The following is a 282921-nucleotide window of genomic DNA, read 5'->3' on the forward strand; positions in this document are numbered from 1 at the left end:
TTTTCATTGTTAGCAGATTACCTATGATTTATTTTAGCAGTGATTGTGGATGATTGTGACACTCCAAGTATAGAACAGTACCATTGTATCAATATCTACTGCCGGCCGCTGTAGCCGAGCGGTTCTAGGCGCTTCAGTCCGGAACCAAGCTACTACTACGGTCGCAGGTTCGAATCCTGCCTCGGGTATGGATGTCCTTAGGTTAGTTAGGTTTAAGTAGTTCTAAGTCTAGGCGACTGATGACCTCAGATGTTAAGTCCCATAGAGCTTAGAGCCATCTGAACCATCTAGTGTTGCAGGGATTAAAACATGAAGCATATAAATCTTTAATTGTGTCAGAAAATAATGCAGGGGGTGCCAGAAAACAATGAATATGTTAGTTAGGATAGCTAGGTTTAATAAGTTCTAAGTCTAGGGGACTGATAACCTCAGATGTTGAGTCCCATAGTGCTTAGAGCCATTTGAACCATTTTCAACATCTACAGAGATTTACTAGATACACAAGTAGCCTTTGGGATTCTGGGAAATTGTGCAGAATTAAATCGAGAAAGAAAACAGAATAAGAAATATCTATCAAAGGAATTTGTTAGTGATGGATGATATTATGTGACACTCATGGGTATTCCAAAATTATAATACTGCTTCAAGAAGGTAAAGTTTCGCTTTTCAGTGGAGTATACCCTTCAATGAACCTTACTTATATATAATATGAAGTGTGTGTTGGACATGGAATAAAACTCAACTCGCTTGCCTTCCCTGAACTACACGAGTACGCACGATCGATCGCAATCTTAGACAACATCTCTGCTACTGTTATGTTGGCTATGCTCTGTTAAGCACATCTGCTGTACCTGGAGAAAAGAATATGTGTTAGTCATAGCCTAAAATTCCATAAAAAGTCAAGAGAGTCCAGGAGGACTTTGATAAACTGGAGGAAGATGGTGACAGACCGGATCTTATGGTCTGCCTGTGAAGTTATTTTTTAATTAGACTGACGAACCACTGGCCACAAAGCTGTTTAAAGGTTGGGTCCACATCTGGTCTGTAGTTTTAATTTCTCTAGGAACATAGACATACAATTTATGATTATATTTAGGAAGAATCGTTCCAGACAGTCGGAGAAAGTATCAGCCTAGAACAGAGATGGAACTGATATCAACAGTTTTTGTTATTCGTTTGATGGTACGAGTTGCACAGTAAGTCAAGTAAAGTTTGGCTTTTGAGAGTAGTCATGTGTGTTTAATTCAAATGTATGTACTGTAATATCATGTGGGCATAAAAATCTTGGCTGAAGATTTGTAACGAGTGTTCACCTTCAGTTTAGCTACATTTATCTTCACGATGATGCATGTGATGGATGTCCCAAAGCTGTATCTAATATGAAAACTCTGAGTAAGTGCGCAACGCAGTACTGGAAATCGGTGAGTGATGACTATAAAATAGCTCATGCAAAACACCCATCATTGGAAAAAGTACAGTACGTTTTACGTGATGGGTTAACTATGGGAAAGCTTTGTGAGGTGAGAGACTCATGTCTCGCAAGCCGATCAAACGAAAATGAAGATCTGAGCAACGTATGAACCGTTTTGGTAATGATCGGTCATATTACGACTGCCGATTTATTAATATGGATGAAATGGCGTTCCACCACTTCACATCAGAAACGAAACACTGATCAAAGGAATACGTGGAAACTGTTGCACCAAGAAAGACGAAATACATTTCGTCTGCCAGAAAGGTTTTGAGCCATGTTTTGTAGAATGTAAAAGAATTTCTTCATGTTGATTACCTTGAAAAGACTAAAGCAATAAGTAGTAAATGCTAAGTACGTCCTCTGGACAAACTGGATGAAAAAACATGTGAGAAGAGGTGTAAACCGCAGGACAAAAAAAAAATTGTTTCTTCAGGGCAATGCATCTGCCTCGTAAACGTACTGTGGCCATGGAAAAACTAAGTTTTTTTTTTACTATCAAAAACAGTCTTGATCACAATTTATTTATTACGGTGACCGGTTTCGGCCACTACTGTGGTCATCTTCGGACCAATGAGTAAGAACCCTCTTCTGCTGGAGAATCACTACTGATTCTCCAGCAGAAGGAGGTTCTTACTCATTGGTATGAGGACGACCACAGTAGTGGCCGAAACCGGTCACCGTAATAAATAAATTGTGATCAAGACTGTCTTTGATAGTAAATATTTGTAGCACATTGATCACTGTTCAATCCCACAATGTATTCAAAGGTAATGAAAAACTAAGCATTTGAAGAACGAAACGTCCATAACATTCACCAGATTTCTTCCGCAGTCTCCTAACAAAGTGTGGGCTGTTGGTAGCAAGTAAGAGAGATTACGCCTATTTCTTAGCGCCTAGCAGCACCCACAGAATTAGTGAATTGCTATTTATGTATAATTTGTTGCTCCACATTTGGACACGTTTGTGGGTGTAAAGCGTTTTGAATCCAATGATGGCCGTAAATGAGCATTTGGTTGACCTCCTATACTCATATTTCAGGGGTGGAAAGCGTTTGACAAAGCGAATTGACCGTAAGACTGCGCTACGTCGATAAAATGGACATATATTTGGGCAAAAAGAAAAAAAAACTGTCTTTGACTTCAAACGGATTAATTTTCATTTTATTTCGTGCAAACCATTAACTTTATAATCGCCATTGTTGCTTCATCACTGGCTGAACACATCTGCAGTATGGTGGCTGTCTCCTCAATACCGTTGATTTGTTTACGTATTGAATCTTACTCTATGACTGTTACGGCGCAAAGTCAAGCGCGGGCAAGCCAGTCGGGAACGACAAAGCAGAGAAGGCTGTGAGAAGAAGTCAGCCAATCGCACACTGACCGACCTCCCTTCCAGGATGACAACGCGACAGCAGCGGGCCCTAGCTGAAGAGGACACAAGCGCCGCGACCGACTGGTGACGGTCCAGTTCAATAGCAGCTTCAAGATTACCCACTTGTATAGCAGCGACATCGATAGCAGTTCAAGACAGACTTTTGTCAGTTAAAGATCAGCAGTCACTGCAAAGACCGATTATTTAGTATGTCGCCCTTTGCTTGCGACACATCTGTGTAACTGCCAAAGTATCGTAATTTTCTTATTGTAATAAAACTCATTAATACGACTTGTTTGATTGTTTGTCTAGCGAACCGAGTACGCAGGATTCGTAGGCACTACAATGACTTTACTACAATTGTTAAAGTCATAACAGTTCATTACATAGAAAAAACGTGTAGTTTACTGGGCTTGAGAAATCGGGAACAAAATAAAATACTCTCGGGACAACAGCATCGCATAAATGAATAGAATACACTAATGTTACTGGACAACCAAAGCGACATGCGTCGGTACGCCGACTACGAACTCCCACGGATAGTGTAGGGGAGGCGCAGCCAGAACAGTGACGGTACCTGCGGCAGCGCGGGCTGACAGGATGGCGGCGCCCGCACCCGTGTTGCAGTTGCTCATCGCTCAGTGTACACGGCACGCCTCACCACTCCACAGCACCGTACCGCACCACACGCCGGCCACTTAGTGACTGGCGACGCCTCGCTTCCCCTCGCCACGCCACGCAATCACAGCCGAAGGAGATATCAGGCTTGCCAACCGCTATACTCCGCCACGGCCCGCTTTCACTCGTCTGAAGACAAAGTGCGAAGAGTGCTCTGGCTACGGACCAGTGAAAGCAACGTTTACAGCGTTCGTGCTGACTACAGAAAACATTTGTCTTTGGACATGTGTTCAGTTATGTCAACATATTCAGACTGTCGTGCACTGTATCTGTTAAGTGACACTATCTCTCTACATCTTCCGGGTGAGTCACGGTTAGCCGGCCGGTGTGGCAGTGCGGTTCTAGGCGCTTCAGTCTGGAACTGCGTGACCGCTACGGTCGCAGGTTCGAATCCTGCCTCGGGCATGGATGTGTGTGATGTCCTTAGGTTAGTTAGGTTTAAGTAGTTCTAAGTTCTAGGAGACTGATGACCACAGATGTTAAGTCCCATAGTACTCAGAGCCATTTGAACCATTTGAGTCACGGTTACACCACTTTCATTTCATGAACGGTTCGAGGTGTTGAAACGGTTCGAGGTTTCCGCCAGATGATGGTACGCCAAGGGGCACGAAAATTGCAAGAATCTTAACTTTTGTATCGATCGAGATATTGAAGCAAGTATGAGTTTTTTGAATGGAACGATATACTTTTTAACAGCACCCAAAAACGCTTGAAACGACGAGCTCAGAGATATAATGTTTGTCAATTTTGAGGTTGAAACTTTTCTCAAAAAAAAACTGAGAAATATGAAACTGGAAAGAAAGTCGGTCGTCGGTCAAAATCGGCTGTTGAATTGTAAATACGCTCACGCCAGGAAAAGTCGTTGTATCAAGCCTTTCGATATCAAAGTCTGCCCTGCAGAACTAACAGAAACTGTGTTGTCTATCGGCAAGTCATTTCTGTTGCGACATTTCTTGCATGCAGACTTGAATAGGAGCTTGACATGCCACTTTTATACGGCGAATGTCAAACAGGTGCTGATGAAATGGTAACGAGAAAACTGCGTGACGAAACTGTAGTTGTTTCCACAAAAACCTGGAAACGTACACACATTTGAAATAGTTTTCCTAAGCCCCATTTGATGAGCCAGAAAATTAGCATGTGCCATAGTTCCATACACAAAAACCATACCTGAGCCTGTGTCTATGTCGTACAGGCTAGGAGGTTTGTCTTAGTATCGTAGGCTTACTTTGCTGCATATAACTACTGGTCTGGGATGAGAGCTCTGGTTGGCACAAAATTCAAATGGCTCTGAGCACTATAGGACTTAACATCTGTGGTCATCAGTCCCCTAGAACTTAGAACTACTTAAACCTAACTAACCTAAGGACGTCACACACATCCATGCCCGAGGCAGGATTCGAACCTGCGACCGTAGCAGTCGCGCGGTTCCGCACTGAGCGCCTGAACCGCTAGACCACCGCGGCCGGCTGGTTGGCACAATAGCCGATTCTGGCCGTATGGCTTTCCAGTTTTAGTGTATTTCGCGGACTCTTTTACGAAAGTTTTCAACGTCAATACTAAAAAGCGCTATATCACTTAACCATCTTTCCAAGAGCTAGTGAACTCAATTATGAAAAGTATACGGTTCCATTAAAAAACATACTTGTATCAGTTTCTCGGTTGGTATAAGCAGTCACAGCATTATCGATACAAAACATTACGTGGCACGCAGCTTACTATCAATTGCGGAAAAGCTCGTTCCGATATCTGTAACCGTTCAGGAAGTAAAATATGTGTTGCCTCGTACGTGAGTCACCTTGCATTTGTAGTTACGTGGGGAACTTGAAAAGAGAAGGGGCTGGTGCGGAGAAGACGTCGATGTATATGAAATTGTGTGACTGCAATTTTGGAATAAATTGTGCAGTTACGTTTGCAGAACAATCTTATTTTTGTGTGTTTATAATACTCGTCTTTTCTATGTTTTGCTCAAAAGACTAAGCTGGAATATCACATTCTTTTGGGCAGATTATCGCCAATGAGATATCTTCAAGTGGTGAAGGTTTTAAGGAGACTGTTCCACCTTTCCCAGCAATTAAAAAAACGAGCAAAACATGATCGTGCGTCTCTTGAAGACGATGCATATAAAAGATTCTCCAAAACTGCAACAACGATGAAAAAATCGAGAATGTGTGGTGTGTGGTTATGGAAGAACAGCCGTTAATATCACGAAGATGAGACCTTAGGCACGTGGGAAGAATAGGCTCGGAACATTTGACATGAAGAAGATCTGTGGAGGTGACTTCCGCATTTGTTGAATGCTGATCAAAAGCAGAGGTGAACACGAATATCACAACAATTTTAAAAATAGTGAAACTGATATGTCTGCCTGTTTGTTAATGTGGATGATTATCGATCCGGAAAGTATTACCTAGGTGCTGCCGATTTCAAGTACTTCAAATGTTGCGGCCAGAAGGATGTGAAAGGGATTCTTCACATTTTTTGTCCCTTAAAGAGTAAAACAGTAACTAGAGAATGCTGTGACAATAAGTCTTTCGAACGCAGGGAACGAAAAGGTTGTTGAGAATATTCAGTGATGGTAAAAGGGCAAAAAATCTTAATTAGTCAGTACAATGTACCTGCCCACATAGGTGCTTGGAGATAGTGACAGAATAGAGGCGCGCCTCGTTAGAACAACAACAGCATAAATCAAATTTGCCATCCTCCCGCTTTCACGTATTCCATCATACAAATATACGTTGAAGCGCCAGAGAAACTGGTGTAGGCCATGCATATTCAAATACAGATATATTTAAACAGGCAGAATACGGTGATACGGTCGGCAACGCCTATATAAGACAACAACTTCAAATGGCTCAAATGGCTCTGAGCACTATGGGACTTAACTTCTGAGGTCATCAGTCCCCTAGAACTTAGAACTACTTATACCTAACTAACCTAAGGACATCACACACATCCACGCCCGAGGCAGGATTTGAACCTGCCACCGTTGCAGTCCCGCGGTTCCAGACTGTAGCGCCTAGAACCGCTCGGCCACCCCGGCCGGCAGACAAAAAGTGTCTGGCGCAGTTGTTAGATCGGTTACTGTTGCTACAATAGCAGATTATCAAGATTTAAGTGAGTTTGAACGTGGTGTTATATTAGGAGCACGAGCAATGGGACACAGCATCTCCGAGATAGCGATAAAGTGGGTATTTGGGCAATTCCAGCAGGACACTCCACACGTCCAGAATTTCTACAGGAACATTCTTCTCAGTTTAAATACTTCCTCTGGCAACCAAACTCCCCACACGTGAACATTATTGAGCATATCTGGGATGCCTTGCAACGTGCTGCTCAGAAAAGATCTCCACCACTTCGTACTCTTACGGATTTAGGGACAGCCCTGCAGAATTCGTGGTGTCAATTCCCTCCAGTACTGCTCCAGACATTAGTCGAGTCCATGCCATATCGTATTGCGGCACTTCTGCGTGCTCGCGGGGGGATTAGGCACGTGTACCAGTTTCTTTGGGTCTTCAGTGTATTTGTGACTGGTAAATGATCCGAATCGAATGAAGAAGTTACGGCAGCTATAGATGGATATTTTATAAAGTTAAAATTCTACTTTATTGATGAAAACTGGTCACTGAAAACGGTTGAACGTAGTGCATCGACATAAAGTGGGCTGTGTGTAACAATAAATTAACGCATTTTGTGCCTAGAAATACAGTGTGTCGATGGCGGACGGGGAAAGTTTCACCTTGTTCTCTGAACACAAAAATATAATGTATGGCGTAGGTTTACCTCAAGCTTCTCGCATTTTATTTGGCAATGCAACGTAAACTACGAGGGCGTGCTAAAAAGTAATGCCTCTAAATTTTTTCTATGAAAGTTCAAAGCTTTTTTTTTAAAAAAAAATCAAACGCTATTAACATGCTACATCTTTATACTTTCTGTCTACATATTTGCAGCCCTCTGCCGCTAGAGGGTTCCGTACGGTAACGTGTAACATAGCGGTGAGTAAAATAACTATGTCAGTGCGCGAGAAACAGCGTGCTGTAATCGAGTTGCGAATTCGAAGATTTCGTCCACACACGGAGCGCCCTCACCTTTAGCACGACAATGCCAGACCACACGCGAACGTTGCGACATCTGCAACAATCCGACGCCTTGGTTTCACTGTCATCAATCATCTTCCATACAGTCCTGACTTGGCCCCATCCGATTTTCATCTGTTTCCAAAACTTAAAGAACAACTTTGAGGACTTCATTTCAGTAGTGATGAAGCGGTGCAAGGAGAGGTGAGGTTGTGGCTCCGTCAACAAAGTCAAAATTCTATAATGACAGTATCAATAAGCTGGTCCATCGTTGGGAGATATATGATCGTTGGCAGGGTAACTCTGTTGAGAAATTAATATGTAAACATAAAGAATAAAGGCACAGAAGGCCGTGCGGTCTAACGCGCGGCTTTCCGGACTGGGAAGGAGCGCTTGGTGCCCGACACGAATCCGCCCGGCGGACTTCCGTCGAGGTCAGGTGAGCCAGCCAGTCTGTGGATGGTTTTTAGGCGGTTTTCCATCTGCCTCGGCGAATGCGGGCTGGTTCCCCTTATTCCGCCTCAGCTACATTATGTCGGCGATTGCTGCGCAAACAAGTTCTCAACGTACACGCACACCACCATTATTCTACCACGCAAACATAGGGGTTACACTGATCTGGTGTGAGACGTTCCCTGGGGGGATCCACCGGGGGGCCGAACCGCACAATAACCCTGAAATAGTGGTTCGGTGTGGGGTGGAGGAGGGGTGAAGTGGACTGCGGTAGTCGTCGTGGGGTTGTGGACCACTGCGAATGCGGCGGGGACGGAGTCTCTCCGTCGTTTATAGGCCCTAGGTTAACATACAATACAACGTTTGTTTTAGTTAAAAAGCTTTAAGAGTTTTTGCATAAAAAAATTTGTAGGCGCTACTTTTCAGCGCACCATCGTAGGTCACCAAGCATCTCCGTTACACTCTCGCGTTAAACAATCGTGGTTTTAAGGGTTAGAAGAAATAAACAAGGATTTTCAGTCGAACACATTCATGATTTGATACTACACTGGTGATCTAGCATTGCCAAAAGTTTCGTGTATTTATTTACTTGCTACTTTCCGTACCAGTGGTCTCCCGCTTTAAGTGTAGGGTTTACACTTGTCGAGTGGCTCATAATGATTTTGGTTCGCATGTCAGTGGCTGAATGCTCTTTCTGACGCAGCCGTACTCTAAGAAGTGTCTTTTGCACTGTACGTCCTGTAGATTACTTTTTATGCGTTTCCATGTTTGACGTTCTTTGTCTCCCTGGCTGAGACGGATAACTAGCTCGCAGTCACCTGTTACAACTTAATACAAATGGAACGATGCCATTTCTCCGCCAGCCGAGACTGCGTTTTAGTTTTCTACTCTGCAGACTTCTTTCCTTCTGGCAGTACTAGCTGACATCTTCCCAGATTCTTCGCAGTCCAGGCTGTGGAAGTATATTGGAATCATTGATTCGGTATAATAGATTCTCAGAGCCAATTTCGAATTCAAATTTCCATTTTATATTCAGATTTTCGAATTGAAAATTGGAGCGAAGCGACTAGAATGTGAAGCATTATCTTTTAAACAAGAACGGAGGCGAAGGCTCGGTAAGCGCATTTCCTTTTCCTGCTTGGGTGACGTGGCGCGAACCGGGAAGCGGTCGAAACCGTTGCGCGCGGGACTTGGTTAAATTTAATTTCGCAGATCACACTCGTACTGTAGTCAGAATCTTTTCTAAATGGTGCTGGCGCGAAGGACTTCATGGGCACATGTCGTTATTTTGGATAAATTTGTGTAACTCTCCATAAATTTGTGTCAAGCGTATTCTCAGTTGATACAAATTCTTTCATGAAATATATTACTTAAATTTCTGTGCTGACACCCTTATTATGGCGTCAAGCATCGGGCTTTCACAAACTGAAGTCTCTAATTTGATATTTTAGAATTTTAGCCTGACTCTTAGCGGGCACAAACTGCTGCCCATTGTGAGAAGTTTTCGTCCCAAGCGTGTACAGTGATAAGAAAAACGATTAGCTCGAATAAATACGTAATGAACTTCGTTCTTAAAAAAATCATATATTTCATGGCTGCGGGCTTTTCAAGTAGTGATAAATATCTGTTCTGAGCCTATAAGAATCTACGTTTAAAACATTGACATTGTGCGTCGTTGCTCATTACGACTTTCTAATCAAAATCTTTGCATTATACCTTTTTGTTGACCGTGCATGTCTAAGTGTAAGACAACAACGAAATCATTATTTTAAGCGCTTTTCTGAGCCGTTCAATGAAGCTCTGTTTATTGGAATTTATATACGTTGCACTATAATTAATTTTAATCTTTTTTATTCATTTACAAACCTATCTTAGTGTTGCCAGCCTTCTTTATTAGTAGTAAAATACCAAGGGGCGAGTATTAGAGTACTATGCTTTGCTGTTAGCTTTCGAATCATTTTAACGAAATATTGAAACAGCTATGCTTCTTAACGGAGCAATATACATTTTGTTAATGACATGCGCAGCTTCACGAAAAGTAGTTTCAATGGGGATACCTAAACTTCTCGCAAAAATTGCAGGATGATGCTCTGGGAGCTAAGGCCAACACAGTTCTACCAACATTGCCACATGAACATTTTATACGAGGCCAGAGTTAGAAAAATTATGCGTCTGTACTCCTCTATTCAGTAGCTATTAATTTCATACTATATATTGAATTATTTATGACGTATAAGAGATGTCTGCGTTACTCGCGACACAAATTATATGTTTGCCTCAAATCCAGATTCACCCACAAGCACGTCCGTATTCCAATAATGTGACTGTTTCGCTGCGGTAGCGTTCTCGCTTCCCACGCTCGGGTTCCCGGGTTCGATTCCCGGCGGGGTCAGGGATTTTCTCTGCCTCGTGATCACTAGGTGTTCTGTGCTGTCCTTAAGTTAGTTAGGTTTAAGTAGTTCTAAGTTCTAGGGGACTGATGACCATAGATGTTAAGTCCCATAGTGCTCAGAGCCATTTGAACCATTTTTTGACTGTTTCGCTGCGCTACGTCGTGCGGAAACCAAGGTACGTTAGCTAAATTTGGACCTCGTCAAATTATGAATGTACTAGCTGATACCACGGCTGCGCTCGCATATCAGTACTTTTGTTACGAATGACAGTGAGTAATTAAGGTACTAATTTATATTTGTTTACATTGTGGTGTAGATACGTATGTATAAAAATGTATGCATTGCCGGTATGTAGGTTCATAACGAATGTGTTTCTGTTATTTTACTGTATGTCGAATATGAAAGCATGCATTATATTTTCTAATTATATTTCAAAGATGACTCGATTCATTACATTCGTATAGAATTAGATTTCTTAGGAGCTTTTCTGCCTCACCCAGTAATGGATGTCAGATTTTGCCACCAGAGCAATAGCAGATGATTTTTTTTCCAGGAGACCCCAGTGAGAGTGTTCGGGAACTTCATGCAAGACACTTTATGTGAAGCCACATTGGCAGTTTCCGTGTCGATGATGATAAAATGATGATGACAACACGTACATCCAGTCGCGAGTGGACAAAAACGGACCAGCATGGAATCGAACCCAATCGAAAGATAGTAACGCTAACAACAATACTACGAGATGTTCGCACAAATCGTACCCTTGCTAGAGGTTATAACGTCGCGTGACACGTAGCGGCTAAAATGCGACGGCCGTATGACTGACATTAGAATGGAAGTATGGAACAAACACTTAGAGGATTGTAAAGGCATTGTATTCACAGCATTGAATCGTTCTATGTATAGCATATCAGATAACTAAAGCATTTTTACCAATATGAAAATTTCAAAAGTCAAAAAGTAAACAGCCATTTCAAAGAATAATTATCATTCCATATTCTACATCTACATTGATACTCCGCAAGCCACCCAACGGTGTGTGGCGGAGGGCACTTTACGTGCCACTGTCATTACCTCCCTTTCCTGCTCCAGTCGCGTATGGTTCGCGGGAAGAACGACTGTCTGAAAGCCTCCGTGCGCGCTCTAATCTCTCTAATTTTACATTCGTGATCTCCTCGGGAGGTATAAGTAGGGGGAAGCAATATATTCGATACCTCATCCAGAAACGCACCCTCTCGAAACCTGGCGAGCAAGCTACACCGCGATGCAGAGCGCCTCTCTTGCAGAGTCTGCCACTTGAGTTTATTAAACATCTCCGTAACGCTATCATGGTTACCAAATAACCCTGTGACGAAACGCGCCGCTCTTCTTTGGATCTTCTCTATCTCCTCCGTCAGACCGATCTGGTACGGATCCCACACTGATGAGCAATACTCAAGTATAGGTCGAACGAGTGTTTTGTAAGCCACTTCCTTTGTTGATGGACTACATTTTCTAAGCACTCTCCCAATGAATCTCAACCTGGTACCCACCTTACCAACAATTAATTTTATATGATCATTCCACTTCAAATCGTTCCGCACGCATACTCCCAGATATTTTACAGAAGTAACTGCTACCAGTGTTTGTTCCGCTATCATATAATCATACAATAAAGGATCCTTCTTTCTATGTATTCGCAATACATTACATTTGTCTATGTTAAGGGTCAGTTGCCACTCCCTGCACCAAGTGCCTATCCGCTGCAGATCTTCCTGCATTTCGCTACAATTTTCTAATGCTGCAACTCCTCTGTATACTACAGCATCATCCGCGAAAAGCCGCATGGAACTTCCGACACTATCTACTAAGTCATTTATATATATTGTGAAAAGCAATGGTCCCATAACACTCCCCTGTGGCACGCCAGAGGTTACTTTAACGTCTGTAGACGTCTCTCCATTGATAACAACATGCTGTGTTCTGTTTGCTAAAAACTCTTCAATCCAGCCACACAGCTGGTCTGATATTCCGTAGGCTCTTACTTTGTTTATCAGGCGACAGTGCGGAACTGTATCGAAGCCTTCCGGAAGTCAAGAAAAATAGCATCTACCTGGGAGCCTGTATCTAATATTTTCTGGGTCTCATGAACAAATAAGGCGAGTTGGGTCTCACACGATCGCTGTTTCCGGAATCCATGTTGATTCCTACATAGTAGATTCTGGGTTTCCAGAAATGACATGATACGCGAGCAAAAAACATGTTCTAAAATTCTACAAGAGATCGACGTAAGAGATATAGGTCTATAGTTTTGCGCATCTGCTCGACGACCCTTCTTGAAGACTGGGACTATCTGTGCTCTTTTCCAATCATTTGGAACCCTCCGTTCCTCTAGAGACTTGCGGTACACGGCTGTTAGAAGGGGGGCAAGTTCTTTCGCGTACTCTGTGTAGAATCGAATTGGTATCCCGTCAGGTCCAGTGGACTTTCCTCTATTGAGTGATTCCAGTTGCTTTTCTATTCCTTGGACACTTATTTCGATGTCAGCCATTTTTTCGTTTGTGCGAGGATTTAGAGAAGGAACTGCAGTGCGGTCTTCCTCTGTGAAACAGCTTTGGAAAAAGGTGTTTAGTATTTCAGCTTTACGCGTGTCATCCTCTGTTTCAATGCCATCATCATCCCGTAGTGTCTGGATATGCTGTTTCGAGCCACTTACTGATTTAACGTAAGACCAGAACTTCCTAGGATTTTCTGTCAAGTCGGTACATAGAATTTCACTTTCGAATTCAATGAACGTTTCACGCATAGCCCTCCTTACGCTAACTTTGACATCGTTTAGCGTCTGTTTGTCTGAGAGGTTTTGGCTGCGTTTAAACTTGGAGTGGAGCTCTCTTTGCTTTCGCAGTAGTTTCCTAACTTTGTTGTTGTACCACGGTGGGTTTTTCCCGTCCCTCACAGTTTTACTCGGCACGTACCTGTCTAAAACGCATTTTACGATTGCCTTGAACTTTTTCCATAAACACTCAACATTGTCAGTGTCGGAACAGAAATTTTCGTTTGGTCTGTTAGGTAGTCTGAAATCTGCCTTCTATTACTCTTGCTAAACAGATAAACCTTCCTCCCTTTTTTTATATTCCTATTAACTTCCATATTCAGGGATGCTGCAACGGCCTTATGATCACTGATTCCCTGTTCTGTACATACAGAGTCGAAAAGTTCGGGTCTGTTTGTTATCAGTAGGTCCAAGATGTTATCTCCACGAGTCGGTTCTCTGTTTAATTGCTCGAGGTAATTTCGTGTTGTATTCTTCAAATCAATAAATATCATGTACCACATACTTTCTAAAGCAGTTATTGTTTTTCCTCAGCGTCCAAGCTATCCCCATACCAGATTTTGTCAAAATCGGTTTAGTGGTTTAGAGCTGGAAACATAACAGACAGAGTTACTTTCGCATTTATAATGTTACTATAGATATGGATATGGATGTATATCACAGAATATTGCCTTCGGGGCACATAGAAAATTCACTTTGCACATTAACTAGTCAGCGAGTTACCTTACTGACGGGTACAGGTCAAAGTCTTTCGAGCAGAAATGAATGCAGGGTCTTCGAGGAGTCCGGCTCAGTATTTCATACTCACAGTGTGAAAGATGCATCTGGAGTTGGTGGCTGGCAGAAGTAGACGTTTGTGTCAGTGCCTACAGAGGCAGATTTTGTCAAGTGTCAAAGTGTCATCTGCAGTGCAGAATAATAAAAGCTGAATCATTATGTTCCAAATAAGAGAATTGTTATTTCTTCCATTTAAAAAAAAGTGAGAAGTTAAATGAAGGCATCCATATGAATTTAAATTGAGACTATAAACGAAGATTTTCTGTCGATGACTTAATGTTAAGTGAAGGTGGATAACGTGCAGTCAGTTGTCAACACTGAAGTGCTGTTTTGAGAATGGCTACACAAGAAAGAGGGAGTATCTGGATGTCAGCAAAGACACCAGGGTTCATCTGGCGTCATATTGTTGGCGACAGGACCTAACCAGGACAGCTGAACTGAACCAGACTCAAAAGATCTTTAGGTTAAGAGTCGAATTCTTAACATTTCGTGTCCTCGATTGGATTCGAAGCTACATCTTAGTTCTGTGTGGTCTAGTGTCATGTTTATTCAGCACACCTCCAAATGATTTCTACGAATGACGTCAAACAGTGAGTGAAGTTTGTTGATTCCGATACTAAGAACTCAGCCCATAGCAGACGGAACAAATCGGAGGTGCTGAGTAACGTGAGCTGCGTGGATAAAGAATGAAAAATCTAGGATATATCCATTTCAGAAAAAAATACCTTAAAATTTGCTTCGAGTTAACCATCCGATACAAGACCGAACTTTTCGACTGATAGTTGTCAGTACTTTATCGTCAGTGCAAACTGAGCAACGTGGCGCAGTAGTCATGATTCTCTGTCCCATCTTTGATCAATTATCAGTGTGTGCCCCGTCCTTAATGATGTCGTCGTCAACAGGACGTTAAACATGAATCTGCCTTCGACCCTGTCAAATCTATACTACTCACATCTTATAATTAAATCCAAAGACAACATTGGAAATGCAGACAATGTTGCATTCAATGAAGCTATTAAAACGACTCCGAAATCAGCTCCATCTACATTTTTCTGGACTAAGGATAGTTTTCATTAATAACCATTTGAGTAGAATGAGACTGGACTCGGGCAAGTGGTTTTGCGCGAAACACAAAAAATGGTTCAAATGGCTCTGAGCACTATGGGACACAACTGCTGAGGTCATTAGTCTCCTAGAACTTAGAACTAGTTAAACCTAACTAACCTAAGGACATCACAAACATCCACGCCCGAGGCAGGATTCGAACCTGCGACCGTAGCGGTCTTGCGGTTCCAGACTGCAGCGCCTTTAACCGCACGGCCACTTCGGCCGGCCGCGAAACACAGCAGTGACATATACTGGTCAATCAAAACATTGTGACCACTACCCACCACGAAGTTGGATGCTGCCTGGTGGCTTTGCGGGCACGTGACGCGCTAACAAAAGCGTGTAAGCGGAGCAGACACGGACGGGGTATCACCCTAGCGAAGATATGGGCTGCAAATGGGTATATCCATTGAGATAAGCGACTTTGTCAACCGACAGATTATTATTACGCAAAGTCTGTGAATGAGTACCTCGAAAACGGCGAAGCTGGTCGAATGTTCACGCGCCACTCTCATAGGTATCTACGGAAAGACGTAGAAGTACAGTGAAACAACCACTATGTGGTTAATGGTTGGACGTCCAGACCATTCTCAGAACTTGGAGTTCGGAGGCTTGTCTACTCTGTCAAGTAGGGTAGATGGTGATCTGAGGCATCTCTGCCGTAACAGCACAACGCTGGTGAACGCACAAGTGTTTCGGAGCACACCGTTCATTTTACGTTATTGAATATGGAGCTCCGCAGCGGACCACCCCTACGTGTTCACATATTGACCCAACGACATCGTCAATTACGATTACAGTGGGCACGGGTCCGTTGGGACTCGACCGTCGATCAATGGAAATGTGTCGGCTCTTCGGGTGAACCACATTTTTGCTACACTAGGTGGATGGTCGTCTGCACAAACGCCATCATCGAGTGAACGGCGGCTCGAAACTTTCAGCGCACTGTGGACGCAGGCTAGTGGGAGCAGTTATATGCTATGGGAGACATTCTCCTGCACATGCATGGTACCTGTGGCAGTAACTGAAGAAACACTGACTGCTACGAACCCTTCATGCTTGATGTCTTCCCCGACGGCGATGTTATCTTTCAGCAATATAATGTACCGTTTCTCTGAGCCAGAATCGTACTACAGTGGTTTGAAGAGCATAGTGAGCTCAAGTTGATGTCTCGGTGACTGATCTCGCCTGATGTTAATCCTATGGAACCCGTCTGGGTCGCTATCGGGCGCCATCGCGGCGTACGCAAATCACTGGCCCGTTATTTACGCGAATTATGACCTGTTCGTAGACATCTAACACCACGTACCTCCACAAACCTACCATTAAATTCTCGTATCCCTGATACGCAGAATTTGTGATGTATTTCGTTCCAAAGACGGACAAACTAGCTGTCTAACAGGTGGTAATATCGTTTCGGCACATCACAGTATATAGTATCGATGGATTACTTCGCAAGAGGAAACTTCCGTAGCCTGTATGTTCTTCGCCTTATCACACGAAAAAGTCAAATAATCAGCCATATTTAGCTTCTCTGCGTCAGCGATCCTTCATGAGAGACCGCTGACTTCGGCGTTGACGTCGCCATGAGCCGGTTATCTAATCAGGTTTGAGGCAGGCGCTCGGTGACCACGCAGGTAAATATTTACTCTCTCGCGCCATATTGACAAGCAGCCGTGTGTCACTCCTTCTAGCAAGGACGTAAAGTCGCACTTGGATGTAATACTAAAAGGAGAAATAGGTCACTAACAGCTGAATGAACCACTTTAACTATCGAGTGCCTTTCATCAAACAGATTGTTCTTTAAAAAAATATAGCATTTTTCAGAACTCGAGGCCCCTTATATCAGTGGTCTTCAAGCTTTCTTGCTTAAGAGCGAACACTGGAATTGTGGGGTGACTCCTAGGGCCGTATGTAACGATATTATTAACTGGTAACCTACATAAATCAGTATGTTATGAGTCCCCAACAGACTAGCTATGAGAGGGCGCGGTATGTTGACCAACGGACCGTAATTGCTGATCGTTAAACGGCGAAACCATTCGGATCACTTCGTGTCGACTGTTCTTGTTTCAGATTGCCGTCATCCTCTGCAACCCCAAACATGAGACATGAATCAGACATCACAGTCACATGAATCACGATCTCTGTAACTCGCATTCATGAACCCATGTTACTTCCGTGTCAAAATTTATACCGTAGCAGCTGATCGGTACGAGTCGTGCACGCCCGTGAGTTGTCAGTACTCGTAGACACACAATAAAACATCCCCCCTCTCACATCCTCTAAGCCCGCAGTGGCCATGCTATTTACCCGTCTGCCCCTGTGGTAAGCGGCCAACTTCACTTAGCTTACGGTTCATCGTTTTGCACGGTCGCATGAAGAATCTTCGTTTCCTCAAACTTCCGTTGTTTCTTCTAATCATACTTGCTACAGTTATGATCCATTCCAAATGTTATAACCACATGGTTTAATTTTCTCTTCCTTTTGTATGATATTTTTATGTAAGATGTGATGACTAGCTCGGAGCGTACATTGCTTCGGGTAGAGCGAATTGGCCGGCCGCTGTGGCCGAGCGGTTCTAGGCGCTTGAGTCCGGAATCCCGCTGCTGCTACGGTCGCAGGTTCGAATCCTGCCTCGGGCATGGCTGTGTGTGATGTCCTTAGGTTTAAGTAGTTCTAAGTCTAGGGGACTGATGACCTCAGATGTTAAGTCCCGTAGTGCTTAGAGCCATTTGAACCATTTGAGAGCGAATTGGAGCGATGGCGAAACAGTGGACTTGCTTTTCATGAGCAGCGGAGTTCAGCTCTTCGTCCTAGCATCCAGTCTTATGGTTCCTGTGGTTTGAATGAATTACTCAACGCAGATGCGGAATAATTCCTTCGAAAAGGACGTGGTCGATTTCATCTACAGTCCGAGAGTGTGCTCCGTCTCTCAATGAATCGAAATCGATGCAGGGTTAAAACCTTTCTCTTTTGTTCGTAATTTATAGTAATTAACATTCAGGAGTATCACAATGGTCCTCACGCCTTGTTTGTACGATGTACGTGCTGAAACAATCAGTAAGTATTCAAGCTGTAGTGTGTTAGTGACAATGCTAAAAATAGGACGCAAGTTTAGAAAAGTGATGCTTTGTCGAAGTGTAGAGGATTATGCTTTCAAATACTGTTGATAAGAAGGGTAACAGGAAGAGGAAAGTACGACTAACACGTAGTTCCTAAAGGAAACAGAGGGGAGGAAAACTTGAGTTTAGCGACTCTTCGATGTCGAGACCAGTGGAGACGAAGCACTTTCTCGGATAGCAGAAAGACTAAGGAAGGAAAAGGCCATGCTCTAACAGGAGGAACCATCTCGGCATTCTCTGAAATGAATCAGAGAAACTATTGAAATTCTGATGGTTGTGTAGTCTTTGAACTCCGTCCCTCATGAATCCTGAGTAAGAGTCCACCGTGTGAATCATAGCTCGAGAGACTGAAGAAGATTAAAAACTAAGTAGAATTCCGGTTCATTCATCCTTGTAGCCTTTTTTAAAATTATAGTAAAGAAACGTTTAATTAAGTGAAGACTATGGTACGTTCTTAGTTATTAAGTGATTTAAGTAAGTAAGGATGTCCATTTAATATATTACTGTCGCTGGCAACTACACAGTAGTTACTGGACGTTGTATACGTGTCACGAAATGTTAGCTGAATAGGCTAACTGCGAGAAATTGCAGCATCACTTGATGGAGGGCATCACTTTACGAACTACATCTCTCGCCTTGGGTCATTAGAGCATCTTATTGGTGTGTTGGTAGCGTACGTTACCATTGGCATTTCTTTATTTTCACTATTATTTTGACGAAAATATTTTGAGCTGAAAAGAATATTCTGTAGAGAAAATCAATTGTGCTGCATGTACGTGAAACTGAAGTTTCGCAGACTGTCAAAAAAGTTACAGAACTGGAATAGCTCACCATTTCTCACTGAAATAGAGTGAAGCTTCTTTGCTCCAAGAGCACACTTCAGATGTAACAGAAAAAATTATATAGTTGCAGTGAGTCAAAGATAACGTCCTTCCCGCACGTGTGCGTGAGGTGACGATGACGTAGCAGTCCTCAAAATGTGTGGACAACTGAGAAGCACTGGAGTTAAGAATCTTTCTGCGTGAGCCAGCAGGAAAAAAAAAGAAAAAAAAAACAGCAGAAGGACCACGCACCGCGACAGTGCTGACAAAAATATTTGCTGCACGGGACTCTTAAGCTCCTAAAGCGCCACCCATATTGTACCTAGAGATTTGTTATACGAGGCTGAGTAAAACAAAAATCTTAAATATTTTTAAATATTATTTATTGTGCAGAAGTGGTGCAAAGCTGTATCACTTTTCAACATAATCTCCTCCAGGCTCAATGCAAGTCCTTCAGCGCTTACAGAGTGCATAAATTCCATAGAAAAAAATTCTTTTGGTAGTCCACGCAACCACTCATGCAGCGCGTGGCGTACCTCTTCATCAGAACGGAACTTCTTTCCTCCCATTGAATCTTTGAGTGGTCCAAACGCATGGGAATCACTTCGGGCAAGGTCTGATGAGTATGGTGTTTGAGGAGGACACTCAAAATGCAGGTCTGTGATTGTTGCAACTGTTGTACGGGCAGTGTGGGGCCTTGCATTGTCATGTTGCAAAATGACACCTTCTGACAGCAATCCACGTCGCTTTGATTTAATTGCAGTCCGCAGATGATTTTTTAGGAGATCTGTGTATGATGCATTGGTAACAGTGGTCCCTCTAGGCATGTAATGCTCCAAAATGACACCTTTTTCGTCCCAAAAGAGAGACAGCATAACCTTCCCTGCTGATGGTTCTGCTCGAAACTTCTTTGGTTTTTGTGATGAGGAATGGCGCCATTCCTTGCTCGCTCTCTTCGTTTCTAGTTAGTGGAAGTGAACCAAGGTTTCGTCCCCAGTAACGATTCTTGCAAGGAAGCCATCACCTTCTCATTCAAAGCGCCGAAGAAGTTCTTCACAAGCATCAACACGTCGTTTTCTTATTTCAGGAGTCAGCTGCCGTGGCACCCACCTTGCAGACACTTTGTGAAACTGGAGCACATCATGCACAATGTGGTGTGCTGACCCATGACTAATCTGTTAACATGCTACAATGTCATTCAGTGTCACACTACAGTTTTCCTTCACTATGGCTTCAACTACTGCAATGTTCTATGGAGTCACAACTCTTTGTGCCTGACCTGGACGAGGAGCATCTTCCACTGAAGTCACACCATTTGCGAGCTTCCTACTCCATTGGTAGAGTTGCTGCTGTGACAAACACGCATTACCGCACTGAACCTCCATTCGTCGATGAATTTCAATAGGTTTCACACCTTCACTACGCAAAAACCGAATAACAGAACGCTGTTCTTCCCTGGTGCAAGTCGCAAGCGGGGCGACCATGTTTACACTGATAGTGCGACGGTATGTGTGCATCTGCACTATGCTGCCACCTACAGGCCATTCTGTCATTCTTCATGCTGTTTGTAGCACGCTTACCACCTTACAGGATAACGGCGCGAAATTTCGATTTGTTACTACAAATTTAAGGTTTTCATTTGACTCACCCTCGTATTTAAAGATTTGTTTTAACACTGTGTGACAATAGCTAGGGAACAGCCGGCTATGCTATTACGGGCGTATTGTAGCTATTTACCTGCGTTATAAGCCTGTTAGTCAGCACTGACTAGCTAGTCTGTCACAGCGCCACGTTGAACTGGACAGTCGCAGCTCACTTATCAGGGAAAATCTGCTGCAGCCACTCTACAGATCACGTCCCATGGCCCGTCGGTAGTGCAAGCAGTCAGTATTAAAGAGAAACTGTTAACTACAGTGAATAATTCGGTTGCAAGCCATCATACAAGCGATCACATTTGTAGAAGTGCAGTTAAGTAATTTTAGGCGAGGAAAAAAACTGCTGCGAATGTGATGGAAATGACGAGAGGAATGACTTCGTAATTCAAATAAGATACTGTTTGCAGAGGAACAGCGCTGGATGTGTATCGTATAAAGTCTGACAAGTGTATTACAGCTAGACAATTGCCTTAAATGATCCAAATGTTGGAAGACAAAAGGTCCGCTTATCCTGCAGAAATTGATCGACATTTTGCGATGGTATCAGACAGCCGGATTTCATCCAGAGACGCATCCCGACTGCGCAGCGTCGCACAGCGGAAGTCTCATTGCTTCCAATCAGCGGCGTGGCATATTGCAGCAAAGTACTGCACGATGCGCTGGCGGCCGACAGCAGTGAGATGGCGTGAATATGCCAGGCGATTCCTGGTGAAGTATTATGGTGTGGTGAACACGCGGAACATGGTTACATGTCCAAAACACAAGATCACCTCCGCACGCCTCTGCAGTTTATTCAAGCAATGCAGGTTGCCACTAGCGACTTATCTGGGAAAATAATGAAATTTAATTTTTTTGTACCTCCGTTTCCAAACTTTTTTGACTGTAAAGCAGTGAATTTCAAGATTAAACATATTAAAATTACGCATCATGTGCCACTGCCAAGTAACATAGCTTGATGAAATTTGGATCATACGTGGAAAGAGCTGCTGGGGTGTAGTATAAAAGTTAACTGAGAGAAATACGCAATGAGACGAACATAAATGACACTTTTATCCAAAGACAACAATTATGCTGAAGTCATCGCGATTTATGATGATCCTTGGACGTAACAAAAGTCGGGATATGGTTCGTATAGGGTGTGTGATCACTATGGACGGTAATGCGTACCCTGCAAAGTGCTTACATGCTGACCACAAGATTGTTAAAGAGTTAGTATGGTCGGGCGTACCATTCCTTCAACAGAGCCGTTGACAACTCCTGGATGGTCATTGGTGCATGTGCAAATGTTTCAATACGTCTTCCCATCGGATCCCTTACGTTTTCGGTGGGATTTAAGTCGGGGGAATGGACAGGCCGGTCCATTCGCCGTACATGCTTTCGTTCCACCTGCGCTATTCGATGCAGTGGCGCAGTGTCATTTATAAGAAATAAGTTAAGGCGCTATACACCTGTGAATAGATGCCCAATAACTGTAGCCGCTGAGTGTACCGCGTCGAAACATTGGTCGGTCAGTTCGCCCGAGAAACACTATGCCTCCCCACATCATAACACCTCTACCACTGAGCGGTCATGTTCGACGATGTTCCTCGGTGCATTATGTGTTCCAACCTCTCGCCGTGAAGGAGTACATACAGAATCACCACTCACAAGGGGACCTTCCATACCGTAAATCACAGATTTTGATGCGCCTCAAATACGTTGTAGAGGCACTTACCCTGAGTACCTAGCTATCTGGTCTTTTAGCGACAGGCCTTAGTTTTTGAGAAAATCGATTTTGAAGTTCACTGCGCGCTTTGTGTACCCGTAACGTTACACATATTCCCAGGAAGTCAGCGTAGCGCAGCGGTAAAGGTTACCGGCTACGGCACCCAAGGTACTTTGTTCAAATCCTGCGCGTGTACTTTTCTCAAAATTGACCGAATTTTTCAATTTTATTTCAAAGAATACCAACAAACAGTGTAATGTGTGCGAAATTATAAAGATATAGTCAGTTATTAATTTTTCTCTCATACAATATTACAAAATCTTATTTTTCATCAACCACATTGCTTGATGTACCAGAAAAATATTGTGGGTGATACTTATCATAAAAACAACCGAAGCACAAATTTTCGCAGCACCACGCGCATTTCATGGAAGCAACCGTCTTGCATGCACACAGTTTATTCATGCGCGATACGGGGAAACAATTCTTTTGCATTCAAAAACGATTTCTCTTTCATCCGCTAATTTCCATGTTAACCATGCCTATCTAATCATGGTTTCAAAATTAGTTGCGCTGAATTAATGTAGGATTAGCGAATGTAATTTGGTTCAAATGGCTCTGAGCACTATGGGACTTAACATCTATGGTCATCAGTCCCCTAGAACTTAGAAATACTTAAACCTAACTAACCTAAGGACATCACACAACACCCAGTCATCACGAGGCAAAGAAAATCCCTGGCCCCGCCGGGAATCGAACCCGGGAACCCGGGCGTGGGAAGCGAGAACGCTACCGCGAATGTAATTTTATCGAATCTTCCCTAGAAGCGATCTCTATATTGTCTTTCATCATGTCGGGAGCATTCTGAATTATTTTCGTGAAGATTTTCACCTATCGGTAAAAATAAACATCGCAGGGCTGGCAATAAGTAGTTCAGTTTGGTGGGACCACTTTTAGGGTGTAGGTGTTCGCTTTCCATTCCTCAGTGAGTAGATGATCGTATAAAGTTGAATCGGTTTGCCCTCCCCACGAATCGATAATGAACAAAACATTTTTCTGTCCCACGCACGGAAGAATTACAGAACGCAAAAATTGTTCGTACACCAGTTTCGTGAACTTCCCGGATGTCGTGCAGCACACGAATACATTTCTGTATTTCCCAGTTAATTCATCGACTCGTTTTTGAACGTTAGGACCAAATTTGCCGGCCGATTCTTGGATACATAAAAAAACATATGGGTTCAGGATTCGAACACGGTACCTCTGGCGCGGTAGCCGTGAACCTTTACCGCTGCGCTACGCTGACTTGCTCGGAATATATGTAATGTTACGGGTATACAAAGCGCGCAATGAACTTCAAAATCGATTTTCTCAAAAACAAAGGCCTGTCGCTAAAAGACCGGATAGCTAGGTACTCAGGGTAAGCACCTCTACAACATATTTGAAGCGCATCAAAATCCGCGATTTACAGTACTGATGGTCCCCTTGTCAGCTTGAATCTGCCCTCATCCGAGAAGAGCATGTGATGCCGCTCTTCGTTGCCCCAGTCTCTATGCTCTTGGAACCGTCGCAAACTGTTCTGCCGTTGTGCAGGTGTCAAAAGAACACAACGTACTGGTCAAAGAGACCACGACCACACAGCCACCGTGCTACTGTGGAGCGTATCGTTGCGTGCTTCGCAGTCCTGCTAAATGTAGTGGCAACAACTGCACCCGCTATTTGACGTGTGTCCCTTCATGCATGTTGTACAACGTAGCTGTCATCTGCTACTGTAATTGACAGTGGTGAACCACCTCCTCTCCATCCGGCAGCAGTGCCTGTGGTCCAGAACGCTCCCCATGCACGTGAAACAATGCTACGAGAAAACCAACTCCAGGACTACAGTCTTAGTATTCGTCCTTCTTCCAGTTTCCCGATGACTCTTTTCCCGTGCGAAGTCATCCAAATTTTGTCTGTGGGACATCTTGTAATGAAAAACACCACTTCAGTACACCTTAACTGCTCGCTGATTGATACACACTATCTCTTCTCGTTCATTCAACTGCCTCGTGCTACGAACCCAGCCCTATTTGGGGATATAAGTCATGCCGACCTCACATTATATGACGTTAAACTTCCTGTGCACGACGAGGAGACCTCTGGAAACGTGCTCCCGCACTTTCATCCATTTCCACCGAGTAGTTAATATATTACATTACTTTATCTATCGCGTACTTAAGTTTTGCAGAGTAGTGTAGACGTGACACAAAAAGTGTACTTGAGCTTTGGGCGAGTGCTGACTGCGAGGGTGGGGTGGGGGAGTGCGAATGAGGAAATAGTTCTGAGATTTCATGAGTAATGGCTCCTGGTACTCTTGCTAGTGGTCAATATCCATCACATACTCTGTCTTTCTCCAAACTGTTACTGAAGTAAAACGTCTGTCGGTTTCATGGGGCCGGATGCAAGTTCGACTGGCGAAGACTGTTTTCTAGATATGATGGGAAGAGGGGTGGGCGGAGGGGGGGGGGGAAGGGGGAGGCAGCTACTCTCCCCTATCCTCCCTTAGTACACCCTTGCTCTCACCAGAATTACCACAACTGCGCAGTATTTCTTTTCTGAATTGAATAGTTTTAGAGAAACGCTGTTATTTAAACGGGCGGACGGCGGGCAATGGTTTTGTGTACATGTTCGAGATAACATAATACTATTTTTCGATTCATGATAGAGTAGCTAAAACCTTGTGAACTTCCTCGTGTTTCATCGATGCGAAACCGTCGGCCGGTTAACATTACTAGTGACTTTCATAACGCTGAACGTGTACTTTCTAGGTGATTTTCGCATCTCTGTATTTTCAGTAATTTCTAGTAGATGACTGGAAATGAAGTCGTTGCATCAACTCTGAAGTAGCTAAGCGATTATTACTGACTGACTGTGTGTAAGAGGACTTATCTAGGTTTCAAATACATTTCTAGCACCTTAGTGCAATGCGTTCCTCCGCTTGGCACAACCCATGAGGATACTGAAAGCGTCGACAACGCTCCTCTTCTTATTCATAACAGATTACACATAGCGTGTTCAAGAGACTCAACAAGGCGAAACTAATAGACGAAACTTCGTCCTTTCAAGATACTGAGACGACGTCATTCGACGTGTGAGATGTGTTGAACGATACTTTCATCCATTCCTAGTGAGCCTAAAGTTAAATGGCGTTGTGTAAGCAGTTCATATACCTATCACATCCCTCAAACTCTTGATGAAAATGTCTGTCTACAACAATATATTCGAAGAATAGTGAAATCTGAATTAACTGGAACTGAATTAACTTGCTTAAACATAATGAAGTTCGTGTTTTCTTTCTTTTATGAGCGTACAGTGATTGAAATTATTGACAAGATTACGACGGGAATCTGCCACACCTCCAGCTTGAGGCGTGGATCTGCCACTCTCAAGATTTCTTTTCTTTTAATTTACTCAAGAAAAACTAGCTGTTACAAAGTTTCACAGTAACGAACTTCTGTAAGTTTTTATTAGAAACTGGATTCCAATTCAATGTATTTTTTACCATCAGAGTTAATAACCCAAACTTGTAGTTGAAAGTATGAGTTACGCTGAAAAAACTGTGTTACGATATCATCTCTGTATCACACCCGAACTGCAAACAACCTTCCGTTTTTTGAATGACAGTCTGCGAGTATTTGGATTAGAATATCCCGTTGTCTTCTACACCAGTGCACAGTTTCGGCTATGTGACCATTTCCGAGATTGTGGCGTAACCCGTCAGGCTTATTTGGGTACCAGTCAAACATTACATTGGCGATACATTGGTAAAATACAGTTGAGTGTCCAGACTTTCAAGTAAACAACATAGAATTTTACGGGTTATATCACAAACTTGCAAGAATAAATTTGGAAAAGGAATTACAGTATACGGAAAGGAAACAAAAACTTTTATGACAATGTAATTCGTTCAGAGGCGGCTAAGGACTTGGAAGAGCAGTTAACGGAATGAGCAGCGTCCTGAAAAGAGGTTACAGGATGAACATCAATACAAGTAAAACAACGCTCACTGAAGGTAATCGAATTAAATCACGCGATGCTAATAGAATTAGCTTAGGAAATGAATACACTACAAGTATTTTATGAGCGTGGTGTCCCACAGCTCGTAAATGTTTGAAGAAGTCATGATTAATGGAGGAGAGCTGTTGATAAAAATTATCATCTGATTAAAAATACAACCAGCTTCGGCCCACAGACCTAATCACAAAACATTTACAACTTACACGGCGATATAAAACCAATGAAGTCGAAAAATTATGGATTATGAAATACGGAGTTTATATTTTTTGACGTAATTTATTTTATACTGCATTGTACGTTGTGAATATTTGATGATACCTGATTACAGTATGTAGACCGAAACCCGTTGTATAATAAAGAAATTTTTAATCATCTTGTGAATGTCGCAGTCGTTCTTATTCAGTGTTTCTAAAGGTACCTTCACATCGACAACCAACTCCAAAAACAAAAACATACAATAGTTGTAAGTTTGGAAAACTTGAAAAACTTACAGCTGTTGAGAATGTGGACAACAGTTTCAAACTCTTGTAAACTCATGTTCGGTGTTTTTGTTACAGAAAGGTAATAGAAATGGATTCTAACTGTGAACATTTGCCATTTGTTATGGTGAGAGATGATGCTTTGGCTCTTTCAGAGTACATGATGAACCCATACGCAGGATGGCAGGGTTCCAGATGGCAGTTGGAGGATATCTCCGCAAAATAAATGTATTCAGAGAACGGGTGGCAACGCAGGAAGAACTACGAAGAATAAAGAGATGAATTTGCAACCTACTTTGTATCGGATGTTGGTAAGCTGAAATGGCAAGACGAATATGAAAAAATAAATATCGAGTGAAAAGACAAATGCATTAAAATCTTCCGGGCAAAACCCTTATAGCTTTTGTTATTAACAGTGTAAGCCATTAATTTGCAAGCTACTTTGTATCAGGCTTTGACAAAATGATTTGACAAGAGAAATAGATAAATTTCTGGTGAAAACCAGTTGCAGTTGCAAAATTTCCGACCAAATGTGACGCTAGTAAATGACATTTTACTTACGATTGTAAATATTTTTCTCCCTGGCTGGTTCACGCCTTCAAAATACTACATATGTTCGTAAAATATCCATTTCGGAACGTGGATCTCAGTTGTCCCAGACCCACTTTTAGTTTTGACCAGTTTACAATATATACAATTTCATATTTGTCCATTTCCTTTCACACTCCACAAAACGATACTCCAATTTTATCCGAAACTTCTTTCAAACAAAATTTTCCTTTTATATCGTTCTTTATATGCCGAATCAGAGCGATCCTACAGAGGTTTTCTCATTTCAGTTTCTAACAAAAACTGAATTGTTGGATCTGTTGACGACTCGGAAGTTGCCATCGTTGAAACAAATACAGCAAACGACACGGTAAATGCGCATGCGTAAGCCATGCAACTCTGCCGTGTTTTTGTTCACTGTCCATAAACTACAAACTCGAGACAAAACTTCCGTCAACTAGTTGTTCAGACTGGCGACTTCAAACAACTGTTGACAACAGTTGAAAACGAAGTCAAACTTCGAGCTGAAAACAATTGTCAACCGAGTTTGTTGGAGTTGTTTTTCAGTGTGAAGGTACCTTAAGAAAACTGGAGAGGAATTCCGCCTTATACATGACACGTTTGTAGTTTTGTTTTCACCCAGACAGCACTTTTTGTGCCATATTAAGTGGTTTTATTTGTTTATATTCCTTCCGTAAAATTGTTGTCAAATGTTAATCTTTAAAGAAACTTTCGGTACAAAATATTTACATTTGTAAAATGAGCGATTATTGTCAAATATTTTACGTTGATTTGCATAGAGCACACAGCTGAAATATGTATCGTGAGTTGAGGCATTCTGTGTCGTTTATTTACGACATGTCTAAAGGTTCTAGTTTTGTAGTATATTTGGAAAGTTGATGAATTTATTTGTTTACATACCTCCACTTTATTTGTATAAGGTATCTCGCATAAGGTGGAATTCCTCTCCAATGAAATTTTTTTTCAGCAGCTCTTGGAGACAAATCACATCCTTTTTCAAACACTAATATTAGTACTATTTTACTATTTGGGCACCAAAATAACCATTGGTATCTTAAGTAGAGAGGATATGAAATACAAACTGACGACAACAGCAAGAAAAGCACTTTTGAACAAAAGTATTTTCTTAACATAGAATATACATCGAAATGTTACGATGACTGTCCTAAAGGTATTCTCCTGGAGTGTAGCTCTGTACGGAAGTGAAACAATTCAGATAAGAAGAGAATAGGAGATCTTGGAATGTGATGCTACAGTAGGATGCTGAAGATTAGGTCGGTACATCACGTAACTAATGAGGAAGTACTGAATCGGACTAGGGCCACAAGAAATTTACAGCATAGCCTGACTTAGAAAAGGGATCAGTTGATAAGACGCATCCTGAGGGATCAAGGAAGATCGCAGAACTGCACAACAGTATTCTTACCGTGGGGGGGACTGTTGCTCAGATGCACAGCGGCCGTGCCGCTGCTGGGGTCCTGTGAGCGGATTTCCTCGTCGTCGCAATAGAAGGCGCGGGGCTTCCTGGCATCTCGCCGAGAGGGACATCTGGCGACTTCCCCCTCCTCTTCCTGTATAGTGATCGCTATCCGCATATCAGTCTTCCCGTATGAGTCATACTGCTGGCGACTGAGCGAGTTAGTTTCCTTCTGTCCGTCCTCCGCATTGGCCATCGTCACTCGCTGCGTTGCTGAAGCACCTCTACGGACGGCCCTGCTCTGTGTGTGAGGCTGGGATTTTCGACTGTACAGCAGCTGCCACACTTAATGAATGTCCGATGCTAACAATAAAGCGAGGCGTGCTTCGTGGCTCTAGATTAGCGTTATCTGTTAGTTCCCAGAGCTTCTGTTAGGCAGACAAAGACAAACAAAGGTTTCTGGGAAGCCTCGGGTTGACACACCCGATGCAAGCCCTCCCAGTCCTTCTGGTTCCGTTTACAAAGGAGAAGGAAACGAACTCTACTGAGAAAAACGCGGAAATGTGTGCCTATGAACCATCGAATCATCTTCTCGCTATACTATGACAAAAGAAACAGTACCTTTTTCAAAATATAAACTTTATCAACTTCGCCTGGACAAGAGGAAACGATAAAAAGCATTATTTTGCAACACGTGCACACCAGAGTTACTTAGAATTTCTGTTGAAACCTCAGGTTTCAGGTCGGTGCAGCTTAGGTCTGGAGATAATGGGGGCCATTCCATCCGACTGTTTGTATGCTCCACTAGGAAACTCTTCAGGAGAGTGTGACGATGAGGACGTACATTGTCGTCCATTAGTGTGTATCCCCTTTCAATATGTTCAACAAACGGAGTCACAATGTGTGCAAGTATGTCGTCCCGGTACTCCACACCAGTCTTCTTCCCGAGTACTGGGCCGGGGGTGTCCTGCGGCCATACGTGATTCCACTCCAAAAGATGACTGAACCGTCCTGATAACGGTAGCTACCGACGATACAGTTGGGATGTAATCGTTGTCCTCATTGGCTCCACACACGAATATCAGTATTGTCTGGGTGGAGACCGATACGGGTCTCATTAGAAAAGAGCGTGGTGTCCCATTGCTTGCTAGTCCACAAAGAATGGTTTCATGTCCATGCGACACGAACCCGTCTCCAAACCAGATATAGAGGAGGAGCCCTGAAAAGTCTTCTGGTACGTAATGCCTGGTCGTGCAACCTATTTTGTATCATTTGTGTTGATACCTGCACTCCTGTAGCTGTTTAGATATGCTGTCGTAGACGTGTCGCATCCTGTTGATGGTATCTACTTGCTGTTATACGCAGATATCTGTCCTGCATACCTGTTGTTTTTTGTCCCGTGGCCACTACTGTGACGATCGTCAACTAATCCCGTCGCTAGAAAGATCCCATCGCTAGAAACTTGTTCCAGATTCTAGAGACATTACATTGACTCACCGCGACATTCACTGCGACGTCTGCCAGTCTCACTCGCTGTCGCATTGGAGTGACTATACGGAGCCTCTGATCGTAAGTTATTCTTTTCCAAACCATCCTGAAACAGCACAACTCCCGTGATGACACACAAGTATTGTATTATAGGTGACAAAGTTGCCATACTGTACATACATGGACTGTTTCTGCTAGAATTTCAATACAAACAAATCAATTTATTGATACCAAAATGTGTTTCTGGATAACAACTCTCAGTTTTAAAGTTTCAGCAATATGCAACATTTATTTTGACCACTGTAGACGCCGTATTGCTGCGAACAAGCTCATGCTCTGACTCAAGGTACGTGACGTAGCTGTACGAAGCCCCCGGCCAAAGACTGGCGGTAAACATTTCTTCCTCCATAAGAATTCCAACTGGCTATTTGCAGCTTGGGCACCACTGCGCTGCTTGCGTCAATGACCTCAACAGCTGAGGTGGATTACGTAACAAATAAATTAAGGGTAGTTCTTTTCAGTATTACATCACAGTTTGCTAAACCCTGTTCCAAAAATCCACACACACCAACCTCATTAAAGTTTTAATATACTTTCAAAATGAAAATACCGGATGGTTGCAATTAAAGTGCAGCTACTCGCTGAGGTCCAGTGTGTACTGTAATTATCATATGACAGTGAAACTTCTGCATATACTAATGCGTTAATGTGGAACAGATTTACACTGGAAAAAATTAGTCCAGTTTTGTCCATTAGGTGCAAATATGGCGCTGTACACCGGTATGACATTCACGCTGCCATTTGACAAGCGATAAGAAGAGTGAACAGTATAGCTATCGAGAAGAGAGACCGTGCGCTGTTAGCAAAATTGTTTGATGTAAACGACAGCAATTACAGCGCTACGTTGAGAGAGTAGTACCGACTGAAACATTTCAGGAGAGATCCAGCGTTATCAAATGGTTTAAAGAAGATGATCGTCAAATTTCCAAACACAGGTGAGCTTAATGTCGCACCTGAAAGAGAAAGGAATCCTATCCCTGTGGAAATTATTGACGAGTCTGCTGTTGCTGTAACCGACCATGCAGCATGTGCCCCGGGTAGCGCCAGTGCCCGTGCAGTGTCATGAGAACTGTCCATCCTATGGTCAACATTAAGGAAAGTTTTGCGGTCTGTTTTACACGGGCACCCACAACAGATCCAGACAGTGGAGCAGCTGAAACCTCATGCTCCGCAAAAACGTTCTGAATTTGCTCTTCGGTTTCTTGCACGGCTTTATGTGGTTGGGCAATGTTCTATGGCGTGGCAAGGCATATTTTACGCTACAGAGTGCAAAGAATAGACAGAATTTGAGGTACTTTTAAACTGCTTGTTGTGCTCGAAGATCCAGTGCACTCGCCGCATGTGACACTGTGTGGCATGGTTTCGCAAGCACTTTTATTCTTGGTCAGTTCTTCTTTGAAGTGAATAAACTCAGAGCGCCTGCCAGTTGTACCGTGACTTCTGCACGTTATCGTCACCTCCTCGCAAAGCACGCGAGTCCTACTTCGGAAGAGCGCAACTGTGTGAAAGCACGCTTTCATGTAACACAGGGCAACACTTCTAACTTTTGGTTCTGTGGATATCTAAAAGAACGCGTTTACCAGGGATACGTTCCGTTTCTATCTGATCTAAAAGCTATACGCTATAAGCAGGAACACATCGCTGAGATTCAGCCGGAACAGCTGCGAGCCACTGTTGATCACGACGTTTGCCGGCTGCAGCCCCTCGTTGACGACTCAGGTGCTCATACTGAACCAAATGTGCAAGCGACGGTTAATAATAAAATCAAAATTGTGGCCTTATCAATTGTTTGACCATTTCTGTCCACTTCCTAACCCATTACATATGGAAACATTTCTACAGGGTGGTCCACTGATCGTGACCGGGCCAAATATCTCACGAAAAAACTACAAAGAACGAAACTTTTCTAGCTTGAAGGGGGAAACCAGATGGCACTATAGTTGCCCCGCTAGATGGCGCTGCCATAGGTCAAACGGATATCAATTGCGTCTTTTTAAATAGGAACCCTCATTTTTTATTACATATTCGCGTAGTGCGTAAAGAGATATGAATGTTTTAGTTGGATCACTTTTTTCGCTTTTTGATAGATGGCGCTGTAATAGTCACAAACATGTGGCTCACAATTTTAGACGAACAGTTGGTAACAGGTAGATTTTTTAAATTAAAATACAGAAAATAGGTACGATTGAACATTTTATTTCGGTTGCTCCAATGTGATACATGTACCTTTGTGAACTTATCATTTCTGAGAATGCATGATGTTAAAAAGCGTGATTACCTGAAAATACCGCATTAATGCAATAAATGCTCAAAATGATCTCCGTCAACCTAAATGCATTTGGCAATACGTGTAACGACATTCCTCTCAATAGCGGGTAGTTCGCCTTCCGTAATGTTCGCACATGCATTGACAATGCGCTGACGCATGTTGTCAGGCGTTGTCGGTGGATCACGATAGCAAATATTCTTCCACTTTCCCAACAGAAAGAAATCCGGGGACGTCAGATCCGGTGAACGTGCTGGCCATGGTATGGTGCTTCGACGACCAATCCACCTGTCATGAAATATGCTATTCAATACTGCTTCAACCGCACGCGAACTATGTGCCGCACATCCATCATGTTGGAAGTACATTCCCATTCTGTGATGCAGAGAAACATCTTGTAGTAACATCGGTAGAACATTGCGTAGGAAATCAGCATACATTGCACCATTTCGATTGCCATCGATAAAATGGGGGCCTAGTATCCTTCCTCCCATAATGCCGCACCATACATTAACCCGCCAAGGTCGCTGATGTTCCACTTGTCGCAGCCATCGTGGATTTTCCGTTGCACAATAGTGCATATTACGCCGGTTTACGTTACCGCTGTTGGTGAATGACGCGTCGTCGCTAAATAGAACGCGTGCAAAAAATATGTCATCGTCCCGTAATTTCTTTTGTGCCCGGTGGCAGAACTGTACACGACGTTCAAAGTCGTCGCCATGCAATTCCTAGTGCATAGAAATATGGTACGGGTGCAATCGATGTTGATGTTGCCTTCTCAACACCGACGTATTTGAGATTCCCGATTCTCGCGCAATTTGTCTGCTACTGATGTGCGGATTAGCCGCGATAGCAGCTAAAACACCTACTTGGGGAACATCATTTGCTGCAGGTCGTGGTTGACGTTTCACATGTGGCTGAACACTTCCTGTTTCCTTATATAACGTAAGTATATGGCGAACGGTCTGGACACTTGGATGATGTCGTCCAGGATACCGAGCAGCATACATAGCAGACGCCCGTTGGGCATTTTGATCACAGTAGCCATACATCAACACGATACCGACCTTTTCCGAAATTGGTAAACGGTCCATTTTAACACGGGTAATGTATCACGAAGCAAATACCGTCCGCACTGGCGGAATGTTACGTGATACCACGTAGTTATACGCTTGTGACTATTACAGCGCCATCTACCACAAAGCGAAGATAGTGGTCCAACTAAAACATTCATATTTCTTTATGTACTACACGAATCTGTAATAAAAAATGAGGGTTCTTATTTTAAAAAAACGCAGTTGATATCAGTTTGACCTATGGCAGCGCCATCTAGCGGGCCAACCATTGCGCCATCGAGGTTTCGCCCTTCAAGCTAGACGAGTTTCGTTCTTTGTAGTTTTTTCGTTTGATGCTTATTTTGTGAGATATTTGGACCGGTCACTATCAATGGGCCACCCTGTATATGTCTTTCTTGCAGTCACAACGCCACATTTGCATCTAGTGGCCACAATTGGAACTAACATTTTCCAGCGTAGGTCGGTTCCACATCAAGGCATTAGAATATCTACCAAGTTTCGCTGCTATACGGCAGTTACAGGGCGCACTGGTCCTCTGTGATTTGCTGCACTTTAATTATAACCCTCAAGTACCTATTTTGCAAATGGTACAGCAGCATTTCGCTTATTGATATTACAAGCCAAGAAAGATTGTCGGCTCCATCTTAATACATCCAAATTTCTCTGGCTATACTCCAGTAGTCATTAAGCGAAATGTAATATGGCGTAAACGATTTAGGAAAGAGAATCCCCGTTATTTTGAGAGTTAAGTTCTTCTCGATGTAAAGTGCCTCGATTGTACTGTCCCTCATTATATTTTATTGAACATTTCTGTGGCGCTCGTGCCGGCTAAGTAAACCCAGGACGAAACGCGTAGCTATTCCTAATTTTTCCTTATATTTTGAAACGAGTAGCTCTTCTTAAAATTTTCTCTATATTTTTTGTTAATTTGGCTTGGTAAGTGTCCCAAACCAAAGAACAAAACAGAAGTATTGGTCTACCGCTGACTATGTGGTCGGTTTCGTTCATATCTTAATTACAGTTCTTTCAGTTTCTTCCGTGAATATTAATTTGCCTTCTCCACTCCTAGACTTTCGTGGTCTTTCCACGTTAATCGCTTCAGCGAGATAGTCTCAAGTAATTAACAGTTGTTAGTGATTTTAGGGACTGATCGCTCATCGTCTAGTCAAACAGCATTGAGCATTTCCGTCTGTTTGCGTGACTCATTTAATATTTATTTATGTTGAGAGTAGTTCGCTTCCGTAGCGCAGTGTTAGCGTTACCGCCTACCATGCAAGGGGGCCCGGGTTCAATTCCCGGTATGGGACTGGGTGTTGTGTGTTCTTAATCATGATTTTCATCATCATTGACACGCAAGTCGCCGAAGTGGCGTCAACTAAAAAGACATGCAGTCGAACCCCGAAGGGGATCTCCCGGCCAATAAATGCCATACGATCATTTCATTTATGTTGAGAGTAGGTAGCCAGTCTTTACATTAAACGCTTATCAACAAGTTGCTTTCATCCATTTCGTAATAATTTTCTAATGATGTGACTTCATTGTACACAACTGTCACATAGAATATCACGTATATATAGGCAGTTAGTGTGTTACGATGGTTCAGCTTTCCGAGTGTACAAATAAAATTGCCAACTCAAATTCATAAAAGTAGTAAATCTGATTAGACTTAGATACAGGTTTCGCGAAATAAGTGCTTAAAATTGCACAAGCAAGGCAGTGCTGAGAGACTTTATTATGTGTTGTACAGTATACAAGAAGTAAGGGTGGATTTTTCGACCTGCTTCTGACAGACTGTACTTTAGGTAAAAAAATGCAATAATTTTTCTATGTTGTCTTCGATGTGGTCGTTGCAGTGTTTGGATCGTTTTCCCAGTGAATAAATTACTGCACCTGGAGTGCAATTCTGTACAGTCTACAAAGTACTCACTCTACCATTTTCTTCTCATAGGGCTCAAAACGTTTCCCACACGCATAATTTTCAGATTTGCAGAAGATGGAAGTCAGGTGATGGTAAATTTGTAGAACACGACAGATTCTGCTGCATATTCAAAAGCCTCTCTTCTTCTGTTACAGAACCACGTCCATCAGGAAATGTGTTGTTTAAAAAAAAAGATATTTTTTCTATACAATTCTGGTATTTTGTCTCGTATTTTTACTTGTAGTTGGCCAACAAGACGAACGTATTGCTTGCCACTTATCGCTTTACCCTTTATAAAGTAATTAATAGCAAGGAACTCTCCTTCATCCCGGAAAACATTGGCCATATTCTGTGCGGTACATGTAATAGATTTCATTTTTCTATGTATATAGCCAACAATCCACCAACTGTTTTGATTTTATCGTTTCTGAAATTAACTGAGGATCTATGGCTGATCCAAAGTAAGAAATCGACGTACAAAACCGGAGTATTTATAAACTGTTTAAAATTAAGAAGCATTTTTCTACAAACCATCACAGAAATGAAGGCTAGTAGCAGATAAATAAAAGAAACAACCAAATAACTTCATATTGGGATGGTATTGTAGTTTATTCTTTACAATGAATACATGCTACGCATCTGCATTAAAAAATATATATTCAAGACTACTGAGTAGGTCAAGTCGATTGTTGTTCACGTTATTTCGCAACATCTAAAAACATAACAAAAGCAGTATATCAAATATATGAACTCCATTTCTGTAACACACCGAGAAATTTCTCCTCATCATCATTCATTGAAATCCTTATATGCAAATAGGATACGTTGTTCGTACTTTCCTTGCACGTAATTAGCCTCAGTGAAGAATTGCATGAGCAATCGGATGCGTTTTAATAGAACTGACTAGTCAACCTTTGTGCATGTGACTTGCCCTTTCGTGAAATTGTAGCTACAACAGTCTTGCGTAGGTGAAGGTGTTACCCAAAGAGGACCTGACAAGGAGCCCATCAATAGGCTTCGAAATATGTCGTTGGCCCGAGCTAAGACAACTCATCCACACTTTAGCAGTGTACTACTGAGCTTGATCTCGAATGTTAGGGGCGATGCTCTTGTCATTTCAGTTTCTCATATCAGTTAGATTTGAGGCAACTGTGAATATGCGCTGTCTCTTCAGAGGTGAAAGTCATCTCCCATAGTGTATAGTGTCGTGGAAGAATCCTTGCTATCTGCATTGGGTCGGTATTGCGCACTGTTACTGATCCCAGACACTTTCAGATGCAAAAATTCTTAATAGTGAGTACTTCAACAGGAAATCAAAGAGTTCTTGGCGGGACTCTCCGTATTCTTGGGTCCGTATTCCAACACGTCAATTCTCGTCAGTGTCTTGAAGTCAAGACTACTTATTTACGCAGATTTTTGCAGTTTCTTCGCTCAAAAGTGTAAGTCAGTTCTATGCTCGAGAAATGAGTGTTTGGGAAAGGCAATAGCTCATTGCTGTCCTGGACGAGGTCCTACCGCCGGCAATTTGCCGTCGTCTTCCTCCCACCTATGACGAAGAACCAAGTGTGTTTCTGTGGCGTGTGGATGACTGCGACGAGTGCTTGCAAAGTATAATATTGTGTGTCTGTTCTCGTAGATGAAGGGAAGGGAGAGGCAGAAACGCGGTGCTGGCAACTCTTCTAAGGGACCGCACAACTTAACGTTTCCAATCCGACAGAAAGCGTCACCATCAATCTTATCATTCACAAATCCTTCCTTTATGTATCGTTGCAGAGAAATATGGAATATAATCCAGGACGTTCGCACGAAGTCTGGTATTGATGGACTCCTCCTCTTGCCGGCAAAATTCACGCGGTGAAAATGTTTTCCACTATCAAGATTCGAACTGCCTACTGGCGAGTCGAATGCCACCGCTTAAGAGTGCACTGGCGATTTCTACTCTGTGGCGGGGTATCTTCTTTACGTAGCGAAATCATTTGGCATGTCTATTATGTAATATGTTTAGGATTCCTTCAGTCGGTTGTTTGGTTATAATGCATGCCCAATAGCCATACCAGTAGTTCGGACACCTAGAGAAACTGTCTGGAATATGTCAAATGTCAAGTAAAGTTAATTCATTTCCTGCGGTTTTAAAGATGTTGGCATTGTTACAAACAGTATTTTAGTCACACGCCCTGGCTGACTGCGCCTCTTTCGCGAATGATTCTGAATTCATATTTCCGTATTTGCCCGATTGGAAATATATTTTTTTTCGGTTATACACCCAAGAGCCCATCTTTTCTTTCTTCAGATTCATATTGAGATCTAATTCTATATTTAATTATCCTTTTACATTACCTGTGACTTGTTAAACACATTCTTTGTACTAAACTGTTTACAGGCGGACTATATTCTTGGGAAGAGTAAAGTGCTGCAGAATAAGGGATGTAATTAAAAATGTACTTGCCTTAATGAGTTGAATGTGTATGTTGCTAAAGAGGAATAATTGAGTACATAGATAGAAATAATTTGCGAACAGAACTAGAGGCGAAAAATTGCCCAAGGAAATTCTTCGTTAAATATATGAAAGGAGAGAGACATTTAAATATATCAAGAAAAACGTGATCATAAAATATGTGACGAAGGGTAAGGCACATGTGCAATGCTTCTAACGTGAGACGAATGGTATACGAGGTGGCCCAAACTCGCTACCCATCGTAACCCACTGAAAACATTAAGGTTATCTTATTTGTGACAGATATAGGTACAAACGCCAGAGTACACTGCTATATTTTTGTCAGATAATTATTGATACAAACACCAGAGCGCACTGCTATTAAAACAAACGTCTCTGACATTGTTCATTGATGATTCTAATCTGCTGTGAAGGTGTTTTCTAATGAAGAAAGAGGTTTTGCGTTAGAAACGCGGAACAAATAAATGATGGGAATAATAACTTTAACACTATTCCACCTACAAGGAAAAGTAAGTTTATGACTGGAAAGAAGCTATGTACGACGCTTTTGAACACATTAATTCTAATAAACGAGTATGTAAACAAGTATGATTTCGCATCCCAGTTCGTCTGATGAATATCTAGCAATATAGATGCAAAAATTCGAGAAAGTATGTTATAAATGGTTCTGTAGCTTCAATAAAGCGTTCAATTATTTCAGAAACCCATTTTTCGTTTTGTATTCAATTAGGTTACGATGGGTAGTGACTTTTGGCTCACTCAGTTTATGTCCGGATACTGAAAAGCATTTATTATATCGGTCAAACGTTGGCCCAGTAAGTGCTAATTTTCCTGTTAATATTCCTAAATTTTTCCGATTTTGAAGTATTCGTTCCGAATATGTGTAAATTATTCTAATTTTGACACGTTTGAAGTAACACAGTTCTTTGAACATACCGTGCATCTCCATGGAGGTCCTATGGCGATGTGAGGACTCGCGTAATACAGTCCACATCTACTGATAATTATAGCGTACGAAACTGAAGGCAGCACTGGTCATTGATATCTTGGGCATCGTGATGTGATATATGTGATTCCCAATTTTGTTAAGATATCTGGAAATAATGCCAGCTATCAATAAATAAGCACGCTGCTTATCTCTCACAGTATCTGACTCAATGCTGACAGCCGCACGTCTTCTGTAGAGTACGGCTGCTACGGTTATATCTTTGTATGTTTGAAGACACGACTGTGTCGCAGCGATCACTACTTATACAGGGACAAGTACAGGGGTTGTTTTATTGCATGCTTGGCTGTCTACTGCAACCCAGTCTCCATGCCTCTTTATCTGCATGTTAATATTCGCTATCAACAACTTCAGACGTTGGTCATCCTTGGTTTTATGGTCGCGCTTCTCGTTTTTGCGTGCATGTGTGTATGTTATCCATCTGATTCTGCCGTATTATGGTTTTTCGTAGGCGTAGTCATCTGTTTGAGGTCTTAAAGCACCTTCTACGGCGTTCTCTCTCCGCAGTTGTCTCTTGAAAACAATGGACTGTGCACGTTTAGAAATATCAGCAGTAACCCGGCTGCATTCCCATAAGTTGTTTCAACCAAAGAAAAGAAAAAGAGAAAAACTTTCCAAGTGCAACAGAAAAAGAAACAGATCAATATCAAAAATCAGAAACATAAGAATGAAAATATAATCCATGTCATCCAAGGTAAGAAGATATGTAGGCCAAGCCAGGAGAACATTTCACATTAAGTACAACGAGTATGGGTGTACAGAACAAATAATTCAAATTTTGTCGACCACTTACACCTACGCCAGCATAAAATTACCACCAAAACACCGTCATGAATATCATACGGATGAACAACAAAATTACGTTCTCATCGTACAAGAAAACTATCATATTAAATTAACAGACCATTTACTACAATAGTAAATGCCCCAAAAAACGAACCACCACTCTCTCCTAACCCCTCCACTCACATCTTTGCTCGTCTAACTTAAACTCAGTCACACTCAGTCTCTCTCTCTCTCTCTCTCTCTCTCTCTCTCTTTAACACACGCACGCCCACACGCTCTCTCTCTCTCTCTCTCTCTTTCACACACACACACACACACACACACACACACACACACACACACACACACACACATAAACACACGACTGTGAAAGGGGGAAAAAAAACTTCCAATAGTCACAGGTTGGCAATACTCACAACCTACACGGGAAACAAATGAATGAATAAACACTGAGCTGAGTGCGGTAAACTTAAACTGCAGTATTATTTCTCTTATGAAATTTTGCAAAAGTGATGTGGAATGAAAAAAAAAAACACCAATGCAGCATAAGAAAAAGTAGGTCAAAAAAGACGAAAAATTGTTGAAAGTGAATGTACACCCAAGTTTCTTTCGTTCTAAATATCCTCGAACAACAGGGGGAGTTGTTTGCAGGATATTCAAACAAAAAAAAAAGGATAACATGATAAAATTTTACGCCAATTATACATTGAAGAGCCAAAGAAACTGGTACACCTGTATAATATCGTGTAGGGCCTCCGTGAGAACGCAGAATTAGCGCAACACGACACGGCATGGACTCGACTAATGTCTGAAGTAGTGCTGGAGGGAACTGACACCATGAATCTTGCAGGGCCGTCCATAGATCTGTAAGAGTACGAGGGGGTGAAGATCTCTTCTGAACAGCACGTTGCAAGGCATCACCGGTATGCTCAGTAATGTTCATGTCTGGGGAGTTTGGTGGCCAGCGGAAGTGTTTAAACTCAGAAGAGTGTTCCTGGACTCACTCTGTATCAATTCTGGAAGTGTGGGATGTCGCATTGTCCTGCTGGAATAGTCCAAGTCCGTCGGAATGCACAATGGGCATGAATGGATGAGGTGATCAGACAGGATGCTTACGTACGTGTGACCTGTCAGAGTCGTATCTATACGTATCAGGCCCCCATATCATTCCAACTCCACACGCCTCACACCATTACAGAGCCTGCACCAACTTTAAAAGCCCCCTGCTGACATACAGGGTTCATGGATTCATGAAGTTGTCTCCATACCCGTGGACGTCCATCCGCTCGGTACAATTTCAAACGTGAGTCGTCCGACAGGGTAACATGTTTCCAGTCATCAACAGTCCAGTGTCGTTGTTGGTAGGCCCAGACGAGGCGTCGTGCAATCATCAAGGGTGCATGAGTGGACCTTCGGCCCCGAAAGCCCATATCGATGATGTTTCGTTGAATGGTTCGCACACTGACCCTTGTTGACGGCCCAGCAGTGAAACCTGCAGCAATTTTGCGGAATAGTTGCATTTCTGTAGTCGTTGGTCCCGTCGTTGCAGGATCTTTCTCCGGCCGCAGCGATGTCGGAGATTTGATGTTTTACCGGATTCCTGATTTTCACGGTACACTCGTGAAATTGTCGTATGGGAAAAGCCCCACTTCATCGCTACCTCGGAAATCCTGTGTTCCATCGCTAGCGCGCCGACTGTAACACCATGTTCAAACTCACTTAAATCTTGATAACCTGCCATTGTAGCAGCAGTAACCGATCTAACAACTGCGCCAGACACTTGTAGCCTTATATAAGCTTTGTCGACAGCAGCGCCGTATTCTGCCTGTTTACATATCTCTGTATTTGAATACGCAGGTTTCTTTGGCGCTTCAGTGTATAAGGAAATACTATTTTAATCCATAAATACCACAATGTACAGATGTATTATGTATCAATATTTCGAGAAAGACACAGAAGTAGCTATATAAACAAAAGCAAAACTCATCTGGTGAAAAATACTCTTTAATTGGAGTAAGTTTAAGACGGAAAAACCAGTAGTAATTGAAAGACTTGATAGGTAACATCAAAACATCATGAACAGTCAGGCAGCAGTAGCCGACCGCGACAGACGCAGCAACAGATAAGTAATCGAATTTGTCATTTACGAGTTCCTAACCAGGAGCGAATTTTTATTATATCATCTGTGTGCTTTAATAGTTTAGTTTATTGAGTTTCTGCGCGTAAATTTAACATCTAATAGTCACAGTTCTCGTGTTTTCGTTTGCGTCAGAAAGTAAACCGATTTTGTAACATATTATAAGTTCCAAATCAGGGTAAAATTATTTAGTTTCACCTGGGTGATTCGGCAGTTAGTTTTTGAATATCTGCGCATTAACAGACACAGTTCGTGCTTTTTCGTCAGGTTCTACAGTAGAATGCGCAGCATGTTTTGATAGTCCGTTTATCTGCACAGTTTAGTTTTCCACGGCCTTTAGTATGGACAGGGACTGCGATTGTTGTGTGCAGATGCGAGTCGTGTTGGTGACACTTCGTGACACTTCGCTCTCAGCTTCAGGCTGTGTTGGCTTCGGTTACACAGCTTGAGGCTGCAGTGGATGGGCACCACTGTTGTGGGCCGGCAGTGGGGATCCAACGGACGTGCAGCACGTCAGAGTCTTCCGATCGGTCCTCACTGGTGGCCAACCCAGTTACTGCTCGCACTGAGGCTGACGCCTCAACTGTGGTCGAATGGGAGGTCGCCCCGGGGCGAAGCAGGTGGCGAAAGACTTCCCAGGCGGTCGCACGTAAGGCCTCCCCGGTTTGTCTGACAAACAGGTTCCAGGTGCTGTCTGTGGCTGACACTGTCGCTGAGCCAGATACTGCCGCCTGTCCTGTTTTAGAGGAAACCACTCAGCCTGCAAGATACGGGCAATCACAGAGGGTGGGATTATTGGTAGTTGGGAGCTCCAACGTTAGGCGCATTATGGGGACTTGGCTGACAAGAAGGGTAAGAAATCCAATGTGCACTCCGTGTGCATACCGGGTGGAGTCATTCCAGATGTGGAAAGGGTCATCCCAGATGCCATGAAGAGCGGGTGGTGGCTCACGTCGGTACCAACGACGTGTGTCGCTTTGGATCAGAAGAGATTCTCTTTGGTTTCGAGTGGCTAAGAGAAGTGGTAAAGGCTGCCAGTCTTGCTTGCAAGATGAAAGCAGAGTTGACCATTTGGAGCATAGTCGACAGGACCGATTGCGGACCTCCGGTACAGAGCCGAGTGGAGGGTCTGAATCAGAGGCTCAGACGGTTCTGCGACCGTGTAGGCTGCAGATTCCTCGACTTGCGCCAAAGGGTGGTTGGGTTTCGGGTTCCGCTGAATAGGTCAGGTATCCACTATAAGCAGGAGGCAGCTACACTGGTAGCAGGGGCTGCGTGGCGTAGACTGGGCAGTTTTTTAGGTTACAGGGTCTCGGAAAAACACAAGAAGGGCTTCAGTCACAAAGGGTGCAGGCTGAACACAGGATAAACGTAGATACAGGAACCATTGGTAAATTGTCGTAGCTGTGTTGGGAAAGTACCAGAGCTCCAAGCGCTAATAGAAAGCACTGATGTTCAAATAGTTATAGGCACTGAAAGCTGGCTAAAGCCGGATATAAGCTCAGCGGAATTTTTTGCGAAGAACCTAACGGTGTTCCGAAAGGATAGACTAAACACGGTTGGTGGAGGCTTGTTTGTTGCTGTCAGAAGTAGTTTAACTTGTAGCGAAATTGAAGTAGATACTACCTGTGAGTTAGTATGGGCACAGGTCATTGTTGGCAACCGGAATAAAATAATAATTCGATGCTTTTACCGACCTCCCAGTTCAGATGAAACAGTTGCTGAAAGGTTTGAAGAAAACTTGAGTTTGATTTCAGACACGTACTCGACTCATACAATTATAGTTGGTGGTGACTTTAATTTACCATAGATATGTTGGCGAAATTAATTCCGGAGGTACGCATAAAATATCATCCGAAATTGTGCTAAACGCGTTCTCTGAAAGTTATCTCGAGCAATTAGTTCATGAGCCCAGTCGAATAGTAAACGGTTGTGAAAACACACTTGACTTCTTAGCAACAAATAATCCTGAGTTAATAACGAGCATCAAAACCGATTCAGGGATTAGTGAACACAGGTCTGTCGTAGCAAGATTGAATATTGTAATCCCCAAATCCTCGAAAAATAAGCGAAAAATATACCTATTCAAAAAAGCAGATAAAATTTACTTGACGCCTTCCTGAGAGGCAATCTCCACTCATTCCAAATTAATAATATAAGTGTAGACCAGATGTGGATTAAATTCAAAGAAATAGTATCGGCAGCAATTGAGAGGTTTATACCAAATAAATTAACAAACGACGCAGCTCATCCTCCTTAGTACACAAAACGAGTTAGAACACTGTTCCAGAAACAACAAAACAAACATGCCAAATTTAAACAGTCGCAAAATCCCCAAGATTGGCGATCTTTTTCGGAAGCTCCAAATCTAGTGCAGACTTCAATGCGAGATGCTTACAACAGTTTCCACGACGAAACTTTGTCTCGAATCCTGGCAGAAAATCCAAAGAGATTCTGTTCGTATGTGAAGTATGTTAGCGGCAAGAAACAATCAATGCCTTCTCTGCGCGATGGCAATGGAGATACCATCGAAGACAGCGCTGCCAAAGCAGAGTTACTAAACACAGCCATCCGAAATGCCTTCACAAAAGAATACGAAGTAAATATTCAGGAATTCGAATCAAGAACAGCTGTTAATATGAGTAACGTAGAAGTACATATCCTTGGAGTAGTGAAGCAACATAAATCATTTAATAAACGCAAGTCTTCTGGCCCAGACTGTGTACCAATTACGTTCATTTCAGGATATCTTGATGCATTATCTCCATACTTAACAATCATATACAACCGTTCGTTCGGCGAAAGATCCATACCCAAAGACTGGAAAGTTGCACATGTCACACCAATATTCAAGAAAGGTAGTAGGAGTAATCCACTAAATTACAGGCCCATATCGTTAACGTCGATATGCAGCAGGATTTTAGAGCATATATTGTATTCGAACATAATGAATTACCTCGAAGAAAACGGTCTATTGACACACACTCAACATGGGGTTATAAAACATCGTTCTTGTGAAACACAACTAGCTCTTTATTCACATGAAGTTCTGAGTGCTTTTGACAAGGGATTTCAGATCGATTCCGTATTTCTGGATTTCCGGAAGGCTTTTGACACGGTACCATACAAACGGCTCGTAGTGACATTGCATGCTTACGGAATATCGTCTCAGTTATTGACTGGATCTGTGATTTCCTGTCAGAGAGGTCACAGTTCGTAGTAATTGACGGAAAGTCATCGAGTAAAACAGAAGTGGTTTCAGGCGTTTCCCAAGGTAGTGTTATAGGCCCTTTGCTGCTCCTTATCTATATGTATGAGACAGGCGAAATTCCCTCAGACTTCAAGAAGAATATAATAATTCCAATCCCAAAGAAAGCAGGTGTTGACAGATGTGAAAATTACCGAACTATCAGTTTAATAAGTCACAGGTGCAAAATACTAACGCGAATTCTTTACAGACGAATGGAAAAACTGGTAGAAGCCGACCTCGAGGAAGAACAGTTTGGATTCCGTAGAAATGTTGGAACACTTGAGACAATACTGACCCTACGACTTATCATAGAAAATAGATTAAGGAAAGGCAAACCTACGTTTCTAGCATTTGTAGACTTAGAGAAAGCGTTTGACAATGTTGACTGGAATACTCTCTTTCAAATTCTGAAGGTGGTAGGGGTAAAATACATGGAGCTAAAGGCTATTTACAATTTGTACAGAAACCAGATGGCAGTTATAAGAGTCGAGGGACATGAAAGGGAGGCGGTGGTTGGGAAGGGAGTGAGACAGGGTTGTAGCCTCTCCCCGATGCTATTCAATCTGTATATTGAGCAAGCAGTAAAGTAAACAAAGGAAAAGTTCGGAGTAGGTATTAAAATCCATGGAGAAGAAATAAAAATTTTGAGGTTCGCCGATGGCATTGTAATTCTGTCAGAGACAGCAATGGACTTGGAAGAGCAGTTGAACGGAATGGACAGTGTCTTGAAAGGAGGGTATAAGATGAACATCAAAGAAAGCAAAACGAGGATAATGGAATGTAGTCGAATTAAGTCGGGTGATGCTGAGGGAATTAGATTAGGAAATGAGACACTTAAAGTAGTACAGGAGTTTTGCTATATGGGGGAGCAAAATAACTGATGATGGTAGAAGTAGAGAGGATATAAAATGTAGACTGACAATGGCAAGGAAAGCGTTTCTGAAGAAGAGAAACTTTTTAACATCGAGTATTGATTTAAGTGTCAGGAAGTCGTTTCTGAAAGTATTTGTACGGAGTGTAGCGATGTATGGAAGTGAAACATGGACGATAAATAGTTTAGACAAGAAGAGAATAGAAGCTTTCGAAATGTGGTGCTACAGAAGAATGCTGAAGATTAGATGGGTAGATCACATAACTAATGAGGAGGTATTGAATAGAATTGGGGAGGAGTTTGTGGCACAACTTGGCTAGAAGAAGGGATCGGTTGGTAGGACATGTTCTGAGGCATCAAGGGATCACCAATTTAGTACTGGAGGGCAGCGTAGAGGGTAAAATCGTAGAGGGAGACCAAGAGATGAATACACTAATCAGATGCAGAAGGATGTAAGCTGCAGTAGGTACTGGGAGATGAAGAAGCTTGCACAGGATAGAGTAGCATGGAGAGCTGCATCAAACCAGTCTCAGGACTGAAGACCACAACAACACATCTATATAAACGATTTGGGAGACAATCTGAGCAGCCATCTTCGGTTGTTTGCAGACGACGCTGGCGTTTATCGATTAATAAAGTCATCAGAAGATCACAACAAACTGCAAAACGATTTAGAAGAAATATCGGAATGGCGCGAAAAGTGGCACTTGACCTTAAATAACGAAAAGTGTGAGGTCATCCACATGAGTGGTAAAAGGAACGCGTCAAACTTTGGTAACACGATAAAACAGTCTAATCAAAAAGCCGTAAATTCAACTAAGTGCCTAGGTATTACAGTTACGAACAATTTAAATTGGAAGGAACACATAGAAAATGTTGTGGGGAAGGCTAACCAAAGGCTGCGTTTTATTGGCAGGATACTTAGAAAATGTAAGAGACCTACTAAGGATACTGTCTACACTACGCTTGTCCGTCCTCTTTTAGAATACTGTTGCGCGGTGTGGGATCATTACCAGGTAGGACTGACTGAGTACATCGAAAAAGTTCAAAGAAAGGCAGCACGTTTTATATTATCGCGAAATATGGGAGAGAGTGTCACAGAAATGATACAGGATTTGGGATGGATATCATTAAAAGAAAGGTGTTTTTCGTTGCAACGGAATCATCTCACGAAATTCCAATCAGCAACTTTCTCCTCCGAATGCGAAAATATTCTGTTGACACCGACTTACATAGGGAGGAACGATCACCAAAATAAAATAAGGGAAATCAGAGCTCGTACGGAAAGATATAGGTGTTCATTCTTCCCGCGCGCTATACGAGAATGGAATAATAGAGAATTGTGAAGGTGGTTCGGTGAACCCTCTGCCAGGCACTTAAATGTGATTTGCAGAGTATCCATGTACTCGTAGATGTAGATGTAGATGAACACCCCTAGCAGAACGGCAGTAGCACGGATACCTTGTCAGTAAATTTTATAGCCTCTTCTAACTACAATGAAGGTTGCTTAGCAGTGGCCATCCTATAGAAGTCACTGTAGATGTTTGCTGTTCAAATAACCTTTTACTATTTGCACATCAAATGAATTCGCAGCTGCGAATAAGGATTACCGTCAGCTGTAGAATGGAATGGCGGAAATGAAAACTTATGTCGGATCGGGACTCGAACCCGCATTTCCCGCTTATTGCGAGCTGTCGTCTTAGCATTTGGCTATCCGTGCATGACTCACGGCCAGACCCAAACTTCCATACGTCGCCAACCATGGCCTACGACCTGTAATCATACATCCATTATATATATCCCCGTACAAGTTCGACGTTGTACTTGAAACTTCCTTGCCCGGCATCGACAGATAAATACGGTATTACAGTGCCTGTGTTATTCTGATTACGATGCAATATTGTATTTTATTATTTGTGTTAATTCGAGATGTTAATATAAGGTGCGTAGTTCCCGAACATGGTGCTTCAGTCATTTCAATTCGAGTCACAGGACGTGTATGGTCTCGCCCCAGTTAGCAACACTATGTTACCTATACTCATGTTTTAGTTATATTACAGTTGCTACATCGATGTCAGCAACCCATCTCGATAGGTGGGAGCCCGCAGCTCGTGGTCGTGCGGTAGCGTTCTCGCTTCCCGCGCCCGGGTTCGATTCTCGGCGGGGTCGGTGATTTTCTCTGCCTCGTGATGACTGGGTGTTGTGTGATGTCCTTCGGTTAGTTAGGCTTAAGTAGTTCCAAGTTCTAGGGGACTGATGACCATAGATGTTAAGTCCCATAGTGCTCAGAGCCATTTGAACCATTTTGATAGGTGGCATCTTCATGAAGGGTAGAGATTTCGAGCCGAGTTTCATCGAAACAGTCATTGGCAGGAACTCTAGAAACTCTATAGCACAATGGCAGTCAAACTGCGGCCCGCGAGCTGCATGCGGCCCGAATCAAAAGTTCTTCTCGCCCGCGGTTCTCGACCGTGAATTATAATAATATGCTTCTAGCAACTAACAGCAGAATCCAAAAACGTCAACTAACGTTAAGACCTTCTTAAGACTGTGTTTTTCTTGATCAGTAACAGACAACAATAGTTACAGAGGCACTAATACCTGAAGATGTGCTTAATTTTAACCGATGTGGGTGAAATCGGTTGTGAGCTAAGTCAAGTTCGCCGCTTAGGTCAGGGACAGAGTGGTATGTAGCGCGGCCACTGCAGGTTTAATACGAGGGTTGGAACTTAAAATAGTGGCAACTATTTATTCACAATCGATACAAAAGAGTTACACGTTTGCACCTGTTACTGTCCTTCAAAGTAGTCACCAGCGTTATGTAGAACACGTTGCCAGCGATGTGGAAGGCGTAATATACCGTTAACAGAGCCTGTTCTGTTAATGGTGCGAATGGAGTGGTCTAAAGTTATGGTGATTCTCGTGCACAACTGTGATGGTGTTATCCTAACGCATCACGTTCCTCCACAGCACACCGTCAGTGCACAGTATTACTGTTCGTTTTTGGAGTGTCACCTGCGACCAGCTTTGCGAAAGAAGCGGCGACACTTTCTGCGCAACCAACCCATCATTTTGCAGGACAATGTGCGGGCGCATACAGCGCAAGCTGTGGCTGCTCTGTTCGGTCGATAGTACTTGGAAGTACTGTACGATCCACCATACTCCCCGACCTTAAGTCGTTGTAACTTTGATTTGATTCCGCAGATGAAGGAACCACTTAGTGGCATTCGCTTCAGAACTGTTCCAGAGATTGGACAGGCAGTAGACCGCTCCATTCGCACATCAACAGAACAGGCTCTGCTAACGGTATACTACACCTTCCACATCGCTGGCAATGGCTTCTACATAAAGCTGGTGATTACTTTGAAGGACAGTAACAGGTGCAAACATGTAACTCTTTTGTATCGGTTGTGAATAAATAGTTGCCACTCTCTAAAGTTGCAGCCCTCGTAGAAGTGTCAACTCAGGAGCATGCGCAACTAGCACCGATCAGCTGCTATGACAGGAATGTCAAGGGGAAGTAACATGAATTCATGAATGCGCAATACAGAGATGGACATCCTCAAATGAGGTCATGTTTACAGCAGTACGAGGGGCCTTCGACAAGTAAGGCAACACTTTTTTTTTCTCGGTCAATTTCGGTTGAAAAAATGCGTAATTTGTTGTGGGACACGGTGGGATATTCCCGCTTAAGCCCCTGTAGTTTCATGAAGTTCTATTAGTGACGGCGCTATACGTAGCTTTCAAAATGGCGTCTGCAACCGAGATAATTTTCGAATGTCTACGGAAACTTAGCAGTGAGCAAAAGCACGGCGAATCGTTGGTGGATGCGTCTCTCATCATCCCAGCGAAGTTACACAAAGCTGTCCGATCTTCCGCGTGCCAGCTGTCCACACACATCTGTTACTCCTGAAATGTTATAACGTGCGGACACTCTCACTCGATGTGATCGGCGGATCGCAATCAAACACGTCGCTGCTCAGATGGACGTCTCTGCTGGTAGTGCTGGCACATTCGTCCACCAGCTGGGGTACTCTTAGGTGTGTGCGCTCGGCTTCCTCGCCGCCTAACTGAAGACCGTAAAGAGGAACGAAGGACTACCTGTGCGGTATCGCTTGCGTTTTACAAGGCTGACTGTGATAATGTTTTGGCGAACATCGTCAGAGGCGATGAAACGTGGGTTTGTCACCTCGAACCGAAAACAAAACGGCAATCGACGGAGTGGCGCCACACCACCTCTCCTCCGAAGAAAAAGTTCAACGCCTCACCCTCAACCGGTAAAGTCATGGCGAAGATCCTCTGAGACTCTGAAGGGGTTATTCTGTTTGGTGTCCTCCCTCATAGTGGAACGATCAAGTGTATTGTGCTACCCTTAGGAAAATGACGAAACGACTTCAGCGTATTCGTCAGCACAAAAATGCAAATGAACTTCCGTTTCTCCATTACATCGCAAGGTCTCACTCAAGTCCCCGCACTCGAGAGGAGCTCACAAAACTTTATTGGTCTATTCTTCCTCACACACTTTACAGCCCGGATCTCGCACCTTCCGACTTCTGTCTGTTCGCCCCAATGAAGGATGGCTCAGATGGTTCAAATGGCTCTGAGCACTATGGGACTTAACCTCTGAGGTCATCAGTCCCCTAGAAGTTAGAACTACGTCAACCTAACTAACCTAAGGAAATCACACACATCCATGCCCGAGGCAGGATTCGAACCTGCGACCGTAGCGGTCGCGCGGTTTTAGACTGTAGCGCCTAGAACCGCTCGGTCACCACGGCCGGCAATGAAGGATGCACTCCGCGGGAAGAAGTAAGTGGATGATGGGGACGTTACTGATGCAGCAAGATGTTGGCTCAGACATCGACCTGTAGAGTTACCACCGTGCGGACATGCAGTGCCTACTAGTAAGGTATCGTAAGGCCGGCGCATTGAACGGAGATTATGTTGAAAAATAGGAGCTGTAGCCAAAAGAGTGGGGAATAATGTGGTGGTTGGGATCCTGATTAAAAGCGATCTGCTTTCAGAAAAAAAAAGTGTTGCATTAGTTATTGAACGACCCTTGTAATATGAAATCAAATTATGGTTGTTGTAATACAATGCAATGAGTAAAAGAAAAATGACTTTAAGAACATTCAGTAAACGTTTATGATCGTGTCTCATATTGTAATTACTGTTTTTAATCAATGTAACTTACTAATTTTTGTAGGTCACCAATTAATAGTAAGAACGGTAGCGGAACATATGGTGAAGTGGCTAGTAAGAGAAAAGTTGTCTTTTTTGCCCTGAACAGCGCTGCTGCCTGCTGACAGGTGGTCAGCCTAAACTAAAAATTCCTCCCGCGCAGGCCATGAAGGCTTTAGGGTTCCGACCGGCCGCCGTGTCATCCTCAGCCCACAGGCGTCACTGGATGCGGATATGGAGGGGCATGTGGTCAGCACTCCTCTCTCCCGCTCGTATGTCAGTTTCTCAAACCGGAGTCGCTACTTCTCAGTCAAGTAGCTCCTCAGTTTGCCTCACAAGGGCTGAGTGCACCCCGCTTGCCAACAGAGCTCGGCAGACCAGATGGTCACCGATCCAAGTGCTAGCCCAGCCCGACAGCGCTTAACTTCGGCGATCTGACGGGAACCGGTGTTACCACTGTGGTAAGGACGTTGGCCTGGTGGTCAGCCTAGTTGTAATATAAACCACTATTGTTGTCAATGTCACTGAGAGAGGAAGCTTGTCCCCTTATGTTCTAGTGACAACATTTTTGTTTTTGAGTCGTCTGATGTGAAAAAAGTCATTTCTATTATTCTTGTTACATAGCTTGTATGGAGAGTAATAAGTTTTTACAACATCAGTGTTTAAACGAAATATTTTGGCCTACAAATATAGTTCTCTGGTATATATTTCATGTACAGAAAATTCTGACTTTTAGTGAATGGAAATGAAAGCATTGTGGCAGAAAAATTGTGACACTTCTGATATTGATGTAAATCGCTCCGTTAATCCTGAGTATTTAGTATCTATAAACTGCTTGTTATTCGACGGTCCACTTTAAATGCTTTCTTTATCACCACTCTTACTAGTATATTGCTTTATTCTTCAAATCGATAAGCATCGCTTCACTTACTTCTGTCAAAATGGGTAATTTTTCACAGATGGAGTAGGAAATGAAGCAACGTTAACACAATCATACCTGTCTTTTGAACTGACTACATCAGACTGCTTCCAACTTTACTACTTTACTTTGAAAAATGATTTAATTGAAGCTTGCAAATGTCTTTTTTGAGCTGCTGGCTCCACTATAGTTCCTAAAAAGGGGAAATAAACAGGAGAAATGTTCAGCGTTGAAATGCTGTGGCATTGTAGAGCTAAAATAATCGTAAGTACTGTGTGTTAAATAGTCCAGTCAATGAAAGAAAATTAGGGGAAAAATGCGCGTAGCCGCAAATTGTTGTACCGTGCTAGTGGGAGTGTCATGAACAACATACTGAAAGTTCTGACCGTAGGGACGTGAGCGTGGAAAAGGGGGAGGGGAGTAAAGTTAATTTTTCTTTTTAGTTTCTTAAATATATGTAGATATAACTGGCTGGATCCCATGAAAAGACATACATAAGATGATGAATGACTTTATTGACCACAAAGTATGCATGACGCGTTTCGGAATTACTTCCATTTTCAGAAGGCCAAGTGCAAATGTAGCTCAAAGACAAGAACGTTACCTTGTTGTGTACGTAACATGGCATGACAGGCTATGTTACGTGCACAACTGGATAAGCTCTTGTCCTTGTGCTACCTTTGCACTTGGATTTCTGAAGATCGAAATAGTTCCGAAACGCGCCATGCATAACTTGTGATAAATAAAGTCATTCATCACCTTCTTTACCACTTTTTACGCGACCTCGCCAGATTAACTAGAGATCTACGCATATTTACTAGAATATACGCTAGCCTCCTACCTGACTTTATGTCAGACCTTTATTATCTTTCGGTATTTCTTGAATATCTCTAAAACCCCGGCATGTAGCGAAAACGTCCCCCCTCCTCGTACTAGATCAACCTACATTAAGTTTCCCACAAGAAAGGTTCTGTTAATTTTGTCTCTACGACTAATAGCCTCTACGTTGCAGGGGATTAGAAACTCACAGATCATTAAAAACTAAGAACAAATATTGTTTGTACAACATCTAAGCGCTTTAGAACCGTATTTGTGGAAAAACTGATCTGGTGGGTGGAACAGGATGGAAAGCTGGGAGTGAGGATTAGAAGCGTGAGAGAAAGTAGGTCGTCGAATTGTGGTCATGCACTTCCCCCCTTCATAGGCCTTCTAAACTGAGAGCGAGCAGGCAATTTCTCGTTCTCTATACAGCAGTACGTCACAAAGAGCAGGTCAGCTTATGAATCACCGGTGATGCAGCACGTGGGCGTGCGTAGAGTGTTTATGTTCCACAAAGTGCGTTTGACACTACACGGAATACAGATATGAATTACTATCAGGACTAACGCAAGTAACGCATATAGACATAAACTACGCAAGTCTCTGCACACTGTTCTACAGTGCCAGAGGAAAACTGACTTTTAGTCATCCTGTACGTCAGCCGCAGCGTTCTTCCGCGAACGGCATCTCTCCCCCCACATCCCCCCCCCCCCATCCGCCCACCCTCATACACACACACACACACACACACACACACACACACACACACACCAGAGTGTTGTTCGCTTCTCAGTTTACAGATGGTCTTTCCCCCGTAGCATTACCTGCCCAGTTTAATTGTCTACCGCACTGAAGAGCTTGCCCCAAGCGAACCATGCTGACAATATTAATTCGACAATGTCGATTTCACTGTCTCCAGTATCAATAGCTGGGATACTTGAATTATCAAATGCAGCATAAATCCTTGCTCTCCCAGTATCTGAGGAGGACCAAGTCTTAAACTGGCTCCCTCTGTATCAGAAGCAGGTCACCTAGGTGTTACGAAACTTCAGATATTTCAACACAAGTCAAGCAATGCGTTGTAGCAGATTACTGTTCTAAATTTAAACATGATCAGTTCTACTCCATCATACGTATTGACAACCAGCTAGCACGATATAGTTTGGACGTGTAGTAAGTGGTTTCATTCAGTGTAGTCCACTACACAAGTGCCAGCAATTCCTGAATGGTAGAGGTTTATACAGTCTGACAGTAACACAATTAATGGGGAAAGTATTGCAGCAGCTTCCTGGTCACTCACTAATTCACCACCAGGTGGCTACAACGCAGATACACGGCTTTACAATATGCTGTCAATGGTAAGGCAGCAGCAAGACGCCACATTTAATAATACAATCCCCTTCCCACCAACACTAAATAGGTCACTATTTATGGGAATGTATTTTACATAAAAGCTCACTTGAGGACTGCAAATAAACTTACTTAATAACCTGGAAATAACTGCACTATAGGCCGGCCGGTGTGGTCGAGTGGTTCTAGGCGCTTCAGTCAGGAACCTCGCGACCGTTACGGTCGCAGGTTCGAATCCGGCCTCGAGCATGGATGTGTGTGATGTCCTTAGGTTAGTTAGGTTTACGTAGTTCTAAGTTCTAGGGGACTGATGACCTTAGATGTTAAGTCCCATAGTGCTCAGAGCCATTTGAACCATTTTTGAACTGCACTATACAAACACGAGCTCAGTGAAGGTATTTTGTCTACTTACATAAGAGAACTGGACCGAAATGCTGGGGAGGTACAGTCTCTCTGTAAACTGAAAACCGAGCAACGCTCGTTGTCGAGGAACTTACCTTTTCAAGAAAACTGTGCAGAAATTTACATAATAGCTGTCCATATGCTTTTTCCTGCTAGCCCTTAATTTTGCTGACCTACGAAACTGCACACCACAATCCAGCGACCTACCTTTCCTCACACTTCTAACCTCCAACACCACCTTTCCACCTTCATTACACTCCCAGAGCAGGCTTTTCCCTTAGTGGCCGAGCGGTTCAAGGCGCTACAGTCTGGAACCTCGCGACCGCTACGGTCGCAGGTTCGAATCCTGCCTCGGGCATGGATGTGTGTGATGTCCTTAGGTTAGTTAGGTTTAAGTAGTTCTAAGTTCTAGGGAACTGATGACCTCAGAAGTTAAGTCCCATAGTGCTCAGAGCCATTTGCACCATTTGAACCAGGCTTTTCCTCTCCATACAGTTCTAATGCAGTTAGATATGGTACACACTGTTAATATTGCTTCTTAACCTATGTTATTTAACAGTGAACATTAATACTGTACCATCAAAACACATTTTTTAATAACTGTGATTTTCCCATCCCCTGAAACATAGTCCTAGAGAGAAAAAATGAATAGAACCGTCTTTGTAGAAAATTTAATTACACGTATTTTTTTACTGGTACACATTTTCGGTAGATGCAGCGGTTTTCGAGATATTCAAGAAAAACCAAAAAAGTGACCATTGTACACTCTCACTCCCACACCCCGCAGGTATGTTGTTCATGACACTCCCCACTACCAATGTGCAAAAATTTGGTACTACATGAATTTTTTTCTCTGTAGACATTTTTTGGTCTTTATTGACCTGGCTAATGAAAGTAGTCTAAGTCATGTGATTTTCTAGAATATGTTTTCTAATGGGTAACCTGAAAAGTGAGTAATTACACAAAATGAAATGCTAGATAGATCCACACAGTTACTTTGGTAATACTACAAAAGACTGACACATTAAAAATAGCTCATCACAGTAATTTTTATTCATTACAACAACAGACGCTGACTATTAACTTTGGAGGTATTTTTATGGCAGTCGGTAGATTATTTTTTTCATTGATTGATTAGCTGTATAGGGTAAATTGAACAGCATGAGTGGCATGTAGTGAGTTATGTTTCTGTGACTCACACTTTTATTCTGAAGTTTTTTGGTATTTAAATTAAAATGTGTGTTGCCATACTACTGTTCACACGTAACTTGCAGGTTCTTTTATTTAGGAACAACAAGTTTCCCTGTCTAAGTGAAAGTTGCGGACATGTAAGTTACAATGCGTTTTTTCTTTCACCTCATATAGCGGGGATCCAGGCTGTTAATCCACGTTATACGAAATGCTTGGATCAAGTAACCTTTCAGTTTCTTACTTTGATTGCTAGGGGCGTAACGTTACCTACGATACAGCTCGTCCAACTTTTCTTGAGTCAATGCCTCCTATACTGCTCGGAATTCCTCGACAGTGTTCGGAAGTTTTCGTGGCGTTTGCCACCGTGATTGCGAATATATACCAGCTAACACGAAGTGGTACTTCACTAGTCATTACGTGGTGAACAGCTTGACCTTGAGATAAGGCATTAAATCAATTTCGTTTCATGTTCATAGCGGCAAATTCATAGCTGCGATCTACTTTCAATAAACCTTGTTACTACTGCGTAATTTCCAACATACCAAATGGTCAGTTCGTAGCGCGATCTGCAAATGTTGTGAGAAAAGCGGGACTTCCCCTCTTCCTCCCCCTCCCCACAACATGTTCCCACAACATCATCGTAACTTTTTGCTGTTTTTCATGTGAACATCATTTGAAATGTTTTAACTGACATTCCATTGTTAAGATAGCTCCATAGGCACGTACCGAAAGCCAATATAAAAAGCCTTTGCAATTTCACAGTCATTGTAAGCGTTCAACCGGCAAAATTTGATCTCATTTTCATTACAACTAGTAACTGCCATATTTTAGCGTGAGCTACTTTAAACTTAAAAAAAGGAAAAATCTTCGTGGCTCATGAAAGGGTTTGAAGCCCGTCGTCTCTCCCTCCTCCCCCTCGCAACCCTGAGTTCTGTTAAAAGAAAAGGCGAAGATCTGGATGACATGTCTTCAAAGCTTATTCGTGAAGAAGTACGTAGCGATCAGACATAAAGAACTCTGTAGATCACTTGGGGAGCTAGTCAGTACTGTGATCGTAATTTTTTTTGAAAATTGGATAATTTTTTATGAGATTAATATTTTTCCGAGTACTATTCGTGAAATTCTGCAGAACTATCCAAATTTTGTAGAGATATCTACAGAACTGTGAAAAAAAATGTGTGTTCCTCCGAAAGTCGGTTGCTAACTTAATATTACTCGCGTAACGCATGAAAAGAAGAGAGGGAAGAAACACTACGGTAAGAAGAGCTCCTGTAGTATAATGTGCAACACACTTGACAAAAATCGTTTAGGTATCGAAGATATAACAAGCGTTAACTTACATTCATGATAATGACGCGCTTCGTCACAGATACTTTCGCAATCACCTCCACAGAATAGAAGTTGGACACTCCCTAATTATTTCGTGAAACTCAGTACCAAAAGGTGATTAAAATTACACGTTCCAAGTATTTTCACATAAGTAGATTGGCGATCAGCAACTGTGAAAGAGAATAAGCAAACTTAAACATCAATTTCCTACTAGCATCACCGCTATTCTCGTAACTGAAACTGTAGAAATTTGAGTAATCACACTGGACTTTTTGAGGCATTGTAATCTGCACATACAACAGTGTAACTGTTCCAGAGCAGAGAGTCTATATGATACTATGAACTGACTGTCAGGCGATAGTATCATACTTACATTTTTCTTAATCTTCGCCTTATATAAGATAGCATACAACTAGAAGATAATGGTCTCCCTATCCCTTCAGAAAAATTACTAAGGATACGGACAAATAATTAGTCACCTCTAGGAGACGTTACACTAATACCGTTTAACACCACCTCTAGCCTTGATAAAGGCCTAAGTTCGCCAAATAAGAGTCCACAACTTTCTTCAGGTGTACCATATCGAGCTGAAGCCACTCATTGATGATTAGACCCCGTAGAGTTAGCAAATTTCGGGGAACATTGAGTAGTAAGTTTCACCCAATGTTCCAAATAATCCCAGACATATTCTATGGAATTCAGACGGAGTGATGTAGCGAGCCAGTCGAGATGCGATAGAATACCTGAGATTTCGTCAAAGCCAGGACGTATGAGTCCAGCCCTGTTGTCAGCTTGGAATATGTTAGCGCCCACAACATACCCCTCATGAAGATGTGGAAGACAGGCCAATACTTGGTCATCGAGAACTTTTAAATGAGCATTCCAGTTCGTGTTCACGATAAGCTGAATGAGTGAGCCCGAGTCATGGAACGAAAAACTCCCACAAAAATTGGAAGAGCCACCTCCGGCCTGAATTACACCTCCATATGCTGCCCTTTGAGAACCTCACTTGATGTCTTACACCATTTGAAGCAGAGGTAAAATCTTGACCCGCCCGACCGCACTACACGATTTCAGTCAGTTACTGTCCAGCTTTTGTGATGTTTGGGTCACTGCAGTTATTTGGCATTGTGAGAAAATGTCCGTTGCATTCAGTTCCCTTCACAGTGACAACGCGGAAACTGGTTGAGAAGGACTTGTATTCACTGACAGCAGATAGAGTTTGAAAGCGATTTCACAAGGGTTGGAACTTGACTCCTGTCTACGTCGATTACGATCTTTTTACGACCGCTGTTCTTACACGCATGTGTTAAATGGCCGCGCGTGGTACACCGTTCCTTGTAGACAGTTAGCTTTAATACACCAATAAATCGGACAGCTTCATTCAGTGTGTGATCATGGACACTACCAAACACGATAGCTTCTCTCTGTTATTCTGTTATGTCCCCATGTACCTTTCAACTCTGACTCCATACGAGTGACTGACACATACACACCTCTACACTGTCATGACTTCATTAGCGGTGGAGGGTCACATGACCACCTGGTACCCGTTTTAAAACATCAAGTGCGCTAGAAAGCGACTAGTTGTACAGTTTTAATATTTTGTCTAGTAAGTTTATACTTTTACTGATCTTTACCTATTTTTGCCTCAATCATCAAAATTAACTGGACTTGTCTTATTACCATTATGTACTAATGTGATCTGTTATCAGCTACTTTGTGATCTATATCAACTTACACAAATCTGTTTTAGTCATCATATGCACTATTTATGTAATATGGTGCTTCCTGTATGGTATGTACACAAAACGCGAACAGATATAAAAAGAAACCTTGAATACAACCCCACATAGAGACTATCATTAGGTATCGACAGTCATTTCTGGAGCTAGTGTTTCGCCATACGGGAACCTGTTATCGCGAAGAATGAAGAGATGTTGCTGTTACTGCAAATCGGACCAGGCTGCACGGTAGTGAGACAAACTGCCCTACATCTACATACAAGCTCTGCAATAGAAATGTACAGTGTACCTTCATTCGTAGCCCAGTTACCAGCAAATAGTTCCTGTTCGTCCTAGCTGATACTCTGGGTGCAGCACTGGATCTAATTTGTGCTGCGGTTGCGCGTGCGATCAGTGATAGCTCGTTAGGAGCGGCTGCACGAATCTGTACGTCGCTGCCATCCGGAATCAAGGCGACGATCAGGTGCACCTTCCTCAGACCACAGGCGCCAACCCAGCTTACACTTCATGTCCAGTATCTTAGATACTCTTCGAAATGCCAAAATAGTTGCCTGCAAGTCAATGACAATATTTCACTGAAAATCAGTTAATGTTTACTAAGCCATTTGGTCCTCAAAACGCCGGCCGGGGTGGCCGAGCGGTTCTAGGCGCTACAGTCTGGAACCGCGCGACCGCTACGGTCGCAGGTTCGAATCCTGCCTCGGGCATGGATGTGTGTGATGTCCTTAGGTTAGTTAGGTTTAAGTAGTTCTAAGTTCTAGGGGACTTATGACTACAGCAGTTGAGTCCCATAGTTCTCAGAGCCATTTGAACCATTTGATCCTCAAAACAACAAACCACACTTTCAGCAAATCGGATACAATCGTTACGAGGTCAGCGTTTCCATCGTCAAGTGCCCTCCTATTTTTGCTCCTTATGCAACTGAATTAGATCATTTGTAAAGAAATCTGACAACGTTTAGGGGCATTAAGATCGGCGACGCCCACATTGCCGCGGAATGTCTATGATCTGGTAGTGTTCGTCATCAACAGAGCATATATCGAAGCCTTACATGCCATCTTGATACGAGCAAGCATGAGGAGGGTGAAATAAACGGGAATAAATCGATATTAATTCATGGGTGGGAGGAATATACATCATACTGAACGACGCTGGTACTAATTAATGCATCAGCATAAAGTTGTGCGAGACTTTTTAATGGCAAAAAAGGTAAAAAAGGTAAAAACAACGTCGTACAACTGGTGGTTGATTCTACAATCCGCGATACAATTAGCGAAAAGGCACACAGGTTTCCTGAAAAAGAGACTCAGTTCCGACGGCAGGCTGAAAACACCTTATTGTGTCACATTCCAGTTATTTCTTTTGTAATGTGCTGTCAATGCGAACAAGAGGTGACCGAGACGTGTAACCAATGGCACCCCATACCATCACGCCAGGTGGTACGCCAGTATGGCGATGACGAATACATGTTTCCAGTGTGCGTTCACCGCGATGTCGCCAAACGCAGATGCGACCATCAAGATGCTGTAGACAGAACCTGAATTCATCAGAAAAAGTGACGTTTTGCCATTCGTGCACCCAGGTTCGTCGTCGAGTACACCATCGCAGGCGCTCCTGTCTGTGATGCAGCGTCAAGGGTAACCGCAGCCATGGTCTCCGAGCTGATAGTCCATGCTCGAACTGATCGTGCAGATGGTTGTTGTCTTGCAAACGTCCCCATCTGTTGACTTATGGACCGAGACGTGACTGCACGACCCGTTACAGCCATGCGGATAAGATACCTGTCATTTCGACTGCTAGCGATAAGAGGCCGTTGGGATCCAGCACGGCGTTCCGTATTACCCTCCTGAACCCACCGATTCCATATTCTGCTAACAGTCATTGGATCTCGACCAACGCGAGCAGCAATGTCGCGATACGATAAAGCGCAATAGCGATAGGCTACAATCCGACCTTTATCAAAGTCGGACACGTGATGGTACGCATTTCTCCTCCTTACACGAGGCATCACAACAACGTTTCACCAGGCAACGCCGGTCAACTGCTGTTTGTGTATGAGAAATCGGTTGGAAACTTTCCTCATGTCAGCACGTTGTAGGTGTCGCCACCGGCGCCAACCTTGTGTGAATGCTCTGAAAAGCTCATCATTTGCATATGGCAGCATCTTCTTCCTGTCGGTTAAATTTCGCGTCTGTAGCACGTCATCTTCGTGGTGTAGCAATTTTATTGGCCAGTAGTGTATATAACTTCTGTTATAGCTACATCAAAGTAGCTATTTAAAAAGCGTCCACAGCGTGATGATTTGGGTCACTGCCTTTACTGCTTACTATAATTGCGCGTCACGACTTTATGTGCGTTCACTTTCCGCTTAAATGTCATGAAATTTTGCTGGTGTACGTTTGAGGAGGCGACACAAAGCGTCGCAGCTCTTATTCGACGAAGCATAATTGATTGTCAAAGCAACAGGATCGTGGCTGTGCAACGCCCTTTAAGTTTAACAATGTGACAATACAATTATTACAACTAGTGCTTTATTTTTACATAGTATTACTGCAAAACATCTTTTGTAAATGGGTCAAAGTGTTTCTGTTTATGGTCACAAATGCAGCCGCAGATCTTGTAGCTTAGCCTAGGATAGAGAAATGACGGCATGTTGCAGCAGCCAGATGTACGCTGGTAATATGAACAACATTGACGCAGATATTCTAAGGACAGTCCACTCTGAACTGGCCAATGGAACACTGGCACAGGCCGCACGATGGGTTCAACCAAGGGCGATGCAACTGCAGGTACACTGATGGCTTCAGAGGATGTCTTCTTGGTAGCTGGAACATATTATGCATTGATAGTATTACACTTTAGACGAAAGATATTTTTCAAACACATTTGCATACAAACAGCTTCAACATAAATATTTGTCTTTATTGCGATTACAGGTAATGGGAACGAGTGCGCCAACTTCATGTTTACACCATTAATATATGCTTTTTAGTACTGATAAAAGATTATTTACAATCTGAGGAAAACAGAACATGATACTGATTAAATCACTAAGAATTTCACTACTAACCTTGTATTTCAAACATTACATTAAATTTTCTACAAAGAAAGTACTATTCATTTTTATCTATGACTAACAGTTTCCGTGTTGCAGGGGATGGGATTATCGCAGATTATTAAAAATGGTATTTTAATGCTATGAAATTGATGTTTACTCTTAAATGAAGTGGGTTAAGAACAAATATCAAAAGTCTGTACCACATCTAAGTGCAGTAGAAAATTATTTTGGCATAAATTGTGTTCTGAGGGTGTAAGGAGTGGAAAGGTGGGATTGGAAGTGTGAGGAAATGTAGGTCGCCAGTTTGTGGTCGTGCAGTTCCCTCCTTCGTAGGTTTGCAAATGTAGAGCGAGCAGACAATTCCCCATTCTCTCTTCTACACTATGTCACAAAAATCAAACTACAGGGTCCAGAATGAAATTTTCAGTCTGCAGCGTAGTGTGCTCTGATATGAAACTTCCTGGCGGATTACAACTATATGCCGGGCCGAGACTCGAACTCGGGACCTTTGCCTTACGTAGGAAACTGCTGTACCAAAAGAGCTACCCACGCACGACACACGACCTCTCCTCACAGCTTTATTTCCGCCAGCACCTCGTCTCCTACCTTCCAAACGCCCGCGAAAGGCAAAGGCTGAGTTCGAGTCTCGGTCCGGCACACAGTTTCTATCTGCCAGGAAGTTTCAAACTACAGAGTGTTTCACAAAGCTATACCAATCCTTCCAAGTTTGCCTTATGAACCACTGGGGACGCAGTGCGCAGACAATTCTGGGAGGGTGGGGGGCTATTTTTCACAAAGTGTATTAGCACTACATTGAACACAGATATGAGCTGCTAATAATACTATCGCAAGAAACACATATGGGCAGAATCTATACAATTCTCTGCTAGAGGGGACTTGATTCTTTGCCATCCTGTGCGGCAGCTGTTGTGTTATTCCAGGAAACGCAACTTTCCCCATCTTGCGTGCTGCTCGTTTTTCAGTTCACAGACAGTCTATACCTCCCCAGAATTTCATTTCCATTTCTCTTACGTATGCGGACATAATAACTTTATAGGGCTCATGTTTATATAGTGGAGTTATTTTCAATTTATTAAGTGAGTACTTATTTGCATTTGTTAAATGAGGATGTGTTCGATCACGATCAATTTGGACTGAGGAAATGTAAAGGCACCACAGAAGCAGTTCTGAAGTTGTGGTTGATAACGGGAGCAAGACTAAAGAAACATCAAGACACGTTCATAGTATTTGTCGACTTGGAAACAGCATTCGGTAGTGCCAGATGGTGTAGGTTTTCGATATTCTTAGAAAAGTAGGGGGAAGCTATAGGGAGAGACAGGTATGTTGTACTAAAGCCCGGAGTGAATAATAAGAGTGGAAGACCAAGAACGAATTGCTCAGATTAAAGAGGAAGTAAGACAAGGATGTAGTCTTTTTCCCCTACTGTTCAATCTATAAAAAGAAGAAGGAATGATGGAAGTAAAAGAAAGGTTCAAGAATGAAATTAAAATTCAAGGTGAAAGGACATCAATAACGAGTTACACTGGTGACACTGCTGACCAGTTACACTGGTGATGAATTCTGCTACCTAGGCAGCGAAATAACCCATGACGGACGGAGCAAACAGGACGTCAAAAACACACTAGCTCTGGCAAAAAGGGCGTTCCCGGCCAAGACAAGTCTACTAGTATCAAACATAGGACTTAATTGGAGGAAGAAATCTCTGAGAATGTACGTTTGGAGTACTGCATTGTACGGTAGTGAATCATGGACTGTGGGAAAACCGGAACAGAAGAGAAGCATTTTAGATGTGGTGCTACAGGTGAATGTTGGAAATCAGATGGACTGATAAAGTAAGGAATGAGAAGGTTCTGCGCATAATCGGAGAGGAAATAAGTTTGTGGGAATTACTGACAAGAAGAAGCGACAGCATGATAGAACATCTGTTAAGACATCAGGGAATGACTTCCGTGGTAGTAGAGTGAGCTGTAGAGTGTTAAAACTGTAGTGGAAGACAGAGATTGGAATATATCCATCAAATAATTGAGGATGTAGTTTGAAAGTGCTACTCTGAGCTGAAGAGATTGGAACAGGAAAGAAGTTCGCGGCGGGCCACATCAAACCAGACAGAAGACTGATGACTAAAAAAAAAAGAAGTGGGATTTTATGTAAAATATATTTCTATAAACAATGGCTGGAAGTGCTTAATTTGTAAGTGTGATGTTGTCAGTGTGGTATGTTATGTTGGTGGGAAAGGAATTGGAATTGTAAACGTGGCATCTTGTTGCTGTCTGTCGTTTACAACATATTGTAAAGTCGTCTGGTAGTGAATTGATGGATTGCCAGAAAGTTACTTCACTTCTCTCTCTTGTAACTGTGTCACTAGCAGACTGCATAATTCTTTTCCAAATGTGGGTTTTCTGGCACTTGTAGGTGGGCTGCACTGAGAGGAGCAACTTAGCACGCATCCACAGTATATCTTGCAAGGTAAACGTCAGTATGTCTGATGGAACAAGGCAGTCACGTTTAAAACTAGAAAAGTAATCTCTGACTTACGTTGAAATATATGAAGTTTGATAATACCTACATGACCTACTTTTGTTAAGAGGGAACCAATTTAAGCATCTTCGACTCTTCAGACGTTGGGAATGTAGAGGCTGGGGTGATGTGTTTTATACCCTCAAGTTGCCAAAAGTATTGTAGCTACTGATCGTGGAGACAATGAAATCGAAATTGTTGAATATATTTTCACAGCATGATGCGCCTGGCGCAGGCTCTTCAGTATGGCAGACAGTTCCATCTGTTGAACTTTTTCATACGATAGCTCATTTAACAACTGAAAGTGGATACTCAGTAAACGGAAAATAGCTCCACTATCTAAATAAAAGCTCAGTGAAGTTATTTTGTCTACTGATCTGAGTGATATGGACATGAAATGCTGGGGAGGTATAGACTGTCCTCAGACTGAAAAACGAGTAACAGTTGCCGTGCAGGAAGCTGCCTTTCCCAGAAAAACAATACAAATGTCTCACAGAAAGGCAAAGAACCAGTTTTCTCTAGCATTATACAGGGTGTTACAAAAGGTACGGCCAAACTTTCAGGAAACATTCCTCACACACAAATAAAGAAAAGATGTTATGTGGACATGTGTCTGGAAACGCTTAATTCCATGTTAGAGCTCATTGCAGTTTCGTCAGTATGAACTGTACTTCCTCGTTTCACCGCCAGTTGGCCCAATTGAAGGAAGGTAATGTTGACTTCGATGCTTGTGTTGACAAGCGACTCATTGCTCTACAGTACTAGCATCAAGCACATCAGTACGTAGCATCAACAGGTTAGTGTTCATCACGAACGTGGTTTTGCAGTCAGTGCAATGTTTACAAATGCGGAGTTGGCAGATGCCCATTTGATGTATGGATTAGCACGGGGCAATAGCCGTGGCGCGGTACGTTTGTATCGAGACAGATTTCCAGAACGAAGGTGTCCCGACAGGAAGACGTTCGAAGCAATTGATCGGCGTCTTAGGGAGCACAGAACATTCCAGCCTATGACTCGCGACAGGGGAAGACCTAGAACGACGAGGACACCTGCAATGGACGAGGCAATTCTTCGTGCAGTTGACGATAACCCTAACGTCAGCGTCAGTGAAGTTGCTGCTGAACAAGGTAACGTTGACCACGTCACTGTATGGAGAGTGCTACGGGAGAACCAGTTGTTTCCGTAGCATGTACAGCGTGTGCAGGCACTATCAGCAGCTGATGGGCCTCCACAGGTACACTTCTGCGAATGGTTCATCCAACAATGTGTCAATCCTCATTTCAGTGCAAATGTTCTCTTTACGGATGAGGCTTCATTCCAACGTGATCAAATTGTAAATTTTCGCAATCAACATGTGCGGGCTGATGAGAATCCGCACGCAGTTGTGCAATCACGTCATCAACACAGATTTTCTGTGAACGTTTGGGCAGGCATTGTTGGTAATGTCTTGATTGGGCACCATGTTCTTCCACCTACGCTCAATGGAGTACGTTATCATGATTTCATACGGGATACTCTACCTGTGCTGCTAGAACATGTGCCTTTACAAGTACGACACAACATGTGGTTCATGCACGATGGAGCTCCTGCACATTTCAGTCAAAGTGTTCGTACGCTTCTCAACAACAGATTCAGCGACCGATGGATTGGTAGAGGCGGACCAATTCCATGGCCTCCACGCTCTTCTGACCTCAACCCTCTTGACTTTCATTTATAGGGGCATTTGAAAGCTCTTGTCTACGCAACCCCGGTACCAAATGTAGAGACTCTTCGTGCTCGTATTGTGGACGGCTGTGATACAATACGCCATTCTCCAGGGCTGCATCAGCGCATCAGGGATTCCATGCGACGGAGGGTGGATGCATGTATCCTCGCTAACGGAGGACGTTTTGAACATTTCCTGTAACAAAGTGTTTGAAGTCACGCTGGTACGTTCTGTTGCTGTGTGTTTCCATTCCATGATTAATGCGATTTGAAGAGAAGTAATAAAATGAGCTCTAAAATGGAAAGTAAGCGTTTCCGGACACATGTCCACATAACATATTTTCTTTCTTTGTGTGTGAGGAATGTTTCCTGAAAGTTTAGCCGTACCTTTTTGTAACACCCTGTATAACAGTGGTCAGGGATTTAAAAAGATTCTGTCCACATGCGTTTCTTGCGTTACTATTATTGGGACTTCATATCTATATTCCAAATAGTGTTAACGCACTTCGTGGAAAATAGACACCCCAGTATATATCTGCAGACTGCAACGCAAGTATTCCATAAGGCGAGCTGCAGAAGGGTCGGTATAACTTTGTGAAACACCCTGTAGTTGCTTCTTGTGACGTAGTGCGGTAGAGCAAATCGATAATTGCCTACTCGCTCTGAATTTTGCAGACCTATGAAGGAGGGATTTGCATGATCACCCTCTGGAGACCTAACCTCCCTCACACTTATTACATCCACCCCCGCCTTTCCACCCTGTTACAACTCCAGAACTCAATTTATCTCTTAATACGTTTCTACTGACATAGATACGTTACAAACATTTAATATTTGTTCTCATTTAACAATATACATCAATTTATACCATAAAAACAATATTTTTTGGGGATCTGCAGTTTTTCCATCTCCTGCAACGCAGGAACTATTAGTCATAGAGAAAAATAAAATCTTTTCTGTTGGAAATTTCATTTATATACCATGACACCAATTTTTTCGAGTTCTGGACTGGTGGCATGGATGTCAATGTGTCGGCTTACATTACAGAGATACCACAAAAATCTGACTGTAATGAACTCTAGAATGCCTTCGTTGGCGTACTGAATGAAAAATTTCAGCGTTTTCGAACCTGTAATGAACTCGAGAATGCCTTCGCTGGCATATTGAGGGATAAAATTCAGCGTTTTCGAACAAGTTGCACTCTAACCTACTATTCAATGATGGTGGCATGCTTTTTAAATGCTCTGTACTAGCTATCAGTCAAGAGTGACATACACTATGTGATCCAAAGTATCCGGACACCTGGCTGTAAATGACCTACAAGTTCGTGGCGCCCTGCATCGGTAATGCTGGAATTCAATATGGTGTAGGCCCATCCTTAGCATACGTTAAATCAGGTGCTGGAAGGTTTCTTGGGGAATGGCAGCCCATTCTTCACGAAGTGCTGCACTGAGAAGAGGTATCGACGTTGATCGGTGAATCCTGGCACCCTGTCGGCGTTCCAAAACATCCCAAAGGCGATCTATAGGATTCAGGATGTTAATGTCGTGCAACCACTCCGCCACTGGCCGTGCATTATGAAGAGGTGCTTGATTGTGTTGAAAGATGCAATCGCCATCCCCGAATTGCTCTTCAACAGTGGGAAGAAGGCAGGTGCTTAAAACATCAGCGTAGGCTTGTACTGTGATAGTGCCACGCAAAACAACAAGAAGTGCAAGTCCCCTCCAAGAAAAACACGACGACACCATAACACCACCGCCTACGAATTTTACTGTTGGCACTACACTCGCTGGCAGATGATGTTCACCGATCATTAGCCGTATGCACACCCTGCCATCGGATCGCCACATTGTGTACCGTGACTCGTCTCTCCACACAACGTTTTTCCATTCTTCAATCGTCCAATGTTTACGCTCCTTACACCAAGCGAGGCGTCGTTTGGCATTTACCGGCGTAATGTGTGGTTTATGACCATGAAATCCAAGTTTTGTCACCTCCCGTCTAACTGTGATAGTACTTGCAGTGGATCCTGATGCAGTTTGGAATTCCTGTGTGATGGTCTGGTTAGATGTCTGCCTATTATACAAAACGACCCTCTTCAACCGTCGGCGGTCTCTGTCAATCAACAGACGAGGTCGGCCTGTACACTTTTGTGCTGTAGGTGTTCCCTTCACGTTTCCACTTCACAATTACATAAGGAACAGTGGACCTAGGGATGTATAGAAGTATGGAAATCTCGCGTACAGACGTTTGACGCAAGTACCACCCGATCACCTGACCACGTTCAAAGTCCGTAAGTTACGCGGGGCGCCCCACTATGCTCTCTCACGACGTCTAATGACTACTGATGACTACTGAGGTCGTGATACGGAGTACCTGGCAGTAGATGACAGCATAATGCACCTAATATGAAAAACGTGTGTTTTTGGGGGTGTCCGGATACTTTCGATCACGTAGTGTAGCGGAAAAATGTCAGTTGAGGTGCTTTAGAGTGTCATAGATACAAAATTTAATCTCTTCAGGTAATACTGCATGCCATATTAGGCATATCTGGGATATGATGTGTCTGGGATAAGGTGTGTGGGCAACTATTCGTACCGAGCGAGGTGGCTACGCCTCTCTGGGGCACTTGCGTCTTTGGACTTTAGTCAAGCTTTTGATAGGGTTGACCATTCGTTCCTTACGGCCGTTCTCCACCATATGGGTTTCCCAGTCGCCGTTATCACGGTAGTGATGCGCCTTCTGCGGGGTGCCTCATCCAGGATTATGTACAATGGCAGACTCACTCCACCGATAATAATAGGTCGATCCGTACGTCAAGGTTGCCCTCTATCAGCAATTTTGTACGCCTTTTCCTTGGAATCCTTGCTATGTGGACTAAGACAACGTTTGGTAGGGTTGTCCATAGATCGCTACCGATTCTGTTGCACGGCCTATGCTGACGATGTAGTCATCTGTTTACGTAATGCCGACGAGGTTCGAGCTGTTTTGACGTGGGTAGCGACTTATGGTGAGGCGTCGGGTAGCTCTTTAAACGTACGCAAGTCAAAAGTTATGTTCATTGGCACGGGACTTCCCGTGGAGTGCGTTACACCTCTCACCACCGTTGATACCATTCGTTGTTTGGGAATAGATTTTTCATCTGATCTCCGGAGTTCAGGCACCATCAACTGCCGACGCCTCCTTTTAATGATCAGAGCAGGTCTTATGGACCATCGCCTTCGATCCCTAGATATTCTCCAACGCGCTCGATATGTCAATACATATATCGCATCCCGAGTTCCCCATGTAGCACAAGTTCTACCTTTCCCGCTTACTGTGGCACGTCGCATGTTGGCAGCGATGGCATCTTTCGTCAGCTCTGGGATGTTGTTCAAAGTTAACTATGCAACCCTTACTCTTCCCCGTGAACGAGGAGGGATAGGTCTGTTTCACGTGCCGGATAGAGCTCGCGCCCTATTTGTCAGCTCCCAGATGACGGTATGGACCCGTTGCCCCACGAGCCTCACTGGTCTCCTCCTGTCGGCATACTCGCCGGTCTCACTGTCAGCCCCAGTGATGATCTCGGATGTTCCGGCCCAGTTCCATTATATACGGTACTTCTTTCTGGAACTCAGTTATCTACGCCTCACCTTACCAAGACAGCTTTTACTCAAGACAAAGGCAGTATACAGTGTCCTCCAATTAGGTCGTCCACCTAACCCGATTGAACAAAAGTTCCCCCAGGTTGACTGGCGTCATGTATGACGCGCGGTGTCCGCCTGTTACTTTGACACGAATGTACAATCTGTCTGGTACCTAACTGTCAATGGTAAGCAAATCAACCAATTTCGCCTTCATCGTATCCACCTCGCCCAATCACCTCTATGCTCCACGTGTGGAGTGCCAGACGAACATCGGTTTGTTTGCGGACCGGCGGCGGAGGTTTGGCACTTGGTTCGACGTATTGTGGCTTTTCTAACGCGGGACATTCCGGATCGGATTACTCCCCTTTCATTATTATTTCCGGAACGTGACTATTTTCCTCGGACAAAGACCAATGCTGTGAATTGGATTCGCGAACATGCCATTCACTACATATTTGGACAAACTGTAGACTCTGTACTCGATTTTTGGACATACCTCAATGACCGTCATTATGTCGTTGTCCGTCACCCACAATACAGACGATTTTTCTCGAACTTCCTTGGGAGTGCTTTCCACGAGCCGCCTCGCAGCTGGAATGTGTTAAGCCAAGAGAGAAGAAGGTTTCCTGTTTGAACCAATGAACATTTCTGAACAATTGAACGGAACACATCAATTTCGAGAAAACGTCACTCAACATATTACCAGCGGGGCGCAGAAGGCCTCTGATCACTTACACAAAAAAAAAAAAAAAAAAAAAAAAAAAAAAAAAAAAAAAAAAAAAAAAATTCAGAAAAAGGAATATTTTGTTTTGTTTGTAAGGATAGCCCTAACCTTGATTTCCCATATTTCCGCTGGTATATAGGCAGCTCTCAGGGGTAGGTTTAGTCAGGAGCCAACGCCTGAAGTGGCCTAGATTTTTTTGTTATAGGATGAAAAGTGGCGGTGGCACTTGTTTTTTTTTAGTTTCATTTTATTAACGGGTTTTCAAAAGAAAAGAAAATGTTTACAAAAAAAAGAAAAAAACACAAAATCAACAAAAAGAAAAAAAGGTATAGCGGAAAAAAGGGCTAGAGCTAAAAAAAAAAAAAGGTGGCGCAGTCAGTGGTTAGCACACTGGACTCGCATTCGGGAGGACGACGGTTCAATCCCGCGTGCGGCCATCCTGATTTAGGTTTTCCGTGATTTCCCTAAATCGCTCCAGGCAAATGCCGGGATGGTTCCTTTCAAAGGGCACGGCCGACTTCCTTCCCCATCCGCCCCTAATCCGATGAGACCGGTGACTTCGCTGTCTGGTCTCCTCCCCCAAAAACCAACCAACCAACCAACTATTCGTCACGGTCCTCCAGATTCTGCTGTTAATGTTTTGTAGTCTCGTGTACAGACTGCGTGGAGAGAGATCGAAGCTCTCTTCATTCTATGGCACCCAGTTTAGAGGCTGTGATTACAGCCTGTGATGCTTCCTACCATACTGAATTCTGATAGAAAACTTCATATATAGTACTATAAAGCAAAAATGTTATATATATATATATATATATATATATTTGTGTTACAGTTTTCTCAAATACCAGTGTACTTTTCTTCTGCATTCGATTGGACTGCGACAGACAAAGTCAATACGTATAGCGTATTTTAGGATCCCTCGGTCAAGCAGTGACAATAACAATTACAATCATATTGCTTGACAAATCAGTAATGGTTAATGTAGTTGTTTTGATGACCATTTTATGATACATGAGGCAACCTCTGCCCTCAGAAAATGAAATACATAGAGACATTTATGACATATGGAAATAGCACAGGTAATTTGATCAGTGATAATCCCAAAACCAAAAATTAACTGTGAGGGACTATCAGTAATCTCCTTAAGGTAGCGGAGGATTACACACAGTCTAAGCAAGACCTCACTTGAAAGTTCTCTTCTTGGTAAAAGCCGCCTTTTTGATGGAAAGTATTATTTTCCGAGACAAGATGGTACTATAAGCCTTAGAGGATACCCTAGCAGAAAGAACGTGCGCAGCTGGCACTGTTGGGCAATGTGATGTGGAGGTCACGAAGTTCAGCAACTAGTGGAGGAGACATTCCCCAACATAGCAGTTACTTCCAACAACAGACCCGTTAACAACATATGTCACGGGCGAATTTTGTACATCGTCCGTGATTACATATCACGGGCAAATTTTGTACATCCTCCTTGATTACATAACAGTTGAGTCGCTGCAAGATTTTTTAAATATTGCAGTTGTACTTACCGGAAGATACCTCTGCCACGTCCACATTAGACTGTCGCCTTGTGAGCTTGTTTCTAAATGCCTTGGCAAATGGGTTGTTGCGAATTTTAAGGGCTGCCAAATCGTCATTCTGAAAATAGGTAATAAACCAAATGAGTATTTGAGCCCAGACCTAGCTTCTCTCTCTCTCTCTCTCTTACGCACGCAAACATGAACATGTAACAACATGCGCTTGTAGCTTTATAAGATATTTAAAAGCATGAGATATTGTAAACGTCATTAGGTCACACGACAGGTACAAAATATAGGATGGTTATAATTACAGTTTCACTACTTGTGCTAGTGAAGACAGAAAACTATTTACCGTATGTAACCAACTTTAAAGGAATGAAGTTCAGATTGCGCGTTGCAGGATTTGCGCTGTTAGTATCATGATTTGCCGCTAGGCACCGTTATTGGTACGGCGACGTGGGTGTGAAAAACAGTCATCAGTAAGCATTACAGTTGCAGACAGTTAACAAAGGGTCTGCGCAAATTGAGCAGGCTTTTAATCGTAAAGCTGTTTTGTCAAAACAACAGCTACTCCTCGCGAGTATCGACATGTTAAAAGCATATGTAAAGATCCTCTTTCCGCCACTAGTTGAAGAACGTGATTCGGAAGTTCGAATTAACTGATGATCTGTGAACTGCTCTCGGGAGAGGCCGACAGCGAACTGCGCCACAAAATGTTGAATAAGTTACTGTTGCCATGGCTGCGATGCAAAGTGCAAAGTACCATGTTCTATTTTCAAGCAGCGTACGAGTTGGGCCACGACAACTGAACATTCCGCGATCCACAGTTCGAAAAGTGTTGCGAACGGTTGTGAAATGGTATCACTAGTGCGGTTCCAGGCTGCAGTGGACAGAGATGGTCGTTACACTGAGAAAAGTAAAACAGAAAGTAAACATGGTATGCAATTAAAAAATGTTACCCTCTCATGTGGAAATTAAAATGAGTTACTTTCAATGGTCCATTCATTATTTCTCTTCCCCGTGTCCTTACAATGTTTCCATAACGTTTCACTGCCCTACGATCACAGTTTTTCATAAGGGCACTGTCAAGTAGCGGAAGTTTAATTATAACCACCCTGTAATTATGCATAATTAAAAATAGCTACTCTTTCCACAACACAATATCGTCAGCAATAACATTAGCGGCCACGATATTCACTACTGGCCACTAAAATTGGTACACCACGAAGATGACGTGCTACAGACGCGAAATTTAACCGGCAGGAAGAAGATGCTGCCATATGCAAATGATGAGCTTTTCAGAGCATTCACACAAGGTTGGCGCCGGTGGCGACACCTACAACGTGCTGACCTGAGGAAAGTTTCCAACCGATTTCTCACACACAAACAGCAGTTGACCGGCGTTGCCTGGTGAAACGTTGTTGTGATGCCTCGTGTAACGAGGAGAAATGCGTACCATCACGTTTCCGACTTTGATAAAGGTCGGATTGTAGACTACCGCGATTGCGGTTTGCGGTATCGTGACATTGCAGCTCGCGATGGTCGAGATCCAATGACTGTTAGCAGAATATGGAATCGGTGGGTGCAGGAGGGTAAAATGGAACGCCGTGCTGGAGCCCAACGGCCTCGTATCACTAGCAGTCGAGATGACAGGCATCTTATCCGCATGGCTGTAACGGATCGTGCAGCCATGTCTCGATCCCTGAGTCTACAGACGGGGACATTTGCAAGACAACAACCATCTGCACGAACAGTTCGACGACGTTTGCAGCAGCATGGACTATCTGTTGTGTCTAGACAAGACAGCCTAGACACAATGAGAGGAAGCCGAAAGGCACGCGCTAAGTTAAAGCAGGATGACGTGAGGTCTGAAACAGGATACGTAATGAATGCTATAAAGAAAAGTACGTAGCTTCTGGAACACTTAACTTTAATCCATCCTTTTGGTACATCTGGAGATTGTGGCGATACAAGTGAGACTCGTTAGATACATGCAATGTTACTAATGGCGCCTTGCTAGGTCGTAGCCATTGACTTAGCTGAAGGCTATTCTAACTATCGGCTCGGCAAAGGAGCGAGGCTTCGTCAGTATAGTCGCTAGCTACGTCGTCCGTACAACTGGGGCGAGTGCTAGTCCTTATCTCGAGACCTGCCTTGTGGTGGCGCTCGGTCTCCGATCACACAGTGGCGACACGCGGGTCCGAAATGTACCAATGGACCGCGGCCGATTTAAAACTACCACCTAGCAAGTGTGGTGTCTGGCGGTGACACCACACTATCAGCTCGGAGATCATGGCTGCGGTTACCCTTGACGCTGCATCACGGACAGGAGCGCCTGCGATGGTGTACTCAACGACGTCATTTTTTCGGATGAATCCAGGTTCTGTTTACAGCATCATGATGGTCGCATCCGTGTTTGGCGACTTCGCGGTGAACGCACATTGGACGCGTGTATTCGTCATCGCCATACTGGCCTATCACCCGGCGTGATGATATGGGGTGCCATTGGTTACAGGTCTCGGTCACCTCTTGTTCGCATTGACGACACTTTGAACAGTGGACGTTACATTTCAGATGTGTTACGACCCGTGCCTTTATCCTTCATTCGATCCCTGCGAAACCCTACATTTCAGCAGGATAACGCACGACCGCATGTTGCAGGTCCTGTGCAGGCCTTTCTGCATACAGAAAATGTTCGACTGCTGCCCTGGCCGGCACATTCTGCAGATCTCTCACCAACTGAAAACGTCTGGTCAATGGTGGCCGAGCAACTGGCTCGTCACAATACGCCAGTCACTACTCTATGTGAGCTGCGGTATCGTGTTGAACCTGCATGGGCAGCTGTACCTGTACACGCCATCCAAGCTCTGTTTGACTCAATGCCCAGGCGCATCAAGGCGGTTATTACGGCCAGAGGTGGTTGTTTTGGGTACTGATTTCTCAGGATCTATGCACCCAAATTGCGTGAAAATGTAATCACATGTCAGTTCTAGTATAATATATTTGTCCAATGAATACCCGTTTATCATCTGCATTTCTTCTTGGTTTGGCAATTTTAATGGTCAGAAGTGTAAATACGAATGCTAGAATCATGCTTCATATCCACCCGATTATTAATTAAAATCTAGTGCGTCTAGGTTTTACGGGGAACCATATTTTGAAATAAAGCATTGCGGGAGAAGGATTGTTAAATACGGAAGTGTATCAAATATGAACACGAATTGAGAGATGCAGTATCGGAATTACAGTGAAAGGAGTCGCTCTGTCACAAGACTCGAATAAGAGCAGCTTATGGTTGAATGTGTTGTAAGTAAGTGTATGAACGGTTTGCAGAGCATATACTGAATGAGAAAGTTCACAGTTGGAAGCAAGATAAACTGACGGAAAAATTGTAACATCAAGAAGGAATTGTGCGACACAAACGAAAGTTGGTGGAAGGGTTTCTTCACCTGAAAGATGATGTCTGTTAAAATATCGCTCCAGTTGCGTAACAGTGGTGCTATATAGTAGCACCGCCATAAGTATGCAAATCAGGTTTGCTTTAAATGCAACCTGCATCGGTCATGAGCATTAGTTATCTCTGAGACTGGACGTAGTGAGTTGATGTTAGTCAAGAATGCCTTACAGGCGAAAAAGACGCCATTATCGATACCTCACTGAGATTGAATAAGGTCGTATAATAGATCTACGAGGAACTGATGTTCCTTCTGCGCTAATGCAGAAAGACTTGGCATGAATGTAGCCACCGCACTTGATTGCTGGCAGCGGTGGTCACGAGTATGTACTGCCTCACAAGAAGACGGGGCTCCGGACGGCCACGTGGGACTACCGAGAAGGAAGAGTGTTTCCTTCGCATTGTACTGGATCCGCAGCAGCAATTTGAGGCAGTTGGCACCACAATGGCATAAGAGACTGTTACAAATCGGTTACTTCAAGGACAGCTCCGAGCTGGACGTCCTGTAGTGTGCATTCCACTGATCCCAAACACTGCCATTTGCGGCTGCAGTAGTGTCAAGCGAGAGCTCGTTGGAGGGCAGGGTGGCGGTCTGTTGCGTTTACTGATGAAAGCTGGTTCTGTCTCGGTGCCAGCGATGGTCATGTGTTGGTTAGAAGGAGGCCAGCTGGGACCTGGAACCATCCTCTCTGCCTGCTAGACACACTGGACCTACACCTGGAGTTTGGTGTGCGGTGCGATGTCGTATGACAGCAGTGGGAATCCCACGCACCCTCACTGTAAATTTGTACGTCAAGCTGGTGATTCGACCTGTTGTGCTGTCACTTATGAACGGCGTTCCAGGTGCTGTTTTTCTACAGTATAACGCTCGTCCACATACTACGGTTGTAACACAAAATACTTTCACAGAGTGTCGACATGTTTCCTTAGCCTGCTCGATTACCAGACCTGTCACCAACCGAGCACATATAGGACCTTATCGGACGGCAACTACAGCGTCATCCACAAACACCATTAACCGTCCCTATATTCGCCAACCAAGTGCAACACACATGGAACGCCATCCCGCAAACTGACATCCGGCACCTATACAACACAGTGAACGCACATTTGCATGTTTGCATTCAACTGTCTGGCGGTTACACCGGTTATTTATGTACCAGCATTTCACAACTGCAATGACTTGTCTCGTAGTTACATTAACCTGTGATCTTGCGTGTTAATCACATAAATACGTTGTGTACACAAAACATGCACAAAATTTCATTATTCAACATTAATTTGGTGTTGCAGTTCTTTTCCTGGTTCAGTTATGGAAGTTGTTTTTTAGTCGTCATTGCTTCTGCGAATTGCAATAGCAGGGCACAGTCACCATTCAGCACATATTATGGTAGCCTTCCTGGTGAAATCCAAAACCTCTATGTAGAGCAGTACAGTGTAACCGCATAATACGCTACTGCTAGAGATTATAGGCGTGGTAAGATATTTAGCTTGTTAGTGTTACTTGCTCGAGCTCCCCCTGACATTCCTTACAGTTCTGGCACGCAGTTGCATAAACACAACACTGTTATTTACCAAATTGTAATAAATGTTCGATCATACGGTTCTAGGTGCTTCAGTCAGGAATCACGCGACCGCTACGTCGCAGCTTCGAATCCTGCCTCGGGCATGTATGTGTGTGATGTCCTTAGGTTAGTTAGGTTTAAGTAGTTCTAAGTTCTAGGGGACTGATGACCTCAGATGTTAAGTCCCATAGCGCTCAGAGCCATTCTAACCATTTTGATCATACGAAATGCCTTCACAAACTAGTGCTGGCTCGAGGAACGTATGGTTGACAGCGCCTATGACATTATATTGATTGGCAAATGTTCAACACAGCCTAATTCAATACAAGCGAACTTGACATCAGGTCTGTCCCAAGGAAGAGTAATTGGACCGCAAATGCTGTAAATATCCAGCTACGATTTAGCACACTGATTTAGCGTAAGTCTCAGATCGTCGTCTGCAGGAAATTATCGTCGCTCGACGCTTGCAAGGAAGTACGGAACAACTTACACAGTACTTCTACCTGCTATAGTGATTGATAGTTCTTTTTAAATGTCAATAAATTGTAGATAATGAGTACCACGAAGGAAAAGAACCCGATAGTATCCTATTACAGGATACTATCATACACTTAAATATCTAGGTTAATACGTACAAGCAAGAGGAAATGAAATGGGAAGAATAAGTGAAAACACTACCAGGGATGGTGACAAGACAAACGTAGATTCATAGGGAAAGTGCGATACACCTTCGGAAGAAACAGCACCCAATTTTAGACGCCTGATACATTGTTTACAGTCCTTATCAAGCAGGCAAGAAAGCAGGCACTGAAACACTCCGATACGCTATGCTAGAATCGTAACAGGTAGTCCGTACGAAACTCTCGACATGAAATCGTAAATAGGACTCTCTGAATGAAAAGCAACGTTGAAATTTCCTGTCAGATTAAAACTGTCTGGTGAACCGGGAGTCGAATCGTGAACCTTCGCTTTTTGGGCGGAAGTGCTCTACCAACTGAGCTATGCAGTCACTACTCAGCAGTCGCCGTCGTAGCTCTACTTATGTCAGTACCTCTCGCCTACTTCCCAAATTTCACACAAGTTCTCCTGCATACCTTGCAGGACTGGAACCCATGGAAGAAAGAATACTGTGGAGAAATGCCTTGGCCACAGCCTAGAGCATTGTTTCGGAAATGAATTTTCACGCTCCAAAGGAGCGTGCGCTGATCTGAAACATCCTGGTGAATTAAATCTGCATGCTCGACCCACGCTCGAACCCGGAATGTTTTCGCAGCGGTAGTAAAGCCATGAGGGAGTTCGCGAATTGTACCCGCAGAGCTCAGTAGGTAGAACATTTGCCAGTGAAAGGAAAAGGTACCGGGATCGAGTCCCAGTTCAACACTCAGTTTTAATGTCCCAAGAGGCTTGAAGTCAGCTTTTATAAAATCGCTATTCGAGGAAGACCGAGCAACAATTCAACTTCCTCCGCCTAGAGTAAATTTCACGAGCGTAAGATAAGAGTGCGTACAGAGTTGCAGACATTTTTCCTTCTCTTCAAGAAATAGTCTAGAAAGCCGCTAAAATTTGTACGAAGTACCGTCTGACATGCATCATTCAATGTCTTGCAACTACTCATGCAGAGCGCATCTGTTCAAAGGGTCGGCGGCGTTGGTAAAGTCCAACGCCTATTTTGTTCACAGTGGGTGTAAATGTGGCGGATCGGCAAGCAGGAGTAACTGTCTTCGGAAGCATCCATGAAAGAAATGGCGGCTTTCACAGGCTGTATGACATCCTACTGATTTACTACCACTGGCATACGTCATGGTCTTCCAACTAAAAGACGGTTTAGTGGATCAGATCGTTAACCTTTATTCACTCTTGTAGTTAGAAAACGCTTCACTACGAGCTTATTGCTGCAAGACACAAAAGCTGGTTCTTCCTTAAACACGTGTCAACTGATTCTCGGGAGGGAATCGCAATGAATGCACACTTAAAGTGGTAGATACATTTGAGTATTGCTCACTCCTGCTCTCAGTAAGATCCACCTATAATTGGTGAAAGCCATCATTAGTGGACCAAGGAGACATGAAAACGTGTTACTTCGACAGACGAAATACGTTCTGCCTTATGCGAATGTTGCGAAGCCTAATTTCGCAAACGCATTTTCACTGCTATTCTGTTCTCGGTAGTATATTGCATGTCCCTGTGCCAGGTGCCAAACAATGGAGAAAGTCTTTCAGACGTGAGTTAACTGATAGTATGATCTTTGTGCCAAGATGTACTTCCTATTGGAGGTCCAAAATTGAGTTTTCAGTGTTTTTGTTGACTATAATTCCACCCAGTTAAAAACGTAATGCTTTTTTTCCTTAACTTGTATTACCACATGTAAAACATAGTGCCTCAGCATTAATGGTACTTGAACAAATGATTTCTTCCTGCTATTTTATCGAAAACTGACATTTTTGAGACTATGACTCTCTAATCAGTACAGGTTGATTCTTACAAGGAAGAAAACACCAACCAACATTCTTAATAACGCTATTTACACAATTAGAGGTGTTACCGTTTTCGAATCGAAAGGCTCATCTTCAGACGGTTGTTCACTGTCACATTACATTTGTTGTTTTCATTAGCTGTTGGATAAAAACCAGCTAATGGCTAATATAAACAACGAAAAATTTAGTATAAATTTTGAAGAGCCGTCTGAAAATGAATCTGTCGGTTCGAAACCGGTAACGACGCTATTTGTGTAAATAAATTGCGTTATTAACAGTGACTGGTTGCTGTTTTATTCCTTACAATAATCAGTCTGCAGAAACTTTCCTCTTGGCACTTAGGAGCATTAAGTTTTGTGGTATGGCACTTAGAATGTTCTTAATAAAGTATTTATTTTCTATAGTGAGTCTCGTTATTATTTTGTAGTGATGCGGTGAGCAGCATAATTCCGTGGTATCAGAATACCTTCTCAACTTTTAGGATAAAAATCAGTTATGTACGCTACAAACAGAAAACATGTCAGATTTGGCACTTTTAACGTTTCATTTTCCATTTCCTCTATTGAACTGTAAGCAAGATATCGTGCGAATTGCACAAGTCTCTGTGCTGATGTGTGTGTGAAATCTTATGGGACTTAACTGCGAAGGTCATCAGTCCCTAAGCTTACACACTACTTAACCTAAATTATCCTAAGGACAAACACACACACCTATGCGCGAGGGAGAACTCGAAGCCGGGACCAGCCGCACAGCTCATGACTGGACTCCAGCGCCTTGGACTCTCTGTGCTGAACTGGGGCCGTTTCTGCTGGGGGGAAACACGCTCTGTGCTAGAAGTAAAACGTAACCTGAATCATAACGGCAACAATGGGCCGTTAGATGACGATGTTTTGCTCTAGCTCTTATCTTAAAGGCAAGCGAAACACTGTCACTACTGTCTTTGATGACGCTCATTCCTGACGCCGCAGTGTTAAAACCGTTAACTGTCTGTAATAACATGGATGAATGCGCTAGAACTCCAAGTCAACATCCAAATAATCTTGCTGTCTCCACGAGTTGCTGTGACGGGAACGTCTGAAGATTTGAGTATCCGATGTACAGAAACCCTGTCCACTGGGCACGGTGAGTCGCAACAGTCAATGTGTTACACAATATTAGGACTAACGTAATTTTTTGTTGTTCAACGATAAGCGTATTTATATTTGCATTAGTACTAATATTAGTTGAGCAGCATTAATCGGTCACAACAGTCTTAATCTGAGAGACATAATTCCACTGAGAACATCTAAATTTTTGTTTACTGTTCAAAGCACGCAATTAACTGACATTTTAGCATAGTCAAACATACTTTTTTATCTTTCCACTCACCAAATGTAGAACGAATGGCTGCTTGGTTTCCGTGACAGTGTACCAGAGAAGATTTTTCAAAATTTCTGTAAATACACCTAGGAGTCAAAGACACCCATGAGCAGCATACTTGCTCACCTTTGAAAACATTCAATATCCACAGTTAGTGCAATCTTATACGATTTTCACACCCTTATGCAGTATTGCAGTACGGATGATCAAGCGTTTTTTCAGGAACGTCTTCCATGGAACAACTGTTGTTTGCCAGTGTCCTATCAAATAACTGCTCTCATTTTCTGTACTCACGACGAGGCATATGATTTCGTTCATTTTCTTGTCGCCATGCAGTTTTACTCCCAGTTATTTGTATAAAATGGCTGGGCCAGTTATGACTTAAGAATGCATTCAAATACCACGAAGATTTTTTTCGATACACAGCTCTTTGGATTTTCCGATTTTAGGAGACAGCCAGTCTTTACACCAGGCTAATATTTGCGAAAATTTGACTGCATATTACTGCAATAGAACCCTGTCGTAAATAATCAGGTATTCTCAAAAATGCATGACGTTGCAATCAACATTATTCACCAGGAACATAGGTTTGGTTATTCCACTTCCCTACGAACACACAAAAATAGTTATGTGTCTGTGCATAAGTCTGATTCAGAATAACGTGCCATGTTATTCTTATCGAGCAATCCTCGTTTCATAAGCAATTCTGATTAGCTTTTCGATACGAAAGCAGTTGCTCGAGGAACCGTTGTTGTGACACTGAATCAAAAGACTAGCGATAGAGAAGCGACACCCAATCCGTTATCTCAGTAGTCTGGCAGTCAAACATTATTAGGGTTTTCCGTTGGTCATAGCTGTGATAGGCGATCTAAGGGTAGTACAAAAAGTGAATAGGAAAGATAAAGGTGAGCTGATCGAGCCGCCAATACACTGCTCCAAGGTCAGCGAATGAGGCGTCCTGCTGTCGAGGTGGTGATTGCGGGTCCAGTGCGGAGGGAGCCGTGGCCAGAGGTTGCCTGCTCTACCCCCTATCCCCTGCCCCTCTTTCCAACATCGAAGCCATATCTGCTGATACCACACAGTCCGTACTCAGACTGACACAAAAGTCTGGGGATTGCTAGCACGACGTCTTCTAAGTAATGTTGATCGGAAAAAAAACGCAGTCCTGGTGGTTTTATGAGATGATCTCAGTTTAAGAGCGGGAACTTCATTTCAGTTTCGGGAACATAGGAGTTTTACCGATATTAATTGATTACATTGAATGAGGGGTAACGCGTTTACAGTGATCTGTAGAACTCCGCCTTGTCCTTTCAAAGTCAGCTGTTGATAGCCATCCACAGAAAGATCGGCGACTGGCGGTGTGACTGATATCACAGTGCATGCTTTATCTTACGCATTTCTAGTAAAGGCAATTGAAAAAAAACTTAATCTAAGATCTTCATTCGCGATAAAAACGCAGTCGTCGCTCTCGGCGCTTCACACATGTGGGCTCGTGTTATTCGTACAACACAAAAGTTGTATGTGGAGGTTTAATTATAGTCTTCCAGTGATATCAGTCTTGTCTTCAATAAGGCTCCATACTAGTTTGAAATAATTTAGTCTTGCTCCTAATTTAAGGTCTAATAATAATAATAATAATAATTATTATTATTAGTAGTAGTAGTAGAGCTTTCGAATTATGAAGGAGAACCTCTAACATTCAGTTCAGGATACCAAACGTATCTTGGACTCTCTCGATATTTCGTAAGACATATAAGATTTAGACAAATAACTGTGCTAAGAAAAAATGACTTTACCAGTAGATTATACCGGGAAATTTCTTATCTACAGAGATAATGGAGCAACAAGGCTTTTTTTACGGGGCGATGTACTTTAACGTCGTACGATGAGTTCTTGGGAAGGAGAGATAGCAGTTCGACGGTTGTTTGGTTTCCTCCAAAACGTTTCTCAGAAAGAAACAAGGAACGTGCTAGCCGGTGTGTTTTGTCCTGTTAGTCATGTTAATATGGCATGTGTCGAGCTGGCAATTTTGGTTGTTTAGTACATTCTTCGCCGCTTTCTGACAGAAGTTGTTCGCCAAACAACAACAAACGTAATAAAACGATACTCGTCTTTTCGCAGGATGCCGTTATAAATGTAGAGCCCTATTTATAATAACCTTAGTGCTTGTAGTACCACAGCAACAATCGGTATTAATTGTGTAGTAAAATAACTACTTGGCTCCAAAATGTACAGATGCCAATAAGAAGATTTCTGCAGAACAAGAGTATGTACAAGATTGAATTATCTGGAGGAGATAGTTTGAGTACCTGTGTAATACTCATTGTAAGTTCCTAGTGTATTGTTATGTTAGAAAGGGACCTTTGATCTTTGTGTTGCGCAAAGAATCAATAATGGAAAATATAAAGTAAAAGACTTCGTCCTTTGACCGCTCTTACTTTCTGAAAACGTAATTTTGAAATACTGAACCACTGTATTACGGAAGACATGTTATTTCAAACTGGGGCCAACCGCAGCCAAATTTCCACATTTTGAAAAATGATCCGCACTGGCTATAGAATACTTTTTGTTAAAAGTCACGAGCGGTTCTACGACAACTGAAGACGCATCCTCAGGTGAGAAAGATTCTTTTTAACAAGACATCACCGTAAGGTAACTCCGATAGTGCCACTCCCCATTATTCAAGTCAAGTTTTACACAAATAGCGCGCCAATAACGGTAGTCCACAATTAGAATGAAGGGGACAGCAGATCAGTGCCACAAGCAGGAAGGCTGTTGAGCGGCAGCAGGCAAGGCGGTGACTTGTTAATAAGAGTCTTTTCACCTGAGGATTCGTATTCAATTGAAGCGAAACCGGTCGTGACTTAATAAAAAGTATGTCACAGCCAGTGTGGTTAATTTCATTCAAAACTGCGGAAGACACTCTGCATACAGATTATTAGTGACTGGTTTTAAATCGCTGTCATTAATACAGCGACAAATTCTGTGTTATTAGCCCCGGGAAGTTTCATAGTTCAAATACTACTAAAAGAACGACTGGCCGTATGCTTTAGAGAGAAATTTCATTAACGGAGGACCTTGTAAGTACACGTTCATACAGCAGTAGCATCGACAGGCATCTACAGCATTGAGGAACGCAGACTTAAGTTTCATTGTTTTCTGTATTACCGGTACCATTATTTTCTTATTGATTTATGACCTTGAAATATTTAAAAATAGTATTCATTTGAAGTGAAGAATAAATTTGCATAGTTAATTTTTTCATAAACTTCGGATATTTAAAAAGTGTTTCCGTGGATACGCGGAAGTGAAAAACTTAAGAAAAGGACAGTGGGGCGTTCAGCTCTCTTGTTACTCCTTGTTGGGTTGAAGTATTTGCATTACGCAGAAAGTTTCTGCTTTGGTCTGCAAGTGTCGTGTCATTAGCGGGTGAAAGCTGGGATATCCTACGGTTCTGATGACGTGCAGTGGTGTATGATGGTGTCCCGAGATTGTGACGATGAGGCGGCGAAGTAACACTGTTACAGTTCGGGGCAGTAGCAATAAGTCTGTCCTACGGTAGAGCGCAGGCGATCTCGCTTGACTTTTGGTAAGGAAGGCAGTGATGGATTTAAACACTTTTCTGAACTCTGCTGAGGTGGCTAATTTTGCCGCACTAGTTAAATGGGAGGGATCCACTCAACCATGGGCAATCTAAAAAATACTATCACTGGATTGTAAAGAGAGATTATGAAATGAAAATTAAAGGAAAAATGGAGTGATCTTCCAAGCGAGTCGGCAAGTAGCCTGCTACATGCATGTCAGAAGTCGCTGCACCTTACTGGAATGTCAGCGGGCGCAGACGCTACACTCTGTATTACCACCTTTGCCCACTGAACCACGCCTACAATAAGCCGGCTGAAGTTTGCCTCCAGGAAATCACTATTTGCGCTTGCACTTTCCTCTTATCGTATCCTCATCTTTTTGACAGCGGACATCTCGTGGCGAGGACGCAGTAATTGTTTGCGTAGCGATAACTCAATAAAAGGTTTTTCCTTGTTGCCATATGCATTAGCGCATAGTGTAAAAATGATGAGGATTTCAATATATTTTTCGAAAACTTGAAGGTGCAGCTATTCTGAGCTCATATAAAAGATGTACAACTTTGCTTTCGCCGTTTGCCAATAGGTGGCGACAACGGTAAGTAGCGGTCGAAAGAAACAGATCGCAGACGTCAGGCAGTTAGCTTGGACCTCGGTCAACATAACCTCATTGAAACATTAGTCGATTTGTGTCTGCTTCATAAAGTTGTTCTTCATTGAAAATGTCAGTTTACGAGTCTAATTCTCGTCATTTGCGGGAGGTGTTACTGTTTGTTTCAGTATGAAGAAAACAACGGCTGAGTCTCATCCAATGGTATGGACGCTATTAGTGAAAGAACGTATCGTGAGTGGTTTCAACGCTTCAACAACAGTGATTTTAATGTCGTAGACCGGCATAGTGGAGGAAGAGACAATGTTCTCGAAGATGCAGAATTGCAGACATTGCTGATTCAAGACTCGCGTCAAACACAAGAAGAATTGGCACGATTAGTGGGAGTGACACAGCAAGCCATTTCAAAACGTCTCAAGGCTATGGGCATGATTCAGAAAGAAGGAACTTGTGTCCCTTGTGGGGCGAAACCAAGATACGTTGAACGGCGTTTGTGTGTTTGTGAACAGTTGCTTCTGAGGCAAGAACGGAAGGGATTTCTGCATCTCATTGTGACCGGGGACGAAAAATGGGTTCATTACGATAACCGTAAATGCAAAAAATCATCGGGATATCCCGGCCATGCTTCCACGTCGACGGCCAAACCGAATATTCACGGCTCCAAGATCACGCTCTGCATTTGGTGGGACCAGCTCGGCGTCGTGTACTATGAGGTGTTAAAGCCAAGTGAAACAATCACAGGTGCTCGTTATCGAACGCAATTAATGCCTTTGAGCAGAGCATTAAAAGACAAACGTCCGCAATACAGCGAGATGCACGATAAAGTGATTTTTCAGGACGACAATGCTCGACCCCACGTTGCAAAAGAGGTCAAAACGTACTTGGAAACGTTAAAATGGGAAGTCCTACCCCGCCCGCCGTATTCTCCAGACATTGCTCCCTCTATCACCTGTTTAGATCAATGGTGCATGGCCTGGCTGACCAACACTTCCGATTTCATAAAGAAGTCACAAATTGGGTCGATTCGTGGATCGCTTCAAAAGATGAACAATTTTTTCGACGCGGGATTCGTACGCTGCCCGAAAGATGGGAGAAAGTAGTGGCCAACGATGGAAAATACTTTGAATGGTACATGTGTAACCAATTTGTTTCATCGAAGCCTCAAATGCTGGGGAAGAAACGGCGGAAGCAAAGTTGTACACCTTGTACTATAACTGACAAATTAACAACACAGCTAACAGTACAGAGGGATATGTAGGATATCATTATCGTCGAAGCTGCTTGGAAAAAAAATTGCTTGCAATGAATTAATAAGAGCAATTGTTCTGATTTTACGTGTATGAATAAATGAACTCAGAAAGAGAATATTCATAGCCTACGTATGCAAACGAGCTTATCTGTTGAAAAGTCTGCTGACAGAATTCCGAGTATCAATGCTCAGACCCGAAAAAGTGGTGAAGACTATACTGAAAATCGCGTTCAGTTATGTGTGTTAGTAAACTGCTAACCCGCAGCTTGGTCCCAGTTGCAGGGTTAAAAACTTAAAATGTTGTCATAATCTATTCACTAAGAACTATAACCTTATGTTAAAGGTTTGACGCGATAAACCATGTATTACAGCTAGAAACGGTATATACATCCTGAGACTGCATAGTACACGAACTGCAAATTATCCAGACTAAATTCATTCAGTATTTGAAAATGGCAGTAATTAGGGATTTCTGACAAACTTGACACAGAATTTCGAACCTTTATTACACTTTTTTACACTGACACCAGCCACAAAATGATGAAAGCAAAGTTTTTCTCCTCCTACATTGTCGCTGTTCATGAAGAAACACTGCTGCACCAGGCCTGACGTTTTAATTTATTACTTTTTTACGACCTGCAGCACATTCTGCAGACAGTATCTACAGATATCTCTGAATACACTTGCAACATTGTACGAGGGTGAGTCCAAAAGAAATGCACACTAATTTTGAAAAAATACAGTTTTCATTCTGCATGTGTCAAAGTTTTACAATGTGTAGATTCATCCTTCCCGCTTGTTTTCAAACTTAGTTCAACCTGTTCCTGTGAGTGGCACTGTTACAGCATATCTTCAAGATGGCTGCTGCACTTGACGTTCGTCAGAAGCAACGTGCTGTCATAGAATTCCTGTGCTGTGAAAACGAGACAGTGGGAAACACCCACAAGAGGTTGAAAAAGGTGTATGCAGATGCTGCTGTCGATCGCAGTACAGTTAGTCGGTGGGCAAGCGGGTTACTTGATGAAAGCGGGCAGGCAATATTGAGGATTGTCCTCGCAGTGGCAGGCCTCGTACTGCACACACTCCGGACAGTGTGCAGAGAGTTAACGAATTGGTGACTGCTGACAGAGGCATCACAGTGAACGAATTGTCACACTACGTAGGGATAGGGGAAGGAAGTATTTGCAGAATACTGGAAGTGTTGGCATTAAAAAAGGTTTGTGCCAGGTGGGTTCCCAGGATGTTGACAGTAGCTCACAAAGAAACAAGAAAAACGGTACGCAGCGAACTTTTGGAACAGTACGAGAATGGTGGAGATGAATTTCTTGGAAAAATTGTAACAGGTGACGAAACATGGCTCCATCATTTATCACCAGAGACAAAGAGGCAATAATTGGAGTGGCATCATGCAAATTCACCCAAGAAAAAAAACAACCAAAACCACACCTTCGGCTGGAAAAGTAATGGCTACGGTGTTTTTCGATTGCGAAGGACTCTTGCCAAGTGAAACCACCATTAATTCTGATGCATATGTGACGGCACTGAAGAATCTTCAAGCTCGACTGAGTCGTTTCCGACCACATCGGCAAAAGCAGGATGTTTTTCTGTTGCACGACAATGCACGGCCACTTGCCTGTCAAAAAACCACGGAAGAGATCACAAAACTCGGATGGACAACACTGAAACACCCGCCTGACTGTCCTGGCCTGGCTCTATGTGACTATCATCTCTTTGGGAAACTGAAAGACTCTCTTCGTGGAACAAGGTTTGAAGATGCTGACTCCCTTGTGGCCCGCATCTCGTGGTCGTGCGGTAGCGTTCTCGCTTCCCACGCCCGGGTTCCCGGGTTCGATTCCCGGCGGGGTCAGGGATTTTCTCTGCCTCGTGATGGCTGGGTGTTGTGTGCTGTCTTTAGGTTAGTTAGGTTTAAGTAGTTCTAAGTTCTAGGGGACTGATGACCATAGATGTTAAGTCCCATAGTGCTCAGAGCCATTTGAACCATTTGAACTCCCTTGTGCACGTTGCCAAACAGTGGCTCCAACAGGTTGGTCCAGAATTTTACAGTGTGAGTATAAAGGCGCTGGTTCCAAGATGCCGTAAGGCATTTGAGAGGGATGGAAATTATGTGGAGAAATGAAAATAATGTTCCTAAAGGATGTATCTACACACTGTAAAACTTTCAAACATGTAGAATAAAAGGTGGATTAAGAAAAATAGTGTGCATTTCTTTTTGAGTGACACTCGTATCATTGTGCGATACATAACTAACGATTACGACTTTTCATTCGTGGGAGTTTAGTTCCTTAAACAGTCAGGATCACGGGTTCACTACTTAAAATCTGAGCTGGGGACATTGAACACGCTCATTCGCCGTTTGTACAGAGATTGGTACATTTTACGACGTTTCAGGAAATAGTACAAGTAACAGTTGGCTTCGAGAAAGCATTAAGAACCATCACAACGACGGCCGAAGACGAGAGCGTCGTATTTTTAACATTTGCAGGAAACCAAGTCACAAGCAGGACTGTGAAGAAAAACGAATATGTTACAAAAATGGCTCTGAGCACTATGGGGCGTAACTTCTAAGGTCATCAGTCCCCTAGAACTTAGAACTACTTAAACCTAACTAACCTCAGGACATCACACACATCCATGCCCGAGGCAGGATTCGAACCTGCGACCGTAGCGGTCGCGCGGTTCCAGACTGTAGCGCCTAGAACCGTTCGGCCACCCCGACCGGCCCGAATATGTTACAATTACGGGATACAGCGACAGCTATCCAGAGACTGGCACAATAAAAAATGGTCAGCGGTGCCAACAAACACTTTAGTGAATCGTTAAACGGAGGCCATTACGCCGCCCGCCTCATATCTGAGACAGTAATTCCTGTTAACTCAGGTGAAAATAAAGTTAAAAATGAGTGTCTGTTAAACAGAGTCTTAGGGATATAAGTGAAGACATTTGTATTGATGACTGAGGACAGTGCACTGAGCGATCTTACATCAGTACTTACTTCATTTGCAGATTAAGTATTACAGGTATCACGAATACTATGTTTCTAGGTTGGTTAGTACTTCCAAGTACACTTGGCAAAAGCAGGTCAGGTACTGAAGTGTAGATGCTTGGATGCAAAATGGGAGTGTCTGTACTGACAGGCGTAGTCCCCTTCATGACACTGTTACCACTGTGCTGAAAACATTAGATACTACATTATGAGACTGTTTGCAGGAAGACTGTTAGACACAAAAAAAAAACAACTTAAACTGAAGTGCTTACATATTAAGGTACCAGTTATCACTATATCTGCACCTATACCCGTAACACCCTGTATGCTGCAATGAAAAAAGACCGACTTACTGAAACATAAGCACAGATCCCACCAACAAAGTATTTCATGGATGAAACTGTCAAGTTCGACAGGACACAAGAGTCAAATGGTAAAGAGAATGGTTTTATGCAACTATTGGTGAGGAGAATCGTCTGAGGTTGTTCAGCCACCTGGTGCACGTCTTTCTATTTGACATCACTTCGGTGAATTGTGCGTCAATGAAGAGGGTGATTAGGACTAATCGTTGTAAGCTAGAACCATGGGGAGGCAGAAGCAGAACATTGTTTCAGTCGAGAAAATTACATTTAGGATGCAAGTGGTTTCAAATAAGGAAACATGTTATAAAGAAGGAAACTACTTGGTCTTGATTTCTTGGCCGCTAACAAGACAGAAATATTTGCAGCAGACTGAAATATTATAACATTATGTGACAAAGAAAGAGAAGCACCCAGAAGATATGGTCGGATTCATTGTAACTTCATACACGTACACAGAATTTCCGGGTGTGTAAATGATTGGAGTTACAGTTCTCTGTGACATAGAACAGCCACTAGAACGCATTTGTCGTTCATGTTTAATGTTGTTAACTGTTAGATGTTGACTGACCACTGTGGTGGACATGAGGATGGCGTGTACTTATGAGACAGACTTATCAGAACCTGATCGACGTTGATTAAGGCTTTATTATGGGTCTTCATCAGGCCGAATGGTCGAATCGTGCAATATCCAGGTTTGTGGAGCTTTCAGACGTGAGAGTGAGCCGATATTGGACTGCACGGAAACGTGAGGGCAGGTATACCCACTCCAAGGTCCCAGTCGGACACGTATGACCTGCAGAAGGGAAGACCGCCGTATTGTGCACCAAGCACATCGTAACCTCTTCACCTCTGCACCTGATATCCGAGAACAAGTGATGCACTCCTTGCAACATAGTGTGTCATCGCGCACTACTTGTCGGAAACTATCAGCAGACGGAATAGGAAATTACAGCCCTATGCGTTCTGGGGAGAGATCTCAGTCTTCCATTGTTTCAGAGGGGAACAGAGGTATTGCTCCCGGTGCCAGAGCGTAGTGAGCTATCGGATACGACTTCAGATTACGACTGATAGGGGATAAGCCAACTCTGACGGCACAACGAGCATCATGCGTCCTCACGTAATTACTTGTCATGCGACACTGTTGTGGTGTCATTTTTCAACAGGATAATGCTCATCGACACATCGTACATGTCTCTATGAAATACCTGCCTGATGTTGAGGTACTTTGTTGCCCAGTAAGGATCTCTGGACCTGCCACCGGCTCGGACGTTAAATCGATCCCAGTGTCATTATTCGAGATACCAAAGAGCAGTTAAAAAAACTGTGTGCCAGTTTACCTTATAAGAGGATACAACGGGTTTACGACACGTTTCACAACCGAATCGGTGCATGTATCCAGGCCAGAGCAGATACATTGTCATAGTCTGGGTGCATCCTGCTAAGTTCTTCGTAAATTCATTTGGAAAATATGCGGGTTTTGTAAATTACTTAATTTTCAAAGAAGTTCTCAGAAATATTGCAAAAAAAAAAAAAAAAAAGAACAGCTCGTGTCCATCCATAAATAAATCCAATCGCATCAAATGACAAGCTGTAGTCGCAGAGGAAAAGAAGTGAAAGGGCATGGCGGTGTAAAAAGTGTTTCGATTATGTACGGCTGTTTACATATGTCATACTCAACAGTCATACTACTTGATGTGTAAAGCTATCATACAAGCTGATGTGTATTCAGTTCTATTTCACAGCAGCCAGTAGGGTATCTAAATACGACGTCAATGGGTTAAGTTGCGATAAACCGAAAAACGCACGAGGATCCCCCTGAAATTTTAGAAGAAGGCGGTACTGTGATAATTCGAGATATAATTTTCCTGTAACAGAGATTATTAAAAAACGAAAACGAGCCCTATTCTACTGTAACAAACCTTATTATTTAAAAAATACGATACTGAGCCACTATGTTTGACACAAATATAAAAATGTGTGTGTCTCCTATATTTTGCAACTACGTAAGAAGCAAAACTGTTTGCATTCACTGGCCTCAACCAGAAGGAAATCGAATGTAGGACTGTACATTGTCCCATTGACTGCTGGTATCAAATGGCGTAAATAACAAGCAAAAAAGATGATCATTGTTTAGTTACATATGACGGTCTCGGTCAGGATGTCTTGTCCAGCTGGACTATATAGTCTAAGAAAAAAGGTCAGGTGAAAAGGTTTAAGATGTTTGGGGGTGCATCACACCCAGTCCTGGAAGTCTTTTCGTCAGTAACTTTTAAGCTCCAACAGCTTACACTTTCGATTGTACTACATGCCTGTCGTGTACAGTATCGAACGAGAGTCAGACTAACTGCTCCTGTATCTAACAAAGAAATTCGTGAGGTCGCAGTCTTGGCCTTGACGCTCGTGGCACATCACACAGCGTGGGAGCAAACCTCCGAAATCGCTACAGCCCCCATAGGCGTGCCGGTGCATGGATTTTGATTTATTTTCGTTTTTAATGAGGTTTAGTTTTTAATGAGGTGCGCTAAAGTACAACTGGAGATCTGAAGCTATCAAGTAGAACGTGAGGATGGAATTAATGTTTATTTCCACAGGCATTCATAAGAGATGCAGTTCTTACAGTATTCAACGTTAACTTGGTGTCTAGAATTAAGCATCTTCACCGTATGTCTAATAGTTGCTATGATAGTGTGTCACATTAATATTGTAGAAATTACGCTGCAAAACCAAATGCGTTAATTGACGCTCAAGTTGTCGTGGTAAGTTTCAGCAACTAATGCAAAACTTGCGCTGAAGTAGAATTTAAATTAAATTAAAATGACAACTTATTTCGGCTTTGGACCAAATTTATTTATTTACTTCGGTTTTGAATTACTTAGAACGTTCCAAATGTTATTGCTTTTAATATAAGAAATGCCCTGTGAAGTAGTTCAAAAGATTGTGAAAGCAACAGTTACAGAGTTACGGAATCTAAGCAAAATTTTTACAGATTCTGGTTTGAATTAAGATAAGTGCCACACGTTAAATTATTATCTAATGAATTCTAACAATTTATATACCTTAACACATTCTTATTATTGAGAAAGAATTCCTTAGGAGTAATACTCAGATATATGAAGACCACAGTCATCGTAACTACCTATTTCTTTGAGATGTTTTAATTATATAATTTCCATCTTCATTCTTGATGTGATATAGGTGGAAATTCCGATATGGCTGAATTACGTTTTCCAGCCTAATTAAATGGTAGTGGCCCCGCAACATGTTATTTCAGATGACCTGTTAGAGACTAGTTGAGTTTAGCAAACTACTTGTCATTCTGCCGGAGCGTACTCATTGACTACAATGCTGGCACTCTATAAGAATGGTTCTCGCATATCAATGTAAGCAAATTACTCTTTGCCTCGATTCTCAAATGACTAATAAGTAGAGACAACCAGAGAAATTTAATCTCTATGGAGAATGGGCAATGAGTTAACTCCAGTATGCAGATAGAGTAAACTCTGTTGAAGGAAGTTACGTATATTTGCTGTCTAGGTTGTTAGTTGTTGGAAATAAAATCCTTTATTTCATCCTTCCGTTGGTCCTTTTCTACTGCTTGTTGATTGTCATTTACGCCTACACACACTAGCATCACATTTTATTAATGAGTGCGTGTCACCAGGACGAGTACACTATTTGATGTCATAATGCAGTGCAAGGAAGGTACACGTATCAACAAAAGTGTTGCATCATCCCAATACGCCGTGCATGTGTGTTGCTACTGTGACTGTTCGATCGGAAAGTCACCCCTGATGTTATTTGTAAACATACACAAAGTTACCATGAGCGGTATACATAAGGTAGAATGTCGAACTCGAATGAATTGTAGCATTTCAGCTCAAGTTAAGGCACCATTAGGAATGCATTAGAGATGCATGGTAAAACAGTAGAGTGAATAACTATCATGCCAGGAAGGACAGTGGCCACCATCACGTTAGGCGCAGAAGGCTAGTCAACCAGACAAGTTGCTCGACATGTGTGCCTGAGTCAAAGTCATTTGGTGCGGACAGGGAATCGGTTCCAAGTGGCAGGTGGTTTTGAGGACTTACACCGCACAGGCCGTCCACGTTAGACAGGTGCACAGGATGATCGATACCTACGACTTTTGAGTCAAAAGAACCGTGGCCTTCTCTATAACTGAATTCGGTATGCTAAGAGGCTACAGGACGCCATGTATCGAATCAAACTGTTAGGAGGGCGATTGCATGATGCGAATCTCCATTCCCGACGACCATGGCGAGCATTACATTGTGTACCACAACCTCATGGACTCTGTTACAGATGGGCAAGAAATTATACAAAATGGACACTCCAGGATTGGCGTCGGGTGTTGTTTACGGACGAAACTCAGATCTGTTTGCACCCTGATAATCGAAAAAGCCGTTTCAGTACGACCCGGTAATATCTAGTGCTCGCAACTCTGTGTCTCGTATGTGCAAAAATGTTGTGTTGGAGAGATGTTCTGAGATGGCATTACAAGGGGCCACTGTATACATCTCATCATTGTTGAGGGTAATGTCAGTGTTCTATGATACAGACACGAGATTCTGCAGCCAATAGTGGGAACGTTCCTTCTGCATGCTAGTATCAACAAAACAGAATGGCCTACCTGTTTCAGTTGATTGAAGTGAGCTGCTTTTGGATATCGACAACGACCATGTTCTGCGCGTGACTTAACGCAGAACCGCCATTGAAATGTGGACAATTTGCACATGATCTCATCGATGGTATGTTGCGACAAATTTAAGCGTCTTGACGTTACTCAAGAGTGTTGTTAACCCCCTCCCCTCATTCCATGGGGTACGGATGACTTTGTCGTTACACAATTTTTTTTTTTTACTAGTGATCTGGACACATTAATAATCAATATATACGCATTCCTCGGAGCAAGGATTTTTTTCCTGTGCTATGAATTTTGGAATGATGGGGTAATGCAAAACTTTTGTTGATGAGTGTATTTGATCTATTGAAGAGGTCACACACTTATCTGTATGGTCGGTCATTGTAGTACTCACTCTTGCTAGAGTGTTTGGTCAGATTCGATAACAATCAAGTTGTTGAAATCGGCTGGTAGTGGAACTGAAATAAAGCAATGTATTTTATTGCTAATAATCAGCAGCCTATCCAGGACAAATGACTTATTTCCATAAGTTTATCATGGCTGTGGTTCAACGTTGGAGAAATTTATTTTATTAATATTTTGTGTATGGCATTGCATCCAAATTGGGGTACAGACATAGAAGGCAGAAACTTCACAAAAGTATAAAAGAATGAAAAATTTTCACAACCAGTACTGACATAAAGGAAATTGTATTCAATGTCCAGATGTTCAATGCATTTTACAGCCGATAGAGATGTCTCCAGGAAGTCAGTCTAGTTTCCATTACAAGGGCGCGGAGAACATTTGCTGCGAAGATGCTAGTTAGGTTGCCTCAGAGCGCCACAGTCACCGACCAGAGATTTTATTTTTCTCCATGCACAGTGCGCATCCGGGTTAGTGCCATCCGATGTCATCAGTTTAATTCTATTCCTGAAAGCTCTTCATTTATTTTTCTTATTCTAGCCATGTGTCAGGCTATCTCTTGATTTGCAGCCGTTGTTTTGAAGTTGTTCAGCCAGATGGAACGACAGGTTGTATAAATGTTTTCAATGACATTTTCCACATTTGAGTAATGAGCTGATTAATTTGGGCCTACCGGGACTCGAACCCGGATCTCCTACTTAAGGCGAGTGGTTACCATAATCGCTCCGTCCATCTGAGCACGCTTCCCATCTGACCCAAATTCCCGCCTTCACACGCTACTATCGTGGCGATGCTGGTTACCAGCCGATCCCGCGCACCGGCCAATCACGCATGCCTGCCGATCGCGATCGTTGGCAGTCTGGAACCGCGCGACCGCTACGGTCGCAGGTTCGAATCCTGCCGCGGGCATGGATGTGTGTGATGTCCTTAGGTTAGTTAGGTTTAAGTAGTTCTAAGTTCTAGGGGACTGATGACTTCAGATGTTAAGTCCCATAGCGCTCAGAGCCATTTGAACCATTTGAACCTATCGTTGGTCGATCCCGATCGCTGGCCAGTGGCACTAAATGGATTACAAAGTCACTCTGCTCTCTGTGCTCTTGTCTCACTCACTGATCTAATTTGCAGGTAGCTTCCTTGACTCAGTGCGTTTCCATCCGATTTCAGCTTTAGTGGATGTTTTACTTTATCATAATCACAGTATGTACTTACATAATTATTTTTACACATACGACAGGGAATGTATATACTGCTTTTATTTTTTTATTTATTCAAACCAATCATAGTAATGCCTTCTGAACACTTCTTAGATTGAACTCTTTTTTTTATTTTTTTTTTTACTTAAAAACTTACTAGATATTTCTCCTTTTGTCTGTGTGTATTATGCATTTGCTTGTTACACCCTCTTGTTTGCAGTTATTGATCTTTCCTCCTTTTCCATGGTCTTCCTAAAGGCATTGTGCCCGCTGGGTAATAATTCATTATTAATTTGGGTATTCTTTTCCTCTTTAATTCTTTTGACATAGTCCATTCAGTTGTTCGTGTATTCCTTAATCTACTCATTTGAGGTTTTTACTTCTTGTTCTTGTCTAATGTCAGTATTGATCCTCCTGTCGTAGTGTGTACCCAGTTACTCTTCTTATAAATCACATCTCCAACAATTGTTATTCTTTGTTCATTCCTTTTTGTGCAGTCCACGATTCACTTACAAACGTCATTGTTGGTTTTGACATCATTTAGTATATCTTAGTCAGAATTTCCTTTCTTCCTTTAGTTCTGAAGGTTCTATACATTGTTCTTTTAATACAGTTAAACGTTTCTAGGTTCTTTTGGATGTCCATTTCTGCTATGAATGCGACAGTGTTTGCTAGATATATAATGAGTTTACTATTTCTACTGACAGTTTGTTGTTATTTCGTTGGGAATTGGTCCCCGGGCCCCTGTTTTTTTTTGAGATACAAACAAATAATATATGCCTTAACTGTTGTGGATAAAATATGGACAGCTGCCTGCAGTGTGTTCTCGACGCCAAGAAAATCATGACAGTGCTGCTATCGTCGAACTAGCAAATGTTTATCGGAGTCATGCTTTCCTAGTAACAGCGATCGCTTGAACTGGTGGGAAAACAGAAAATTACTGTGCCCAACACTATACTAACAGGTCCTGAAAATATTATGTAGTACGGCTATGTAGGCGTCCTGTGAACACCGTTTCAAAGCAGGACAAAGATGCGACAAGAAAAGAAACTGACTCGCTTCGAGTAAAATAGATCAAATTTTATTTCTAAATCATAATATTGTCTAATTTTTCCTTGTTGGGTACATATATTGTCATACTGACTGTAAATGACGCCTAAGCACTTAATTATAATTAAGTTTATGTATTCTATTGCATTTTGTCTTCAACAAAATTATGAACGCATAACAAGAGTAAGTATTACGTCTAAAATTTTCCCACTTAATGAAATGTATTTACTATTTTGTTCTAATATTTTCATTTTTACAGGAGATAAAACGCAGAACATTTAAATTTCAGAACTACTACTATTACTTATCTTTGTATGATCTTTAAAAATAAACCAGATAACAATAAAGCTATAATGATCTGAATTAAAAAGGCAAGGTGGCTTCTTTTTATGTATTTTTGAGTCAATGGTGAGTGAAGGGTCATGGAAAAGAACTAGTTCATTCCAGTGAGTGAGAACTTCTGATCTCTGAAAAGAACGGTTTTGCCAATCTCTAGGCTGCAGGTGGTGGGAAACACGGGAAGAATTCAGTCTTTCGAATCGTTTAGTTAGTTATGAACCATTACTGTGTCTGAAAAGAAAATAAATGTTGCCATGCCTTGACTCAATGATCTTAGTAGATTCATGACACCCAGATAATCATCGTAGACTACCTTTGGTATTCCCTTTTCTAAGAGACCAGAGGAGTCGAGATTTTACGAGTTTAACCAAAGAGAATGAAGCCCTGTGGCTAACAGACAATACAAGTGAGTGTCACGGTGGACCTTTCCAATAGCTGGATTGTTGGCTGCCTGCACACTGCAAGCCGCCAGGAGGAACTGGACTGATTAGTGATCTCAGTCTGCCAGCGCTCACTCTGAGGAAACTGCGAGAGAGGGCTGAAAAGTAAAGCCTCCAAATTTTTCGTGTGAGAACTCTTAAAGATTCTTAAATAAAACAGAATTTTTCACCATTCTACATTTTCATTCTTCATGTCTCCTTTCTCAACGAGAGGCCACTTTGTTGATACCGTCACCGTCGAATGTTTGACTTCGTTGACGGAGCCACAACCTCTGCCTGCACCGCTTCATCCCTATTAAAGGGAAGTCCTCGAAGTGATCTTCAAGTTTTGGAAACAGACGAAAATCGGACGGCGGAAGTCGGGACTGTATGGAGGATGATCGATGACAGTGAAACCAAGGCATCCGATTAATCCATGTATTGCAGCGCTCGTGTGTGTCTGGCATTTCATGTTGAAGGAGAGGGAGCTCCATGTGTAGACGAACGGTAGATGGCTGCAAATATGTAGACATGAAGAATAAAGATGCAGAATATTAACAGCGTTTGTTTTACTTAAAAAGCGTTAAGGGTTTTTACGTAAAAATTCAGATTCATTAGTTTTCAGCATGCCTTCGTAGAACAATCCGTAACTATTCGGTTTAGGTAGACAGACGTGTTGCGATACTGGAATGATGTTGGTGGGTCATACCGGAAAGTGTTTCTACAAAATGGTTCACATGGCTCTGAGCACTATGGGACTTAATTTCTGAGGTCATCAGTCCCCTAGAACTTAGAACTACTTAAACCTAACTAACCTAAGGACATCACACACATCCATGCCCGAGGCCGGATGCGAACCTGCGACCGCAGCGGTCGCGCGGTTCCAGACTGTAGCGCCTAGAACCGCTCGGCCACACCGGCCGGCGTTTCTAGAAAAAAAACTGTAAATACTACCCTATCGGTATTGGCATATTTCTAGTCTAAATAATATAGCAGTGGCTGCCTGCGGGTAGTTATTGTGTACTCTTACCTGATAAGCAGTGACAGCAATAAATTCTGCTTCTGGGAAGCTGAAGCTCGCTTTCTGACAGGTTTCTAAGTTCATCAAACTGTTTGTCTTGAAAATGTGCACAACTGGAACGTACTTATGCATGGACGACACCAGTATCTGAAATTGAAATAGCTGTTACCGAAAAAATACAACCCTCTCATGAGATACGTGTTTTACACAGTGATAACTGACTTACTGTCTATCTTAATGCGGATGTTAAGACTTGTTTTACTAACGTATTTTTTTGCAGAAATATCCCAAGCTGTGCACCGAGAGTCATAAGGTGAAATGCAGCGTTGAAGAGGTGGTTGGCATTCAGTGTGTGCCATTCTGCGGCTACTGGTGGAAGAATGGATAGAGACCGTTTATGTAAATTGGCTAATTTACCACTTTGCAGAACACTTCACGTGATTCAAAGTCACATATCTAAAATTTTGTAATTACAGAGAATTCTTCTTAAAATACTTTGTGTGTAACTGATTTACTGTTGGCTTGCACTATTATTATTTTTTAAGTATTTCTTAGTTTATCATTGAACTAGAACTGCAGGGCATACATAACGCGTTTATGTGAACTGTAATTAGTCATTATTAAAACAAACTGATGTTTGCAGCAAAAGAAAAAAAGAAGAAGACACGTACGGAAAATTTAGTGCCTTGGGGGTTATGACAGGAACCGTTGATAAAGCGTTAAAAGTCTGCAAACATATTACATAATAAAATGACGTTCATATGACACTTCAGATATTAATTATGGGGCATGACGTAACTTCACGAGTGTCCTAGGGAAGCCTGTTGGGTCTCTTGCTGTTCGCGTTATATATTAATGACCTTGCCGAGCATATTAACAGAAATTTCTAATCGCCCCTTACAGTAACCTCAGACTTTCTGCAGATGATGCAGTTACCTACAGTGGAGTGCAGCCTGAAAGATGCTGCACAAATATTCAATCAGATATTGATAACGCTTCAAAATGGTACACAGACTGGCAACTTGGTTTAAGTGTTCAGAAGTTTAAACTGTGCATTTGACAAAACGAAAACATGTAGTATCCTATTACTACAACATCAACAAATCACAGTTGGGATCGGTAAACTCATACAATTACCTCGGTATAACGTTCTATAGGGACATGAACTGGAATGATAATACAGGCTCAGTCATGGGTAAAGAAGGTACCAGCCTTCGGTTTATTGGTAGAATACCAGGGAAACGCTACAAAGCAGAATTATTACAAATCACACATGCGACACGTCCTTGAACATTACTTGAGAATGTGGGACGTTTACCAGATAGGACTAACAGGGGATATTAAACGTGTACATAGAAGGGCACCACGAATAGGCCGGCCGGAGTGGCCGTGCGGTTCTAGGCGCTACAGTCTGGAGCCGAGCAACCGCTCCGGTCGCAGGTTTGAATCCTGCCTCGGGAATGGATGTGTGTGATGTCCTTAGGTTAGTTAGGTTTAATTAGTTCTAAGTTCTAGGTGACTGATGACCTCAGAAGTTAAGTCGCATAGTGCTCAGAACCATTTGAACCATTTTTGAACCACGATTGGTCAAGGGTTTATTTGATGCATGAGGGAGTGTTAAAGCGATTGCGCGAACTGCAGTTATTTGATGCAGTGTTGTGATTTTTGAGACGGTAACTAGTATATATATATATATATATATATATATATATATATATATATATATATATATATATATATGTGTGTGTGTGTGTGTGTGCGTGTGTGTGTGTGCCATAATTTACGATTTAGTGGTTAATTAATTGTGTAAATTTTACTGGCAACAGTATGATACCAGTTCTGTTCCAAGCTGTCTTGGGTTACAAAAGTTGATTAAAATACTGCGCAAAACATTTATTATTACATTTCACATATCGATATACATCTTCAAAAGATAACCAGCTGTTAACGTGATAGACTGAAAAATTAGTATCTGTTGCAATGAATGTAATAATTATTACGGTCTTGTTTTCTTTTGTGAACGTAATGTAGTGTAATAATTTTATTGCACGTGTGATTGTTGTAATACTGTTATTATACGTGTATGTTGGATGAGCCGGCCGGGATGGCCGAGCGGTTCTAGGCGCTACAGTCTGGAACAGCGCGGCCGCTACGGTCGCAGGTTCGAATCCTACCTCGGGCATGGATGTGTGTGATGTCCTTAGGTTAGTTGGGTTTAAGTAGTTCTAAGTTTTAGGGGACTCATGATTTCATAAGTTAAGTCCCAGAGTGATCAGAGCCATTTGAACCATTTTTTATGTTGGATGAACATAGTCAATTTGTAGTCATTATGCTTTTTTCCGTAGAAATGAATGTTATATTTGTTGGTATAATCGAGGGAAGTTCTCACTTGGTAAAGTGAAGAACAAATTTTGGCATTTAATTGTGCCAGACTTAAATGAGAGTTTCACAGTCGGTCAGAAGCGTGGTAGGAAAGGCCAAACAAAATTTTATAGCATTCATATCCCTTGTTTAACAAGCTGTATCGTAATACACTGAGACAACTAAAGTCATGGGATAGCGATATGCACATAGGCAGATGGCGGTAGTATCGCATATACAATGTATAAAAGGGCAGTGAGTTGGTGGAGCTGTCTTTTGTACTCGGGTGATCCTTGTGAAGAGATTTCTGACGTGATTATGGCAGCACGACGGGAATTAACAGACTTTGAACGCAAAATGGTAGTTGGAGCTAGACGCATGAGACATTCCATTTTGGAAGTCATTAGGGAATGCAGTACTCTGAGATCCACAGTGTCAAGAGCGTGCCAAATTTCAGGCACTAACTCTCACCATGGACAAAGCAGTGGCCGACGGCAGTCACTTAACGCCCGAGAGCAGAGGTGTCTGCTTAGAGCTGTCACTGCTAACAGACAAGCAACACTGCTTGAAATAACCGCAGAAATCAATGTGCGACGTGTGACGAACGTATGCATTAGAACAGTGCTCCGAAATTCAGCGTTAATGGGCTATGGCATCAGACGCCCGAGGCGAGAGCCTTTCCTAACAATAAGTCATCGCCTGCAGCGCCACTCTTGGGCTCGTGACCATTTTGGACCCTAGGTGACTGGAAAAACGAGGCCTGGTCAGATGAGTCCCAGTTTCAGCTAGTAGGAACTGATGGTTGCGCTCTTGTGTTACGCAGACCCCCACGAAGCCATGGACCCAGGTTGTCACCAAGGCAATGTGCAAGCTGGTGGCTGCTCCATAACGATGTTGGCTGTTCAAAAAAATGGCTCTGAGCACTATTCTGAGGTCATCAGTCGCCTAGAACTTAGAACTAATTAAACCTAACTAACCTAAGGACATCACACACATCCATGCCCGAGGCAGGATTCGAACCTGCGACCATAGCGGTCGCTCGGCTCCGGGCTGTAGCGCCTGGAACCGCACGGCCACTCCGGCCGGCATGTTGGCTATGTTTACGTGGAAAGGACTGGGTCGTTTGGTCAGATTGAATAAATTGTTGATTGGAAATGGTTATGATCGGCTACTTGGAGTCCATTTGCAGCCGTTCATGGACTTCATGTTCCCAAACAACGATGGAATTTTTATGGATGACAATGCGCCATCACCGGGCCACAATTGTTCGCGATTCGTTTGAAGAACATTCTGGACAATTCGAGAGACTGATTTGGCCACCCTGATCGCCCGTCATGAACCCCATCGAACAATTATTAGGACATAGTCGAGAGGTCAGTTCGTGCTCAAAATATTGCTTCGACAACACTTTTGCTGTTATGGACGCTACAGAGGCAGCATGGTTCAGTATTTCTGCAGAGGACTTCCAACGACTTGTTAGCCCCATGCCACGTGGAGCTGCTTCGCTACACCGGGCAAAAGGAGGTCCGACAGGTTATTGGGAGGTATCCTATGGCTTGTTACTTCAGTGTAAATGAGAATTATCGACAAGTTGCTGACAAAAATAGGTGCGAGTAGGGCTCGCCCACTGAGCGTTCCGCAGAAACTTAATTACGTATACAGACAGTTCATTCATTCTTGGAATCGGGGATCTCGACCATTTCTGAAAGTTATCGACATCGATACTGGCAAGATTTCGCGTGATTCCAAAATTTTCAGCATGTTTTAATTACGATAATATAAATGTAGCATAAAGTAATGCACGAGGCAGGCGACCATTGTTATAATAATCAGTAGTTCTCCATTCACCCTGACTGGTCGCAATGGTAAAAGTCAATCATCAGGGAAGGAATGATTTTGTTTGTAAATTGATGGTGAAGGGGCGAGAAAGGAAAGCAAAGGAGAGGAAAGGGAATGGATTACTGATGTCAGCAGCAGTGGGACATTACGCGAAATCAGCGACGAGTGGAAATGTGTAGCAGACCGGGATTCGTACCCGGGATCACCAGCTTACTAGTGAACAGAGTGGCAGCCAGTCAAGGAATATATTACGGAATTGGTTTAAAACATTTATTTTAAAGGCCCAGTCAAATCTTTACAAGTTTTCTCACAGAACAACTTCCGCTGTGCCTACGGGACACAAGTTGCCTGCCTTTCCGAACCGAGGCAGTTCTGTCCAGATGAAACTGCTGACAAGAGACGCCTTGAGCTCTCTGCTGAAACTGCTAGTGAATTCAAGCCATCGGTTTTAGTCAATAGCGTGCGTGGGATACAAATCACGTGCGCGGACGCTGGAGGACTGTGCAGTGCAGAACACAATTGTTATGCTCTTTAGTCATTCAGACCTCGAGCAGAGCAGACGTCTTTTTGGGAGGCAGAGCCTCTGGCTCTGCGTTCCATGACCGGCCACCGAAATCGGCTAACATGAGCCGCCTGCCCATCCATTGCCCATTTCAATTACTTGTTCGACATCCTAGACTGGCCTAAGCCTGGTAACTTCCGACCCTAGGAGCGCCCCGTGTATACCATACACTGAAATATATTCGCTTTATTTTACCTAATTTCCTGCCGGCCGGAGTGGCCGTGCGGTTCTAGGCGCTATAGTCTGGAGCCGAACGACCACTACGGTCGCAGGTTCGAATCCTGCCTCGGGCATGGATGTGTGTGATGTCCTTAGGTTAGTTAGGTTTAAGTAGTTCTAAGTTCTAGGTGACACATGACCTCAGAAGTTAAGTCGCATAGTGCTCAGAGCCATTTGAACCATTTTTTACCTGTTTTCCTGTTGTGTCATTTAACGGCAGCCCTGGATGCCCGCTCAAGTCCTGACCGCTCGAACTCCTGTACACTATGGTCGTAAGCCGGATCCAACAACCTTTTCCCCCCTTCGCTGCCCATGTACACTAGGCAGATGCGTTAGCCACTGCGCGAGCCGGGATACAGTGTGATCGCAACTGCGCGGACTGTATCGGCACGCCTCACGGCCGACCCACATTCCCACCGAGGGCCACCTGTTCGCAGTTCCTGTTCCTTTCCTCAGACTGCCGCTGGAGGTCGGACGTACTTGTGAATCCGCTCTCAAGAAGGTGGATCCATCGGATATGTCCGAAAGAACAGAGAAACGCATTCATATAAATGACTTTATTGCTCGTATGACGAGTTTAGAAATTTATCTATCATCAGATATCCACGAGAGATTACTGCACGTACATATGGGGTTTGGAGTTTATGTGATTTTTATATCTCTTGCGAACAGAAACTAGACTGTCGCCGGGTTTTTTTAATTGTCTGTCTACCATTTTACCTGTCTGCTTCGTGTGTATTTTATTCGCATCGCCAACCCTTTGTTTTATGTTTTAACATTCCACAATTTTCCGCCGTTTTACAATTTAAGTCACCGTTTTATCGCCCTTCGGGAGGAATCGAAATTCAATAAAGGAAAAAAAATCTGTGCAGTAATCGCTCCTGGATATCCGATCATGGATAAATTCCGAAACACGTCATATGAGCAATAAAGTCATTCTTCGCCTGATGTTTGAGTTTTACCATTGCGACCCAGTTAACATAAAAACACAACTACTGATCGTTATAATTTCGAATTTGACGTCGGATAACGAATGAGAACTGAAAAACTTTTTTCATGTGATATTGTTACAAATTCATAATTTTAGTATTTTTTTCATTGAAAACTTGTATTCTGAAATCCTGCGTCTTCCCAAATTTCATGATTCTAGGTCAATGGGAAGTATTCTGTAGGTTTTGATAAGTGACTTTGTGTGCATCAAAATATGTGACATAAATGGCCGTATCTTTTGACTGCATTGACTTAGAACCTTCAATTTGTGATACCGCCTAGGGACCGTAGGCCTTAGTATGTGACATAAATTACAACTTGATACGTCTGACCGTTCCTAGTAAAAGCAGATCTTAACAGACGGACTGACAGAGAGAGTCAGATAATAAATGACAAAAAAATGTTTCGTCAGGTGATAGAATTACAAATTTACAGTTCTCTGAATTTTTCCTTTGGTTGTATTATGAAACCTTCCTCTTCGCCATATTTCATGATTACAGGGCAACGAGAAGTACCCTACAGATTATGATGAGTGTGTTTTCGAGTATCAATTTATGTAGCATAAATAGGCGTAACCTTTAACTGCATTGACTCAGAACCTAAAAATTCTTACACTGCCAACTGACTATAGACCATAGTTTGCGACAAAAATTTGAATTTGATACTTGTTCGAGAGCAACAAGTGTCTAAACAGACAAACAGACAGAGAGATACACGGATGAAAATTACAAAAAAATATTTGTTTGTGTTATAATATTACAAATACATAGTTTTCGGATTTTTTCCTTTGATTGTACAATGAAACTTGGATATTGCCAAATTTTATGATTCTACGTCAACAGGAAACACCCTGTAGGTTTTAATGAGTGAGTTTTTGAGTATCAAAATATGTGATCTAAATGGCCTTATCTTGTACTGTATTGACTTAAAACTTGAAATGTTTACACTGCCAAGGGTCCATAGATCTTAATGTGTGACATAAATTTGAACTTGACACGTCTACTTATCCCTGAGAAAACTGATTCTTAACAGCCGAACAGACACACAGAGAGACGGACAAGAAAGCGAACCGATAGGTTTCCGGTTTTACATGTTGAGGCACAGATCCCTAAAATGCGACAGTGTTACAATTTTATTTTCAAAATCTTTGCTTTTCACTGTGCAGCTATTTCTTTCTATATATGTGGTATCCGTTTTTTTTCATTTAATCCTGGACCCACTGTGGATCACCATACAAATGAATTAGTGGCGTTAGCTATCATAGCGCATTGATTTAAATCGATGGGGAAAGTTGAAAATTTGTGCTGGCTCGGGATTCGAACACATGTCTGCTGCGTAGTAGGCACATTCGCTGACCACTAAGTCATCCAGACACAGTGGTCATTGCAACTGCACGCACTACCCAAGCAAGCTTCCAGTCAGAACCAAATTCTCAGCTTATACGCACACCACTGATGTAGTGCCTCTTGGCCATTATCCTCATTACTCGCGGCATTTCACCGATAGCCGTAAGAATTTGAGCGAGGTGTGCATCCGCACTGAAGTGATCAGCTGGTCGTCCTCGTCTCACTTATATATGTGGTGTCTGTTCTTTCTGACACGTTCGAAAAGTTCACCCCCTTAGTTGAGTGGTCAGCGAGTCTGACTGCTATGCAGTGGGCCCAGATTCGACTCCTAGCCGAATCGGTTCTCCTCGGGGAGTGGGTGTTGTGCTGGCAGCACGGTAGCTCAGCGTGATCGGTTAGAAGGCTGCCTGCCCTCTGTAATAAAAAAAGAAAAACTGATATAAGTATTCCATGATGAATTTCAAGGTGTGTTATGTGACGTCCGTCCAGGCCAAATGCCGAGTATAATGACGAACGCCGGCCGAAGTGGCCGTGCGGTTAAAGGCGCTGCAGTCTGGAACCGCAAGACCGCTACGGTCGCAGGTTCGGATCCTGCCTCCGGCATGGATGTTTGTGATGTCCTTAGGTTAGTTAGGTTTAACTAGTTCTAAGTTCTAGGGGACTAATGACCTCAGCAGTTGAGTCCCATAGTGCTCAGAGCCATTTTGAACCATAATGACGAACAAAACAGAGAGAGAGAGAGAGAGAGAGAGAGAGAGAGAGAGAGAGAGAGAGAGAGGAGAGAGAGAGAGTGGGAAAGGGAGAAAGCGCAGAAGACCCAGTTCGGATCTCGGTCTGGCACAAATTTTCAGCTTTTCCCATTCATGTAAATCAATGGCCAAGGCAGCTACTGTCATCAATTCATTTGTGTCTACTTCTTCCTATTCATTTTGTGGTATGTTTTTCTTTACGAGCAGGGTATTCTGTGTTAGAACAAACTCATCTAGGTACATTACATTTCAACACTGGCCAGTGCGCAAGACAACTATATCATCACATCATAGGCATTCTTCGACGTTAATTAATAAAGAAAGATTCGCCTGAGCGATTCCTTGTTGCTGAGTTGGCGTTCTCGGTAGTTGTAGTACGCTGGAGATTGTTGAAATGGGTTTGTATCCGTATCCTACAGTTGATATAAGAAGCAATTAAATGAAAACGAGACGGACTATTGAAGGGGTATGGCGTGGACGTTAGAAAAGCAGGAGGTGTATATTTATAGAAGCGCCTATACTAGGAATCAGGAAAGAACAGCGCAAACATTTACCGCTGTGCCATCTGACATTGAATAACACGCTCGTAGCCTACACGTGCTCGACGTGAGGTCAAGCGAGTCGTGTGTGCGTAGGACTTCACTATGGAAACCGGGAAAGAGGGAGAGCGAGGAGAAGTGCTGTTTTTGACTGCGTAAAGAGCATCAAGAAGTGAAATTCATGGCTGAACGCCTGCTGTGTATGGCGAACTGAGCAAGTCACGTGGGCGTGTGTTTGCGTCGAATAAACTATTTCGAGAAGGTCGGGTCTCATTGAGAAAGACAGCACTCGTCAAGGACAGGCTCGTCGTGTCATAACCTCTTCTGTCATTACTGCAGTGGATGCTAACGCCAGAACTGACCGATGGCGGAAGACATTCGGATCATGGTAGCGATCACTCACGGTACCGCTCACACCATCACGACAGGGCATCTGAAGTTCCGGAAAATCTGTGCGCAGTGCCTTCGCTACAGCCCGACGGAGGAGTAGAAGTTGAACAGTGTCGAGAACACTGCAGCACCTGCAACGGTATCACGATAAAGAATATCTTAGCAGCAGTGTCGCGCGAGATGAAACATGGTGTCATCATTTTGTGTCGGGGGGAAAACGTCAGAGCCAATAACGGAAGTATATGATTCACCTTGTAAGTAGGTTTAGGTTTCTATATTGGTAACGCCACGTAGCGCTCAATGTGAAAATCACTGGCTGTGCTGTGTGCAGTCTGTGGCTGGGTGGCATTGCTGTAATATTCGCTATTGTAGTGTTGGGCAGTTGGCTGTTAACAGCGCGTAGCGTTGCGCAGTTGGAGGTGACCCGCCAGCACTGGTGGATGTGGGGAGAAAAATTGCGGAGTTTTGAGAGCGGATGATCTGGACGTGTGTCCATCAGACACAGTACATTTGTAAGACTGGATGTCATGAACTGCTATATATATTATGACTTTTGAACACTATTAAGGTAAATACGTTGTTTGTTCTCTATCAAAATCTTTCATTTGCTAACTATGCCTATCAGTAGTTAGTGCCTTCAGTAGTTTGAATCTTTTATTTAGCTGGCAGTAGTGGGGCTCGCTGTATTGCAGTAGTTCGAGTAACGAAGATTTTTGTGAGGTAAGTGATTTGTGAAAGGTGTAGGCTAATGTTAGTCAGGGCCATTCTATTGTAGGGATTATTGAAAGTCAGGTTGCGTTGCGCTAAAAATATTGTGTGTCAGTTTAGTGTTGATCAGAATAGGTAAAGAGCGAAATGTCTGAGTACGTTCAGTTTTGCTCAGCTGTTTGAAAATCAAATAGCGTAAGAGTTTTATCAGCACAGCAATTCATAAATTTTTCTAACGGGACGTTTCAACCTCCACCGAAAAAATTCAAAGCTGTGCACACCAGGTGCGGGAAACTTATGACGACCTCTTTCATTGACTGCAAAGACCCACTGGTCATTGACTTTCTAAAACACACAGCGCCACAATTAACGCTCTGCTATATGCGGATGCTTTGAAAAATCTGGCGCGTGCCATAAAGAACAAACGCTAAGGGATATTGACGGATGGCATCATTCCATTGCAGAATAACCTACGTGCTGCCGAGGTTGTTTAGACTACGCTGCAGAAGTTTCGCAAGGAAGGCCTTAAACATGCTCTTTATAGTCCCGATCTCTTCCCACGCGATTTCCAAATTTTTGGAGCCCTGAAGAAAGAAATTTCGAGGCTGTCAATTAGCTTCCGACGAAGAGGTGCACGCAGGAGTACAATCACTGTGCTGTAGGCAACAGCAAATATTTTTTCAGGAAGGCGTTGACCATCTTGTCTCACAGTGGGATAAATGTTTAACGTTTTCTTTTGAAATAATAAACAGTTTACTTACTTTTTCCATATGTCTAGTTTTAATTTCACTGTCCCTAATAGTGCGTACTTTCAAATTACACGTCTTAAACTCTAGGATAATTTAACGTTTTCTGTTGGTGTCACTGTAGACAGGCCTGTTCTGTCAAAAAACTTAAAGAAAATAAATTGCGTATTCGTCGTATTTTACTTCATCAGTATAGAAAAAAAGTTCCATCTCTAGATGTTGATAACTGATATAACGCGTTACGTCTGTGAGACGCCTTGCATTGAGTGAATAGTGTCTGTGTTGCACCATGATCCATTCGTCCGACAGATATAGACTCGGGTAATGTTAATGAAGCGTGACAATGCTGGTGCCCATAATGTATTCAGCAGGGCCGAGAAAACTGTTTACTCGGGCAACATGGTGAGACTCTAGACACATATACAGAGGAGCCTAGATTCAAATTACACTAAACTCATACCAGTTGAGATTATCTGTGATTGCCGTATCAGTTGTCACAATCAAATTTTCGGCTGGTCTTGACAAAGACCACGAACTGTTACTTAGCCAATAAGCGATTTGAAATGCAAATACACGTATTTGATATGGAAATAAGGTGACACATCCGCTACGGCTCACAGGTTAATGGCACGTTAAGTTAGTTTACAAGGTCTGTGACAGTTCCGGCAAGCAGGCAGCGAATAGAAAAGCCTGCAAATGGAATCAGCCTCTACGTGGGACGGAGACTAGATAAAAAGAAGTAACTTACAAAAATGTGCTTGCTACTACATTCCGCAGAATAAAGTCTTTGTTGTAAATTCGACCACACGAATATCGCTATGAAAAGGTCGAAATGCTGAGAGAGGACATACTTTTGACACACCTACTGACATAAAACGAGAAATGGCTCGTCTACGGCAATGCGATTTGTAAAATGACATGGAGACATAACGATGAGTGGTGGCAAACAAGGCGAAATTGCATTCCAAGATGGGAATCTCTTTCGTGAAGTAGAAATTATGTAGCAGTTATTTAACAACTGGTAGCGATAAAGGAGGGATTCGAACATGTTCTGTTCAGTATATAGCACCCAACCCAATTTAGAAAGAACTGGTCAGTAAAAATAGCAAAAGAAAGAAAAAGATTGTGGAGAGTGATAAAGCTTATATTTTGTGAAGCAATGACAGTTTGACAGACTCGATTAGAACATACCCTCGATTAGAACGTACCTCAGGTAGGAGAGATGAGAACTTTTAAGATGTATTAAAATATGCAGTGTATTGATAACATGACGTACAAAGACATCAATGAAGAATGCCTAAAGCAGCTCGTGGTCGTGCGGTAGCGTTCTCGCTTCTCGCGCCCGGCTTCCCAGGTTCGATTCCCGGCGGGGTCAGGGATTTTCTCTGCCTCGTGATGCCTGGGTGTTGTGTGATGTCCTTAGGTTAGTTAGGTTTAAGTAGTTCTAAGTTCTAGGGGACTGATGACCATAGATGTTAAGTCCCATTGTGCTCAGAACCATATGAACCATTTGAACCAAGAATGCCTAAAAGGCTATACATCGACCTTATAGGAAAACGGATGCAGGTGGACCACATAAGCTATCTAACGCTTCTTTAGAGGGTAATCGACTGAAAAATAAATTCAGAACTGATGACGGCGATGACAACTTAGGGTACAACGAAGTGGGGCAGTCAGTAAGATCAATGGATCGATAACTGGCAAATCTGAAGCGAGCTCACTTTCATCACAACAGGTTTGATATACTTTTCATTCTACTTGGACAGTCTTTTTCTTCGTTTACAACAATTTACATATGAACGACTGTATTTAAAAGTGACGGCAATTTTCTTGAAGGTGTTTCAGATGAAGGACGTCCCGAAACTGCAACCACAGAAGAAATTACCGAGAAAATATACAACATTATATTGAACAACTAGCGACTGAAGGTGCATGAAACAGATGGCTCCATAGATATCTCGGAAAATGACGACGGTACGCTCTGGACACATAATTAGCTACAAGAAAGCCGTATACAAGATGGATGCTACGTGGGCTGAGCGCTGAACAAAATCAAATCCAAAAATGTATTAATCATGAATATTTTAAAAAGAATTCAACTGATGTTGTCCATTGTCCAAAATGTTCAAATGTGTGTGAAATCTTATGGGACTTAACTGCTAAGGTCATCAGTCCCTAAGCTTACACACTACTTAACCTAAATTATCCTAAGGGCAAACACACACACACGCACCCATGCCCGAGGGAGGACCCGAGCCTCCGCCGGAACCAGCCGCACAGTCCATGTTGTCCATTGATTTGTTGCTGTCGATGAAACGTAAGTTTGCCGTCTGCCACTTCACCAGTTAAAGTAGTAGGTGAAAGCGGATGGCTATGCGAAAAAAGAAAGGATTTTTATCTCCTCGAAAGGGTTTGGACAGCGTTTTGTAGCATGCAAAAGGGATTACAGTTAAGGACTATGTCACAGAAGTTAAAATAATAAGTGCCAAAAATTATACAAGTTTTCTAGATTAGCTAGATAAAATTTTTCGAAAGAACGACATTTTTGTCGTACCGGTGACGTCACTGATGTTTCAAATGCTAGTTTTGAAAATAGTTAATTTTAGGCACAATTCTTATAGAAACTGTACGCGATTGTGTCGAAAATAAACTGTTTCCAAACAGACAAAAATTATCTTTCCTCAGAACAACCTATATGCCAACAGAAGTGTTTTGGTAATAGGAACAGCGATCGGGAGTACGAACTGTTGGAACGTCCACCCAACTCTCCAGTTTTGGCACAGTCTAACTTCCGCCTTTCCCCACATCTTATGAAGTCATGGCTGAAAAATACACCGAGAGCAATGTGAAAGCTATGGCTGCCGTAGAAGACGTGTTGCAGACCTTCCAAAATCGCTCTGAATGGAGAGCATCTACACAATTTAAATGATTGTGCAAGGTATATTGATCAAAATGGATAGTACGTCTAAAAATAAGCAAGGCAGATAATGTTTTACCGGATCTCCGCTAGCTATTGTGACGTGACTAAGAATCATAACATATTTACAAATAGTGATCTGAGGTAGAGACTGATATTGAAAGTCAAAGCGAAAAAAGGGACGAGGCCCTGACAGGATCAACATAAGATTTTACGCTGATTACGATGCGCAGTTATACAGTTTCCCAATCTATAATTATCGCAGTTATAGAGAAAAATCCCGTGCAGCGAACAGTCCAGCATGACTGGAAGAACTCGCAAGTCATTCCCTTTTACAAAAAGGATAAAACAACGAATGCACAACGTTGCGTACCAATATAACTAACGTTAGTTTGTTAGAAAATATTATAAGCACAAACATTATGACCTTTCTGGAGGAAAAGAAGATTCTTTCGAAGAATGAGGAAGATCTGCTCGTGAGAAATACAACTTGCTTTATCTCAAAATGCTATCTGGCAAACACTAGGTGCGAGTAAACTCCTCTGGTCTTCATAGATTTCCCAAAAAGAATTTGGCACAGTGTCGACTGGCAACCAAGATAGTATCATTTAGAGAAACTTCACACATATGCTGTTGGTGGTAGTTTCTTGATTATTAGAATGCCCAACAGAAACGAAAGAAAGGCCGGGTGTGCCCCAAGAAAGTGTAATAAGAATACTTCAGTTTCAGTATACATAAACAATTTAGCAGATAGGGGTTCCCTACCAGACTGTTTGCTGACGAAACAGCTGCCTATGCGAAAGCACCGTCTTTGGACAGACACACACACACATACACACACACACACACACACACACACACACACACACACACACACAGAGAGAGAGAGAGAGAGAGAGAGAGAGAGAGAGAGAGAGAGAGAGAGAGGGGGGGGGATTCGTGTAGTTAGAGCATCGTAAATAAACAATAGTGATTGAATTTTTGGTCATTTTACATCAGGAAATGTATGATGCTGCAAGCCTAGGTGAAACAAGACCAGAAAGACCAGTGTCGAACGCACGACTATCAAAAAAATGTGCATGCAGACGAGACTTTCAGGTGCAAGCAGAAATTAGACGAAGATACAGTATACGCAAACCGCGTTCCAATAGCTTATGAAACGACCTGATTTTAGCTCTAGTACCAAACCAAAATGGTAAATATGTTTGATTATTCTAGACCACCGACATTGTGTTAAATGATTAAAACGAAGTGCATATTGTAAGAAAAATACACAGTTTTAGCAAACGTGTAGATGTACTTGAAATACCTGACGTCATTTATGGACATCATGGAACATAGACAGTTCCTGTATTACCTCCTTCGCCTTATTGACCTAGTCACACTTCCCGCTTCGGATTCTTGACGCCAGTCGCTCACAAATGCTCAACTTTCTGATCCGGAAGATTCCTATACATAAGTTCAGTGTTGCTACAAATAACTGAAGCGATTTCACTAACCTGGAGTAGCTATATTTTTGACATAATATAACGGAACTCCGCTGTCATATCAAGAAACACAAAAAATTCTTTTTGTTGTAGCAGCTTCCGCTGCTTACTATCAGAGCAAAGCAGTTACCGACGACGGTAAAAGGTGGCAGTATGCTTATGCTGCGGTTTTATTTCCTTCTCATCAGCTGGTTACATCACTGAGAAGATATTTCAGACCACCTTCTTCACAGAGACGCATAAAGTGCAACTCCATTCCGCGGTAATGTACACCTTGAAGCCGAACTCACCGATAAAATTTGTTTAAGGAGATCTTTTGAGTACTTTGGTACAAGAAACCCATGGTCCCCGGTGGAACGTTGCCCAATAGTATTGTAGTTATGATTTATTCGATTTGTTGCCACTATCTGTGATAATATCTTCACAACAGCGAAAACGTTTGTCATATACACTCTCCAAAATGTGCTACACAAAACGCAAAGTAATGCACCGACTTTCAGTTGAAACAGAAAGTAATGTGTCGAGCCTCAGACGAAATACATAAACTTTTCTCACAGTGAACTGCACAAAACGCAACAAATGCAGAACAGTTCCTTCACATATAGTGTTCAAAATGTAAGCCACCAAGATCATGGCAGATGGAATATTGACGTAGGACGCTCAGGAATAAAGGAGTTTGGCTCACTTATTACGCGACTGTGGCAATCCTAGCAACGAGATCCAAGTGAATATCGACGGGAATCTCATAAATTCGGATCTTCACAAGCATGATGAAGCAATTCGTTTTCACATACACACTGAATAAGCAATCCACTGGCGTCATCTCTGACGACCGATCTGGCTGTTCAACAGGACAACCGCGCCAAATTCGTTGTTGTCCAAACTGATATCAACAGCAAGTACCGTGAGTAAAAGCAACAAGTTTGTTTTCAGAGAAGAGACACACGCACATAGTCGATGTTTCCAGTACTGTGCATTTACACTGCAAGACAAAAAAACCAATGCACTACGCTGCAAATTGGTCACGAACTGATATTCATACAGGCATCGACGGCAAATGCAAAACTAAACTTTGGCGGCTGACGGATGGATATGTGACGCTGCAGTGCAATTTCACTGCGCAGCTGGAGAGAACAGTAAAAAGGGGACATGTCGATACCAGGGCATATGTTGTTGTTATTGTGGTCCGAGACTGGTTTGATGCAGCTCTCCATGCTACTCTATCCAGTACAAGCTTCTTCATCTCCCAGTACCTACTGCAACCTACATCTTTCTGTATCTGTTTAGTGTATTCATCTCTTGGTCTCCCTCTACGATTTTTACCCTTCACGCTGCCCTTCAATACTAAATTGGTGATCCCTTGATGCCTCAGAACATGTCCTACCAACCGATCCCTTCTTCTAGTCAAGTTGTGCCACAAACTTCTCTTCTCCCCAATCCTATTCAATACCTCCTCATTAGTTATATGATCTACTCATCTAATCTTCAGCATTCTTCTGTAGCACCACAATTTTAAAAGCTTCTAGTCTCTTCTTGTCCAAACTAGTTATCGTCCATGTTTCACTTCCATACATGGCTACCCTCCACACAAATACTTTCAGAAACGACTTCCTGACACTTAAATCTATACTCGATGTTAACAAATTTCTCTTCTTCAGAAACGCTTTCCTTCCCATTGCCGGTCTACATTTCATATCTTCTCTACTTTGACCATCATCAGTTATTTTGCTCCCCAAATAGCAAAACTCATTTCCTAATCTGATTCCCTCAGCATCACCCGACTTAATTCGACTACATTCCATTATCCTCGTTTTGCTTTTGTTGATGTTCATATTATATCCTCCTTTCAAGACACTATCCATTCTGTTCAACTGCTCTTCTATGTCCTTTGCTGTCTCTGACAGAATTACAATTTCATCGGTGAACCTCAAAGTTTTTATTTCTTCTCCAATGATTTTAATACCTACTACGAATTTTTCTTTTGTTTCCTTCACTGCTTGTTCAATATACAGATTGAATAACATCGGGGATAGGCTACAACCCTGTCTCACTCCATTCCCAACCACTGTTTCCCATTCATGCCCCTCGACTCTTATAACTGCCATCTGGTTTCTGTACAAATTGAAAATAGCCTTTCGCTCCCTGTATTTTACTCCTTCCACCTTCAGAATTTGAAAGAGAGTATTCCAGTCAACATTGTCAAAAGCTTTCTCTAAGTCTACAATTGCTAGAAACGTAGGTTTGCCTTTTCTTAATCTAGCTTCTAAGATAAGTCGTAGGGTCAGTATTTCCTCACGTTTTCCAATATTTCTACGGAATCCAAACTGATCTTCCCCGAGGTCAGCTTCTACCAGTTTTTCCATTCGTCTGTAAAGAATTCGCGTAAGCATTTTGCATCCGTGACTTATTAAACTGATTGTTCGGTAATTTTCACATCTGTCAACACCTGTTCTCTTTGGGATTGGAATTATTATATTCTTCTTGAAGTCTGAGGGTATTTCGCCTGTCTCATACATCTTGCTCTCCAAATGATAGAGTTTTGTCAGGACTAGCTCTCCCAAGGCCGTCAGTAGTTCTAATGGAATGTTGTCTACTCCCGGGGCCTTGTTTCGACTCAGGTCTTTCAGTGCTCTGTCAAACTCTTCACACAGTATCGTGTCTCCCATTTCACCCTCATCTACATCCTCTTCCATTTCCATAATATTGTCCTCAAGTACATCGCCCTTGTATAGACCCTCTATATACTCCTTCCACCTTTCTGCTTTCCCTTCTTTGCTTAGAACTGAGTTTCCATCTGAGCTCTTGATATTCATACAAGTCGTTCTCTTATCTCCAAAGGTCTCTTTAATTTTCCTGTAGGCAGTATCTATCTTACCCCTAGTGAGATAAGCCTCTACATCTTACATTTGTCCTCTAGCCATGCCTGCTTAGCCATTTTGCACTTCCTGTCCATCTCATTTTTGAGACGTTTGTATTCATTTTTGCCTGCTTCATTAACTGCATTTTTGTATTTTCTCCTTTCATCAATTAAATTCAGTGTCTCTTCTGTTACCCAAGGATTTCTACTAGCCCTCGTCTTTTTACCTACTTGATCCTCTGCTGCCTTCACTATTTCATCCCTCAAAGCTACCCATTCTTCTTCTACTGTATTTCTTTCCCCCATTCCTGTCAATTGTTCCCCTATGCTCTCCCTGAAACTCTGTACAACCTCTGATTTAGTCAGTTTATCCAGGTCCCATCTCCTTAAATTCCCACCTTTTTGCAGTTTCTTCAGTTTTAATCTACAGTTCATAACCAATAGATTGTGGTCAGAGTCCACACCTGCCCCTGGAAATGTCTTACAATTTAAAACCTGGTTCCTAAATCTCTGTCTTACCATTATATAATCTATCTGAAACCTGTCAGTATCTTCAGGCTTCTTCCATGTATACAACCTTCTTTTATTATTCTTGAACCAAGTGTTAGCAATGATTAAGTTGTGCTCTGTGCAAAATTCTACCAGGCGGCTAATTTCTTTCCGTGTACTCAGTTGGACAATAAATATTCCTCGCAGACAGGCGATTGAACACTGTATGCAGACGTCAGCATTTGAGAGAGGACAGAGTATAGTTGAATTGCAGTGACGCCACTATTCGACTATTTGGCAGGAATGGATGATCCATGGCTGGACACAGCGTCAAGAAGGAGACAACCGACCTGGAGAGACGTCAGAAGGTGAGGACGGAGCAATCGTCAGAGAGGCACACAGAGCCCAGGATTCATCATTATCATCGATCCGACGTCAACTGGTGCTGAAGTGACCACAAGGACCATTCATAGGTGGCTTACAGAAAGGTGGCTTAGCTCACAGCGCCCCTTGCACCGACAACTATTGACCTCTCTACACCAGCAACCTCGTTCGCAGTGGTGTCGGACCCATTCGGTCTGGAAGTTCATTGAATGGAGTGGAATTGTCTTCAGTGGTGACTCCCGCTTCGGACTGTGCTCGGATGACCAGTAAAGACGTGTATGGAGACGACCCAGACAGCGGTGGGATACCAACCTGCTGCCCGCCAGAACGCCTGACAACGAAGAATGATGGTCTCGGGTGCCATTACTTTTCATAGCAGGAGCCTTTTGATTGCCATCCGCGGCACACTTACAGCACAGCGGTACGTCGACGATATAATACGCCCCGTTTTGTTGCCCTTTATGGCAAACCATCCTGTGCTTACAATTCAGCAAGATATTTCCCGCACACAAGCAGCGACAGTTTCTACTGCTCGTCTTCCGGCTTGCCAAACCCTGCCTTGGACAACAAAGTTACCTGATTTCTCCTCGACTGAGAACGTTTGGAGCCTCGTAGGCACAGCCCTCCAACTAGCTCCGAATTTTGACGATCTAACGCGCCACTTGGAAGAATTTCGCACCAGATCCCTCGGGGGAACATCCAACGCCAAGCCGAATAGCTGGTTGCAAGAGGTCCAGAGGTAGACCGTCGCTTTATTGACTTGCTCAGTTTGTACGTTCTCCCTTGAATAAATCAGCCAATATTTCTGAAATTATGATCATTCATTGGTCTGCACATGTGCTTCACATCGACCGATTTCCATCCCATTCGCATAATTCCTTCGTGGTGCATCGTTTTTTTTTTCTGTAGCGTATTATCAGTGCAATACACATACAGAGGTAAATAGGGGTAAGAAATCAAACCAAATACAATTACGCTGAAATAACGCGCAGAAGATCACGGGTCCCTTACACCAGAATACTCAGAACGTATCATGGAATAACCCACGGAACTTTGTCGGTGGAGTTGGAGCTCAGCTTGTACAAAGCTTACTCAAATGTTCAAACGTGTGTGAATTTCTAAGGGACCAACCTGCTGAGGTCATCGGTCCCTAGTCTTACACACTACTTAAACTAACTTACTGTAAAAACAAAACACACTCGAACCTCTGGCAGGAGGGGCCTCGCAGTCCGTGACATGGCGCCACAGACCGCTCGGCCACTGCGCGCGGCTAAAGCTTACTGACACAGGATGTCTTTGTAAGGGGAAACCAACCTGTTAGACGACAATATCAAACAAATGGTTGGATAAGATGGGACGATCACAGTAAGGAGCTGCTTGAGCCTCTGCAGCTGATCGATTGGAAGATTTTTGAAGGAATAAAACCGTATTGTTTATAGTTGGCTGTAATTTCCCACAATCAAGTACAAAGTGAATATATCCTAGTTTTCTATATGAATGCAACAGCACCTCAAAAGGTGCAAAAATCTGGGAACAGACAATCCACATACGGTTGTGAAACACGTTTTATGCTCGCCAAAAATTACTGGGTGCTATGCAATATCACAGTTTCATTTCCTTGATGGGACCGATCATTAAAGGGCATTTTTATTTGGATATGTTGCAAAACAGGTTCCTGCCACAGATAGTATGAACAATGTGGATTTCATGTAGTTACAGGACGGTGGCCCACCTAGCATGATTTATTTGTTATCTTTGACTGGAGTCACACTAGTGGAACAGAAATGCTGTGACTGCTAGCATGTAGCCATATGGTGACCGTGCCAGGACTCAACTAACAACGGATCCTGTCAACCACTGTCACCAAGAAAACATGCAAATGAGCAAAGCTACATTAGTTTATGAACTAAGTTTTTCAGGAAATGTTCTATTTTTTGCATGAAAAATTAAAAATCGGTGATTGCCGGTTAGTGTACTAACTTTGTTATGCAATTTTTCTTGTGACTCTTAAAGTAAATTTTTCGTTTAAAAATTTGGTTTCTTCGAATTTTATACTCTCAACTTGCAGTTTGATATTGGATTCTAATTTTTCATGTTGGTCATAATTATTGTGATATTCTAAAATAATAAATCTATTTAATTTGGGGAGTTTGCAATGGAAGCCTTAGTTACTGTTTATATTTCGCTTGGTTCACTTTGTTATATATTGGTGCAGTAGAAACGAAGCTAACATATCGAAAACGTTTTAAAGCTGGAGGAAAAGCCATATCTCTCCTCTCTGGAGTAAATAGATCTTATCTAGTAGAGATATAATGCGGCACACCGCTCTTGTAGCCGTCCAAGAGCGCCAAGCTAAATGAGCTGACGTGTGCCTGCGTTTCTCTTTCACATATGATTTACCAACTCACTTACAAAAGTTTACTATTTAGTTAAAGTTTAATCGCATTGTTTAGCATGCCGTTAGAGATAAAGATCCGAAGTTCCAGCAGTATTCAGGTCTACAGGGTTATTCTAAAGTAACTATACACGCTTAGTGGTTGCAATATATGCATCAAAATAAGAGTAAAATGATAAATATAGTTTAGTCTGAGAGTGGTTTAGTTCCGAGATATGCAGCAGAGTAGGGATCACAAGCTCACTACAGGTAACACAAAATAAATTCTTGGCGATTCAAAAGCAACCGTACTCACTTCGTGGGTTTAATGTACGCATCAAAATAACTGTATAATGTTAAATAATGTTATGTCTGAAATTGCTTATTTCCGAGTTACTCAGTAAAGTAGGGATCAAAAGTGCAACAGAGAAACACAGCATTAATTCTTTTCAGAAAATAACGACACAAGGCGACCCAAACTTCAACACAACTACGTATTGCACAGGTACCACAGATCATGATCAAGACTATGGCCGTATAGGCGAAGATGTCTTATCACTCTCGGAATATTTCAGGCTCTGTTCATCTCATTCTGCACAGTTACACAGCCATTTTCAATTCGCTGCTGTAGTTGTGCTACATTCTCAGTTGCAGCACCATACACGAGCTCCTTGAGACGCCCCCAAAAGTACAAGTTCATGGAGCTAAGACCCGGAGACCTGGCATGCCAAGAAACTGCCAATTCATGTTCCAAAAACGTCGACACAATCCGCCAGTTGGGTGCTATGGAACAGCATCAACATCTACATGGATACTCTGAAAATCACATTTAAGTGAAACTTCCTGCCAGATTGAAACTGTATGCCGGACCGAGACTCGAACTTGGGACCTTTGCCTTTCGCGGGCAAGTGCTCTACCAACTGAGCTACCCAAACACGACTCACGACCCGTCCACACAGCTTTAATTCCGCCAGTACCTAGTCTCCTACCTTCCAAACTTCACAGAAACTCTTCTGCGAACCTTGCAGAACTAGCAGTCCTGGAAGGAAGCATATTGCAGAGACATGGCTTAGCCACAGCCTGGGGGATGTTTCCAGAATGAGATTTTCACTGTGTGCCGGACCGAGAGCACTTGCTCGCGAAAGGCAAAAGTCCCGAGTTCGAGTCTCAGTCCGGCACACAGTCTTAATCTGCCAGGAAGTTTTACATCAGCGCACACTCCGCTGCAGAGTGAAAATCTCATTCTGGCACATTTAAGTGCCTGACAGAAGGTTCATGGAACCATCTTCACAATTCTCTATTATTCCAGTCTCGTATAGTCGCGGAAAGAATGAACTCCTATATCTTTCTGTACGAGCTCTGATTTCCCTTATTTTAACGTGGTGATCGTTTCTCCCTGTTTAGGTCGGTGTCAGCAAAATATTTTCGCATTCGGAGGAGAAAGTTGGTGATTGGAATTTCGTGAGAATATTCCGTCGCAACGAAAAACGCCTTTCTTTTAATGATGTCCAGCTCAAATCCTGTATCATTTCTGCGACACTCTCTCCCATATTACGTGATGAAACCAAACGTGCTTCCTTTCTTTGAACTTTTTCGATGTACTCCGTGAGTCCTATCTGGCAACGATCCCACACCGCGCAGCAGTATTCTAAAAGAGAACGGACAAGCGTAGACAGTCTCCTGTGTGGTCGGAGAAACTGATTGTCCACTATGCCGCACCAAATGTTCCCCGCGAAACGATGTTGATATCCCCGTAATGTACTTCGCGAGAATTCTTATACGCTCACACGTGCAACTCATAAGCCTTCACGATACGCACATGGGCAAAGAGGCTCTCATACGTAAACATTACCCGACGATCGAACAGTGAATCAGCAACATGGCGCTCGAGTAAATAATGACAGAAATTCTGACTTGTAGGGTAGCATGCAGGTGTCAGCTCTCGTACCTTCTGCAGGTGAAATGGGAGGAAACAGAGGGCGCAGTACATTGATTGACGAACCTCTACAGCAGTGTAGAGTGGTGTGCAAAGCGGCATCAGTCGATATGCAGGCGAAGACTGTTCGGTCCCATGTTGTAATGCCTACCACAAATGACATTATTCATCATCACTCAGAAATAACAATTTCAGAAAAAACTTTGTGTAACATTTTACTCTTATTTCGATGCATACATTACATTCGCGAATATACAGAGAATCGCCCTGTATATTTGTCATTCTCTTTTGTCTGAGGTGAAAAAGTTTTATGGAAGAAGCCACCTTTCAGTAACTTCTGTTGTAAATACAGAGTTGAAAGGGGAATAAATAAAGGTGAATTAGATGAATTGTAGTACATTCTGAAACGCCCTGCTATACCTGCAGGACAGGACAGGTAGTTTAAATTGTGGAAAGGGGCCAAAATAAGGGGCTGTCAGTTACACTCGAACATACAACTTTATTATTTGATCAAACATTAATAGAGCCCCAAAAAAAATTTTTTAAACACTCAGCTTTAATCTTTGGGACTTAATTACGGGCTGAAAGTCACTTTAAAACTGGCTGAAGGGCAATAACTTAAAACGCTAGCATAATCAGGAATTTAAAAGGCAAGCCTTATCTTACAACAGTTCTTTATTTAGGCCGAAGGCCCAAAGAATCTGAGATTTTCAGAGCAAACAATTTGAATTCAAAACTGACTGAAAGCCCAACACTTAAGGCTAAACAATATTATTATTTTTTTTAAAAAAAGCAAGGTCTTACGTAAAACAGTTCTTAATTAGGCAAAACTCAACCAAAACAGAAATTTAAAAGGCAAAGCCTTATCTTAAAACAGTTCTTTAGTTAGGGTGAAGGCCCAAAGAATCAGACACTTCCAGAGCAAACAAGCTAAAATTCAAATCGGCTGAAGGCCATAACATTAACTTTTTTTTAAAAAAAATACCAAAGGCCTTACGTGGAACAGTTCTTTAATTTAGGCTGAAGGCCTTAACGGCAAAACAACTCAAACTCAAATCGGTTTAAGGCCCAACATTTAAAATTCAACAACATTAAAACCTTTAAAATGCCAAAGGTCTTAGATGGAACACTTCTTTAAATTAAGCTGAAGGCCTAAAGAAGCCATACAACAAGAACAAATAAAAAAACGGCAGTACACCCAAGGGTGCTCAGATGTCCGAAGGTCGGCCTGGAATTCAAACACTAACGCTCGCTTAGGTGAGACAGGCAGTCAGGCCAACCATTCACGATCCGACGACAACCCAACCGACCAATAGGCAACGGACCCACCGACAAGATAACTTCCATTTCACCCGACCAAGACACAACAGGGAGTTCAACGGTACAACGTAGAAGATATTGGCGCCCACAACCAATCATACAAGGAGCTGTCAAAGTACACACCGTGCTGGACAGCAACAACACGATGAGGAAATTACACTGCCTGAAATTTACGTCAATGGTCAGGGCAGGTAACCAGAACGTTAACGGCCACAAGGCAGAAGATTCCGCTTGTGCACTTCAATTCAAATAACCAAATACAGCGAAACTACACTGGAGGGTGGCTAGAATTTTCCAACTTGAAACCCACGTTATTGCTCGCGGGAATATCCCAGCAGTAGACAACGAACTCCAAACGACACAATGAGAACAGTCTTGACTTGCTGGTAGATTAAATCAAAACTCAACTTTCGTGTCCAGGGTCGGTGAGCCACAGACCTCGTAGCAATGGGAACAGCCCCACACACTCCGACACTGCATAGAGGCCGCCAGCGGGCCCGGCCAAACTACGTCCCACGGAGAATTCCACGCCAACCGACCAACTTTGATTAAGGACAGATTGTTACAAAACAGCCCCTACGGACTAGCGACTCGGAAACCGAGGAACTGGTCGGCTGACCGCGTGCTACTGTCGCGAGCATCTATAGAACATGGTTGAACGTTCAGAGCACGTTACTGAACTCCGCAGCAGACGATCCTTACGTGTCCCCATGTTGACTGGACGACATCATCAGTTACTACTGCCGGTGGCACGGAATATTTGACGTTGGTCCGTACGTCAGTGGAAACGTGTTGCCTAGTCGGACGAATCACGTTCCGTTTCACTAGGTCGATGTTGGTGTCCGGATACGCCGGCATCCAGGCGAACTTGCACCGCGCCTCGCACGCACGCCGGTAGGGGCAGTATTATGCTATGGGGGATATTCGCGTGATGTTCCATGGGATCTATGGTAGTAACACAAGGTACTATGACAGCTTATAAACAATGTAAATATCATCACATTATCGCGGACCATCTGCATCCCTTCATGTTTGATGTCTCCCCTGGAGACGATGGCATCTTCGAGCAGGGTAAACGTCCGTGTCCCGTGCTACAGTGGTTTGAGGAGCATGATAGTGAACTCACTTTGAGATGTTGGCCACTGAATTCCGGTGATCTGAACCCGTTGGAACACATATGGAGCGATGTGACTTGTGCGTAAACTCAGGTGCCACGTATCCCAGAACATCTATCAAGGACTTATCGGACGAGCCACAGAACCACTGCTGTATTTCATTCCAAAGGTGGACCAACAAGCTGTTAAGCAGTCATTCAGGAAAAGTGAGAGCAAATACACTGCTCATAGTTGTACGCTGAGAAATTTTCCTAGAAGGCAGATAGTGTTCCATGTAGTTGTAAGGAAGCGACGCAGAGAGAGTGAGATTTGATCCATTACATTTCGTGCGTACAACGGAAGAAACTCCAGTTCTTGAACTGATATTTCGACCGTATACCTTTCTGCTATATTCCGTGTGATCTGATAAACTGAGGCTAAAACAGCTGTATCCGTTATTTTAAATACGGGGTCGTGCCACAGAATAACAAGGCCAGAGGTTGTTTTCGGCTCCAAACAGCTTTGTCTGAACTGAATCTGTGGTTAGACACTTCATCCATGGTGGGATATCAATGCTTCAACGAGAGCTGCTGAATCGACGTCTGCGCAGGTTGATCAAAGAAAGCGCCAGATTCTATGCTTCGTTCAGGCCGAAATCGCTATTTTTGTTAATTAATTTCTTAGCCAGTTGAATTTCGACGGCTTCCTTCACCACCGAGTCCCACACTGAATAAGTCGATGCTAGCATTTCGATACTGTCATAAGGTACAGAGTGCTCTGTGTCGATGTGGTGCTCTGCAACAGCTGATTTATTGGTCTGTAAAGAGCCAGGGGTATCTTCACTGTTACGTCCATAACTCGAGCACTCTAGTAGTTGTGTGCCCGATGAGTAAAACTCGCAGACGATCTTGTAAGTCCTAGACCTGCAAGTCCTCCTTGGCGGAGTCAAAACGTGCTACTGTCCTCGGAGGGGAGGAAAAGAACACTTTCACTTCGTACTTGGTGTGCATCTGACATGAGCTTTGACGACAGACGTCTACACATGCAGGAAATCTATGGATTTATATCTCTCTGCTTCACCTTCATCATTCCTTAAGTTCATCTTAGGTTTTATCCGTATCTTCTCGCCTACGGTATTATTTGTGGAGAGTACGCCTTTGCTGCAGAAACACCTCTCAAGTGTAAAAGCTCATCCTGTCATTGCTACTTCTGTAGGTTCAGTCTGTCGTCTCTGTCGGAAGATGGCCGAAAGACACGGCGGAAGAAACGGAGTTTCCGTGGCTCCAAGTTCGAAATCTATTGGACCAGTCAATACGTCGGGAAAATACGAAGATGTACAGCGTGAGATTCATTTCCATCCTCTGTGCAGGGGAAGGAACAGAAGCTCTATCCAGAAATTTGCATAACGTACCTTCATTATTTGGTTTGATAATTCAGAAGATCGAGACTTTAAAGTCATTTTCCCTTGCCATAGAGAGCGTAGCAGACACTGTTTGTCACGACAACGTAGCAATTTCGGGCCTTAAACACCAGATGTCAACTGATTTAAATCAGACTATAGGAACGTTTTCACGTTCGTCGAGGTATGTAAATCACTCAACTAAGTTGGGATGCAGTGCTGATGTTGAAAAACGTTACATTTGAACTGACGCTATATTTCTTGTGTTGTACAGGCAGAGTATGGTCGAGCATTTCCGTACGAAACCACACACTTAGTCAAGAGATCGATTCGCTTGTTTTGAATGGCTCTTCTCCGGTTTATTAGTTTCATACAGTAGGCTTCGGATTCATTGTTCTTCCATGTTTCATAAAATCCACATACAGAATACTTTTAACATCTCAAAAAGCTGTAGTGATAACTCTACGGGCTGACTACGCAGTAGTACCCCATGCCACTGAACGTTGATTTTTCTCCGCGTCTGCATGGGAATCCCACGTGTCGACACCGCTCAACGTTCAGTTAGGTAGGCCTTCAAAATCTTCATCGTAACGAAAATGAAAATCCAGAGAAGGAGTCATTCGTTGAGCTTTGTGGTTCTCAGAAGGAGTTTTCCACTCCAACGAACACAGAATTTGTTTCGTGCTAATTTCTTCCCTGCGATCACATTTGAAAAACACCGAGAAATCTGCTAAAAATTGTCTGCCAGTGAGAGATCATGAAACTCCGATTTTGACGAAGTTATTTCGTCGCTTTTCTGTACTAGCTCGCTGCTGACTATAGGCAGACGGCTATTTCTGTCATCAAAATTAACATTCGTCCTTCCACTCTTAAAAATTTACACTACTGACCCACGACACCACTATCATATTCGGTCTGTATACAGCATAAATTTAGGGTTGAATGCCAACAACTTCGAAATGTATATGCTACTAAAAATAGTATTAAAGAACAGATTTCAAATTCGTGGGTTCTTCAATTACTCGCTTCGGACATCTATCTCGTTATCGCAGCTCTAGACTGAGCTACTGCCAAAGGTAGGACAGTGACTGTCCTGTTCCACCCACTGAGCCCCATTCTATTGTCCGCAGCTGAGAAGAAAGTGCACGACAGAAGTGCGGCAGCGAGTCGGGTGTGTTTGTGACATGTTCCGCAAGTCTAGGCAGAATAGCACGTGCTGCTCTAAAAACATTTTCATGAGTACAATTACGCCAGCACTGTTACTGTCACTTGAAGAGCTTACAGTGACGTACGTACACTGCCTAACAAAAGAGTGATAAACACAGAAGGGTAGGAGGAGACGAAGCTTCGTGGGATGAGACGGTATGTAATGTTATTTCTGTGATTACAAAATCCAGTCAAATCTGCTAAGAGTTTGGCAATACAATCCCACTTTTTAGTATGGGAAGGATATCAGAAAGCTGTTGTATACTCTCCTGAGATAAAATGGCTCACAACTGTTTCAACTGGTCCTTGATATTCTGGACTCTGGCACTGGGATGGACTTGATGTCCGAGCTGGTTCCACACACGTTCTATCGGGGCGCTTTTATGACTCTTACTGGCCACGAGAATACACCGGCCACAGCGTTCCTGATCACGCTAAGATGTTTGATGCACCTGACAGAGTACAAACTCCGTTCTAGTAACGAGTGTCAATGATGCAGATCATGAGCCTTGGAATGTCTGACTGGGACAATTTATAGATTAATCCATCATACCAGATCTTGTCGAAGGCCTTCTCGATATCGAAAAAGGCTGCTCCAATGCTGTGCTTCCTATCTTTTGCCCTGCATATGTGTTCCACCATACGTAGCGATTGGTGGATAGTGCTGCCTTCTGGACAGAATCCGAACTGCTCGGGAGTGAAAATCTCGTAGTCCTTCAGGGACTGGGTGAGGGCTCAGTGCGTAAGACACTCAGGTACTTTCCCAAGAAAACACGAGAGTGAAATGCATCTCTAGTTTTGCAGGAGGATCAGGTTCTTGTTAGGTTTGGGAAGGGTTATTATCTGAGCAGTTTTCCTAGTGGTTGGGAAGAAGGTTAGGGAGAGGCATTGCTTGTAGATAGTGGTGAGGTTTGTCATTGCTCAAGGAGGTAGGGGAGACACGGACCATATCAGGTCTGGGGGATTTGTTGTTCCTTAACCGTCTGATGTAGACAGGCACAAGATGGTCGGAAACCAGTGTAAAATCTGTTTCTAGCATAATGTCTCTCAACTAAGCTACTCGCCGGACTATTTCTGTCTCCTGCCTTTCACTCTTGTCTTTTTCGATGACGTGAGGGTGGAATTGTGAGTCCGATGATGTTACCAGGACTTCCACTTTCCCCTCGTCGTCATTAAAGGGACCCATCTTCCCCTCGGAGTGGTCTGTCTACTCTGGAAGTAGCCTTCTACGCTTGATTTCATGACTTCCATACTCGTTTTATGTCGTACTCCGCTGTTCCGGGTCTTTCGTCCTAGCAGAGGCCTCTGGGATCTTGTAATCTCTCTTTCAGCTGTCCTTCCAACCGTCTAAGCAGACGATGAGCGCCAGGTCAACATCTAACGCTGTTCACATCCCCATTACAACCGCCACACCTGATAACAACACTAGCCACGAACAATACTAATGCACTCTGGTGGCCGTTCTACCTGTCATAGAGAACTGCAACACGAATTATTCACATACTGGCCGATAGTGTGCACTTGTGTCAAGTTACGGTGACATATGACTGTAACACATGTGTGCTTCACTTTTTTTGTCTGGCAATGTAAATTCCATCACCTCATCTCTTCAGTGGACAAAAGTTGTACGGGTGCACACAGATCGTCACACACCATATCAGGGTGTTTCAAAAAGGACTTTTCAACTGTGAAAATTCATATAAATTAATTCATAGTACCTGCAGAGGTGATTGTAGTGGCAGTTTGTAGGGAATTGCATCACGTTTTGTCTCGCGTAATTCGCTAGTGCCGGATTGCACCGTAAGGAGCTCTAGTGACAGTTCCGTTATCGATGGCTGCCTCCACTGGACCCGAGCGTGTTATCTATGTGTTTTGTTTTAAAAGAATCGAAGACGGACACAACAGTTTAGCGTAATTTCCGTAGCAAGTACGCTAAAGATCCCCTACTAGGCTTACAATTTACGAGTGGCATAAATGTTTTGTAGAAACAGGGTCTCAGTGACCGCTTTACGGATCAATGGATTGGCCATGATGCACCATTTGCATGGCTCCCACGTTCCTCAGACTTGACACCACACGATCTTTTCTTTTTTTCTTTTTTTTTAATGGCAATTCATCAAGGATATCGTGTTTGCACCTCCTGTGCCGGCTTTTCTACCTGAACTTGGAGCAAGAATTTACGCCACCATTGGGCAAGTTACATGTGCAATGCTACAGCGAGTTTTGGAAGAAACTGACTTTTGATGGGATGTGTGTAGGATAACCGCCCGCATCTCGTGGTCGTGCGGTAGCGTTCTCGCTTCCCACGCCCGGGTTCCCGGGTTCGATTCCCGGCGGGGTCAGGGATTTTCTCTGCCTCGTGATGGCTGGGTGTTGTGTGATGTCCTTAGGTTAGTTAGGTTTAAGTAGTTCTAAGTTCGAGGGGACTGATGACCATAGATGTTAAGTCCCATAGTGCTCAGAGCCATTTTTTGTAGGATAACCAACGGAAGCCACATACAATATCTTTAGTTTAAGGTAAAAAGACTTGATGTGTTTCCATACAAAATAACTCTAAACGCAATTCTATATCTACTTTCAAGACATTTATGAATTTTTAAAGTTGTCGATTTTGAAAAGCGCTCTATTATCAGCACGTTACGTCCTGCCTCACCCGTGTGATCATTAATCAACACCTCCTTAGTCCCAGATTCGGGCCCTGCCACCGCTTAAATTTTGAATAATAATCAGCATTGGTGGACAAAGACTTCCAGCATAACAAATCACCCTTACTCCGCCAACAGCATTGTCAAAGAGAGAAGAGGAGCGGACAGAGGTTCAGGGCACTCTCTTGCCCTTGGAGTGGGAAACTGCCTCTAAAGGTGGAAGAAACAGAAATGATCAATGCCATGAGGCTGCACAACGCAATGGAAACCACTGCACAAAGACACATAATGGTTATCCACACAACATGTGGCCTGTAACTGAATAAAAAAAGTGCCATGATGATCTCTCCACTGGCAAAAGATTCTGGAATAGTGATTCATTCGAATCTCTGGGAGGGGACTGCAAATGTGGGGGTGACCATGAAAAAAATAACCAACGAAAGGATAACATTATACGAGTTAGGGCTTGGAATGTAAGAATGCCGGCCGGGGTGGCCGAGCGGTTCTAGGCGCTACAGTCTGGAACCGCGCGACCGCTACGGTCGCAGGTTCGAATTCTGCCTCGGGCATGGGTGTGTGTGATGTCCTTAAGTTAGTTAGGTTTTAGTAGTTCTAAGTTCTAGGGGACTGATGACCTCAGAAGTTAAGTCTCATAGTGCTCAGAGCCAAGGTAAGAATCTTGAACGTGGTAAGGAAGCTACAAAATCTGAAAAGGGAAATGCAAAAGCTCAGTCTCGATGTAGTGCACGTCAGTGAAGTGAAATATAGAAAGAAGATAAGGATTTCTGGTCGGATGAGTACAGGGTAATATAATCAGCAGCAGAAAACCGTATGACGGGAGTGGGATTCGTTATAAATAGGAAGGCAGGGCAGAGAGTGTGTTATTGTCAACAATTCAGTGATGGGTTTGTTCTCATCGGAATCGATAGCGAACCAACACCGACAACGATAGTTCGCAAGCTGAAGATGAAGGGACAGGGAAATCCATAAGGATACTGAACGGGTAATGCAGTATGTAAAGGCAGACGAAAATGTAATAGCCGTGGGGGACAGGAATACGGTTCTAGGTGAAACAGTAGAAGAAAGAGTTACGGGAGAATACGACCTTGGTACTAGGAATGAGGGAGAGGAGAAAGACTGAGTCCTGTAGTAAATTACAGCTAGTAATAGCGAATACTCTGTTCAAGAATCACACGAGGAGGAGGTATGCCTGGAAAAGGCCGGGATATACGGGAAGATTCCAATTAGATTACATCATGGTCAGACAGATATTCCGAAATCAATACTGGATTACAAGGCATATCCAGGAGCAGGTACAGAATCATGTTACTGTTCAGTAGTGAGAAAGAGTAGGGTGAAGTTTAAGATGCTAATCAGGAAGAATCAATATGAAAAGAAGTAGGATACGAAAGTACTAAGGAGTGAAGAGATACGCTTGAAGTTCTCTGAGGCTATAGATACTACGATAAAGAAAAGTTCAATATGCAGTTCGGTTGAAGAGGAATGGACATCTCTAAAAAGCGCAGTCACAGAAGTTGGAAAGAAAAACATTGATACAAAGAAGGTAGCTGCGGGCAACAGAAGATATACTTCAGTTGATCGATGAAAGAAGGAAGTACAAAAATGTTCAGGGACATTCAGGAATACAGAAATACATGTCGCCGATGAATGAAATAAATAATAAGTGCAGGGAGGCTAAGGCGAAATGGGTGCGAGAGAAATGATTGTCGGAAGGACTTACTAAGCATATAGGAAAGTCAAAACAACCATCGGAGAAATTAAAAGCAAGGATGGTAGCATAAAGAATGCAACGGGGATTTCACTGTTAAATGCGGAGGAGAAAGTGGATAGGTAAAAAAAGAATGTTGAAGGCCTCTATGAGAGGAAAGATTTGTCTGATGTGTTAGAAGCAGAAACAGGAGTCGATTTATAAGAGAAAATGGATCCAGACTTTGGAAGACTTACGATCGGATAAGGCAGAATAGGTCACCGTGGTCTAGGGGTAGTGTCTTTGATTCATAATCAAAACGTGTTCGGTCCCGGATTCGATCCCCGCCACTGCCAAAATTTTGATAAATAATCAGCATTGGTGGCCGAAGACTTCCGGCATAAGAAGTCAGCCCCATTCTGCCAACGGCCTTGTCAAAGAGGGCGGAGGAGTGGATACAGGTTCAGGGCACTCTCTTGTCCTAGGGGTGGGAAATTGCCCCTAAAGGCGGAAGAATCAGCAATGATGAACGACATGAGGATGCAGAAGGCAATGGAAACCACTGCATTAAGACACGTAACGTGTATCCACAGGACATGTGGCCTGTAGTTGAAGAAGTGTCATGATGATCTCTCCATTGGCAAAAGATTCCGGAATAGTCCCCCATTCGGATCTCCGGGAGGGGACTGCCAAGGGGGAGGTTACCATGAGAAAAAGATTGAATAATCAACGAAAGGATAACGTTCTACGAGTCGGGGCGTGGAATGTCAGAAGCTTGAACGTGGTAGGGAAACAAGAAAATCCGAAAAGGGAAATGCAAAGGCTCAATCTAGATATAGTAGGGGTCAGTGAAGTGAAGTGGAAGGAAGACAAGGATTTCTGGTCAGATGAGTATCGGGTAATATCAACAGCAGCAGAAAATGGTATAACAGGTGTAGGATTCGTTATGAATAGGAAGGTAGGGCAGAGGGTGTGTTACTGTGAACAGTTCAGTGACCGGGTTGTTCTAATCAGATTCGACAGCAGACCAACACCGACAACGATAGTTCAGGTATACATGCCGACATCGCAAGCTGAAGATGAACAGATAGAGAAAGTGTATGAGGATATTGAAAGGGTAATGCAGTATGTAAAGGGGGACGAAAATCTAATAGTCATGGCCGACTGGAATGCAGTTGTAGGGGAAGGAGTAGAAGAAAAGGTTACAGGAGAATATGGGCTTGGGACAAGGAATGAAAGAGGAGAAAGACTAATTGAGTTCTGTAACAAGTTTCAGCTAGTAATAGCGAATACCCTGTTCAAGAATCACAAGAGGAGGAGGTATACCTGGAAAAGGCCGGGAGATACGGGAAGATTTCAATTAGACAGAGATTCCGAAATTAGATACTGGATTGTAAGGCGTACCCAGGAGCAGATATAGACTCAGATCACAATATAGTAGTGATGAAGAGTAGGCTGAAGTTCAAGACATTAGTCAGGAAGAATCAATACGCAAAAAAGTGGGTTACGGAAGTGCTAAGGAATGACGAGATACGTTTGAAGTTCTCTAACGCTATAGATACAGCAATAAGGAATAGCGCAGTAGCAGTACATTTGAAGAGAAATGGACATCTCTAAAAAGGGCCATCACAGAAGTTGGGAAGGAAAACATAGGTACAAAGAAGGTAGCTGCGAAGAAACCATGGGTAACAGAAGCAATACTTCAGTTGATTGATGAAAGGAGGAAGTACAAACATGTTCCGGGAAAATCAGGAATACAGAAATACAAGTCGCTGAGGAATGAAATAAATAGGAAGTGCGGGGAAGCTAAGACGAAATGGCTGCAGGAAAAATGTGAAGACATCGAAAAAGATATGATTGTCGGAAGAACAGACTCAGCATACAGGAAAGTCAAAACAACCTTTGGTGACATTAAAAGCAACGGTGGTAACATTAAGAGTGCAACGGGAATTCCACTATTAAATGCAGAGAAGAGAGCAGATAGGTGGAAAGAATACATTGAAAGCCTCTATGAGGGTGAAGATTTGTCTGATGTGATAGAAGAAGAAACAGGAGTCGATTTACAAGAGATAGGGGATCCAGTATTAGAATCGGAATTTAAAAGAGCTTTGGAGGACTTACGGTCAAATAAGGCAGAAGGGATAGATAACATTCCATCAGATTTTCTAAAATCATTGGGGGAAGTTGCAACAAAACGACTATTCACGTTGGTGAGTAGAATATAAGAGTCTGGCGACATACCATCTGACTTTCGGAAAAGCATCATCCACACAATTCCGAAGACGGCAAGAGCTGACAAGTGCGAGAATTATCGCACAATCAGCTTAACAGCTCATGCATCAAAGCTGCTTACAAGAATGATATACAGAAGAATGGAAAAGAAAATTGAGAATGCGCTAGGCGACGATCAGTTTGGCTTTAGGAAAAGTAAAGGGACGAGAGAGGCAATTCTGACGTTACGGCTAATAATGGAAGCAAGGCTAAAGAAAAATCAAGACACTTTCATAAGATTTGTCGACCTGGAAAAAGCGTTCGACAATATAAAATGGTGCAAGCTGTTCGAGATTCTGAAAAAAGTAGGGGTAAGCTATAGGGAGAGAAGGGTCATATACAATAGGTACAACAACCAAGAGGGAACAATAAGAGTGGACGATCAAGAACAAAGTGCTCGTATTAAGAAGGGTGTAAGACAAGGCTGTAGCCTTTCGCCCCTACTCTTCAATCTGTACATCGAGGAAGCAATGATGGAAATAAAAGAAAGGTTCAGGAGTGGAATTAAAATACAAGGTGAAAGGATACCAATGATACGATTCGCTGATGACATTGCTATCCTGAGTGAAAGTGAAGAAGAATTAAATGATCTGCTGAACGGAATGAACAGTCTAATGAGTACACAGTATGGTTTGAGAGTAAATCGGAGAAAGACGAAGGTAATGAGAAGTAGTAGAAATGAGAACAGCGAGGAACTTAACATCAGGATTGAGGATTGATGGTCACGAAGTCAATGAAGTTAAGGAATTCTGCTACCTAGGCAGTAAAATAACCAATGACGGAAAGAGCAAGAAGGACATCAAAAGCAGACTCGCTATGGCAAAAAAGGCATTTGTGGCCAAGAGAAGTCTACTAATATCAAATACCGGCCTTAATTTGAGGAAGAAATTTCTGAGGATGTACGTCTGGAGTACAGCATTGTATGGTAGTGAAATATGGACTGTGAGAAAACCGGAACAAAAGAGAATCGAAGCATTTGAGATGTGGTGCTATAGACGAATGTTGAAAATTAGGCGGATTGATAAGGTAAGGAATGAGGAGGTTCTACGCAGAATCGGAGAGGAAAGGAATATGTGGAAAACACTGATAAGGAGAAGGGACAGGATGATAGGACATCTGCTAAGACATGAGGGAATGACTTCCATAGTACTAGAGGGAGCTGTAGAGGGCAAAAACTGTAGAGGAAGACAGAGATTGGAATACGTCAAGCAAATAATTGAGGACGTAGGTTGCAAGTGCTACAGGAAAGGAATTCGTGGCGGGCCGCATCAAACCAGTCAGTAGACTGATGACCAAAAAAAAAAAAAAAAAAAAAAGGAAAGGCAGAAGGGATAGATAACATTTCACCAGAATTTCTAAAATCATTGGGGGAAGTGGCAACAAAACTACCATTCACATTGGTGTGTAAAATCTATGAGTCTGGCGATATATTATCTGACTTTAGGAAAAATATCATCCACACAATGCCGAAGACAGCAAGAGCTGACAAATGCGAGAATTATCGCACAATCAGCTTAACAGCTCATGCATCCAAGCTGCTGACAAGAATAATATACAGAAGAATGGAAAATAAAACTGAGGATGTGTTGGATGACGATCAGTTTGGCTGTAGGAAAGGTAAAGGCACCAGAGAGGCAATTCTGATGTTGCGGTTGATAATGGAAGAAAGAGCAAAGTAAAATCAAGACACGTTCAGAGGATTAGTCGATCTGGAAAAAGCGATCGACAATGTAAAATGATGCAAGATGTTCGAAATTCTGAGAAAAGTAGGGGTAAGCTGGAGAGAGAGACGGGTAATATACAAAATGTACAAGAGCCAAGAGGAACTAATAACAGTGGATGTAGTCTTTCGCTCCTACTGTTCAGTCCGTACATCGAAGAAGCAATGATGAAATAAAAGACAGATTTAGGAATGAAGGATATCAATGATACGATTCGCCGATGACAGAGCTACCCTCAGTGAGAGTGAAGAAGAATTACATGATCTGAATAGAATGAACAGTCTAATGAGTACAAATATGGATTGAGAGTAAATCCGTGTAAGACGAAAGTAATCAGAAGCAGCAGTAATGAGATCAGCGAGAAACTAAGCAGGATTGATAGTCACGAAATAGATAAAGTTAAGGAATCCTGCTACCTAGCCAGCAAAATAACCAAAGACGGACAGAGAAAGGAGGACATCAATAGCAGAATATTACTGGCAAAAACGGCGCTCCTGGCCAAGGCACGTCTACTAGTATGATACATAAGCCTTAATCTGGGAAAGAAATTTCTGTGAATGTTTGTCTGGAGCACAGCATTACATGGCAGTGAAACATGGACTGTGGGAAAACCATAACAGAAGAGAAGCGAAGCATCTCATATTTGGTACTACAAACGAATTTTGAAAATTAGATGGATTGATAAAGTAAGGAATGAGGAGGTTTTGCGTATAATCGGAGAGAAAAGAAATATGTGGTAAATACTGACAAGAAGAAGGGACAGCGTGATAGGACATCTGTTAAGACATCAGGGAATACATCCATGGTAGTAGAGGGAGGTGTAGACGGTAAAAATTGTAGAGGAAGATAGGGATTGGAATACATCCAACAAATAGCTCAGCACGTTGGCTGCAAGTGCTACTCTGATATGAAGAGGTTGACACGGGAGAGGAATTAGTGGCAAGCTGCATCAAACGAGTAAGAAGACTAATGACACGAAAAAAGTCCTTACAGTCCATTCATCAGAGAGTAACAACCAATGTCTTTTAGGTACACACAGTCCATATGTACACTCAATTCCAAGTTATTCATTTCCCTTCTGGGGAACAAATGCACAAATCATGAACACTGTTTTAAAACTACAGGAACGGACCATGGGAATAGTAACCAAAAACAGAAATCGAGCTCAGTGTAAAGATGTTTTCAAAACATTGTGTATTTTAATTATACCCTGTGAGTTACATTTTCCAATCAGTTATGTACATCAGAAACGACCTTGGTAATTATCGTACAAACATTTCAGTCCACAACCGTGGGATAAGATACAGATTGAGCTTACACTTGTGATATTCAGTCCAAAGACTGGTTTGATGTAGCTCTCCATGCTAGTCTATCCTGTGCAAGGCTCTTCATTTCTACATAACTACCGCAACTTACATCAATTTGAACCTGCTTACAGTATACAAGCCTTACTCTTCCTCTATAATTTTTACTCCCCCCTCCCCACTTCCTTCCACTACCAAATTGATAATTCCTTGATGTCTCGGGACGTGTCCCGTAACCGATCCCTGTTTTAGTCAAGCTGTGCCATAACTTACTTTTTTCTCTCTAGTTCAATAGAGTACCACTTCATTTATTATTCGATCTACTCATCTAATGGTCAACATTCTTCTATAACTCCACATTTGAAAGTTTCTATACTCTTCTTATCTGAGGAGCGTATCGTCCACGTTTCATTTCCATACAAGGCTATACTCCAGACAAATATCTTCAGAAAAGACTCACTAATATTGAAGTTTAAATTTCATGTTAACAGATTAATCTTAAATGCTTTTCGTGCTATAGCCAGTCTGCGTTTTATATCCCCTCGGATTCGGCCTTCAGCCTTTATGTTGCTGCCCAAACAACAAAAATCGTCTACTACTTTTAGGTCTCATTTCCTGATTTATGAGTAATTCCATAAACTGATCTTATTCGTCTGCATTACATTACTCCTGCTTAACTTCTGTTGACGTTGATCTTATAATCTATTTTTAAGATGCTAACCATTCCCTCCAGTTGCCCTTCCAAGGCCTTTTTTGTCTCTGACCGAATTAAAGTGTCATCGACAAACCTCAAAATCTCCCTGAAATTTAATTCCCTTTCCACATTTCTTATTCGTTTTCCTTCACTGCTTGCTCAATGTACAGAGTGAAATACACTGGGGAGAGACTACAGGCATGTCACTTCATTCACAACTACATGCTCTCCGATTCTTATAACTGCAGTCTGATTTCTGTACAAGCTCTAAATAACGTGTCACTCCCTGCATGTTATCTCCGGAATGTTCAAAATTTCATCAGTGTAGTCCAGTCAACACTGTCAAAAGCTTTATCTAAATCTACAAATGCTATAGACGTAGGTTTGCCCTTTCGTCAGCCTAACTTCCAGTCTTCGTCTAATCTTGAGTATCCTTCAATCTTTCTTAAAAATTTTGTTTCCACTGGTTAAATCTTACTTCTATCCTTCTGAGTAGCCTTCCAAGTCTCAGTCCCACACATTGAACCCGGTGTTGCCATTGCTTTATAAAGTTAAACCCTGTCTTCTCCCGTTATTGGAAGTTATGTGTTCAAAGCGTCGAATCTTAGCTTCTACTTCTTGATTTTTGTTACAACTTATATCCGATGCTAGATAGTAGAAACGAGAGATTTGAACGGACTGGTATTTGCCCTTAAATGCTATCCATTACTCTAGTTCTAAGTCATATTTTTGGGTAGTTTCTTCAAGTCTATATACAGACCTTTGAATATCATCTTCTCTTTATTTGTATGATTGTAAGATCATCCACTAACAATAAAATATTTATTGCTCTACTGTGATTAATTTTTACTTCAAGGCTGAATTCTGCTTCCAATTTTTTAATGATGGGGTTACTGTGAATGTTAAATAATGTGAGTGAAATGCTACACCCTTGTCCTACTACTTGAGTAGTTGTTAATTCAATATTTTCAGTCATCCCAGTATTGATTAAAATATCAGCTGCTTGATATGTTTTTTTTTTTTCAGTAGTTGTATTAAATGCCGGAGGTACCCTCTGAGATTCATTTCCATAGTTTGGACCTGTTTAATGTTTCAGAGGGTTTTTCAAGTTAATAAATGCAGAATGAGTTTCCAAGTCGAAATCTTGGCCTTTTTTTGTTTTAGTGACGGTGTTATCTATGCAGAAACGATATTTTCTAGATCACGCATGTTCTTCGTCTAACAGTGCATCAGTTATTAGTCTTAAGCCGAATATTTATTATCCTACAGTGTACTTTTTAGATGGAGGTGAGTAGGCTAACCCTTCTGTAGCTTTCACAGTGGTTATTGAATATTATGTGTTCAAAGCGCTGAATCTTAGTTTCTCTGCCTTGATCTTTATTGTAACTTAAGTATATCTATTACTTCTGCTTTAAGCTATGCAGATGGTACATCACACTTCTTCCAAAATTCGTTTATTAAGCGTAAGAATCCCATACAAAAGAACCTTCTCCTATATTTTAGCAACTCAGTGTTTATCCCCTTTAGACCACGCATGTTTCTCTTTCTTGACTCTTTTAATGCTTGTCTTAATTCTTACAGTATTACTGAGTCTACTGTATTTAATTCCTTGTTGGTGTTATCTTCTACATTTTTGGTCTCACTATGCAATAAACCTTCATACTAACTTTTGAATGCTTCTTTCTTATTAATTATTTTTAATCTTATTGTGTCTTTTTTGTTGAATTAAGGTCTTTTAGTACTTTGTACGCTACTAATTGTCGACCATGAACATAATATTCAATGTTGCTTAAATATCTGTTCCAAGTTTGATTAAGAAATATCTAGTAGAAGCTTTCGCTTGATTTCTCACCTTTTCATCTTCTTAATACTTCTCTAATGTAGGTTACTATAGATATTTATTATAGGCTGCTTTCTTTTCTCTGATTATTTCCTCAGTTGCTTCATTCCATATCATCAAGCCTTTCTCTTTACAGTTTTTTAAGTTTTCCAAGACATCTTCGTTTTTCTTTACTCATGTCATTAAATTTTCCCAGTCTTAGTTTGTATCTTCTTTTGTCGTTGCATTAGGTAGATAGCCTCGTGTTTTTCTTTGATACAAAATTTGTTTGCTCTCTTCTTGCATAAGATATATTTTTTGTACCTCTTCATTGTTATTACCTTTTGGTTTGGTTTTCATTCATCTTCCACCATTACAATTTCTGAAATAATCAAAAAGTAGTCCAATCCGATTTATGAACTTCTAAGTACTCTAGTATCTTAAACAATATCATTCATTTTATTGTTGACAGTAATATAGTCAATGACTGATCGTTGTCTCTTAATGTAGACGTATATTTGGGAACATCTTTCTCCTGAGTGAGCGCTCCAAGTTTCCATCACTTCCGACAGATAGCGTAGCTGCAGGACTGTTTCAAAATATCGTCTGTAAGTGATGTACGTTACAAGCAACGTGTCGTCATTGCATTTCTCACTGCAGAGAAAAAACCTGCGGAATATTCACAAATGCTTGTGCAAAGTCTATGGTGCATCTGCTGTCGACAGAAGTACAGTTAGTCGCTGAGCGCGGAGGGTGAGATCATCAGAAGGCGGTTCGGCGGAGCTTCACGATTTGCAGCGGTCGGAGAGACCATACACGGCTGTCACAGCTGACATGCTGCAGCGAGCTGATGATGTCATTCACGAGGACTGACGCGTTCGTGGAAGACATCTTGAGGACAATGAAGCGGCGACTGACACAGTGCAGCCCTGGCTCCACCACTAGGACAGGGATTGGTACCGACAGAGCATACACGCCCTTGTTTCGCACTGGAGGGAGGTCATAGAACGGGATGGAGATTACGTGGAAAAATAAGGTGTGTAGATAAAACACAATTCTTTCATGTGTGTAATTCTCATTATGTTCAATAAAGAATTGTTGAAGAAAAAAATGCGGTGCATTACTTTCTGGGCAACCCTCGTATAGGCCTATCGTAATACAAATTCTTTTGTACCCTGTAATGTCACAAAATGCGAAGGATTAAGTTTTATAGTCTTAGCTTTAAAAAAAAAAGCCAACGAAGTAACTGCGGGTCATCCTCTTGTAGGAGATCAGAAAAAAATTTGGTGCAAAGATAGGTAGGAGGATTCTCGTGGCTGAAGAGGTATCTTAGTGAAAAAAGCATAAGGTGTTCCCTGGTCTTTGGGAAGATCCACAGTTGAGCGGTTGTGCACACTCGAGCTGGTTACTGATGTGTGAGAAAGTTTCAGTGGAAAACAGTATAAGGCAAGAAACTGAGGTAGGAGACTGAATGTTAGATGTATTGGTACACAAAGTTTTCGAAGGCGTGAAATTCATCTTTCCCTTTTTCTACTCCTTTCTTTCTTCTGTCCTTTCCTTTTTATTTAATCAATAAACAGTTTCTGTTTTGGGAAATTTTTATATGGCAGGTACTAGAGGAAAGATAATGTTGAGGTTCAAGTAATGCACAGGCAATGAGGGTAACTTATTACCAGTCAGGGTATCTTTGTACCACTTACTACTTTTGTTTCAGATAGTTGCTGCTCCAACTACTTGAATTATTTTGCACTGAAAGTAACAGTTTTATTACCTCTGTGGTTTCTAGTTATTAGTTTAGTTGTATTGCCACTTTATTGTCAAGCTTGTGATTATGCTTTAATTGCATTGTCTGTGAAGAGAGCTTTTGGCGTCAGTGATTTAAGATGAACAGTGTCAGGTCTATACAAAAGTCTTGATACTTCAAAGTAAACATGCAATACTGAATTAACACTCCCGGTTTTTATTTCTTATTAACACCTGTTTTACTTCTGCAATAATCTAAATTTACCCAGAGCATCTTAGATGTATGAAAAATGCTACATTTTGTAAGGCTGGTCTACAGTTACCCAGATTGAATGTGTAACTTTGTATCAGTATTAAAATAGTAATTTAACTCTGAAAGGGCATAATTAGTGTACATTTTCACTTTCCTAAACACTCAGTAACTATAGATAAAAATGTTACAATATCTGTTGTGAGATGTAACATATTTTGTGTCAATATTCTCAAAGCATGGAAAAAAGTGGTACAAAGTTACGTCGATTAACTGCATTTCATAGGAATTCATGGGGACATGAGACGAAACCTATAAGGGTCTTGGGCAAGGAGTAGATATAAGTCGAGTTTGCGTACATAAGAGGATAAGGCAACCTAAGGAGTAAGTTAGAGAGAACACTGATCAATCTAAAGATGACGGCAGAGGTGGCATAAGACTATTGGTGTGATCAACGTGGGAATTGTGCTGGTTACTGATGTGTGACAAAGTTTCGGTGGAAAACAGTATAATGCAAGAAACTGAGGTAGCAGACTGAATGTTAGATGTATTGGTACACAAAGTTTTCGAAAGTGTAAAATTATCCCTATGAGCAATTTTATATACTTTAAATATCACTGTAGAGCCTAGAAAAAAAAAGACAAGGTGGCCACAAGCACTAGAAAACTGCGTGAAGTAGTGTTTAACTTCAGTATATAAACGAAAGAGACTAAGCAGTCTTGAATGCTAGCTAGCGCTGGCTGGTAAACCTGTTGTAGGTGCTTTTGTGAAATTAAACGGACTAAGCACCCCTGTGCACTAATATACGAGCGTGTGCTGAAAAGTAGTATCTCCTAATGTTCTCTTCCAGCAAGGCAATGATAGACCATACACGCACGCTGCAACGTCTATAAAACCAGAGCTAGCGTAAATGTCATACATTTAAGGACTACAGTAAGTTGGAAGTAAGAAACCAGACAGCGCGATCTTCTTTACTGCAAATGTTCCATTCAAAAGGTATGAAAGTTTAAGGTCTAAAAGAAGTATGTTTATTGTTACTTTTTTTAGAAGCATGGAAACAATCGAGAAAGACTTCCAAAGATTTCACGATTCAGGCGAGTAGGAATGAGACGATAACACGATAAAGCAGCAAGAAGTAGAAGGGGGGTAGACTGCGGAAAACCATTTTCACACGGTTCGGCAATTGGTGCCATTAGGGCACCACTATAGGGCGAAATTCTGAGGTTTGCGAACCTAGCCCACAGCTGAGAAAGAGACAAAGCTAATGGGAAATTACAGAGATCGTCTGTGACGAAGAAGGAACGACTACATTGTACTGTTGCATAAAGCAGAATAGCCCTCTCTTGTCCCATATCTTCCGACAGGTCTCATCAACACAGGAGGCACCACAGATGGAGAGCTGAGAGTCACCCCACATTCGTCTCTAAATGCCACGAACATTAGCAGAGCCATAAGAGCAAATGTTGTGATGTGTGTTGTAAGTGTGAAAGAGTGGTAAATAGTGATATTCAATATAAAGAGAAGGGAAAAGAGTGTACGACATAACAATGTAGTGCGAGGAAGGTGTTAACTCTTATTGTTTTTGTGTGCTGCGATTAAGTTTATTGCAGTTTGTTTGTACGTACATGTTTTTTATTATAGCAATTTGATTAAGGGTATACGGAATGAGTTTTTCAATAAGAAAATCGATTTTTGGGAAAATGAATTTTCGAAATATTTGAGGTCTCCCGCTTAAATTTGTGCATGAAATATTGTTATGGCATACATAGAAGTATTTTAAATAGTTTTTTATAAACTGCAGCACACTATGTTTAGCGTTTATGAGACACGTAACATATCTGATATAGTCAGCCTTGTCAGAGATACAAATGAATACAAGAGTGTTATATTTTCTGTTGGCTATACTGCAAGACAGTTGACAATCGATTTTGTGCCATTTGTATTGTTTAGGTTTTAAGTAAATCCATGTGCTTTTGGTGAAACTCATTTTTGGTGAAGTCACTGAGTTTTCCCCACTTCAAGATGTCAAGACCTGGTCTGAAGGTATTTAAAAAAGTGTACATTGACACAAGAAAGTAAAAGGTGCTAAGTGATCGTCTGATTCATAGTTCTACATCATTATTTGACGTTCTAGTAGTGTCTAACCTCTTCCCTTACTGTGATACATTGCGTCACGCTGCTGCCACGATACCTGAAAGTTCTTTAAAAAGAAAACTAGTTGGAACTGAAGAACGATACAAGAAACTAAATGCTGCGACTATAAAATATGAGATGATTAATGTGTCTTTATTATTAGATCTTTTGGAGAAAAATGTATGTTGCAAACAGTGTGGGAAATGTGGTGTATCACTGGAACCAAACATACACGTAGAACTTTCTTATGAATTAGAGTTAATGTGCAACTACTGCAATTTTTCAATTCCTCACATGTTACTGCACATACAGATAAACTGTATTATATAAACGTTAGATTGGTTTATGGATTACGGTCTATAGGTAAGGGCATGGCTACAGGTGTCGTGTTATGTGTGATGAACATCCGTGCTCCACCCACAAAATACGACAAACACATCATTGTAATACGCTCTGCTCTCGAAGATGTAACATGGGAAAATATGAGAGAAGCTGGTGAGGAAGCTGTTGTTGAAAATAATAATAATATTAGGGACTTGTCCATAGTTTTTGATGGGAACTGGCTAAAGAAAGATCACACATCTCTGAATGGTGTTGTAACAGCTACAAGCGTTGACGTTGGCTAAGTGCATTGCATATTGTTATAGTTGTTAGCGGTGATCTGGAAGTTGCTGGAGTACAAAGTATTTATGAATGCTCAGTAAAACGGTATAACGATAAATGGATAAATTATCTTGGGTATGGTGACCGACAGTGAGGAACAGAGGCCGTATGGGAACAGTGTCAACATTTGCAGACTGCATTGGTCACGTTCAGAAACGCATGGGATCAAGACTTCGACAGCTCAAGGCTAACATGGAAGGCAAGAAACTGAAGGATGGAAAAACTTAAGATTCGAAAAACAGAGTGGCAGATGTTGCTATAGACCACATTCAGAAGTGGTATGGTCTAACAGAATACAGCAGATGTAGAATTAATGAGAAGAGCAGTGGAGGATCTGTGTTCTTCACACAGCTTCAAGCAATGGGAATCCCAAACATGGGCTATGTTGAATAGGAGGCAGTAGTTGGTGCAAGTACAATAGAGGCAAGGTAACTGAGAAACAATACAACCAACCTCATCATTTGCCATCTGCAATAATGGACGAAATAAAACCAATATTCTCAGATTTCGCAAATATTAGGCTACTAAAGAAACGTGGTATGGAAGAGAATATCTAAAACTGTGTTTGTGGGTATAAATATTCTTCAATTTGGCATTTATTATGCTGTTTCATCTTTCAATCAGGGCAGCGTAACAGATGATGCTCTGTGTAGGAGTAAAAACGGCAGCAGCTATTTTTTGTTTAGAAAAGAAAGGCTCATGTCTGGAGATAATGCAGTAAAAACCTATTAAAAGATGGCCAGAGAGCATAGGAGGGCCACAAAACGAAGCTTTTAGACACTTGTGATAATACTAGCTATGCAGCAGGCTTGCTTTGAAGTAAAATATTTGAAGCTCATTCCCGTAACTAAATTTATTTTGTGTACTGCACGAGGTACATTTTCTCAGAGTATATTTATAGTAGAAAGATGTAACTTTCAGGTGTTGCTCCTTAAAGCCTTTTAATATATCTGGATTAAAAGATTTGTGAAATTATTTTGTATTGTAGGAACTGTATTTTAATATACTTCGACTCTGTAGACATCTGAGTTTTAACTGAGTGCGTGCAACGAATATACTCTTTTAAGCTTCAGAAAATAAATCTCAAAAACTGAGCTTTATTTTTCCAAAATCATTAATTCAGTGGAAAAGCAGAACACATGTTCGCATTCTGTGAAAAATTTAAGAGTATAGTCCCAATAACTCACGAGGAAACGTTCGTAACTTTTGACTCAATTTAACATTGTAAGTGTAGGACATTCCGTAAACTCTTAACGTAATTAGATTCGGACGAAAATATCTAGGATAATGGACAATTTTGGAACAAAACAAAATATAAGGTCAGTAGGCATTATGTGAAAAATTTTTGTTTAGATTAAAGAGTTGTATTTGATACATAGAATTAAATTGTGTCAGAAAACTGATAACCAGATATTGATTTTCAAAACTCTTGGTCCTTTTACTGTGAGAAGTGGGATGAGAGGTGGCACTAATATGTTGTCTCACTGACCACACTCATTTTCTACAGCTAAAGTTATGTTATCGAGTCAACAGAGTAAGGGAAGGAATGATAGTGCAACATATCATCACTGTGTGCTCTGTTTAATTTAGTATTTATTGGTGCTTACTGCGTACTAACCCGACCTTCGACTCTGTAGACATCTGAGTTTTAACTGAGTGCGTGCAACGGAATTCCTTAGAGTGCACGGCAGGCTGTACAGACTGTAGTAGCGGCGAGGGCCGCCGAGCACCTGGATAAACGCAAGTCACCCCTGGTGGGTCCGGAGCGAAGCGTTAGGAGGACTGTGGAGCCTTAGCACATGGATAGTACCAGAAAAAAAAACAAAAAATAAGATGTAGTTTGTGGGGGCAAACACCCCTTCGAAACAAGCAGTTGGACTCATCCCAAGCCCCGAAGGGTGGGAAAACAAAAGCAGTTCATCCTGAAAGACGGGTTTTTGAGGATACAGCGCAAACGCAAAATTATTGCAAGCAGTGTTACGAGAGAATTAGTAATGTAGGAACCAATGCGTAGCAAAATCCTATGAGACACATTTTTAAATCGGACTAAGAAGTGCAAAACAACTGCTCCTAGCCCCATGCAATTACTAACCCCAAACAGGTAGTTCAGAAAATGTGTGATTGTGAACTTCTAATAGAATGAAAATGCTTGTGAGATTTATAAGTAAAAACGTGGGTTACATTAAGTAGATAAAAGGAAGTGAAATATTTATGCATCAACTATGTACTGCATGTGTCACACGATCTTCCTTATAAATCTTTCAACTACTTTCACTGCTATTAAAAATGTTGTAACTGTGATTTAAAGTTTTGATATTTTGTACGAGGGGAGTCCAAAACATGAGTTACACACTATTATGGCACACCAAGTAGCTTATACTGAATGTCGCCATACTCTTCAGAGTACAGAGACTATATTTTAACATAATCACCAAGTCTTTTTAAATAACGGTCAGGAAGTTCTAACAAAGGTTCAATACCTCGACGACTGATACCTGCTCGTTGGTGACGGAGCCAGCTGTGTCATGACCACGGTGTGAGTTCTCCTTTACTATTGTTCGGCATCAGAGAGCAAATGGGTATTGGAACATGTAAAAAGGGCATGTAAAAATATGTATATAAGTTTTACGTACTTTGTTGTACCAGTGTTTTAGATACACGGTACACTGGAAGCCAACAGGAGACTTACGACGTAGCAGCGAGGCAGCCACTTGTCATTGCACAAACTAGAGATGTAACGGCACTGCAGAGAAGCCGGCCACCGCTTGAGCTTGCCGAGGATTGACGAATATAATGAAATTATTGTCAAATATCGAGGCAGCGTTGCTTATTTGTTCGGACTAATGTTTCCAAATGACTTATGCTTGAGAAAGGCTGTCCACAAGCTTCGTAGGAGTCAGTTCGTCAAAAGACAACGGTCATAGTCCGTCTTGGTTGAGGTTTGATTTGTGGTTTGATGGGGTCTTTCTGATAAGCAGACTTACGAGTATGGTAAGTCAAATGTTGTGAAGAGACTACCGTTAATTGGTGGAGCTGCGAGCTTTTGCTCCCAAGGCCGATCTGCGACCGACTATGTTCGGGTAGGTTCCACTGGTAATGTTCGCTCCGACGAATTGTTTAGTACCGGCAAGGGCGATCTTTGTTGGTTATTAGGATTTTGTGGACGGAAGTAATGATTCGTGACTTACGTGTAGCGTGGAAGGAACTGTAGTAGTCAAGTCTTTAGGTGGTAGTTATTGGTATAATTGAATATGTTGGAAGTTATCCGCATTTTGTCTGTAGTGTACTGTCAGTTGGCTGACACCGTTCCCAGAAGTATTTGCGTTGCTGCTCGTATTTTGTGGAGAGTAGAGTAGTTCTATGGTGCCTCGAGTGAGATATTAACCCAAGTGTGTATTTTTGAATATACAGATATTAACAGATTACAATAGTAATTACTCGGCGTGTTAATATTGACTTTGCCCACAATCATTTGAGCTGATCGTGCTCTTGATAGTTGTAGAATGTAAAATCCAGTAAAGACAAACGATTGAACGAACAGCATATAGTGAAACTGAGACTTGATTGGTTACTGAAGACGAATGGCCAATTTTGATTTAACAAAAACTCTAAGGAATCGCGAATCGCCAATGCCTGAAGAGGATAGACTTTGCTGAATTGTATAACTTTCAGGGACCAAAGAGGCGGTAGCACTTAGGATTTTTCCCTACTTAATTATCTGTGTGTATTCTTACCGTTCACGGGTGCAATTATTAGTGTTGTTGCTGGTACCTACATACGAGCTACGTTTGATTGTTGTGAAATATGTAAAGTTGAAAATCAAAAACAAGCTATGTGCGTTAATGAAAGTGTAAACCAAAATAAAAAGTTTATGTTGATTGTTAATTTCAGTAGACAGACATATTTCTAGTCTCTGAACGAAATGTTCTGAAATACGTTCTACGTAAACATAATTTTTCTAAAAGAAAAGACGTTTACAAGTCTCACTCTTGCCTAGAAAAGCTAAATTCATCAATTCTGATGAATTAAGTTCAGTAAAAGTGACAAAACCTGTTAGGAAAGCAAGTAACTGGAATTGTTAAAAATAAAATAAACAGTATTCATATCTTTGGTTGTTGAAAACTCAGTTGGTCATATGTTTTGTTATTAAGATAGACGGATTATATAATTCTTTTCCATATTTGTTATGTGTGATCGCAGATAATGAGAGATAGCATTAACGTTGTGATACACTAAGCCCAGCCAAAAGAACTCGCAGATATTCTAAATTAAGAAAAGACATTTCCAAAATAAAAGAAAATATTTCCATATGATTGTAACAAGAACGTACTATTAAGAATGAGAGTACAGTTTTTCCTATACCAATATTAAGAGAGAAATATTCCGCACCAGACTAAATCACTAATATCCAGGGGCAGTTGAATATTATCTCAGACTGAGGGCACAAAATTTGCCGCGATGGAATTTATCACATTAAACAAAAGAGAGAAATCTCATATATTACGTTAGGAATAGCTTTTAAAGTTTATGGTCCTAAGTAAATGTTCGCGTATAAATATATTGACTCTTAATATTGTTCTGAGCTGAACTCATTTGTTAATTGTTTACTAGTCTCGAGCAGGATTTGTGATGATTGAGATATTGACACAAAGCATTTAAATCTGCGTTAGGTACTGCAAAGTACAGTGCGTTTGTATATTTATAAGAGCCTACGTGTCCATACCTTCAAGATTAAATGCGTGTGGGATTGTAAAATGCATTCTTCGTTGTAGTAATTAATGGGTTTAATTACTCCACAACATTTATTTAGAAACGGTTAGGACTCTCAACAACCCTGAATCTAACTTGAAGAGTTAGAGGTGACGTACAACAGTGCCATATATTAAAATAACTGTTCGCATAATTAAATTTCTGGTGCTGGACAGCGGGTGTACCGGAGTTTTAGTGCAACAGGAAGAAGCTATTTAAACACAGTGCGAAGTTTTGTACTGTGGCTCACTCTGTTGTGACATCACAGACGTAAATAGGACTCCGGTTTACACGCCTCCACAGTACAGACTTTGGAGTTCGTTTCCAGCTTCCGCTCGATTTCAGTCCCACATCGTGATGCACCAGTTACCTGCACTACTGCAAAGCTGTGTCTGCAGGAAACCCAGAACATGTACTCTCTTCTGACAAGTGAGAAAATATTGATTTTGAAATTTTATATTTGTCGTGTTATTGGTTGCACGAACATAACCTGTTAATACGATCATATGCAGTTGGGGTTGTTTGGGGAAGGAGACCAGACAGCGAGGTCATCGGTCTCATCGGATTAGGGAAGGACGGGGAAGGAAGTCGGCCGTGCACTTTGAAAGGAACCATCCCGGCATTTGCCTGGAGCGATTTAGGGAAATCACGGAAAACCTAAATCAGGACGGCCGGACGCGGGATTGAACCGTCGTCCTCCGGAATGCGAGTCCGGTGTCTAACCACTGCGCCACCTCGCTCGGTAATCATATGCAGTGTCGCTACCTGTTGTTTGCAAGTTGCGCATTAAGGCGTATGCGCATAGGCTTCAGCTGTCGACAAAATTTTTGAAATTTTTGAAAACATAGTCAGCGATCGTAAAATGTGTTGAAATTAAAATTTAAAACAGTCTCGATCGCAAGTTTTTTAATAGAGTGAGTGACCAGTTTCGACTCTTTCATAGTGTCATCTTCAGACTCCAGAGCGGTGGATGGACACTGCCAGAAGAGTTCCGTCGACCCTCGACGCTACACGAGCGTCGAGGGTCGACGGAACACTATAAAAGAGTCGAAACCCGTCACTCACTCCAGTAAAAAATTGCGATCAAGATTGTTTTAAATTTTAAATTCAGCTGTCGAACTGCACCTCCTGTGCTGTGTGTTGTCCATTCACAACGAAGCTCCGACTCCGGGGAGACTCATTTTGTACGTGTAACCGTGTGTGAGATCTCACCTGAGAGCCGAGCGGCGCACTCGAGGCGGGGTCGTTGGTGAGCTTGGCGGCGTACAGGGAGACGGCACCGCGGCTCCAATGCCGGCCGTCGGCGGGAGCGTCGGCGTGCAGGAAGAGGTTGCGAGCGGGCGCGCGCCGCGGCGGGTCGGCGCGCCCCCATGGCGCCCAGCGGCCCTTGTGGAACCGGAAACGCTGCCCGCAGCTAAGCCGCACCCCCAGCGCCACAACGTACTGCTCGCCGGCCTCCAGGCCCGACACGCACACCTTCAGCTCCGGGAAGATGCGTCTGCGTGCCGACAACAGACACTCAACTCACAAGCATTCGTGCGACCATCGGTAATTTAATTTGCGTTGCTTAGCCATTACGAAACCGCAAAGGGCAAAATTTACGAATCAAACATATTGTTTTTTCTGTATTCTTTATTCTCTAAAACTGATTAGCTGTTAAATTAACAAATTTCTGACGACACCTAGTAGGCAGCTTCATTATACACTGAAGAACCAAAGAAACTGCTACACCTGCCCAATATCGTTTAGGGCCCCTCGAGCACGCACAAGTGCCCAAACACGACGTGGCATGGACTCCACTAATGTCTGAAGTAGTACCGGATGGACCTGACACCATGAATTCTGCAGGGCTGTCAAGAAATGGTTCAAATGGCTCTAAGCACTATAGGACTTAACATCTGAGGTCACCAGTCCCCTAGACTTAGAACTACTTAAAGCTACCTAACCTAAGGACATCACACACATCCATGCCCGAGGCACTATTCAACCTGCGAGCGTAGCAGCAGCGCGGTTCCGGACTGAAGCGTCTAGAACCGATCGGCCACAGAGGCCAGCGCAGGGCTGTCCATAAATCCGTAAGAATATGAGGGGGTGGAGATCTCTTCTGAACAGCATGTTGCAAGGCATCCCAGATATGCACAATAATGTTCATGCATGGGGAGTTTGGTGGCCAGCGGAAGTGTTTAAACTCAGAAGAGTGTTCCTGGAATCACTCTGTAGCAATGCTGGACCTGTGGGGTGTCGCATTGTCCTGCTGGAATTGCCCAACTCCGTCGGAATGCACATGGACATGAATTGATGCAGGTGATGAGACAGGATTCTTACGTACGTGTCACCTGCCAGAGTCGTATCTAGACGTATCAGGGGTTCCATATCACTCCAGCTGCACACGCTGCACTCCGTTACAGAGCCTCCAGCAGCTCGAACAGTCCCCTGCTGCCATGGAGGGTCCATGTATTCGTGAAGTTGTCTCCATGCCCGTACACGTCCATCCGCTCGATACAATTTGAACCGAGCCTCGTCTGACTAGGCAACGTGTTTCCAGTCATCAACATTCCAATGGCGGTGTTGACGGGACCAGGCGAGGCGTAAAGTTTTGTGTCTCGCGGTTATCAAGGGAATGGTTCGCACGCTGACACTTGTTGACATCCCAGCACTGAAATCTGCAGCAATTAGTGGAAGTGTTGCAATTCTGTCAGGTTGAGCGATTCTCTCCAGTTGTCGTTGGTCCCGTTCTTGCAGGATCTTTTTCCGGCCGCAGCGATGTCGGATATGTGATGTTTTACCGTTTTCCTGATATTCACGGCACACTCATGAAAAGTCGTACGAGAAAATCCCCACTTCATCGCTACGACGGAGATACTGTGTCCCATCGCTGGTGTACCGTTCAAACACCACGTTCAAACACACTTAAATCTTACTAACCTTCCATTGTAGCAGCAGTAACATCTTTGTGAATCTGCTTACTGTACCTTTGTCCTGGCCTTCCTTTATGATTTTTATCTCCTACACTTCCCTCCAGTAATAAATTAAAATGTCTCAAGATATATCCCATCAATTGATCCCTAATTTTACGAAAGTTGTGCCACAAATATCTTGTCTCCCCAATTCTGTTTTGTATCTCCTCATTAGTTATGCGATCTACCCGTGTAATCGTCGGCGTCCTTCTCTACACCACATGTGAAAGTCTTCTATTTGTCGTCCATCTTCTACTGCTCAAATACACGGCTCAAACCTTCCAGAAAGCAAGAAAATTTATTCTGTACGTTCCGTACACACGTCTCTGAATCCCAGAAGGGGCGGAAAACTTGAATATTCTACCCATACTCAGTATAGTTTTTCGAGGGAATAAGATTGAGCATATGCTTATTCACGCTACCCCCCCCCCCCTCCCTATTGTATCTGAGGGAAAGAATTTATTTAAAAAAATACAGGTGTGGAGAAAAATACGGAAAGACCACGCGAAATGCGTGCTTCAACATATATGCAGATGCTAGCTGAGCCTGAAGGTTGCGCTGTTATACTTAACCATGAATGGCACCTATGCAATGCCCTTAGTACGTTGTATGTCTCAGTTGTGGCCAGAACGGTGTTATGTATAGCTGTGAGTGCATTATGTCGCAGCTAAGTGTATTGGAATATGGGCAAATTGTTGGTGTTCGTACGGTAGTGGCTTCTGCAACCCAATGTAGCTGAAGTGTTTGGTGTTTCAAGAGGCACTGTATTGAAGATTTATACCGCATACAGGGAATGGACGAGGAATTCGTGGTGGGACGCATCAAAGAAATCTGAAGACCGATTTCTCAAAAAAAAAAAAAAAGAAAAAAAATCTTACACTATGTCACAACGCGAACGAAAGTGTGTGTTGAGTGATCGTGACGGAGGGTCATTAAAGAGTATTGTGAGGAAAAGTAAGAGAACGACAGCGGCAGAAGTCACTGCAGAGCTGAGTGTCACATTCGCAAATCGTGTCAGCACCAAAACAACATGAAGGAAGCTTCATAAACAGGGAATTACATGGAGAGGTGGAATTCAGAAACCACTCATCAGTTTTGTAAATGCCTCAACTGGAAAACGTGGTGCCAAAGCCATAAAACCTGGAATATGGAGCAATGGAAGATCTCTATCAGACGAGACTTGTTTCACACTGTTTACAACTTTTGGACGAGTTTACGTCCCAAGCGCGAAACATAGTGGGGATTCAATGACGTTAAGGGCAACCATAGTATGGTATTCCATGGGCCCCATGGCTACTCTGCAAGGCTGCCTTACTGCCAAGGATTATGTGGCCATTTTGGCTGATCAGGTCAATCACAAGGTACATTGCTTGTTTCTCAATGGTAACGCCTCAACGTCCAAGGCGACAGGGCTGCCGTGGCGTCCTAGACATCAGGCGCCGACGGCACGACGCATAGTGTGTGAGTACTTGTAGTTTCGGTTGCCGCGAGCTTCGCTCATATCGAACAGAGGCTGCAGGAAATCTGAGTTCCAGAACTCCGCGGCCAGACCAGCAGGTGGTGGCAATAACGTTCAGACCAGGCTACCAGGCAGCGTGCACTGCGGCGTAGAAGTCGTTGACGTACCGCATCTCTTCCTGCATCCGCGGCGCTATCTGACGAAAACATGCCCTCATGTATCCTACCGCGAGGCAGATATTTAGCCAGGCGCGCGTTCCATCGCAGCGAGCAACCGACAAGATTTCACCCACTCCTTCCTATGGACTCCACCACCATCTTCCAGGACAGCACACCGCCTGCTCCGTCTGGACTCTTTAAGTGTGACCTTCCTACGAATCCACTCGCACAACTGAGGCGATATTCCATAGGCACGCAGTTTGGTTAGAAGACGCTTGTGAGGAACGGCGTCGAAAACCTTCTGGAAATCTAAAAATATGGAATCAAATTGACATCCCCTGTTGATAGCACTCATTACTTCATGTGTGTAAAGCGCTAGTTGTGTTCCGCAAGAACGATATTTTCTGAATCCATGCTATGTGTCAGTAAATCGTTTTCTTCGAGGTACTTCATAATGTTCGAGTACAGTATATGTTCCAAAACCCTATTGCAAATCGACGTTAGTGATATGGGCCTGTAATTCAGTGGATTACTCCTATTTCCCTTTTTGGGTATTGGTGTGACTTGAGCAATTTTCCAGTCTTAAGGTACGGAACTTTCTATGAGCGACGGTTGTATGTAATTGCTAAATATGGAGCTATTGTATCAGCATAATCTGAAAGGAACATGACTGGTGTACAATCTGGACCGGAGGCCTTGCCTTTATTACGTGATTTAAGCTGCTTTGCTACACCGAGGATATCTACTTCTACGAGGGTCAGTCAAAAAGTAATGCCTCCTATTTTTTTTCTACGTTTAATTGTCAGGAAATTTAAATGCAATTACATAGGTTGAAAACCACAACATTGAGGATCATTTTGTCATTTTTCAATGTAATCTCCGCCCATCTCTACAGTTTTGGTCCATCTTTGAACAAGGGCATGTATCCCAGCACGGTAAAAATCACAGCTCTGCTTCCTAAGCCATTGACGCACGGATGTTTTGACGGCCTCCTCATCTTCAAAATGAATCCCACGATGAGCTTCTTTTAGTGGCCCGAACAGATGGAAGTCTGATGGTGCCAGGTCAGGGCTGTATGGGGGATGAGGCAAAACTTCCCATCCAATTTTGACAATCTCGTCAGAGGTGTGACGACTGGTGTGTGGTCTTGCATTGTCATGCAAAAGAAGAACATCTGCCATTGATTTTGTTGGGCGAACTCGCTGAAGACGTGCTTTAAGTTTGTTGAGGGTTGTGACGTATTGAACAGAATTTATTGTGCATCCCTGCTCCAAAAAATCAACCAGAATCACACCCTCTGTATCCCAGAAAACTGTTGCCATAACTTTCCCTGCCGATCGCACAGTTTTGAATTTTTTCTTCCTCGGCGAGCTTGTGTGACGCCACTCCATTGACTGCCTCTTTGATTCGGGTTCAAAAAAATGCACCCATGTTTCGTCCCCGGTCACAATTTTTTTCAGAAACTCATCTCCCTCCAAACGGAAGCGCTGCAAGTGTTGGGAGGCTATTGTTTTCCTTGCCTCTTTATTCTGATCGGTTAACATTCTTGGAACCCACCGTGCACAAACTTTTGAGTACCCCAATTGTTTAATAATCGTGATCGTAAGAGAAATAATGCGACACACTTCATCTGCAGTCACCCGATGGTCACCACGAATGATGTCATCAACTTGCTGAATGTTGTGTGGAGTCACTGCACTCACCGGCCTGCCGCTCCGCTTTTCGTCAGTCAACGATGTTTGCCCTTCAGCTTCCTTACAACGACGAACCCATCGTCTAACAGTGCTGACATCCACTGTCACAACACCATACACCTTCTTCAGTCTTTCATGAATGCGTATGGGCGTTTCACCTTCTGCATTCAAGAATTCAATCACACAACGCTGTCTCAAACGAACATCGATGTCGGCCATCTTACAAACTTCTGCTGTGCTGCCACCTGTTGACACAGAAAGTTACTACTGCAGTGGATTGCAGAAGAAGGTTTGAGGAATGGCGCCAAATTCAAATTTTTCACTTAACTTAATTTCTTTAAGTAGAAAAAAAATGGGAGGCATTACTTTTTGACCGACCCTCGTATGTTTCTCATCTTGGCAGTTGTTCTTGATGAAAATTCAGGAATTTTTACTTCGTCTTCTTTGGTGAAGGAGTCTCGGAAAACCGTGTTTAGTAATTCAGCTTCTGTGGCACTGTCATCAGTGACTTCACCGTTGTTATCACCCAGTGAGGTATTGATTGCGTCTTGCTACTGATGTGCTTTATGTATGACCAGAATCTCTTTGGGTTTTCTGCCAGATTCCGAGACAGAGTTTAGCTGTGGAAATCATTAAAAGCATCTCGCATTCAAGTACGCGCTACATTTTGAACTTCTGCAAAACTTTGGCAATCTTGGGGATTTTGCGTTCTTTTAAATTTGGCATGCTTATTTCGTTACAGCAACAGCGATGTGACCTGTTTTGTGTACCATGGGGGATAAATACCATTACTTATTAATTTATGTGGTATACATCTCTCAACTGCCGTCGATACTGTCTCTTTGAAATCATTCCACATATTTTTCATGCTTACATGAGCAGATCGTAAAGAGTAGAGACTGTCACTTAAAAAGGAGTTAAGTGCATTTTAATAGCTTTTTTAAATAGATGTACTTCGCATTTCTTTTTGATGGTTGTTGGTTACGGTGTTTAGTCTAGCAGCAACAGCACGTGCTAGCTGCGGCTTCGTATAATTTCTGCTGCTTTTTACTTCACCGATAAGACAGTCCCAAAGCCTTTCATAGTGCTTCTATCCTTGTCCGATTTAGAAATTTTCTGTACTGTTGATCTTCGCAACTTCTTATATGAACAACTGTAAAATATATCGGAAGTGTTTGCTTCCGCGACTTAAGCTGGAGTGGGGACTTTGTTTTCAAACCCAAGAATTAAGGAATTTGTTTGATGTTGAGCTGAAACTTCATTCATACTTTACGACCTTGCTCATCTTTAAAGGATTAGCTAATTATTTTCACTTGTTGAGGGATTTAATTATTTTTTATTTAGTTACTTTAATTTTGTTTTTCATTGGAGAACTATAGTTTACTTTTCACTTGCAGAAGAACTTTGTTTAATTTCGGACCAGAAGGACCCTTACTTCCGTAATGCATTGCAGACTTTACTGACGTGTTCAAGAAATAAACTTGTTATATTGTGACTACATTCTCTCTAGTGGATATCTCCGAGGAACCGAACAAATCAAGGGCCCCTGTTCACACAGCTCGCATCTTGAGGGACTAGTTTTGTGAACACTATAATGAAATGTTGCATCTCCTTTAGGCACTACAGTCTCCATATTTCAGTATTATTGAGCCTTTGTACTACTGAAAGAATGATGCGTGATCGCTATCTACCTCCATCATGGTTAACTGAACTTGTCACTATTTTGCAGGATAAATGGTATAAGATTCCCTTGAAAACCACACAGAATCTGTATTTATCCATTCTGAGGTAATGTCCCGTCTATTGGTTACAGAGGTTTCTTCACATAAAATGAGACTTTTTCTGGAATAAAAGTATGACAGAAAATAAAGACTATCTGAATGTAGGTTTATTGTATAAGTATGCAAGAGTAAACACTAAACAGTTTTCAAGAAATCCACTGAACAGATCATTTCTTTTCTTGCACTCATATCAGAATGTCAGAGGTCTATCGAAGGAGATCATCCTACTCCTCTACATTAATGCATGACAAGACTCATTGCACATCCATCAAGGCTCTGCTTTGTGGTGGGATTTACGGTATGTGATGTGTAAATGAATAAATGAAATATTCGGATAATTCTTCTTTAAGGCTGCTTTAAGGCTGCACCTTTTATAAATTTTTAGATTGAGTATTCTGTTCACTCTATAAACATTACCTTTTTGATGACTGTCTTACAGTTTGGGCGTATTGATATTTTTATGTTTAGCTGAGTGCAAAGTAATTAATTTGGTGTTACCATGGGAAAATGACAAGTAATTACTATAGAATTAGAAGACGATTTAAAGAAGTCAGCCCACGAACTATAGTTAATAACAAAAGATACATTTTTGAAGTATTTACACGTAAAACTAAAAAATAACGCGCACTGAAAAACAGTTGACGAGAGTAACAATCTAAATAGGAGACAAACACGTGGAAGACATCAATAATTATAAAGATCTCTGTTATAGCATTCCAAAGACATTCACTTCCAAATTAAATAATTCTCTAGTTTATACTGTGCAATTAAAAGAAGCTTAGATGGCAACGTCTATGTTGAGTCAGTGATAAAATCGTATAGAACCACAAAAAATCCCTATAATCCTTCATGAAGCAGAATGTTGGACCTTGACAGAAAAACAGAAATAAGAAGTCCAGGCAGCAGAAAAGGATTTTCCACTCTAGATTTTAGTATAAGCATGAGTTGATTACATCTGAAATGGAGCAATAAGACTCATATTACATGTAATGAAAGGACAGCCGATAAAATGATCACATTACGTTGAAGGAATGGCCATTAATAGGTGTCCAAATGAAACATGTATAATTACAAAGGCATATGGGAAAGCAGTAGATGGAGTCTAGTTCTGAGATCCTTGAAGACAAAATAGACTTAATAAGACTAATCGTTGATGATTATGATTATGGTGAGGAGATTACCATGCGTGATTTCATTATAATCATTTATTCTGATTTCTTGCATAATCGTAAATAGGTAAAGGACATGGTAGTACATGTACACTTTGGCTCTCTCGGGTTAGTCATTTGAGGTATCAAGAGATTTGTGAAAATGTGTAGTGTAGAAAAAGGATAAAAAAAGGCGATGAGCTGCCGGTGTAATGTACAGCCCCGCATCTCACTTCTCAGGTGGTTCAGGTGTTGTCGTTATTTAGGACATCTCTTATTCGTGATTATTAATTTTTATCGTAAATTACACAAATCCTTAATCGTATGAGAGGTAAAATGCAAAATCAAATTTGAGGGCTCTAGAATTAAATTTATATTGTGTATATTGTAAAGTAAGTTGTGTACTTGATCCACGACGATAATGGGAACTGTAATTCACTTTCATCACACTAATCGGATTATCAGAAGCCGGCACTGGCTGATACAACAAGCGGTCAGTAGCGTTCCGCGACCCTGTCTTATGAAGACACACCACGCGTAATTAAAACAAAACCCTTTGTATGAGTCGGATAGCCGAAGTTTGTGCCTCGCAATGAGGACATCGCTGGTTTGTGCTGTACGGCAAAGCGAGAGGGGCAGAGCGATGGTTATGTTTGTGGTTATGTGCTCAATCCGACAGGACTGGACCAAATACTTAAGTTTTACTTTTTTCAAATAAATTAATTTCTACTGCGTTTTCTGGTCACAAATGAAATATCGTCGCCAAATTAGTGCACCCATCAGAGACATTGCGTCAGGTATGTATGTTTGTATGTATGTATGCTTACAATACAAGATAAAGAAATGTTATTCTGATGAGGCGATGATTCACAGCTTCGAGAACTTTACGGAAAATCATGTTTTGCACACAGTCGTATTGTTATTTTACTAAAAAAGTCAGTTTCGGTCAGAAATGGACTATCCTCAGATACAATGCGACATTATTAATCAGATGCATGACAAATTATGTTTGCCGGCCGGTGTGGCCGTGCGGTTCTAAGCGCTTCAGTTTGGAACCGCGTGACCGCTACGGTCGCAGGTTCGAATCCTGCCTCGGGCATGGATGTGTGTGATGTCCTTAGGTTAGTTAGGTTTAAGTAGTTCTAAGTTCTAGGGGACTTATGACCTCAGTAGTTGAGTCCCATAATGCTCAGAGCCATTTGAACAAATTATGTTTGAGAATCTCCGGTTTCTGACCGAAAGTGACTTATTACTAAGCTTATTTTTCATTATTGTCTCATTTTCTTTTTATTGGGAGGGGGGGGGGCGGTGAAGTCAACAGTCTAACAGTCTTCTGATTGGTTTGTTGCAGCCCGCCACGAATCTTGACTGTTTTGTGCTAACCTCTTCAAGTCAGAATAGCACTTGTAACCAACGTCATCAATTATTTTTTGGGCATATTCTAATATCTGTCTTCCCTTACAGTTTTACTCTCTGCACATTCTTGACACCAAAAAAATTATTCGCTGATGTCTTAACGTATCTCCAATCATCCTGCTCCTTCTTCTTCTCAGTGTTTTCTGTATGTTCCTTTTCTTCGTCGATTCTGCAAGGAACTCCCTCATTCCTTATCTTCTCAGTCCACCTCATTTTAAACATCAGTTTATAGCAGTGGGTGTAATTTTCTGAGGGGTAAAAACTAAATGGCTGACTAGTGTTGTGGTCACGAAACTAACTAAATTATTTTTAAAAGGTTGTTAGTATATCACTGTTTTGTAAAACTAATAATGAGTAGATAAATTAGCAATAATTACATATTTTTCAAAAAGGCCTACTAGAATTAATGTATGACGCAATGGTGTTTGGGGTTACAGTTTGTGAAACAAATCATTGAACATCTTTCTGATATAGGTGGTGGTGATTAGTGTTTAACGTCCCGTTGACAACGAGGTCATTAGAGACGGAGCGCAAGCTCGGGTTAAGGAAGGATTGGGAAGGAAATCGGCCGTGCCCTTTTAAAGGAACCATCCCGGCATTTGCCTGAAACGATTTAGGGAAATCACGGAAAACCTAAATCAGGATGGCCGGAGACGGGATTGAACCGGCGTCCTCCCGAATGCGAGTCCAGTGTTTTCTGATATAGTACACCCACTACAAATGTACTTTGTGCATGGGTATATGAAAGTAAAACTTTCACACGTACATCATACGCTTAAATATATCGTGAAATGCCTTCTCTTGGATATAGGTAGTGCCCGAAAAAGACCAGAAATTGGTTCATTATTCACTTTGCAATAGTACACGAGCTAACTGACAGCACAACAATAACCACATCCTGGCTACCACACTACCGCAGAGTCTGCACTGTGTTATTGTTATTATTGGCAGTGGTCAGGTAAAAAGCAACGGCAACCTGAGGTCTTCCAGTCTCTGAGAGGTCATACGCAAGGAGTCTAGCAATAAAGTAACTCACAAACAGTAGGTCTAATCATAGCGCATATATTTTAATTTGATTGATTTTAAATTGTTGCGCAGGTTGTGTATGTGAAACAAGTGTCACTAGGAAGAGGAAATGATGCAGGGGAAGCATGTTTTGTAGCAAGTGTTTGCCCTCAAAGTGGATATTTAGCTTCCTTTTCTGAGAAAGTTGTAGATAGCACTCACAATGGTCTGAGAACTGCTTCATAATTCTATAAAAAAGGTTGTTAGAAATAAGCCATACTAAATTTCCCACTGACTCATTAGTTAGTGGTTTAACAAAACAGATACAAAAACCAAATATCATTTACCTTTGGACATTTCAAATATGAAAGTGTTCAAATAAAATTCTGTTTCATTCCAAAATGTAGTTAGGTGCTAATGCTGATGATGGTGGAAATGGAGAAGTAGGTACCAGCTGTTATCTGATTGAACTCAGGGGTAATGGCCTCAGAAAGGTTCGGGACAACTGGTCCACAACACTTCAGACGCGTCGATTATCTTTTTCTTCAGTTTTCCTACAGTTCATGATTTACTACCATACAATGCTGTGCCCCAAATGTACTTTCTCAGAAATTTATTTCTCAGCTCAAGGGCGATATCTGATACTTTCAGACATCTCTTGGCCAGGAATGTCCTCTTTGCCTAAGCTTATATGGTTTTTATGTCCTCCTTGCCTCGCCTGCCATGTGCTTTGTAGGTAACAGAATTCCTTAACTTCGTGATCCCCAGTTTTGATGTTAGGTTTATCGATAATCTCATTTCTGCTACTTCTCATTACTTTAGTCTTTTTTCGGTTTGCTTTCAGCCCTTATCCCGTATTCATTACACAGTTCATTTCGTTCAGGAAGTCCTGTAATGCTTCTTCATTTTCACTGAGGATAGGAATTCTTCAATGAACCTCATCATTGATATCCACTCACCCTGAACCTGAATCCCACTCGTGAACTTTTCTGTTATTTCCGTCATTGTTTCTTCGATGCATTTATTGAACAGCAGAGGCGAAAGACAACACCTCTGTCCAACACCCTTCCTAATTCGAGGACTTCGTTCTTGGTGTTCTACTCTTATTGATCCCTCTTGCTTCTTGAACATGGTGTATATTATCCGTCATTTTCTGTAGCTTACTCCTGTCTTTATTAGAATTCCGAACATCTTGCACCATTTTTCGTTGTCTAACGCTTTCTCCGGGTCGACTAATTGTTTATTAGTGTTTCTTAATTTTTCTTGAGTCTTGCTTCCATTGTCAACCACACCGTCAGAAGGCATGTGTCATAAGGCTGTGCCTTATGTGAAGATGAGTAAGTGGAATTCCCATTGCACTCTTAATGTTCACATCCTTGCTTTTAATTTCACCGAAGGTTCTCGTGACTTTTCTGTACGCGTATCAGTCCTATCGACGACCATTTCATTTTCATTTTCTTCACATTTATCCTGCAGCCATTTCTCCTTGTCTTCCCTTCAGATCCTATTTATTTCATTCCTCAGTGACGTATATCTCTGTATTCCTGAATTTTCCTGAACGTTTTTGTAGTTCGTTCTTTCGTCAATCTATTGAAGTATATATTCTGTTACCCAAGGTTTCTTCACAGTTATCTTCCTGATACCTATATTTGTCTGCCCCTACTTCTGTGACTGAACCTTTCACAGATGTCCATTGCTCTTAAACCAAACTTTCTACTGCGGCATTCAACATCGCAGTATCTAGACCAGTGGTCGTCTAACTGAGGCCCGCGGTCTCCATGCGATCCGAGTCATGTATTCGTGCGGCCAACGGTTATCAGCCGTATTTTATCACTATATGCATCTAGCAACTAAAGTCTGACAGCAAAAAAGTCAGCTAACGTTAAGAGCTCCTTAATAACGTAGTTTTCCTGCTCAGTAACAAACAAAAATTCTTATAAACAGTAATATTTTAGTTTGTATGTGCGTTTCAGGTTTACGGAGACTCAAAGTTGGGGTTATTAGCGTCCTTACAAATATTAAAAGGAATGAATATGGATAAAATAGTTAAAAACGTTGTCACAGGGGAGGAGTAAACCTACAAAATGACACTCATTCATTATGTCCCACCTCACTTGCGTTGACCCTCAAAATCACTCCATCTCACACGACGTGAAACAAATAGTGAACGGTGCTATATCTAGGATTAAAACAAAAAAATCGCAGAGGAGCTAAAGTAACAGTAAATGTGACTGGCAGCCTGCTTACAAAAAACAGGGGTGATTCAACCACCTAGTTAACACATTAACAATATCTCCCTAGATTTTTTGGGTACAAGCTCGACAGATCACAAAACCTAAAATTCAAACCACATTCATTTGAACGTCACTTGAAGTAGAGGGCAGAGCTGCTAACAGATCTACCTCTGCCCTATAGTCTGAAAATAAAACACAATCTAGTAATATGTGGTGCCAGTGATCTGTACGCCACAAGTACTACAAATTGGAGGGGTCCTCTCGCCGGAACAAGAACCCATGCGTCGAAGGACTGTGGCCTGTACGAAGACGAGTAAGGATGATCTCATCCCGCATTCTAGGCTGAAAGGAGGTACCCCGCAGCCGCGTTGTGCATTTTCCTTTTCTTTTTTCCGCCACGAATTCCTCTTCTGTGTTAACCTCTTCATCTCAGAGTAGCACTTGCAACCTACGTCCTCAATTATCTGCTGGATGCATTCCAATCTCTGTCTTCCTCTACAGTTTTTACCCTTTACAGTTCCCTCTACTACCATGGAAGTCATTCTCTCACGTCTTAACATATGTCCTATCATCCTGTCCCTTCTCCCTGTCAGTGTTGGGGTTCACACATATTCTTTTCCTCTCTGATTCTGCGTAGAATCTCCTCATTCCTTACCTTAACAGTCCACCTAATTTTCAACATTCGTCTGTAGCACCACATCTCAAATGCTTCGATTCTCTTCTGTTCCGGTTTTCCCAAGGTCCATGTTTCACTACCATAAAATGCTGTACTCCAGGCGCACAATCTCAGAAATTTCTTCCTCAATTTAAGGCCGATGTTTGATATTAGCTGACTTCTCTTGGCCAGAAATGCCTTTTTTGGCATAGCTAGTCTGCTTTTGATGTCCTCCTTGCTCCGTCCGTCATTGGTTATTTTACTGCCTAGGTAGCAGAATTCTTTAACTTCATCTACTTCGTGACCATCATTCCTGATGTTAAGTTCCTCGCTGTTCTCATTTCTACTACTTCTCATTACCTTCTTTCTTCGATTTACTCTCAATCCATACTGCGTACTCATTAGACTATTCCTACCGTTCAGCAGATCATGTAATTCTTCTTCACTTTCACTCAGGATAGCAATGTCAATAGCGAATCGTATCATTGATATCCTTTCACCTTGAATTTTAATTTCACTCCTGATCCTTTATTTTATTTCCATCATTGCTTCCTCGATGTACAGATTGAAAAGTGGGGGCGAAAGGCTACTTCCTTGTCTTACACCCTTTTTAATAGGAGCACTTCGTTCTTGGTCGTCCACTCTTATTATTCCCTCTTGGCTATTGTACGTATTGTGTATGACCCGTCTCTCCCTATAGCTTACCCCTACTTTTTTTAGAATTTCAAACACCTTGCGCCATTTTACACTGTTGAACGCTTTTTCCAGGTCGACAAATCCTATGAACGTGTCTTGATATTCCTTTAGTCTTGCTTCCATTATTAACAGCAACGTCAGAATTTCCTCTCTCGTGCCTTTACTTTTCCTAAGCCAAACTGATGACCATCTATCGCATTCTCAAATTTCTTTTACATTCGTCGTATATTATTCTTGTAAGCAACTTGGATGCATGCGCTGTTAAGCTGTTGTGTGATAATTCCTGCACTCGTCAGCTCTTGCAGTCTTCGGAATTGTTGTGGATGGTATATTTCCGAGAGTCAGATGGTATGTCGTGAGACTCATACATTCTGCACGCCAACTTGAATAGTCGTTTTGTAGCAACCTCCCCCAAAGGTTTTAGAAATTCTGATGGAATATTATCTATCCCTTCTGCCTTATTTGACCTTAAGTCCTCCAGAGCTCTTTTAAATTCTGTTTCTAGTACTGGATCCCCAATCTCTTCCATACCAACTCCTGTTTCTTCTTCTGTCACATCAGACAAATCTTCTCCCTGACAGAGGCTTTTAGTGTATTCTTTTCACCTACCCGCTGTCTCCTCTGCATTTAACAGTGGAATTCCCGTTGCACTCTTAAGGTTGTTTTGAATTTCCTGTATGCTGAGTCTGTCCTTCCGACAATCATTTCTTTTCAGATATCTTCACTTTTTTCCTGCAGCCATTTCGTCTTAGCTTCCCTGCATTTTCTATTTATTTCATTCCTCAGCGACTTGTATTTCTCTGTTCCTGAGTTTCCTGGAACATTTTTGTACTTCCTCTTTTCATGGATCAATTGAAGTATTTCATCTGTTACCCAAAGTTACCTCGCAGTTACCTTCTTTGTACATATGTTTTCCTTTCCAACTTCTGTGATGGCCCTTTTTAGAGTCGTCCATTCCTCTTCAACTGTACTGCCTACTGAGCTATTTCTTATTACTCAGTTAGTTCAGTGTGCCAACCCTATGCTTGCTAACGACTCGCTGTTGAGGTACAGAGTCATGTATCGAGAACTTCAAGCGTTTCTCGTCATTCCTTAGTACTTCAGTATCCCAGTTCTTTGCGTATTGATTCTTCCTGACTAATCTCTTAAAATTCAGCCTACTCTTCATCACTACTATATTGTGATCTGAGTCTATATCTGCTCCTGGGTACGCCTTACAATCCAGTATTTGATTTCGGAATCTCTGTCTGACCATGGTGTAATCTAACTGAAATCTTTCCGTATCACCCTGCCTTTTCCGAGTATATCTCTTCCTCTTGTGATTCTTGAACAGCGTATTCGCTATTGCTAACTGAAACTTGTTACAGAACTAAATTAGTCTTTCTCATCTCTCATTTCTTGTCCCAAGCCCATATTCTCCTGTAACGTTTTCTTCTACTCCTTCCCCTACGCGGGCCGGTGTGGCCGAGCGGTTCTAGGCGCTTCAGTCTGGAACCGCGCTACCGCTACGGTCGCAGGTTCGAATCCTGCCTCGGGAATGGATGTGTGTGATGTCCTTAGGTTAGTTAGGTTTAAGTAGTTCAAAGTTCTAGGGGACTGATGACCTCAGATGTTAAGTCCCATAGTGTTCAGAGCCATTTGAACCGTTTTTTGAACCTTCCCCTACAACTGCATTCCGGTCCCCCATGACTATTAGATTTTCCTAGACGCAGCTTCTTGTCTGTCACTTCCAGTCATTCGTCTACCCCTCTATACATGACTCTGTACCTCAACAACGAGCCGTTAGCATGCGGAGGGTTGGCACACTCCTTGGCTGCTACATCCGCCTTTTCGTTATCCACAATACCCATTTTCCCTGATCCCCAACAGAGTAATATTTTAAATGTAGCCGCGCGGGGTGAGGCGCCTTGCCACGGTTCGCGCGGCTCCCCCCGTCCGAGGCTCGAGTCCTCCCTCGGGTAGGAGTGTGTGTGGTGTCCTTATCGTAAGTTAGTTTAAATTAAATTAAGTAGTGTGTAAACCTAGGGACCGATGACCTCAGCAGTTCGGTTCCATAGGAACATACCACGAATTTCCAATTTTTTAAAATGTACTTTACTTGACGTTCATAAATTCAGACTTAACCATATCGCGTACACGAGGTATAAAAGGGCTGTGAATTGAGGCAGCTATCATTTGTTCTCAGGTGATTCATGTGAAAAGGCTTCCTATGTGATTCTAGCCTCACGACGGGAATTAACAGACTCGGGACGCGGTATGGTAGTTGGAGCTAGACGCGTAGGACATTCCATTTCGGAAATCCTTGGGGAATTCGACATTCCGCTATCCACAGTGTCAAGAGTGTGCCGAGAACATTTAATATCAGGCATTACCTCTCACCAAGGACAACGCAGCGGCCGACGATCTACACTTTACGACCAAGAGCAGTGGCGTTTGCGTGTAGTTGTCAGTGCTAACAGACAGGCAACACTGAGTGAAATGACCGCAGAAATCAATGTGGAGCTTACAACGAACGTATCTTTAGAACAGTGTGGCGAAATTTGGCGTTAATGGGCTATGGAAACATAGTATCGACGCGAGTGCCTGTGCTAACAGCACGCCATAGCGTGCAGCACCTCTCCTGGGAGCATGACCTTATCGGTTGCATCCCACACGACTGGAAAACCGTTGCCTGATCAGATGAGTCTCGATTTCAGTTGTTAAGAGCTGATGATAGGGCTCGAGAGTGGCGCAGACACCACGAAACCATGGACCCAAGTTGTCAACAAGGCACTATGCAAGCTGGCGGTGGCTCCGTAATAGTGTGGGCTGTGTTTACATGGAAAGGACTGGATCCTCAGGATGTTCTACTACTTGGAGACCATGTGCAGCCATTCATGGACTTCATGTTCCCAAATAAGGAATTTTTTCGGATGACAACGCGCCATGTCACTGGGCCACAGTTGTTCTCGACAAACATATTAGAGAATAGGAGTGAATGATTTGGCTACCTAAATAGTCCGACATGAATCCCATCGAATACTTGTGGGACATAACCGAGAGGTCGGTTTCCGCACAAAATCCTCCACCGGCGACCCTTTTGCAATTACGGACTGCTCTAGAGGGAGCATGGCTCAGTATTTCTACAGCGGATTTCGAACGACTTGTTGAGTCGATTTCATAGCGAGTTGCTGCACTACGCCGGTCAAAAGAACGTCCGACACGATATTAGGAGGTATCCTATGACCTTCGTCACAGGCAATGAGTAGCAGAAGATGGATGACAATTTAAACGTTTGGTAAACTTCATGTCTCATGTTGTATTATGTATTTAAATGTAAGTACTATTATTGTTATCAATCACTTTATCATCCACTCACACAGATAACACAACGACAATTCGTCAAGCAATTACAGTGTTACGGCTTTGCGGTCGCTGAGGTTGGCAGCAACGTGAAACAGAGGACAGTGGACAGACAGTATTGCCAATGCTGCCGAGTTTTTGACGGTCAGATCTGTGGGGCTGGCCCCAACTTATCGCGCACTTACTGCAGCTAGTCTATTGACGGCTCATAAAATACTAATATATGCCCAGGGGCGCCGCCTCTTGAGCAAATAAAGTTTGACGACCATTGACCTACAGCCTTAGAGAAATCCGCCCTGCGGACTTGGGTCGAGGTTCGATGAGCCGGCCAGTCTGTGAATGGTTTTTAGGCGGTTTTCCATCTGCCTCGGCGAATGCGGGCTGGTTCCCCTTATTCCGCCTCAGCTACCCTATGTCGGCGATTGCAACGCAAACAAGTTCTCCACTTACTGGTACACCACCATTACTCTACCACGCAAACATAGGGGTTACACTCGTCTGCTGTGAGAAATTCCCAAGGTGGGGGCGAAGGGGGGGGGGGGGAGGGTCCACCGGGGGCCTATCCGCACAATAACCTTGAAAGAGTGGTTCGGTGTGGGGCGGCGGACGGGTGAAGTGGACTGCGGTAGTCGTCGTCGGGTTGTGGACCAATGCGGCTGCGCTGGGGACAGAGCCTGTCGTTTTTAGGCCACCGGTTAACATACAATACAATACAGCCTTAGAGAACTTCAAATGCATCTTATTTCTCCTCTGTGCTTCAGTATCCCACTTCTTTACATGTTGACACTTTTGGACGATTCTCTTAAAACTCGCCTTACGTTTCATTCTTACTACATTATAATGTGAATTTGTATCTGCTCTTCGGTATGCCTTACAATCCAGTATCTCCTTTCGTAATCGATGTTTGACCGTAATTTAATCCACGTGGAAACTTCAGGTATCTCCAGGCTCTCCTGCTCTAGTGGGTTTTGAACAGTATATTTCCTATTACTATTTAAAAGTAGAGCAGAACTCAATTAATCTTTTCCCTCTCTCATTCCTACTAGCATGTCCATACTCTCTCGCAACTCTTTCTTCTATTTCTTTCCTATTTGTATGTTGCAGTCCCCTACGATTATTAGATTATCATCTTCTTTCAGTGGAAGAAGCGGTAATATTTAAAAATCATGAGGGATTTGACCACGGCAGTAGGGAAAGGAACAGAAACATAGTGGACAAGGCGCCCATGTCCATACTCTCTCGCAACTCTTTCTTCTATTTCTTTCCTATTTGCATGTTGCAGTCCCCTACGATTATTAGATTATCATCTTCTTTCAGTGGAAGAAGCGGTAATATTTAAAAATCATGAGGGATTTGACCACGGCAGTAGGGAAAGGAACAGAAACATAGTGGACAAGGCGCCCAACGTAACGTATAGGATTATCACAGATTGTTTGCGACCATCACCACTTGTAAAACTGTACCAAGTCGCTGTCATAGCCGCCACCAGACATTTGTCGTGAAGTAGCTGCGAACGCGAAGAGAAAATCATGGAGTCTCTTTAGAAAATGCATCAATTACGTTGGCACGCTCTAGCAGCCCCAAGGATGAGGTCCAGAAAAGGTTTCCCTAAGACCACTTCAGTCTTAAAAGAGCAACAGCAGCTACAACAAGAAAACAACTGTTGATGTTACATGAATGCGTCGGACATGTCCGAAAAAATATCATGCAGAATCCGCAGCTGTGAAACATTATTGTAAATTGAAGTGGTACCTCTGCTGTCAGCTGCATCGGGACATTAAGCGGAATCAGCGGCGACGATCGAAAATGTGTACCGACCCGGGATTCGAACCCGTGATCTCCTGCCTACTTTATTTGTTCTCATTTTTGTTCGTTAAATTTGTTCGGGGCGGACGGCCCAGACGCTTGTTCAGCTTCATCGATGATCCATTAACTCAGTTTTTTTTTAATTACAGAGGGCAGCTAATGCTCTGACTGAACACGCTGAGCTATCGTGCCGGCACTTACTGGGCAGGTGCGTTAACTACTGCGAGATCCGGAACACAGCGTTGTCGCCACTGCGCGGACTGTCTCAGCGTTCCTCACGGCCGATCCACACTCCCATCGAGCGCAACCTATCCCCAGTCCCCGTCCACTATACTCCCGTTCGCTACTAAGACTTTCTTTCATTTGTCTGTAATGGTAGTTACATACTTTGTTATGGCCATAGAGTAAATATCTCTGGAGTAAGCATTCACATGCGCAGAACAGATTTTATGTTGTCAACATACATTGCCGGCCTGGTCACGTGTTCTCGGGACGTCGTGTGTTTGTCCTTATATCGCCCTGTATATTTAGAATGTCACTACATCCCTAGTACAGACAGATTCTTTTCGTACGTGTCGTGGATTATTTATATATGCTCAGACATTTTAACAGTATCCATTTGATACCGGGAATAAACCAGCTACGTAACTTTTAAGGGCAAGTGATATTGCATTCTGCTTCTTTGCGATAGGTGTCACAGTTCAGATGGACACGATTTTTGGTAGTTTTCGGTATGATACGGCACTTTATAGTATTACAGACACTGACGTACATTTTTGCACTGATAGTCTTGCAAAACGACTTGACAGTATGCTAGTACTTTTGCAAGTGTCCGAAAAACACCGAATTTGCCACACATTAGCGATTATATCCCTGCTAATTCGCCCTTTTCTTGCGTATTTACTTTCTCGTTTTTGCGATCTAAAGCACAATTTTTCTTACTGATGACACTTTGAAGTATTTATTTAACGCATTTTACGTACTTGCTCTCAGTTTATTAAATAAATAGTAGACCGAGTAATCTATATACATAATCGACAAGTAACTGATAAATGCATGGAGGATAGTATTTGCTGAAACAACTAACCATTTCCTTTCCTGTTCCACTAACAAATTTACGAGAGGAACCGAATGTTTGTAAGCTTTTGTATGACCCGTAATATCTATTATATAGTCATAAAATCGTAGAAAATAGGTCTACAGAATCAAGCCTTAATTGCAATGCGTCTCGAAATTTTTAACATGTACAGTGTCTCTTACTAATATGATAACTATAATTAGAGCTAAATGGTATGTACCCATGAAAAGTTACTATCCCTCCTTTCACATACTTTTCTTTGCATCCGTAGCAACAACAGTAATTCACCATCGCTATTACACTATCAACAAACGGAAACACAACAAAAACTCTTGATATTATGAACTTCAAACGCTGTAGAAAGCACACACGCACAGCGACGTCCCGAGAACACATGACAATCCTGGTTTAATGTTGACAACATGCGCAGAACGCAAAGCTCACTCCAGAGATATTTATTACTCTATGATTATGGCGCATGGTCAAGTTTTTATGCGAAAATGAAAAAAAATAGTCCACTTGTAATTAAATCTGCGTTCCACTTCTTTGATGTGATGGTTTCTGGTTGGTGGGGAAATCTCACCAAGTACTATGGACACTTCGACTGAAAGCGGTAAAGCACACTATGTGCTATGAAAACAGTAACTGCAAATTATAAGTAGCAATACTGACAGAAATTAAGAGTAACTTAGTTTGTAGCACTTAGTAGACCAATATACTACTGGAAATGGAGAGCTTACTTGTAATATTGCGCAAACTTATGTCTCTGTGGCTACTATGTTAAATAAATTAAAACAGTGAGAGCAATATGAGTGTAAAACACGCCATTGTCGATTTTGAGGTTGTAGCATGTATACATGCTCTGACATCTGTTGATCTTATGGTGAATCAGATTTATCCATGCTGAACCCCTACATTATATATATATATATATATGAACACATGTATAAAGCTGTCTCACGTGTGGTCGTGCGGTTCTAGGCGATTCAGTCCGGAACCGCGCTGCTGCTACTGTCGCAGGTTCGAATCCTGCCTCGGGCATGGATTTGTGTGATGTCCTTAGGTTTAAGAAGTTCTAAGTCTAGGGGACTGACGACCTCAGTCCCATAGACATTAGAGCCATTTGAACTATTTTGTCTCACGTGTTTGTTTGATATTCATTTCCATATTTGCCCAAAGCACAAATTTCATTGCTGCAGGAATGCTCACTGGTCACGCTGATGACCATTTCTTCATAAAAACTGGAAGCTATTGATGAAATGCCCCACAAAAACCTCACTGTTTCCATTGTTTCAGCGTCTCGGTCTGTAAAATGGACATTGAGAATGCAAGAACCTTTAGAAGTGCTACCGACCTAACTACAAACCAAAAGTTGATGTTCATGGCAAGCTCGTACATTTCAGAAATTTTATAGTGAATAGGTTTTCAGCAGGTTGGCGTAAACTGTCAGCGGAGCGGTCTAGGGCGCTGCAGTCATGGACTGTGCGGCTGGTCCCGGCAGAGGTTCGAGTCCTCCCTCGGGCATGGGTGTGTGTGTTTGTCCTTAGGATAATTTAGGTGAAGTAGTGTGTACGCTTAGGGACTGATGACCTTAGTAGTTAAGTCTCATAAGATTTCACATACATTTGAACATTTTGTAAACTGTCGTTTAAAGTGATGTATTCTTAATTGTGGTCCTGGGAGGCGACCATATTCTGCAAGTCACGTCGAGGTAGACCACAATTTGTCATTTCCCCACCATAGGCTATTTTCCTATGTTGTTATTCGGAGTGATTACAACATTCAAATTGCATTTACTGTCAATATTCTCACTAAATATCTGTTATTTTTATGTAATTAAAGCTTAAAAATCATTAAATATCAATATTTGGTCACGTGATCGAAAACGCTCTGTTATTGGCTGAAGTTCTGGTAACGTTACAGACTAAGACGAAGCTATACATGTGTTAAAGGAGTGTTAGCCGAATATACTAGGTTTTTACGTACTTTTTCTTCAAATAGCTTAGCTATATAGTGATGGAAAAAGCATTTACAACTTTTAAATAATAAAAGAAAGCAATTTTGTAAACGTTGATAATTGAAACCTTACGAAAATTGATGCGTTTATGCTCCACACATTTAGAGTGGCGATATCTGCAAGGACGGATATTCTTTTGCCTGCTCCCTGCAACGTCATGAAACCCGCTCAAAACTAAAGACTAGATGAAGTTTTGCAAATAGGTCCACATTTTATATGTAGACTGTCTACTATCAGTCATGAAATAGACCCAAGATACTCAGCAGAGGTATCGCCAGATGCCCATGCTCTGTGGAGCAACGGATAGCTCATGTTTCCACGGATAAGAACACTGATTGGAATCCTGGAAAGGCCATAAATTTTTAAAGGTTTTACGCGAAATATAAAAATAGCGTTAGCAAGAACTCATTGTAGCTGTTGTTTCTATGGTGGGATGTACACCTTCACATCAATCTTAGTCTGAGAAATGGACACCTGAGGATATATACATCTGCTTTGCTTACACATAGTTACCCTTTTTGAAATGCATTACGAGTAGTGAAGATAATCACCATACTGTCACAGTACAACAAGGTGTAAGGCGAAGAGGTTTTCTATGCGGAGAGATATAAGGCACGAATAACATGCAGATACGCAAACCTAAGGGCTGTGCTGTTTGTGAGTGCAAGCTAACGTCAGAGTCTGAAGCAGAATTAACTTCATCTTATACGAGATGATGAAGCTTAAAAGCTTAAAGAATAAGGATCCTAGCTGGACAATACGAAGATAAAAAACATTGTTTTTAATAAAGTAAAATGTGTGTGGTCACATTAACTAGAAAATATCTTTTTGAACGTGAGGTGTATGAACAGCTATGGCAAATATAAGCAAATGTGAATAGCCAAGGAAAACACAATAATACTCTATTTCTAATCGGTGTGGTGAAGTTTTATAACTGTGATTTGGTTTTCATATGAAAGGACTGTCGATTTGTTTTACAAATAAGTTAAAATATTATTACAGGCTAGATTGGAACCAGCGCCCTAAGTATATCACTTCTCAATATTCGAGCGTTCGCCACTCTATTACTGAGCTAACAATGATGTGCAAGGAAGCGGATGTAACGATACTTTTTACTAAGAGTTTAATTTCGTGGACTGATCCTGTCTTTCTTTGTAAAAACGGGAAAGCCTATCTCGGAGGTAAGTTATAGTTATCTTCAGAGTGCAAGACATTTTTAATTAAGTAAGGGAACTTGGGCATCGACAAGATGGCATTTTGTCGGTACTGTGCAACCAATTTTCACGCAACTTCTCATTCTCTGAAACACTCAAAAGCAATTTTCAAGAATATTTATGGATATATTTGTACAGTGTGGTAATACATACCTTTTGTAATCCGTTTTCTGAAACGTTAATTCGAGAAAAAGACATCGCTGCGGATTAACTTTATGACAGTAGGAGCAGGGAGCTAGCCACTGACGTCACAGATATCACATGGCTCGAATGGAACGTTTCAGTGGGTTTTCAAATTATTTGAATTTTATTTACGTTTTTATAAAAGAATACTGAAATTCAAGAATGAAAAAAGCATGTTAATACTGAATGACGTAATTTACCATCTAAGACAATTTTCAGAAAACATTTAAATAGCCTATTTATAGATGCTTTGCAAAAACTGGTGGAATGAAAATACCGGCCTCGAAACAAAGACTTAACAAAACTACTTGATCAAACTTGAAACACATAGACTTAACAAAAGTGCCTGAAATGAACAGATAGCTTTATCTGAGTTTCGAGCCAGAGATCGTGTGTAATTTGAAATGCTAACAAAGACTGCCTCGAAGTGTTGAGATAGGTCTTAGGGGTATGAGTGGTACATTTAGAGTCTGTTGTTAATGTTTTGGTTCTAGTTTCATATTAGTTACAAACTTTACAACTCTGAAAAAAACACTAGTCTCCAGAGTAAATCTGGAAATTTTGTGGATTAACATTAATAAAATTAATCTCAGACATTACTTGAAATATCGTAATACAACGTGGGAACATAATTTTTTATGGAACACGTAGGATGTTGGGACTTTGTTAAAAATCGAGTAAAACCTATGGTACTAGTGGTTTGCCTACAAATTTGATTTTCATAAACATCAATTTTTTATAAAAAGTTTGTATCTATGCTGTGGGTGCTTAAGATTTTTAGTGTCTCTGTTGTTGTGAATACTGTAAGGAAATACATCCAGAACGTATAAGATAAATTTATGAATTCTGTTTCAAGACCTGCAGCACCAAATCAGCTGAAACGTGTGTCATTGTGTATAATACTGTAGCTAATTTCCACTACAAGGTTAACTTGGTAGTAACGCTGCGCGTCCTTGCCTTCCAGGTTTCGTGACGATCATCTCGGTGCCCACCTCCGAGAACTGCCGCCAGGTGTCTTGGTCCAGCAGGCGCACCTCGACGCCCGCCAGCTCCTGCTTGCAATACCATGACTCATCTCTGCTCTTCCCATCTGCAAGAAGCAGTTTAAAAACATTGGAGTAGGGCAGCGCAAAACCTGCTGCGAATTACAGTTTCTACTGGCTGTTAGAAAACTACCAATAACTCTCGGCATACAGCGAATAATCAGTCAGACTCGACCGTATACTAACGCTATGTTTGGGAAAAGTCTGCGCTGCCAGATATCTTACACCGATATGACAGTATATCTAAATCACTGGAGCGGGTGGTGTATAATAAATAAATTATTGCAATAAATCAAAGGCACTACATTGCTTATGTTCTACAGGATTAATTTATTGTGTTAACCGGTTTTCGGCTTACAAGGCCATCATCAAACTTAAACTGACTATTGTCGCCGAAGAAGTTACAATGTTTGTAAGCGACAGTAAAAAGAGGCTACAAATCTAGACAGACACAAACACACAGTAAATGACGTATTTGATAGTGTGGTGGTAAAGCTATTTAAAAGCTAAAATGTTGAACAATAGATAAATATGATGGGAGAAAATCATTAACACTATACTCGAAAACCGAGAAAACCGTCCATCTATAATAGTTTACATTACTAAACTAACCAAATAAAATAAATATATACTATGTGATCGAAAGTATCCGAACACCCCCAGAAACAAACGTCTTTCATATTAGATGCAGTGTGCTGCCACCTACTGCCAAGTACTCCATATCAGCTGCCTCAATAGACATTAGACACCGTGAGAGAGCAGAATAGCACGCTCCGCGGGACTCAAGGGACTTCGAACGTGGTCAGGTGATTGGGTGTCATTAGTTGTCATACGTCTGTATGCGAGATTTACACACTCCTAGACATCCCTAGGTCCACTGTTTCTGATGTGACAGTGAAGTGGAAACGTGAAGGGACACGCACAGCAGAAAAGTTTACAGGCCGACCTCGTCTGTTGACTGACAGAGATCGCCGACAGTTGAAGAGGGTCGCAATGGGTAATAAGCAAACATCAATCCAGACCATCACACAGGAATTCCAGACTCCATCAGGATCCACTGCAAGTACTATGACAATTAGGGGGAGGTGATAAAACTTTGATTTCATGGTCTAGCGGCTGCTAATAAGCCACACATAATGCCGATAAATGCCAAACAACGCCTCGCTTCGTGTAAGGAGCGCAAACATTGGACGACTGAACAGTGGAAAATGTGTGGAGTGATGAATCACGGTACACAATGTGGCGATTCGATGGCAGGGTGTGGGCTGGTGAATGCCCCTTGAATGTCATCTGCGAGCGTATGTAGTGACAACAGTAAAATTCGGAGGCGGTGGCGTTATGGGGTGATCGTGGTTTTCATGGAAGGGGGGCTTGAACCCCTTGTTGTTTTGCATGGCACTATCACAGCACAGGCCTACATTGCTGTTTTAAGCACCATCTTGCTTCCCACTGTTGGAGAGCAATTCGGGGATGGCGATTACATCTTTCAACACGATTGAGCACCTGCCTGTGGTGGAGCGGTTACGTGACAATAACATCCCTGTAATGGACTGGCCTGCACAGAGTCCTGACCTGAATCCTATAGAAACCTTTGGGATGTTTTGGAACGCCGACTTAGTGCCAGGCCTCACTGACCGACATCGATACCTCTCTTCAGTGCGGCATTCCGTAAAGAATGGGCTGCCATTCCCCAAGAAACCTTCCAGCATCTGATTGAACGTATGCCTGCGAGAGTGGAAGCTGTCACCAAGGATAACGGCGGGTCAACACCATATTGAATTCCAGCATTACCGATGGAGGGCGCCACAAACTTGTAAGTCATTTTCAGCTAGGTATCCGGATACTTTTGATCTCATAGTGTAGTACTTGATTAGATAAATTCAAGAGGTATTAAACATAGGAAGTAATAGAGAAACCAATTAAAAGAAAGAATTAACAATTGACTATATGTCTGCCTGACTGAGCAATATAAAACTTATCACAATCAGAATAAGTGATTTTGTATACTCCACTGTTGTCTAGTAAATTGGTTCTTACCTTCGCTACTGAAAATACACTGCGCTGTCGTGTTCTTCACATAGATATTGTCGGTGAAACACAACAGCTTAATTCACGTAATAGAGGCAACGCCTCCGGGCCAGATTGTATGCCAGCTAGGTTCCTTTCAGAATACGCTGATACGATAGTTCCATACAGAGAAATCATATACAACCGCTAGAGGACACACCAAGGCTCAAGAAAGGAAAAAAGAGTAAGCCGCTGAATTACAGACCCATATCACTGATGTCAATCTGCACCAGGATTTTTGAATATGTGCTGTGCTCGAACATGATGAATTATCTCGAAGGAAACCATTTATTGACAAGTAGCCAACACTGATTCAAAAAACATCGTTTTTGTGAAAGATAACTAGCTCTTTACTCTCACGAACTAATGACTGCTATCGACTAGGGAAGTCAAATTGATTCCATGTATTAAGTTTTCCAGGAAGCGTTCCCCAAGGAACTGTTACAGGCTTCTGCTGTTCCTGAGCTATATAAACGATTTAGAATACAATATGAGCAACCTTTTTAGATTATTTGGAGATGATGCTGTCATTTAACGTCTTTTAAAGTCATCAGATGATCAAAACCAATTGCAAAATGGTTCAGATAAGGACAGAGGACATCGAAAAAGTTCTAAGAAGGGAAGTTTGTTTTGTATTATCACGAAATAGAGGAGAGAATGAAACGTATACGATACACGAATTGGGGTGGCATCATTACAACGAAGGTGTTGGTCGGCTGGCTCTTCTCATAAAATTTCGATCACCAACCTCCTCCTACATCTACATCTACATTGATACTCCGCAAGCCACCCAACGGTGTGTGGCGGAGGGCACTTTACGTGCCACTGTCATTACCTCCCTTTCCTGTTCCAGTCGCGTATGGTTCGCGGGAAGAACGACTGTCTGAAAGCCTCCGTGCGCGCTCTAATCTCTCTAATTTTACATTCGTGATCTCCTCGGGAAGTATAAGTAGGGGGAAGCAATATATTCGATACCTCATCCAGAAACGCACCCTCTCGAAACCTGGCGAGCAAGCTACACCGCGATGCAGAGCGCCTCTCTCGCAGAGTCTGCCACTTGAGTTTATTAAACATCTCCGTAACGCTATCACGGTTACCAAATAACCCAGTGACGAAACGCGCCGCTCTTCTTTGGATCTTCTCTATCTCCTCCGTCAACCCGACCTGGTACGGATCCCACACTGATGAGCAATACTCAAGTATAGGTCGAACGAGTGTTTTGTAAGCCACCTCCTTTGTTGATGGACTACATTTTCTAAGCACTCTCCCAATGAATCTCAACCTGGTACCCGCTTTACCAACAATTAGTTTTATATGATCATTCCACTTCAAATCGTTCCGTACGCATACTCCCAGATATTTTACAGAAGTAACTGCTACCAGTGTTTGTTCCGCTATCATATAATCATACAATAAAGGATCCTTCTTTCTATGTATTCGCAATACATTACATTTGTCTATGTTAAGGGTCAGTTGCCACTCCCTGCACCAAGTGCCTATCCGCTGCAGATCTTCCTGTATTTCGCTACAATTTTCTAATGCAGCAACTTCTCTGTATACTACAGCATCATCCGCGAAAAGCCGCATGGAACTTCCGACACTATCTACTAAGTCATTTATATATATTGTGAAAAGCAATGGTCCCATAACACTCCCCTGTGGCACGCCAGAGGTTACTTTAACGTCTGTAGACGTCTCTCCATTGATAACAACATGCTGTGTTCTGTTTGCTAAAAACTCTTCAATCCAGCCACACAGCTGGTCTGATATTCCGTAGGCTCTTACTTTGTTTATCAGGCGACAGTGCGGAACTGTATCGAACGCCTTCCGGAAGTCAAGAAAAATAGCATCTACCTGGGAGCCTGTATCTAATATTTTCTGGGTCTCGTGAACAAATAAGGCGAGTTGGGTCTCACACGATCGCTGTTTCCGGAATCCATGTTGATTCCTACATAGTAGATTCTGGGTTTCCAGAAATGACATGATACGCGAGCAAAAAACATGTTCTAAAATTCTACAAGAGATCGACGTAAGAGATATAGGTCTATAGTTCTGCGCATCTGCTCGACGACCCTTCTTGAAGACTGGGACTATCTGTGCTCTTTTCCAATCATTTGGAACCCTCCGTTCCTCTAGAGACTTGCGGTACACGGCTGTTAGAAGGGGGGCAAGTTCTTTCGCGTACTCTGTGTAGAATCGAATTGGTATCCCGTCAGGTCCAGTGGACTTTCCTCTATTGAGTGATTCCAGTTGCTTTTCTATTCCTTGGACACTTATTTCGATGTCAGCCATTTTTTCGTTTGTGCGATTACATTTTGTTGGTGTCCAGCTACGTAAGGAGAAATGGTCGTTGTAATAAAATAAGAGCCATTAAATCTCCTACGGAAAGATGTAAGTTTTCGTTTTCCCCCGCACGCTGTTAGAGGATGAAACGGTATATAAATAGCCTGAAGGTGGTCCAATAAACCCTCTGTTAGGCACTTAATTGTGAATTGCAGACTAATCATGTAGGCGTAGATGTAAGTATCTCTTCAAGGAATTGGGTATTTTAACAGCGCCACTGCATCCAGGCAATCACCATCCACAACAGTTCTGTAATATGAAATTGCCATCGCCTTTTTACGTGGATATATGAAGTCAGTTAATTTTTTTTTAATGGTCCAATCATTTCTGAAGCGTATGTTGTAGCATTTGCATTGATAAGCATTTAATAAATGCAAAAACCGTCTTGTACTGCAAACCTTCCCCTTTTGTGTAAAATGTACCATATTCTTTCTATCAACATCCTTGTGGCGTTAGCTGTTTCGTACAGCTAAATTCTCAATACCATATTATCCACTTCTCGTAGTTTCCATCATTTTGTTGCAGTGTAGATGCCGTTGTCAACAGTTGAAAATAAAGGAGTTGGTTCTTTTAAACCTTCATCAGCTCTGTGTTAATTTCCTCTGGCGATAAACTGACCAAAACTAAGAATTTAATGACGGTACGATATTGCTGCTTACTCATTTGAACAAAACCCCTCCAACACGACGGCTGTAAAAAACATTGCCGGCCGGTGTGGCCGAGCGGTTCTAGGAGCTTTAGTCTGGAACCGCGAAACCGCTATGGTCGCAGGTTCGAATCCTGCCTCGGGCGTGGATGTGTGTGGTGTCCTTAGGTTAGTTAGGTTTAAGTAGTTCTAAGTTCTAGGGGACTGATGACGTCAGATGTTACGTCCCATAATGCTCAGAGCCATTTGAACATTTAAAAAACATTCCTACGGGTGAAGTCGATACGTAACCTACATTTTTTCTTAAAATGTATCGACGCTTCGAAAACAAATTTTCATTTCTGCCAGAGCCACCACTCCCGTTGAAATCTGTGTGTGTGTGTGTGTGTGTGTGTGTGTGTGTGTGTGTGTATGTGTGTGTATGTTTCGAAAAGTATAAGCTGCAGAATGTCTATTTCTAATGACCTAGAAGCAACAGGAAACGCGATTTGACTCGAACATCAAACTTCTTTCATAAATTTAGCACAACGAAAGAAAAGGACCTGCACATCTAATACTTGTATATTGTCCACAGCGAATATAGTAGTTCGTAAAGGCACTTGATTGCATTGAACATACGTTAGCTTTCTGCTTATAGCGTCCAGCTATGCACGGAGGCTGCCTTCTCATTTGCGTAAGCGTAGATTCGGCATACAACAACAGTTAATCACCAAGTGAAGCTTTAAATTTTAACTCTCCTTCCTTCTTACACTTGTAATAGTGAATGAGTTAACGTAGGTCACAAACAGCAGTCAGCAAAGCAGTGTAGGTCAACCTACCTTCATCAGCATCTGAAACCTCATAGTATGCAGAGAAGAATTGCTTATTACTAATACTGTTTAACTGCACCTCCATAGATGACTATCAACTCATCAGAGTGCATGTGAGTTCTGAAGGTAGTCCACATAAGACAACAAGATGGTAGCCAAGAAATCATACACAATTAACCGAAATACAAAAAGATGACAAGGTTGATGGTTAATTCAAACTGAGATAAATAAGGAGTGTCTTGTCATTAACTACAAGAAATTAATATTGCATACCCATAAGGTAATTTCAATCTACAATTCAAAGATTTTAATTTACAAACAGAAGGAACACTGTATTTGTGACAGATAATCCTAACTGAGTGAGAAAATAATCTTTATGCTTCAGGAGAGTGTAATTCCTTTAAATTTACTATATCACGAAGTAAAACATTGCATGTGAGGTACAACAACCAGCTTCCAAACAGTTACACTTTAGCAAGCTATGAGCACCTATTCAACTGTACACAAGTACCCGCCCCGATCACACAGAGTGACCTTGAATAAATCGCGAACACTAAGCTCACCATGAAAACTACTTTCATTACAGCAAATAAACTGTAACGATATCACCGAATTCATCATGCATAGTTGCATCTATATAACATCATGGTCCTCCTTCAGAAAAGGCAGCCTTCCTCTCAACATCACAGCACAGCAGAGATCCTTTTCGACTTTACACAGAGTCATAACAAGTAAATATAATGCAACATAACGGCCTTCTTGTTTAAAACGAACAGAGGTACGACTTGAGCTTCAGTAATTTCTATTAGCGCTTGAAGCTCGGTTCATTCCGAACACAACTACGACTATTTACAACTACAATGTCGATTGTTGCTACGTGTACCTTCGTCCTGTGGTTGCACTGCACGCTTTTAGACTGTTCCCCTTTCTGTAGTTTTCTGACACCCTCTAACCTAAAAAAAACGTCCGAATCTCCTTCATACAGCCCGTGTAGCTGTTTCCTGTGTGTCGTGTATCCCTAACCTATAAGCGGAATCCGAAAACCCACCACCTTGTGGCCCAAGTCGAGGAATCTGCAGCCTCCACTGTCACGGAACAGTCCGAGCCTCTGATTTGGAGTCTCCACTCAGCTCTGTATCAAAGATCAGCTGACGGCCCTGTCGACGACGCTACATATGGTGAGCTCTTCCTTCAAAACTGGCAGTCTTCACCACTTAGCTACCCGCCAGAAACTAATGAAGTCTCTTCCGATCCAGAGCGACCACAACAACAGTACCGACATGATCCCCCACTTGCAGTTGGCAGCACCCTGTGCTGTTCATGACATTGGAAGCACCCGTCCCACATCTGGAGTAACATTTCCCAGTATGTGCACAGACTGCACACTGGATTTCTTCCCCTCTTTGACAGTCATATACCTAAGGGCCCCATTACACACCTAAAAGTCGAGCCTCCAACTACCAGTCTGTGACTGAGCAGATCCGGTAGCCTGAGGGTCCACACCTGAAACAGGGCAAGTGACTGCATCTGAGCCAGGATATTCGTCAGACGCAGACAGCACCTTAAACCTGTTCATCAGATCTTTTGATCCGTCCTACCAGAAAGTCTTTCGCTGCATGCTACACCTCGGAACGACCTCCCATTCGATCATGGGGAAGGCTTCAACCTTACTGAAGGCAGTAGCTGGTCACAGCAGTGGACCGATCAGGGGGCACGTGAAACGTGCTGGACGTCCATTTGCTCCTCAGGTTCGGTCCCCCTTAGTGATGCCCCTTGGCAATAGCTTCGAGCTGCATGACTGAAGCCAACACTGTCTGGAGCTGTGAGTAAAGGCTCAACAACTCACTTTGCATCTTAACACAGCAGTCACAGTCTATATCCGTACTAAATACGACGAAAATACACTCTAGACAGTTATTAAAACTCAGACTGACAAACATACAAGAAATTTAAGATTAAAGTTCTAAGAAGAAATTCGAACTAAGTCGCTTCTTATTAGAAGATGTGTCAGATCACAAACGAAACAGAGAGCTTGTATGTGCTGCTACAGGGATGGAAACCACCACTCAGCTGAAGGATCTAACAACTGTAAATGGCTCTTCAAACAAACAAAAATGACTGTTGCGATACCAATAGCGGAACTAGGCACTAAACAGCAATAAAAATGCGGAACTTTACCTGAGATATGAACAAACAAATTTAAGTTTAAACTTAAGAGCACAGAGGAAACTCGTAATAAGTCCGTCATTATTAGAGACTGTGTCAACTCACAAACGAAGCGGTGTGCTTCTATGCACTGCTGCAAGGATGGAAGCTATCACTCAACCCACATGACGACTGTGGGTGAACGCCTCATGTTGTTCTTACAGCTCGCTTTTATGTAGTCAATTCTTTCTTTCTTAGTGATGACGTATCCCAGAAAATTATTTCATAAGACATTATTGAGTGGAAATACGCAAAATATGTCAATATGTTGATTTATTTGTTTCTAAGACTAGGAATTACATGAAGAACAAAGTTGTTTGAGAAGTGCAGTAATATGCTTCTCCTAGTTCAAGTTTTATCAATATGAGCATCCAGAAATTTGGAACATTCTGCCCCGTTTACTGACTCCCGTTCATGTGCTACATTAATTGCTGACATGACTAGTTGCTGTACAGAATTGAATACAGTGTGCTTTCTCAAAATTAAGGGAGAGTCCACTTTCAGACTTAATAATTCTTTGAAAATATCGTTAACAATCTCTTCTGTTGCTAGTATTGTCTGAAACAAGTATCAATTCTGCTTGTTGAATGGTAAGTGGAACGTCATTTAGAGACATGAGGAATAGAAGTGGACACAAAATTGAACCCTGTGGGACTCAATTTTTGATAATTTTTTTCCCTCCAGTCACTAAAATTTTCTACCTTACTAACATTGTTTGAATTATTTAGTACAACCTTTTGCAATCTGTTTGTTAAATATGATTTAAACAAGTGTGTGTTAAGTCATCAGTTCCTTAAAACTTCAGTTTTTATAGCTGTGTAATATGAGCTACATAAACACTTTGTAAATATCACAAAAAATACTACCTCCCGATATTTTATTATTTAAGACTTGTAATATATGGTGGATGAATGGATAAATAGCACTCTCACTCAAGCAAACCTTCTGAAATCCAAACTATAAAATGCTAAGTAAATAGTATCTACTTAAACGTGAGACTAATCTTAAGTCTCCCCATGAACCATGGACCTTGCCGTTGGTGGGGAGGCTTGCGTGGCTTAATGATACAGATAGCCGTACCGTAGGTGCAACCACAATGGAGGGGTATCTGTTGAGAGGTCAGACAAACGTGTGGTTCCTGAAGAGGGGCGCCTGCCTTTTCAATAGTTGCAGGGGCGACAGTCTGGATGATTGACTGATCTGGCCTTGTAACACTAACCAAAATGGCCTTGCTGTTCTGGTACTGCAAACAGCTGAAAGCAAGGGGAAACTACAGCCGTAATTTTTCCCGAGGGCATGCAGCTTTACTGTATGATTAAATGATGATGGCGTCCTCTTGAGTAAAATACTCCGGAGGTAAAATAATCCCCAATTCGGATCTCCAGCGGGGACTACTCAGGAGGACGTAGTTATCAGAAGAACAAAAACTGGCGTTCTACGGATCGAGGCGTGGAATGTGAGATCCCTTAATCGGGTGGGTAGGTTAGAAAATTTAAAAATGGGAAATGGATAGGTTAAAGTTAGATATAGTGAAAATTAGGGAAGTTCGGTGGCAGGAGGAACAAGACTTTTGGTCAGGTGAATACAGGGTTATAAATACAAAATCAAATAGGGGTAATGCAGGAGTAGGTTTAATAATGAATAAAAAAATAGGAGTACGGGTAAGCTACTACAAACATCATAGTGAACGCATTATTGTGGCCAATATAGACACAAAGCCCACGCCTACTACAGTAGTACTAGTTCATATGCCAACTAGCACTGCAGATGACGAAGAAATTGATGAAATTATTAAGTGCCGCCTGGTAGAATTTTGTGCAGAGCATCACTTAATCATAGCTAACACTTGGTTCAAGAATCATGAAAGAAGGTTGTATACATAGAAGAACCCTGGAGATACTAAAAGGTATCAGATAGTTACTGCCTACAGGAAAATTAAAGAGACCTTTGGAGAAAGGAGAACCACTTGCATGAATATCAAGAGCTTTGATGGAAACCCAGTTCTAAGCAAACAAGGGAAAGCAGAAAGGTGGAAGGAGTATATAGAGGGTCTATACAATATTATGGAAATGGAAGAGGATGTAGATGAAGATGAAATGGGAGATATGATACTGTGTGAAGAGTTTGACACAGCACCGAAAGACCTGAGTCGAAACAAGGCCCCCAGAGTAGACAACATTCCATTAGAACTACTGACAGCCTTGGGAGAGCCAGTCCTGCCAAAACTCTACCATCTGGTGAGCAAGATGTATGAAACAGGCGAAATACCCTCAGACTTCAAGAAGAATATAATAATTCCACCTACAAAGAAAGCAGGTGTTGACAGATGTGAAAATTACCTAACTATCAGTTTAATAAGTCACAGCTGCAAAGTACTAACGCGAATTCTCTAGAGACGAATGGAAAAACTGAGTGAAACCAGCCTCGAGGAAGATCAGTTTGGATTACGTAGAATTGTTGGAACACGTGAGGCAATACTGACCTTACGACTTATATTAGAAGAAAGATTAAGGAAAGGCAAACCTACGTTTCTAGCATTTGTAGACTTAGAGAAAGCTTTTGACAATGTTGATTGGAATACTCTCTTTCAAATTCTGAAGGTGGCAGGGGTAAAATATAGGGAGCGAATAGCTATTTACAATTTGTACAGAAAGCAGATGGCAGTTATAAGAGTCGAGGGGTATGAAAGGGAAGCAGTGGTTGGGAAGGGAGTGAGACAGGGTTGTAGCCTATCCCCGATGTTATTCAATCTGTATACTGAGCAAGCAGTAAAGGAAAAAAAAGAAAAAATTTGAAGTAGGAATTAAAATCCATGGAGAGGAAATAAAAACTTTGAGGTTCGCCAATGACATTGTAATTCTGTCAGAAACAGCAAAGGACCTCGTAGAGCAGTTGAACGGAATGGACAGTGTCTTGAAAGGAGGATATAAGATGAACATCAACAAAAGCAAAACGAGGATAATGGAATGTAGTCGAATTAAGTCGGGTGATGCTGAGGGAATTAGATTAGGAAATGAGACACATAAAGTAGTAAAGGAGTTTTGCTATTTGGGGAGCAAAATAACTGATGATGGTCGAAGTAGAGAGGATATAAAATGTAGACTGGCAATGGCAAGGAAAGCGTTTCTGAAGAAGAAAAATTTGTTAACATCGAGTATAGATTTAAATGTCAGGAAGTCGTTTCTGAAAGTATTTGTATGGAGTGTAGCCATGTATGGAAGTGAAACGTGAACGATAAATAGTTTGGATAAGAAGAGAATATAAGCTTTCGAAATGTGGTGTTACAGAATAATGGTGAAGATTAGATGGGTAGATCACATAACTAATGAGGATGTATTGAATAGAATTGGGGAGAAGAGGAGCCTGTGGCACAACTTGACTAGAAGAGGGGATCGGTTGGTAGGGCATGTTCTGAGACATCGAGGGATCACCAATTTAGTATTGGAGGGCAGCGTGGATGGTAAAAATCGTAGAGGGAGACCAAGAGATGAATACTCTAAGCAGATTCAGAAGGATGTAGGCTGCAGTAGGTACTGGGAGATGAAGAAGCTTGCACAGGATAGAGTAGCATGGAGAGCTGCATCAAACCAGTGTCAGGACTGAAGACCACAACAACAACAATCTTAAGTACATTACTTTTCCAAATATTCTGCAAAAATGTCAGTAAGGAAATTAAATAATAATTATTTAAGTCTTTCTTGTTCCATTTCTTACAAAGAGGTTTAACAATTTGAGTATTACATATATCACTGAGGACATTACTTATTAAGTTAGAGCAACTTTTAGAGTTCTGTTTGAAATTACATGAACACCATGTGAGCTTAAATTTTTTAGAATTTTTATAACTCTGTTAAATTCAGCGAAGGATGTTAGTGCTACTTCTAGTTGCATAAAGTTTTGTCAAATGGCATTTTAATATATTTCTTACTACTTCAACTGAACTATTAACCCTATTTAGAAAGTGACTGTTAAAAGCATCACAACTCGTGAGTTATCAGTCACGACATTGTCATTTAGTTTAATTATTGTGTTATCTAGAATAAAGACTGATTGTCCTGTCTCCCATTTGACAATATCCCATATAGTTTTAATCTTATTACCTGCATTATTTATTTCAGTTAGATCATGTACACTTCTGGATATTTTAATGACTTCCTTCAAAGTACTACATTATTTTCTGTAGTATGCAAGTAACATCAGATCTTGAATTGTTCCGGCTTTTATATAAACTTCCCTGTTCCTCTGGTATAGGATTTCAATTTCCTTGGTCGTCTATTGCTTACTTGTTTTTTGAATGGAATTTTTGGATAACATTGTATGGAAGCTACTTTTAAATATTGACACAAACTGTTGTGCAGCAAATTGAATTCGACATTAATATTTCTTTGTAGATACAGCACATCTCATTCTGCCTATTATAATTTAAAACACCATGTCCTGTTCACATTAGTAAGCCTCACAGCTTTGTGAGGCGCTGTAGCGTTTATATCTATTAACTTTACGACATGATCAGATAGTACATTAACAATGGGTACACGTTCATTGTTTAGCCCAAGTCTATAAATATGTTATCAATCAACGCCCTGCTACACAGTTGCACATAAGTTGGAAAATCAACTGCCAAAATTACACTGAAAATCCAAATAATTGTTCCATTTTGGTTTTCCTGACAGAATCTTTTAAGAAGTCTGTATTGAAATCTCCAGAAGCTACTGATTGTTTTTTCATGTCTGGCAGGAAGCCCAATAATACACTCCTGGAAATTGAAATAAGAACACAGTGAATTCATTGTCCCAGGAAGGGGAAACTTTATTGACACATTCCTGGGGTCAGATACATCACATGATCACACTGACAGAACCACAGGCACATAGACACAGGCAACAGAGCATGCACAATGTCGGCACTAGTACAGTGTATATCCACCTTTCGCAGCAATGCAGGCTGCTATTCTCCCATGGAGACGATCGTAGAGATGCTGGATGTAGTCCTGTGAAACGGCTTGCCATGCCATTTCCACCTGGCGCCTCAGTTGGACCAGCGTTCGTGCTGGACGTGCAGACCGCGTGAGACGACGCTTCATCCAGTCCCAAACATGCTCAATGGGGGACAGATCCGGAGATCTTGCTGGCCAGGGTAGTTGACTTACACCTTCTAGAGCACGTTGGGTGGCACGGGATACATGCGGACGTGCATTGTCCTGTTGGAACAGCAAGTTCCCTTTCCGGTCTAGGAATGGTAGAACGATGGGTTCGATGACGGTTTGGATGTACCGTGCACTATTCAGTGTTCCCTCGACGATCCCCAGTGGTGTACGGCCAGTGTAGGAGATCGCTCCCCACACCATGATGCCGGGTGTTGGCCCTGTGTGCCTCGGTCGTATGCAGTCCTGATTGTGGCGCTCACCTGCACGGCGCCAAACACGCATACGACCATCATTGGCACCAAGGCAGAAGCGACTCTCATCGCTGAAGACGACACGTCTCCATTCGTCCCTCCATTCACGCCTGTCGCGACACCACTGGAGGTGGGCTGCACGATGTTGGGGCGTGAGCGGAAGACGGCCTAACGGTGTGCGGGACCGTAGCCCAGCTTCATAGAGACGGTTGCGAATGGTCCTCGCCGATACCCCAGGAGCAACAGTGTCCCTAATTTGCTGGGAAGTGGCGGTGCGGTCCCCTACGGCACTGCGTAGGATCCTACGGTCTTGGCGTGCATCCGTGCGTCGCTGCGGTCCGGTCCCAGGTCGACGGGCACGTGCACCTTCCGCCGACCACTGGCGACAACATCGATGTACTGTGGAGACCTAACGCCCCACGTGTTGAGCAATTCGGCGGTACGTCCACCCGGCCTCCCGCATGCCCACTATATGCCCTCGCTCAAAGTCCGTCAACTGCACATACGGTTCACGTCCACGCTGTCGCGGCATGCTACCAGTGTTAAAGACTGCGATGGAGCTCCGTATGCCACGGCAAACTGGCTGACACTGACGGCGGCGGTGCACAAATGCTGTGCAGCTAGCGCCATTCGACGGCCAACACCGCTGTTCCTGGTGTGTCCGCTGTACCGTGCGTGTGATCATTGCTTGTACAGCCCTCTCGCAGTGTCCGGAGCAAGTATGGTGGGTCTGACACACCGGTGTCAATGTGTTCTTTTTTCCATTTCCAGGAGTGTACATCTAGGTTTCTCCCAAGTAGCGAAAAGTTTTCTAGAAGGGATCTGTAGACTGTTACAATTACCTGAGAAGTTTACAAACTTCCAGCACACTGGAATATATGTGGGTCAGTAACTTCTGTTAATCAGTACACCGAAAAACCAGGCAAAGTTGCAAATTTCAATATTTTTATTCACTCGGTTACTAGTTTCGGGCTGGGACCCATTTTCAAATCATCATAACATAGTAAAAAACGGTATTCCCGAAACTGCAAAAGCCACGTCATAAAAGTGCAAGCGAACACTTATCTGTAAAAGCTATAACTGTTCGTTTCCTCATTTTTGACATGATTTTTGCATATGTTTTTGACTGTGCTACCAGGATTTGAAAATGGGTCCCCGCCCGAAAGTATACATTGACTGAAATTAAAAAAGTAAAAATTTACAACTTTGGCTGGTTTTTCGTTGTACTGATACCAGAGAAGTATTCTGGAATACCTTTTTTTACAAGCACATGCCTCTAGGTTCTGATCTACACAAGAACTGTTTCAATATTTCTGACTATGTGTCAAACTGTTACCTAAGTTAAAACTCCTCCTGTTTCCATTTTAAATCTACATGAAAATGATGCTAGTCTATAATCCCTGGTATTTAACTTCTCCAGCCTTGTGATTACATAGTGTTCAGAGAGGCACTGAACATCTATCACTTCAGAGTTTTCCACATCTTCTAGACATACAAGAAGGTCATCTATCTCGGTTTTGAGCTCCATAATGTTGTGATGAAATAAATTATTTTTTCGTGGAAACTATTACATATAATGTGGTTTCCTTCAGTTCTAATTCCTTTCAAAAATGCCTGTCTATAACCTGACTCCAAACTAGAAATGTGCCCCTCTGACTCCAGTAAGCACAGGATTTTGTCTTGTGAGCGTGTGGCCCTTCTTACGTATTCTGCAAGATGCTCAGCTTATCTGTTCTTTCCCCTCCTATTTATGTGCAGGCCGTGATTTGTGCATTCTCATCTTCCAGTTGCAGGTACAAGACAGATATGAAACTTTATTTTAGTCAGAAGCAACTCAAGCTTTGTTTACATGGTTGCCAGTTGTATTAACTCAATGCTGGTCATGACGCAGCAAAACGTCCATAAATCCCACACGAGCGTGTATTCACCCATTTGCTCTACTGTAGGTCACCTTTAATACTATACTCTAGGTTGCTAGCCATGTTTCCTGCTCGTCATTCTGTAAGTATCTGATCATATTCATCAAAATCTCTGCGCAAAGTCCCGTTCTCTGCCAAATGGTTAAGCTTGCAAAAAATCTCTGCGCAAAGCCGCGTTCTCTGTCACATGATTAAGCTTGCAACTTGTTTCACGCTGCTTGTGACATGGTATTCTACACCCCGCTTCACCTTTAACATTTGACTTAGACCCCTTCCGTGACTGCTACGTAGCAGCAAGATACATTCCTTTCTACTTGACTTTACAACCGCCCGTTTTGAAGTTGTTCCTATAAGTCTGCTGCACACTAGTTTACTCAGGAACTGGTTGAGGCTCTTTTCCTATTTCAGGTAATAAATCAAACTGATTGGTAACTGGAATCTGAAACGTGATTTGCGAGGTTTCATGCTTTTGCTTATTGCTCGTTACCTATTCCCACTTTCTACTGTCTGTTTCTCCTTTAACATTTTTAATTCTGCCTGAATGCACAATTACATTATAAGAGAAAAAAGTCGCACCACGAGGAGTTGTGTAAACTGGTCGCAAATTGATATTCATACAGGTAACGATGGAAAAAGCAATACTGTAAACTTTGGCGGCAGTTAGATGAAAGTGAGACGCTGCAGCGCAGCTTTACCGTGCAGCTGGCAAGGGTAGTAAATAGTCGACATGTCGATACCAGGGCACAAAGTTTAATCATTCCTAGTACTATGCCTCGCAGACAGGCACGTGAACAATATACGCAGATCTTAGCATGTGAGAGAGGAACGGTAGTTGAGATCAAAGAAGCCAGTTGGAGCTATTGGCGAACCGCTCGACATTTTAATAGGAGCGATCCCACTTTTAGACGACGTTGGCAGGAATGGATGAACCATGACTGAACACAGCTACAAAATCGAAGCAATCGACCTAGAGAGACGACATAATGTACGGACCGAGCAATTGTCAGAAAGCACTTAGAGCCCCAGATTTATCATTATCATCGAACCGATATGCAACTGGTTCTGGAGTTACAAGGACCATTAATAGGCGGCTCACAGAAGGGGAGCTGAGCTCACGGCACCCATTGCCCCAACTACCATTGAACTCTGTACACTAACAAGCCCATTTGCAGTGGTGTTGGATACATTCAGAGTGAAATCTCAGTGACTGGAGTGAAACTGTCTTCAGTGATGAGTCTGTCCTCGAATTGAGCTCCAATGACAAGCGAAGACTTGCGAAAATGAGATTTTCACTCTGCAGCGGAGTGTGCGGTCGTGTGAAACTTCCTGGCAGATTAAAACTGTGTGCCGGACCGAGACTCGAACTCGGGACTTTTGCCTTTCGCGGGCAAGTGCTCTACCGTCTGAGCTATCCAATCGCGACTCACGTCCCGTCCTCACAGCTTCACTTCTGCCAGTACCTCGTCTCCTACCTTCCAAACTTTACAGAAGCTCTCCTGCGAACCTTTAAGAACTAGCACTCCTGAAAGAAAAGATATTTCGGAGACATCGCTTAGCTACAGGTTGGGGGATGTTTCCAGAATGAGATTTTCACTCTGCAGCGGAGTGTGCGCTAATATGAAAATTCCTGGCAGATTAAAACTGTGTGCCGGACTGAGACTCGAACTTGGTCGGGCACACAGTTTTACTATGCCAGGAAGTTTCAAGCGAAGACTTGTCTGGAAACTCCCCAGAAATTTGGAAATTTGTGATAAGTTCCTAAGGGACCAAACTGGTGAGGTTATCTGTCCCTAGGCTTACACACTACTTAAACTAACTTACGCTAAGGACAACACACATACCCATGCCCGAGGGAGGACTCGAACCTTCGGCTGGGGGAGTCACACGAACAGTGGCAAGGCGCCCTTAGACCGCGCGGCTACCCCGCGCGGCGCTCCCCAGACAGAAGCGGGATACCAACCTGAGGTCGCCTGCCACATGAGGCGATAACCACGACTGATGGTTGGGTGCCATTTCATTTCATAGCAGAACCCCTTTGTATCTGTGACACTCTTACAACACAGCCGTATGTCGATTATTCGACAGCCCATTTTGTTGCCCTTCATGGCAAGCCATCGCGGACTTACATTTCAGCAAAATAATGCCTGCCCTCACAGGACGAGAGTTTCTACTGCTTGTCTTCGTGCTTGCCATTGACCAGCAAGGTCACCAGACCTCCCCCAGTTGAGAACGTCTGGAGCACTATGGGCAAGGCTCTCTGATCAGCTCGGGATTCTGACGATCTTACGCAGCAATTGGACGGAATTTGTCTGTGTCCCTCAGGAGGACCACTCTACGAATCAATGCCAACCCAAACAACTGCTCGAGTAAGGACCGAAGGTGGACCAATGACTTGCTCAGTTTGTGAACAAGCTCTTTCCTTGAATAAATCATACAATTTTTCTGAAATTGTAATCATCGTTTATCTGTACATGTACATCACATCTACTTGTTTCGGTCTCATTCGTGGCGTGTCTTTTTACTGTCGCAGAGTGTATTTTTTCCATGTTCAACTATTTTTTTTCTTGTACGACAAGCTAGCGAGTTTCCCTGATCCAGCTCTCATTAGTAGCGACACGTTCAATCACGACAGTTTCCGCACTCCCTGCCTCGTATTGTGAAGGGTTGTCAGGTGGTCCTGCGGCTCACCGCCTCGCACCGTGTGAGCGGCCGCGCGAGGGGGGGATGTGGCGGGCCGCGAGACCAGGCGTGACGCGGGGCACAAAGGCGGCGCTGTCTCCGCTGCCGCTGACGGCGACGGCGCGCGCCGGAAGGCATTACAAAGGCATCAGCGGCGCCTCGGGTTACGCGCCCCGGCCGCCATTGTCTGTCATTATGCGGCCGGGGCCCGCGGCCGGCGATTAGCTGGTCTCGCGCCGCTGTTTTGATCGCCTGCGCGTCGCGCCTTTGTCTTCGTAAGGCTGGCAGCTCTCGCGTCGTTTCTGACGTCGCCCGCGGGACCGCTGTCTCCTCTCCCACGTCTTCTGAAGGCGCCTAGATGAGCTGCCAAGGGCTCACGCGTTCCTTAACCACCAGGGATTTCTTCCATTGAAAACACAGCTTCTGAATAAAATCTTTTGATTTGTGTAGCTCTTACCTATGTCAGCAAAAATAATAAGAGACATGCGATCCTCCAGTTTATTTCCCCGAAAAACACAATGATTTAAACTTTTATGCCCAAATGTACGGTCCAGCGACATTAATACGATATTTGTCAGAAGTCTGAGCAACCAACTTTTGCAGCGTGGACGTGCAGGAAGAGAGTCGGTGAAGTTCTAGAAGGTAGCGACAGGGCTGTATAGCTATGCTGCCGCCAGTGTCGTGGCCAGCTGCACTAGCTTTTACAGCTGAGATCTGTGGCGCGAACAACCAGATCGAGGTGATCCCACAGATAGGGTGTAAATCCAGAGAGTTTGGTAGCCAGGTGAGTACGGTAAACTCGCTCTTCCCACCACGGACGTACACTGCGAGCTGTCTGACAGTTGCGATGATAGATGGACGATGGTAGATAGACGTTGATAGACACCATCGTGCTGAGGAATAAACGAGCTGCTTGCAGGAGTGGACATGGTCCCCAGCGATTGACGCTTACTTGTGTTGATCCATTGTGCCCTCCACAGTGACGAGATCATCCAGGGAATGCCACGAAAACTGTCTCCAGACCATAATGCTCCCTCCTCCGGCCTAGACTCTTCTGGTGATTGTTGCAGGGACATACACGCCAACGGCCATCTGTCAGATGGAGCATAAAACGTGAATCATCTGAAAGCGTCACTCAGTGGACGTCTAATTTCGTTATTGGCGTACAAATTCCATTTTTCGTCGGCGATAAACGGCAGTCAGCATGCGTTCACGAACAAGGAACCTGCTGCGGAAGCCCATACTTAGCAATGTTTCCTGAAAGGTCATTGAGGAGACACTGCTGGTAGCCTCTTGGTTCATCTGAGGTACCTCAACAGATGCACGTCTGTTCGTCCGTACAGATCTCCGCAGCCTGCCTTCTATGGCCCGTGGTGCGCCACAGTTGCCTCGGCGCCGAGTACTGATAGCATCACCTTGCCATGCATGGTATACTGTAACCACCGCGGCACGCAAACCGCTTACAAACAACCGTTTCGGAAATGCTTCCATTCTTGGCCAGAAAGCCAATGATCGTACCCATTTGGACTTTAAATAAATCGCTCTGTTTCCACATTACGACAACGACTGCATTGTTTTTTTTCTTTTTTTCCACGTCCTCCCGACACGCTTTATATACCCTCCATTGATAGTGCTGCCACATGCTGTCAGTGAGAGATAATTGCACGCTGATGTCGAGCAGCCGGCCGAAGTGGCCGTGCGGTTAAAGGCGCTGCAGTCTGGAACCGCAAGACCGCTACGGTCGCAGGTTGGAATCCTGCCTCGGGCATGGATGTTTGTGATGTCCTTAGGTTAGTTAGGTTTAACTAGTTCTAAGTTCTAGGGGACTAATGACCTCAGCAGTTGAGTCCCATAGTGCTCAGAGCCATTTGATGTCGAGCATAGGCGGTGGTCACATTAACCAGGCTGGACCATGTGTTTCGGTAACCGATGGTTGACGTCGCTCTCAATCAAATGGCACATCCCTGAAGTGCGTGTCACAGCTAACCGTCATCGTCCATCCAGAAAGTTCCGAGACTGATGTTATTCCTGGCGTATAAGCGACGGCAGCGCAGCAATTACGGCGGCAGCTTCAACTAACAGCCGTGCATTCGATCTGTCAGTGGTGAACCGGCAGTGTTAAATAGTGGTCGTGTGACCGTAGCGTGTCAGCGTTGTTGTGTCACAAACTGTAGTGGACCAACAAACGGAACATTTCTAAGTCAATGAAATGATAAATCAAGACCCGCTGTCGAAAGGCGCTAATATATATCAACGGGGAGAGTTGAAAATATGTGACCCGACGGGGAATCGAACCCGGTATCTCCTCCTTACATGGCAGACGCTCTATCCATCTGAGCCACCGAGGGCATAGAAAATAGTGCGACTGCAGGAATTTATCCCTTGCACGCTCCCTGTGAGACGCACATTCCCAACATAACGTCCACACACTACATTCGTAGTGCCCCTGCCCATTACACTCATTACTCACAGCAGACAATCTCTCCGAGTCCCGTAAGAGTTCCGGCAATGCATGTGCATTCAGCACAGAAGAAGAAGGTCAATGGCCGGTTAGCCTTAACAATATGAAGATGGTATCTAAGTCAAGTGTTCACGATATTCTGCAGAATGTTTTGAAGAAAATAAGTCTGTAGAAACTTTGTCCTACAGACTTTGACCCCGAAGAAAAACCAACGACGAGTTGGACGCCTGCCGCAGCTTGATTGAAATGAAAAACGCAGCAGGTATTTTCTACACAATATCATTAAGGGTAACGAAACTTGGTGTCATCAATGCGAACCAACCACGAAACGACAAAGTGCAGAATAGGTCTCTGGTAGTTCGTCACCACCGAAGAAAGTGTGAACGTGACGCCTAAGTTGAACAACATCCCAACAAGTGACTTTTCTGACAGTTTCACATGCTTATGTGAACGCTCGGTGCGTTGTACTCACATAGGAGGAAGCTACGTAGAACACCTGAAGCATTAAAACCACTATCTTAACTTTTCTCTACTTTTCATTAATCCAGTCTCGAAACATCTTTTTGGACAGATGGGCTATGTCTCTTTGGTGGCATCACCATTTAATATAGTGGGGAAGTATCCCCTAATCCAGAACCAGTGATTCCCAACTTGTCTGAGACCCTGCAGATCGGCTAGTAGCTACACCCTCTCCCTCAGCTCGTGCACCCCAGTCCCATTATCATAATTAATATTTCAAATGTTTCAAATGGCTCTAAGCACTATGGAACTTATCATCTGAGGTTATCAGTCCCTTAGACTTAGAACTACTCAAATCTAACTAACCTAAGGACATCACACACATCCATGCCCGAGGCAGGAATCGAACCTGCGACCGTAGCAGCAGCGCGGTTCCGGACTGAAGCACCTAGAACCACTCGGCCACACCGGCCGGCCTAATTAATCTTTAGAATGGAAAATAAATTTCTTTGAACACTTTCAAAATATCGAAAGATAAATGATATTTAGATATTGTGGATGTGTGACTGAACCACGAACTAATGAGTCCATGAGAGAGTTGGTACTGTTTATTTCTAACAACCCTTTTTTACGGAATCAAGACGCAATTCTCATTGTCATTGCATCATTAGTGCTACGAGTAAATACAACTCCTTTACAGAAAAGAAAGCCATCCGCACTGAGGTTAGTCACATGTAACAAAACATCACTTCTCTCCCTACCGACATTTCTTTCGTCCACACCTTGTACTCCATTTAAGATCAACCAAATTAAAACATGTACACAATAATTAGGTCTACTGTCTGTAAATAGCTTGTTCGCTAGATTCCTTACTTCGAAAATGGCAGAAATTGAAAGACTTCTGGCTGCCAATGGTGTCTGACCAGTGTTACTAATACTGCTACTACTACTGATGATAACAATAATAATAATGCCTTACTATGTAGGGCCTATAGCAGTTCAGTAACTTTTACAAAGTTACTGTTGTGTTGAGCTGTAAAGTTACTTCAATTGTGGAAACAACGTACAAACAGGGGAAAGGCATTTACATGACATATTTAAGTATGTGTGACGTTTATGTCTCAATTTTACTGTTATAGATGCGTGGTTAAAAGTACATTTACGTGCAATGTAGATGTACTATGTGAGGAAGATTGTTATACGAACGGTAGACCCCAACCATACTGTATCATCCATTGATGTTAGTATTTGAAGAAAACATGTAGTTACGGTAACTTTTACAACCAGCATTATAGTATTACGGAACAATGATAACAGTAACGATCTATTAAAAAAATTTGTTTAATGAGAAACGCAGTTGAACCACTTTGTTTTTAGCCCTCGAAGAATACATTTTACCCCTCAGGGAGTGATTCCCCACCCCCCTCCCCACTCTCTTCGCCAGATTGCGAACCGCTGCCCTAAACAGAAATGAAGTAACGGATGACGGACCTGAGGTACCCTCGAAAAGGTCATGAATCAGCTGTACTCAAAATGTTCATGTGGCAACACTTTCAGACACCTCTTCGAAAACAGGAAGAATCTAACGGACTACAGAAACAAAGAGCGAAGAATCAACGCCGGCATAAGTGGCCGAGCGGTTCTAGGCGCTACAGTCTGGAACCGCGCGACTACTACGGTCGCAGGTTCGAATCCTGCCTCGGGCATGGATGTGTGTGATGTCCTTAGGTTAGTTAGGTTTAAGTAGTTCTAAGTGCTAGGGGACTGATGACCACAGCAGTTAAGTCCCATAGTGCTCAGAGCCATTTGAAGAATCAACGTCCCATTATCCTACTAAACACAGAACTAACGTCATGTCAGTACCCGCGTTTTCCTACAAGAAAAACTGTAAAGCGATTTCGTACTGGAGTATCAATGTGCAAGGTGAATACATAAGTATGGCAGAAGCCACATGAAGGATCCAGTGGTGAGCCACAGAAGGTCACCACTTACTAAGGTTTACAAAAAAATGCGCAGTCATCCACAAAGGAGGAACAGCTGATAGCAAAAGACATGATGTCAACGGCGGCAAAAGAAATGTTGACAGTGACGGCAGGTACTCGATGGACACTGTCTAATGTCTAAAATAAATAACTGCATGCATCTCTCGTTAAGATTAGGGCCTTCATGCCATTTCTCACATCAGACCAAGGTTTTAGAAACTCACGAACACAGTTTTGCAGTCGCCCACAAATATCGTAAGATACTCATGGTGGCGAAAATATGATTCCGACCAGCCTTACGTGTAATTAACGTACTAGCAATTTCAATAGTTATACTCACAACGTAGTCATTACCGGTAACACCAATTGGAGTAACAATAGCGAAGTAATAATAATAACATTAATAACAACCAAGGGCCCACATCCGCCAATATATTTGCTTCATTTCCCGTCTGAAAAATCTAGAACTGTGTCTTCTAAATATGAAGACTTGCTCAATTTAGAAATAAACGCAGGTGTGCCAGTTATGTCACGACCAATCACACAACAGAGAAATTAATCTAAGTGACTCTACAAAGCTACAGGCCACCCACCCTTGCAAAATTAGTACAAATCTCATTTATGGTACTACAGTACAAAAGGTAGTACTAAATCATCCCCAACGCAAATAAATGATACAACCTCACACAAAAGTTGATTTAATCCGTGTAGTGCATATGGATGACAACAAAGAGTAAATCATGGGCTTGGGAATATTTTACCCGTGCTTCAGAAAGTAGAATCCAACGTACTTCTTCACGGTACATAAGTTGCCGAAAACGAAATTAAAGCATACATGAGTTGTCATTTCAAGTACCACTTCAAGGCAGTCAAACATCGCCTTGTATCTACTTTTCGTAAGTTGCTAGTGCAACTGTGGCAGTGAGTTACCGTTTCTTGGAAGTGAATGATACATATTTTTACGCAGAAGAGGGTGTTGTATTTTGAGTACAGTGTACCTAGCATTACTTGATGTTTACTGGTCAATATTTCAATCCAGTCATCGATTTTAGAATCACATGAAAGCAAGTGAACACTAGAGGTCACCTTAAGCAGTTTCTTCCATTTTATACTGTTTTTGTTGTGAGACACGAGGTTATGTTTTGTGCAGCATTTGTAAATATTTTGAGTTCTTGACATCTAAGTGCTGTATAATCGTACAGACTTTTGTCTGTTTTGGTTAGTATCGCTCAGAGTCGGAAGACCGTCAGAGACAGACTACTTCGTGTTCCTGCTGTTAATAAGGCGAGTACACCGTTCGTTTGTTACATATTTTTACGAGCTTCCAACAGGAGCGACTTATTTACAGATACCTGTGTAGTTACTACACTACTGGCCATAAAAATATTAAAATTGCTACACCACAAAGATGACGTGCTACAGACGCGAAATTTAACCGACAGGAAGAAGATGCAGTGATATGCAAATGATTAGCTTTTCAGAGCATTCACACAAGGTTCGCGCCGTTGGCGACACCTACAACGTGCTGACATGAGGAAAGTTTCCAACCGATTTCTCATACACAAACAGCAGTTGACCGGCGTTGCCTGGTGAAACGTTGTTGTGATGCCTCGTGTAAAGAGGAGAAATGCGTACCATGATAAAGGTTGGATTGTAGCCTATCGCGATTGCGGTTTATCGTATCGCGACATTGCTGCTCGCGTTGGTCGAGATCCAATGACTGTTAGCAGAATACGGAATCGGTGGGTTCAGGAGGGTAATACGGAATGCCGTGTTGGATCCCAACGGCCTCGTATCACTAGCAGTCGAGATGACAGGCATCTTATCCGCATGGCTGTAACGGATCTTGCAGCCACGTCTCGATCCCTGAGTCACAGATGGGGACGTTTGCAAGACAACAACCATCTGCACGAACAGTTCGACGACGTTTGCAGCAGCGTGGAATATCAGCTCGGTGACAATGGCTGCGGTTACCCTTGACGCTGCATCACAGACAGGATGGTGTACTCAACGACGAACCTGGGTGCACGAATGGCAAAACGTCACTTTTTAGGACGAATCCAGGTTCTGTTTACAGCATCATGATGGTCGCATCCGTGTTTGGCGACATCGCGGTGAACGCACATTGGAAGCGTGTGTTCGTCATCGCCATACTGACGTATCACCCGGCGTGATGGTATGGGGTGCCATTGGTTACACGTCTCGGTCACCTGTTGTTCGCATTGACGGCACTTTGAACAGTGGACGTTACATTTCAGATGTGTTACGACCCGTGGCTCTACCTCTTATTCGATCCCAGCGAAACCCTACATTTCAGCAGGATAATGCACGACCGCATGTTGCAGGTTCTTGATACAGAAAATGTTCGACTGCTGCCCTCGCCAGCACATTCTCCAGATCTCTCACCAACTGAAAACGTCTGGTCAATGGCGGCCGAGTAACTGGCTCGTCACAATACGCCAGGCACTACCCTTGATGAACTGTGGTATCGTGTTGAAGCTGCATGGGGAGCTGCATCTATACATGCCATCCAATCTCTGTTTGACAATATCCAGGCACATAAAGGCCGTTATTACGGCCAGAGGTGGTTGTTCTGGGTACTGATTTCTCAGGATCTATGCACCCAAACTGCGTGAAAATGTAATCACATGTCAGTTCTAGTATAATATATTTGACCAATGAATACCCGTTTATCATCTGCATTCCTTCTTGGTGTAGCAATTTTAATGGCCATTGGTGTAGATTATTTTTGTAATTTCTTGCTTGGTCGAGTGCTTACTACCCACAAATTTTTGTTTTTAGTTTAATTACAGCTTAGTGTACAGTACCGCCGTTGTTATCGACTCTCGTATCGTATAGGCTTTTGTTTATTTCGGTTAGTGAAGCTCACTGTCGGTTAGACCGTCAATGAGAATGCACTTCGAATTCCTGTTGCTTATAAGCCGAGTACACCGTTCGTTTGTTACATATTTTTACGAGATTCAAACAGGAGCGACTGAAGTAATGGTTAGGAACTGTGATTGCTCTGTACTGATGCGAGCTAAGTTCGCGACCCTTCGCTCACAGCTCCATACTGCGTTGGCTTCCGGCACACAGCTTGAGGCTGCTGCCAAGGGACATAACTGTGGGGGGTCGGACGCGGGGAAGCGAGAGACGTCGAGTACGTCCCAGGTGTCCCCCAATTGGTCCACTGCTGTGGCCGCCGCGGGTACTGCCTGCACTGAGGCTGACCCCTCACCCGTGGTGCAGTGGGAGATCATTCCAAAGTCTGGAAGGCAGCGGAAAACTTTCCGAGGGGCCGATAATAGGGCCACCCCGGTTCTTCTGACTTACAGGTTTCGGACGTTATCTGTGGCTGACGATGTCTCTAAGCCGGATGCAGTCGTCCACCCTTTTCCAGAGGAAGTTTTTCGGCCCGCAACGTCTGGGAATTCACCAAAGATGGGTTTTCTGGTAGTTGGGAGCTTCAACGTTATGCGCGTAGTCGGGCCCCTTAGGAAGATGGCTGCCAGAGAGGGGAAGGAAGCCAGTGTGCACTCCGTGTGCATGCCGGGGGGAGTCATTCTGGATGTGGAGAGGGTGCTTCCGGATGCCATGAAGGGTACAGGGTGCAGCCAACTACAGGTGGCGACTCATGTCGGTACCAATGACGTATGTCGCTTTAGATCGGAGGAGGTCCTCTCTGGTTTCGGGCGGCTAGCGGATATGATAAAGACTGCCAGTCTTGCTTCCGAGATTAAGGCAGAGCTCACCATCTGCAGGATCGTCGATAGAACTGACTGTGCTCCTTTGGTGTAGAGCCGAGTGGAGGGTCTGAATCAGAGGCTCAGGCCGGTTCTGTGACCATGTAGGCTCCAGATTCCTTGACTTGCGCCTTCGGGTGGTGGGTTCCAGGTTCTGCTTAACAGGTCAGGAGTCCACTACACACAGGAGGCGGCTACACGGGTAGCGGGGGCTGTGTGGTAAGGACTGGGCGGTTTTTTAGGTTAGAGGCTCTCACGGAACCACAGAAAGGGCGTCCGTTTAAAAGGGGGCAAGTAAAACACAGGAAGGTAGTTGTAGAAACGATCGGTGTAGTAGTTGTAAATTGTTGTAGCTGTGTTGGGAAAGAACCAGAGCTCCAGGCCCTAATAGAAAGCACTGAAGCTCAAATGGTTATAGGTACAGAAAGCTGACTATAGCTGGAAATAAGTTCAGCCGAATTTTTTCCAAATAATCTAACAGTGTTCAGAAAGGATAGATTAAATGCAGTTGGTGATGGAGTATTTAATGCTGTCAGAAGTAGTTTGGCTTGTAGTGAAAATGAAGTAGATAGTTGCTGTGAAATAATATGGGTAAAGGTTATACCTGACAATCGGACTAAACTATTAATTGGATCGTTTTACCGACCCCCCGACTCAGAAGATATAGTTGCTGAACAGTTCAAAGAAAACTTGGGTCTCATTTCAAGAGGGTACCCCTCTCATACAATTATAATCGGTTGTGACTTCAATCTACCCTTGATATGCTGGAAACATTATACGTTTAAGGCCGGCGGCAGGCATAAAACGTCACCCGAAATTGTACTGAATGATTTTTCAGAAAATTATTTTGAACACTTAGTTCATGAGCCCACTCGAAGTGTAAATGATTGCGAAAGCATACTTGACCTCTTAGCAACAAATAATCCTGGATAAAGTGTATCGTGACGAATACAGGGATTAGCGACCACAAGGCAGTTGCTGCTAGGCTTAATACTGTAACACCTACAACCATCAAAAAGAAACGCAAAGTATATCTATATAGAAAGGCTGATAAACATGCTCTTAACGCCTTTTTAAGAGACAGTCTTCACTCCTTCCGATCTGATCATGTAAGTTGCGGAATGATTTCAAACAGATAGTATCGACAGCAATTGAGAGAGATATATATACCTCATAAATTAATAAGTGGTGGTACTGATCCCCCCTGGTACACAGAACGGGTCAGATCGCTGTTTCAGAAGCAGCGAAAAAAGGATGCCAAATTTAAAAGAACGCAAAATCCCCAAGACTTACAAAGTTTTGCAGAGGTTCGAAATACAGCGCATACTTCAATGCGATATGCTTTTAATAATTTCCACAACGAAATTCTGTCTCGAAATCTGGCAGAAAACCCAAAGAAATCCTGATCATACGTAAAGCACACCAGTGGCAAGACGCAATCAATACCTTCACTGTGCGATAACAACGGTGAAGTCACTCATGGCAGTGCCACTAAAGCAGAGTTATTAAACACGGTTTTCCGAAACTCCTTAACCAAAGAGGCCGAAGTAAATATTCTTGAATTCCAGTCAAGAACAACTGCCAGGATGAGAAACATAGAAGTACATATCCTTGGTGTAACAAAGCAGCTTAAGTCACTTAATATAGCCAAGACCTCCGGTCCAGATTGTATACCAATCAGGTTCCTCTCAGAGTATGCTGATAGAATAGCTCCTTATTTAGCAATTACATACAACCGTTCGCTCATTGAAAGTTCCGTACTTGAAGACTGGAAAATTGCTCAAGTCACACTAATACCCAAAAAGGGAAGTAGGAATAATTCACTGAATTACAGGCCCATATCACTAACGTCGATTTGAAGCAGGGTTTTGGAACAGATACTGTATTCGAACATTGTGAAGTACCGCGAAGAAAACGATTTATTGACACACAGTCAGCGCGGATACAGAAAATTTCATTCTTGTGAAACACAACTAGCTCTTTATACTCATGGAGTAATGAGTGCTACTGACAGGTGATGTCAAACTGATTCCATATTGTTACATTTCCAGAAGGCTTTCGACACTTCCTCACAAGCGTGTTTTAACCAAACTGCATGCCTATGAAATATCGCCTCAGTTGTGCTACTGGATTCGTGATTTCCTGTCAGAAAGGTCACAGTTCATAGTAACAGATGGGAAGTCATTGTGTAAAACGGAAATAATATCCGGCGTTCCTCAAGGAAGTGTTATAGGCCCACTATTGTTCTACATTAACGACATAGGAGGCAATCTGAGTAGTCGTCTTGGATTGTTTGCAGATGATGCTGTCATTTACCGTCTTGTACAGTCATCAGATGATCGAAACGACTTGCAGAATGATACAGAGAAGATATCGATGTGGTGTGTAAAGTGGCAACTGACCCTGAATAAAGAAAAGTGTGAAGTTACTCACATGAGTATTAAAAGAAATCCGCTAAATTTCTATTACGCGATAAGTCTCACAAATATGAAGTCTGTAAATTCAACTAAATACTTAGGGATTACAATTACAAATAACCCAAATTGGAACGATCACATAGATAATGTGGGTAGAGCAAACCAAAGACTGCGATTCATTGGCAGAAAACTTAGAAGGTGCAACAGGTCTACTAAATAGACTGATTACACCACGCTTGTCCGCCCTATTCTGGAGTTCTGCTGTGCGGTGTGGGATCCGCATCAAGTGGGACTGACGGAGGACATCGAAAAAGTACAATGAAGGGCAGCTCGTTTTGTATTATCTCGAAGTAGGGGAGATAGTGTCACAGACATGATACGTGAACTGGAGTGGCAATCATTAACAAAGGGGTTTTTCGTTGCGACGGGATCTTCTCATGAAATTTCAATCACCAGTTTTCTCCTCCGATTGCGAAAACATTCTGTTGGCACCCACCTACATAGGGAGAAGTGATCATCACGAGAAAATAAGTGAAATAAGGGCTCGCACAGAAAAATTTAAGTACTCATTTTTCCAGCGCGCCGTTCGAGAGTGGAACGTTAGAGAGACAGCTTGAAGGTAGTTCATTGAATCCTCAGCCAAGCGCATTATTGTGAATAGCAGAGTAATCACGTAGATGTAGATGTTATATTTAAGCTATTTGGAAGATTTTGTTGATTCTTCAGTTAAAGAATTTTGTGGTGAGTAAAATTGTATATTTTATTAAAACTCGTTATATAATGTGTGGATAGAATAGTTAAGCCATGGCCGGCCGAAGTGGCCGTGCGGTTAAAGGCGCTGCAGTCTGGAACCGCAAGACCGCTACAGTCGCAGGTTCGAATCCTGCCTCGGGCATGGATGTTTGTGATGTCCTTAGGTTAGTTAGGTTTAACTAGTTCTAAGTTCTAGGGGACTAATGACCTCAGCAGTTGAGTCCCATAGTGCTCAGAGCCATTTGAAGTTAAGCCGTGCTTTGTTGGTCGTGCACCTTCTTGGATCTTGAAGCAGAACAAGTTCTTTCACCATCGTACACGTGATATTTGCAAATGGACTTACTTTCTTTAACGTCTTAACAACTATACCTGTCTTGAAACTGGAAATTCGTGTTAATTTTCAATAGCTTCTATTTCAAAATAGCTCTATTTCAAAATGTATTTAACTTGTACCTGGTTTTTGCGAATACTACTACTTAATTTCATTTCACTTACTGATTACTGGAGTGTAATAGAATAATAAGGCAATAGATATGCTTTTAAATATAGCACTGACAAGATTTTCTCGATTGTGACGCTTTTATATTCCAATCGAATATTTGTTCCTAGGTACACGACCGTATTGCAGCTGGGAACGTTTTTATACTTCGAGAAATTTTTGCAATTTCAGAAAAAAGCTGCAGCGCAGATATAATAAATGCTATCATTTAGAAATGGAAAAAGAAAATACATTAAACTTCTGTTAGTTTGCGGCTATAGACGAACGTCTGAAACGTGTTCCAAGGTAAGACACTCTCCCCTGTGCGTTCTGGACAAAACTGTTCGATTATGTCGCCATAACTGCAGTACGTGTGCATCATATTAGATCGGATTCCTTTGTAAAAGCCTTATACAATTACTTCCTTACTTATCTACCTCTACTCTGTCTTCACGTGCACTAACTGTAAATTGTATTCCGAGACGTAGATATTTCGGCTTCAAAACTTTGTAACGAGATCACTGTTGGGACAGGTACTTGATGTTGTTTGGAGCATTATTCATCATACGTCGCTCCTATTGTGTCTCGTAAAATAGCTCACCTTGACAACCTGGATTGCACCAGACACGCATATCCGCTATACAAGGTGTCCCAGGGGGGATAGTCAACGTATCGTACAGCGATGTGACAGGAACGATCATTCTAAGCAAAAACGTCTAGTAAACATGGGCTCAAAAATGCGTAGATTAAGAGCTGTGAGCACTGCTTCATCTTTGATACTGTGAAACAATCTCTTTTGCTACAACTCTTTGCTTTTCATATTCTGGGAGAAGGTAGTATGAACCAAAATAAGAAAAAAAGTCTAGTAAACATGGGTTCCAAAGCGCTCACCTTAAGAGTTATGAGCTTTGCCAAATCTTTTAGCTCAGTGGATCCTGTACTAGAAGGGATTAACGCTGAGAAAAGTAGAAGAAGACGAAGAAGAAGTATATATCTTTAATTGTACGAGGGTAATCCCAAAAGTAAGGTCTCCAATTTTTTCATAAGTACACAACTCTGTTTGTGTGGCAGTTGGTTACACTGTCATGAAGAGTGCTTCACGAGCTATGTGTAAACATGCGCATGCTGCGCTGAGGCGCTCAGTCTTGGCTTGGTAGCCGTTGAGAATGGAGCTCCCGTTGGATGTTACCGCCAAGAGCGATTTGCGCGCAGTTATTCGGTTTTTGAGCGCCAAGGGCACTGCGCCAATTGAAATCCATCGCCAATTGAAGGAAGTGTATGGTGAGTCGTGCATGGATGTCAAAAATGTTCGTAAGTGGTGTAGAGAGTTTGCAGCTGGTCGGACCGAAATTCACGACCAACAAAGGAGCGGGAAACCGTCAATTTCTGAGGAGACAGTGTTGAAGGATGAGTAAAGCATGCGCGAAGATCGGCGGATCACCCTGGATGATCTCTGCACGTTGGTTCCTGAGGTTTCCCGAAGCACCGCTCACAGAATTTTAACGGAAACATTGAACTACCGGAAAGTGTGCGCAAGATGGCTGCCATGCATGTTGACTGAGGACCACATGCGGCTATGAGTTGATGCTTCCCGCGCATTTCTTCATCGCCTTGCAGCCGAACAGGACAACTTTCTGGACTCGATTGTCACGGGTGACGAAACCTGGGCATACAACTTTACACCTGAGACCAAGCAACAACCACGCCAGTGGCGGCATCCTTCTTCGCCAGAGTCGCGGAAATTCAAACAAACACAGTCTGCCGGTAAAGTCACGACAACCGTTTTTTGGGATCAGAAAGGGATATTGGTGGTCGACTTTATGCTCACTGGGACCACAATTAACATTGACAGGCACTGTGAGACTCTGAAAAAACTCAGACAGACACTCAAAACCAGAGAAGAGGAATTTCGAACAAGGGCGTACACATACTCCATGACAACACACATCGCTCGGCAAACCGTTGCTCTCCTGCAACAGTTTCAGTGGAACATAATCACCCACCCACCCTATATTCCTGACTATCACCTGTTCCCTAAGTTAAAAGAACATTTGGCCGGAAAGCGATTCAGCCCCGATGACGAGGTGAAAGAAGAGGTTTATAACTTTCTGAACAGCATGGCAGCGAGCGGGTATGATATGGGCATACAGAAACTGCCACAGCGTCTACAAAAGTGCATCGATAGAAATGGTGATTATCTCGAAAAAAAAAGCTAAATGTTCAAGCTATAAACCGATGTAAACCATTGTAGAAATAAACAGATCTATGTACTTATAAAAAAATAGGAGACTTTACTATTGGGATTACCCTCGTAAATACTTGTAGGTGCTCCTGTGGTTGTTTCATTGTGTATTTCGCACTTTTGTCTTTTTTCAGTTTTTTTCCTTCTTCTTTTAACAGTCTTACACAATATGCATCCCATACAAAAAACGAAACGGAAACAGTTGTGGCAAACAATGCAGAAAAACAGTGAATACGTCGCGTTACGACGCAGTGCTCTATTTTCAGGACACTGGAACTAACTTCTTAGAACTACTCGAACTCGCAAGTCCCCCGAAAACACACAGCTGCCGCGTTTCTTGCAATACGACCTAGCCAATATGCTTCCATCGGGCTTCTCAGCTTATTAATACGGAAACTATTGTTTAAGCTCCAACCTCGTGTCTCGCTGCACGTCTGACTCAGCAGTCTTTCTTCTCCATCTGGTAAAGAAGGACTGTTTCGATACACGTAATTCGTTGTCGGAAGGATGATGGATGTCGGAAAGCATCCGTGGTGCAGGTAACTATGGTACATGTTCTCAGTGTCGTGTCGCGTAATGGCGGCAATATTCAGCAGAGGAAATGTTTTTCAAAGTAGGGAAGATGAACAAGTGCTCATAGCTCTAAAAATAAAGGTAAGCGCTTTACTGCGCATGTTTTCTGTACATATTTTCCTTGCTTTTGGTCCATACTACCACTTCTCAAACGAAGAAAAGCAAAGAGGTTGCAGTAGAAGACGTTTGCTTCACTGTAGAGAAGGTGAACTAGTGCCGATAGCTCTCGAGACACGCATTTCAGAGCCTGTGTTCACCAGACCTTGTGCTTCGAATGATCGTCCTTGTCAGATACCTTAATACTGACCATTCCCCCTGGGACGCCCTGTATGTCATGGCTGGTACTGGGGTGCCGATGGCGAGCAATGTGACGTAACAAAGCAACTCCAGGACTCACTATTTGCTACATGGAGGTCTAATAAGGGGAGTTGTCATGACGTCACAAACTTGAAGCTGGCGTCTGCCCTGTTGCTTGCCCCAAATAATTTCGTAAAAAAAAAAAAAAAAAAAAATTAAAAAAATGCCAATTTACTAATAAAGTGTAAAGTTTACTAATAAAGTGTAAAGTAATCACATTTCATTCGTAAGTGGACTATTTTAAAGATATTATCTTTCACATACATGAATTTTGGTTGCGCTGTTTACTTTTCTTGTAGTGGTTTTAATTCCGTCAGTTGGCTTTAGATTTTGTATCAGCCCAACACGAAAAGCTCTTTGAATGAACACTCTGAGAAGCAAAAATTGAAAACCGACCAAGCAGAACAAAATATTTTCTCTACTCGAAACGTGTAAGAAAAAGAAACGTGTCGTATTACTAGATCAACTATATATTTAAGATCATAAAAATTCTGAAAATGCCTTCCTGACGTGTTATTCACGAAAGCACTGTAACATTTTCTGTTTAAAACAACCTGCGTGAACAGGACAGAAATTAAGAACAAGATACAACTGTAAAAAATAGTCTAATAATGTTTTGGAACATATAACATCTCAGCACCGGCTTCAAAGCAACGTACAGAGAAGTCCGTAGCGCAGTCTCCACGTACTCCATGACTTGTTTGCCATCACTGTTTACTCTCTGACAAAAACGAAAACGTATATCTTTCTCTAACGTTTCCCTGCAGAGCGTGACTCAGTGAACTGTATTAATAATTTACATGAAATTACAAAAGATGATAAAAATAGCTTTACAAAATGTGTGCCAATACAATAAAAACATATTTTGTTTTATTCACAGCTGAGATTTCGGAGATTCAGAAAAACATATTTTTTAGTTCAAAATTAGAGTATATTTATGGAAAACCCTTAAAAAATCAGATCAATTGTGTTATAGTGTTATAACTTGTTTAGGAGACGAACCACTGTGTTAGCAAGAATGTATTCTGCAGTATTTATTTTAGATGTGAAAATTAAACATTACATCAAATAAAACAAAACTTAAAAAAACTTTCCGTTGAAGAAGCGCTACAAGTAATCAGGCACTGTTCTCCATTAATAGTTTATATGGTCAAATTCTCATTCTACCGTCGACCGAATGTATCTCGAAATTAAAAAACGGTGTTCTGGCATGAAGGAAAATTTAAATTGATGTATGGGTGTTGAATTACCGCAAACGTTTCAACGCGCAGAGAAGGCCGAAAATTAGAAAGGGAGTGACTATCATTGCGTGTAAAATTCGATGACTAGAGTGAAACGGGAAACAAGTTTTTCGTACAGAGCTTCCAAGATTTATTCATTCAGAATAGGCACTCATCCAGATCTTCGTCCCTCTCGACCCCCTTACAACTGCACATAAACGAGTATCTGTATTACCAACCAGTAACCTCCGAAAGAGTAATTCTTAATCTATTTAATTACATATCTAGGTCTAACGTAATTAATTGCGATTAACGGAAGTTTTGTCCTAGGCTACTTTTCAACATTCGTGTTAATAACAGTCTGGATCAGTGGTAGTCAACCTGATCTCTACCACTCACTACACCGACCTACATAGGGTGGAACGATCACCACGATAAAATAAAGGAAATCAGAGCTCTTACGGAAAGATATAGGTGTTCATTCTTTCCGCGCGCTATAAGAGATTGCAATAATAGAGAATTGTGAAGGTGGTTCGATGAACCCTCTGCGAGGCACTTAAAATGTGATTTGCAGATTATCCATGTAGATGTAGATGTAAAGTTACTTCCATACTTTATAAGTTATCACTAATTTGGAGCCGGTGGGCGGTGGGAAAAATTTTACTACTGACAGAGATACAAAAGAGGGCGGCAGGTAAATAAGGCTGACCCTCCCTGATCTAGATCATTGCACTTAAACACACAAAGATTTTATTAGACGCACAAATGCAAAAACCTGTTTCCAAGTGAATATTATTATACATTTGAGGGAAGATTTTAGCCGTATACATCAGATGTACAACAAGTGATGTCAGTACTAAACTGGAGAGACTGCTCAAAGGCCTCTTGGCGTAGAAAACCGTGACAGTGTTTGGTGATTACGCCGTATTAGGCCGTATTAGAGAGATGCGTTCGGGGCTGTTAGCAGTGCTTGTGCTTGCGACTTTCAAGCGATTACTTTTTTTAAAATTCGAACTGAACCTAGAGAGTGTCACACGGTATCAGTAAACAGTAATTTCATGTCCCCTGTTTAGGAGAACGTATTGCGTCACGGTTGGCTTCACGGAATAGTCTCTGCAGAGCATTGAGGTTACTGTATACAGCATACAATGGATGACGACAGATTTTCAGTGACGAACAGTGTATAACACTCCACCACAATGGCAGTTACGAATATTTTTTTTTATTTTTCAGATATTATATAACACAGATTTATCGTTCCCTGAGCAATTTTTATGAACAGCACTTTCGTAAAAAGTGTCATGCTTATAGTGTTAATGTGGAGCTAATGCAATCACTGAGATGCGACAGGGCTAAAAATGTTGTGAAGGTTAGGAGGGGTACGCCTTCCTAAAGATATCTCTGAAAACTTGGTGTGCACGGGTGCGCGTGCTGGTCGTAGAAGAAATCGACGACCTTATGCGTCGTTATAATACGAGGGTTGTCCAGAAAATAAGTTTCAATCGGTCGCTAAATGGAAGCCACAGTGAAAACCAGGAACGTTTTATTTGCAACCGTTAGGTACACCTTCCACCTATTTCTCTACGTAGTCGCCGCTCCAACTTCGAGTTTTGACGTAGTGTTGTATCAATTTTCCAATATGCTAGTCATAGAAAGCAGCTGCCTGTGCTTTCGGCTAGTTATCCGCACTGGTCTGCAGCTCGTTGTCTGTGGAAAAATTTTGTCTTCATGGCCAGCGGTTCTTATGAGCAGAGATGAGACTCAGGGAGAGCCAATTACGGTCTGTATTGTGGGTCATCAAACACTTCTAATCGAAAACGCTGCAGGAGCGTCTTCATTACCCCTGCAGTGTGCGGCCGAGAATTGGCATGAAGAAGTAACTGCTCGACAGTTGTGTTACGTGGGCTGCATGACACAGGCGAAATGTCTAACCAGGTCCTCGTACTTGGTGGGAGGCGCTATTCCCTACGCATCTTTAGGTGCTCACTGGTCACTCAAAACTGAGAAGAGCGGCGCGACACGATCGACGGGCATACTAGAGACATTGCCCAACACATCTGTGCGAAGCTGTACCGGATTTTTCCCAGTGGTTTCTGTTTCGCGACCGATCGGAACTTACTTTCTGGACAACCCTCGTAGGAAAGGGTGTGAGCCACGAGACGGGCTCGTAGACGGCGGATTACGCTCGCGTGCATTTGCGAGGCACGACTTAACCGCATGTGATTTCTCACAAGCGTGACAGTCATAGATGTGCAGTGGGCAGAGAAGAAAAATTTGACAATAGTTTTCACCAGTGCATAACATTAATGAGACCTCGCAAACTTTGGATGTGGAGCAGTTCTGCACCATTGCTCTGCCGACCAAACTCTCCACACGATTACGATGGACGACGACGAGGCTGCCAGACTGACGCATAGAGTGATCAGGTATTTAAACTGTAATTCCCAATGACTCTTCAGGGAATAATAAATTTCCTAGAATATAGTGTTTTGTATAGGTGTAAATAGTGTGTAGTAGAGTACATTATTGACCTGAGTCATTATTACCTCGAGCAGGTTCCTGATTCCAAGATTCCTACTGGCCTGACCGAGTATCACAAATGTGAAACAGAATTTAATGGAGTTACATCAAATTTTGTCCCTTTGAAATTTCATAAGTAAATCTAAATTAACTAACAGACAGTTTGCACAACAACAGGCCTTTGGCATAATATATTTATGTATTTGGAATGAATTATTTTATTTGAATGCTGGTACCAAAGAATTATTGACTGACATTTGCTTTTATTTGTATATTATGGAGAGGTGATCGATTGGTGTGAAGTAGTTCGGCGTGGTTTCAACAGTTGATATTTAATAACGAATTTCAGTTGTTTGAAAGTTTTAATTTTCTGATCTGATTAAATCATCTAAAAATAAATTTGTAAAGGTAAGTGTTAGTGTGCTGCAACATCTACGTATTATGTTCAAGGTCATTTCAGTATTAGAGTAATCATAGTGTTATATTGTACTAAGAATGGTCTGTCAGAGTTATTGAGTAGAATGATTCAGTAATCGCAGATGAGATATGCATCAGCAGGCATGATGCGAAATTGCATTATGAGACGTACTCGCAGTTATGGACTACATACGCCATTGGTGTAATCCATTGCTTTCATACTGATGTCAGCTCAGCTGGATTGGCGACCGTGAAACGGTTCCTGCCAATTGTTGACTGTTTTTTTTGTTGTTGTTAAAATCAGTCATGATGGCGAGACCCTGCTGCAGGGAGGACACGTCCGTCATGGAACACCGTTCCCATCAACTCGAACGCTCTGTAAAGCGTCCTGGCTGAGACACTACTCTGACAAAGCGAGCACAGTAACGTGTCGTATATGGGTGGTGTGAGACGAGTTGAAAAAAGAGATTGTTCGATAGGGGTCTAGCTGGCGACACAAAGGCGAGACCCCAAGCTGCAGTTACGCATCTTGCTATATTATTGTTACTACTATCACTGACAAGCTTTATTAATATGTTTGGTATGTGTTGCTCCTGGTCTGATGTAAGAGAGGGATTTAAGGCCCTAATCTGATGAGGCTAAATAAACAATAAATAAATAAATTAATTAATAGATTAATTCTAACAATGGGCCGCTCTCAGACGGAGCGCAGTGGTCCAGTGGCGGCTAGAAAGGCAGAGCCAAGGGAATAACTCCCCGTGGTAGGCGCACGGTCTCTTCTCGGATCACATACTGGAAAGAGACGTGCTCTTTGTAGGTTCCGAAGCAAGTCTAACCACAGGATATTTTTTAAGATGTTCCAAATTTTTCGATAAGTGGATGCCAGGAAGATGGTTGAGCAAACACGCGCTAACTCCCTCGCACCTTCTCTTCTCTCTCAGGTATTACGAGGAAGTTTTCCACTTGATTTTGCTAGGAGGGGGGTGGCAGAAAGTCGGTCGCTCTCTGTCCTGTTGGCTAGCCTCCGAAATTTAACTTAGAGGGGATATGAACTGAAAACAGCCTGTCGTCTGATTGATGGAACAATTGTTTGTACGTGATTCACTAGCAAATCAGCTTACACGTTTCCTTGCACAGAGCCTTAGTGGACCTCAAAAGGGAAGTAGAAGTGCACTCTGGGGTTGGTGGCGGAAAGAAGCAAACTTTTTTTTTCAAGTATTCATTCTAATAGCAGATATGGAAGGAGACAGACGCAGTATTCGTCTCTGGTGTAAAATTGATGGAGGCTGACTTGGTTATGCTAATTTCTGAAGTTTGTCTTGAAGGAAAAAGTTTCTGAGAGGGGACGACGCTGATATGAGATACAGCTTTGGCTCTTCAGAGAGCAAGCGCTGCTTTGCGAAGTGAAGTGAGATATACGATTAGTTAATGGTTCGTTCTGAGACAGAAATCTGGAGACGCATGTTTTTATCCAGTTTAACTTCCGCTAATGAGCTAAATTCTTTGCCTTCAGTTTGCGAATGGATAAACGATTAGTTGTTCATGAGCACAGTCTCATTTAAAAGAACTTCTCAAGCAAATGCCGACTGGGTGGTATTAGCTCCTTTTGTGTGCATGATTAACCTATTTTCCAATGCTAATACGTCGATCGATGCTATTGTCTTGGGTGCTGCCGGAATGGTACAAGCCTTGTTACTTCGCTTATTAGAGGTGAAGCCTTTAATTTCTTTTCCCTCACTTGTACCGCCTTGCGGCCCACACACGTGAGATTGTAATGTGTTGTGCCAATAATCCCATAAGGAGAAAGGGTTAATGGTTGTGTTTTCCTTCAATCATGTATCAGCTCTGTGTAATCTCGTGCATCTCAACTGTTCAGCCGTAAAAGGTAATAAATAGTAATAATAAACATAAATCAATGGTTTACTTTCTGTAGTATTGTAGTCCGTTACCTTAACAGCTAACGATTTCAACGATACCAGCACCCGCAGTTGAATGTATCTCTCCTAATCTGTTTGTTGAGTTCTCCCTAGTAGACATCATTTTGTTGTTGTGGTCTTCAGTCCTGAGACTGGTTTGATGCAGCTCTCCATGCTACTCTATCCTGTGCAAGCTTCTTCATCTCCCAGTACCTACTGCAACCTACATCCTTCTGAATCTGCTTAGTGTATTCATCTCTTGGTCTCCCTCTACGATTTTTACCCTCCACGCTGCCCTCCAATGCTAAATTTGTGATCCCTTGATGCCTCAAAACGTGTCCTAACAACCGATCCCTTCTTCTAGTCAAGTTGTGCCACAAACTTCTCTTCTCCCCAATCCTATTCAATACCTCCTCATTAGTTACGTGATCTACCCACCTTATCTTCAGCATTCTTCTGTAGCACCACATTTCGAAAGCTTCTATTCTCTTCTTGTCCAAACTAGTTATCGTCCATGTTTCACTTCCATACATGGCTACACTCCATACAAATACTTTCAGAAACGACTTCCTGACACTTAAATCTATACTCGATGTTAACAAATTTCTCTTCTTCAGAAACGATTTCCTTGCCATTGCCAGCCTACATTTTATATCCTCTCTACTTCGACCATCATCAGTTATTTTACTCCCTAAATAGCAAAACTCCTTTACTACTTTAAATGTCTCATTTCCTAATCTAATTCCCTCAGCATCACCCGATTTAATTTGACTACATTCCATTATCCTCGTTTTGCTTTTGTTGATGTTCATCTTATATCCTCCTTTCAAGACACTGTCCATTCCGTTCAACAGCTCTTCCAAGTCCTTTGCTGTCTCTGACAGAATTACAATGTCATCGGCGAACCTCAAAGTTTTTACTTCTTCTCCATGAATTTTAATACCTACTCCGAATTTTTCTTTTGTCTCCTTTACTGCTTGCTCAATATACAGATTGAATAACATCGGGGAGAGGCTACAACCCTGCCTAACTTCTTTCCCAACCACTGCTTCCCTTTCATGCCCCTCGACTCTTATAACTGCCATCTGGTTTCTGTACAAATCGTAAATAGCCTTTCGCTCACTGTATTCTACCCCTGACACCTTCAGAATTTGAAAGAGAGTATTGCAGTTAACATTGTCAAAAGCTTTCTCTAAGTCTACAAATGCTAGAAACGTAGGTTTGCCTTTTCTTAATCTTTTTTCTAAGATAAGTCGTAAGGTTAGTATTGCCTCACGTGTTCCAACATTTCTACGGAATCCAAACTGATCTTCCCCGAGGTCCGCTTCTACCAGTTTTTCCATTCGTCTGTAAAGAATTCGCGTTAGTATTTTGCAGCTGTGACTTATTAAACTGATAGTTCGGTAATTTTCACATCTGTCAACAACTGCTTTCTTTGGGATTGGAATTATTATATTCTTCTTGAAGTCTGAGGGTATTTCGCCTGTCTCATACATCTTGCTCACCAGATGGTAGAGTTTTGTCATGACTCGCTCTCCCAAGGCCATCAGTAGTTCTAATGGAATGTTGTCTACTCCCGGGGCCTTGTTTCGACTCAGGTCTTTCAGTGCTCTGTCAAACTCTTCACGCAGTATCTTATCTCCCATTTCGTCTTCATCTACATCCTCTTCCATTTCCACAATATTGTCCTCAAGTACATTGCCCTTGTATAAACCCTCTATATACTCCTTCCACCTTTCTGCCTTCCCTTCATTGCTTAGAACTGGGTTGCCATCTGAGCTCTTGATATTCATACAAGTGGTTCTCTTTTCTCCAAAGGTCTCTTTAATTTTCCTGTAGGCAGTATATATCTTACCCCTAGTGAGACAAGCCTCTACATCCTTACATTTGTCCTCTAGCCATCCCTGCTTAGCCATTTTGCACTTCCTGTCGATCTCATTTTTGAGACATCATAACAGTATTATTTCAAAATTTTCCACATTCATTTCAAGCAACTAAATTACTCAGCCAGAATATTTATTTCCTTGAAGAGACAGTACCGAGTTCAACAATTTTATTCTTTAAAAAGTCTATGTCAAAAATACTGTAGTAGAGTGAATAATTGTCATTCTCGGCAGTGAGTTGTTAAGTGTTTTCCGCATTTCAGTTCGGTACTAGTCGGAACTGATAGCGTTGCTTTCGAAATCCGCATCTTCTTGATCATACAGTCAAGTGATTTAACCATTTGGAGTAGAGATGAAGTTACAAGTGCTTACAGTAAAAAGTGATTTATTCTGTGGGCAACAGCGCATTGCAATGGAAGTTTTCTGATGGATATTAACAAACAATACCGCCCATATTTAACCCCTAAATAAAGAAATTAGTTTCTCGTCACAACTTCCAATATAATTATCAATCACGACGATACATTAAAGTGTTTCCTGTCTCACTGCCTCAGCGCCAGTACCCAGCATCATGCTACCAAAAGAAACATGCAGCATCTACATGGCCCATCCCAAGATGAGTCTGAAAAGGCTCGAAAACTAGTTGATGATAAAAAAAACAAATATTTTAGAAGTGACTGCTCATAGTTGTACTTATATTCTATTACTAGCTGGGATATCCGGCTTCGCTCAGAGAGCTGATATGAAATTGTGTGGTAGTTGGAATAAAGAGATAAACTTTGAAGCATAAGAGATACAAAAATTTTATTGAAAACATATTCTAACTACTTACAGTACTTCTTAAAGTATAAGAGGTAAAAAATTTTCATTGAAAACATTCTAACTATTTACAATGCTTGTTTATATATAACATTTTTCATTTTGTTATCCAGGTAATCGAAGTTTTCCATTCAGGCTGCAGAATGCTGGTGTTTCTCTACTGAATTTTTTCGCGTTGCAAAATTGGCAGATGTTATCCATTTTTCCGAATACGATGTGTCATCGTATCACTTGGACTACTCACATTTTTCTGTTTGTTTTTATTCAGCCACTGCACTACTTTTTCGGTTGCTCCCTTCGTCACTGTTAAGGAACTAACGTTCGAACCGACGACGGGTTTTGCTTTATATACCCTTACTGATGTGTAACCCCACCAGTGGCGAATTCCAGAACATACCAAAAATGCTTCGAATTTTCGACAATGTACCAGAATATTCCACAACATTGGAGAGTGTTCTGGAACGTTCCACAATGATCTGGGATATTCCGGAATGTTCCGGAACATTCTAGAATCTTCCTGAATGTTCCAGACTATTCCCGAACATACCAGAACATCCCGGATCATTGTGGAACATTCCGGAACATTATTGAATGTTGTGCAATGCTCTCAAATACTCTCCAGTTCTGGAGTGTTCTCGAATAGTCTCGAATGTTCTAGAAATTTCTAGAGGGCAAAACTTTCCAGCCCATATGTCTTCCAAAGCACGCCCTTTAGGTAAAAACGGAAACCTTCTTCATGGATGGGGGTAGAGAGCTACCACACCATGTAACTCCCTTGATCGTACCAGGACTCGTTTCTGAGTTTTAGCGGCACGCACACTGTACACTTATTTTTACAATTTATAATATTGATGATGTAAGAAAAATTTTAAGTTTTGTAAAGCTCGCATATTATTCGCTGAAGGCTGTACCATGCCCATTCAAGCAACCCCTAACAATGTCATAGGTAGCAATAATACGTTCCAAGTCCGCAGCTCGTGGTCGTGCGGTAGCGTTCTCGCTTCCCGCGCCCGGGTTCTCGGGTTCGATTCCCGGCGGGGTCAGGGATTTTCTCTGCCTCGTGATGACTGGGTGTTGTGTGCTGTCCTTAGGTTACTTAGGTTTAAGTAGTTCTAAGTTCTAGGGGACTGATGACCATAGATGTTAAGTCCCATAGTGCTCCGAGCCATTTGAACCAATCTTCTTCAGTCTTCAGTGTTATCGGCCAGAAAATGCCGAAAACAGGATACTATACCCAAGAATGCTTTTAATTGCATTTTTGTTCTACACTCATCTCACTTTTCTCATGACTTCATTTGAAGAACCCAAATGTGGTCAGATCAGGTGAATAAGCTAATTACGAAACGAGGCATTCTCTTCCTACCTGCTTTTCAGGGTATGTGTGACAGCTACGTGTTGGTTGGGTTTGCCTTTCGCGCCAGCTTTCTTGTTTTAGACTGATACATTTGCTCTTTTACAATTTACTTTGAATTCTGTATCTTTATCAAGGAACCGCTCCATTCAGCATTTTAACGTTCGGTAGAAATTTTACCATTTACTACGTACTTGCTCTCCACAAACGCACGGCATGTGCCAAGTTTTTCTCGTCACTAATGGGATTTAACGTCCCGTCGACATCGAGGTCATTACAGTCATCACTACCACCGACCGGTTAACCTCGTTGTTCAATGCGGAGGTGGCGCATCAGGGTATTGCGTTCGCAGTCGGGAGGATCGGGATCGAATTCCTGCCCGGTCGTTTGGATTGAGGTTTGTTTCCCGAAATAGCTTAGCGGGAGTGCCGGGATGATTTCTTTGAAAATATCACATTGAAATTAATCTCATTTTTGTCCATTCCGAGCTTGTGTTCTGTCTTTTATGGTTAATCTGATGCTGGGCCGTTGTGTCACAATCATTCTTCCTTAATGTGATTTTAATGACAATTACATTTAGTGACTTTCATCGAAAATTTTACTAATAGCTGCGACCGATCTTGGATTCCTAGGATAGTAGCTGGCCACTACAGATAGCGCTGACATGATCGGATGCACTTTGCACGCGAGCGTGTATCGTGTCGTCACTGGTCCTGATATGTTTGCGGTTCGGGGAAAACTTGCCAGTACATTGGACTCCAAATTCGGGAATAGTAGGTTAGAAATCTACTTCCAGCTAACCTGATTTAGGTTTCCTAGTTTCTCTAAATTGATCAAGGCACGTATCAGAATGATTACTTTAAAGTGGGCAAGGTTGATTTCCTTCTCCATCCTTGTATAGTCCTGGTTTGTTCTTCGTCCTCATTGTAATCCCACACCGTCCTGTTGTCCCCTATGATCGATTCCCTGCAAATAAATGAGTAAAAAAAATGGTTCAAATGGCTCTGAGCACTATGGGACTTAACATCTGAGGTCATCAGTCCCATAGAACTTAGAACCACTTAAACCTAACTAACCTAAGGACATCACACACATCCATCCCCGAGGCAGGATTCGAACCTGCGACCCTAGCGGTCGCACGGTTCCAGACTGTAGCGCCTAGAACCGCTCGGCCACTCCGGCCGGCAATAAATGAGTACACATTGTCTCCAATTCTTGCAACAGCTAATGTAAAAACAGTTTTTTGTCAATAGAGCTAAACTAAGGCGAAATTCATTTTATAAGAAGCCATGTAGCTGGAATGTAATCTTTATCTGCTTATATTTAGAGATTCCCGCACAACACACTTGCCTGTTTCGACTTAAATTGCCGTTTTGAAGTGCACCTGAGGGTCCTGTAAATAATGACTCTTATTTATGGTTTACTTATGATGAGTAACGTCAATTTTATAAATTACATTTTTATTACGTTTAAGTGGAGTTGACGATCATATGTCAAAAAATTGTCACGAAAAATTTCACGTTATAATAACTACGTGATTAAAGTAATATTATTTCATAACAGACAGCTCATAGTTGGCCCCTGGATGCCATATGATCGTCAACTACACCTAGTTGTAAGTAGAGATGTAATTTATAAAAGCGACGTTATTCATCATATGTAAGACGTAAATAAGATTCAATATTCACAACACCCACAGGTGCATTTGAAACTGGTATTGTAAACTGAAACATGTAAGCTTGTGCAGAAATCAAGTTTACATTGCAGTTACGGGAATCGACTTCTTGTATTACGTGGAAACCTTATGCAGCGTTACGTAAGCAATAAAGGCGGTGGAGGCAGGGAGAGGGGAGACGGTGAAAATCAGCCGCATCTGATGAGCTCCTTCCGTGTGTTAACCCAGAGGGAATGAAAGTAAATCATGTTTTATGATCTATGATATATGATCCTGGTCTGAGACAAGAGATTATGAGTCAGAACAAGCAGTCACTGCAAACCGTTTCTCTAAACTACATCAAGAAATTCCCACAAAATCTTTTTAACCGAAAAAGTAATGATTGATTGCTTCGAGATTAGGGCACTCAAATTTTAGGTTATTAGCGCCCAAACTGAAAAAAAAAAAATGTTATTTCAATCTTCTTAGCAGTACAGAGTTACTAGATAAACTAAATGGGCACGGAGATTACAATAATACTGTGAAATATAGTAAAGTGGCAAAGCATTCGAAATTACCTAGTGGGCAACATAAAGGATTCACCACTCAGCTGCTGGCACACCTCTTCGCATACGCATATCCTGCGTGTTCCGTATCGAGTATTCTGCTGTGTCAATATATTTGAGTGAGTGAGAGTCGACGTGTTTAGTGACCAGTTGACTGCAACACATAATCGTGCTCACTATCGAACGTCATACAAGGCACAATTCGTGGATAATGTGTGCGTATTACTTGCACAAGACTTCAAGACTGGGAAAGTGTACAGCAAAATTAACGGCTAATGGCGCGAAACGGAGGCTATTTACAGCATTTTCTAAGATGATCTTTAACAAGAAACAATCCCGCGTCAGTCTTATTGTAAAAATTTTTCGGGACACTTCTATTTTGGTCAGCCTCGATAATAAGACAGAGCTTTCACTGAATTTCATGCGATTAGGCAGCAACACTGACTTTCTTACAAGAAAATTTTAACGCTGATTGACCAAAGACTGGAAGCTGCTGAGTGAAAAAGCATAATAGGGGGCGGACCATATTTAGCAACAGCCTTATAGTAGATCATTGAAACACTGCAGTTTTTCATGTGACTGCCAACAGGAACATGCCGTTCAAGTACTTGAGAAGAGTCTGAGGACAGATACGCGGAACTATAGGCCACTGTCATTTATCTAACTCCTTCTAAGCTTATGGAACATATTTTTTGCTCACTTTTCAAAAGCAAACTGCTTAGTACAAATCATCCCGGGTTCCTCAACAACTCAGAGTGTGAAATTCAGCTTTCTCCATCACTTCACAAAAATCTACATATAGCACGGGCCCAGTTGACACTGTAATCCTTGACTTCCGGAAAGCTTTCGTGCTTACGGAATTCTGGAACAGGTATGTGACTGGACCAATCACTGGTCAGACCTGTCGTGGCGTAACACACCGTGAATTTTTTGAAACTCATAGATAACATAACTAAGCGGGTCGGTGTCAAATTTCAGCTGACATTACTAACTGTAAGTTACGCAAACAGATATCACAAAACCGGTATTTCCTGGCTAGGAGCTTGCAACTAAGAGATGAGCACTCCTGGATTCACTAGCTATTCTTACAGCGAGCGTTAAGAAAACATGGTCGTCTTATTATCGGATCAGAGGTCATTAAAGAAGAATATAGATTCAAGGTTTTGTTAAAAACGGAAGCTAATATTCGTTTTTGCACTTATGTCTTTTTAGTTTCTAGTATATGTTTGGAAACACGTCGTTCTGGCCGCAGCTCGCACTCCATAAATTTTTCTGTACTTTAAATCTAACCGCTCTGGTCATGAAGAACAATGCAAATATTTTGCTACTTGCTATGGAGACGTACAACGGGTGCCAGCTCAATCCTTCAGCAAGGAACATTGTATGTTTAAAAAGTGCAGACATATGTGAAGCAGTCGATAAGACAGACTGTAGGCTCATATCCGTGGAAAAGCTGAAAATAGTTATTCTCATAAAAGAGCGTGTCACATTTGATTAACAACAGTGTCAAACAGAAAAGTCAGGAACTAAAATTTCTTCGCTAAACCAAGAAAAAATGGTTGCCTATTGGATGAAGATGGTAAGAAATGACTACCCTACTGTTTACAAGAAATTTACCTTTGTCTGTTCCGAAAGTGATAGGTGGAAAAACGATATTTCAGAACGACTACAGTTTGATCGGGAATAATAGCAGCTATAATGTGCATCTTTATGAACTTTTTTCTGAGCCAAACACTAGGGTCATTTAATGTTAGCAATGCCATTTTGTGCAATTAGTTCTTTAGACATTGCTGACGCTATAGGAGGAAAATAATTTCTCCAAGTTGGATTACTCGCTTAAAAACAAAAATCGCAGCTAGAACAATAACAAAATTTATACTGAAAAGACATGTCGGAAAAAAGTGACGCAAACTGAAATTCTAGAGGTTTACGAATAAATTTTGGTAACGCTTGTTTCTACAACGATGAGTTCAATTTAAAAAGAGAAATGTGTGCTAAAATGACACCTTTATTCAAAGGCGAAAAATATACAAAGACGTGCAGTTTATGCGTCCACTTACTCATATGTACATAATAATGCCCATGATAAAGCTGGATTGTTCATTACTGCCTTTGTGAATTGACTGATAGCTTAGGACCACGAGTGAAAAGAATAATGTTGTTGTCAGAAAAAAATTTTGGCAGCCTCATCGAAATATGAAAAAATGAGAACGAAAATTATTTCATTTTTCATGCATCGCGATTTTATTAAGTTTTGTAGAAACAAATCCATTCTCTGTCTTAATTCTTGGTCGGGTCGTAGGATTTCTCAATGGTTACCAGCCGCTTTTCGAAATCACACTGACAAAGAAATACAGATACTTCGGATTCCACCTGGTACGACGAATGTACTCCAATTGTCAAACCGACATTGCCTCTGTCGGTGGAACAAATTTTACAGACCATTAACAGAGAAAATTACGTAATTAAATGTGTGTGTGAATTCCTTAGGGATCAAACTACTGATGTCATCGGTCCCTAGACTTACAAAACTACTTAAACTAACTTGAGAACAACACACACATCTACGCCCCAGGGAGGACTCGAACCTCCGGCGGGACGGGCCGCGCAATCCGTGACAGGGCGCCTCAAACCACGCGGCCACTCCGCGCGGCACGTAATTACATTCATAAGTTGCAGTCACTAGTACACTATACCGAAGAGACCGATCTCCTTCCTATCACCAGTCCATAGCTTGAAAAAAGGTGGGAGTCCTTTTCTGAGGGTATTTTTGATTCGTCGTTAAAACAGCAAGAAAATGAGTGCTTTTCTCACGTGACGCGTTTCTCTTTATTGAAGTAAAGCATCATCAGTGGTCTGTAATTGAAGATATTTACAGTTTGATTAGTTTTCTAGATCGGAAAACAGTTTGTTAACAAATTGTTCGTTTTTATTTACGACAATTCCCACTTGGTTTTTCTCCTGCATCAGGAAATGCTGTCAACTACCACGTTTTTTCTTCCTTTCTTCGTTAGACACTGATAATTGTGATCTAATTTTGCGCTGCTTTGCGGAACTACGCATTTTTGACGTTCAATACAGCACAGTTCCGTACACAGCTGTTCACTGTTTATTTCTTTACTTCCGTATCGTGTTTTGTAGTGTTGCCAGTATTTCCACTAGGTTTTTTGATCTACATAATTTCTCTCTCTGTAGTTCATTATATTGTGGTATTCTATTTAATTATGTTACTGCGTATTTATAAACTGTCCAAGGGAAATGGAGGAGTAATGATGTGGTGAGTATGTGGGGGAGGGAGGAGAAGCAAAGACGAATGGACAGTAAGTACATAGTAGCGTCATGGTGAGTGAGTGGGGGGATAAAGGTGAGTAGCGAGCAAGAAATGAAATGAAATTGGGGTTGGAGGAGTGAGAGAGGGTGAAGGATGGAAAAGGCCCTTTTTTAACGTTCTTTCTTGTTATTTATATAGCTTCTGGTTTTCAATATTTATTTGGTCACTGAGCAACTGTTTATTTTGTGATAATGCTTTTTTTATATGTAAATTCTCTTTGAAAGGGAGGAGGTGTCGGGTTTTATTGATTCTTATGATGTTCATATCTTTTTCCAATAGTGCTTGGTCTGTGGTAGTCCTGCTTAAGATGGTGTGAACGTGAGATGCCAACCAAAGATCCACAAAGAAAATATCTTTGTCCGTCCGATAGTTAATTTCAGAGCTGCTGCCACAAACCTACAAGCAAAACAAATGCAGTTACAGTTCATACTATAAACTTGAAAATGGGATAAGAATAAAAAATACCTCTCCTCTAGTAGAACAAATAAGGCATTAAAATCCATCGCACGGCAACACTACTCTCCTTTGATGTAAAGTTGCATCCATGTTAATGAAACCATTCAATTAACTGAGGGAAACCTGTGGACACACGATCAGCTACCCCATGAACACACAGATGAAACAATACTATTGTTACAGTTAATGACACAGCAAAATTATTTTGAATTCATTTAAGAATATTACATACAAGGAGAAAGTTTATCCATAGAGTTACTTGTTTCAGGAACACTAGTCAACATTTTCACGGATAATAATGAAAGATTAATAAAAAATGTGTGTGAAATCTTATGGGACTTAACTGCTAAGGTAATCAGTCCCTAAGCATACAAACTACTAAACCTAAATTATCCTAAGGACAAACACACACACACACACACACCCATGCCCGAGAGAGGATTCGAACCTCCGCCGGGGTCAGCCGCACAGTCCATGACTGCAGCGCCCAAGACCGCTCGGGTAATCCCGCGCGGCAAAAATTAATATTTGAAGACATAATAACAAAGAAAAGCTACAGCTTCATCTACTGGTACAGGTACATTGATGACATAATATGCGTGGTAGATGAACCTACAAAAATAAAAATACAGCTGCACAAAAACGTAAATACTATACTCAAGAACATAAAGTTTACAATACAAGGAAAACAAGAAAACACACTCAACTTTCAAGTCATAACCATGTGGTGTTGTTGTGATCTTCAGTCCTGAGACTGGTTTGATGCAGCTCTCCATGCTACTCTATCCTGTGCAAGATTCTTCATCTCCCAGTACCTACTACAACCCACATCCTTCTGAATCTGCTTGGTGTATTCATCTCTTTGTCTCCCTCTACGATTTTTACCCTCCACGCTGTCCTCCAATACTAAATTGGTGATCCCTTGATGCCTCAGAACATGTCCTACCAACCGATCCCTTCTTCTAGTCAAGTTGTGCCACAAACTTCTCTTCTCCCCAATCCTATTCAATACTTCCTCATTAGTTATGTGATCTACCCATCTAATCTTCAGCATTCTTCCGTAGCACCACATTTCGAAAACTTCTATTCTCTTCTTGTCTAAACTATTTATCGTCCACGTTTTACTTCCATACATGGCTACACTCCCTACAAATACTTTCAGAAACGACTTCCTGACACTTAAATCTATACTCGATGTTAACAAATTTCTCTTCTTCAGAAACGCTTTCCTTTCCATTGCCAGTCTACATTTTATATCCTCTCTACTTCGACCATCATCAGTTATTTTGCTCCCCAAATGGCAAAACTCCTTTACTACTTTAAGTGTCTCAATAAGGAAAGGCAATCACAAATAAACATCAGATGCGTACAGAAAACCCACACAACTGACACTATCTTAAATGCAATCTCAAATCACCTGTAGAATAAGAAACAGGAGCTATTAGATACATGTTACAACTGAACAGGATCCCCCTAAACACTTCTGAATACCAAAAACAGCTGGTTATTAGCAAATAGCACTGAAAAATGGGTAGAAAGAAACACTAGTATACAAATTAAACAGAAAAATAAAAATAAAAATGATGGAAAAAGCTAACCAAACCATATCAATACATAAAACCTGCACGATCACAAAAAAGGCACTCAATGGCTTACCATAACAAATTCAGTCACAAAGTAGGTAACATATTCAAAAAACAAGGCTTAAACATTATTTACAAAACAAACAGCTCAAACAAAAACACATCCCAAAACTGCAATGAAATCCGCACAAATACTGAAAATCAGGTATCTATCAGCTCAGTTCCAGACACTCAAAAAATATACATTTTTGATGAGTGGCAGGACATTTGACACAAGGAATAAAGAACACATCTGAGCATGGAAATGCGGTATATACCATTCAGCACTGACATACATTCTGAAACAGGAATACCGTGGAGACCAAGCACTATTCAAAAAGATATCATCGTAATGACAACCAGTAAAAACAGACGGCTCCTCTCTTTCCAAGAAAATTTCCATATACACAAAGCACTAACACAAAATAAACAATTGCTCAATGACCAAATAAATACTGGAAATCAGACACTATAAAAAATAATTGAAGAAATCGCGTTAAGAAAATGCCTTTTCCATCCTTCATCTTCTCTCACTCAACTCCCTCCCCTACCCTCCAACCCCAATTTCGTTTCCCCACACTACTAAGCGCTTACTAGCCACACAAAATTTAAACTCCATCACAACCCCTTTATTTCTCTTGCACAGTATATAAATGCACAGTAACATAATGAAATAGAATAACACACATATAGTGAACTACAGAGAGGAAAAAATATAATCTAAAAAAACGAGTGGTAGTGTTGGCAACACTACAAAACACGATACAGAAGTACAGAAATAAACAGTTAATAGTGCCGTACAAAATTGTGCTGTGTTAATCGTCAAAAACGCATAGTTCTGCAAAGCAATGTAAAATTAGACCACAGCTGTCAGTGTCCAAAGAAGAAAGGAGCCAAAAACATGCTAGCAGATGGCATCTCCTGATGTAGGCGAAAAAACGAGCAGAAATTGCCGTGAGTAAAAACCAACAGCTCGTTAACGAACAGTTTTCCGATCTAGAAGACAAATCAGACCGTAAATATCTTCAATTACTGACCACTGATGATGCTTCACTTCAATAAAGCGAAACGCGTCGGGTGAGAAAAACACGCACTTTCTTGTAGTTGTATCGACGGAACAAAAATACCCTCAGAAATTGCTAACCAACTACGAACAATATGACCATACACATGAAGAATTTAAAGTGGAAGTCTGTCTGCGACTCACAGGGCTGTCAGATATCACTCTTAATTTATTTTAATGGTGCAAAAATAATAAATTATTCAAGCATAGTAACAAAATTTCATATTTCTGCAATATATACATGAAATTGAATTAATTTCGAACTGTTGGAAAATTTGCATTTATTTACTTATCTAACCACCAATTTGAAACGTTACTGGTGAACTATAATTTTTATTCCAGAATGAGATTTTCACTCTGCAGCGGAGTGTGCGCTGAATGAAACTTCCTGGCAGATTAAAACTGTGTGCCCGATCGAGACTCGAACTCGGGACCTTTGTCTTTCGCGGGCAAGTGCTCTACCATCTGAGCTACCGAAGCACGACTGACGCCCGCTCCTCACAGCTTTACTTCTGCCAGTATAATTTTTATTTCTCTATGAACATTAAATTACATTTCGATCGCTTTCAGTTCGCGATAAACGCTCGTTTCCCAAACCATTGCAGTAAGTGATAAGAGAAAGCCGCGTTGCGCAATACAAGAACACGGGGCTGTACATTGAGCGGTTTCATGCACGAAAATCATTTGAAAAAGTCCTGCTGCATAATTAATTTTTGTAACATCCAGTTCTTACCGGCAACTGAAATTTTGGATGCAATATTTTAGCAAAGTTGACTAACAGTGCAAAAAATACCAAAAAAGGTTGCGACATAACAGGTCTCTCTATTTCCTTGTTAATACGTCGCCCTGCATGAGGAAATATCGTTAGTTTGGAAAGTGTGCTAGAGTGAATGCCGTTTACTGTTTGCGATACATAACTTATACAAATGAACTCGCAGACACCATTTGTTACTCTGTGAGGGTGTTTGCATAAGTTGATACAGGAAGTTCGTAGGCGTAGAAACTTGTCACAGAATAAATTTAGATTTGTGAATAACCAGGTCTTTGTGACAAAAGTGACCTCAAGATGAGGAAGTGTAAGCTAATGTGCTCTAACAGAGAAAGAGAGAAAGACAGAGGGGGAGAGATAGAGAGAGAGTGAGAGAGGGAGGGAGAGAGGAAGAGAAAGAGAGTGCGCGCGACACAGATCCCATGTCCTTTGGCTATAGGTCAGCCACAGCAATCAGTCTCATAAGTCAAATGGCTACGAATGTCTGTCAGAAACGATGTAAAGTGAAGGATAGCAGACACTTAGCAGTGGGCAAGGCAGATGCCGCAATTATCAAAAGTATCGTAAGAAACTGTAAGTCGCTTAGGAAACTCTCGATCAGTCAATTCTTTAGTATTTTTCATCGGTCTGGGACTCTTTCGTAAGCTGGAATAACGGGAGGGATAAAGATGGTTCAAAGAAAAGTTGTGTGTCTCGTCTCAGATTTATTTGCTTTGCCAAGTGCGTCAAAGATACACTCATCAATCTCCAACGGGAGACGCGACATGATAGGCATTGCGCACTGCGGAGACTTTTGGTCTCAAAATTCAGAGACTCCATATTCTTTGTTCCCGAAACACACATTTCACGCAACAACCAAGAGGGCAAAATTGGAGATATTTGGTGTCACACAGATGGGCACTATCAATTTTTCTTCGCGAGTACAATCGACGGCTGAAAATGAACTTGGTACGTATCGCTATGCACAATAGGTGTTTTGCTGTGTACAGATATAGGGTGTCATAGCCTCATTCTAGGCAGAAAGAATGTGCTGTATACAACCTGTTAATTTTTTTGCAGAGGAGTTTTTCTCCATTCGTTATGTTTTTCAGCACTTACTTCATCGGTGATGATGGTGAAAAACAATCAGCTTGAAATCCATCTACCTCGATGATCAAAAAGCAGTTCGACATTTAAGCTTCCGTGCGGTTCTTAAATATTGTGTTGGTACCTTACAAACACCATCCAGCACAGTGTGTGTTATGTTGATGTTTCCTTTGTGTCGAAAGCTTCTTGTATGATATGTCATTCGATAGCGTCGGACTGTGATTGCAGAAACCGGTTTTCCAAGGGGATTAATTTTTCGTGCCTGTTGCAGTGGATTTTGTGTGATTTCTTGCGTTGTCTTGCACAATATATACAAATAAAACATGCTGTTTTTGACAGTTTTTTACTGCCTTTCATTTATTTTATATGTAAATCAAATTTTGGTGATTTTTATAACTACGTTCAGTTACAAGTTTTGCTGCTGTTAATAAAACGAAACAATCGCCTACTTCCTCAGGCAGAAGAAAAGTAAGTGCTGCTAACTACTCAGTGGTGTTATGAATTTACTAACGCCTTAACGCTGTCACACAAAGGTAGCAGGTATATTTCTGAAAAAGGAACAGGACTAGAAATAAAAATACCGCTTTTCTAAAAAGTGCAGATCCGTTGCTCTCTTGTCTTACAACAATACCGACCTTTTGTCTGAAAATGATGACCGCTCTTATGCCTTGTCAGCAGTTTCTATCAATATTGATGGCTGGCAGCGGGAGTACGGAAGCAAGCTCCGAACAACACTAAAACGACCGCGACGCGAAGTAAATAGTGCGGGTTTCAATGTTCGCCTTCTTCAGCCAATGTTAGTGATACACGTGTGCTGTTTCGTACCAAGCTTCTACGAAAGTGGAATTGTTGTGGAAGTAATGAACGTTTACAGGTTTCGTTAAAGCGTGGAATCAAAATCTGGTCCACGATGAGCACGGAATATATGTCAGCGCCCTCGACTACGATTTACTACGCTAAATCGGTGGCTACTACAGTGCTACGGATAGTATTGTTTCTTGTTACCTTTAAATCCGTGAGGTGTAGCATATTAATTTCGATAGTTTAAGTGCTATGCAGAAATATCTTTGATCTCGATGTAATAAATCAGCCAATTACTTTCGCTCTTCTTTTATATGAAGCAAGTGATGTTCTTCAGACTGAGCAGTCTGTCATCTTTCTTCTTACATGTAAGACCTCCATACTTATGTTCTTAAGCTACTTATTAAGAATAATCTTATTTTGAAGTCCAGTGATTTAATATTCATCGAATATATCCATCCGGGCATTGTCTGTATAAATGTGTTGCATGTTTGAGCAAATTAATTCCGCTGGGAAGCGCAAGTTCGATGAAGTGATTACGCGCCATCCACATACGCATATGCATATGCATATTTCCTCTCCTGTAGAACCTGTAGTCGACATTGTTATTCGAGATCATATCATTCTTATTGTGTAATGCTACCTATTTTATCGAATGGAATCACGTTTTAACACGGTCAACCACCACCCAACATATCGCTCTCCTACAGCGATGTCCACGCCCAACTTCATGATGATAGGAAGAATGATGGTACTACGCTTAGACTCTTTGTCATTACTGTTCCCATTGCTGATCTTGTAATGTATCCGTATTCCAAACAATTCACCATCTTCTTTAACTATCAGAACGATTACTAAGACTTACGAAGATGTATCACGTATGTTGCCAAGAGCTGACAAAAAACAGTATCAGAATTAGGTTTTCCAATTTTATCCGACTTTTGCAGAGTCGGAATTAGAAAGCCTGCCGATCAAGAGTCGTTCGACAAAATATAGTAATATCTGTGAATCCACGTCTTGCGTCTAACCGGACGCTAAAATTTTGGTGATGCAATTTTTCGTAAAAACCTATCGCAATATGCTTTATTCGCAACTACTTCCTCTTATCCGTACGCGATCCACTGCTCAGGAGAAACTGCTGCCCCTTAGTACATCTACATTGTGAATCGAAAACTGTGAACATTTTTCTTTTTCTTTTTTGGATGGATATTACAATGCAGCTCCCTTCGCATCGTGCCTTCCTCCATAATTTGCACAACATGAGTAACCATTTGCAAACATATTCCTTCGTCTTTTTCGCCGCTACAGTCACTCCATTTTCGTCTAAATACTAAATTTCATGACATCAATAGTAAGACGGTTTTCCAATTTGCAAAGATATTTTCCAGAAGAACATTCCATATTTGTGACGATTACAAAAAACGAATATTAGTTGGAACTGGACCGTAATTACGACTAGTTACGACCAAATGTAGGGAAGCGTACGGTTTAACAAATAGTTCAAATGGCTCGAAACACTAGGGGATTTAACATCTGAGGTCATCAGTCCCCAAGAGTTAGAACTACACTACTGGCCATTAAAATTGCTACACCACGAAGATGACGTGCTACAGGCGCGAAATTTAACCGACGGGAAGAAGATGCTGTGATATGCAAATTATTAGCTTTTCAGAGCATTCACACAAGGTTAGCGCCGGTGGCGACACCTGCAACATGCTGACATGAGGAAAGTTTCCAACCGATTTCTCCTACACAAACAGAAGTTGACCGGCGTTGCCTGGTGAAACGTTGTTGTGATGCCTCGTGTAAGGAGGAGAAATGCGTACCATCACGTTTCCGACTTTGATAAATGTCGGATTGTAGCCTATTGCGATTGCGGTTTATCGTATTGCGACATTGCTGCTCGTGTTGGTCGAGATCAAATGACTGTTAGCAGAATATGGAATCGGTGGGTTCAGGAGGGTAATATGGAACGCCATGCTGGATCCCAATGGCCTGGTATAACTATTAGTCGAGATGACAGGAATCTTATCCGCATGGCTGTAACGGATCGTGCAGCCACGTTTCGATCCCTGAGTCAACAGACGGGGACGTTTGCAAGACAACAACCATCTGCACGAACATTTCGACGACGTTTGCAGCAGCATGGACTATCAGCTCAGAGACCATGGCTGCGGTTACCCTTGACGTGCATCACAGACAGTAGCGCCTGCGATGGTGTACTCAACGACGAACCTAGGTGCACAAATGGCATAATGTCATTTTTTCGTATGAATCTAGGTTCTGTTTACAGCATCATGATGGTCGCATCCGTGTTTGGCGGCATCGCGGTGAACGCACATTGGAAGCGTGTACTTATCATCGCCATACTGCCGTATCACCAGGAGTGATGTTATGGGGTGCCATTGGTTACACGTCTCGGTCACCTCTTGTTCGCATTGATGGCACTTTGAACAGTGGACGTTACATTTCAGATGTGTCACGACCCGTGGCTCTACCTCTTATTCGATCCCTGCGAAAACCTACATTTCAGCAGGCTAATGCTCGACCGCATGTTGCAGGTCAGGTACGGGCCTTTCTGGATACAGAAAATGTTCGACTGCTGCCCTGACCAGGACATTCTCCAGATCTCTCACCAATTGAAAGTGTCTGGTCAATGGTGGCCGAGCGACTGGCTCGTCACAATACGCCAGTCACTACTCTTGATGAACTGTGGTATCGTGTTGAAGCTGCATAGGCAGCTGTACCTGTACTTGCCATCCAAGCTCTGTTTGACTCAATGCCCAGGCGTATCAAATGGTTCAAATGGCTGTGGGCACTATGGGATAATGCCCACACAAATGAAGAATAAGACTGAACAATTTTCTTGGAATTATAGAATCCAACACGTCATCGAGCGCTGTTATGACTAACGGATATGAAATAAACTATAAAGTCATAACTGTAGTGTGAATGAATAATGTTTTCGTAAACATAATAAAATTAATTAATAAATCCAAGCCGGCCGCGGTGGCCGAGCGGTTCTAGGCGCTTCAGTCTGGAACCGTGTGACCGCTACGGTCGCAGGTTCGAATCCTGCCTCGGGCATGGATGTGTGTGATGTCCTTATGTTAGTTAGGTTTACGTAGTTCTAAGTTCTAGGGGACTGATGACCTCCAATGTTAAGTCCCATAGTGCTCAGAGCCATTTGAGCCAATAAATCCGTACCGCAGAAAGTTTCTTAAATGTATCCGAAAATATATTTTATACCGAATTCTTGGTTAACTCTGCAAAACTGACGTTACATCAACCTCACGATAAGTATACAGAGCGGAAAATTGCGACATTCAGAAACCACAGCAGTATAACGCTTGATGCATCATCTGTTCCGTCACATCCTTTACCACATCATATCCGGATTCGTACACGAATAATAACTGCAATATTTTTATAAATATAAATGGTCTTTTTCGTATCTGAACTTTACACAAACAGAAGAGAGATAGCAGTGCGCAATATTAATTATGTTTGATATTTTACAATTTTTGCTTTTTTTCTGTGCTTGAGCGAGGCATCTTTGTCCGTTATGTTAATTATGACCGCGTTCTTGAAGATTCACCTTTTACCTTTTATATCGGACTTCGTATTTGAGATCAGCACCCGAAGACGTCGATGGTTCGTGCCGCACGACTATCTTTTCATTTTACGGATCCTTGCTTTGCCAAGCCAAGACACTCAACAATCTTACAAATAACTAGTGCCACAAAATAAAACATAAATGGATTAGTAATAATTATATTCTGAGATAGAAACATAGTTTAAAAATACACTTACATCATGTGATTACGAGTGCCGGTGATTGCAACTCGTGAATAAAATATTGAAATAATACTATGTTAATGGCGGTGCTCCACACACGTCCGATCTGTACGGGACCTATCAGACAAAAAGTAACCTATACTTTCGTCATCCGACGATAGTAATTCTTCCGCTGTTTTCCAGCGGCTGCAGGCAATGCTTGCACAGCCGTGGATTTCATCTGTGGTTTTTTAATATATATTTATTTTTCAACTTACAACTACGACTTTTTCCTAAATAACCGCTCAGCGTGCAAATGTGTCTTTAAAGTTTGTTGACCTTTCTCTCTACAAGATGTGATATGATCTTCTTTACATTTTCAAAAACGTATGTTTGCCTTATGGCCATTAAATATTCGTTGATGAAATCGCTACGAAGCCCAGGTATCACTGCAAGCAAACTGCAATTGGATTTATATTATTTGAGGCTTAACGCAATAAAATACATGCGTAAGCACAAAAGATCCTAATTGAATGATACACTGAATAACATAGCTACCATAACCGAAATTAAATACAGCACAGTCATAATAGCCAATCGCGCTCATGGCTTGTATAATGACGTAAAAGTTTGAATTAAATTCTGAGCTCATGAGCTCTGTTGTTGTTTCCACTGTGATGCACCAAGTGCGGAAATGGTAGCGACTTTTGATAATAGCGATATTAGACTTCACCATACAAAATGTGTGGTGTATGTCTGTGCTCTTTTGAGCTTAGCTTCTTGGTCAGGGGTGTCTAATCTTTTAGCTTAACTAGGCAACGCTGGAAAAAGACGAGTATTTTTAAGCTGCTCATAATATACTTAACACTACAAAAAAGAAAAAAGAACGGAACGGGATAAACCAATGACAGAATAGCATTGAGTGATGGGCGTTTCATATTGAAAATATTCAGTTTATCATAACTTTACATAAACTGAATTTTACAAAAAGTTTGTTTTTACATGTAGCCCCACAGGTGCATCCTTCTTGGGCCTCTCTGACACTTGCGTTGGGCCGCATGGTCTACGTCACTAGAGAAGGAGCACAGGTTCTGCTATTCAAGGACGGGAAGGATAACTATTGTGGCACGCTGCTGAAGTGATTAGGAAAACCACAGAAAACCTAGGTCTGAATCGAAACATGGAAATGCAGTTTCCTTCTTCGTAGATTTTTTTTCCCGGTAGACATCAAGATTAGCTCTACATGGTCTCTTGGATAATCCGACTCCTAGATTTTATTTCATTTAATCATTTATTTCTGGTCGTTTACGAATAGTTATTGCAGCGATTATTCAGTAAACGAATCCTGGGGATGATGTGAACAGGGGTTTGACATAGAATGTTTCCATAAAGACCTTGTTCTCTAAAATGTGTCTTTTTGTAATTTTTATATCTAGAACAATGAATTTTTTAAACATTTGAAAATATGAACTGGTGGTCTTAGATGAAAAAGGGATCAGGAAAAGATGGGAAAAAAAGAAAAGAAAAATGGCAAAAAATTTGCTTCAAATATACAGTTTCATGTAATTCAGTATTTTTCTTCATTTTTCGTCAACTTCCAAGCAAAGCCTACATAGCATTTCATAACAAATCGGTTGAGTTATTAGTGGTAAATCATTCCTTGAGCGCTGGGGTATACAGTTCTGAGTTGAAGAAGCGGATGTGAGGCCACTTATGTTCCATGGCGGCCCTGTGCGAACTTCATTGTTCAAACGATAATTTGTAAAGTCGTAGTGCAGTAGCCATTTTTGAATGGCGTGTTTAGGTTCGCTGCTCTATGTTCGAGCTCTCTGTAGTAGAAGCATGAAACAGTTCCTGTGATACCTTTTCTGACTAGGATGTTCACTGTTCTTGAGAGTAGATACTCGGTGCGAAGCTTAAGACAGGTGAAATGGAAGCATTGCGTGAGAGAGGTGGGGCCTCTGCTCCACCCCATTCTCTCTTCCTCAAGTACAGTGATCTTCTCCGTCGTGGGATGGATTCTCGACTTTTTCCTTGCAACTATAGGGCATATTGTTTAAGGGTTCTTCCAGATGAAAATTATTTTGAATAACATATACTGTTTTAATTCTCCCTCTGCACGATTTTCGATACTGTTGACATGTATTTAAATAGAGCCACCAATGTCAAAACTTGTATGTACTGGTATATAGATCACAAGTAAATGTTTTTGCACAGCTTCGTTTGTTTTGATAATTTGTAAAACCGAAATTGTTGATAGAAATTTGAAATGCATGAACCGTTAAAGTTGATTCGTATGATACTTATACAAGCGCCACATGTTGAGAACTTATAAATGTCTTGCTGTGTTAACGCTTCACATCCATCGAAAGTGACGAAAGACTAGATTAGCTTTCTTCAGTTCTGTAAAATAGATGTATTATATGCACCGTATAACTTGCCCTTTTGCAGGGATGCTGGAAACGTTAACATGCGATAGCCGCCTGGGTTAATGGTTGTTGGGGGGAAGAGAGGTGTAGGAAAACTAAGCTCTGCCTCTTTTTCGCAGGCTAGGCAGCAGATTGGAATCTTCAGAGTTCCTACTGTAATACTACAGTGCGTTGTTTTGTTTAGTGGCTAGGGTTGGTTGCGACTTCCACTGACTCCTTCACTAGCAGAAAAGGGCCGAGGTATATTTTGGCCATAGTTCTGTGTTATCATTATAGTCGTAAAACTTCATGTTACGAGGAAGCTAAAGAAGGTGAAACGGAATGATTTTGGAACCGAAATAAGTCTAGCTTTGCACTGATGCATTACTAAGACTGGCGCTCGAGTCAGCTGTGCGACTAAAACGGTTATTTTTATTTCGTAGCGTTTAGATCAGGGGTAGTCAACCATTTTTACCTAACGTCCACACCTTGTTAGTTCTAAAATTTTCTAACGGTCCACTGGTTCCTCAGCAATCGTGATTTAAACGTGGGAAAGTCATTTTGCTTTACAAATTTCATAATGCAGTGTTACAGTAAGTTAAAATATATAATAATAATTACTTACCAAATAGTTTAGTCAAAATTCTATGAAAATCCGACGAAAATGTTTTAAAACTCCTACCACCTTCCACGCAACATGAAAGCTGGAAAGCCTACTAGTGGGCGGTAGGAACCAGGTTGACTACCAATGATTCAGGTACATGTCTGGAAGTCCAGTCACCAATACAAAAGAAAAAGTAAAATTTGGCTGAAAGGTGCAATTATTTCCACATTACTACTGACTGATACCAATGTTCGTTGATTCTATCAGTTCACTTAAGTCAATCATCCGGAATACGTCCCCAGCTAGCGATATTGATTTCTTACCCAAGAAATATTCTACAACATTTCACAAAATATAAAATCTGTTAATGAGTTAACAACAACTTACGGATAGATCGTAACGAAAGAGAATGAGCCGCATGTGGATCCAGTTGGTAAATCACGTTTGCGCTCGATGCGACGGCGGTCGGTCCGAACCACGGTAATGAATTTTAATCACCAGAATTTTGCCGACTTTCAGTCTACAGACATCACATTGCGTTCCAGTGTTCATGTCAGATTATTAAACTCGCGTTGTTTGTTGGTGCCTTAACCCTTAAATGCATGATTTTTTATTTCAAGCTGTAAAAATTACCACGTTTAGTTTTAAGTAGCTACATCACGAAAAAAATATTGAAAATTTTTTTAAATTAAATTAACAAAGAATTATGGTTTTAAATCGCAACAAACACAAAAACAGACCTAATTTCAAATCTATCGTAAAGAAAATCGAATTAACTGTCTACACCATGTCTACTTACGTTTCTAAAATAAATAAAGTAATTTTCAAACCCACAAATCAATGCAGAAACAGCAAAAAAAGTCTCTACTTTCCGCCAAAACACACGCGCGGCAGAACATCCACACAGCTGATTGTCGAACTGGCTCAATTCATCCTACCATTTACGATCGCTATGAAGAACTACTAGCAACTTAGCAGATGCAGTAGAGTGTATACACTTAACTACATAATGAATTTGTTACAAAATGTTGCTCAGTGCAGGATACCTCGAAGAGATAAAGTCTGTAGCTGATCAGCTACACTGTGCATTAAAGCGTTAAGACACTTAACTTTTATTCCTCGGTCGCTTGCAGACGTTAGTATTTTCAACTGTTTCGTGACTTCTTTTATGAACGAGCTCGTTCCGAATTACTAAGAAGTGAATAGAATCTGTTGAACTCGTACTATAAATAACATATTAATTAAGGTGCATTATCTTGTCAGCCATCTAATTTGGGCAGTTGTATCAACATACAACAGTTTTGTTTCGTAAGGAAAGCTTGTCAACGTGCTTAGGCCGTCCGCACACGGAATGAGTGAAGAGAAACGCAACGGGCAGGTGATCTACATCGGCAACTGGTTGCCGACTAGCTGGCAACACTGTTCCGCACACGGGGCAACTTTGAAATGACCAACAGCAGTTGCCATGTGCAAGCGCGGAGTAAGGGGAGTGTTGTTTGTCGCACCCGTGCAACTTTTAACGGAGCTACAGTGATTTGGCAAAGTTAATTGATTGCGTCACAACACAGCGTTAATTTTCTTTTGAATCCGTGAGATTTAGATACCCGGAAATGTTTTGATGGTGGTTTGTGCTCATTAGATCATTTGTATATGAAGACCATTGTATTTACAAGTATCGGAGATTTGTGGCTTTTCACCTTTCGTTTCCGTTTCATAGTATAATTTTACAGAATGACGAAGGCTGCTAATCACTCGAAAGAATACTATCGCTAAGATTCATAATTTTTTGTACATTTACTTCCTTTGACGTACCGGTAATTTTATAGATGTGCAGGACACTACAAATATAATATGAAATTCTTTCCCCACGACACATTTTGCTTTCTCTGTCAAATCTCTCCTGCAGTAGCCTGGGAGCTCGTATAACATGGAATGTTTTTCGACTTCCCGTACGAAGCTGATGTACACAGCTTGCTCGTTCATCTTGAAACCAAACAAACGCACAGCTGTGTTCGAGGACACGAAGCAACTCAAAATGCTTTGCAACATGGGAGCCGAGTCGCTGGCAACTGGTTGGCAACGCGTTGCAAGAGATTGACTGGGGACTCACGTCGGTAACGAGTTGCTTTTGAGTCGTTCCCTGTACGGAGGGCCAGAGAATTTGAAATATTCCGCTGGATAAGGAAGTCAACAGTAGAGTATTCTAGGCGCTTCAGTCCGGAACTGCGCGACTGCTACGGTCGCAGGTTCGAATCCTGCCTCGGACATGGATGTGTGTGATGTCCTTAGGTTAGTTAGGTTTCAGTAGTTGTAAGTCTAGAGTACTGATGACCTCAGGTGTTAAGTCCCATAGTGCTCAGAGCCATATTGAACCACAGACTCTCAAGTTTCTTATATCTTAGAATTTCGCTGACGTCGCACTATTCGAACTGATGGAATTGTAAATATTTCTGTCTGTATTAGAAATAAACAATATCACTTGCAGTCGAACAAAATGAGTAAACACATGGGTGTACACAGCGTGGGAGGTGGGGAGCATATACTCCCTAGAGGTAAGTATACCCAAAGCCATTTGTCGTGAAATCTCAAAACTAATGTTAGTTGCCGCACAGACCGTCCCTAGTTCAGTTCACGGGTAATCTGTTACCAACTAGTGTAAGATATGAATATTAGTAGCGATTAATAAAGGAAATGCTAATGTTTATAACATGACATTCAACGCGTGAAGGAATGCCTTAGTTCTGTAACGATTTCATTACGTTATCAATAACTTACTTTTACACAAGTCTCTGAGTAGAAGAAACTGTTGACACCGTCGGCACAGGTACGTGTCTGCTTGTTATAAAATAAGAACGTTTGTCTGCTCAGTACCTGTGAGTTGGTTGGCGGACGGCGACATCACAGAGTCTTCACAATCGGGGTCCATCGCGAGGGCCTTCGCACGTCTTGAGGGTTCAGGTGTGGGGAGCAGACTAACAAACAAGCTTCCCGCCTGCTCGCGACGCACGGGCAGGTTACCGCCCTCCGATTTCAACCACCAATGGTGGACAGCGGCGCCTGCGGGGCGGTACGCTGCCGTCCTGGTACTTGCGCCCGAAACAGCACCCGCGATTTCCCAGAAATTTCTTAACTGTTTCACTGGGTTCGGTCTACGTTACACTGCAGTATTAGGGAAACGTTACTGAAACTCATTTTCCGCTGCCGAAACAAATCTTTCGAGCCAGGAAGACACGTTAGTCGCTTTGAGTCTACTTGCAATGGATGTGCGGTGCTGCCACATGTTCTTATCTTTTTTGACAGTCCGCACTATGTTAAGAATTATCGACCAAACTGTTCATGGATCATGACTGCATAAACGGACGAGGGCAACTGATCTCGTTGTTTCATTCACGATACATGGATACTTGTGAATGTTTACCATATAAAATTAAGAGAAACACTGCAACTTGCTATATTGTGAATAATGACGTGCTGCGGTCTAAGTGAAATTATTTTGTCTCACAATCAGTTGTACGTTATTCTATAAGCCTCTCATTCTAGATCTTTGTTCTGGACTCTTGGTTGCAATTATTGTGAGCAGTATTTGATTTTTAAACTATCATTCCCCTATCAGAGGAAATATGTCACAATCTGTACTAAACAATGCTGTTGCAGTTCATTGAGTGTGTAACTATCACTTTTTTGAAGTCATTTACCGTAAATGAAACTTACTACATTAGCAGATAGAGGTACACAAGTTGTGCACAAACTTCTAAGCTGTCAAACAATTGCTCCGACAGAGCTCCTCTACATTCTAATGACAATTCCTGGAAAACCTGTCTACCCTGACTGTTACAGTCAGAAGTTACTATTCTTTCTGCATAATACCAAGGATTTTGAGCAAACCGTTCTTCGCATTATCTTTTATCCAAGCACACCATTTCAGTTCTTTGGCGCTCGATCAAGTTTGTAAGACATTTTCAGCCAAAAAACTTCTGCGCAAGGGAAGATAACGCTACAACGTTCGTTTTCTATTTGCCAGGTTGTTAAAATCTAAAGTGCTCAGTAGAGTCGCAAACAGCTTCGACATTTAACGCTTGGTGGTGTAACATACGTGCTCTACAGTCATTTTGAAAATGAGAGAAACGAGCTATTTGCTAGCAAAGAATTTCCTACTCTCAATTCCTTTCACAACGATATAGACAGCACTTATTTTGACAAACGTTGAACACTGTTATCATCAGCCTAGAGACACATGTTATACACAAAGCTGTGGAAGGAAGAGGGGCTCTATTTAAGTACATTGCAAGTACACTCATGAAACTGGGTCGTGTTCATCGTGTTCAAGCAGATAAGTAGTTAACAAGAATTCCACATCAATATTAAGTGGAAAATGTTTCCTAATGTTCACAACAATTATATTTATTTTGTCACGAAGCGGCTTTCGTTTTCTGAGAGCATCTTCAGGTGCCAACAGAACATCCTAAAAACATATAATGTGACGTGCGTCTTACGGAGACGTTTACACAGAAGACACAAAAGATTCAAACATGATGATATGTAGAAAAGTGTTACAATTTTTGTCACCCAGAAATAGTTACATTAACTAAAAAAACTGTACATATAGTTTTTTATGTACATATAAATTTAACAACTGTTGAAAAATAAAGCTGAATTTGCAATTTTAATCTAATATTTGTAGCTAACACTTAATTTAGGAGAGAGGAAAAGGGAAGTGACTTTGGTGATTTAGCGCTAAGCTAGCAATCTGTGTCATATGCTGTTGATTTCCGGTATTTCCAGTAGCGTCATCTTTCTGCATATCTTAACAGAATGTAAAACTTCACATTCTACGTCATATGTGTGAGTTTCTGTTAACAGATGATCGACAAAGGTTGAATCTTTCTTTCTCAGTCTCCACCTTCTCTCACGTTCAGATAACCTAACTGCCACATCTCGGCCTGACTGATCAACATATCCGTTTTCACAGCATTTGCATGTGATGTTATACACTCCACTGTGTGTCAACGGTTGCAGTTTGTCTTTACTATTGAATAAAAGTTTTGATACGCTGGTAGTATTAGAAAACGCACGTTTTAAGTTGCGAGACTGACTTTTTTCTTTACCAACACATGAGGTCACCGTACTTGTGATCGGCGTTTTTCGCTAATACCACGAGCTAGTCTACTAGCAGAGACATTAAATTTATCATTTTGAGAAGCAAAAAGTAACATTCCTCAATAGCATATATTTCGATGTAATGTCATCGAAATTAATTCAGTGTTCGTTGAGATTTTATGTTAATAACAGTGTGTAGAGCTTGGAGGTACTGGAAAAAACGATGTATGCAGATCTTCTTTAGAAAAATGAAATTGAATGGCAGTCATTGTCTGGAAAATATCATGAACTAGTGAAGGATTATTCTTGCATTAAAAGTTGTTAAAAACTGATTCCAGTATCATGAGATAGCGAGAGGATTGCGCGGATAAGAAAAATGTCATACGCGCTGCATTTGCCAGTCCCTTACCCGCGTCCACAAGTCTTTTATCCGCATTCGTGGATTTGAGAATTATGTAAACGACTTAACGCTGTGACGGTAGGCTTACGCCTGGCCAGAATTTACATCTGTTGACAGTCAATCGACTAAGAGCGTAGTGGCCACATTTAATACATCTTAGTCTGCCGTAATCTTGATTCGTTCCGTAAGTCACAGTTTTATATCGTAAGTACTGAAACCGACATTTTTTGTATTTTTCTAGGGAATATTTCCGCTTCACTGCGAAGTCTAATGAATTCGTCACAAATTGCCTTCATATACTGCGTACTGTCAAATGTTTGTAATTTATTTATCAAATCTATGTTCATTCTCTATAATATTAAGTCACTATAACGCTCTACACTTCTGAATGCATTAATTGTTGCAATGTGTATTTATCTACATTTAAAATACTGTGTAAGTAAATATATTTAAGAGAAATACTGAGAGATTCACCGATCTGATAGCCTACATCGTTTACATAAAGAGCAGTCAAGTTATAGAGTGAAAATACAAAACGATGAAGTGTCCCATAACAGCTTTTCTGTAAGTGCATTAGTGAGCTGTTCATGCGCACTGCAGATAAACATGAATGACTCACACGTAAGGTAGCTGATGGTAAGACAGAAATAAGATGTATGCATAATAACGAGGACAAGCAGGAAGAGGTACACATCGATAATTTTAAACCTTGCAGGTACAGTAGAGTCTCGATTATCCGATCTTCGGTTATCCGACCTTTTCACCGCGCCGGCCGTGCGCCAGCCGACGACATGTCAGTGACTAACGTGTTGTTTGTTGTTACTCAGTTCATTGTCGCCGTCTGCCACTCCTCACCACTCCTCACTTCTCAGTGCTAACTTAGATCTATAGTGGAGTGGACGTATTGCACTTTGTTTATTGTAAAAATTTGTGGTGATCGTTTCAAAACGGCAAAAGGTGATCGTTTCAATGGAAGAAAAACTTAAAGCTTTAAAAAGAATAGACAATGGTGAAACTTTATTAAAAGTGGCGCAAGATTATAACGTCGGGAAAACAACAGTTGGAGACTGGAAAAGGAACCGCAATGAAATTGAGAAGTGGTGTTCTCAGCGAGCAACCTCGGCTGTTTTGGAAGATCGGAAAACCATGGAAAAATGTGATTATGAAAAAGTAAGTGAAGCTTTGTTCCTATGGTTTACTCAACATAGAGATAAAGGTGTACCCATGTCGGGACCTATATTGCAGGAAAAGCCTTAAAGTTTCGTAGCGAACTAAACGAAGGTGGACCTGACTTCACAGCTACTGTAGGCTGGCTCGATACATGGAAGAAAAGATACGGAATTCGGCAACTTAATGTCTGTGGTGAAAAGCTTTCAGCAAATTTTGAAGCTGTTCAATTGTTTGGGAATAAACTTCACAAGGTATTGGACAAGGAAAACTTAACAGGCGATCAAATTTTTAACTGTGACGAGACTGGTCTCAATTACAAAATGTTACCAGAAAAAAAACATTAGCGTCAAAGGCCGAAAAGGCAGCGCCAGGCTACAAACCTAGCAAAGAAAGAGACAATCTTGCATGCAGTAACGCCCCAGCAAATTTGAAAATGAAGCTGTCTATGATAGGTAAGCCAAAAAAACCGAGAGCATTTAAAATTATCTAAAAATGCTTTACCAGTGAAATATTACAACAACAAAAAATGCTTGGATGAGCTCAGACATTTTTAAGAAATGGTTTCTTAACGAGTTCGTGCCAGCAACTGAAAAGTTTTTGAAAGACAACAACTTGCCCCGCAAAGCACTGTTGCTTCTAGGCAATGCCACTTGTCATCCTAATGAAGATGAACTTCAAGATCAAGATATAAAGGCCATGTTTATGTCAGCCTATGAACCAAGGGACCTTAGAGACACTGAAGAGAAACTACCTCAGAAACTTGCTTTCCTATTTAATTAATGCTATGGAGAAGAATTACAATGTCATCAGCGAACCTCAAAGTTTTTATTTCTTCTCCATGAATTTTAATACCTACTCCGAATTTTTCTTTTGTTTCCTTTACTGCTTGCTCAATATACGGATTGAATAACATCGGGGAGAGGCTACAACCTTGTCTTACTCCCTTCCCAACCAATGCTTCCCTTTCATGTCCCTCGACTCTTATAACTGCCATCTGGTTTCTGTACAAATTGTAAATAGCCTTTCGCTCCCTGTATTTTACCCCTGCCACCTTTAGAATTTGAAAGAGAGTATTCCAGTCAACATTGTCAAAAGCTTTCTCTAAGTCTACAAATGCTAGAAACGTAGGTTTGCCTTTCCTTAATCTTTCATCTAAGATAAGACGTAAGGTCAGTATTGCCTCACGTGTTCCAGTGTTTCTACGGAATCCAAACTGATCTTCCCCGAGGTTGGCTTCTACTAGTTTTTCCATTCGTCTGTAAAGAATTCGTGTTAGTATTTTGCAGCTGTGACTTATTAAGCTGATAGTTCGGTAATTTTCACATCTGTCAACACCTGCTTTCTTTGGGATTGGAATTATTATATTCTTCTTGAAGTCTGAGGGTATTTCGCCTGTTTCATACATCTTGCTCACCAGATGGTAGAGTTTTGTCAGGACTGGCTCTCCCACGGCCGTCAGTAGTTCCAATGGAACATTGTCTACTCCGGGGGCCTTGTTTCGACACAGGTCTTTCAGTGCTCTGTCAAACTCTTCACGCAGTATCATATCTCCCATTTCATCTTCATCTACATCCTCTTCCATTTCCACAATATTGTCCTCAAGCACATCGCCTTTGTATAGACCCTCTATATACTCCTTCCACCTTTCTGCTTTCCCTTCTTTGCTTAGAACTGGGTTTCCATCTGAGCTCTTGATATTCATACAAGTCGTTCTCTTATCTCCAAAGGTCTCTTTAATTTTCCTGTAGGCGGTATCTATCTTACCCCTAGTGAGATAGGCCTCTACATCCTTACATTTGTCCTCTAGCCATCCCTGCTTAGCCATTTTGCACTTCCTGTCGATCTCATTTTTGAGACGTTTGTATTCCTTTTTGCCTGTTTCACTTACTGCATTTTTATATTTTCTCCTTGCATCAATTAAATTCAATATTTCTTCTGTTACCCAAGGATTTCTACTAGCCCTCGTCTTTTTACCTACTTGATCCTCTGCTGCCTTCACTACTTCATCCCTCAAAGCTACCCATTCTTCTTCTACTGTATTTATTTCCCCCATTCCTGTCAATTGCTCCCTTATGCTCTCCCTGAATCTCTGTACAACCTCTGGTTCTTTTAGTTTATCCAGGTCCCATCTCCTTAAATTCCCACCTTTTTGCAGTTTCTTCAGTTTTAATCTACAGGTCATAACCAATAGATTGTGGTCAGAGCCCACATCTGCCCCTGGAAATGTCTTACAATTTAAAATCTGGTTCCTATATCTCTGTCTTACCATTATATAATCTATCTGATACCTTTTAGTATCTCCAGGGTTCTTCCATGTATACAACCTTCTTTCATGATTCTTAAACCAAGTGTTAGTTATGATTATGTTGTGCTCTGTGCAAAATTCTACCAGGCGGCTTCCTCTTTCATTTCTGTCCCCCAATCCATATTCACCTACTATGTTTCCTTCTCTCCCTTTTCCAGTCACCCATGACTATTAAATTTTCGTCTCCCTTCACAATCTGAATAATTTCTTTTATTTCATCATACATTTCTTCAATTTCTTCGTCATCTGCAGAGCTAGTTGGCATATAAACTTGTACTACTGTAGTAGGTGTGGGCTTCGTATCTATCTTGGCCACAATAATGCGTTCACTATGCTGTTTGTAGTAGCTTACCCGCATTCCTATTTTCCTATTCATTATTAAACCTACTCCTGCTTTACCCCTATTTGATTTTGTGTTTATAACCCTGTAGTCAGAGACAGCAAAGGACTTGGAAGAGCAGTTGAATGGAATGGGCAGTGTCTTGAAAGGAGGATATAAGATGAACATCAACAAAAGCAAAACAAGGATAATGGAATGTAGTCTAATGAAGTCGGGTGATGCTGAGGGAATTAGATTGGGAAATGAGGCACTTAAAGTAGTAAAGGAGTTTTGCTTTTTGGGGAGCAAAATAACTGATGATGGCCGAAGTAGAGAGGATATAAAATGTAGACTGGCAATGGCAAGGAAAGCGTTTCTGAAGAAGAGAAATTTGTTAACATCCAGTATTGATTTAAGTGTCAGGAAGTCATTTCTGAAAGTATTCGTATGGAGTGTAGCCATGTATGGAAGTGAAACATGGACGATAAATAGTTTGGACAAGAAGAGAATAGAAGCTTTCGAAATGTGGTGCTACAGAAGAATGCTGAAGATAAGGTGGGTAGATCACATAACTAATGAGGAAGTATTGAATAGGATTGGGGAGAAGAGAAGTTTGTGGCACAACTTGACCAGAAGAAGGGATCGGTTGGTAGGACATGTTCTGAGGCATCAAGGGATCACCAATTTAGTATTGGAGGGCAGCGTGAAGGGTAAAAATCGTAGAGGGAGACCAAGAGATGAATACAATAAGCAGATTCAGAAGGATGTAGGTTGCAGTAGGTACTGGGAGATGAAAAAGCTTGCACAGGATAGAGTAGCATGGAGAGCTGCATCAAACCAGTCTCAGGACTGAAGACCACAACAACAACAACATGGAGAAGGTAGAAGACATGCTAGAGCAGTTGCGCCGTATCAATTTGAAAGACATAGCTGATGACGTGGCCCAATATTGGGAGGATGTTGGAGCACATACAAATGCAAAATCCTGGAAAATTTCACAACAGGAAAATCACGAAAATTCTCCAGGTGATGAAAATCTTCAGCAGCAGACCGAACCAGAAAATACTACCCTGCTTTCATTGTTACGAAAAGTTCCGGGATGTGCTGACGCCACAGAAGATGACATAAATGAATGGATTATCCGAGATGAAGAATTTGAAGTGACAGATGAAGAAATAGTCAACATGGTAAACGAAAAAGAAGACGAGGAAGCGGATGTAGTGGAGGAAAGTACGCCCAAGATTTCTAACAACGAAGGACAAGGCCTTAGAAACTGTTTCAAAATATGTAGAGCAACTGGAGGAAACATCGTCTACCGAGGTTTTACTTCTTAAGAGACTACGTGATTTAGCGGCAAAAAACGGTAAACAGTAGGCAAACAAAAGACAATTACTTAATTCTTCACACAGTAAATATGTATTCAGTCTAATTTGATTTGTATTGGATTAAATGTTTAACTCATTTGGCCTACTTTAGTTTAATTTTTGTGTCTTTTTGTATTATTTTCCGTGTTATCCGACCATGCCGCGGCCGGTTTATGTCGGATAATCGAGACTCTACTGTACCAATTTCGCATCTACCCTCTCCAGGACAGTGAACATTCCAGCCAACATTAGCGGCACTGCATCCCGAATGGATAACAATAACTAAAAACAGTAACAATTGCTATCGATCATATGTAATGCAAATAGATGAAAATCGTCAATCACACCTTTTTTAAAATTTTAACTATAAAGTAATCATTACTACATATATCCGCAGATATACCTGCGGATAATTGCATCGGCGAGAAGGTTTTACCTGTAAACTATATAAGAGTATTATTGCTGACATCTATGTCTGTGACGGCCTCTAGTGATAGTATACGAACTTATTAACGATGAAAGAGTGTCAGGTCGCAGAAGACGGTATATTTTAACCCCTTAGACGCTGATATCATTAGAGATGCACAAACTTAGTTGGATAAGAGTGAGGAATAAACAGCCGTAACCTCCTAGAAGGAATTATCTCGCCAATGTCGTAAGTTATGTAACTAATGGTGTCTTTGGTACATTTACACGGTCCCTATTTTAGAGCAATGAGTAGCTACTATAGTGTTGTCTTCAACATTGTTGCAATGTCGTTGCAATACTTGCCAACATTACTGCAGGAGCAGCCTGTTGTACGTTGTTACCAAGCTGTGGCAGTAGTATTGTCGGTACTGTTCGCCAAAGGTGGAGAATATTTCATTCAACCGGACCATCCTTCCCTTTGTCTTTGCCTGTAAATGCTCTTTGTCGCTCTCGCCCTTAATTTTTTGAAGCTGACAACGCTAAGGCGTTTTATTTTGAAAGTTGACAATTTTACTTCCAATTAGAGACATTCGATTTGTCTGTTGTCTACAGAAATGGAGAAGTGGACAAACGAGAGAATCATGAATTCCATGAATGTGACAGATCTGCAACCAGAGTTATGGGACGAAGAAGGTGATGTATACAAAGACAGCAATCTGAGGGAAGGCAGTTGGCAGGTGCTTGGCGATGGACGCAATACCACTCGTGATGAAGCTTCTAAAACATCTCAAAGTCTTCGAATCGATAGGAAATGCGAGGCTTAGAAAGAATGGTTTCTCGCTGATACTTTTTATAACGTGATCTGCAGCAGAGAGCCGTAATTGTATTCTAAATACGATCCAAGACCTCTAATCTCTTTTAAGCTCGATCATATATATCAGTTCTCATGAGCACCAACTTACGGACTATCCGTCTTTTAATTACAGTCTTTGTATTCATTACTTCAATGTCCTATAAGTCTAGTCATAGATTTATGAAATTCATCGTTCCTTCAATGTACTGGTGAAAAAACAATTATTAACATAAACATATGATCATAGTTTCAAACCTACCCCAATGAATTTCTTGCCATTCTATTAAAGCGTTGCAAATCTTTGGTACCAAGAGAAGTATTGGTAATCAACAGTCGGAAAAATTGCTTTTACAGTAGTATATTCAAAATATGTTCCGAATTTCTACTGCAATTCTGGAAAAGGCATCTCTTCAGCGTCAGTTCACGACCTAGGGTCTCGGAAGCAGTACGCATACATAAGAAATAACACATTCACAAAGCCCGATTTCTCTTTCTATTGCAGCATGTTTGCTTGTGAAATGTAAAAGCAAGAGGGTCGCAGTTGTTTCCTTCCACTAGTTCGCTTTCACGACAATACTGTAACCCATGAAAACACTTCTGTCTAGGAGATCTATTGTCGCAAGAATTTTCCGGGAAACAGTGGGCGTTGGCAATTCGTGTAGCAGAAAATATTGCTGGGCAACATTACCGGGCCATATTGTGCGCAATACACAATTTCTATGGAATATATAAAGGCAACTTTAAATACTGTCTTCTTTCATGCCTGAAAGCACGAACGCAAAAAAAAAAAAAATAGATTGGACTTAAATTTAGGTTATACAAAGAATACGTTAAATTTATATTATGTACGCGTCAGTTGTATCATTTAGTAAATGCTACGTCGAATTTCGACCCACCGAAAGAACACTCCTGTAAACTTAACGTCTTCATTGTTACATTCTGCTTGCGTGTAACTTTTAAGTTTAAAGCTTTCAAGCGAAATAAGTAGAATCTGTGCCGAACTCGAACGTTATCTGTTCAGGTATCATCTTTGACTAAAAAACCTTGCATTAGCACCATCTTTGTCGGTGCATATTGAGTCTCAATAGTAATGAAAGAGTGTGAAAGCGGTGACGGTTGTACGCATCGAACAGTGAGAGACGGTTACGAAGTGCATCAGGTAAAATAAATATAACAACTCGTTTGTGAAATACCAGTGTAACAACTCTTTCTAAAAATATCATTTTTCACAGTGGCAAATAAAAATAATAATTATGATCTCATTCTAGCACTGTCACGTAACGTTACGGATGCTCAAAGAAGTACTGATAAAAAACTTACTTGCCACATTCTACTAATTATATCTAAAGGTGTAACTTATATTAAGAAAAAATTAAAATTTAACCTTTCATTTGTTAGAACACGTATCCGCTAAAAGCAGCTAAAGTACAGAACCTGACTTTCCTCCACTAATCATAACTATAAGTTTAACAAAAAAGGTCTTCTAGTTCATTATGCTTTATAAACGTAACATTTCATTATACATAACGTACAGTAAATAGTGAGAATTAACGAAATGAATCTCAAACAGTGGACAATAACTGGAAAGATTTGAGATTAGATATTCAATTTTCAGTTCAAAGTACGCGCAAGTGTTCTAGAGAGGTATGATTGGGCAGTATGATGACGCATGATCCACCACTAAAATAAAGTTACCGCAGTGTAGCGCTACTGAGTAAATCAAGGTATATAAAAACAGCCTTTCGCTAGTGACAGTAGCAACAGTTGCCTGCCGTCAGTGGCTCGTAGCATACATTGTGGGATAGGAAGGCTTTTTGAAACAGCAAACGTCATCCACGTAAAAGAAATACGATTCCTTGCAACTGTGTGATTTTAACCTGATACTCAGGAAAAGAAATGACATTAAACGTGATCGGGACCATTATGTTACAGGAATTGATTCCATGAAATAAAAACTGCATTACCCTCTCGTTAATACCCTTTAGTACAGATGTCGACAGACGAAGTAAGAACAATAGTCTCGAGTTCCAAAAGCGTATACTCGTCCCTCACAGTACACATGACCTACAGGGCTAGGCTATTGCACTGCAGCAAAATAGCCGTCGTAAGCAAGGATTAATGAAACCCAGCATCTCACTCAGCTGACTAGTGTATATCAGTTGCAGGCAACTTATAGAGTAAATATTAAATTCTTTTATTGTAGGGTTTTTAGTCAATATTTATTTATTATGACAGTGAAATCTTTTGTAGCGTATAGTTACACGGTAAACTACGTGAAGAAAAAGAGTGTTTCGTTGGTGGTACTAACTTTGCTTTAAAGTTGAGTGGTGTTGCTGTTACTAAGCAAAACCGAATAGTCTTCTATTTAACATTATTTACTTGAATGTAACTGTCATGAATTCATTGAGAATGATTATTAGATACCGATCGCTTAAAAGTATAAATGGAACTCTGTAAAATATTAAATACATTTTCTTGTCTTTTCTGTCCGTGATATGAACTTCCAAGCTGCTATTTATGAAAGCATCAACACTAGTGGCAGTTTCTCCACTACTAAAACATGAAGGAAAGTTAGAATCATTAACTAGGAAAAGAAGAATTTAGAAGTCAAATAACTGCTCCAAGATCCAGTAAACATTTTTCGCCTGATTGTTTTCACATTGAGGTCTTTATCGTCGGAAAAAACTAAATCCACAATCTGTTCATCACGGTCTAAATTCCACAGAAATAGGCATGCAGTATTTTCTGCTTTTGACAATAAAATGTGAGATACATTTAACTCTACTTTTTATCGACGTAACTAGAAATATTTATTAATTCACTTAAACTAAATTTGTGCATCTAAAATTACGTAATTTGAAGTTTTGTTTGGTTTATATAAGAACCATAAGAAATACCGTGGTTAATGTTGCTTCATAACAGCTGCGACTGTTAGAGCATCAATAGTCAGGAACTATGAGGGAAATTTCAGTAGCTGTAATTTATAAGAAGAGCATAAAAACCAATTCACACCCATATTTTAATAATCATCTCAAAACGATACGCAAGCCACCAAACTAACATAATGTTTTCATTTCTACGTGTATGGTGATGCAGTGTAGCAAAATAGAGGAAGTCGCTGAAGTAATTTTGACGCATCTGAAAAGAGTATATACAGAGAACTGTAAATACGATGTTTTAAACTTTATTTATTCATTTATTTTACTTTATGTCGGTATTGGCTCTTGAGCAAATAAGTTAGACGACCACTGATAGAGTATGACGCAGGAAATGTGAAATGTCAGTTGACGAGTAATATCAATGTCAGTTTACTAGAAGAGCGACTTCAAACGTCCACGCCACCCTGCGTAAATCTACTCCTGTTCCCACTGTGTGAGTTGTAGCGGAATGACAGGTTCAACAAGTTATAATCGAAATGTAGAACAGTTTGAAGTCGTATCTCGTTTATAACTCGTGTGGCACACGTCCGGTTACAATCTTTGTATTGTACCATTTCGGCGGTTAGATTGTAACAGCTCTTTATGTGTAGGTATTTAGCGTAATGGTAAGTGACTGGTAGTGCATTAACGAGTGTAATGTTGATGATGCAAGATGTTGGCGACGGGAGAGGTGAAACCAACTGCCGACAAATAATCTATTTACAACAGGTTGCGTGAAAGGTGCCACCAGATTCACCGTGTTCATGCGACTGACAGATAACTGCCCACGTGGCTTTGTGGGGAGTTTTGGCATTTCATTCGTCTGGAAGTTAACTTTGTTATCTCTCCTCCACTAATCGCGCGAATACTGGTGATAAAAATGTGCTCTGCTAGCAGCATTCTAACCGATTACTTCCGGGATAAAGGTCACTGCATTAGTGTGTGCAGACGGGATCCGCACCTCGCTAGTGGAGACAAGTTCAGCCCAACTGCTAACTATACAAGCACTTAAGCACAACTGCATATTCCACATACACTGAATCAGACGTAAAAAAATACAGAAAAACACAATGAGAAATTATACATATCGTGTTTTCTTGTTTACAGTTTCAAGTAGATGTTTCTTGAAACTACAGAGGTAAGGGAATTTGTTTTAATGTTTCTCTCTTCTGAATTTTTCATTCTAACACTTCTTTGTTAAAAGGAAGTTACGCGTAAGTAGCAACAGATTTCGTGTAGAACTGATTCACTTCTTTACAAACCTAATTTGGGTTCTGAATGTTTTATTCCTGGCAGAAATAAGGAAATACGAGCAAACGTAGAGGAGCGAGACATGAGCGGACACTTGCCGGAGTCGGGTCACTACCAGCTTTGCGTGAAGGTGATTGAAGGCCGGCACTTAGCCTGGCTCAACATGGACCCCGTCGCCTGCGTCGAAGTAGGCGCAGAGAAGCGCTACACCAGGGTCTGCGACAACACCGACTGTCCCTACTTCAACGAGGTATGTTCATGCTCGTCATCGAGTGTCAATCGAGGCGCCCCCTTTTTATACTACAGAGAGCGGAAACTGCCCAAAGTGAAGATGTTGGCCATTTGTTCTCAATTTGGAGGTGAGTAATGGTGCCAGTTTGAATATGCTGTTCTCAGGCTATGTCTCCATCCAAATAACTGTCGCCGACAACCTCCTTCTGGTACGTGAACTCTAGGGTTAATTATAACCACTTTATCAACAAGCCTTCCGTGATAATAAAGCCCTGTACAGGCGGAAACATTTCTTGCGCCGCTACTTGTGTAACGAGTAAATTTCTACGTGTGAACAGTTACCTAGCGCTCCATCTGGTGGTGTGCCATCGCATTGCTAGTAAATGGCGTGCAATCAAATGAGGCTTTATTCCACGCCATATGGCTGCCATTTGACTGTGTAGATCTGTTTGTTTATGTTATCTGTAGTGCACTGTATGATAATGGAGTGGTCTAAGGAAGCTACAGACATTCTTATTGAGGCACAGAGACACGAAACATCGCTTTATAACACAAAATCACCCATGTACCATAACGAATACGCCCGGAAATATTCACTCGAAACGGTAGCGAAGAAATTTACGAACAGTGTTTGTATCGGAACTTAAAAGCTCCGACGAAGAGTGGTATAGATCTGCGGACGTGTATAAACCCACAGGGTATTTTAAGAAACTTTTGTTTTTGTGAGACGATGTTCAAGCAAGCAAACTGACTTGCAGCGCAGAATTCGCAAAAGAAATCGTGGACTACACTAACAACACTAACGCCACAATAAGTAATTTTTTGTCCTTCAGTTTCTCCTGTGATTTGTATAGTAGGTGAAAAAACTGAACAGATACCTGGGGTTGCCTTGGCGCACCACACAATGTAAGTTATACGAACATATATGCAGGGTGTCTGAATAGCTCAGATGCTGCTGGCACGGTAGCTCAGCGTGTTCGGCCAGAAGTCCGGCTGTAATATAACTGTGTGATGTACTTTAAGAGGTGAAATTTGACAACCGGACGCCCGAAATAACTAGAGCAATGACGAAGAAAATAAATAAAAAGTTTTTGGTGCGTCTAGTTTTCATTTGCAAGAATGAGAGAGCAAACCCAACTGGCATCGTCCTTTTATTTTGTTTGTTACTTTAAATAAAATACCATTTGAAACTAAGATCGTGCTCTATGATCATGCACAGTATCTAATACTGACCATGAATATCCAGTTACACAAATTATAAAGCACACACTGCAAACTGTGTACAATTGTTATCATTATCTTTCAGGATAACTATCATGTCAGTGAGACCCCAAACTCTCCCTTTGATCTTAATGAGGATTTCATAATTATAGAGCAGTGGTTCCCAAACTTTTTCTCTGACAGAACACTTTGAGAACACAGATGCTTTGATGGAATATCTTGATTACTATATTTTTAAGGTTAACAAGATTCTTCAAAAATGATAAACTCCCATTTTATTCAGTGATTAAGCCAATTTCAGATCATAACTAGTAACACATAATACGCAATAAAATTTAAAAAAATATTTAGAATCATCAAAATGCTAAGGAGAAACGCCATGTTGTTAATAGTTTCTCGTGGAGCACTTATTCACTTGACCAGTCATTTCAGACCGCGTCATTGTCATCGTCTGATTGGCATCGCTGAAACACATGGCAGACGCTGGAATGTTGAGCTCGTAAAAATAAATGGTTAATTTTGTAATAGTTGTTAATTAAGTTAATATCAGGCCGTAAATAAGTTAATTAGCGCCTACTCTAACTGATCTATTCAAGATTTCACTTTTCCAAACGTATTTTTCGAGCAAACAAAATATTTCGTTAGTACCGTTTTTCGCGTTTTCCAAACGTAGATATACACAGACGTCAGACGTTTCCGTAAGTATTAAGCGCAGGATTTAAGTTGTTTTCGTTCCACATACATAAAATTTAGTCTTACCAACTCGGGGAATTAAAGGTTTAAGTTCTATCTCATTTCTTTTTAAAAAGCAAATGTCCATATCACGCATACTCGATTTTAGGCCTAATTTTTCGAGTGTATGAATTTAGCGATTTAACGTAATTTTAAGTACATTACGTAAAACATACATATATTAGTGTCCTACAAAACTTTAGTGTCTCCTGCGAGATGTAGACAACAGAACATTATCGTTATTTTTTAGTTATATTTCGTAAATATGTTTCTAAACAACCATGAGTGTAGGTGTTAGAGCTACTGGAGGAAAGTTAATTCCGGGGTTCTATGCAGCTATTGTGACAGATGGTTTAATGGGGGGGGGGGGGGGGGGATGTGGTGGCGTGGGAACTGGGGAAGTAAGTGAGACTCTTCCATGGCATCGCGAAGTGTGTTCGAGGGACAGGAAAATAGCTGAACAGGAGGGGAAGATTAGAGCCCTTAAGGCTGAACTGGATAGTGCTAGAGAGAATATGATGAGTCTAAGGGGGGAGGAAGGGGAAGAAAAGTGGGAAGTGGTAGCAGGGAATAGAGGTCACAGAAAGAGAACAGTTTCTGATAGTTTCTCATTGGCACAAAAAACAGATATGCCTTGCTACCTCACTTAACTAAAGAAGAGTCTCAAACAGGTGTATACCCAACAGACTTTCATTAGGAAACCAACTGTTCCAAAAAAAGTAGAAAATAGGAGGAAATTCTGCTGATAGGAAATAGTCATGGAAGATGTGTGAGCCAGCTTTTACAGGAAAAATTAGGTGACAGGTACCAAGTAACACACTTTTTCGAGCCCAGTGCATGTCTTAGCCAAGTTTTAGAGGATGTAGGATCTTGTGCAAGGGCTTTAGAAAGCAGGTTCGTGTTGTAATAGTGGGTAGAGCAGGAAACAGTATTGATAGTGATCAGGGCTAGAACATTCATAATGACCTGGTAAAAATAGTTTCTGCAATGAAGCATACAAATGTTTGGTTGGTGCCAGCTTTCGAGAGGCATGATCAGCCTCAGCTGAACCGTTCTGTGAGGAGGGTCAACACAGAGTTGGACTGGCTGCGTCAGGTGGCTCCAGGATGAGACATTAGGTTTGTTCCTGTTGATGCAGTTGGTGGGTGAGATTTCACTAGGTGTGGCCTGTTTATCAATAGGGAAGGTAAATTGGTTGGGTTATAGCAAAATCCTTAAGGGTGACACTGAATATCATGGAAGTATTTCTTTTTTAGTCTAAGATCGGTTCCAGTGATACAATACTGAAAGGAATCAAGCACAGTAAGAAGCTAAGACAGGCAGGTACTAAGGATGTTAAAATAGCACAAGGTTCTTATGAAAGAACAATGATAAATAATGTTAGTGCATTGCTTCAGAATATTAGGGGATTAAAAGACAGTCGACCAAGGTGGCTGAGCGGTTCTAGCCGCTACAGTCTGGAACCGTGCGACCGCTACGGTCGCAGGTTCGAATCCTGCCTCGGGCCTGGGTGTGTGTGTGTGTGATGTCCTTAGGTTAGTTAGGTTTAAGTAGTTCTAAGTTCTAGGGGACTGATAACCTCAGAAGTTCCATAGTGCTCAGAGCCATTAAAACCATTTTTGATTAAAAGCCAAAGTAGGTGAACTTCGTGTTTTCTCGGAAGATTTAGAAACAGAGAATGCAATAGGTGTGCTATACCTGTGTATAGCATAGTCACAGATTTGGAAAACGTAAATGTAAGTGGACCTAAGCTTTCAGCACATGTAAGTAGAGACAATATGAAAAAGGAGTTGCCATGTATGTTAAAAGTTGTCATAGTGTGAAAAATTTAGAAACTAAAAAAAATGTTTAGGGCAACTTATATAAGCATGTGCCTGTGAGCTTAAACTAAGTAATGATAATTTTATAATTGTGCGTAGGTCCCCACTGGGAAATTTGCAGCTATTTCAGAAAATTGGATTCTTTGTTGTGCTATCTGTCAGACAGAAGGAAGCAAATTATTGCTTGTGAGGATTTCAGAGTATATTTTCTGAAAGGGTCTGATAAAAGAATGACCTTCAACTATTACTTGGTTCTTTCAATTTTTTATTAGTTAGAGATTTTCCAACTTGGGTAGTACAAGAAAGCAGAGCACTGATATATAATATTATCATAGACCAAGATAAATTTAATCCAATAAACATTGATTCTATTAAGAATGATCTTTCTGATCATGATGCACAGGTAGTTGCAGTATATGACATAGCTCCATGCAGTAGTTGAAAACAGGCCTCCAAAATGGCGCTTTCAATTGACGAATTAACGATTGCAAATTTTAGGGAAAGCATGCAGCAGTTACACTGGGATGAGTAGTACTGGGACTCTGATGCTAACTTTAAATATAACCGATTTCATGATGCGTTTGTATGTTTTGAAACTGTTTCCCTAAGAAAACTGTGAAACATAATTGTAAGGCTTACTAAAGGGATAAAAAATCATGTAACTGGAAAAGGGAAATGTAGGTAACAGAAAAAAAGAGTGATGACCCAGAAACAGTCAAATACTTGTATTATAAAAACTACTTTACTGTATTAAGGAAAGTTATTTCTTGAATTTTCAATATGTGTATTATGTCTGAGATTAGCAATGCTGATAATTAAAGTACACAGGGAACAATCTATTACCATTAAACTGAATGAAAAGTTTACTAACAAAAAATCAGATGGTGAAAATATTTTTTGGTAACGATTTTTTAAATGTTGCAGAAAAATAGGATCCAGATATTCATTCGGAAAGGCAAACTTATGTATGGAAGAAGCAATAGCTGCGCAATTTGATGAAATTGAAATTCAGCTGACCTCTCATTCTGAAGTTAGGAAAATAATTAACTTACTCGAAAGTAAAAGCTTGTGTGGAATTGATGGTGACTCCAAAAAAATACTAAAATCTTTTTCACAACAAGTTTCACAACAAGTTGCAGAAAAATAGGATCCAGATATTCATTAGGAAAGGCAAACTTATGTATGGAAGAAGCAATAGCTGCGCAATTTGATGAAATTGAAATTCAGCTGACCTCTCATTCTGAAGTTAGGAAAATAATTAACTTACTCGAAAGTAAAAGCTTGTGTGGAATTGATGGTGACTCCAAAAAAATACTAAAATCTTTTTCACAACAAGTAAGAGTCTCTGCCACATGGAATAGTTCAGCAAAACAGGGCAGTTTTCTCGTAATTTCACTGATCAAATATTAAATGCTCTGAATAACTGAATATCATCAATTGGGAGTTTCTATGACCTTTCAAAGATTTTTGGTTTCGTAAATCATGGAATTCCTCTACATAAACTTAAGTATTGTGATATGAGTGTTACAGTGCACAAATGATTTACTTCATATTTAACAGGAAGAGTACAGAAACTTGAAGTAAGCAGTTCATATAATGCTCAAAAATCAGCAAATTCCTCAGACTTGGGAGGTATCAAGAGTGGGGTCACACAAGGTTCAGTCTTGGGTCCATTATTGTTTTTAATATATGTTAATGAGTTTCCACTCTATAGTCATGAACAAGAATTAGCCAAGGAAATTGTAAATAATGTCTTTCAGAAAATTCTCTGCAAATGGACTCTCATTAAATTTGAATAAAATACATTGTACACAGTTTTGTCTAGTAAATGGCAAACCACCATTAATACATACAAGGTCTTAACAGAAGTCTATAGCTAAGGCAGAATATTCCAGACTTTTGGTTGTGTGCATTGATGAGAGATTGGATTGGAAGAAGCACATTGATGACCTGCTGTCATCCAGTGCTTTCGTATGGCATCATATTTTGGGGTAACTCATCATTAAAGATATAAACACTCATTGCACAAATGTGTGTAATCAGAATAATATCTTGCAGATATTTATTTAAGGAACTATGGATGTTTCAATAGCTTTGCAATACATATATTTTATGAAATTTGTTATTAATAATACATCCTTATTCAAAAACAGTAACAATGTGCATAGCTAAAACACTATGATAAGGCTGCTCTTCACTAGTTTCGCTTAAGTCTAACTCTGGCAAAGAAAAAGGTGAGTTATGCTGTCACAAAAATTTTTGGTCAGTTACTATCAAAAGTCTCTCAGAGAGCTAACCAACACTTAAAAACAAATTAAAAGATTTTTTTTAATGGCAACTGGTTCTACTCAATAGATAAATTTTCAGATTTTTAAAAAATAAATTAGTGATCTTACCACTAACAAAGAAAAACATTTGAATTATAGCTTGTAAAGAAACCTTTTGTTAAACTGACACATTTCACATCATTATGAAGTGTCATATTCACGATCTGTGGAACAAGTATTAGTCTAGACTATACAGCAGTCCACATGGAAAGTATACAGTTAAGGGGACAAAAAGGAAGTGTCATTACAATGAAGAAGAAAATGATGTTTTGAAAAGAGCTGACAACATTCTGACCAACATAAATAAACTAAAAATTGCTCAGAGTGGTATTGGAGTATTTGGTTCATGTGTAGCTGATTCTCTACAGCAAATTAAAAGTAAAACTCTGATGTTGAAGTTAAGAGAGAGATATTTAACATACTTTGCAGTGTGCATGAGGAAAACTTGGTCAGTAATAAGTAACAAAACTGTTTATTTGTTTACTTTCATTAAAATTCAGTTGATTAGCATACATACAATATGAGTTGAATTGAGTGCATTATCCTGAGTGTGATACGTAATTATACCAAAATCAAATTACAAAGTTTATTACTGATACCAACTGAGTTGATGTATGAATAATGTACACTTTCCTGTATACGATATTAAGTTCTCAGTCATTACTTTAATTATTTTCAAAATTTGGCACTGTATCAATACAGAATTTTTATATATTGCCACTGCATATATCCACTAATTTTGAAATATTCCTGAAGTGTGTCCCACACTTTGCTATCTCTTTTAATTAACTTGTGCTAATCTAATCTCTGTATGCACTTACGATTATATTGCTGCCAGTCTCTTGGAATGATGACACATTGATTTGCGTCCTCTTTCGTTTCAAATTGTCCAACATAAATCTTCCCATATGGATCCAACAAAAAGTGATGTATCACACAAGTAGGAAGTGTGATTTTCTCTACAGTTTCAACAGGTAGCTCCAGTTTCTTACAGGAGATTTCTGTACATATTGCTCAGTATTTCAAAAGCATTTTCATTTCTTCTCTCCCTGCTCATATGGTAATTACACATTTTTTGTTGGTGTGTGAGATTTTCCTTATATGGATTCATTATATGCTCTGATAAGGGAAAAGCGTCACCAGCTATAAGACAATATGGAAAGTTTCACATGTTCTGGAACTGTTTTGATGTATCTTTCCATTCACTTTATTTTGATGACATGGGACTTCCATACACACTGTGTATTAGACGCATTTCCCCTAACAAGGAAAACGATAAATTATGAAATGGATTGATGTTGTGTGAAAATTACTCAGGTAGGGGAAAAACATTTTGGACCTATTCTTCAATTCTTAACATAAACTTTTACAAATCAGCGCTATATTTTGAATATACTTGCGAAACTGGAAAAAATGTGTGATAATGCCTGCACATGGATGCAGCCAAAGGGAGAGTCATAGATATAACCGTCCCCAAAAATATTTTTTGAAATTGCTAAGAGCGCCACTTTAAAGAATACACTGCTGTTTCTAAAGAACTGTGCAGAATAAATGGAATGATATGTGTTTGACAGTGAACTGAACGTAAAAAATAAAGGATAGTATTGCATAAAGAAGCAAAAAGTTGTGGCGGGGTCATCTGTAATGACACCCCCAACCCGAAATATGTTTCTTAGTGAGAGTAACACATCTGAACAAATGAGTTCCTTTTATGTACTTTTCAGCTTGTTTAAATGTGTTATCACATAAATTACGAGTGTCGGAACTTAAATAGTGGCAACTATTTATTCACAAAAGAGTTACATGTTTGCACCTGTTACTGTCCTTCAAATTGGTCACCAGCGTTGTGTAGAAGCCGTTGCCAGCGTTGTGGAAGGCGTAGTATACCGTTAGCAGAGTCTTTTCTGTTCATGGTGCGAATGGAGCGGTCTACTGCCTGTCGAATCTCTGGAACAGTTCTGAAGCGAATGCCACGAAACCAAAGTTATGGTGATTCTCATGTGCGACTGTGATGTTGTTATCCTAACGCATTACGTTCCTCCACGGCAGACCGTCAATGCACAGTATTACTGTTCGTTTTTGGAGCATCACCTCGGACCAGCTTTGCGAAAGAAGTGGCGACACTTTCTGCGCAACCCATCCATCATTTTGCACGACAATGTGCGGCCGTATACAGCGCAAGCTGTGGCTGCTCTGTTCAGTCGACGGGAATTCTCCCTGGACTTAGTCCTTGTGATTTTGATTTGATTCCGAAGATGAAGGAACCACATCATGGCATTCGCTTCAGAACTGTTCCAGAGATTCGACAGGCAATAGACTGCTCCATTCGCACCATCAACAGAACAGGGAGAAGGACAGGAACAGGTACAAACATGTAACTCTTTTGTATCGGTTGTGAATAAATAGTTGCCACTATTCAAAAAGGGTATTTTTGGCTCAAAAAGGGGCTGTTCGAGCTGTATGTGGTGTAAGTTCGAGAATCTCTTGTCGACCCCTATTCAATAGTCTGGGAATTCTGACATTGCCCTCACAGTATATATTTTCTTTAATGTCGTTTGTTGTTAGCAATATTAGCCTATTCCCAAGAGTTAGCAGCTTTCACTCAGTTAATACTAGGCAGAAATCCAATCTGCATGTGGAATGCACTTCCTTGACTATTGTGCAGAAAGGAGTGCAGTATTCTGCTGCATAAGCTACCACAAGAACTCAAAAATCTTAGGAGTAGCCCAAACTCTTTTAAGTCTAAACTGAAGAGTTTCCTCATGGCTCACTCCTTCTATTCTGTCGAGGAGCTCCTGGAAGAGCTAAAAAATTAAGCAAATTCCAGTATTACATTGTTGATTTCCTTTATTTAGACTTAACGACTTGTCACCTGAATATGTTTTTCTATATTTCATTTTATCTGTTTCTAATATCGTGTTATAATTTCATGTATTGACTCGTTCCATGACCATGGAGACTTCTCCTTAATTTGGTCCCACGGAACAATAAATAAATAAATAAAAAATTAGCATTTTCACGTCATCTTGGTGAATTTTGCTCATAGTATTTTCGAGTGTGTTGTAGAATTTTACGAAATTTTTGGTGTTTTTCTTCTATTCGTTGTTGGCGGGGGCATGTGCATTGATGAGTGTTTATTTTTTACTGGAGCTCTGAATGAGCATAGTCATAAGTCGATTGTTGATGGGTGTGATTTCTTTGACAGAATTGATGATAGATCTGTGTTCGAGAAATGCCATGCCCAGGATTGGTACGCCTTTCACTACCTTTTGTTGCATTTTGCTCTTGAATATGCAAAGGTTTCCGTAATGCAAAGTTTTATTGTCAGTTAGTCGTGGTTCGTGAAGAGCAATGATGAGAATTTTTTGTCGGTAGATTTGTTATGTGAGATTATTTAGGTTTCATATTTGGATCAATGTATCGATCTTTAGTTATAAAAAAAAGTTCTTATGTGTGTGAAATCTTATGGGACTTAACTGCTAAGGTCAACAGTCCCTAAGCTTACACGCTACTTAACCTAAATTATCCTAAGGACAAACACACACACACCCATGCCCGAGGGAGGACTCGAACCTCCACCGGGACCAGCCGAACAGTCCATGACTGCTGCACCTCAGACCGCTCGGCTAATTCCCCGCGGCGTGTAGTTTTCAAATGCACGTTTTCTGCTTGTAGGGGAATTTACCAGAGATCTTCGATATTCTCTGCCGTGCTAACCTGGGCTCCCCAGAATCCGAAAATCCAACTGCCGCCTGTCGACAGCCGGGTTGTGTACCACCTGAAGTAAAACTGACTTGTTTGTGTTTCATTGGTTTGGCCTGGGTGATACCAGGACCGGACAGGACCAGAGGGTGCTGAAGCCTTTTGAAGCAAATATTTTCAGACGAGCTCATTGAGCTAACAGACGGTGACCAGAGTAGCGGTGATTTTCACTCAGACGTGCGTGGATTTTGGGTTCAACGGATTGAGTAGGCGTTCAGGATTGTGTTAGTATTTGGTTCACCTAAAGTATTTGATTTCCTCGGTACCATCAACACGGGGGAGGGTTTCACCTTTCGGCCCCACGGAATTTTTATTGTTATTATTATTATTATTATTATTGTCATTATGTCATCAGCAAATCCGATATGGTGCATTTCCCACCACTGAAATAGATGTGTATTGTTCGATTCAGTATTTCCATCACATAAATATGGGTTATAATTACGTTACATGGCTGCTAGTAGACATATTTCTCACTTTTTCTTAGGCAGTTGCTACCTGTTACTCCATCATAGGAATTTATGTGCGTAGCATTGTTGCAATAAAGACGTTCAAATTATCCGATTTCTGTAATTTCATTTCGATACCAGATCGTTCTAATCGGATTCAGCCAGTCAGGCTTAATGTGGTTATCCGAATACGACTCTCATCATTCGATAGACTGGGTAAACCACATTCTTAATCGGACGATTGAATCTGTGGAAAATAATGATACAATGTGCTTATTACTAATATGTTATTTAAATATAAATATATGAACGAACAAAATAACAGTTTATTTACATGAGCAGAGCCCCATGCATCATAGCAGAGCAGCGCGAGATTGGTTTCAGGGCCAAGAGAAGATAAAGCTGTTGCCGTTTGTTCCACGACCACCGAATATCAACAACATAGAGAATATGTGGACAGAGTTAATAAGGTCATTGCCATGCGGACCTACAAATGCAAGCGACCTTTTCGACGAATATAGAAAACGTATGGTGGGAAGTAAACCATCACGCTACACTGCCGACGACTTAATGAAATCAATGCCCCTACGCCTTCGAGAAATCTTACGTAATGATCGTGGGTGCGTTGGTTACTAAAAGTATACTCGTCCACAAAACCCATGTGGACATTTACCTGATAGTCGGTCAAGCTTTGCTTTGTCGCAGCTCTTTAGATACAAGTCCGTTTACTTTCAGTCTCCTCCTTACAATTCTTGCAATGCAAGGAAATTGAAAAATCTCATCCACTCGACGCCAACTGAGGAATTGACTGGTGCATGTGTTGTTGAACACACAGTAGTTGTCACCCTCACTGGAATAAATGACTGTGTGTGTGTGTGTGTGGGGGGGTGGGGGGGGGTGGGGGGGGGAGTTCACGCACAATCTGAATCAATACTATTAACATCAGAGAGATAACTAACAATAAATATTGCATCAAATATGACTGTAAAGTATTTTAAGGCGATGGGAAGTTAACAAACTGAATTTTTACCCAACCAACGACCTGCATATTACGTTAAGTAAGATGTATTAACTCCATAGTATCGTTAGCAGACACAGTGCGCTCATGTTGTCGAGGCTCGCGACATGTGCAGCGATTAGCAGTGCCCAATGCCGCCGCGATTTGTTTATGTTGGCTGAGCGTGGACACTGCAGCAGACGCTTCGCCATAAACAGAAAGGAATGACCTTGGCTCCGACTGCAGTGAGCGGATATCACTGCCTGCGGGTTCTTATAGAAACCAACGTGAGACTCTATTCACAGGTGCCATGGAGCAATTGCACGGGTATCATGTCTTTAGTCATCAGAATATTAACCAGTGATGAAATGTCCACTCTATTTGAATCCCAAGAAAATAGAAATCGTCTCACAAAGGAATGTGAGGTGATATCAAAATTTATCCAACATACAAAAATTAACTGCAGGGCTTTCATGTATGCAGTAGTATCACACAAGGAAATATTATGTCTTGGAAGCGTATATTTCATTTCCTCTTCTCATATTAACGCCCTTGTTTTAGTATAAGTGAGAAAATAAACACGAAAAACTAAAGTTCCTGAGAAGAATGCCAGTCATTTCCTTTTCTCATATCGTAACTTTTGTATTAGTATAAAGTAAAAAAATAAACAGTTTAAGACTGTCAAGCATAATATGACACCAGATTCTTATTGTAGGCGCTATCGGAAACGCAAAAAGAAGGGAGCTGTCCATTCTTTTGTCCAACAGTCTGTCTCCTTTCATGCATTACTCCCGCTAGGAGATTCTTATTTAAGCACTTGTGGGCATCAAGTTCTTCAGCAGAACAAGCCTTATGTTATTGTGCTAATTACGGTATGGAAAAAATGCAACAAAGGCGATTTCCCCTAAAGCAGCGGGGATGTCTGTAATCAGCAATGACTGCCAGCTGGCACAACACTTCACAGAATCCATGCGGCAGGCAACACAACTGTGCGTGCACTTCAGACTTCATTCAGTAAGACATCAGGAGATGGATGGGAACGTCAAATTAACGTCGCTTTCCGAGTCGTATTCAATCCAGAACGAGGTGTTATTAAGGTAGTTGAGCGTTCTAGCAATTACACTTTTGTAATTCACAAATGAGTATTCCGACAGCCAAAATGGTTCAAATGGCTCTGAGCACTATGGGGCTTAACATCTATGGTCATCAGTCCCCTAGAACTCAGAACTACTTAAACCTAACTAACCTAAGGACATCACGCAACACCCAGTCATCACGAGGCGACAGACAAAAGAACCCGTTAGTGTGAAACTATTGGGAACTGCATTAATATCAAACTGCAAGAACTTTCGACTCTTCTCTTCACTCGGTGACCTATTACTGTTATTTAGCGTTCTCTCGGTCCTAGGCGTGATGCAAATGGAACTTCAGAGGCGCTTTCCGCTATTCTTGACAAACATCAGCAACTTGTAATCACTGCGAGTTACAACTGCGTGATGTTATGGCTCAGGTTGTCAGTAGTTGTGGTGGTGTTATGCTGTCAAACTACTTACAGTAACGTTAATGGTGGCACACATAATTTAGCGCTGACTACCTACTTAAGCAAAGATAGTGTTGTGGCGTCGTCGCTTCTCCTTATTTGGCCTCAGCTTAATCCGATATAATGAGCGTAGTACTCCCTAACGGGCTGCTAATGATGCTGTAAGACTTTCTGCACCAGGTAGGCGGAGGCAAAGAGGGCATGGATCGAAGATCCGAGGCCTGGCCTCAGTGCCTCCCCCATACCTGTCACTGAGCAGTTGCATTATTCCCATGTTTTCCATGTTTGAACCGATATATGCCTTTAAAGTGTGGAACAAAATTGAAGTAGTAATTAAGGTAAAATAAATTACAGATCGACGCCTCCAAAGGCGTGCTTTCCTTGTAGAACATAACTTATAACAGTGAAAAGGGTTACGGAAAGATAAATAACAAACATTCATTCAGAAATATATTCACAATTTAAGTTATTTTGCGCTGGATGCATATGAGGTCTGTAAGGAAGCCATATGTTTTTCAACAAATGAAAAAAATTACGGAGCCGGAGGGGTTTTGCCAGATTAGAACAGATCTGATTTTAGAACCAACGTAAAAGAATATTCCAGGAATAAAAAAAAGTAAAAGAGTAGTATTCTGCTTGTAATAAAAAAAAAGAAAACTGTCCACCTCTTCGTAGCCAACATAAAGCAATAGATAAAAATATTTGAAACCATTTCTTATATTTTTTATTCTTCTTCAGCGTAAAATGTTCTTCTGCAATATAAAACATATACTCTTCTAAGTTATGTTTGTTACTACGTAAAACACAAACTGTCCCAGAAGCCACGAATAACTGTTATTCTTTGCGGACGGGTAATATTTCCAGTCGGGTTGTTAAGCTTCAGTTATCGGTATATGACTTTATGCGGTTGTGTTGACAGTGCTAATTTCTTCCTAGTCCAGTTCCAAATTCTGATTCTATTTTCACATAAGAAGATGTGCGCTACAGTTTCTACAAGCCGACATTTGTCACGGTATGGAGATGGTGTCATTTTGATTTTCCATAATCGTTTCGCTGAGGGTATGGTTTCGTTTACAACGTCGCACCATACGGCACTGACTCTAGTTGGTAGAATTGTTCATATTTTTCCAGACGTTCCTCCAGCTTTTTGTGGGTTAATTTACCGGGATTGGTTTGTGGAGACGATGTCTGGTAACGTAATCATAGACGGTTCTAGTGTTAGGTTGTGCTGGTGGAAGTCTTATACAGCTCCAATCGCCATAGTACTTTCGGACGTAATCTAGGCTGGCATGCTACACTAACAGGAGCGTTCCTATCCCCAGGATCTAACGAGAGGAACAGAAGTTTCGTGAAGCCTGTCTTAGTGGCATGTATTAGTTTAAAAGCACGTCTTTAATTCCAAGTCCTCCGTTTTGCCTCGCCTCTGCAAAGTCGCCGTGTGGAGGGATACTTTGAAGATATTTTGTTTCCACACATACCAAGACGCTACAGCTAATATTTTATGTGCAGTGACCTGCAGTATCAGTAAGACTGCTGCGACATGGTATATTTTGCTAAGTATGTATGTATTTATAAAGTGAACTTTCTGCAGACGGTCTAACAATCGCATGTCATGGTCCTTCAACAAGTTTCCGATGACATTAAGTTTCTGCTCCCAATTGTTCGTGGCCATGCGCTTGGGATTCGCCCTTAACCTCAAGCCGAGTTGGAGTCTCTCTTCAGTTATATCTAACCAGTGCGCACCTGTTGCACTATTGTAAGAACCGAGGTACAGGTTCTTATGGCTACAAGAATGCGTATGTTGCTCCAGCGCGACGGGGCTCCTGCGCATTCTAGTTGTCAGGTGACACATTATCAAAACCTAACATTTCCCGGAAAGTGGGTGATTAGATATGGGCACTTGTCTTGGCCTTCAAGGTCCTCGGACCTTATCTCTTTGGATTTTTGGCTGCGGGGATGGTTAAAGGCGAAGTCTACAAATAAAAAGTAAATCCAAGAGCCGATTTGATCGTTCGGGTTATGAATAGAGCAGCCCTCATAAAAGAACGCAAAGACGACCTCGGTAGAGATACACGTGGTGTTATCAATGGAAGTCAAATGTGCATTGAAGTTGGTTGGTGAGTTTTTGAAAATCAACTTTCAATGTCCTCATTTGCCTTTGCTTTGAGTTTGTTAGCGTTACGTACTAACAGCTGTATCTCTGTCCTCAATAAAAAGTGGACGCATTTATATGGAATTTTTTTCGTCTGTACTACCACCTGCTAAAATATCTACTATTCCTCCTGAAACACCCTGTATATGGATATATGTGTGGTGTCTGTTCTTTCGGGTATGTCTGAAAGAAAATGCTTCATGGCATTCTGCAACTACCTTCGATCTAGTTGCAGGGGATGATACAGATTTCAGAGCTGCTTGGCTGTCTGAATAAAAATATATGCTACGATTTTTGTAGGGTCTACTCTAATTTTCCTCCGTGCACATGCTGACAGAAAAAAACGTGTAATATGGTTCAAATGGCTCTGAGCACTATGGGACTTAACTTCTGAGGTCATCAGTCCCCTAGAACTTAGAACTACTTAAACCTAACTAACCTAAGGACATCAGACACATCCATGCCCGAGGCAGGATTCGAACCTGCGACCGTAGTGGTTGTGCGGTTCCAGACTGTTGCGCCTAGAACCGCTCGGGCACCATGGCCGGCAACGTGTAATAGTGTGGCCATCATCCCTAAAGAGATTCTCCATTTTAAGCTAAAGGTGTAAGGCAGGCATGTCTAGCATAATATCCATTCCAAGAGTGGATGTCCTGCTAATTCCATCTGTTCGTTAAAGCAGGCTAGTCTCTGCACTTTGCCAGACTCCCTAGCAGCCACCTTCTGTACGACTTTGTTCATATTATAGGCCAATAAATTATCATTGGTTTTTTTGCAGGGATATATAATCCAGTACGTATTGGGTTTAGACCCCAGTTTACCCTACAGCAGCTTCTAGTGCTTGTAAGATTATCTTTCACAGTGGAAAATATTCTTTATGTTAGGTGTTCATAATAGTTTTCCATACAGGGCTACCTCTAGATACACTACAACCCTCTCTAAAGTTTCATCGAGAAACATAATTTTTCAGTATGTGTGCTGGACATCCTTCCCCATAAATAATACTACAACAATTTTCGTGGGGCTCGTCTTTAAATACTTTTTCACAATGTTCAGTGCACATAGGTTTAACAGTACTAGCAAATTTTCTAAGTCGCACTGTGAATAGATCGTCTACTTATTCTTTTCAAGAGTAGTCTCCAGCATTCAGCTCATCTATGAGTTTATTCACCATTAGGTTCTTCATCTCTAACCATTTACTCGAAGGTCGTATTACTCGGGATCCAGGAAGATACAGAGAGCATCCAGAAAGGGTAGTGCTTTTTCCACCTTCCCAACAAGTTGGTGAAGTGTTATTTCACATGATTTGTTTCGCAAGTATTATGAAAATGTGGCAGTTCATAGATAAAATTATCTATTCACAACAACAAAAAATATGTCGGCAGAAAACAAAAACGTGGCATTATGAATTTGGCAGTACCTCAAGGTTTTCGCTTTGACACTAAGGGTTACTAAAAGAAGCAAGACGAATTTTGCTAGAGCGTTGTCTTGCGATTCCCTCATTGAATCTGTATCTGCCTGCTTGTAGCTCTGCTACAAAACAATTAAAAATCTGGCTTTCGGCGAGGCTCGAAAGGCGAACAGAGGCAGCATGCACCTGATAGGCAAGCACGTTACCTAGGAGCTAGCGAATAGGCGCAGACTTATTTATTGACTCAATAAGCGCTATGGCAGATAAACCGCAACATAAGAGGCGACAGTAGCTGTATTTCCCATGTGGAACGACTTTCGTGGACTCAAAAGGATTAACTGATATCCTTATGTCACATCTCAAGCGAAAATCACTCAATATTAAATTGAAATGACACGATAATATCAAGTGAATTTAGCAGGATAGTTCTGTGCCATCAAGGAAGTAACTCGTCGGTCACAGAGTTGCCAAACATATTCTGCGCTGTTGCCAAGTTTGTTATACCGCCAGGAAGGATACCAGCTGATGTGTTCTGTGAGTGACCTCGGAAGTGACTGTAGCTTCGTTTCAAAGTTGCGGGTGGCAAGGGCCGCAAGATCCTCATTATATGTCAATGAGTCTTATTCGCATTTCTGTAACTAGGTTTAGGGGCTAGAGTGCAATTACTTGTAATACATCGATGCACCGAATGCAAACTAAAAGTCATAAATTAATAACTGCTGCAATTATTTGTGTTTTACTGACTTAATCGGAAGCGTATTCACCAGACGCGATTCACAGTTTTGGAGCTTCTCCAGTGGTTGAGTTGGCAATGTATATTTGCTGTAGAATATTGTTATTGAGATCACTACCATTGGCACATCCACCACAAGACAGGCATGGCCTGGCTTATTGTTGTCAGCTTTCCTGACGGATATTCTGTCTTTGTTCGAAACGTGAAGACTTAGGGTGAATTCGAACATTCCATATGGCGAAAATTTGATGTTTGTATTCTTCCAGCTCTAACATTCAAATAACAGTTACAATATGCGCCTGTGAATCAACAGTTAATAATGCAATCATAATTATTGGAATCTGACAAATTCCATCTGTCATCAGATAATTGTGAAAAACTACTGTTTTCATCTTCACAGCACCACAGTATGAACTCAAGGGTTTCATAGGATACCTATACTTAATTTCGTTGTGATCGTTTTCAATGACAGTACGGGAGGAGCAAAACCATCTGACTTGAAACATACTTTTCCAGTGGGATTTGAATCTTTGGCTACAGTTGCAGTAGCACGTCCAGTGAGGTGTCAAGAATGTGAGCAATCACTCATTGCTATAGTATAGGCTAGGGCAGAGAGAAGCAGGTTTCCAACAAAGTAAACGATGAGAGACACGGTCACTTATTAAACAGGAATTGTTAAGAAAACTACATCTAGTGAAATGAGTAGGCTGATGCAGCTCCAGTCCGGCACTACCACTGAGTAGCCAAACATTTTCCGAATAGCACTTAAGATAAAAATACGTGTGTGTGTGTGTGTGTGTGTGTGTGTGTGTGTGTGTGTGTGTGTGTTTTTGTGTGTGTGTCTGTCTGTTCATCTGGACATTTCCGAAAGAAGAGACACTACGAATCGAAATAGACAGCCTTGTTAATCAATTAAAGATTGTAGGACAGATGTCCAGGCTTGTCATGCGCATTAAAATACAACAACGGCGTCAGATGAAAATTCGTGTAACATTACGAGTCAAGACAGCTGTAACGGAACTTGAATAGCGTAAAGTTATCGTTAAAAACGCACGCCGCGCGATTTGTTACGATTTGGTCGGTCATAATAGTAGTAACATGCTTTTGAATACAATTAAAATATAACGGCGATACCTGTTTAGCGTTATTGGAAATAATATGTAATAAATTAATGAGTATGGTAGCTGATCCTATAAGAAGAGGTAAAATTGGGCATATTAAGGTGTTTTGCTTTATATCGACTAAGCCGATGATACGGCGTCTTTTTTTCTGTTTACTCTTAGAAGGAAAAAAAAGAAAAGAAAACAAGTAACGAAGTGCTAATTGTGCGTTGTGAAAAATATAGGGGCGAATTTTAAATAGCTACAGTGTATAATCAGACTAACAAATGGACATTCAGTTACGCGAAATAGCGGACAGTGAAGTGTGGTCATTAAATTGAGTACACCTACAGGGCGGTCAATTCCGGGATAAGTCTATTCGCATCTCACGAGGGACGCGATATTGAGACCGTTTTTTTTTATTATATCACGGAGAGCGGGCTTCAATTTATAAAAAGGAGAAAAGCTGTATCATTATCATTGACTGTTGGTGTTAAGCAACCAAATCAAAGGGTTTCGGTGAATGAGTGGTGAATGCGAAATGAAACTGTGAACGAAGTTATGTTAAATAAAGCAGAAGAGACAAGACAGTTTGGTCGTATCTGTTATTACTCCATAAACCGTAACATTTATTCTCTTTGTACGAAGCCTTTATAGACGATCGTTATGACAATTTGCTTTGAAGGGATCTCGTTACGAGTTAAGTTTTGGGGACCTGGTCAACAGGGGAAAGTTCGTAGATCTTAACTACTGCAGCTATTCTGGAATCAGGTGCTACCGTGACCGTTATGTGTTGTCAATGGCTTAAGGTCATCATATCTCATGCTCTAAGATCGACGCGCCTTTCCTCTTGGTATAACGGTGTCTCACGGTAACCACGACAACGCCGACAGCGAAGGAAGATACGGTAGACAGGCTTGTCATGTGCATTAAAATACAACAAAGACGTCAGATGAAAATTTGTGCCTGACCAGGTGCGAACCCGGATTCGTAGTGTCTTTTCTTTCGAACAGTCCCGAAAGAACAGACACCACACATATATACATATACAGGGGGTTATATGGCATTTTTATGCAATTTGTCTATACCACCACCTCCTACAATATTTACTATTCCTTCTCAAACAGCCTGTATAATTATTTGGGTCTCGACGGGAAATACAGTGTGGCGCGAGCGAGTGGAATAATGGGCATTTGGTATGCGGCAAAGATGGGAATTCGCGTCTGACGAGAAGCGTGTGTAGATAGGTGCTGAAGAGGGGTTGGCTGCTGTGTCCCGACAGTGCCCACCGTCGGAGGTTCGAGTCCTCCCTCCGGCATGGGTGTAAGTGTTGTCCATAGCGTAAGTTAGTTTAAGTTAGATTAAGTTGTGTGTAAGCTCAGGGACCAATGACCTAAGCAGGTTAGTCTCATAAGTTCTTACAACGAATTTAGAAAATTTTAAATCCAAAATACTGCATCTCGGTTCTTACAATAGTGCAATAGGTGCGCACTGGTTAGCTGTAACTGAAGAGAGACTCCAACTCGAATTGTGGTTAAGGGCATAATAACTTAAATTGTGAATATATTTCTGAATGAATGTTGGTTATGTATTTTTCCGTCACCATTTTCATTGTTATAGTTATGTTCTACAAGGAACGCACGCCATTGAAGGCGGCAGTCTGTAATTTATTTTACCTTAATTACTACTTCAATTTTGTTCCACACTTTAAAGGCATATATGGGTGCAAACATGGAAAACTTGGGAATAATGCAGCTGCTCAGTGACAGGTAGGGAGGGCGGATTGAGGCCAGGCCTCGGATCTTCGATCCCTGCCCTCTTGCCTCCGCCTACCTGATGCAGAAAGTCTTCTCAAACTTTTAAAAAAAAATAAAAGTGCAGTGATCAGCATGTCTGTCTAGTAAGCAGGAGGTCCAGGTTCGAAGCCCAGTCGGTCACAAATATTCATCTGCCGTCTTAGCTGTATATCAACGCGCTGTGACAGTGTGGACGTCGGTCCTTCGATATTTAAGATGCAATTGTTTTTTGAGGCAATAGAGGTGATTTGCGAATATTTGTCTTGCCATCAGTGTAACGGGACTTCAACGGCAACCAACCCTTAGTCACTGCTTTGTGCCGGCGCTAACCCATGTCATATATATGCGAATCAGACTGTAGTTCATATTTAGTCAAATAACGAATGGTCAGTATACAAGTATGCCGGCCGGGGTGGCCGAGCGGTTCTAGGCGCTACAGTCGGGAACCGCGCGACCGCTACGGTCGCAGGTTCGAATCCTGCCTCGGGCATGGACGTGTCTGATGTAATTAGGTTAGTTAGGTTTAAGTAGTTCTAAGTTCTAGTGGACTGATGACCTCAGAAGGTAAGTCCCATAGTGCTCAGAGCCATTTGAACCATTTACGAAGTATACAAGTATTTACGAACAGTAGAAGCAGGATTGCAGCGAACTGATCCCTTAACCAAGTGCGACATAGAGTACCTGTGTAATGAGTCATTCCAGCTGCATAGCCGAGGGTAATATTTGTTAAGCAATTCATTACAGAATTAATGTAATACCCACACGATGATCTCTGTAGCCATACAGCATCATTAGCAGCCCGTTAGGGAGTACTACGTTCGTTAAATCGGATTAAGCTGAAGCCAAATAAAGAGAAGCGACGACTCCACAACACTATCTTTACTTAAGTAGGTAGTCAGTGCTAAATTATGTGTGCCACCATTAACGTTACTGTAAGCAGTTTGACAGCATAACACCACCACAACTACTGACAACCTGAGCCATAACATCACGCAGTTTTAACTCGCAGTGATTACAAGTTGCTGATGTTTATCAGGAATAGCGGAAAGCGCCTCTGAAGTTCCATTTGCATTACGCCTAGGACGGAGAGAATCCTAAATAACAGTAATAGGTAACCCAGCGAAGAGAAGAGTCGTATTTTCGCAAGTTCTTGCAGTTTGATATTAATGCCGTTCCCGATAGTTTCACACTAACGGGTTCTTTCGGCTATCGGAATACTCATACGTGAATTACAAAAGTGTAATTGCTAGAACGCTCAACTACCTTAATAACACCTCGTTCTGGATTGAATACGACTCGGAAAGCGACGTTAATTTGACGTTCCCATCCATCTCCTGATGTCTTACTGAATGAAGTCTGAAGTGCACGCACAGTTGTGTTGCCTGCCGCATGGATTCTGTGAAGTGTTGTGGCAGCTGGCAGTCATTGCTGATTAGACATTTGCAAATATCCCCGCTGCTTTAGGGGAAATCGTCTTTGTTGCATTTTTTCCATACCGTAATTAGCACAATAACATAAGGCTTGTTCTGCTGAAGAACTTGATGCCCACAAGTGCTTAAATAAGAATCTCCTAGCGGGAGTAATGCATGAAAGGAGACAGACTGTTGGACAAAAGAATGGACAGCTCCTTTCTTTTTGCGTTTCCGATAGCGCCTACAATAAGAATCTGGTGTCATATTACGCTTCACAACCTTAAACTGTTTATTTTTTTACTTTATACTAATACAAAAGTTACGATATGAGAAAAGGAAATGACTGGCATTCTTCTCAGGAACTTTAGTTTTTCGTGTTTATTTTCTCACTTATACTAAAACAAGGGCGTTAATATGAGAAGAGGAAATGAAATATACGCTTCCAAGACATAATATTTCCTTGTGTGATACTACTGCATACATGAAAGCCCTGCAGTTAATTTTTGTATGTTGGATAAATTTTGATATCACCTCACATTCCTTTGTGAGAAGGTTTCTGTTTTCTTGGGATTCAAATAGAGTGGACATTTCATCACTGGTTAATATTCTGATGACTAAAGACATGATACCCGTGCAATTGCTCCATGGCACCTGTGAGTAGAGTCTCACGTTGGTTTCTATAAGAACACGCAAGCAGTGATATCCGCTCACTGCAGTCGGAGCCAAGGTGATTCCTTTCTGTTTATGGCGAAGCGTCTGCAGCAGCGTCCACGCTCAGCCAACATAAACAAATCGCGGCGGCATTGGGCACTGCTAATCGCTGCACTTGTCGCGAGCCACGACAACAAGAGCGCACTGTCTCTGCTAACGATACTATGGAGTTAATACATCTTACTTAACGTAATATGCAGGTCGTGGGTTGGGTAAAAATTCAGTTTGTAGCTTCTTTAATGAAATTTCATTAAAAAGAAAAAGAAAATAATCATAATAATCAGCAGTTGCCCTTTTATTTAAATATTTGTTTTTTTTTTCTTTCCTTCTGTACGTACAAACTTTGTTGTAGGACCTCTTATTTACGTGTGGTAATAAAAATTCATTTACACAGAATTAAGTACATGTAAGATTACGTGAATTCATATTAACTGATTAAGAATATTTAGTTGAGAATTAAATCCTTTATATAATTCGGCCTTGGCACACATTTTCTAAATGCGGTGGTTTTTTTAAAATATTTACTGAATTCTTTCCCGGCGTTAGCTATGGAACACAAGACTGTCTCTATTAGCAGAAAATGGTTAAATATTGCCAAGCCGACGTTTAATTATCACTGATAAAACACACTTCACTATACATTTAAGTTATTTGAAAGAACCAAAATTGTTAAATTTCAACGTTAACTATCCGCCTATGAATGCACAAATGTGAAACTAGTAATAAATTCTGTCAGTCTCAGGATCGCTGTAAAAGAAAAACATTTTCTTAATTCACTGCTAATTTTTATCTGCTCCCGATTTACGGGTTTGGTTAATTTTTCTTAGCGGAACAATTTTTTAAATGTGCCGCCGCTGCAAATCGTTCGGTCGCGGCACAGCCCAGCAACACCGCTAAAAATGTTGAAAATTCTTTAAAGAAATATTATAGATGACATGGGCAAGCTAGTTTACATTAATAATACACACTTTTGATAAATGATAATGTATTTAGACCACAACAATAATTCAACTTACATTAGTTTGTAATTTCTCCTCTAATGGCGGCTAAATCTAGATACAGACAAAAGAAGTCTACCCATTCATAAAATGCTTCGTCACAGCTTGCTCTCACTTTCAGCTCTACAGGGAGACGACAAAGAATACACACTACGTGGTGGTTTTTATACTACTGCTGACCATTAACATCTCTTTGTAATCTTACAACATTATTTTCCTCTGTGGTTGAATTTTACATTTTTGTTATCGCAGATATTGAGCCATTTCGCAATTACATTATGAGTATAGAAATATTACCATTCTAAATACATCGAGAATATTACTACAGAAAATATTACAATAATAACGAATATCCTTTAAACAAAATTAAATAATAATTTTTTGTTAAATAATTACAGTATATACAAATTGTTTCATAGCGTCGTGTGTGGTACATTTAAATTTTAGTTTATTAATAGTGTGAGTTTGCCAGGGAACGTTACACTTCCCATCGCATTAAAATACTTTACAGTCATATTTGATGCAATATTTATTGTTAGTTGTCTCTCTGATGTTAATAGTATTGATTCAGATTGTGCGTGAACACTCCCCCCCCCCCCCCCCCCCCCCCCCCCCCCACAAATAGTTATTTATTCCAGTGAGGGTGACAACTACTGTGTGTTGAACAACACATGCACCAGTCAATTCCTCAGTTGGCGTCGAGTGGATGAGATTTTTCAATTTCCTTGCATTGCAAGAATTGTAAGGAGGAGACTGAAAGTAAACGAATTTGTATCTAAAGAGCTGCGACAAAGCAAAGCTTGACCGACTATCAGGTAATTGTCCACATGGGTTTTGTGGACGAGTATACTATTAGTAACCAACCCACCCACAATCTTTGCGTAAGATTTCTCGAAGGCGTAGGGGCATTGATTTCATTAAGTCGTCGGCAGTGTAGCGTGATGGTTTATTTCCCACCATCCGTTTTCTATATTCGTCTAAAGGTCGCTTGCATTTGTAGGTCCACATGGCAATGACCTTGTTACCTCTGCCCACATATTCTCTATCTGGTTGATATTCGGTGATCGTGGAACAAACAGCAATAGCTTTGAAACTTCCTGGAAGAACAAAACTGTGTTTCATATCAGCGCACACTCCGCTGCAGAGTGAAAATCTCATTCTGGAAACATCCCCCAGGCTGTGGCTAAGCCATGTCTCCGCAATATCCTTTCTTTCAGGAGTGCTAGTTCTGCAAGGTTCGCAGGAGAGCTTCTGTTAAGTCTGGAAGGTAGGAGACGAGGTACTGGCAGAAGTAAAGCTGTGAGGACGGGGCGTGAGTCGTGCTTGGGTAGCTCAGATGGTAGAGCACTTGCCCGCGAAAGGCAAAGGTCCCGAGTTCGAGTCTCGGTCCGGCACACAGTTTTGATCTGCCAGAAAGTTTCATATCAGCGCACACTCCGCTGCAGAGTGAAAATTTCATTCTGGAGGCAACAGCTTTATCCTCCTTGGCCCTGAAACCAATCTCGCACTGCTCTGCTATGATGCATGGGGCTCTGCTCCTGTAAATAAACTGTTATTTTGTTCGTTCATATATTTATATTTAAATAACATATTAGTAATAAGCACATTGTATCATTATTTTCCACAGTGTTTAAGAATTCAGGCCCTGTCATAAATAAGTGATCTAGATTCAACCGTCCGATTAAGAATGTGGTTTACCCAGTCTATCGAATGATGAGAGTCGTATTCGGATAACCACATTAAGCCTGACTGGCTGAATCCGATTAGAACGATCTGGTATCGAAATGAAATTACAGAAATCGGATAATTTGAACGTCTTTATTGCAACAATGCTACGCACATAAATTCCTATGATGGAGTAACAGGTAGCAACTGCCTAAGAAAAAGTGAGAAATATGTCTACTAGCAGCCATGTAACGTAATTATAACCCATATTTATGTGATGGAAATACTGAATCGAACAATACACATCTATTTCAGTGGTGGGAAATGCACCATATCGGATTTGCTGATGACATAATGACAATAATAATAATAATAACAATAAAAATTCCGTGGGGCCGAAAGGGGAAACCCTCCCCCGTGTTGATGGTACCGAGGAAATCAAATACTTTAGGTGAACCAAATACTAACACAATCCTGAACGCCTACTCAATCCGTTGAACCCAAAATCCACGCACGTCTGAGTGAAAATCACCGCTACTCTGGTCACCGTCTGTTAGCTCAATGAGCTCGTCTGAAAATATTTGCTTCAAAAGGCTTCAGCACCCTCTGGTCCTGTCCGGTCCTGGTATCACCCAGGCCAAACCAATGAAACACAAGCAAGTCAGTTTTACTTCAGGTGGTACACAACCCGGCTGTCGACAGGCGGCAGTTGGATTTTCGGATTCTGGGGAGCCCAGGTTAGCACGGCAGAGAATATCGAAGATCTCTGGTAAATTTCCCTACAAGCAGAAAACATGCATTTGAAAACTACATGCCGCGGGGAATTAGCCGAGCGGTCTGAGGTGCAGCAGTCATGGACTGTTCGGCTGGTCCCGGTGGAGGTTCGAGTCCTCCCTCGGGGATGGGTGTGTGTGTGTTTGTCCTTAGGATAATTTAGGTTAAGTAGTGTGTAAACTTAGGGACTGTTGACCTTAGCAGTTAAGTCCCATAAGATTTCACACACATAAGAACTTTTTTTTATAACTAAAGATCGATACATTGATCCAAATATGAAACCTAAATAATCTCACATAACAAATCTACCGACAAAAAATTCTCATCATTGCTCTTCACGAACCACGACTAACTGACAATAAAACTTTGCATTACGGAAACCATTGCATATTCAAGAGCAAAATGCAACAAAAGGTAGTGAAAGGCGTACCAATCCTGGGCATGGCATTTCTCGAACACAGATCTATTATCAATTCTGTGAAAAAAATCACACCCATCAACAATCGACTTATGACTATGCTTATTCAGAGCTCCAGTAAAAAATAAACACTCATCAATGCACATGGCCCCGCCAACATCGAATATAAGAAAAACACCAAAAATGTCGAAAAATTCTGGAACACACTCGAAAATACTATGAGCAAAATTCACCAAGATGACGTGAAAATGCTAATGGGAGACTTCAACTCTGTATTTGGGACAGAAAAAACCTGTAGAAAAATCATTGGTACAAATTCAACATACCGAAACGCTTAGACCAACGGCACACGTCTGACTGACATTTGCCAACAATTCAACCACAAAAGGATGTCTTGCCACTTTAGGAAAGAACCAGTTCCCAGGTAACATGCTTGGTTACCAGGTGCAAGTTGATTTCATTCGCCTTTCGAGACTCGCTGAAAGCCCGATTTTTAATTCTTTTGTAGCTGAGCTACAAGCAGGCAGATACAAACTCAATAAGGGAATCGTAAGATAACGCTTGAGCAAAATTCGTCTTGCTACTTGCAGTAACCCTTAGTGTCAAAGCGATAACCTTACGGTACTGCCAATTTCATAATGCCACTTTTGTTTTCTGCCGAAATATTTTTTGTTGTTGTGAATACATAATTTTATCTATGAAATTCCACATAATACTTGTGAATGATACACGAAATGAAGTGATCTTTTCGAAGTCAAAAGTCGGTAATATCCTGCTAATTCGTGTTAAAATAGGATCAATCGTCTTATAGACACTTAATGCATCGCTCCAGTCTGGAACCGCGCTACCACTACGGTTGCAGGTTCGAATCCTGCCTCGGGCATGGATGTGTGTGATGTTTTCAGGTTAGTTAGGTTTAACTCGTTCTAAGTTCTAAGGGACTGATGGCCTCAGACGTTAAGTTACATAGTGCTCAGAGCCCTTTGAACCATTTTTGAACTTAATGCGTTATTAAGATAGACTGCCGTGGTGATGTTTCTGTAGTAAGCTGAATTTAATTTGTATTAGTAAAGTGAATATTTTAATTGCATTTTCCATTAGTTTACTAAATGCAACAGTAATCATCAAAGAGAAATTAATCAGCAGCTGAATTTTCTTTCACGATATCTAAAGCAATCTGACAGTGCTACAGTTGTTTACAAATTCTACGCCCGTAGAAACCTACTTGTTTTAACGATGTCATTAAACCATAGTAGTTTTAAGAGTATTTTCGTCTAGAAATGAATTGCCTTGACGGTTGATCGATCAAGAGTGGGAAAGGTATTATTTTACGAATATGTGACGAGAGGGACAAGTGATTGAGAGAGGACTTCCCTATCAATACAAGTGTCTGAGAGACGACTTTCCTATCAATCTCCCGGATAGTTTTGTTTCTCAGATCAATAGATTGAGTTATCACGCAATAGCACAGGTGATGTAGTTTTGTTGCTCGACTTTATTACACTGCGACCGATAGGTGTATCAGTTGTTGGCAACAAATTCCAGCTATGTCGCACACGCCCCTTGGGGCAGAATTCGTAGTCCAAAACACACTTTTGGCGCTATCAAATGTAAAATATTATGTTCACACTACTCTTTGCTCTAGTCTCCGCCTTTTGGTGTGGCTCAGTCTTTCATTTAGTCTTAGGAAGTTAACGATAAATGCATCATAACATGCCACCAGTAACAGTACTGCAAAGGAAGGCTCAATGAGCGACCTGATGAATTTCAGTAATAGTCACTCCGTTGATTATTGTTGTTTCGAATTAGAGCATGCAGTACTCTTAAACCAGACTTCTGAACTTTGCCTGTTGAATGCAAATGCTGCATGATAGTAAAATCGTAATCAGTCACATATATCAGTAGTCGAGACTTCCTTAATGTGGAAAATCATTCATGCCAGAACGATCTTTGTTGAAACAAGAATATCTTTTTCTGGCGTATTTTTCCCAAAAGCACTCGCTCCAAACACAGTTCAAATCTTTCTAGATGCCTCCTCTACATTCACCCCTCTGTTATACCAAAGTAAATGTGTTGCAGATGTTACACCTTTTTCCACTTGTGACTCAATTTTGCAATGCTTAACTGTAGTTCACGATTTTCAAGAATGCAAAATCCAATGCTTAACTGCAAGATGATAACTAGAACTTCAAATTCGAAAATGGCATTGATACATATACTGACAGCGTGGCGCCGCCTTCACATGGGCGGCGCCGGATTTCAGGCGGCGGGTGGCGTCTGGTCGGTGGTCGGTAGCCGCTGTAGCGCGAGGAAACGCCCGAGCGTAAGCTGTTATGATCGCGACGCAGCCACGAGCTGTCCTGCGGAATTGTTTCTGGAATACTTATTATTGCGGGTGGGTCGAATGTTAAGCGAATTGCCTTCAATGTTCAATCAGACTCATAACTTTAGACCGAAATGTGGTGGAAAAAAAAAAAAAAAAAAAACAGTTGGACGCGAACATGGGACTCTAAGTGTAGAACGCACGACGATTACCGTAAAACCAAGGGCTCACGCCATCCATATCATCTCGGTAGTAGACAACACTTCCTCCTAACACTTCCGCATCTTACAGTGTTGCCAGATTGTGCAGATAGCCGGACTTAAGAGTTGTCAGGGGCGGTTAGTTTTATTGGGCACCTTAAGTGAACGGCTCGGACTTAAGTCTCTGTGGCGGCCGGCCGGCGGTCAGTTTTTATGCCTAAAACTGTACAAAGCTTAAGTGATTTCCTCTGATTTCAAAAATGTGTGGTTTACTAACATTTGCATTATTTGTTTGATCTTGAAGGTGCTGTGAATAAAAGACTGTGCAAGAGCCACTCGCACTTTTAATTGAGAGTGGCAAACTGAAGAATTGCATTCTCTTGACTTCTCGCCATCACATTGCCATGCCGTTTCCACAGCTGAGTGCAAATAGGCGGTGACAAGCATCTAGCTTGTGTACGCGTAATTTTTTCCTTGTTTTGTAAGTTAAGATTCAGTTATGTACATCTGCCGTATGTTACTTCATTTTGTAGTTTTTGGTCTCTGTGATTTTCAGTGAGGTAAGGAACGCATCTCAGAGATAAGTACCTCCTACACTTTATTACTGACCAAAACTACTTACTTTAATACAGAATGCTACTTACAAGAGGAAGGTTTGACAATGGGATCCCCCGTTTCAGGAAAGTTAGCAAATATTTTCATGAAAAATACAAGAAAGAGTATTTCAGAAAGTGGGAACGGGAAATTGCAGCTGGAGATACATGGAAGACAGCCTCTGCTTGGTGGACGTACCAGGAGAAAAGATAGAACAACTGCAGACGGAGGTAAACACAAAGAACGTAAACTTCACTTTATAAAGAGAATAAGAAATCAAATAAACTTCCCGGATATATATATCTGAAAGAAAAATAATTAACACTCATTTAGTATTTGCAGCGTCGCAATAGACATACTGCATCAATCACGAAACCAACCACAGTCTCAAAAGCAAGCAGACCACCGCCATTCGGGATTCCAGTGGTGTCAAGCGAGAGTTCATTAGAGGGCAGGGTCGAGGCCTGTTGTCATTTCTGATGAAAACTGTTTCTGCCTTGGTGCCAATGATGGCCGTATATTGGTTAGAAGGAGGCTAGTGGAGGGCCTGCAACCAACTTATCTGCGTGCTAGACACACTGGACCTACACCGGGAGTTATGGTCTAGAGTGCGATTTCGTATGACAACAGGAGCACTCTTGTGGTTATTCTGCGCACCCTGACTACCATTCCAGGGGATGTTTTCCAACAGGATAACGCTTGCCCACATACAGCTGTTGTAAACCAGTATCCTCAACAGAGTGTCGACATCTTTCCTTGGGCTGCTCCATCACCAGGTCTGTCTCCAGTGGAGCTTATATGGGACATCATCGGACGATAACTCCAGTGTCATCCACAAACAGCATTAACTGTTCCTGTATTGACCGACCAAGTGCAACATGCATGAAGCTCCATCCAATAAACTGACATCCGGCGCCTGTACAACAAAATGCATGCACGTTTGCATGCTTGTATTCAACATTCTGGGGGCTACACCGGTTATTAATGTACCAGCATTTGGCATTTGCCATGGTTCATATCTCTTACATTAACCTGTGATCTTGCAATGT

General features: G+C 41.8%; 2 protein-coding genes across 2 annotated transcripts in view; both read right to left on the minus strand.

The window, feature by feature from the left end:
* The window catches only part of LOC124712255 (peptidoglycan-recognition protein SD-like), a 213791-nt gene extending 210249 nt beyond the window's left edge, over positions 1–3542 (minus strand). Inside the window, exon 1 of the mRNA XM_047242553.1 lies at positions 3423–3542. Coding sequence (XP_047098509.1) covers positions 3423–3480 — 58 coding nt within the window. The 5' untranslated portion in view covers positions 3481–3542. The remainder of the gene's footprint in view (positions 1–3422) is intronic.
* A 58681-nt stretch (positions 3543–62223) lies between these two features.
* LOC124774904 (T-box transcription factor TBX5-A-like) lies at positions 62224–239347 on the minus strand. The gene is made up of 5 exons (XM_047249575.1): positions 239293–239347; positions 174543–174675; positions 149955–150240; positions 72398–72506; positions 62224–62234 (listed from the first exon to the last, which is right to left on the minus strand). Exons 1-5 carry the CDS (start codon positions 239345–239347, stop codon positions 62224–62226), a joined length of 594 nt encoding a protein of 197 aa, XP_047105531.1.
* Positions 239348–282921: the final 43574 nt, after the last annotated feature.

This window comes from Schistocerca piceifrons, chromosome 1 (assembly GCF_021461385.2).
Source record: "Schistocerca piceifrons isolate TAMUIC-IGC-003096 chromosome 1, iqSchPice1.1, whole genome shotgun sequence".
In the NCBI taxonomy this organism is placed as follows: domain Eukaryota; kingdom Metazoa; phylum Arthropoda; class Insecta; order Orthoptera; family Acrididae; genus Schistocerca; species Schistocerca piceifrons.

What these genes read in the sequence shown, in the direction of transcription:
- LOC124774904 (XM_047249575.1), bottom strand. Translation starts at nt 239,347, where the DNA reads ATGGACCCCGATTGTGAAGACTCTGTGATGTCGCCGTCCGCCAACCAA. An exon ending in GTCCGCCAACCAACTCACAG is followed by an intron (nt 174,676 to 239,292) that starts GTACTGAGCAGA and finishes TGCTTCTTGCAG; the next exon opens with ATGGGAAGAGCAGAGATGAG. An exon ending in GTGCGCCGCTCGGCTCTCAG is followed by an intron (nt 72,507 to 149,954) that starts GTGAGATCTCAC and finishes ACCTATTTTCAG; the next exon opens with AATGACGATTTGGCAGCCCT.